Source organism: Phasianus colchicus, chromosome 9 (genome assembly GCF_987193195.1).
Source record: "Phasianus colchicus chromosome 9, bPhaCol1.hap1.1, whole genome shotgun sequence".
NCBI classification, from domain to species: Eukaryota; Metazoa; Chordata; class Aves; order Galliformes; family Phasianidae; genus Phasianus; species Phasianus colchicus.
The window spans coordinates 10,051,257-10,327,861 of NC_143444.1; the positions used below are offsets into that span (position 1 = coordinate 10,051,257).

The 276,605-nt window shown below is 37.9% G+C and overlaps 5 protein-coding genes and 1 long non-coding RNA gene across 10 annotated transcripts; 2 read left to right on the forward strand and 4 right to left on the reverse strand.

Moving 5' to 3' along the window:
* Window positions 1-19,798: 19,798 nt before the first annotated feature.
* Window positions 19,799-37,437, reverse strand: UCHL5 (ubiquitin C-terminal hydrolase L5). 2 transcript variants are annotated; one of them, XM_031595789.2, is made up of 11 exons: window positions 37,172-37,437; window positions 35,871-35,934; window positions 35,057-35,162; window positions 26,908-27,033; window positions 26,762-26,823; window positions 26,533-26,663; window positions 25,669-25,732; window positions 24,425-24,527; window positions 23,909-24,022; window positions 22,699-22,797; window positions 19,802-21,136 (listed from the first exon to the last, which is right to left on the reverse strand). In XM_031595789.2, the coding sequence occupies exons 1-11, from the start codon at window positions 37,251-37,253 to the stop codon at window positions 21,092-21,094; spliced, it is 996 nt and encodes a 331-aa protein (XP_031451649.2). In that variant the 5' UTR covers window positions 37,254-37,437; the 3' UTR covers window positions 19,802-21,091. The 2 variants fall into 2 exon arrangements, with proteins under 2 accessions (XP_031451650.1, XP_031451649.2); XM_031595790.2 differs by lacking the exons at window positions 35,057-35,162; window positions 35,871-35,934; window positions 37,172-37,437 and adding an exon at window positions 31,853-31,936 and having other exon boundaries at window positions 19,799-21,136.
* A 63-nt stretch (window positions 37,438-37,500) lies between these two features.
* Window positions 37,501-56,277, forward strand: RO60 (Ro60, Y RNA binding protein). Of its 3 annotated transcripts, none has more exons than XM_090146131.1 (9): window positions 37,501-37,751; window positions 43,147-43,746; window positions 44,759-44,979; window positions 45,242-45,388; window positions 46,307-46,444; window positions 46,725-46,841; window positions 47,673-47,786; window positions 48,229-48,375; window positions 49,610-56,277. In XM_090146131.1, the coding sequence occupies exons 2-9, from the start codon at window positions 43,167-43,169 to the stop codon at window positions 49,760-49,762; spliced, it is 1,617 nt and encodes a 538-aa protein (XP_090002257.1). In that variant the 5' UTR covers window positions 37,501-37,751; window positions 43,147-43,166; the 3' UTR covers window positions 49,763-56,277. The 3 variants fall into 3 exon arrangements, with proteins under 3 accessions (XP_090002257.1, XP_031451651.2, XP_031451652.2); XM_031595791.2 differs by lacking the exon at window positions 37,501-37,751 and adding an exon at window positions 40,974-41,774; XM_031595792.2 differs by lacking the exons at window positions 37,501-37,751; window positions 49,610-56,277 and adding an exon at window positions 40,974-41,774 and having other exon boundaries at window positions 47,673-47,779; window positions 48,229-48,364.
* Window positions 38,081-40,868, reverse strand: LOC149916813 (uncharacterized). The gene is made up of 3 exons (XR_016469125.1): window positions 40,501-40,868; window positions 39,147-39,288; window positions 38,081-38,941 (listed from the first exon to the last, which is right to left on the reverse strand). It is a non-coding gene; the product is annotated as an uncharacterized LOC149916813 (long non-coding RNA).
* A 776-nt stretch (window positions 56,278-57,053) lies between the features above and the next one.
* On the reverse strand, window positions 57,054-59,193 carry GLRX2 (glutaredoxin 2). 2 transcript variants are annotated; one of them, XM_031595795.2, is made up of 4 exons: window positions 59,036-59,193; window positions 58,652-58,721; window positions 58,292-58,468; window positions 57,054-57,723 (listed from the first exon to the last, which is right to left on the reverse strand). In XM_031595795.2, the coding sequence occupies exons 1-4, from the start codon at window positions 59,068-59,070 to the stop codon at window positions 57,592-57,594; spliced, it is 414 nt and encodes a 137-aa protein (XP_031451655.1). In that variant the 5' UTR covers window positions 59,071-59,193; the 3' UTR covers window positions 57,054-57,591. The 2 variants fall into 2 exon arrangements, with proteins under 2 accessions (XP_031451655.1, XP_090002258.1); XM_090146132.1 differs by lacking the exon at window positions 59,036-59,193 and adding an exon at window positions 58,867-59,029.
* A 149-nt stretch (window positions 59,194-59,342) lies between these two features.
* On the forward strand, window positions 59,343-157,319 carry CDC73 (cell division cycle 73). The gene is made up of 17 exons (XM_031595793.2): window positions 59,343-59,581; window positions 63,499-63,604; window positions 64,019-64,088; window positions 65,020-65,082; window positions 65,171-65,223; window positions 66,139-66,227; window positions 68,468-68,684; window positions 78,898-78,996; window positions 80,250-80,328; window positions 89,485-89,549; window positions 139,319-139,376; window positions 142,160-142,195; window positions 142,516-142,603; window positions 150,280-150,441; window positions 152,272-152,372; window positions 154,558-154,699; window positions 155,911-157,319. Exons 1-17 carry the CDS (start codon window positions 59,451-59,453, stop codon window positions 155,945-155,947), a joined length of 1,596 nt encoding a protein of 531 aa, XP_031451653.1. The 5' UTR covers window positions 59,343-59,450; the 3' UTR covers window positions 155,948-157,319.
* On the reverse strand, window positions 96,946-125,182 carry B3GALT2 (beta-1,3-galactosyltransferase 2). Its single transcript, XM_031595794.2, has 2 exons — window positions 118,645-125,182; window positions 96,946-114,184 (listed from the first exon to the last, which is right to left on the reverse strand). Exon 2 carries the CDS (start codon window positions 114,048-114,050, stop codon window positions 112,782-112,784), a length of 1,269 nt encoding a protein of 422 aa, XP_031451654.2. The 5' UTR covers window positions 114,051-114,184; window positions 118,645-125,182; the 3' UTR covers window positions 96,946-112,781.
* Window positions 157,320-276,605: the final 119,286 nt, after the last annotated feature.

Below are 276,605 nucleotides of genomic sequence, written 5' to 3' on the forward strand. Positions count from 1 at the left end.
CGCTTACTTTTTCCTATTCAGTGGTTGTTTATGAGTGTCTCTCTTGCCTATCTCCAGTGGGATTGTGCGAAGAGGTAAAGATGCTAGAGAGCTCAGTTGAGACGGTTTCCAAAATGATTGTACAATTGGTGATGTAGATCTGAAACACGACAATATCTGAGGCAAAAGAAAAACAGAAAGAAGTTTAACTTCAGTTTGAGCAAAAGATGACAACACAGCCCTAGCTATTACTTTCCATTACCCTGGTTACCTTGATATTCCTAGCAATGACTGATGATGAGTTCCGTGACTGATCTACGAGAAGAACCAGTCCAGAGTCCAATGTGGAAGACCATTTCACTTGGGTTTATTTCACAGGAATTAATTTTTCTCGTCTTGAGAGCATTTTGCGAGGTTATAATAGCTTTCCTCTAACTGCACAGATTTCTTTCCCCTCTGCTTCGCTATCTTCATTTTCTTTAATCAAGCTGCAAGGTACAGTACTTGGGGCATTTACAATCTGCCTGCAGCTCACAAGAAGTAGTTATAAGCGAGGCAATGTAAGAAGTGAGATGCAGGGTGGTAACGATAAGCAAATTCAGGATCACTCCGTAACACCTCTTTTGTATTAAAAATTCTTATTTTTTTCTCTAAATCAAACTCAGGCAACACCATCTCCCAACATAATTAGTGATGTACCCAGTTCAGCTTTTGGATATTTCATTCAAATCCCCTACTTGGCTTATGTTAATCTATTTATAGCCATCACTGTAACCATCCAGTTTTCTGACCTTTCATGGGTATTTCATTACGTTCTTTGTTTTCCAAACTGAGTCAACTCTTGCTTCTGAGTTATTTCTGAAGACAATACAATATGCAGAGATAATGCAGTATTTTCCTCCCTCCAGAAATTTCCTCAGTAATTTTCTTATTTCATTTCAGCAGGCATTGTAAATACACCCAACCACATTTCTGTTCTTCTTGGGCCATTTCATCAGGTGCTTTTAAACAGCAGAACTCTAATTTGGGCACCCATTCTTCTGAGTCTCACCAAAATCAGCAGCATGATACAAATTTACGTTCAAGTAAGATTTGGCCCAAGTACATAACCTCTAAGTACTGGCATAATTTATTTATTAAAAAGTTGGAAATACATATATATATTTTTTTAAAGCCTAAATATAGCATAAGCAAAGAAAGCACTGGAAAATAATAGTAGATGTGAACACAGTATTAGAAAAAATATTCTTCTCTGAAAGAGTAGTGATGGACTGGAATGGGCTGCCTGGGGAGGTGGTGAGGTCACCATCCCTGGAGGTGCTCAGTAACCACGGAGGTGTGGCACTGAGGGATATGGGCAGTGGGCATGGTGGGGGTGGGCTGGTGGTTGGACTTGATGATCTTGGAGATCTCTTCCAACCTTAATGATTCTATAAAAAGGGTAAACAGAATTCCTTTGGACCAACTTTGCGTTCTGTCACCCACCATGGCTTGCATTCACTTTTATGCCACAAAGACTGGTGGCTTCCAAGCTGTCCAAAAGGCATTTGAGAAGGTTCATAAACTTGTCCCTCCATGAGCATCATCAGGCACAGACCTGCAGGATCCCTGCCAGAATATATTTTTCAGGTCTTGATTAAAGACTGCTGGCAGCTATTTTTAAATCCTAGAATACGGGCCTAACAAGGACAGACAATTAAACTAATTCTGTATTTGGAGACATGCTTGCTGACAACAGATTTGGCTTGACTTACCATTGCTCTTTTCTGCCTCCAGCAATTCAATATTTTACCGATTTTCAAGCTAAAAGGCCAGGATTAGATGAGTTTGATTCGCGTGTGATTTATATGACTGATTAAATGGACTTACAAATTCTTGTCTTGGTGCTCCTTTGCTTCTCTTCCTCCCTCGCCTCTGCTGTAGGCAAGAAATAAAAATACCTCTGCCAACAGAAAGGTCTATCTGACCTCATTATACAAAGTGTGGTCATAAACAACATTTTGTCTGAATAAGGGTTTTACAAAATGATGTTCCTGCTGTTCTGTAGGACTAACTTTAACTGCAAATGTAGGTAAACAGAGCCAATAACCTTAGCAGCATAGGTTTGGAGCAACCATTGACCAATAATCTCCCATAAATAAGTGAAGCCATAAATAACAGTGAAATACAGCAGGGAGTTTGAGCAAAGACATCATGGCTAACCCTGTGTGGTGTCAGCTGTTACTCACTCTCTATCTGCAACCTCACTGATCTTCCAGTGGCTTTCTGTTGCCTGGGAAGGAAGGACTGTCCCAGCTTGTTTGCCAGATCAGAAATGAGACCTTACGACCTCCAAGCTCATTCCATTGTACCATCTCCACGTACTCACACACAGGTATGGCCATGGGTACATTCCACCAGCTAGGTGAGCTTTCTGCCAAGTCCAAACACTGCAGCACCATAGGACCAAAAGCTGCTGAGTACATTTGCACATGGGATAACAGTGGTTCCTGAAAGCCTTTCTTTCACTTATTGATTTGGTCACCAGAGAGTGTAGATGTGGGGCACACGGCCCCTTCATTTTACACCAAGGAAGCACAACACTGAAGCTGAAATAACTTATCTTGCAGAAAATCTTTTACAAGGTTGAGAACAGAATAAAGCCCAAAGTTTACAGACCAGTGATATAATCACAACGTATAGCTTTCATTACGTAATTATTCTTACTGAAACCAAATTAGCATTGGATACATTGGGACGTTAGCCAGGGAAAATATAGCAAGAACTGACCCAATGGGAATTAAAAGTTTGGCTTGCGTTATTCCAGGCATGTTAATATTTACATTCATCCCCTACAGAGGCTAATCTGAAATTTTGCAGCGGTTCCCAAAGAGCTGAGAAGGTCTCTGAGAGAAGGACAGATGCAGAGAAGTCGCTCGCTGTGCTTATTACCTCATCCTGTCCTGAAGTAGCATCTCTGGGTCTGCTTTCAACTGCTCCAACCTGTTTTTTCAGGCTGAACCTGAAAGAGTTTGGTTTGGATGAATGCCTGTAAAAGATATACAAGCTCTACCTGTGTTTACTTGTTCTAGCATTATTTTTAGTTGCTGCCCATATCTGCTGCTCCACAACAAGAACAAAACAATCCTTTGATTTCTTCATGGAAGAAAATCATGATCCCTTGAATGGAAATGCTATTTGTAGCCCATGACATACTGAAAACGCCTATAAACACTGACATTTTTGTGTTAGGTGAGATACCAAGGAAGCCATCATTTGCTATTTGTGGACAAACTGAGCATCAGACGGGCTCAGACTCCTGCATCTTCCTTTATGGAACCAACAGGACAGTTATCCAAAAATAAAACAGTAATCCTAAAAGCAAATCGCCCACACAGGGAAATATTTCCCTACGCGCTATCTGGCATTTAACGAGTAGGTGCAGCAAAATTGTGCTTAGAGAAAGGAAAAAGAGCATGGCAGGAAAACAACTGCATGATGTTGTAGTAAAACATCGTAAATTCCATGCTTGGAGGAGCAGAGAGGAACCGGGCAGCACGTTGAGCAGCAGCAGGAAACTCAGGGCTGGCTGCTGCTTGCTCACCTCCCAGTCCTATGGTGGCCCCAAGACCTCACCCATGCAAGGCAGCGTGTCCCACAGTAGCCTTGTAAGAACATTTTGGCACATTTGAACCAATGCAAATATTTCTTACTTCAAGCATACGTGGGATTTGTAAAAATCACATTGCCACAGAAATCAAAGCATCCTTGCAGTAGTTTATATTTGCAACTTGAAAAACCACAGAAGTACTATCATTTACAGTAACCTATTCTGATGGTGTTGACCTTGTTCTGGTAGTTACTAGAAATTGACCACACAATCTCCCACCTCAGAACTCTCATCTTCTAGAAATTCTTGCTATTTGCCTCAAAGTTTTAGATTATAACAAGAGCCAAACTGCCTCTGCTGCCCGGGACATCAACAGAATTTGATATATGCAACAGAACAGGATTTGTGCCACATGCAATAAATCATGACAGAAGTGTTATCTATCTTAAGCAGGCTAGATTTCAAGTAATAAAAAAAAGCTGGCAGTCACGCACTGAAGCCTTTGGTAAACACATCACCTCCAACACACAACCAGCAACACCAGGAAACTCCCAGAAGTTTCTAGACAAAAATTATTCTTCTTCATCTGACCCTTAATGAGCCTTTGCATATAGCTGCCTTAGTCTGCTCTGACAGTAACCACATTATCAGGATGCTTCTTGAAGCAGGCTCAGGTATTCACGTCCAAGTATTGTGAGAGTGCCTCTGATTTACTGCTGGGAAAGGGGTGTTGAGCCTTAAGGCTTCTGCACATTGTGGGGACAGGTGGGGCTTTGAAAGTGTTGTCCATAGACCCACAATAAGTGCAACTTGTGAGATGCTATTCTTAGCTCAGTGTGCAATTAACAACACATTATTTATAGGACCACACAAGCAAAGAAGAATACATTTTTCTCTGAAGCTTAGGCATAGCGAGGGAATAATAATCTGGGTAAAGCATTATTGTAGGACTGGGGCCACATACCTTGCTAATGAAGGAGTCCCACTGACCCACTGATCCACATAATTTTGACATCCCCAAGTTTGCCGAGGGGAATATCTGCCACCATTAGACCCTAAAGTGACTTGAGCACCAAAGATATTTAAAGAAGATGAACAGCAGAGTTATTCCCTTGCCTCACGGCACTCCTGTGCCTCACATTCAGTCTCCGCACACCTTCAAACAGGTCCTTTGGATCTGGAAAGTTGCTTTGTTAAAGCCCTCAGCAGAGACTCGTTGGTTTCCACCACACTTTGCAGAAGGAGGTGGTAAAACCCTTTAGGCAGCACCGTAACGAGCTGTACGTTCTGCATCCATTCCTGCTGCAATCAGGTGTGTTCCGAGATGTCAATCACACAGCAAACAGCTCATCGGGGCTCATTCTGGCCCAGCTTACAAAGACAAAGAGTCTTTTCCGAAGATGACACCGAGAAGCAAATTTAAGTCACAATCAGCTGGAACAAGACGTTACAAAACGGCTCAGGGTTTATGATAGGCAGCTGTTCTTTGTACAAAATACCTCTTTTTCTGAAGCTGATTACACAGAAGAGCAGGAAGCACCATCTTACTGAAAATGGGAAGGAATTGGTTGTTTCACATGCAGCAATCAGAGAAGAAAAGCAGGTACAGTTCCAAGTGCATGTCACCTTGTAAAGGGCTTGAACATAAAGCCAGAAATTCATGAGGGCTTAAAGCTACGCTCACACCTTTTAGTTTTGAACCTACAATGCTTAGAATAAAATTTGTTTCTCCAGCCTGAAGCCCAGTAACCTGTTTAATCCTAGTAAGAGTTCTGTATTATGAACACAACCGCATTCTCAGTGTGTGGAAGAAGAACAAGTGCTTTAATTAGAACATGATAAAGATCTATTCAAGAGCAGACAACAGAAAAGAGATGAGAAAGAATAGAATAGAAGAGGATAAGCTGACTACAAGGGGAAAGTCTTTGCAGCACTGTCTTCCCCTGCCAGGCTTAGGAGGACAGCCAAGGAGAGCAGCCCCAGCAGCTCTACTGCACTGGGACACTGCTGGTCCTGCTCACAGTGCAAAAAGCAGCAGAGGGCCGTTTCTCCTCATCCATCTGTTCATTCTGCAATGCAATTTGTAAAGCAGTGACAGATTTTAAGGTAGAAGATTTTAAACAGAAGTCATTTTGTTTTCGTCTCTCAACACAAAACGGAGTCGTACAAAGCTGAGATCCTGGGAGCTGATTACCTTTCCCCTTATAAACCAAACGTTGCAGCAAGTTTCTGTATTTCCTGCGTCCTCAGCCAGGGCAACAGTAGGGGAATCAGATGCAATAAAAATCTGTTGCTAAAACATACACTGAAACACGACCCGAGCTGGAGGAACAACTGTCGCACATTGCATACAATTCAGAAGGGCATCTGGGTTCCTGCTGTCACTAGGAGTTGTATTTTAATCACTGCAGAACACGATATGCCCAGGACTGCGTGCAAGAGCTGCATGGCAGGGCAACATGAGCAGCAGCCTGCGCTTTCCCTTGGTTCACGCTAGGCAAAGTATCATAGTTTCTTCTCTCTCCAGCTGATTTTATGCCAATGTGTACCCAAAAAGCTGTCATGCAGTCTCTGTCCCCATGATGTATTGCACCAACCCCTCATTTCCCACAAGCTCATTTTTAAAGAGCTTCTGTTCGTTTATGTCTGCCTCAGAAAAGGTCTGCATTGCTTTTCCCCCAACCCCGCCAAGACTAATACAGAAAAAGCCTGAGCATCAATCAGATTTCATAACCAATTAGCCAGCAGATACTCTGGCTGCATTCGCTATTGGCCTCTTTCGGCTGTTTTTGCTTCTAAAATTAGCTCAGCTATTTCCTGCACGAAGGCTCAGGAGAGCAGCAGACTCATAGCAAGGGGCTGCAGCACAGAACACACAGCAAAGCCCTCTCCATGGGGCTGCAAAGGGGAAACTGCCCACTGCCCTGCAAGGGGCAGGCAGAAATGGGCATGCAGGATTAAACGTTGCTTATGAACTCCATCCACCACATCTCCAGAGCTCCTGTTGTTATTTTCACACAGCCTTGCTTCCTCTTTGGCTCGCTGCTGAGCAGCCAGCATCTCACATCTGGCAATAACAAAACGTGCATGCCCTGAGTGCAATGCCACAACCACCAGAAGGTGAAAGCCATGATTCCTAAACACGGTTCCCACCTCATTTTTCAGTTGTTGGTTTCAGCTGATGCGCTCACTTCTACAAAAATCCATAGGGTAAGTGTTGGAAAGTTCCAATATCCCCTCGATGAGCAATGTGTTTATGTCCCACTCCGTGCAGGCTCTGTTTACATACTTCTGTCTGGAGGGAAAAGATCGGGCCTCAATAAAAAGATAGGTTGGACTTCTCCAACAGACATACATTTTCTCCCTTTGCTCAGATTTGCTTTCCCCCACAGCCAGCCCGAGTTACGAAATGCAAGCAAAGCAGCTGCTTCAGGCCATGGTGCAATCAGTCTCATGCAAGACATTTAACAGAAGCCATTTGCTTTTAGAACAAGGAACTGATAAACCACGACCTGCTGCAGGCTGCTCTGAAAGGTCAGCTTAGGAACATATATTTTCAAGTGAGGTGCAGCATCTGCAGAGAAATGGTTAGAAAAAGAAGGAGGACACTGGCTGCTCTTAAAGGCCTGCTCCAGCAGTACTTTTAAAGGAAAGAAAGTAATAGAGTTGTACCAGAATGGGCTAATAAGTAACGCTATACCTCCAATGTCTGTGATGGCATTTTGTGAAGATAATGCCAGAGGAGCTGTACCTAAGGTATGCCTCATAAAGATAAGCAAAGGGTTGCTTTATTGAACACACGCTGTAAAAAGAAAGAAGATGCTCACTAAATGAATGATGGCAGCTTTAAAACAAGCCTGGGTTTCTGGGGAAACTAAAACTGTTTGCTCTATAAATCCAGAGCATCCCTTTGGGGCAGGAGAACTTGGCAGCACAGTGAGCAGCACCATCAGGTGTTTAGATGGGGGCTGGGAAGAAAGGAGCAGGCAGAAAAGATCACTCATCCTTCTGTTTGTTTCCTGCTTCCTGACACCTTTAAACCACCATCATCAAAAGACTGAGTATTTGCTTCCAGGATTTTCTTTTGTTAAGATCAAAATTACAAACTGAAAAAAAAAAAAAAAGAAGGGAGGATCTCTTTGCAGTTGCTGCTAATGTCTCTATGCAGCTGAAGTGCAGTTTATGTAAGCAAGCACTGACGTGCAGGCACGTTGATAACTGATTAAAAATCGCTCACCTACATCTGCACATGGGAATATTTAGCTCACATGAACACTGATCTGCTTCTGCTCTTATGTCTGAATTTATTGACTCTAAATGATAAGGGAGACAAAAGTTAACAAATCCTAAACGTTTTACCTTCAGTAGCTGCATTAGATTTGATTTCAGCAGTTACAAAAATATACAGGAACTGGTGCTGCTGCAGACTGATTCTATCACTGAAGGCAGGCACTCAGACCACTGGTGCCACCTGAGACTCTTCCAGCCATTAATTTTTTTGCAGTACACCAAATATATTTTTTTAAAATCATAGAATCACTAAGGTAAAGACCTCTAAAATCATCCAACTGCCCACCAACCACCAGTATTTCCCCACGAACAACATTCCTTAATAGCACATCTTCAGTTCTTGAACACCTCCAGGGACAGTGACTCCATCACCTCCCTGGGCCAATGCCCAACCACTCTTTTGGAGAAAGTTTTTCCTCCCCTGGCATAACCTGAGGCCATTCCCTCTCATCCTATCACTGTTACCTGGGAGAAGAGGCCGACCCCCATCTTCCCACAACCTCCCATTCAGAGCACTGTGTGAGGTCTTCCCTGAGCTTCTCTTTCCAGACTGACCCATCCCATTTCCCTCAGTCATTCCTTCTAAGACTTGTGTCACAGACCCCTCACATCTCCATTACCCTTCTCTAGACATGCTCCAGGGCCTCAATGTCTCTCACTTATGTCATAACTAGAGACATTCAGAGGCTCCACTGCACCAGTGTAAGGATTCCTGCTGAGTGCAATTAAAATTTGAAGGAAAAAAAAAAAGAAGATAAAATATTTTCCAGAATCTACTCTTCAGAAAGTGATACATACAAGTCAGAATGTTGTATGAATACAAGCCCATTTTTTTTCTTCTGAAATTGACATATAAGTCAGTGGTACACAGCAGTTCTCTACAGCTTTTCAGCTAATTCACTAAAGAATGGCAAGAACCACCTCCATTTCAGTAGTAACATCCACACCTTGGTTCTCATGGCTAAGTTTTGTTTCCTACTAGTCTCTGGAGTACTTGTTAGTGTGGACTTCACAAATCTCTCCATCTCTCACCACCAAACATCAGAGAGAGAACGCTGTTTTGCACAGGAAATGATGATAAGACCCCGCTGCACGCTACACATACCAGGAGAACAGGATGTTGCACTTGGGATTCCACTGAAATATGTTATTCTGTTGGAAAGAAATGAGGTTCTTCATCTTTGTTTGGCACACGAGTGCCAAAATCCAGGATGGATGTTGAGAAGCTTAATGACACGCAAGAACATTTTTCTGGGACAATGGATATCTGACCCTGCTGGGAGAGCAAGGTGACAATTATTTTTGTCCTTTTCTTTGTAGGGGAAGGGGGCTGTACAATTTGAGTTCAAAATTGAAAAGCTGTTGAAGACAAAAAATGACATCATCAAAATGTTCACTGAGATACTGGAACCGACAATTTTAGGCTTCCTGACTCCTGTGTACACACAGGCAGAAACAGGATTACATCAGAACATAGAACATAACACACCTACTAATGAAGGTGACATAAAATCCTACAAGTACAAAAAACAAAACAGGAAATTGTATTAAAGTAAACAAAAAACCCAAAGTGAAACAAGAACAGGAAGCCATTAGCTGCAAGTCTTGAGGAAAAACAAGAATGTTAGATTCTTTTCATTCCTGTTAACAATTTAGATAATGTCCAAACTGTGGGCACAACTGCTCTCTTTATTATCAGCTGCCAAGGAGGATAGATGAAGATGCAAACAAAAGGGACCATTAGAGAACTGACGTAACTGAGCATGAGAACCCATCTCCTTATTTAAGTAATTTTAAAAAAATAATAATATAACAGCAGCGTTAGTCTAATCAGTGTCAACATTTAAGAGGCTGTGATTAATTTGACGTGCTCTTACTCAGTTAACATGAGACTACACCAGACAGAATACTCCTCCCAAGGACTCTCTCACTGATCATATTAAGAAGTTAACTTCTTCTTGCATATTTAAAGCTGAATCATGACAGACCCTGTAAGTTATAACCTGGCTATGAGCAGTGCTCAGCCTCACCTACCTTTACTCAGACCTCCAACTAAAGGAAGTCAGCACAGAGCAGACAAATCCAGCAAGAGCTTTACTACAGAAAAGTATAAAACCGTCTTATAAATAGTGGGCTGAGAACAATATGGACTCAAGCCCAGTCTAAATTAAACATCTCATTTTTAACTCATTGCCCTCTCAGAGATGTTCTGGACTTAAATTTACTTACAACAGGAGAAAAAAATGCCAGATATTTCTTCTCTGCAAGAATTTCTGATGAAAATTGTTTAGAAATACAGCAAGTGGCCACTGAAAGGCACTGAACCAACCACATTACTTACTGATAAGCCTTACCACACCTACACAAATTATTCATGTGAAAAATCAGACTTCATTGGGACCTTTGTATGCACATAAGTATTTGCAGACCCTGGAATCAAAGTCAAATGCTGAGGAAAAAACCCTTATGCTAATATTTATACATAGATGCATATAATCAAATAGGGTGTGACAACCTAAAGAAGTCGTAAAGCTATAAACTGAGCTCCAACATTACTCCTATCTTCAGAAGAGAAGGATAACAAACAACTTCCTCACATGTGTCTCTGAGACATAATCCAGATCTAATCAAAACTATCTGGGAACATTGGTCATCATTAAAAACCATTAGGCCACATCAGTCCTCTGCAGTGGAGCAGCTGATGCATCTGATACTGTTGCCTGATTCCTCCATTAGTATTTTTTATTTTCTTTGAGGAAGAAGTATTTGAATGTGCCATTTCAAAATGAAGGATCTCAGACAAACACAGCCTTTATAGCAGAACACCCATTTGGACTTTGGTTTCACTGCAGTCAAGATTACTATCTTTAGAGATAGGCTATGCCAAATAGCAAGGAATTATATTTACCAAGATATGAGGATTGTAAATTCAGACTGTAAATCTAAAATAGAACCTGAAGCATACAGTGTACCTACTGCTGCTGTGAGTACAATCACTACAGCTTCACAGCAGTTGTGACCTCTGAACTCTATGCACTGTATCTTGTGTTTGTCTGTGCAATAAACTGTCTGATGCAAATTTAGCTCTGCAGTGACAGAGAAGCTACTTCACTGTCGGGAAAGAACTGCAGCAAACATATGATGCAGTTATCCAGATACAAACACTGCATGAACATTACTACAATGACCCTGCTCCATCTAACATGAAAAACGAGTAGTCCTAGCATTATCTGTGGCAAGGGAGGTTCAGGTCTGACATGAGTAAACAGTTGTGCTCCAAAAGAGTGGCGATACACTGGGATGGGTTGCCCAGGGAGGTGGTGGCATCACCATCCCTGGAGGTGTTCAAGAATCGTTTAGATGTTGTACTGAGGGACATGGTTTAGTGAGGAAATATTGGTGGTAGTTGGACAGTTGGACTGGATGACCTTGGAGGTCCTTTCCAATCTTGGTGATTCTACATATAGAAGCTGCAAAACAACTGTCTGTGAGATAAAGGCCACTTTACTTGTTCTTCCAATTTGAGTACTTTGTTGGTATTGAGCTCCATTTTTCAGCTCTGATGTCACAATTCTAATTCCAGCATCATCTCATTTACAACCACTGCTGACTTCCCCTCACAACAGAAGACCCGATCTCTGCAGCACACCAAGCCCTGTCATTTACACCAGATTCCTTCCTTTCAATGGGACACAGCTTTTACCATTTTTGGTATCCTAAGTCTACGTCAAGCTCTTTGTGCATTTAGTCAGATTTCTGTTAAGTAACACAGACACTACTGTTAATACTGTTTTCAGTGGCTTCAAACTGCTAGCAGATGGCACAGCATGCAGCTTTAAGTGATTCATGAAACATAAAAAGGATAACAATCTACTGGAAGTGTCTCATCCAGCTTCAAAGCACTGGATTTAGATTCCAGTTACACAGAATTCGGATTTCATTGCATCATTTCAAGGGTAAACGACGTGTTGTTTTTTCTTTCCTCTCTTCTTCCCTTCCCACCACATTAACATCCTAGGGGCTGGGCCTCCAGAGCCAGACAGAGATTACAGCGTTCAATATGAACACATCAAAAACTGTTTCTGAAATAGTCAGCCAAGGATTTTCTTCTGGCTTTGGCTTCCGTATTTGTATTTCATGATAAAGTTACAGTTGCAATACTCCATGAATATAATACAAAACGTAACTGGGAGTTCATATCCCATTTGGTAATTGGCAAAGAAAGAGAAATATGGAATTCAACTCTCCCACATATTAAACAGGGCGGAGTATGTAAATGAGGTATCCAACTTGACTAGGTGCTTTGTAGTTGTGACTGCTCCTTTAAGGAAGGTATTGAGGACTGTCTCCACAGCTGGGATAAATAGCCAGGTGGAAACAGAAGCTGGAGAGCAGCATCTGTAATAGAGAGCTCACCAACAGTCCCCCCCCTGCAGTTGCTGCACTGATGAAGCTGCCAAGTGGCTGGAGCACAAGCACAGCACCAGGTGAAAGAAGAAAAGATCAACGTCTAGAAATATATTAAGTTCCAGAGACCAATCTGACTTGGCAATTGCTAGGAAACACGGAAGCAGGAATCAAAATATTAACCTAAGAATCAGGACAGTGTCAACAGAAAGCAATCCTAACACAGTTTTGCATGAAAGTCCCACAAACACTTGAGGATTGAGACTTCTTTCGATATGTGCAGATTTTTTTTTTTTAAATTTGATTAGATTTCAGTGTATGCTTCCATTTGAGCCAGCTCAATGCAGGTGGTGGGAGTTGGGCAGATGTGCAGAGGTGTGCTCAGGAAGCCCCAGGGGCAGGCTGAGCTCCCAGGCTGGGGATTTGGGGAAGCAGCCAGCAGACTTGGCAGCAGTCTCACTGCCAGTCACAGAGTTCTGCAATACCTGGCAAGGTGAGCAGCATGGATCCAGTGATGGTGGCCAGCCTCAAGCATGGTCCAGGCCTTCTGACATCAGATGAGGCAGGTCAGTGCTGAGCCAAGATGTTGTACCAGAAGGTAAGAGTCAGGATTAGGTCTGCAGACAGCAGCAAGGGTGAGGCACCAGCAGCAATCACCAAGCAAGGTCTGGACACAGCAACTGGGTAGGTCTGAGGTCAAATCAGAAAGTCAGCCAGTGGATCAGAGCCAGGTTGGGTCAGTAAGACAGCCAGACACAGGAATGGCTGCAACACAAGGACCTTAGGTGTAGTAATGACAGGGAAGGGTTATAATGCCCTGGGGGCCTTGGCAAGGTGATTTTTTTTGTTGCACAGCATCAAAGGCAAGTCAAATGTATTAATTTAAATGCACTTCATCACACTGAGTGAAAAAATAGAATATTCTTCTTAAATTAGCTGAAGCATAAAAGGAAGACTAAGATTCTACCTTTGATTTTTTTCTCAGTGGTAAGATTTGATTTTCGAATAACTTTGGTTGCTGTTTGCGTATAAGACATTTCTTATCCCAAATGATTCCTACAATACAACAATTCTCAGAGGGAAAAGAAGGAACTCATCACACTGCAAATATGGCTTAGATGCATTCATCATATCCTTCTTTTAAACCCGTATCAATTATCTGCTTCAGTACTTCAACGTTGCTTTAATCGATCAAAGCTGTGGGTGACATTTCTGGTATCTCAAGTATTTACCATTCATTCCAACCAGGAATTTACAGTGAAGTGCTTAATGGGAGCTTTCATGAATGACGGAAATACCTTCAGTTAAGCAACAACTAAACAGATTTCCCAGGCTAAACCAAATTTTCTGGTTGTTTCTATCGAACATCTTTGTTTCGTTTGCCAGTGGGAAGAAGATTATTGTAAGCCTAATTGGTGATTTATTATGAGTCACAAGAAGTGAATCAAATCTAATGGAAAATGAATCACATACCACAGCGTTATCCATTATTACTACTTCCTCAGGCTAAATTTCTTGCTGATTATGGAATTCACTGATGTTTTTATTGTCCTGTCTGATTCTCACATATTTCAAACATCCTAAGAGGTTTAGATCCTTCGTTACCTAACATCATAAACTTAATGGAAACTACTGCAGCAGATGCTAACAGAACTTGCTTGTGTAGAAACAAACTGCAGAACATTCATGTAACAGCTTACTTCAAACACGGAGCTGCTTGACGTAAAAGTAAAGAATGAATTTTTAAAAGTCAAAGCTAAAGGGCCATGCCAAATATTCACCAGAATAAAAGCCATGCTGTAAGATGTTCAGCACTGCAGAAAACTGTAAAATGAAGAAGTTGAGGCTGTAAATATTGAAAAGCTACTCAAAGGAACAGCATAGCAAGTCTACAGGTCCAACTACATCATAACAAGACTATAGGTTCCAACTACATCTGAAAAGCACCCTCAAAACTCATGAACTGAAAATAAGTGAACAGATAAATCAATAAGTATCATAGGATTACCATTTCTAAATATTATTACAACCAAATTTATTGCATAGGTCTTCATTATCCACAAAAAGTCTAAGTCAAATAATTGCCTCAAAAGCATTTCAGGCCATACAGACAGATCTCTCAAACATACTCACGTGGGAAAAGCCTACACGACACTGAATCGAAGGGGCACTCAAGTGGCTCTGAAGAACAGCAACCTACATCCCATCCACCAACACACTGCACATCCAAAGACTTCACTTACATGAAAACTGGAGTCGCAATTGCAGTTCATTTACTGATCATCAGGTGAGGTGGTTTTCATCCAAATTTTCTCCTTTCTTCTGGGGAGAGAAAACGAAAGAAGTAACCCATGGCTTCTATATTAATACTTCCTTATGCTTTCTCACTATTATTCCCAAATTTGTTTTACTATCTTATTTCAAATCTCCCCAACTTCCCTTGCTAGAACCAAGAAATAGTTTCTTTTTTAGCTGAGATCCCATGTTATGAAGTCAGAGATGATGAGATTTAGCAAGAATATTTGCAGCCTATGTATCTATTCTGGTTCTGGCATATTGACCACTGGTGTATCAGCTGCTTCCACGAAGGAGAAATGATATGAAGAACAATTTCATTTTCCAAAAAAAAAAAAAAAGGAATTTCTCTTTTCATGTAGCAGCACCTAAGCTCCCACACACATCACTGAATGAGCATGTATTTATTTTCTCCTTGGACTAGTAAGTAACTCACACTTCAAGGCATAACTGCTAACTAATTGTCTTAAATGGAATCAAAGTTAGTAGCAGTAGTTCATGTAAAAGAAGTTCTTAAAGTATGAATTGTAAGCACACTGACCATTTCAGGATTTAAAGTAAATATATAACGCCTGAAACAAGGGGGGGAGATGTTTAAAAGACAGTAAGGAAAAGCACAGATCCATTAGTAACTGCCACCTGTTAGCTGAAGAACACTATTAAGGAGGACTAACCCCAAGTCTGTATGGCTACACACACAGTATGGTCAGCCTGCTTGCAGCAATGCAAAGAACCTGGAGTACCAAAGTTACTGCATTCACGTGTTGGGTTTGTTTCCTTTCATCAGTTTATTAAACCAGATGAGATGGCAGAAGGAGCTGCACAGACATTCTTCCTACAGTGGGCTTCCACGGTACAAGCAGAACTGTACAGAGACACACAGATGAGTTTCAGGTATCTGTGACATTCCTGAGCACCTTTGCTGTTCATTCCTCAGCACAGTGTGGGATATCCCCCAAAGCAGGATAGAGGGACCCTCTATCGCAGAAGGCAAGCAAGTAGAAGCTCTCTCAGTAGCACACAGACAACGTTAAGTAACAGTCTCTATCAGTTCCTGTCGAGTGGGACAGTAATGTCTGTCTCATTTCCATGTAGCAACATTTTATCAACATCTAGGCTTTTCTTCACGTAATCAAGCAAGTGTACCTCCTACTATATCTCACCCACTCTCTTCTTACCAGAAAGTTAGAGAGATATGTGAACATAAATGACTCTGTCACTCCTAGGGCTATTCTAACCACCTCCATTCCTCTTCTCCCTCCATCACCAGACCACTGCCAGGATTAAAGTCACAGCCCAACCGGCTACAGCTTTCTGGGAGTATCTCACAGATGTATACAGTCCCTAAGAACACAGACCTGGTGCCTCATCACTCTGGGCAGCAGCTCCCTGCTCTCCAGTAAGTGTGGTATAGGGCTGGGGTCAGGATGACATTTACACAGTGGAGCAGGGAGAAAAATGAAAGAAATTGAAGCTTCAGCTCTAAGTCTTCCTTTTTTCCCCTCTAAAAGCAAACTGCACTTTCAGCAGTAATCTAGGAAACACTAATCATGTTTAGAACACTTCTTAGAAGTCTAAATGTGGCAGTGCTAAGTAAATACTTGCATGAAACTTCCTGAAATGCTCTATACATTTCTGAGGAATTGTGAAACAATCAAATGTGTTACCAACCAGTAATTGGAATGAAAAAGAGAAGGATGCAATAAAAAGCTCATTTTCTCCCACTCTTGGAAAACAGTTTTTCCTATTGCAAAGGAAAACTTCTAAGCTGTGATTCTACTTAACTGCAATGAGCCAAGTCAGATGCATCCCAGCTGTTCATAAAGGCACTATTAATACTATGGCAGCATAATGAACATGCATTTTCACTCAGGATTTGCTCTTTGCTTTTCCATCAGCATTAACAGCACAAGAGCTGAACAATAGCTTTATAAGGATAGGAGACAGCAAATATCAAACTGCTTGCTCTTACCTACTTTGCATTGTCCAGTAAGGACAGGGTTATCTGACTTTTTATTATAAAAACATTTCTGGATGATTGCTGTGAAGAAAGTGACACACTTCTGCGTGTGCTTGCAGGAAGTGTTTCCAATAAGAGGAGCTTTTGGATGTCCAAATAAGATAATCTTGTTCTTATGAGAAATATGCTGCACGTACTTCATGTTTTCTTGTTTAAATCAGGATACAGCAATTAACTCGGTACCACACTGCCATCAATAACATTACAGAAATTAATTTAAGTGCACGCTATTTTTCATTCACTGAACTGTACATATCAGATACTGATAAAGCTGTAGAGGATTACTTAGCTACTATTAGAGATGTGTCCTAGCAAGTCGCTATTTGTAGAGTTAAAAAAAGTCAACGGATGTAAATAAAGTGTAAACACTGCACAAAATATGGAAAATACTTGCCTATCGTTGCAAAACATTCAACTGTAAACTTGCAAAGTGCCTTCAGTATAATAAACTCTATTCGATGTTATTAATAGAGGGAAGTGAGACCATCTGGAGCAGACAAAAAGACTCCATGGTTGAACTGTTTTACTTCAATACTTGCAGTTATTAGATACAACAGAGAAAGCTACTTAGGGATAAAGAATTACATAGGTTGGTCCCATGTGACTTAAATACATACATACACACATACCTCCTCTCTATTCACTTCTTCCTAAGCATTTACAAAGCCTTCCACTTATGTTCTCCATTTACGCAACTCTCAAAGTCTTGCTACTGGCCCAAGGTGAGATCTTTGGAATTACCACTAAAAGAAATTAAATAAAACATGATTTTACCTCGTGTTCATTCGTTCATGAGTACAACACCAGAAATCTTGTAAGGACTCCTTGTACTTGATTCATGGAAAATAAATCAATCCACTGTTAACAGAACACACAGCATACTTCAGTATTATGTTCAGCATCACTTGTCAAGGTAACATACATGCTGTAAAAGAAAGGAGGAAAGCTTTCTGCAGGAACAGACTGAAAGAAGCAGCAGCAATAAAGTATTTTACTTATGTGTGTATGAAACAGACAGTTCTTCAATGCAGCTCTCCAGAAATAAAGACAAATTTGCCTCCTACAACAGTAGGCTTAAGTTACACGTAGCACTTCTAGGAGATGAAAGTGTTTAAGCAGTCATTTCCCAAAAAGCTCCTGCCTTCACAGGTGACTTTCAAATAACCATACCAGAGCACCCAGAGACCCCACATGCCACACTGTCTGCCTCCACAGCAGCTGCAGAATGAATCAATCTGCTACTTGCTTTAAGAAGCTGATATACCAATGTATATGTACGGGTGGCATTACCATTTTCTCTGCAATATCCTTTAATTAAACAGGATGCCATGAAGTTTAAAGAAAAGTCAGATAAGCTCATTTGTATTACTAGATGAAGGTGTCAGCTAAGAATAATTTGTCAGCATTTTAGATGCGGCAATCAGGCATGCATTGACACCCATTCTAACCACATAAACACACTAGGCTTGTATACATCTGCTTGTTGGTTTTTTTTTTTTTTTTTTTTGGTTCTTTTTCTCTCCCTTCACCTGTACCCCAACCACCTTGAACCAACCCATCCTATAATACTTTGCTTTTGCTAGGGGGTAACTTAAACACTTCATCTTCCTATAACCAAAATAAATTTTACTTGGAATAATGCAGTGGGAATAATCGTTTTCCCTAAAGCAATAACTGAGCACTGCAGTACATTGGCATGTCTGACTTCATAGTGAATACAACAGGATTTTGAAGGAATGATTCAGGTCTGGTTGATGGGTTAGCTCAATACAGTTACTTTTAGAATACAGCAGTAACTGAACATCTTAATAAGGATTAGAAGATCCCAAACATCTCAGGGCAATGCAATGTTCTTTGCTGCTGAATGAAAGGCTATAGGGCTTCTGCTACATGGATCGCCAGGGTGTGATGTTACTGGCGTTTGATTTTCAGTACTTACTTTATTAAGTATCATTTTAAATTATAACTTCAATTATTTTACCACTTTCATTAGCTTAGCTAACAAATATCTCCCACTGCAGTTTATCATTGCACCATGTCACTCGCTAGAATGTCAGTGGAGGAGAATGGAAGTTGAAGATTAAAGACAAACCTAAATCAGGATATTAACAAATATTCCACATTATTAAATTTAGCACTGGCAGCCAGAGCACAGCACGGCGAGATCACACTGAAATCTGACAGTGGGTTATTATAATCTTAGCAAGAAGGAGACTGCTGACCTCTTTTGAAGGACAACAACATAATGGTAAAGCAGAATTCTTCACAGAAATCGAACTTGGTGTTCACTACCACTGTGGTCACATTTCAGTTTTGACTCCCCACTGTGTGTTTATCCTAGAAAAATGCACAGGCTTTGAAATTTATCAAAGCCCAAACCTTGACCCACTCTATCAGCAATACACATCTTAACACGGTAAGGTAGAACGAAGCCAAAAATTCTGTTTCACTCCCTCAACACTTTGTCAATTTATCAAGTTTATACGCAGCTTTACATCCCTGCTATTCTAAAAACAAGCTGCAGACAAATAATTACCCTTAAATCCAAGACGTATATTATGAAAGGTGGTTTTACAAACGTGGCAAAAATTGTCTGAGGTTATCATATCAGCTTAGAGCAAGAAAAACAAAACAATTCTGTAGTTCAAAGACCACTAGGTTTTCAGTTGCTTTGCTTCTGCATTAAATGGCTTTTTTGTTCATTAAAAAAAGCAAAACCATTTTTCACTCGCTGGACAAAAGTTGGTCTACTCAATACACACCATGTTTTATTCAACTAAATTACAAAGCTTGGCTGCAATAAAAACTAGATTATTAAAAAACTAAATCCTCCTTCCTCATATACACAAGGAAACAGAAAAGGCAAACGGAGTGACTTGAATGACTAGACTTTAAATTGATATCCATTAAGGAATAGCAATATTGTGTTTTAGCAAGTATCAGAGAATGTCATGGAACAGCACTCAGACTACCACGTAAAAAAAACAGCTTGTGCAAAGAAAGTAATTTCCTTCCCCTAGCAATACTGTCAATTAAATACTGAAGTGGAGATTATTTGTACTCTGCTATTCTCATCTATGACTTACCTGATTGAAGTTTTGTACAGACATGGATCCCACATCCTTTTTTTTTTTTCCTGAAACACATTGCATCTTCCCAGCCACCGCAAAGTCTCAAGAGGATCCCTTCAGCAGTAGGAGAATGCAGTTTGCTTTACTTCTATCAAAATTTTATTCTGCCAATATATATGAAGCACCAACAGATAAGAGAATCTGTTTTGTATGGGGCTTTCCAGAAATTCTCTAGAGAACATTCTCATACAAGATCAAATGAGCTCACAGTTCAATGAAGTATAACTTTAGATAAATCAAAACTAATGCCTTTCACTGGTTTTAAGTGTCTTCCAAACAGCCTGAGGTCTTTTACTTATTTTTCCCTATTTCTTGTTCAAGCCCTTTGGAAGAACACTGGAAGTTTCCCAAATGACTTTACACACACTTTACACCAATTTTGCTTAAGTAATTTCAGACTTATGCATTGTTGCAACAACCTGTTACTATCTTTACCAAAACAGCTTGCCTGCCCTTAGTAGAAACTGAGTAGTGCTAAGAAAGTAGGAGCTTTTGCACTCCCTTTGATCCATGGAAGACAGGTCAAGTACCTTTCACTGCAACGTTATGAACAAGAACCTTCTTAACGTGTTTTTTCTTACACTGTAACATTTTCTTTGACAATTAAATTTCCTTTTACCTCCTACGGTCAATTAAAAAGTACTGTTTTAAAGAAATAACATACAAGAATACTAGATTATATCCAATACTAACACCCAAAACAACAGCAAAAAAAGTTGCAGTGCAGATACTCAGTCACAAGGTTGACAACCTTCAATACATCTTAAGTTATCGTATCCAACAACAAAGATACCACAGGAAGAAAGTTTGCCAAAATAAAAATGGGAATATTTATTATCTTTTCTACTAAAGCAATGCAGATCTGAGATTATACATTGGTCTTTGCAAATGTTTCTACTGCTAGATTTGTAGTTTTCAACTTTGTAAAAAATCAGACGTGGACTTCAAAAAACAAAGACAAAGGGCATGTCACTGAATAACTGGATAACGAGGATGAGCTCAGAACAACTGTTAGTAGGGATGAGCAAAGAAAGCTCATGCTGAGACTTAAATTCTGGCATTTGCATCATTACCATATACTCACGTGGGACAAAACGGGTACATTTTCCTTGCACATGTTTAAGCCCACTTTCCAAACATTCAGAAATCAGACTTAAATAAGGAATTTGACCAATAGAACCTAAATATTACTTAGTAGTACTACATGCACAAGATGCAAGAGAAGGAAAAAAAAACTAGACCCGTGCATACAGCATAAGACAAACTGTTACAATTGTCAAACGTGCGATGGACAAAATTTAACATTTATGAAAAGTTTTATTTGTTGTCAAGAAAATAGTTTCAGAAGCACATAGTTGTATGTATTTTGCAAGGTCATCTTCACTTGGCCTCCTGAACTTTCTTGGCGTTCTGTTTTTCTTTAGCCTAGAAAGCAAAGGGATATACTGTTAAACTCTGATGATACCAAGATCTATCTTTTGTACGTTCGACTGACTGCTCATAACATTGAGCCTTCTACACAGAACACTGCAGAAGGAAACACATTACATGTAAACTCAGATGCTTTGTAAGTATTCTACTGTAGTTTTACTACTATTTCATAAATAGGGTAGAAAAAAGAATAGTTCCCAGCAAGATTTTTGCAGATTATTTATAACCTGTTTCCAGGTTCCAACTTGAGCGATTCTATGATTCTATGAATTGAAAAGGAATATAACACACAGAATAAACAACTTAAAACCCACAGTTACTATGTTATAGTAAACTACTAGTCTATAAAAGTACTCCTCAAAACTCAACTAAATGAATTTACACATCACATTATGCACAGGTTGTTCTGAATGTAACCCCTCCTATTTACTTCCATGAAAGCCACAACAGATACAAAGACCACAAATTCTCAGCTATAAAAATGCTCTTTTTCAATACAGCCACCACCATTAGCTATGAATTTTTATTAGAGCTTGTAAAAATCTGTACCAGCAAAGGTGACCTGCTGTCGCCACTACTGAAACATTCCACCCATTGCCTCACTGTGCTCATATCCACTGTTTGGTCTCCATAAGCGTTCAATAGCATTGGTGAATGTCAATGGGTGCAATATTTTCTGCCTGGAGGGATTCTATGACACACCTTTGCTTCATACACGCTTCCATGTCAGACATCATTCTGTGAGACTGCCCCTCTGCTGTCATCTGTCATGTGGCAACAACACGTAATGGGATACTGGCAAGAAGGCTTTGCCTGTACTGCCATGCCACCAAATCTGCCTCTGATGTTATGGGCCAACATAATAAAACAGGAGGCATTATTCTCAGAGAAGCCTTTGTATTTAGCATTTTTCCCCCAACACAGTGACATTCAGATCTTCTTCAATTAGAGTTCAAAATTAGGAATATTATCTACTGCAAAAGCAGATAAGCAAGCTGGTACTACAATCTCATTATAATTCAAGCCAAGTAGTTAAACAGCCATATTTCTACATACGTTTAATAACCTTGCCAAGGTGACATACAAGCTTCAGTGAACACACTTAAATCCTAAAAGCAAATCAACATTAATACCTACATACTGTACAAAGGAGAAAGCAATTGAAGCAGTGAATCTACATCAGGACAATGAAGAGAAAATTTCAAGCCTCTAAATTACCAGAACTTTGTGCACAGGTTGCCACCTAGTGTTGATATTTAAATACATCAATAGAACAGTCTTAACAGATCCCAGGTTGGCAAAAGGAAGTCTTGTACTTACAGGCATTTAAGTAGGGTTTGTCCAGACCACAGAATAATTTAGGTTGGGAAGTACCTTTAAGATCATCTACTTCCAACTCCCTGCTATAGGCAGGAATGCCTTCCACCAGACTAGGTTGCTCAAAGCCCCATCCAGCCAAACCAATTTTAAATAAAAAAAATTCATGCCTGTATAGTAGACTGCATTTTCAAGTAGAACGTATGAAAAGTTATAGTGATAAGTTAAGAAATACTCACTTTTTCTACTAATGGTATTAACTGTTGATGTTCTGCTAGAGTCTTTAATAATTCCATGATGAAAGGCAGGTAGTTATGTTTTCTTCTAATGTTTTCAATCTAAAGATAAATTCAGAATATTAACAAAATTGTTCTATCACTAAAAGTGGATTTTCTCTTTTCTTCTGAAGACTCCATTGGAGTTTTTTTTTTTTTATTACGTTTTAGCCAGTTCAAAATAAAGTTCAAGTCAAATTTTTGAGCACATAGTGAAAAAATAAAGGTCAGATGAACTTAGTGTATAAGGCACAAACTCTCCTTAAGGACCTCAAGTGGATAACTTGAAAAAAAACGTTGACTTCTACGTAGTTTCCATAGTATTTCAAAATACAGTTAGGAAGTTTAAGCATTTTTTGGCCTCCCTATTTCATTTTTTTTGGCCTATTCTCATGCTTCATGAAGTGCATATGTTTTTGATTACTTCAGTATAGTTTCTTGATGCTACGGAGCATAATGTAGTGACACTACTCCAGAATAGGTAGCCACAACACTTTACAACACTGACAAGAAAATTAGCACAAGTACAGTAGAGACAAATACGACACTATCATTTACTAAAAAAGGGAAAAAAAATTGGTTATCCAGCTTCTAAATTTTATTTCTTCTCAAAACATTCCTTGAGAATTATTAAAGAATCATCAAAAAGTTACAAGGGGTGATTCCAGAGAAGCTTTCTCATATCTAATTTTCATTAATGTAATACGCCCTCTTAAAGGATGACGTGCTTTCAGTGCACTTGAATAAAATACTTATTTAAGGTAATGAACAACACATCAGTTGTTCTCACACTGTTATCTGCTTAAGAAAAAGATAGCAGCTAAACTGTAACAAAAAAACAAAATACCCTAGGAGAGCTTCTTCACTGAATACAATATCTGTGTGTCAAATTAGTCCAAAGACTTCCTGACTTGGCTTAATAAATAATGAACGTTAATGACAGCGATAGCTGGAAAAACTTGTATAAAAGCTCAGCAGAAAAATAAGATTAACACATGAAATTTCACATGAAATTCAGGAATGGCATGGGAACCTACATAACAAACTGTAACAGGTTACATTTCTAATACCCAAATTCCTACAGATTAATTTCAACAGCCAACCATAAACACAACAGCTGGCTTTTCCTTGCCATGTTTCCCATATTTGGATCAAAAAAGCAGAGGCAACTTACCTTGTATCTTTTTAGTTTTTGGTTCTCTTCTTCGATTAACATCTGATATTTTGCAACTTCTGACTGTATAGAACTTAACATGTTACTACTTTGATCTGTATCCATAGGTTCCTCCTTCCACAAAACAGAAAAGGTGAAGTTAATGCACTCTCTTCTTATTTAAATAAAGAAAAAAAATTGCTGTTTGAATATTCCAATTACAGCAAAAGAAAATCAATTTTGCTTATTTATGAAATTTCTGCAGTTGATTTTATATGGATTAGCTTTATTATTTGGAAAAATATAGTTCCATTGCAACAGTATATTAGCCAGGACAGACAGACACAATGATGTGGCTACCCTGTACTCAGTGCTCAGAAAGCTAACTAGATCTACAACATGCATCTCCACGTGGCACTGCACTAGACAGATGTAATCATCCTTCCTTCCTCCTTTTAGTCGACAAAGGTGGTGAATAATAAAGACATGGAACTGTTATCACAGATCTAATCCAGTGATTTAAACATTGTGATTTACCTCTGCAAGTTGTCGCTGTAATTCTGCAATTCTCTGTTCATATATCATCTTTCTGTCAGATACAATAGCCATCAAATTAAACCTTATCTCACCTTCGCTGTATCTGTAAGAGGAACAAAAAGGAAAAAAAAAAAGCTTTCAAAATCAGTGTTTTACACAAAAACTCAAAAGTCTTCTTCAGGATTTCCTTCCACTGTAAGGAAATACATTTTTGGAGCATCAGGGGAACACAGAGTCATATTAAATCAAGTTGTTGTGCTACAGATCCAATTCTGCCATGAAATAAAAATCTCAGATTAGCACTTTCCAAACTGCAACTCCTAATAATCTGTTCTCCCAAGATACTATTATTCCTGTATGCTATCACAAAAAAATAAGTATTTGAAGCTATATTCCAAAGCAGAAAGAGGAGGCAAATAACAACAAAAAAACACCATGAGAACAAAACCCAAAGGGCATGGCTGACAAGAAAAACTGCACAAGAATACTGCATGCAATATTTGTACTTTCTCAGTATTGTTACTGGCTATAAAGTGTTGGAGACTTACATGATGTGAAAAATACATTCAGCAGTAAAATTAGCAGCCCTTTAAGAGCATAAATCCTGAAAATGTGATTCGACATTAGGTTTGGTGTATCAAATGAAAGACTTAAAGTAGAAGACTTCAAAAGTTACTTTCTAAAAATGGCATAAAATAGACTCTAACAACTTCAGTGCTGCTGCACCTTGGAGTAAGCTGTGAAGCTGAAGAAATTCCAGATGAATTCTTCTAGATGAAATTTCCACACCAAGCCACGTGCCTAAGGTTAATTTTCTATAAATACCACCTATACGGATGTATTTATTAGCTGGTGTTTTCAATTATAAGTGCATCCCCAAACATTATCAATGGTAACGAACGTGAGTTTTCACTTGCAAAGACCCACAGCCATCTAACACATTAAATCTTGCTCTTTTTCAAAGTACTAGCAGCATCTCTCTTCACTACAGATACCTACTTTGACTAACCACACTGGAGCACAGCATATTTGAGACTTAATTATTCATCATATTTGGCTCATGCTGGGCAATAAGTTCTGAAGTCACACACTGATACACACATAAAGGGATGCACAAGCTTCATTCCTTAGAAATTCAGTTGAAAGCCTTTAATCAAAGGAAATCAAGAATAAAGAATTGTTTTCTTTCTTTTTACATGTATCTATATAATGAGTTCTATTTTAAAAGCATCACAATCATTTACTTTTGTATTCGTTTCTCTATGACAGGCCTCACAGCACTTATCCAGTCATCTTGATTGCATGAACCTAGGAAAAAAAAAAACCAAATTAAAAAAATATCACTCCAGGCCATGACTCAATGGTTCCCATACAAGTACAGTGAGAAAAGATATTGGAGACAGAGTATGGAATACTGTGAGATATAGTGAGAAGACACTAAAGGAAGTGCAAAAACACAATTGGTATCATAGAGCTTTTGAAGATGCAAGATGTTACACATACCACAAAGCTAAGCAAGATCACAAAATATGAAATAGGAACTCTAACAGAGCAAAATTAAGCTAAAACTAGCTATACTTTAATATCATTCGGAAATTATTTGCTATGCATGGGGAAACAAGGGCACTGTGTAAGTGTCAGATGTGTATGGGGTCTCACCCATATACAGCTATACACAAACTCTCACAAAATAAAAGGACAGGCTACAGCCTGGGGAAAAAAAAAAAACATCCTTGAAAATATGACATGGGAATTGTTACCTTGGGTGACAGTACCACAAACAAAAAACAATGTTGCAGAAAAATTCTACCAAAAGGGACTGCATATTACCAGTAAGGAAAGACAAAAGCATTACATAGTTCTAACAGTTGTGTTTGCTTGTTTGAAGAGACACTGCACAGAACAACCTATTATCTTACACAGGAAGAGAAAGCAGGAGGAAAAATGGATCTTCTGATCAACAAAAATACAATATAAATTGCTGCAAAGTAGTATGTGCCTTAATTGAATATTAGGAAACCTGTAAGTAATTCTTTAAACAACACATAACCAACTTGTTTCAGCAAGTTCTGAAAATCCTTTGTTTTAACAATAAAACAAAATGCTACCTAAATCAATTGGTCCTTCCCTTAATCCATCCAGCTCATACAGCCGTCCATTAACAGGAACATAGCTTACAAAGTGAAATGCATCTTCTTCTTTTGCTGAAGACTTTGCATCAAATTCAAACATCTGCTGTCTGCAAAGAACATGTAAAAATAAATAAATCAAAAAATCAGATGAAAGGGAATTTGCATGAATTCTTCCTAGCTGGAAAACATGTAAAACACCTGCTACCTGGCAAAGCTGTTGTGAACTTGTCGAATCACTTCGGAGTTGCTTAGTGCCAAGCCTTTCATCTGAAATTGAGTAACAAAATTGAATGGTAAGCCTACATATAAAAAGCCCTATTATTTAAAATACAGGAAGTAGTGGGTACTTACCGCAGCATCAAAACTCTGTGAAAATTCTTTAAATTCTGACAAAGTCTCTCCCAGACGGATATCCTGATGAGCGCAATTTAACAACACACTTACTATGGCTTGAGTAGCACAAGCATTATTTATCACCTGGAAAAAAGGACAAGAGTTTATAACTTGCTCAGTATCAGTGACAAAAGTATAATTCATATTTGGCAACACTTCTGATTACACACACTTTCCTTGCTGAGTCACATTACAGCTTCACTCTAAAAATATGACAGCAAACAGTCTGAGCAGCTACAAAAGCACCGGTGCCGAAGGCACAAATAAAATGAATACTGAGTGGTTGTTGTATATTATTCATTGATTAAAGTAGTATTTCACACACTCTGCTTAGAAACTGTCATTCTATGATTCACTACTTCCACTTTTTGTCCTTTATTAAAGGATAAAAGGAGATAAATCAAACGAGAACGCTCTGATTTTAGTGGTCATTCCACTAAAATAGCATTCAGAGTGAACTACTCAGACTATATTGTATTTACAGCAAAAAAAAAAAGTCATCCTTGTAAAGAGTTTCTTTTGAATGATCAGAATTCCCAAAGGAATTAAGAGCCCCCAAAAAAATTTATATGGGGGTAATAAAACATGTAACAGGATCTCTCTCTCTATTTTTTTTAAGAAATGATGCAGGATAAAACATATCAAATATCCAAGGGATAAGCTAATAAAACTTACAGGTGTTTTGACATATAAAGACTATACTTCTAGAGACTGTTTTGATAAAGAAAGAGCCATATGAAAATTTAGATTTTATCCTTGTTAATTGGCAATACATCTACCCTTTTGAACCAGTTACTACTTTGTACAACTGTTTCTTAAATCTGTGCTTAATATTCCACCGTTAGAAAACACAATCAAAACTCTTCATATTTCAGCAATGCCTTTAATGTGTTTTTTTTTTTTTAATAATATCCACATTAAAATACAGTATAAAAGAATACAAAAGTGACTATAATACAATAAAGTTATGAGGTTACAATACAAGACATCTCAGTTTTTTCCTGAGGGAAATACAGGCTAGGAAAATTAATGTTTTTTGAGCCAGGAGTCTATTTTGCAATTGAAGATGATAACCTTTAGGACTGGCAGAAATGACGTTGATGGGGCTGCAAACGCAAAATCACTTCCAACAAGAAAGGAGGAAAAAGAAAACTTCCCCTCACACCAACAAACAACTTATCACAATCAAAACCAAATTCTCACTGATTGCAAACAATTGTAGTACAGACATCAAAAGTGGGCAGAATAAATCAGGCAACGTGTCTGCCTGTTAACCTCCACAATCCTTTGCACTGCCATTCCTACTCCAGAAACGGCTTCAGAGACATTACTTGTTTCCATCTTCAAAGAAATCCAACTATGTTAGCACTACATGCTGTATTAAATACACTTCATGGTATTCAGATTAGATGTCCGTAGTGCAGATCATGAAGTAAAAACAAAACACTTCCTAGTTTAAGGAAAATCTGGTTGTCTTAAGTTATAGCCACATGAGTCAGAATAGATTACAGAAATTGAGGAAATTTAAATAGACTGCAGGCATGCAAGATAATGGCTGGATTTCACACAATTATGTAATAATTGAGCACAGAGGGGAGTCAATCTAAGGCAGTGAAGCAATGAACAGTAGCAGAACAAAATTAAACAACAGCCTAACAGAATGACATAATTCCAAAGAACTACTATTATAACAAGGGAAAGAGAACCAAGAACTGACAGTTGCCTGTCGTATGACATGGGAGTGGTTTCAGACAAGGCTGCAGAACTTCAGGATGAAATCAGGAAGATCTCCTGTACATTACAGAGAGCTAATCTGAAACAGTGGCATAAACATGGTATTAAATAAGCTGACAGAGAAAGGCAGAAGAAGTAGAGAAGACAGTAGTGATCCCTGTGGTAAAGAGCATGCTATCTGAATGAACGGACACCACAGCTATCTTCCACCTATAGAATAGGATCTAATAAAGATCATGAAAGGCAGAGAATGCTCTATATGATGATCCTTATTGAAAAATCAAGATGGAACAGGTGCTCTGACAGACCATCAATCCAACAGCGAATTCAAAAAGGGAAAGGAAAGTAAGAGAGGGGTTTTGAGTCCAGACGCAAATCAGCTCAGAAACTGGATCAGCTGGATAAAGGAGCTTGAAATAACAGCAAAAACAAGCTTAACATGGATTAGTGGCCTCATTCAATATCTGCCTTTCAGCATAAACAAACTCTGTATTCTAACTACTCTATGAATTAGTCCGCTTAAGTGTACAAGAACAATGTTAAACTATCCTGTCTTACTGCTGCAAAACACAGAATAAATGCAGATCTTAGACCAGTGTTACTGAAATGGAAACATATTACAGAACTACAAATGCTCTCCAGAACTGCAAGGCAGGAAGAATAAGCAGCAGAAAGATTTCCATGCGTGAATCAGAAGGTGGTGCAGATGGTAGATGTAATAAGGCAGGACTTCTGGGGGGAAGGACTTGATCACTTGAGGTCTATTCCAACCCCTGCAATTCTGTGACATTCCTAGACCTAGGCAATGTGAAAGAAGTACCTTGGTGGAGAGTAGAAGAGATCTTAGTACCTATGGTACACAAGCGCAAGGCTTGTTACAGCACAGCATTCTAACAGAGCACACAGCCAGGCCAACATTGCTACACACCCACCCAGTACATGATTTTAGGGAGAAACGGTGAGGATACCCATCTACTTTAATTTCCAGTGTATTTCTGTGACTTAAGGTGTCTCAGCATACACTGACAATATTTTCTACTTTTTATATTGCATGACAGTATATGCAGGTTGTCCTAGAAAGATTTTTCAGCCTGATTTTTAGAATTTTCTGCTTTTGCCCGGGAATCCCAACACTTGCCTGAGTATTTTCTATCCAGAAAGCCCTGGAAAGGTTACTTAAATCATCAATATTCAGGATTCCAACTTAAAGCAGACACGCATTTTTGAAACCCCCACAAATATCTGTGTACTCAGATGTGAAGCCAGATTCCAACATACAAGAAAAGTGCTGTATCACCAAGCAGAGCTTAGCTTACAACAAACCACTGCAAGGACATACCTGAACATGTTATTTTGTTATACTTTTTCACTAAAGACTCAAAATTTCATAAGCAGGCACCTCTGTCTAAAAAACCAGTTGAAGTTTCTGGGTCAGTTTAAGGTTGCACTACTTTAAGATCACAAATTACATTCAGTTGATGGACTAGCTTTAAAACAAACAAAACCACACCTTTAAGCAACCTTGTGCTGTAACTGGTAATATAACTGGCAGATTACAAGACTTCACTTAGAAGAAGCACATTACAAAACAGTAGGTTGGATAAAGTCCAGTATAAAAGAATTGGGCATTAGGACTAAGTTCTGAAACTTATTCCTGTTTAAAACTCCTATTTAAGTCATTCTTTGGAATAAAAAACATTGTGTGTGTGTGTGTGTGTGTGTGTGTGTGTGTGTGTGTGTGTGTGTGTGTGTGTGTGTGTGTGTGTGTGTGTGTGTGTGTGTGTGTGTGTGTGTGTGTGTGTGTGTGTGTGTGTGTGTGTGTGTGTGTGTGTGTATGTGTGTGTGTGTGTGTGTATGTGTGTGTGTGTGTGTGTATGTGTGTGTATGTGTGTGTATGTGTGTGTATGTGTGTGTATGTGTGTGTATGTGTGTGTATGTGTGTGTATGTGTGTGTATGTGTGTGTATGTGTGTGTATGTGTGTGTATGTGTGTGTATGTGTGTGTATGTGTGTGTATGTGTGTGTATGTGTGTGTATGTGTGTGTATGTGTGTGTATGTGTGTGTATGTGTGTGTATGTGTGTGTATGTGTGTGTATGTGTGTGTATGTGTGTGTATGTGTGTGTATGTGTGTGTATGTGTGTGTATGTGTGTGTATGTGTGTGTATGTGTGTGTATGTGTGTGTATGTGTGTGTATGTGTGTGTATGTGTGTGTATGTGTGTGTATGTGTGTGTATGTGTGTGTATGTGTGTGTATGTGTGTGTATGTGTGTGTATGTGTGTGTATGTGTGTGTGTGTGTGTGTGTGTGTATGTGTGTGTGTGTGTGTGTGTGTGTGTGTGTGTGTGTGTGTGTGTGTGTGTGTGTGTGTGTGTGTGTGTGTGTGTATGTGTGTGTGTGTGTATGTGTGTGTGTGTGTGTGTGTGTGTGTGTGTGTGTGTGTGTGTGTGTGTGTGTGTGTGTGTGTGTGTGTGTATTTCCCATATTTGTATTCCATTACTGAAAATCTTTATCTGATTTTGATCAGGTACATTGCAGGTTCACCTCTTATGATGTTATCTATAATCTCAAGTTTAGCCTTAACATAGATATTTGGTCTATTTTAACGTTACCAAATTGTTAGTGTCAAAGAACAAAAGAATTGAGTTTGTAGACAACTGTAGCATTGAAAACACTAAAATAAAGTAGCACACAATATGCTCCAATTAGTAGCACAAAGATAGCGAGAAAACTTTGATTTGTAGTTAACAGTATCATTAATAGGATCCTGCTTCTGCAGGTGCAGATTTCCTCCCTGATTAATTTACTGTTTTACTATCACAACTGTAGTGTTCTACCATCACAGTGCAGCATAAAATAAATACACTGCACAAAATAAAGGCATTATGCCAGTATTTCAGTAATAAAATCTGAAGGGGTTATTAGAATAATAAAAAAAATCTTAGTAAGAAAGTCTACAGCAATGGCCTTATCTTCTGTCAAAAGATGCTTTCACTTCTACACTGATCTGCACAGAACTCTGCTATTCTAAACAGTGCTGACAACAACTAAACACATTGAGTGGTACAATCACATAACCACTGCATGTAAAAATAATGGCAAGGGCCTACTTATGCAACACAGAAATCAGGAAAATCAGAGTTAAGGCTGAAATTGGATCCTTAACTCACCTCATTGTGCCTAGGTATCCTAGCTCAAAGGGTATGTAAGACCATCCAGAGTTCTCTGCCCTCAAATAGAGGACCAAATCATACCTAGGCATAACAGGGAGGCCAAATTTAAGATGAGTGTGCATAAAACTGACCAGTAAAAAAAAACCCCAAACCATTTAATAAGCATGCAGACTCCACAAACTTGAAAATTTAACTCCTCCCTCCCTCCCAACATACTCATGATTTAATGTCAGACAACTTCAGCATTAAGAATTCAGCAACCATATTGGCATGGAAGTGGGTAAGACCAAACCATGAGCATGTAAAAGCTTCTTACAAAAATAGTTTCTTAATACAATTTTGTAAGCTTTTTCTTTGCTGGAAACAGTGTTAGAGTTTATAGCACTTGATACCTAAGATTTTCTCCCCCCGAAATGAAAAAAATATAGAAATGTAATATTTAATTAACAATGAAGTGCAACAGAGCTACACTGCTGATAACATCACTTATTTTCCATACTAAATTGCTGTTTTGTATTAACAGCTACTTAGTCCTGCTCAGAAAGGACTCAGAATTTTACTTTAGAACTTCTCTGCAGTCAGAAGGCATGTATCAGATCTCGTTAGATGCTAACATTTTAAAAAAAGAATAATGTATGAGGAGGGGGAAAAAAAAGTGTCAAATAGGTTTCTTGAGATTTTTCAGCGCTTCAGTATCATTTCAGTTTTGAGATACAGATCAGCAGACCAAAAGTCAAAAATCTTTGCTAAACCAAAAAAGACATCTGAGATTCTGACATTCCATCCCACAAATGAATGACATTATTTTAGTCATCATTTTTTCCTCAGATGTTACAAATCCTACTAATAAAAAAAAAAATGGAAAGATATCTCTCCCCCTCAAAGCCACAGCATGCAATTGGCCTTAAAGTTTTATGGGGAAAAAGAGAAGTGACATGCTGTATGATAACTGGAGAAGGTATCTTACAATAGGAGTATCTAATATGCCAATCTTCTTTTCTGGATGGACTCAGCAAGATTTACTGACTGTGGCTTCAAGAAATACAGTAATATCATCACTATTACAAAGTCACCCGTTACCACTACTTACCTTTTACCAGCTCTGGCCTGTACAGGCTGACAGACCAAATGCATCTCACAAAGTGGCAGGAGATTAAACCAGAAAATACACTAAATCTATAGAAAACTGCTTGCTGACTAGATGAATTGGCCATGGAAGTTCAATGAGCATGTGAGCCATTGCAAGAGATGGCGAGAATCATGCATCTAAAGGAGATAGGCTTGCAAGACCTGGACATCCTATATTCTTATCAATATCAACAGCAAATCACCAGATCAACATGCCTGGAAATTGCTTAATGATTCACTCCAGCACATCTACTTTAAAGGACAACAGGTTCTAGGAGAGCAGGAGAAGTGAAGATGCAAAAAGTTCCTCCATGCTCACAACATGAAGTTTTAACATTTTAAGGTTTAATAAAAAAATACAAATGTTTCAAAGAACTCTAGAAGACAAAGCTTTTTATTGTTTGCTTTATGACTTTTCATGTTCTTGTTACCAAGCCTAACGTTACCCTGACTTCCTGAAGTATATTCTGCAATGCAAAACTAAAAGCTCAAGACCCTTCTTAGACTCTTACTTTCAAATGGGGTCATACTTCAAAAAGAGAAGTATCAGGGGAAGCAAACAATGTTGAGCAAACAAAAGCTTGGAAACTTTTCAGAGGCCATTTACTGAGAGAAAAAAAAAAGATGAAATATCTTGAATGATGATAAATCCACTCTAACTTGAGAAAAAGCCACCTCTCTAGATTCACGTCAGTCATTTCTTCCTGCCAAGTAACTACCTGAGCTGCATCAAGGATTTTTGCTGAGCTTGCTTGCAACAAGGCTACTCTATAGCCACAGGCTATTGATCTCTAGCAATGTTTAATTACTCAGAAAGCATAACCTAAAACAGTGCCTATGACACCTACGAAACTGTAAAGACAAAGGTAAACTGATGCTGATTGTTGTGTCCTAAGAAAGATGGCATGGCAGGACTCAAGATGTGCAGTAGGGAAATAACTACATAAATAAAATCATATTAAAATAGACCAAGCAATAAAGTCATCTATGACAGCATGAAACAGTAACGTAGGAGGATTATAACTGTAGCTATTAGACAGACCAATATGATGGGAAAGGCATTACAACAAAGGTGTGATGACAGAAGGACCAGAACAATAGAAAGGTGCTATAAAGGAAGGGAAGAAGACTGCTCACCTGTATCAGAAGATTCCAGGTTCACAGCAGAAAATGTCACCAAGGAGGGATCTCCAACCAGAGATCCTTTCTCAGTGGGGAGTCAGCCCTTAAATAAGGTCTAAGAGAGGTGCAGCCAGGAGAGGTGTGCCCTTGCAGTCACACAGCTGAATTGCCTTCACCTGTGCTCCCAGGACTGACCAGATCCTTTCCCCAGGTGCTCAATCAGTGGTTCAGCCCACGACTCAACAGTTCCCACACAATAACAAAAACTAATAAAAGACAATTATCTACCTAAGAGAAGTACACATACAGAATAACCAGGGAGCTACAGATATTGATTCTGTTGTTTTTCACATTTCTACTTTCAGTTAGGAGCACATGGAGATTTCTTCACACAAACAGAAAGCACTTATTTTTCCTGTAACTCACTTTAAACTTTCTGATTTAAATACTTCAGACTTAAAATGTATAGAGCAAAACAGTCCATAAAGCCTTGAAGTGTAATCCTAGAGTTATACTGACCTAACTACAGAGCATTTGAGAAACACAAGAGACAAGACCTTGACTGGAACAAACATTTTTCTTATGATTTGTTGAAAGTGGTTTCAAAGAAAAAAAACAACAAACCAAAAATAAAACAAACTGTTTCTTCTGCTGAAAACTAAGTAATTCTTTATGGTACAGAACAGTTACTTCTTCTTAAAGGAGGGGGATGGCAAGTAAATAAGAGCTTTACTTTTCAATACCTGATTATGTTTTTGTCTGCCTTGGCAGATCAGGTTTGCTTTGCTAGCCATCTAGCATGTAGCATCTTGTCTTACAAGATTTGTTAAAGTTGCTTCGCTTAGAAAAGTGTTAATTGCTGTGTACATTTTAACAAAAAGCTGGTTTATCTTTCCATATTAAGTGCTCTGTTTCATGACACGTCTAACAAAAATATGAAACTTGCTGTACCTGTTTAGCAAAAAATATTGTATCCAGCCTGGAATCTTGAACAACAGAACCTGCTGGTTCCTCTCCTGGCTGCCACTTGAAAAGGAATATCAGCCCATGCACCGGCCTAAAATATCAAATTCATAGGAAAAAAAAACCCACAGATAAACAAAACAACAGTGAACAAAATAGATGTATTAAGAAAAAAATAGTAAAGCCAAAAACACCTATGATAGTTTAACTGTATGCTGTTACAGTAATCCTGTTTATTATTTATTTATAAACACAGGGAGCTTGCACTGCAATTTTCAGCTACAGCCTTTTAATTAGGGAGAATGTACTTAAGGGTTCTTTCCATACAAGCTAAGCAATTCCAGTCTGAATTTACATTTAGCAAGTCAAGACCAGTTTTTCTGGTCACTGTAATGATAATAGGTGCAAAACACCTTTCACAACCTACTAGTGACTGGGAAATATTTTGACTGCTATTTATCAATCACACATAAGAAATGGAATGAAAGTTTCAGTACTCCATTTAAACATAAAATACTGAAAGATAATAGGAGCTCCTCAAACGATGCAATGCAAACAAACTCTAAAATCATTAGAAAACTCTTCTCACATTCTAGCTGCTATTATCAGCTCCACCCACAAACAGAAAAGTTAATTAATGAAACAAAGCATTAATAAAAGGTTATTTAGGTTTTTACATCAGGTTTTGATGCAATTCAGTGCAAGCTGAACATCCACCGCCTAAGCTTAGGACAAGCTTCTTGCAGACAGTTCACGCAAATATAAATAAAAAACATACAAATTAGAAAGGAAAGTTCCTTACTTCAATTTTTCAAAGTTTTCCGGTTCTAAACTCCATATTTCTTCTACTTGTGCTCCTCTACAGCCTGCACAAAAAAAAAAAAAAAAAACAGAAGTAAGAAATGTTTCCTTAGCTACTGCATTTAGAAGGGATGTAACTAATTAAAAAAAAAAAAATCATAAAATCATAGAATGGCCTGGGTTGAAAAGGACCATAATGATAATCAAGTTCCAACCCCCTGCTATGTGCAGGGTCACCAACCAGCAGACCAGGCTGCCCAGAGCCACATCCAGCCTGGCCTTGAATGCCTTCAGGGATGGAGCATCTACAGCCTCCTTGGGCAACCTGTTCCAGTGCATCACCACCCTCTGTGTGAAGAACTTCCTCCTAATACCCAACCTAAACCTCCCCATCTTAGTTTAAAACCATTCCCCCTTGTCCAATCACTATCCAGCCTTACAAACAGTCGTTTACCCAAGCAGCTCTATTCCTGTTTTCTTCTATTTTCTCTTTGTAGACATTCACCAAGGTTTTATTTTCCACTCTCACTGGTCATAAGCCAGCAACAGCTTCATGATTTCTGGTTGCAGCAGCATAAGAGAACAGCCAAGCTCATTAATTCCTGTAAACTTTTTGAGAGAACCATTTCTCACTCACTAAGTTCCTTCCATTGTTACAAGGTAAATTTTAAACGCCAAATGCATCATTTTACTTTTTTGTGTGTGAACTATTAAATTTCAACAGACAGAAAGCACCAAATTAAGGCCTGCTCTAATTTTACCGATTTCACCAGGAGCTCAGCAAAATTCAATTGCCTTTTGATCTTCGAGTGCTGGAAGAAATTGTTACGATTACGTGGATCCACACCACGGGACAAATAGATATCAAAGCGTGTAAGTAAATTAGATGGTTATTCTTGTGTTTTAGGATACACAGCATTACAAAGCAGTTTCGTAAAAACTTTTTTTTTTTTCCACCCCCAGAAATAAATGGAAGATTAACGCTAAACAAACGCAGGAGAAGTAAGACTAGACTTAGCTGTGTAACCGCACTACCGCCAAACACGTTAACTGGAAGCCAGCGTAAAACCCAGCGTTCCGAGGGCAGCCCCTTACAGGTCACCCAGCTGCACAGTCACGCCGCTCACCCTGCTCCCCAGCCGCCTTCCTCACAGCCCACACACAGACACGCACACGGCCCGCAGCCCGGCCCGCTCCCTACGAGCGCTGCCGCAGCCGGAGACACGCGGCGGCGCTGCGGCGGGGCCTGCTCGCTGTAAGGCCTGCAATATGACAACGCCTCCCCGGGTTCCGCTCCCTCACCGAAGCCCTTGATGAGTTCCGTGAAGACGCCCGGGTCGCTCTCCATGAGGCACCACTCCCCGGCGCTGCTGCCTCCCGCCATGGCGGCGGCCCGCGCGCTGCCCTCAGGCTCTCGGTGCCGCCAGCCGGCTACGCCGCGAGGCCGAGGCGCGCCACTCCCTTCCCGGCAGGCCCCGCGACGCACGCCGCACCTGGCATCTCTATGGTGAGGCAGGGCGGGAGCGGGAAGTGAACGTGACGAGCGGTTCCGGGTCAACAGCAGAAACCACTTCCGGGTCAGAGCGGCGGCGGGCACAAGTGTTTCCGACTCCATCCGGGCACTGAGCGCTGCGGCGCGGGGCGGTGGGCGCGGCTCCATCCGGGTCTCGGGGATGCTGTCAGGACGCCGGCGGGCGGGGCTGCGTGTGGGGGTGTGGGACCCGCTCGGGGCCGCTCCCAGCGCTCACAACCGGCTCCACCGCCCCCGGCTCCGTCGGGCCCTTCGGGTTCCTTCGCTCGAGGGGATCCGCCCCGGGATCGCGCCGCTGCTCGGGGTCGGAGGTCGAGCCGGCCCGGGCGGGCCCCTCCCCGCGGCTTCAAGGCAAGTGGCAGCGCCCGGCCCGGGGCGGCTGTGGCGCGGTGGGCGGGAGGGTGAGGGCTGCTGCACCGTGCGGGCGGGCTGCGGGCTCCCGGTGGGTCCTGCGGGGCGGCTGTGCAGCGAACGCGTGACCTACGTAGTCTGGTGTCGGCTGCAGGGCTCTCCGTTTGTCATCTGGGTCACGGGCCGTTAACGTTCTTCTTTAGATAGCGATGCTTGATTCGTAGCAAAAGCACTCGCGTTGCTCTGTCAGGGCTCCGCTGTGCTTTAGGAGTGCTGAGCTCACCTTAATGAGAGCAGGGGGGAGAACGCAGTTTCTCACAGAAAGCATGTCTGGATTTTGAGGACAGTTTTAAATGTTGACTTTAAACTTTACAGGCTTTTTTAATTTTAATAAAGCATCAAACTTGGTCAAACTCCATGTTTTCACTGCAAAGTTTGTTTCATTACCAGCCTAAAAACCTATGGTTCTGTTAAAGCTTTCTGCTCCAGATGGATTATTTTCACATGTAACTGAAACTTGCATTGTATGGCATGACTTACGAAAACCAGCAGTGATTTGTAGCAGTCATAGAAAATATGGTAGAGGTCAGATTGTGAAACTCAATTGTTAAGGTAATATATGGTTATTGATGTGCCACTCAGTGCTTAAGCCCCATATGGGCTGCTACATGCCAGGCAAAACCATATTTTGCTCAGAGGTTAATTTATATCATGCTTGAAATACATAAATTCCTTTACTGTTGTTTTTACTTTCCTCTCAAGAAGACTGTATGATAGATTATATTTTTTCTTTTGATAAACTCCATGAAGTTACAAGTGTTTAAAAATACTAAAGTGAAATGAATTGATAGCAATGCTTTACTAAAACCTACTAGTTTAATTTCAACATTTAAGTGTGGATCATGGATATTCACTGATGATATTTCTCCTCTTAGTGGGAACTGAACATGTTCAAGCTGGGCAGGTTCATACCAATACTCATTCATTCCTCTTGTTATATTTAGTCTGTGACTTAAGGCTTTTCACACTGCTGATTGCATTCAGGTAACTCAGAAGCTGGAAATACTCCAGAGCCAGAATAGTACTGCTGAATTTTCCATGAGGGCTTGAAATTCACATTCATTGTTACAGCTCAGAAACAGCAGCAGGGTTTTAGTAAAGCACCCATTCGATGCATTGCATTTAGCCATCTGCAAGAATGAGATTCGTCTGTATTTTAGAGATGTGAAAGGAGGAAACTAACATTGAAGTGTGGGCAGAGGATAGGAACTAGTTAGCAAGATGGAATAGCTTCAGGAGCTTGGTACTCTGAAATACTAAACAGGATTAAGAAGCAGCCAGTATGATTTAAATAGTTCAGTGTCGAATAAGGAAGGGCTTTTAAAGAAAACTTACAATTTGTGTTAGGATCCAGGACACTCGGTTGATTTGAACCACTCTTTTAAGTCCCCCAAGGCAGCTCTGGATCCAGGAAGACAGGCTCTGCAGGCCATAACCTGAGCGTGCTCACTGGCACTGCAGCAGGTAGGTGTCATGGCTGCCAAAGAGAGAAGCTGTGGTTACTCTCTGCCCAAGAGGCAGGCAGCAGTGGTTCCCGGCCTCTGGGCAACAAACCCTCCTTGGTCCTACTCCCCACTCACTGTCCTGGGGCCGTGTCTCTGCATCGCTCACCTCTGCTGCTGTGTCCCCTTGGTCAGGAACCCCACAGTCCATTGCGGTGTGTATTCAGTCACCAGCCTGGGCCTCCATCACATTTCACTGTTCATAGATTTCCTTTTGTACTGGTGATTTATTTGGAAAAATAAAATTTGCCTGAATCGTCTTCAGAGGTCCTTTCCAACTTGTACAGTTCTGTAATTCTGCAGTAAGTGTAACAGAGGGAAATCCCAGCCTCTACATTTTGAATGGTAGGAATAATATTTACTGGAAATATGCCCTTTTATTGAGAAAATTGTTAACAAACTAGGGCTGTGGCTTCCATGCTAGAAACTGGTCCAAAGGAAATTAGTGTCACTGGAATACCAAAAGCAGCTCAACTTGAGTGGTTTGAAATAAGTGGTAGGCCTGATTCTTTCAAGACAATTACTTGGATCTAGAGGGATCTCTGTATATTTATAGAAGGTCTGTAGGAATTATGCTTGGAAACATATAACCTCTATTCTTGGTGACCTAGCCTGGAGGTTCAGCAGCCTCCATAGGCATCTCAAGTGCCAAAAAATGCAGATGATGACAAGGGGAAGCTTTCCACTGAAAGTGGTGAGGCCCTGGTACAGGCTACCCGGAGATGGTAGATACGCTATTTCTGAAGGGGTTCAAAGCTAGATGGGATCCTGGGCAGCCTGAAATGGTACCCACTTAGCAATCCTGCACACAGCAAGGGGATTGGAACCAGATGAATGTTAGGTTTTTCCCAACCTTTACTATTTTATGATCTTATCTACAATCATAGGCACTTATGAGTGCCTTCCAGTTCAACATATTTTATGATTTTATCTATAGAATTAGAAGTGTGAGAATTATTCCAATTAAGCTTTGCTCCCATTCTCAAGTGAGGATAACAGTAGCTGATTTGTAATAATGATGATAGAACTACACATGCAAGGACAACATAACTTCATTGAGTAAAAAAATACAGTAAAGTGGAGACATAAAATGCTATAATAGCATAATGATAATTTTTGACTATACTAAATAGAAATGAGCCCAAGTGCAGCAGCCACAAAAGCAGAAATAAAGAAGAGCTACTTACCTTTAGGAAGGCCTCAAATAGACAGCAATCTCCAGCAAGAGATCCCTTCACTTCCACTGCCAGCCCTTAAATGAGGTTTGGGAAGGGTAGATCCTGGCTCCACCCCTTCCATCACTCAGGTTCATTGCACACACCTGAGTTCCCCTGGGTTGGCCCTGCCTTCCCACCAGGTGCTCAATCACTGCTTGAAGCTGTGGCTTAGCATTTCTGCTACAGGATATTAAATGGCACCCATACGAATTGAAAGCATAGGAAGAAGTATAAAAACATTAGGAACTGTGTTTATATTTTTCTAATATAATCATTTTGGATAAATGTATTATAAGCATTTTGTTTAAGTGGAAATGTGGCCCTTTCAGTTCGTTATAAGCCTTGGTAACCCATCAGTGAGTGAGAAGAGTTTTCTTGCTAGCCTCATTTTAATGTTGTAATGTACATTGTAGCACAGATATGGAAGCTGCAATAAGAAATTATTTTCTAGATTTTATCTCTGTGAAGATCTAGTTATTCACGCACAATCCTTTATGCTTCCTGTTCTTAGTTACCCTTGAGGATAATAGTGTTTTTCCATTACCTGTTAACATGGCTGGGAGTTCTTTTTTTCTGTTTGTTTGTTTGTGGTGTTTAGTTTGGTTGCTTTTTAGTTTGTTGGCTTATTTCCCCTGAAGAATGTACTAATGCACTCTGACTGTGATTTCTGGATTTTTGTTTGGGTCTTTACAAAATGTTAGTGTATGGGAACTGTTGAGTCATGGGCTGAACCACTGATTGAGCACCTGGGGAAAGGACCTGGTCACCCACAGGTGAAGGCAGTTTAGCCGTGTGACTGGAAGGGGTGGAGCCTGGCTTCACCTCTCTTATTTAAGTGCTGATCCCCACTGCGGGCTAGATAGTAATAATACATATGTTTACTGTTATTATATTGTTCTTAATTAAGCTTTTGACTTTTAAATCATTCCAGTTCTATTTTTATTATTTTAGTAGTCTGTAGGATGTTGTGGGGGCTGCTGGTGGTTCATTTTTTTTTAATTCTGGATGCAGGCAGCACATCACTGTAGATATTCAAGAATGGAGGAAGGGTGCATCTCTAGTCTTTCCTAGAGAAAGGGTAATTCCCTTGAAGTAAGAGAAGTCATAAATCAGTGTGCAGTGTTTTGCTTACCTAAATTGGAAAGAACAGTTCTTTCTTTGTTAGTGGCATTTCTTTATGTGTGCTTACCCTCGTGAAGTAATTACATTCATCTTCATCATCCGGAAAAGCACATCAAAGGCAGGTATGTGTGCATACTTATGTAGAGATTAGATTGCTCTATGTGTGTGTAGCACGGTAACTGAGCTATTTAACATTTTTTATTGTTAAGTGAGAACTGAGGAAACTGTATTTATTGTTGTTTCATGAATGTTTTGGGAACAGTGGTGATAGTGATGATTGGAACAGGATGATCTTTAAGATCTGTGGTTCTGTGATAGTGGACTGTGGAGGTGTGTACTGCGTCAAGGAACAGATGTGGACTTTGGAAATACAGCAGCTTAAGACTGATTGATGAAGATAGAGGTTGTGGAATGGTTTTTCTCATTACCCTGTCAACTGAGTTCTACTTGTGTTTATTTCAGCTTCCATATTATGCACTGAATATTTCCATCCTAATGTTCTTTAAGTAAGAATAGTGTTGTTGCTTATGGATACTTCTGTGGAATTCTTGAAACTCAGAAGTGTATAAAGAACTGAAGGACTGAATTCTTATGGTGCTCTCTTGCTTTTTTTACTAAAAATGTAAAGTAGTACAAAATTTCTGTGTTTTTTTTAGGTCTCACTTGGTGCAGCAGTCTATTTGAGCCTGTGGTACAGTTGTATTTTCTTTTTCTTGAGCTACTGTCAGTTATTAAAAAGGTATTGTGTAAAAAAGCCTCACTGAAACCCACTATATTTAAATTCTCACAGTCTTCTGGCTAAATATTCTTCCAGCATTTTACTTTTTTTTTAGCATTGTGTTTCTTCACTTGGTAAGTTCTATCATCCTTCCACAAAACAGAGTGGGACAAGATCCCAATTTTGACAAAATTCAGCATGCAAACAAAAAACCTTCATAGGAAAGTAGTGTAACGTACTTATGGCAAAGAAAAGTGGTGTGAGCTGTGTTTTAATTTTAAATTTTTTACTATGAGAGTGGTGAGGTGCTGGAACATGCTGTCCAGAGAGGTTGTGGATGCCCTGTCCCTGAAAGTGTTCAAGGCCAGCTTGTATGGGACCCTGGGCAGCCTGGTCTAGTATTAAATGGGGAGGTTGGTGGCCCTGCATGTGGCAGGGGGGCTGGAGATTCATGATCCTTGAGGTGCCTTCCAACCCTGGCCAGTCTGTGATTCTGTGATTTTTCTCTATACCACTGATTGGCATAAAGTAGTTCCTAGGGAAACTACTGCTAGTTAAGGGAATTAATTCATTGCTGTTGTAACTTGGGAGGTAGGGAAAAAAATACAAATCTCTCACTGGGTTTAGTTATTCACACTTAGAGCATTGTAGTAAGCTGATGAAGAAAAATGCAGGTGTGTAGATCTGATATATATACTTAAGTTAGAACTGATAGAAGGATATAGTCAGAAAGCTCTTGTAGTAGTTTTAAATAAGCATTACTATTCTTTCAACAGGCCTCTTGGAAGTGCAAGCAATGGAGGACGAGGCAAACCAAGTGCAACCCCCGAATGAAATGCAGGTGCCGAACTGTGACAGCGGTTATGTGTGGCACGTCACTGACATGAATCGACTGCACCGCTTCTTGTGCTTTGGTTCAGAAGGTGGTACTTACTGCGTCAAGGAGCAGAGGCTGGGCTTTGAAAATGCAGCAGCTTTAATGAGACTGATTGAAGAAGGCAGAGGTTGTGAAGTCGTTCAGGAAATAAAGACATTCAGTCAAGAAGGCAGAACAGCCAGACAAGAGCCCCTGCTTTTTGCACTTGCGATCTGTTCACAGTGTTCTGATGCAAAAACAAAACAAGCAGCATTTAAAGCTGTTCCTGAGGTTTGTTGTATACCAACTCATCTCTTTACTTTCATCCAGTTTAAAAAAGATTTGAAGGAGGGTATGAAGTGTGGCATGTGGGGCCGTGCACTGAGAAAAGCTGTGGCAGATTGGTACAATGGAAAGAACGGCATGGCTGTTGCGTTAGCAGTTACAAAATATAAACAAAGAAGTGGTTGGTCTCATAAAGATCTTCTGAGATTGTCCCACCTGAAACCTGCCAGTGAAGGTAATATGTTTTCATCCACCTGAAAATACTTTATTTTAAACCTATAATAATAACAGTGTTAGGGGCTGAGTTTGTGTCTGGTGTGCGTAGCCAATAAGCGCACAGAGTTGGAATCTATGTAAAAGTCTCTATTTCAGTTCTGCACAGAATCAGATGCTTGGCTATCCTTTGCAAAGCAAGCATACCTCTGACTAGAAGTGGTTATAGATAGCTGTTTACAGAATTACTTCTCTTTACAATTTCTAATTGGTTATTCTGTTTCATCTTTAACACATGCATATTATAGGGCTAGAAGATGGTACATCTGGAAAGGAATTGCTGCTGTCACATTCATATGTCATTTCCAAACAGGGGTGTATGATCTTTAATGTGTTAGTAACTCTTAATAAGCCTAAAGGTCCCTCATTGGGCATTTTCCTTTCCTTTTTTATTGATGTTAGCTTGTTGTCATGTACTTGCTTGTAGTCAGATTGTTTATGACTTCACTTGTTTTTCACATACTTGTGGTCAAATGTTTATACTGGCTTGATCTTGGTTGTCTACACTAGTATGGAATGATGATTTCTTAGTGATTGTGTTGTGTACTTTACACTGTAAAGGTGTGAGGGATCATGTTATAAATGTATCTGTCTTCAAGGTAAAAAGAGTTGTTTTACTCTGCCTATGTCAAGAGAAGGTAAAATAATACAATACCCTCAGTTTGTTCTTGTCTGTTTACAAATGCTGAAATAACACTTTTTCATTAATTGGGAAGAGTGATGGTTTGGAATCCATTAGGCTCTTTATTTTCAGGGAGAACAACACAGTAAACAAAATAACTGTTTTAAATTGTATGCAGCTGACCAGTTTCAGAACTGATCATCAGATCTGGGAAGTTCCCGTTATATTCTTTTCATTGTTTCTTCATTTGGTTTTTGACAACAATAACCTGCTAACCTGTTTGTTTGCTGGAGTGACAGATGTCAGTATAAAGATTGTAATCCTGCTTGGAAAATATTTTCCTTTTCTATAGGAGTAGCTATTGTCACTAAATACATCACCAAAGGGTGGAAAGATGTCCAAGAAGCTTATAAAGACAAAGCAGTTTCTGCTGAGACTGAAAAGCTTTTAAAATACCTGGAGGCTGTGGACAGAGTGAAACACACAAAAGATGAATTGGAGGTTATTCATTTAATAGAGGAATATGGTCTCGTTAGGGAACATCTATTGACAAACCATCTGAAATCTAAAGAGGTAGGTAAACTTCAGGAGCTTTGTATTCTCTTTAGAGTATTTATTATCTCTAGAGTGACTCAAAATATTAAGTCAAGATTTCTGTTTGAAAAAAAGAAAGCCCTTCTGCTATTTTTTTCCAAGTTATTTACACAAGTAGGTAATTACAGAACAGATTTTCATGTAACTTGCACATCTATTTTAAAATACTTTTAATTAACATGCAGGTGTCAGTTCTTGTACTTGGAAGTCTTATCTTGTTTTCCTTATTCTTTGCTTGGAGGTTTGGAAGGCGTTGCTGAAGGACATGCCCATTTCTGTTTTGTTGAGAAATCTAGGAAAGATGACTGCAAATTCAGTCCTTGAACCACGGGGTTCAGAAGTGGCAATAGTATGTGAAAGACTGCGAAATGAGAAACTGCTAAAAAAGGTAAAATTAATAAATGAATAAATTCATAATCATTGCTAACCTTTGACTCTTAATCTCTTCCTAAACTGTTCCTTTAGGTAATCCCTTTATGAAATAAAGGAGTGTCTTTTTAAGAAATCTGTAGCTTATTCTTCAAAAAAAAATTATAGAACTTGTTTACAGATAAAGTGTACTGACAGCTGGTATCTTATACTAAGGCCATGGCAAGCTTTGCCTGGTGGTTCATCCACTGTTTGTGAGTCTTGTAATTTAGTCAGCCATACAGTCCTGAAAAAGTGAATGGAAGGCACTTTTCATTCACATTCAGGAAGTGAATGAAGTAATCAGCTTTAGCTTCTGAGAGGAAAAAGTGACAGAACAGGAAGTCTTTATCCTTTCACATTGATTTACTGTCCATTGGAGGTAATACAGTGAAAGGGGGGGAAGGGGAGAAATCCTTAGGAATTTATTGGGAAATAGAGATGAGTAACTTTCTGGTGGTGTTTTTTTTTTTAGTTAAGTTGATTAGTGGAATTGAGAACAACAATTCCACTTTTTCCTGTCTCACTGCTCTTTGTGATCTGTTGCTTCTTTAATTGTGTAATTACTGTTGCACTGGAGAAAGGTATAAGAAGGTGGTAGCATAATACTTTCATAGAGGAAAGATGAGATAGGCATTTAAATTTCCTAAGATTTTGTGGTGGTGATTAATTACTTGAACATCTCCAAGAGGAAAGAAACAATGTTTGTAACTGAGTAAATGAGTAAAGTGAAGTGATTTAAAATATTATGCAGCAGCAGCCACTACATAAACTTTTCAAAATTAACTGAAGCAAGCAGACTTTATATTATGATCTTCACTTTAGTTTGTGCTGCTTTTTAATATGTTCTTAATAAGCCTCAGGCTTCTGAAAAGTTACTTAATTACTTTGCCTGTAGGGTAGAATACATCCATTCCATGTATTGGTTGCATTAGAAACCTATAAATCTGGACATGGAAGCAGAGGGAAGCTTTGGTGGCGTCCTGATGAAGACATCTTAGAAGCTTTAGATGCTTCATTCTACAAAACTTTTGAGGTAATGTAATTCTTGTATTTACTAAGCTTAAGTCTATTTCCTGAAAGCTTATAAAAATATAAGTGTTTACTGGTTGAGTAAGTTTTCAAACTTGATGACAAAAACCTTAATGATTCTACTAAATGGAGGGAGGGGAAGAAACTACTGAGTTTTTGGCAATGCTATTGTCCTGTAATGTTGTCCTGAAAATAAATAAAAACCAAAACACATCTAGGTGGCAAGCAGAAGTAAGAATAAATTAATAACTTTTTTGTTCATGTTCTCATTTTTTTCCTTTTAGACACTTGAACCAACAGGAAAACGTTTCGTAATGGCAGTTGATGTCAGTGCATCAATGACACAAAAAGTTTTGGGCAGTGTGCTGAATGCAAACACAGTTGCAGCAACAATGTGTATGGTGAGGCATTAAATTTCTCTATTTATAACTAAATGCAGATTGAGCTGCATTTCTGAAATGGAGGTACTTTAAAGCTGGTTAGAAATCAGGAGGAAGCTGCTCTATGGTATTCTTTTATGTATGGAAGATATGACAGTGTGCCATACTTGATAGTTCAACTGCTTAATCACAGAATCACAGAGTGGCCCAGGTTGGAAGGGACCTCAAGGATTGTGAATCTCTAACGCCCCCTGCCATAAGTAGGGCCACCAACCTCCCCATTTAATAGTAGACTGAGCTGCCCAGGGCCTCATCCAACCTGGCTGTGAACGCCTCCCAGCAACCAATTTCCAGTTGTAATCCGAGTGGTTTAGACTGCTTTTTCACTCAGCTTAACTGAAAATACATAGCAAGCAATTCAGAAGTGTTGATAACTTAATACAGATTGGATTAAAAAAAGTTGGGATAATTTTTATTTTCATTTGAACTATCAACAGTTCCTTTGTATCACAGTTGCTTTTGCCTCTGTTTGGTATTGTAAAGTTTCTTGTTTATATGTTTCGTGTTTATATTAGAGTGGAACTTGTTTGGTTTTAAACATGTAGTGTTTTATGTCGGAAGGGAGAGAAGAAATAAGGAAATATATTTAGTGACAGTAATTAGAACAGCTCTTAAGCTCTGATTTTTGTGGTGTTATTTATTCACAAATTACAGAATATTTAAAGTACAGGGTGAAACTTTAGTGTATATGAGTCACACTGACTTAAATAAGGATATGATGTGTTCACCAGGGAGTATCTTGATTTTGGTAATAAAAATTCTAAACAACTTTTTTGTCTTCCTCTTCCTCAGGCTGTAGCACGTGTTGAGAAGGATTCCCATGTTGTTGCCTTTTCACATGAAATGGTCCCTTGCCCTGTGACAGCTGATATGACGTTACCTCAAGTATTAGTGAAAATGTATGAAGTATGTAAAATTAAAATAAAATAAAATTGCAATTAGGAGACTGCCCTTGCTAACATCAGAGTTGAGAGGTCTCAGCAATTACATAATTACTTTGTATTTTTTTGTTTGCAGTCATTTTTAGTGCTGTGTTTAGACAATATCCATATAGTAAATCACAGGAATCTTTCCCTCCCTTTTATTTAGGGAAAGTTCAACAAAAGTGATTATTTAAACTTCCTGAATATTAAGTAATGATAATGGCATTAGTAGTTCACAATACTTAGTTTAAAAAAGAGTAAACAAATAGGCAGAACAGAATTGAATTGAACAAATGAACTGTTGTTTAGTAAAGAGAGGCCTCTGTATATAACAAACCATGAAGCTTACCTAAAAAGCCTTTTCTCTGTGGCTTACTAATTTCTGTTGTAATATATGTTCCATGTATATGCTTTTTTCTTTTAAGATTCCAATGGGTACCACTGATTGTTCCCTTCCAATGATATGGGCTCAGAAAACACAGACAGCTGCTGATGTCTTCATTGTATTTACTGATAACGAGACCTTTGCTGGAAATACTCATCCTGCAACAGCTCTTAGAGAGTACAGGGAGGTAAATATACTTCTGAGTGCTTGCAATTGATCAGTGCAGTACAAAATATGTCACTGCTGTCCATATTTTAGAGACTTAAGTTGTGGCTATGTGAAGTAAATAATAATTCATACAGTATTAAAAAATTATATTTTCCACTTTGGTTTAATTAGTGGAAGTAATTGTACATAATTAACTAATACAGTTACAAATGGATTTGTGATTTCCCTGAATGCCGAAGCAGAGTAGGTTATATATGAATTTCTGCATTCTATATGATTGATCTAAGAAGTTAATGATACAAATAAGTTAATTGTTGAAAGTTCTTAAATTTATTTCTTTGAGCTTAGTGTTATTGTTCAACTTTGATCTCTGCATTAGATTTGTCCAGACTATAAATGAAGTAATGAAGGTAAGCCTGTAGAGAATGAGGTAATAGTATGCTGTGAAGAAAGTTCTGTATATTTTAAAGGGGCTGTGTAGGCTGTGTAGCTTCAATGTTTGGAAATGAAACTAAGAAAAATACCTTCTTGCCAGCACATTGCTATTAAAACTATGACTCGAACTGCAATCTTTCATGCTTTAAGGGAAGTGTTTCTAAGTTAGTATATCTTAAACTACCAATACAACTGTGTATGGACATTGTCCTTTGTATCGTATTCACTAATATGAAATTAATACCTAAATCTTTAACTTGCCTGGTGAAACTCTGCCAGAGTTATTTGTAGAGCTTAATTCCCATGCCTACATTTGTGCTTTTGTCAGGGAGTTTCTGTACTCTGGTCTTCCTGATGCTTGCTTTGCTTCACCTTACATGTTGCTAATCTACGAATTCAGCTCATGTAATTGAATTGTTCAGGCCACAGCTGTTTTTGTTGTTTAACCAACATTTGGAAATCCTTGCCTTAGACAAAAATACACTCTGACTTTTTATTAGATGACATTATTATTATTATCAGATCTCAATATTTTCAAAAAGAAAACAGTGACATTTGAAATGATCTGTAGAACTTAATATTGCAGGAAAGTTTTGTTAATATCCTTCATTGTAATTCATTTTTATTTTAATGTCACTGATGTTTCTCTTGCAACTTAGTGTTAATAGACAGTCTACAATTCTTGTTATGACATGTCTGGTTTCTATCAGTTTCTATGCCTTTTCAGACAATGGCTTATGTATGCAGGATTGCAAGATTTGGCCTCTGGCATGTTCCAATTACTGTGCTCTGAAAATATCTTTTTGTTTTTCTTCTAGAAAATGGGTATTCCTGCTAAATTGATTGTATGTGGAATGACATCAAATGGTTTTACGATCGCCGATCCAGATGACAGAGGCATGTTGGATATATGTGGTTTTGATGCTGGAGCTCTGGATGTTATTCAGAACTTCATTTTGGATTTGATTTAATTGTCTAGGCATATGTTCTTCCCAGTGGGTTCGTCGCTGGCAACAGACTTAACCCTGGGAACCTGTGGCCAAATGAACTTTATTAGAATATGGCACATAATATACATATCAAAAATGTTACCTTTTTGTGAAGGGAAAGCAAGAGAAGCAGATAAGTCACTTTTCTCCTTTTTCCTGTTGTGCACAAATTAAAATAATGGTGGGAAGTTTGTTAGAAGTTATGGGGTTACACAATATGTAATTTAATTTCATTTATAATAGATCCTGAACACTGAGATGTTTTTCCCCCATTGCTGTGTGATGGTTGTTTACAAGAGTAAATTGATGAATTATTCCTAGGATGGGGCAGGAAAGAAAAGTGGTTTTAGCTTTTTAATAGTGTCAGTTTAACAGCAGGTTAGTTGAGTGTTGTTTTTCTTTAAACCTTTTTTTTAAATTTTGGTATTTTCAGTGAATTACTAAGGTTCAACAGTTTCCATTGTCATACTTTGGGTCTACAAAAACCCATTTTCTGGCACACGTAAGACCGTGTAACTGTGATAAAGTATAAAAGTTACCCAGTGAAATATCACACACAAACCTGAAAGGGGAAGAGCTCATGCTAAATCTTCTATCAGGGATATCTGAATTTCTAAGGGAAAAAAAAATTGTTCTTAGAGGGGTAGTTTCTGCAGTTTCAGAAGCACTCTGTTAAACTTGTGTGCTTCGGAGAAAATTTTAGATTTCCTAATAGTGAAAGGCCTGGAAATGCCTGGGAAACCACATTCAGAACTTGCTATGACTTCAGGCAGCAGCAGCATGCTTTTCAGTGAGGAAGATTAGCAAGTGCATGCATCTTAGCCTACTGTTGAAAGCTGAGTGGCAACAACCAGAAACAACTACATTTTCTTCAAAAGAATGTATTCAATGATACATAAATAACCTTAATGCGAATACTTCATTTTTACAGTCTTTTTGTAGATGAACACTACTTCTGATTTCTTAATTTAATCTAATGCTTTTCAAAACTACCTCCAGTTTATAGTGACCAATTCTTAATAACTTTTATGAAATGTACAGTTGCCTCGTTCTCAATCTTGTTCAGGAAGTGACTGAAACTAGATTTTTCTTTTTTTTCATTCTGATAGTAAGAGTGTGAGGAAAGAAGGAAAAAGCTAGCTAATATCTTACCACTTAGGAACAGGGACTGATAACAACTTGTGTATATGTATTTAAAATGCTGTGTATGTGTTTATAGACGTGTGTATGGGGGGGAAGGTAGAAGATCTCTTTAGGAGATCGCAGTCTTAGAGTTTTTTTCATTGCTGATTTTACCACTTCTCATCAGACATTTTATGTCAGCCTCTTTTATGATAATACTATTTTAAACAGTGAATTTGATGTTAATTTGAAAATAATTATGGTTTATAAAAATAACCTAACTGATAACTGACATGTAAGACCATATTTTTCTGCCTGAAAAAGCAGGCTTTTAACTGTAAAATTCAAGCTCGTATTATACTTTTGATACCTCTAATTATGCCTCTTACGTATTGACTATAAATTCGAAGCTTTGGTTCTGTAGGATGGATATCTATTTGGTGCTATCTAAAATATGAGGTTATGTGTTTCTGAAGGTATTCTGCTACAGACTTAGACTTTACCTTAACAAATGAGAATGGCGAGGGAATCCTTTTCTGACATTAAGAAACAACAGAATTGTTTTAAATCCATGGCTTAAAGAGCGGCTGGTAGGTGTGGTCATTTTCAGGGATCATGAATCAAGTTACTTCTGGATTATCAGTGCTATAATAATGCAGCTCTGTTAGAATGCTTGAAGTATTTCAAGTAACTTTGCTAGCACCAGCTGGTCAGGTAACACACAGAAACAAACAAGTGTTCCTACAAAAAACTAGCAAACACTTGGAGTTTGAAAAACAATTAGGTCATTTCCTGTGGAAAAACTTCTTACTAACTGCAGTCTCCTTGCTGAATAAACATAATAAATATGGGGAATGAACATACATGTTAATTATTTCAAGTAAATGCACTGAAGTTTTGGAAATACTTTTGGTAGTAATGTGTTTTAAATAGGACAATAGTCAAACAACTGATCAGATGTTTCCTGTTAAGCTAGAGATGTTGAAAATAACTGATGGTTAAGTATCTGTTGCAAGTACTTTTTCTTATTTGAAGTAGTATTTGTGAAGTAATAGGAAATGTGTTGGACTAAATATGGAATGAGAAACTTGAACTGGTATTTCAAGTAACTTTTGGCAGTTAGCAGCATAAATATACTGCAGATAGAAGATTAGTTATTAACAGTGACTGAAATTACAGTAGCGTTGCAACATTGAAAGTCATTCCAGTTGAAAATACAATTCCTTGAATTACAGGGAAGGTGAGTTTTCAGTAGAACTTACAGAAAATGTAGCTCTCTATCTGTTGATGCTAGACATAGTTATCCATGCTGGAGTACATAATATGCCCCTAAATATTTACCATATCTCCATATCAAAAAATCTTGTTAGAATATTTTGTGGTGGCTGTCCAATGTAAAGCTACCACTGTTGAGATCCTGTTGTCATCTGCTCCTACTTTAAAACTTGCACAGAGAGAGAGAGAGAGAACCAGAGTGTTTCAGCTGTCAGCTTACTTGGTGGTGTGCTGACCCTTGTTCCTGCTGTCTTCCTGGGGTTGTTACTGTCTTGTATTAAGTGGCATAAGAAGGATGCTGCATTTTCCTTTTCCATAGGGGAAAGTTGATGTTTTTTTATCTGCCTGCATGCTGGATTTCAGGAGGACAGTATGACTTATGTGCTATAATATACACTTCTCCTATAAACTGGTAATTTCTAAAATGGTACCTGAACACATGAAGGGGCAGTAATTGTAATGTGTAATGTAATGTGCTCCAACTTTTTTTAAACAAGACAAAAACTGAACGAACTTACTAAATTTAGGTAATAATTCAATATACAATAAATAACCTGCCCTTTCACTAAAGAGGAGACATGACTTTCTCAATTAATAGTATCTTTTGCATTGGAGGAACACTTCAATGAACAAAACAAAAAATGGGGCTGTAACTGTGCTCTGTTGTTTACCTGTAAAATAGAAGAGGAAAGAACTTAAAAATGGTGAAGTTTCGAATAAACATTTGAAAAGTCTAGAAGTGCAGCTGTAACCTGGGCGAATGCAGGTTTCCTGATACTTGTCGCCATTAATAGGCTTTCAGTTTGACTGTCATTTCAGTGTGATGCCCTAATAATTCTTAGTCTAAGACATAATCTAATATTTGTTATAATTTACCATTAAGGAAGGGATCTAATGGTTGGCAGTGCAGCAGAAATGTCCACTGGTTACAGCTCTTCATTACAGATGAACATCAGAAGGGCAGGCTTCTTCACTGCAGTGATACATTTAAGAATATGGAAGGTTTCTAAATATAATACAATGAGTCACCATTGTATAAGTAATGAAGACAGTTGCGGTTTTGCCAAGAATTAAAATTTTGTGCCAGGAATTGTATAGCAACGGGGAGTAGGGTTTGGGATGCTTGTAGAACTTAATTACATGGGGGCTTAATTTACAGTTTTCTGTGCTTAAAGAAGTCTGAGGGTCAGTCTAGATTAGATACAAAGTTAGCAAGGCTTGTTTAACTGCCCAGTATGCAATGGCCACTAATAACTGGCTGTAAAGTAACTTGCTACTTTAAACCACAGTTAAATAATTGTGGGGGCAGGATGTTGTTCTTTTGTTACTGTTTTTTAATTGGGGCTGTAATACCTACTTATGGGTATGACTTTGAAAAGCTATCCACAAAGTGCGTGTTCTTGGCTTAAGAAGAACACCAGTCATTTTGGAAATGTATTTTAATGGCTCCAACTGAAAAAACACTAGGAAAATATTTTTCTCCATTGGAAGATACTGTTCTGCTTAATCGTGTACCTAACTTGCAGCTGTTATTACCAGAAGCACTACTGTTGGTTCCACTGATGCTTGGCTTTGGTATTACCATATTTTTCCATGTTTTGCTTTTCTCTGTTCATGTTGGCTTTTTTTCCCCATCATTCCAATCAGAGTGAACTTTAGCTTATACTTGAATCTCTCTTCACTCCACACTCTCAACCTCTCTTCTGTTGCCTGTGTTCTGCCTTTATGCCATTGTTGAGCATGATAGCTTAGCTAAGCAACTTGTTCCACAACTGATGTCATAGTACTTAATTTTAAAAGCTGGACTTTATTTACTTTTCTTTGGTTATATAATTCTCTAACAGAGTATTTAATTTGCTGCGTTTATCAGATTTTTGGTGTTAAAAGTTGTAGAAATTACAAAAGTATCTTTATTCTTTTAAAAATCCAGCATCTGCCTTTGCATTTAAGTGGTACTATTTTCACAGAACAACTTAAAAATGGCTTTTCACATGTAAATCTTATTTCCAGAATTAGTTTAGTGGGTCAGGGCTTTCCATTCTCTTAAATATTGTCAAGTCGCTGTTACATGCAGAATAAGGAAAACATGAAAATGAATATTCTAGATGAATGGGCAGCTTCTCTGCAATATTGAAAATTTGAAGAATAGAATGTGTAGAAATAAACCAGAGCACAGGTCACTCGTCTTGCTCGCACTTTGTCTTGTTTGTTAAGCATTTTGCCAGTTGGTAAGTTTATTTAGCTGTTTGCAGTGGTTCACAGAATACAGATAGGTTGCGAGTAATTTTTTCTAATGGCTTGTTTGCTGAAATGGTAGAGATTTCAGTGTACCACAACACAGTACAGTGTACAACACTGCCAAGTAAGACTTAAGGGGAAAATGTAAAGCAAGGCAGTATGCTGCTCTGAGAGCTAAGACTTAAAATTAACTTAAGCAGAAAGTATGATGTCTTTTAAATTTGTGCTTAAAGTTGGGTTTATGATTTTTGATGCTGTCAAGTGTGGTTTCTCTGGATATTTCTGCATTCTAAATATATAGATTTGCATACCTGTATGTGGTATGTTGGGAACTTCACAAATGCTTCATTAACAAATAATGAATGGAGAAGATGGCTGTTTTCCTGATGATACTAGCTTTTTTGTTAAGCACAACTAATAACAAAGAAATGTCCCATTATGTTCTCAAGTAGAAGTGTAGTTCTACTCTTGCAGAAGAATCCTTCTGTGGATTCTTCTGTGGAAGAAATGAACAGATAAGTGCACTCGCAGTTCTGTCTGCTGTCTGTGAAATAACTTAGTTTGTTTCCAGCTTCTTAGGAGGATGGTATTTGAGCTGGATGAGTGCTCATCTTAAGTATAATTCCTATTACAGAGTATTTTAGTGGGTAATCTTGAACATTCAGATCCTAAGGCAAGTATTATGGTAAAATAAACAGCTTTTGTTCTAGAGACAATGTATAAAAAAAAAAACAACAATTTTAATTATTGGTTTTGAATGTCTCTTTTTTTTTTCCAGAGTAGAACCACACTTTAGCTGCCATACAATGTTTAAATGACTTAAACATAACATGGTGGCTTTGTGCTATCTGATAATGAAGCCACTGTCTTGCTGCTACTTTCTATGGGATTACACAAAATTAACAAGAAAATATTTGGATGGGGGAGCCTTAATGCAGTTGAAAAGAAGCATAATTAACCCTTTGATTGCCTTAAGACATGATTTTCTGTACTAAATTGGCACTTGTTGGACTCTGCAGGCAAACAGCATGCTTTCTCAACTATTGGAGTGGAATATTGCCTTAAGTGACAATGCCCTGAGACTTCTGAAATTTAGAATTCAAAGGGTTATTTTAAACTATTGTTTGGGGACTTTTTCTAATGGGTAACAAAATGAAAAATTTCTTTGCATACCATTAGTACTTACATTATGGATTTGCAGGCTTTCCAGGTTGAATAATTATTAATCTTGTCAGTAAACATAACTGGCCTAAGGATAATAGGCAAAGAATACTTTGATACCAGCAAAATAAATTCCTTTATTAAGTATAAATTTAGGGAGAGATGCACATTTGTTTAATGAGTGTCTTTGGAAAGACTTGATAATGAAATCAGAAAAAATAACAATGCAATGGTGAAAACACAACGAGGTCAATGTGTTTATCTCTAATTACACAAATTAAAGATGCACAGTGCAGACCAGCTGCATACTCAACACTTTCTACAAATAATATTACTTAAATTTTTTTCAAACCTGCATCCCAAGAAGGAAGCTGTCAAATTCAGATGACAGTCTTGCAATCCTAGTTAGCTAAAGATGAGTGTAGAGCTTTTGTTCTCTTGAGGAGAGACTGAATAAAAATCCTTGACTAGCATTTTTAGTCTAAACTGTGCATCTTTAGTAGTGTAATGGTCTCTTACTAAAGAAAGAGGTTTTTTCTACTGACATATGAACTTTCTTGAAACTATGAACTTTCTTGAAATAACCAAGTCTTGGCATTGGTTGGTCTGGCTTTGGATGTACATTTTACTGAAACTATTGAATTTAGGTTTTTTAGACATTTAACTGCAAGTTAATACTGCTAGTAAATTGCATTTTGACTGTAGAATATAAGTACTAAATAAACTCTATGCATATTGGACTTGTTTTGTGTGGCCTTAAGTGTCAAAATAGCATTGAATGGTTCATAACATTGTCTGTAGCTGCAGATTAGGTAGCAGGTGATCTGGCTTACACCTAGAGGATATTCCTGAATAACAGTACATAGACTGATATTTCATACTGCAGAGTAAAGACCAAAGTGGTTACCCAGGGATCTAAAATGGCAAACATCTTTTCCCTTTTTACTGTACCAATTAGAAGTAAACTTCAGTAGTGAGGTGATCAGATGTTGAAGATAGAGGGAGGCAAATGAAGTCAGACATCCTGCACTATTCATATCCAGGCCTGGCACAAGAGAACAGCTTACTACTGCAGTCTTCCACAGACATATATGACAAAAGACCTTAAAGCAAGTTGGCTGGATTTGGAAGACTTATATATAGATCTTCAGCAGATCTTAATGTACTTCAGTACTATCAAAACCTAGCTGGTTTTAACATAATAACTGAGCTGTTTGAAAGCCTGTGTGGTTGAAGGTTTTGTTGGACTGTGATCAGATTAAGAATGATTATGCAAGGCAATGATGAAGCTAACTCATTAACTCATTTCTCCTAATATCAGCTTCCATTAAAATGAACAATGGATGTTGCCACTGGACTTCCTTGATTGATTCCATGTTTGCATAACTTATTTCCATAAATTACAGTTAAACTAAATTACAATGGAATTTGCATAAAACTGTGTTTCAATACTGTTAAAACACAAAACAAGCACAAGTATAGGTACTGCTTTTAATATGAGGCAAAAACACTTGAATGAGTAGTACAAGTAGTGTAGAAGTAGCAGAACTTCGAAAAAGTTTTACATGCAACATTGCTACAACTTTGTTGATTCATAATTGCTTCATGACCCCCCACAGAGCCATTGTACTGACCATGCAGTGTAAGGGTGGGAACAAAGCCAGAAATGAAACTCATGCAGAAAACAAAAACCACCAAAGCTCCAAGATTCTTAAAACCTTTTAACTCCTGGACAGTTAACAGCGTGAGACACGTTATGAGGATGCAAGAGCAACAAAAATGACATGATTATCTTAGACCTGGGGTTCCAAGAGATACATAATACTAACTGCTGTTGTGGTAAAGCTGAGGCAAGAAGACAAATGTGTCAGTTCCATGAAGTCTGTGTCAAGAGAATCACTTGAGACTCAAAAAACCACAGTTTGAAGCTGCCTAACCCCGGCTGTTGCAGTACATCTTAGTGATTTTTTAACTTGTCTGCATTTTCACCCATTTTATATAAATGACAACTGAAGCTAAATAGTAGTTCCGGAGTTTGTTTTCACTTGACACTGATGAATTAATGGAAGCAGCTTGCCTTCTTCGTGAAGTCTTTGAGTATCTGTAGCACCTCCAATAAAAGTCCCATTAACAAACACTCTTGGGACCTGTCAGGAATGTGAAAGTTGCATTTGTTACTTCAAAAAACAAAATCTAAGCAAACTCCATACATATGCAAGTACTGTTCTGTGTGCTTACAAACTGCAGAATATATACATACAAAATATTTACATTCTTAATATACAAATTCATGTTTCAGTATTATTGCATAACTTGTATTTACAGAAATTGAAGACTTTGTTCACACATTCCTCTCAAAAGGAGAATTAAGTCACTGTATGAAAGATTGTAATAAATTTTTAAAATTTGAGACAGGCAAGGCTACATAGAATTAAGACATTGTAAAACATAGGTGTTAAACACAATGGAGTAAATGTGCAGCTGAAAACTGAGTTTGATACTTAAATAATCTTAGTGGTATTATAGAAAAGAACACCTCTGAGATCTGAAGAGTAAGACCGAGTGCAGAACTCTCTTGCAGTTCTTGGTTTTAATTTCAGACCTTGTATCCCAATGGCCCACCAAAAATTAAGACCTTGAGATGGCTTAACCCATAGTGAAAATGTGCAGTGTAAGTTCTTCATTGCCATATTACTTCCAAAAAAGCATACTTACTGTTCTGCCACCCGTCATCTGTTCAAGAATGTCTTGGAACTGGCTTCCATTTTTATTCACATCCAGTTCTACAGCTGTGTAATTGACGTTTAAACCCTCAAAAAGCTTTTTTGCCATTTTGCAGTAGAAGCATGTTGTTTTAGAGAAAATCACCACGCAGTTGTCTGAGATTACCTCCTATATATTCAAAAGAACAGTCAAGTTAGTAAGTCGGTGTATTTTAACAGCATCCAACAGTCACGAAAACAAGCAGGGAGCTACCAATCTGCTATTACAGCAACAAACACCTGGGAGGGGTAACTTTACAAGGTTTAAACCCCAGTGCTGCGAGCAGCACTGAGTTTGAGGATCACCTGTTACCTGTATCTGATTCACAGCAGCAGCATCAGACAGCTCGACAGAGGTAGGCAGCCTATTTCCCATTCTAAAACTGAAGAGAAATTTAAGTTTAACGCCCGGCGCGTTCTGCAGTCCCCGGTTTTAAGGTTGGCTTCATACTATTTTCATTAAACGGAATTCCTCCGTGAGGCGGGGGCTCACAAAGCCCGCAGTACGGCACTTCCTACACGCCTTACCCTGCACTGCCGGTTCCCACGCGCAGGCAGGAAGATGGGAGATAAACAGCCTGCTGTTGGGAAGCCGCGAGATCACCCACACCCTCTCTCAAGAGGTGATACGGGCTGTACCCAGCTCCCCCCACCCACCAGCCCGTTCCGCCGCTCCCCTTCACATCCCCCGACCCACCGGCCCCGCAGGAGTAGCGCCCTCTGCAGGAACATGGCGGCCGCCAGGAAGGGGCGGTGCTCCCACGCAGTCCTCACGGCGGTCCGGCTCCGATCTCAGGCCCCTCCTCCTCTCAGCACCGCCCCGCGGGACGCGCAGCTGTCCGGGGCTCTGCCTGTGCCCGCCGTTCATCAGGCAGCCGCGGCGAAGCAGACGGGGCGGCCGTTATGCTCTTAGATCCTTAAGCCAGTTATAAAGCGTTATTCGAGTCCGCGCTCACGCGCGCAACTCGGTTTTCCAGGCTCAGCAGGTCGGTTACGATCAGGCGTTCGGCGCGGGCAGCCCCGGGCCTGGCGGCCGGCGGCGGGGTCCTTCCTCGGCTGGCGGAGGGGCCGGGCCGGAGCGGAGCGGCGGCGGCCGGCGGCTTCGGGCGAAGATGGCGGACGTGCTGAGCGTGCTGCGGCAGTACAACACGCAGAAGAAGGAGATCGTGGTCAAGGGCGACGAGGTGATCTTCGGCGAGTTCTCCTGGCCTAAGAACGTCAAGACCAACTATGTCATTTGGGGGTGAGTGCCGGGGCCGGCGGGCGGCGGGCGGCCGCTGTAGCGGAGACGGGGCGGGCCGGGAGCTGGGCAGAAGTTGCTCCGAAGTTGCGGGAGGCGGCGGCGGAGCGCAGCGCACGGCCGGGAAAGGCCGCCCTCGGCCTCCCGCAGCCAGCGGGCGGCGGGGCCTGGACGGGCTGGGTGCCGCCGGATGGGGTCCGGGCTCGGTGTGCGGCTGGCTGCCTCGGGAGCTGGAGGGCTGGCGCGGTGCGGGGCGAGAGGCGCTCCTCTGAGGGCTCCGGGTGCCCTTCGGCCGCCTGCGGGTGGGCCCGGCGCCGTCCCTCTTCGTACGTGCACTGTGCCTGCTGAGTAAACGATGCTGCCAAGCATGGTGGGTCTTGAAGAGAAAGAGTTTTTGGACCTGTTGAACTTGTTGGTTTTGATAGCAGTGTTTACAGTGCACGAGGTTACTTCTTCTTTCTTCTCGATTAAGCGGTGATATAATTTAACATCCACGCTGTAGGGGATTCAGTGAGCCTCGCAAAACACAGCCTTTAAAACCGAGGGAAAGCAATGCTTTTTGTTAGATACAAAATGCTGCTGATCAAAAAGAATACTTTACAACATGATAGAGAAGCAGAGGAACTGAAAGATTTCTCAAGCAATCCCCTTGTTGTTCAGCCCGAGAGCAGGAATTTGTTTTGTTCTTGGTGATATGATGAGAATATTAGTGTTGGTGCTGTGTCCTGATTTGTACTTCAAGAGAGAAAGGAAACTGAAACTGTTCCCTTGGTAAGTTCATAGGCAATTAATTTGTTTCAGCTGGCTTTACTTTGCCCTCGGCGTAAAACTAGAATTGTGCTATCTCGTTATCTGTTTCAAGCTCTCAGAAACTTGTTTGGGATTTAGTTGCGCTTCCTGGCTGTGAGGGAGATGCTGGTGAGTACGTGGGGAGGAAGAGAAACATCTGCATAAGCAGCTGAGCTTTGAAGTCCTTGACAAACCCTCGTTCTGTTCTGCTGAGTAACCCTGGGCAGTTAGGGTGTTTTCCTTGCTGCAGTTTGCCTTTCTGAGCAGTAAGGAGTAAAGGCTAACTGGACAGACAACTTTCATCCCTGTTCTGTAGGAACACAGATGCTGATATGCAAACCAAACTACTCTATTGCTGCTTAGGAAAACTTGATTTGGGCCTGTAAGTTATTACCAAAAGACAAGAAGACAGCATCTGGAGAGAAAAACTTGATTATGCACATTAAGGTGGCTTTATCTATATGGTTGAGGAAGGATTGTGGGTGAGATGAGGGTATGTGTAGCTGAACAGAAGCAGTAGCTTCATAAGAGCTGTGTATTTCCTCTTGTCTTCTGACAGATTTTAGAGATATCTTTTTTTTTTTTTTTTTTTTTTTTTAGTAAATTGTGGTTCACACCCAAGAAGATGGCATCTGAACTTCTGGTAGAATCAGACTGCTACTGATGCATAGCGTTTCTTGTGAACCACTGGTACTTTAAGTCCTTGAAACAAAGGTGTGAAAATGAAACCAGTTGTACAAGCCGTGCTCAGTAGCTTTGACATCATAGTTTAGGAGCTGTTAATTTATGTAATTTCAGGGTCATACGTGGAACATCTTCAGGAATCTTTCAGATTCAAAACCTCTAATATCTTTGATTGCTTGGGAGGGTCCAAGCTGTGCTTGCAGTTGTTAGTAGCTTAATCTTTCACGAGGCAGATATGACTTCCATCTTAGGTGTCCACAGTGTGGTTGCTGTAATTGCATCTCTACAATCTCTTGCAGTCAGGAGAGAGTAATCCAAGTCTGAGTAGCAGTGGTGGCATTCTGTCCCTTCTAGAATTAGAAGTAGTCCCAGTAGACATTTAACACTTGCTCCCTGAGCACGGAGCTGGCAGGAGCCAGCAGTGCTGCTGGGTGTGCTGAGCTGCCCTGCACTGCCTGCTCTCCCCGCTGACACCAGGGGCTGCCAGCAGTGCATTGCTCTGAGGAACAGAGCTGCTTGAAAAGCAGCCTGAAAAACATACGCAAGTTCGTTTTAATCCAGGTTAGTTCCCAGATTGAATCCGCAGAACATAACTGAATAGTTCAGAAGGCGTGTTTTGATTTAATGCTCGACTTCTGGCTGCATAAGAGTGAATGTAGAATGAGTTTCAAAACCAAAAGCAGGAATCAATCTAACAGAGTGCCTTAGCTGCCTTGTTTACCCATCAGAGGGATCATATCCACATCTGAGAAGTTTTTAAACAGTGTGCTGTTGGTCGTGGCTGTTATAGTTAGGATGGTACTCTGCATGTCTAGTCTTGTGGTTCTGAGGATTGTCACTTTCTGTCATGGATAGGATGCAGGCCCTTATGTTTTCAAACACACAAGAAGAAATGGAACAGTTAAAAGATGAGTGAACTCCTGTTGCCCAGAAGTTCAGTGTGAATGCATGAACTGGAAATAGATTTGTGCCATTAAAACTAACCAGGTGAAACTTTCTCTTTTGCATTACATACATCTCTTTTGCTTCGGTTTTTAAGCTGGAATTTAACGGGTATTAAGAAATTGAGACTTGCGTATTTCAAAAATATACAAATAAAAAATAGTAGTGCTGGACTGACAAGGTCTGAAATAATTGATTAGTAGTAAGGGGTAAAAGGATTATTAATTTCTTTAGCTATTTTGATGTTGGTTAATTGAGTGAAGTAAGCTACATTCATATCAGCAAGTTTTTAGCACTCTGTTTAGTGAGCAGATTCTCTGTGTGGGAAATCTGAAAGGATCACAGTGTGATGCTGAAATGCCAGTTCTGACTTCTGTTATCTCCTTGCTGTAGCCCTGCTTGTCCATCTGACACTTTGCCTTGAAAACTGCCCTACTAACTGTACACCCCCTGACAGCCGTGCTGAACGTGGGGTTTTCTTGCAAGTGGTGGAGCACCAGCTGTGCACTGCTGAGCTTGGGCAGTGCCTTTGGCATTGTCATACTGGCTTCTTAAATTAAGAGAGAACCGTTCAGCGTTTGTCTTCCAAATAATGCCATTCACTGCTACATAGTGCAAATAAAAACTAGAATAGGTGAACAGCTGGACTTCCTGTATAGTGTTCAGAGGCTGTGATGTGCTTCAGAGGAATAATAACTCAGTCTGAAAAGAGAGAACCTGAAATGTACATTTTAAAATGAAGCAACAACTGTGCACGTGATACACGCTACGCTTCAGAACCAAGTCTGTATGGAAGAAGCTTTCACTTCTAGCACTGCTCTGAATAAGTTTGTGTGCCACCTGATCAAAGATAACAGTGAAACAATAACAGCCAAACAATTCCTTGCTAAGTAACCCAGTTCTGTGGGCTGTAGGTGTTCAGCCAGCTTTTGGTTTTCTAGTAGTTACGTGGTTCTGAGTCTCATCCCTTTCCCTGTGCTTACAACAAAATACAGCCCTTCCCTCTGCCGTGCATGTATGCAGGCTAAGTTTTTGGAAGGAACAGTGATAAAAAGATCCTTTATTCTACTAATTCTCACAGTATTTTGAATTCATTTTTCCCTGTTAGTAAAGGTCTGTTTATTTTCACTGCGAGGTTCATGTTGTCAACCTTCCAGTTCTGTGCTATGTGAAGAGTATGCAATGTTACTTTGTTCATTTGCAGTTCAAATGCATTCTTCTGCATATCCCCGATAAAGCAGTAAACATGTTTGAGAGAGAAGAGAATATAGTTTTTTAAATTTTGCCTGTATGCTGTACAACTTACCTGGCTCTTATTTTGGACAGTTTTTATAATGCATTCAGCAAGTAGGCTGTAAGAAGACGTATCTGTTACCAGTGTGTGTTAACACCATCAGGAAATAGCCTGATGTCAGTTCAAAAAGCAAGCAGTAATAATGTTATGTGGAAAGGAGAGGACTTTTGGGGAGGTTAAATGTTAAAGTCTCTGTTTCTTGACTTTACAGGACAGGGAAGGAAGGTCAGCCCAGGGAATACTACACTTTGGATTCTATCTTGTTCCTCCTCAATAATGTGCACCTTTCACATCCTGTTTATGTCCGTCGTGCTGCAGTAAGTAGACAATACAGAACTTCGTTTTGTCCTGTTTGTCTGAAGTAATGTTTGCATGGTTATTTTCAGAGAATGACTGTAGTGTTTAACTGTCTGGATTTCCCTGGAAAAGGGGAAAAAACTGTGTAAGCAAGTATGTGTGTATTGAAAAAGTACTATTTATTTACAAGTGTAAAATGAAGGAGGAAAGAGACTGTCCTTTATTTTAGAGCAAATGTCTTTTCATTTTGTGTAACTGGACGCCCTCTAGATAGTAATTGTATTTTTTTTGTCTTGATAGTTATGCTTTCTTGTGATGCAGGTATGTGTTCTTGCCTTTGTGTGAATGAGTGGTGTTCAGTAAAAGGGAGAAATCTTCATCAAGAGACTCTGTAAGGAAACAACTGTCTAATGTTGAGTCTGCTCTCCTTTCAGACTGAAAACATTCCTGTGGTAAGAAGACCTGACAGAAAAGACTTGCTTGCATACCTAAATGGGGAAACTTGTGAGTGATGAGTTCTATTAAACACGTATTTATTAGATAAATCGTGGTCTGTAACTTAGCTGAATACATTCAGGCATAGCTAACAAAATGAAGTTTTCTTTTTTCTCCCCCATTTTGTTCTGAACTTAATTATTTTTATGATGCATAGATAGGAGCTGCATTACTATAATCATACTGAGTTACTTTTCATAGTTTTCTTAACATCCTTTGGCTGATAGTTGTGCTAGAATGCTCAGTGTTTGTATTTTGTTCTCTTTAGACCGTGGGAAACTTTCAGTAGTTTCACGTTGTTTTTAATGCAATAAGTGTGTGGGATAAAAACTTCAGCATAATAAAGTATATCAAATTGCTGCTTTTTCAGTCTGGAAGATTGTCCTGCTATTTAATCATGTTAAAATTTCAGTTGCCAATAATCAGAGAGAAGAGGTTTCACTGTGACTAGAAGAAGATAAATATGACCTAGTTTTACAAGTCATTCTGTTCCATAGATGATCTTCTGTGTTTGTTGCAATGAGGTAATTTCTGTAATAGGAGCAGTAAGCCTTTTTTATGTTTTAGAGGGGCCCTTAGGATGCCTGTCTTAAAAAAAATTAGATGAACCAGTAGTTCTTAATTGCAGGTTATACATAGTTATTTTAGCAGTTGTTTTCTTTGGTGCCGTATATGCACGTCATAGAGTTGCTGATTATTTGATGTTGGAAGGGACAAGAGTCATGTGATTCAATCTCCTTTTTGAAGAAGAGCCAAATGACCCTGAATAATCTGATCTTATCTTCATGTGGAGTCAGATTCTGAACATCTCTGGTTCCAGTGTTTGACCAACTTCACTAATTAGAATTTCCGTTGTTGAGGTTTATCTGCTGTCCTTCATCCTTTTATGCTGAAATTCTTCAAATGTTTCATACTTAAATTAAATGTTGTTTGATTTCAGCAACGTCATCAAGCATAGACAGAAGTGCTCCACTTGAAATTGGTCTTCAACGTTCCACTCAAGGTACAGTTTAACTGAAAAGTAATCTCAGTGCTCGTTTTATGAAAGCCTTCTACAGTACTGCATTTTTAATATCCTGTTTTTCTTGTAGTTAAAAGAGCAGCAGATGAAATATTAGCGGAAGCAAAGAAGCCAAGAATAGAGGTAATAAGATTAGCTGTTTCCAAAACAAATCTGGGGGAAAGGAGTGTAAATGATAGTACAGTTCAGCTGGTCTGTCTGTCTTCTGGGTGTGTGCGTTACTTCTGTTAGCGTGTACGTGAACTGGAAGGATTTAGAACTTACAGGTTTCAGCCTCTGGGTTAAACTTGGAATTTAGTTGGATATATGTTGTAGTGTAAAAGAGTAAAGCTTGACCTTGTGTCTATAAGTAATAGTTGTATTATGATCTGCTTGCTAGGAGCCATGCAATTGGATCTACATGCTGTTTAATGAGTAATTACTGCCATTTGTGACTTGTTATAACTTAAAAGCCAGTCTTTTCGATGTTTACTTGTTTATCTGCTGTTTTAGTTTCTTTATAGCAGATATGACTGTGTTCCTGTGATTTACTGTTTTCTGAAGCTTTGTCTTAAGTAATGAATGATGTATTTTCACAAGAGCGGTGTGACTAGATATTACACACTATTACTTAATTCTGCTTGATTTTAAAGACTTTGTTTTTATCAATTATTTTTAAAATATGTTCATCCAATTGTCTCCTCTCTACTAATTCTAATTCTGAGTTATCTATTTCTGGCTGTGTGTACTTCCTGACTGTTAAGGCTTTAGATTTCTTCTTAGAGTAAGAATGATTGAAAATAATTGTGTGTTTAACTGTGTCTGCATAAAAATTTGTAAGAAATTTGGGCTTTTTTAATGCTAAACAAGCACACAATTGCTCTGAGGTGATGTATTATTTGTAAAATGAGTACTAGAGTAAGTTATGCTTGGAAATAAAGATAGACCTTCCTAATTTATTTTTTAAAGTATTCAGAATAGAATAGAACTAGAATTTTAATTCTAGTTTTGTTTTACTGAAGGCAATACACAAAAATTAACCATTATTGTTACTGCCAGGATGAAGAGTGTGTGCGCCTTGACAAAGAGCGGCTGGCAGCTCGATTGGAAGGACATAAAGAAGGTATCGTGCAGACAGAGCAGATCAGGTAGGAATACTTGAATTTCCTATGGATAATGCTTAAATAAAGAACTAATAACAAGTGTTTTACTTTAGACATATGGTCTTGATTTTTGTCAAGCTACTCGCAGTGGTAGCCTGCACCCACTCCTTTTAGATGCTGTAATCAAAAATTGTATCTTGAGGGGGCAGAACTTCATGCCTGGTAGTAATATTCCTGTTCTTGGGTGGAAGTTCAGATGTCATGGCATGAGGTACCATGGTTTGTATTTGGAACAGTTGCCTCCTGTTGACTGTCTCCCTCTCCCTCTCCAACCGCACCAGTTACGCTTTCTTCTGCCATGGTATTTATTTAAGGAGTCCAAAACAATGAGGAGAGCTGCAAAGGAATTCTTATGAACTCTCTGTATTTAAAAAAAAAAAATCTTTTCCTGAGGAGGAAAACATTGCAGGACTGTGTCCCAAATTAACAGGGCCTCAGTTTGGCTCCCTGCAGAGGTGAGCTTGTTTCTACTGAAGAGGCAGTAGACTACCAGAGGACAAAGTATTGTCATTGCCTTAAGTAGTAATCAATACTCAAGTGATTAAAAATTTGCCTGTTGCCTTTTTTTTTTCAGTTGTACGTATCCAGAGTTTTGTAGAGAATGACAGCTGCTTTTGTGTCTGACATCACATATTTCCCAAGCCAGACATGAAATTAAATTGTTGCAAGACCTTGTTAAGGCTAAGATTTTGGGGCTTAGTAGGTAGTAAGGCTTAGGGATACAAGGCTCTAGTAGCTCATTTTCAAATATCTAAATTCTGAAGCTTTGATGTAAGTATAGTTGTTACATTTTTTGTGTTTGTCAGCTTTCAGAATGCAAAATGTGAGTCACACCTCACTTGCAGGAAGCACAGGAATGTGCATTAACATCGTACTGGATCTGTGTTGGATTTTGCAAATCACCAGTTTCGTTTGATAGGCTATGTGCTTTCTTGAGAAATTTGTTTCTTGAGCATAAACAAAACTGTGAATGTATGTTTATCCTGTGCCAGGATTAAATTTACCAGTTAGACTTGCTACAACTAATGTAGCCAAGTAAATTTAATCACTCTTAAGAACAGTAACTTTGTCATCCCTGTGTCTTTTATAGGTATACCTAAAAGGTAACTGCGGGGAGAGAGCGGGGGAGGGAACAAAACAGATTTTATTGTTGTACCTAACTAAAAAAGAGAGCCTAAGAATCAAAAAGTATAGTTATGTATGTTGTTTTGTGTAAGGTGATAATGTGGATGTTAGCAGGAATGTGTCGCATCTTTGATTTAGAGTATGAAACAATGCTGCAGTGAGGATTACTGAATATTGTTCGTAGTTACTTTGTGCTCTATATTTACAGAGGCTTAATATTGAACGCAAAGGATTTCTTTTTTAAAAGTGCAAGTGACATTCACAGGCCATTAGCTTGGAGTGTTTGCTTGTCACTGTTGCAGCAATACAGAAAAGTTCCTTGTCCAGTAGCTTAGTCATATAAGGAGGTAGAAAACTTAATACAATAAATAGTGGTTGTGAAGCAATGTGATTTAAAAAAAACAAAAACCCCATGCACAACTGAATCAGATATATGTAGTTCAGATTGTGCAATTCAGTGCTTTTTATTCTACGGTTTACCTGGAAAACAGTAGGGTTCACTGTTTGGCAACCAAATCCTACTGTGTTCACAATTAAAAGCAAACAAAGATATTGGTGGATTGAGCTGAGCTTCCTCACATAGAGTTTAGTGTGGACAAAGTTACTACCATCTGTTGTTTGTTTGGCCCACATGCTCTGCAAAGGTAACACCAAACTTCTGAGTTCTAAAGTCCGCATAACAGAGCTTCAACCTAAACTTGGTGTAATGCTTTCTAAGTCTCAGAGCAGCCAGGGATTGACCAACTACACACAGAAGTATAATTTTCTGTAAGAAGGTTGGAGTTGAAATTCAGATGATGTTATAAATGGAAATGGTGGTCGTGATGCATACATTTGCACTTTTTATTTCTGCGTGTAACAGTTAAGATATTATGATGACTTTTTTTGTGCTAATACCTGTATGGAATCTTTTTGTCAGGAAAAAAAAAAGCATTCTAATGCCCAAAACATTGTTGCAGGCTTGTATAATCTCTAAGTACACGTGAGGTGACTTCTTATGGCATGGCCATAAACTTTAAACAGCAGGAAATTTCACGAATTCTTTCAGAAGAATTATTTGTGCTGTTACTCAGTCTCTTCTGCTATTTTTGCTCATTTAGGTCCTTGTCAGAAGCCATGTCAGTGGAAAAAATTGCTGCTATCAAAGCAAAAATCATGGCAAAGAAAAGATCCACTATCAAAACAGATCTGGATGATGACATAACTGCTCTTAAACAGAGAAGTTTTGTTGATGCTGAAGTGGATGTAACCAGAGATATTGTCAGCAGGGAGAGAGTATGGAGGACAAGAACTACAATCTTACAAAGCACAGGCAAGGTAATGATGTAGATATCAAACTATTATTATGATCCAAATGACAAATTGCATTTTCTCTTTTGTTTATCTCTAGTCTGTTAACTATAGATGACTGGGACGATTATGCTGAGTGTTCTAGGTAAAGGCAAGCAAGAGGGCTGATGGCACAGTTACAAAAATACTTCATTCGTTCCTCATTACAATAAGCCTAAAAGATATTTCAAAAAAAAAAAAAAAGACACCAAGTGATCACTTAATTCCTTTTAAAACAGGGCTATTTTGAGTCTTACAATTGAGAAGGGCTTAGGAAAGTACCTGCAGTGTGGAATAGGGGAAGTGGGGTGTTACTGGAAGAAGTAGCAATGTACATACAGCTGTGGGAAGTGCTGGATGATAAAGTGAAAAAAAACCAAAGTGATAGCATGATGAGGTTTTTCTGTGTACTTATGTTCCTTAAGCTCCTTTAATTGAGGTCTTCATCTGCACTTGGTTATGTGCCATCCAGAGCATGGTTGCAAACCCAGCTGATAGCCTAACTGTCCAAAGAGGGCAAGCTTTCTTTATTGCAGGCACTTGAGACTGAACTTCTTGAGGAAGCAGTATGTCAATTTGTAAAAAGTTGCAGGTATCTGTTTTTGCGGGTGACTGATGAGTTGTATCCTTTGCCTTTCTGCTTTGTATCCTTGCCTTGCTAGGAATAAGTTGCTAGTTTTTCCTTGTCATATTTTCAAAAGTTTTATGTAGCAGTCATTTAGACAGTGTAGTCTCGTGGCTTTAGAGGTAGAATACATTTCTGAGGTGTGAGGTAATCACTACATATCTGATACATTCCTGCATGCTACCTGCTGTGAGTGCTGCTCTGTTTGTGAGATTTCTGGGAATCTCACTACTGCACAATTAAATGTAAATTATTGTGAGAAATTGATAAAAACCTTAAACACTTCAGTCATAAGAAATATGGGTTTTAAAGGAACCTGGGCAACTTTTCTTTGTGTAGTGAATAAATCATGGTGTTCTTAGCTTTATGTGCCTTCCAAAGGAGTCTTGCAAAGATGACAGGTAAAGGCTTAGATGCTTTATCCTAGTATCCCTGTTATAATAGTGAGGTGAAGTGAATAAGTTTAGGCAAAACTTAGCGCAGAGACAAGAACAGAAAGAGATCAAGTGAACAGAAAGAGAGTGAATAGGTGGGGAAACATCACTTGTTACCCAGGGCAGTAGCTTTATTCCAAAATGGCTTGGGGATTTAGTTTGTAGTTTGAGAGGTTTTTTTCCTTTGTTGTTGTTGTTTTTTTCCTCCTTTATTTATTTATTTTTAAAGTGTCTTTGTAAAGAACTTCTGAGAAGTTAAGTAACTCACATGAGTTCTGTTAGACATGTCATTCCTTATCTACTTGCCTGTTCATTTAAAAAAACTTTTGATCAGGGAAGCATGGCACCCATCTGCAACCGCTCCTTTGGCTTTTCTTTATGACGTGTGACTTGCTTCTGTCCCCACTAATTATTTTTCTTGTAATTTTTCAATATCAGCTTGATACAGATTTATCTGCAGTCTCTTGAATCCTCCTAGAATACATTTTAAAATGAAGTTGACTTGAATAGAAGTTTGCCATGTAGTGTTTAATTTCAATATCTGAACTTCTTTAGCACTCCTGTGGTAAAGGTAACAACTTAGGAGCACTCCCTAAAGGTAAATTTCACTGCTTCTTTTAAAAAAAACCATTTAGTCTGAAACAGGTCTCGAACTGTCCTCTCCACAGAGAAGAACTTACGTGTACTTTTTGTGTCCTCTGTAGTATGCATATATGTAGAGATGGTTTAAGATGCAAAAGGAAAACGCTAGGCAGATGAGAGCACAGCTCAAAATCTGCAGTCCCTAGAAGGTTTTGGGCAGGTTTTTTCTGTTTTTGTTGTCTTTAGAGAAAATAGTGATTCCTTCAGCAAGATGTTCTTCAGTGTTCTATGTACATCTCTAAAAAATTGTCTTGATGCTTGCATTCTGCCCCATTAGATCTGCCTCTAATTATCTTCTAATAGTACCTTCATTATGTTGCTCCCCTTGTTGAAAGTGGGTTTTTTTTCTCATGAATTTGAGTGTGTTGATACTCCTGTTACAGAGTATTCTTCAGAAGCTACTTATTAGTGTAGGTACTGTGGGTTAAATAAAGGCTCTTTCCTTTTGTGTCTTCTGTGGCCAGTTGTTTTAACTCACAGTTACTTATGGCAGCTAAAGAATTAATCTCTGCATGTCTTCTCAGCACTTCAAAATCTCATGATTCTATTCTATGCAAGTCTCATGAATTTTATTGCTGTTGAATTGATACTGGCAATACAGCCTTAGTGCTTTAATTTTGCACACGTGGTCAGTTGTTGGCTGTTGTTCATTGGTTGACATTCACACGTGGCAATAAGCATTTTATAATGCACAACCCAAGTCCTGTACAGCCCCTTACATTACCCTAATACTGTACTTGGCTGTTGCATTGTTTCATGACTATCTTTAGCAACCTCACAAATTCAGTATGTTGTTTTTAAAGTTGTACATTCCACCTCACACATCTTTTTTTGTCTATAAGACTTCCAGAATTTGCATTTGCTTTCTTTTCTTTAACTTCAGTTTAGAGCTCTTGATTAAAGTGTTATTCAATAGTTTCCAACCTGATCATTATGCCATTCTACCCTCCTCTGGGAATAGTGGTTGATTTAATCTCAGGTGGATGACTCATCCTGTTCTGTCTGTCTTAAACTTCTGTTGGCTTTCCCCAAGTCTTCTCGATTTTATGAATAATGTGACATTTTTATGTAACCATTTTTCAGAGCCAAATTGAATCTGTTTAGCACAAGGTTTTACTTCCCATTATAGTAACTTACTTAAGAACGGAGAGGATACATTATGTAGAAGCAACATAATTGCAGGTTTGAGTAAAGGTATGCAACAGTGTTTTACAGTGAGCTGACTGTCTAACCAACTGAAAACTTACTCTCCCTTATGGTTTCTTTAGCTGCCACAGTTGTCCTTACTCTTTGCACAGTCCAGTTCTGCTTGTTGATCTTCACAAATGTGAAAACTGGGGCAAGGGAATTGCCATCTTTGTGCTGGAGACAGCTGGGCATGTTTGGAGAAGAAAATGTTAGAGGTAAAGGGAGAAGAGGTTTTTAAAAAAATAAATGAAGTCAAAATTAATTTTCAGATTGTTAAGGTGTTGGTGTTGTAGGTTTCTCAGTGTTGTTTTTCATGGTGGTCTCTTGTATATAGCACGTAATTTAGGATGCTTGTTTACACTATGTTAGGAGGAAATGAATTGATAATACAGTCATGTCACTGGGTATGAGATGTGTATCTTGAAGGCAGGTTGAGCTTGTCAGTTTTCATATACATTAAATCAGTTGGAGCTGAAACTGTGAATCTTAAAGGAAAATGCTAGCAAAGCAGAACTTTCCTAACTTCTTTATAGAAAACCTTTGTTCTTTGAACTGGACATCTTATCTGATAGCTAAAAAATTGAATATTTACATAGAATATTTGTCATAATAACTGTTTAGAGTATTGAGTTTTGAATTATTGCCTTGCAGGGCTCTCAGTTCTGTGTGTGTGTCTGTTTCTGGATAAATGCCTGTTTTGTAAAATAAAGCACGGAACACTTAGAAAAAAACTTTGTGTTTAAACTGAAATTGATTCCTTCCTTTCATGTCCTTCCTCTCTCTGTCTTTCCTTCCTGAATAATCCTTTGATTTTTGTAATCTGTGGAAGCAGGCTTCAGCAGTACTTTCTGAAGCAAAAACCTGCTTCCATCTCTGCTATAAAAGTGTTCGTGGTGCTTGAATGCTATCTGCAGGAATACTAAAGTAGTCTAAGGAGGAGGTTCAGCACTCACAAGTATATTGGAAGGGAGAGTTTGTCTCAGTGATTGATGTACTTAAGTTTTCTTCTTGGTTTTGTTTTTTATTGTTAAGCTCCCAGAGTGCTCAGAAATAGTTGGTATTATACTTGATATGAAAGCAGCATGTGACTTAGGTGTGGAGAAATCTTAAAACTGGGATCTTGGAAAAGGACTAATGTGAATTTATGACTCTTAGAAATGAAGCAGTGTTTTTTTGGTAATTATACGCTCTGTGCCTTTCTGATTTAAAAAACAATGATGTATTCATTTCTTTATCATATTTCACAGACTCATAGAATGATCTGGGTTGAAAAGGACCACAATGAACATCTAGTTTCACCCCCCCTGCTATGTGCAGGGTCACCAACCAGCAGACCAGGCTGCCCAGAGCCACATCCAGCCTGGCCTTGAATGCCTCCAAGGATGGGGCATCCACAACCTCCTTGGGCAACCTGTTCCAGTGTGTCACCACCCTCTGTGTGAAAAACTTCCTCCTAATATCTGACCTAAACCTCCCCTGTCTCAGTTTAAGACCATTTCCCTTTGTCCTATCACTATCCACCTTCTTAAACAGCTGTTCCTCCTCCTGTTTATATGTTCCCTTCAAGTACTGGAAGGCCACAGTGATGTCTCCCCCATTAAAAGTTTAAGGTATTGGTTTTTTTTCCTTTTTTTTTTTTTAATAAGTGCAAATATGTTAGAGTTACTTTCTCTTGAGCTAGCTCTCCCTAGCTACAGGAAAAATAAGTTCATCAGCCCAAGCAAACATGTATAGCAGCTTAGTATAGAGTCAGGATTATTTGAAACTCAGTCCCTCCAGTTTAGTAAGCCCTCAACCATATAATTGTGGGTTTTGTCCATGTAAGATTTTCTTTGTGCATATTAATTACTACATCTAGGTCAGAATTTGAAAGCCATGGTCTCACTTTTTGGTTTGTGTTGCTTCCTTCCTGCGGAGCGACTGACTTGATTTTCTCCCTGATTATTGTTTACAGTACCAAAAAATCAAAAGTGAATGTTGTGAATTTTGAAATATAAGTATCTTTGTCATTAAAAGGAAGTAAGTCTGAATCAAATGTTTTTCCTGTCTTACTATTACTACTACTATATGCTTCTTGTGTGGAAAAAACTGGTTATACAGCACGTATTTTTTCAAGGTTTTATTTGCTTTCGTATAACAGGAAACCAACAGCTTCTTTTAAACCTTCATCTCAATTAAGATTTCATATCTTTACTTATAGTGGTCCTGCCATAATATTAAAGTCAGCTCTACTTACCTGTAGGAAGAAAGGTTGTTGCTGCCCAGTGTACTGCGTGGCCATAAAAAGGACATTAATACTGAGGGGGTTGGACTGAGTTCTAACTTTATTCTGAAGAACACGCCTGAGCTTTCTGTATCAAATTCTGGTCTTCAATTTTTTTCTTTGCTTTTGAGTTTGTTTGTGAGTATGGTAATGCAGGCCAGAACTGAGCGAAACAACCGGGGCATTGATGGCTGACCTAGACAGAGGGATCAGCTCTTTGCTGCTACATAACATTTACCTTGGATGTAACCCACAACTGCCAGCTTAACTCGTACCATGCATTGCTTTGAACTGTTTCTGAACATTATTCCTCTCTGGTTTTCTCAATTCATACACAAATTAAATAGCAAGACTCATAATTTTGACCCAATTTATCTCATCTTTGCGGTGCTCTGATTTTGTGTTATTGCCTGGAAAACATTACCTGCACAGATGGTATTTGCATACGCTATTTTTTTGACAAAGGAATGTCTTATAATTATAGACTTGACCCTTTTAACAGTAATTGGCACATTTGAAGTAAATGCTGTGAGACTTTCTTTGGTTATTCTGTTTCGGAGGGGTTTTTTGATGTGTTTTGAGCTTTCATTGCAATAAAGTCAGTAAATATTGAGATGAAAATAATTTTACAGCAAGATTAAGGTGGTGTTTTTAATTAGTTTTAATAGCTAAATGGCCTAAGTAAAATTTTGCAAATTCTAAAAGAAATTTTGGTTGCACAAACAATTTTTGCTCATGGACCCTAGGTGGCAGGATTGTTCAACATTCCTGAAATTCGCAGTAGTGAATTAATTCAACAGTGAAATTGAACAGGCAAAGTTGTGCCAGATTAATATCTCTTAGTGCATTCAGATGGAAGAAAGGTGTGGTTCTAAAATGGCTATGCACAAGTGGAATGGAGTGGGTTTAGTTTCCCAAACTCTATTCTGTGTTTTGTATTAGCTTAGTGTGAAGGCTGTTGTATTGCTGCTTGATTCTAACCGATAGCTTTTGTGTTCAGCACTGAAAAGAAAAATGGATCAGATCATGACAATTGTTTTCATATTGAACAGTGCTGAGTCTTATTTTGTAAAAAGGTATCTCCAGTTTGTCAGAAAGTAATAACCAAATTGTGTTTCCTGAATGAAATTTAGCTTAGCTGTCAAGTTACCTTATACCACACTTCTTTTGTTATTTAATAAATAAGTCCAGCAAAGACTGCGTTTCTGTATGACGCATGCACATAAGAAAGAAACTCAAATATCTGCAAGAAAGTGTTCAGAACAGATGTAGTTCTGTTCTATCTTCAGAATATTACAGTATTCCATGTTTCCGAGTTAGTCTGGATCCTATCTCAAATTAGATATTTTGCAGGTTTTTGTTACGGTAAGTTTGCTGTAAAAATCTAGTGAATGGAATATAATACAGACCACGTTAGGAGTGAAACTTGTTACTCCACAGATATGCAGGGCTAATAGCTGCATGTTTTCCATTCATTGTAGTAGACTGTAGTGATACTTCAACGTTTTGACTGGAGAAATGTTATTTGGATTCCCAGAGCAGCTTTTTGTGAAAGGGAGTGTGTGACTTTAATTTTCTTTTTCCACAGCAGTTAGCAAAAATCAAGTGTTATTAATATTTTTTTTAATACACTCCTCCATTGAACAGCTTAATGTTTTTTTCCCTATATTCTGCTTTTGTTAATTATATACATTCTAATTGTTCCTTACATTGCTGCTGTCCTTAAAGCACAACTAAAGAGACGTGTTTATATTCAGGTGGTTTTTTTAACTGTTTGTGTTTCTTGTACCAATCGTTCTGTTGTATGAAATACTATATTACAGTCTTTACAGGCCAAAAGCATATGGAAAGTGGTTTAAGTTCCACGAGACCTCTGCATACACATTAAGCATCTTGTGCTTTTACTTATTATTCAGCAGAAACTTAAGAATGCGAATGGGAAGAGGGGTTACTTCATCACAGCTGTATCATCCGAAATCATATTTCTCGCTGTGGTCTTTTTGAAAAGTTCTTGTGTTAGGAAAGATGTTGGGTCAGAAATGATGGAAATCGTTACAGTTTCAAAAAGCACAGTACAGAGAACATCCAGAGTTCATGTAACCAGGCTACCTGTATTTGCATGCCTGTGCTTGCTTGCAGCTGTTCCTGAATATTAATCTTGGATATGTTCAACCTTTGAATCTGAGGGCAACTGAGCACGCGATTCTAAATGCAGCAATCTGACACTCTTTGTTTTAGAATAGCAAGAGGTGAAAATCAGCTTCAATATTTGTGAACAGTTTATGTGGAAGATGCTTAGAGTTTCTTGACATAGGAAAGTGATGCCTTCACGAAAGGACTCTGGATCAAAATGCGTGCTTTACATTTAAACATGCAAAAAGTTTTCTTTTAAATATGCAGTTACTCCATTGATGTACTATACAAAGAAGTTAATTCCTATAAAGTTAATGCTAGTGAGAGCTAGTTGACTTGGTGCATGTTAGTCACTGTATTGTCAAGGAGTGACCTATCTGTGGCATGACATCTGGAGAATTTAGATATTGTTGCAGGTTTTCTTCAATAATTTGTAAGGATTCTTCCTGTAAGATGATGATTGACTGTTCAGCTGACTGTAGCTGCTGTCCTCAATCCTCTATTGGCTACTGCTGCTTTCCCTTCCCAATTTATCCCTAGAGCATGGCTCCAGTTTTAAGAGGAATGATGGAAGATGGGAGCTATTAATGTAGAGCTTTATTTAAGTAAATAGCAGAATCATGATTGTTACAGCTGCTGAAACATTCTGCCTCTTTTTTTTCTTTTCCCCCAGTGGGATGAATTATTACTAGCTGTAGACATGGCTGGAATTAACAAAGAGAGCTTTCATGGGCGTAACAAAACTCTAGGCAGAAAAACAGAAGAATTGATGGAGTTGTCCTTTTTATACTAAGGATTTTCTTAAGCATTCTTTCTGAAGTATATTTAGATTTCTTTAGGACTTAATTCAGAGAGAGAGATTTATTCATTTTTTTCTGGGCTGTGCCCCACATTGGAAGTTTTTAATAATAAAAATATTGCATTTGAGATGAAATTCAACTAAATCTGGGTAGAAACGGGAGTACGTTTGTATTCTGCATCTCTATTGGGATGAACAATGTGCATTCAGTGGTCTTTCCGCTCTGCAGGGCTTTGCAAATCAGTCAGTACCTGCAATGGGTGTTCTGCTTGATTATTTTTTGTCATGAAGTAATACAACATCCCCTACCAAGACAGTAAAAAGCAAGATGATGATCTTAGTTTGAGTGCTTTCTAAAGCGCTGTTTTTTTTTTCTCTGTCTAAATAGACATTATTGGTGTCCTTGAGGGACCTGCATTTTGATGCTGTCAGAGAAAACATCAGCGAGAACACTTTGTAATTCCATGCTCAATAACAACTTCTTTTCAGCAGACTGGAGAATATCCTGTTCTTCACCCTGAAGGAAATTGAAGTTTGGGCCAGTTATTTAAAAACTGAGATGCTGAAATGCCCTTGAAAAATTCATATTTTGAAAACTAAACTTAGTTTGAACAGTATGTAAACCATGTTTTCTAAGAATGAGACAGAAACGTGGAAGCTGGGCTGCAGCTTCTCTGTGACGGAAGGATTTGGCTTTTCCATGGACAGTCTAAACTCTTCTAAATTCCTGTTCTTTTTAATTAATCAGTTTCTTCTCCTGAGTTTTGGAAGACTGAAGAGTTTGTCTTTCCAAGAGATAGTATGTGATGAAGCACAGCGCTGATGGGAATTGTGGTTGTTGTGCTGCCCAGCCCAGACTTCAGGAGAACTCTCTGAATTTCAAGTAAAAACATGTAGTTAGTCTAGTTTTCCTAAGAACAGAGCTGATTTTGAGTATCTGCATATAATTAATATGCACATGGCTCAAGCTCTTTGAAGGGTATTTCCAAGGTTTTTCTGATAGAAAAGAACTTGAAATACGCTTCTGCGTGAGTTCTCTCAGTCTTTCTGAAAAGATTTTGTGCAGTAAATGGCTTTACCTTCATAAGTGGTTTCTGGTAGTCTCCAGGTACAGCCCTTCTGCCTTTGAATAAATGGGCAACATGCTTGTCAAGGGAGCAAGCTTAGAGAAGCTTTGCTTTAGAGATCTCTAAATTATTTCTATACAATTCACCCCAGAGGTCTTATTCATATAATTTCTGCATTTGGTTTGTAATGCTAATGGTCTTAACTGACAACATTTCAAGATGAGCATACAGTACTGTGAAAGAGTCTAAGCCTGTAAATACTTCATACTATTCTGAAATATTAAAAAGTTATTTTCATTAATTAATAAAAATTTTCTCATACTGACAGTTGTCAGTAATGAAGGGCATTCTGTACACATGTATCTCTAACATTGAACACCTGTTGAGTGGTAATAGAAGAAACACGCTTTTCAAAAGTTAAATTTTGCTTAGAGTAAAACAAGCTTATTAATGTGAACAGATGCATGTATTTTAAAAACATTGATTGGTATACCTTGTATGGTTGTGTCCCAACGACTTGAGGTTATCTCACAAACCACTGCCTCATGCTACTAGAGTTATTGTCATGGATTGCTCGTAATTCAGACTGCAGTGAGCAGACAGGTACCTTTTAGCATATACATAACTGAAATTTGTCCTGGAAATCCTGGGTGAACATCTTGTTTTTTGTTTTTATTTATTTATGTTTGTTTGTTTGTTTTGTCTTGCTACAGCAAAGCATGATAGGCAAGAACAAACAAGGAAATTAGTATACTAGCTCTTTGTGAATAGCTTGGTTTAGTTGGTGTGGTAATGATGCCAGTTAGATTCAGCAGTTTCTTTTGAGCTTGTAAATCTTAAGGAATGGTGGTGGCAAGTCTGCTCAGGAACTGCTTATGTTTGGGTTCTGTTACAGCAAAAATAATTGGAAAACTTCTGTTTCTAAAACTTGTGCTCTGTCTGTTTTTCTATGAGACACTGGTTAACTAAGTGGTATTTTCTATTTGTGTTGGTGTTACTTGAAACACAGATAGTCAGTAAGATTCACTGATATCTGATAATGTTTTTCAGAACTTTGCCAAGAATATTTTTGCAATTCTTCAATCAGTAAAAGCCAGAGAAGAAGGCCGAGCACCTGAGCAAAGACCTGCACCAAATACAGCACCTACGGTAAGAGCAGCACTTTGGTGGCTTTGAGAGCTGGCACTTCAAATTGAGAGTAGAATGTCCTGTCATTATTAAATACGAAGTTTATTTTAGTTTCATTCCAGTGAATGAATAATTTCCCAGCACAACTTTGTAGATATTCTTTGCCTTAAGTTACATAGACTGGTATTTAAGGAGCTGAATATATTAGTTTAATTTGTTCAGTATGTTCTTGTTACTTACTGATGAAGTGTTAGTGCCAGCTTCTGTATGTATCATACACTAGCGACATTCTGCATCTATTTGGAAAAAATGTATTACATGAGACAACTGCCATTTAAAACAAAATGTTTTGCTGGTTTTTTGACAGATAGGGTAGCAAATGTTTAAGAATCTGGAACATGACTCATGAGTGGGAACAGCTTGAACCAGCTTTCTTTTGCCTGTAATAAATCAGAAGGACAATCTTACAGCTTTATTGTTTAAGCTGCCTAGGTATTAGACAAGGTTTGTTCTGTGTTATGATATTTACTGTTAGCCTTTATTAAACATAAGAACTGCAGTGCAGTCTGCTGTAAAAGATGTTTAACTTGGTTTATTTTACTACTCCTGCCTCTAACAAAGGCTTAAATTTATGTAGCCAGGTGAATTTCAACATTTAAGTGTTTGTTTTATGTTGAATTTCACAAATTGTACATTGGACTATTAATATGCCATGCAGAACAGTCACAACAAGACCACATAACTAAGTCTTACACAGAAGGAATGAGTTGGTACTTATTGGCACATTTTAGACACTTGAAAAACAAAGACAGAAAACTCCACTGTAACAAACAAAAAAAGCAAGCAATATTTTTTTCACTGAGTTTGGTTTTATTCTGAGGGTGTAATGGATTACTAGCTCAGTCAAGCTGACAAGGAACATACTGTGTGTATGGCTGAAGGCTTAACCACGAGTTGTCAGTTCTTTCTTCAAAACCTTGGGGTATTAGAAAAAAATCTATGATTTTACGAAGCTTACAAGTTTTAGCTAATGTGGTTTCTTACTGATTGTTTGCTTTTGTCTAAGGCTGTTGTAGTTCCCTTCGGTATGTACTTCTAAACTGTTTCTGTAAGTGGGTGTTTAAATGCATCAGAAGTTTTCAAAGGCATTTCAAGTCTTACTGAAGTGAACTAAGTTTATACGTTTAGGCTATTCCGTGTAATACTTAGTGAAGTTTAAGAACTAACAAATACCTTTTCAGGGTGTTTTACAAACCTCATTTAATCTGTTTTAGGATCCCACCTTACGAAATAAGCAACCTATTCCAGCTGCCTACAACAGATATGATCAGGAAAGATTCAAAGGCAAAGAGGGTAAGCTGGTTGATATTTTTTAAAGTAAATAATTATAAATATAAAAATGAAAAATGACGCCAGTGAGTGTAAAGCTAAGGTTGCAGGTTGTGTCATTGCTTGTTAAACCTATGCAAAGACCAAAAAAAGCTATTTCTGTACAGAAATACCTACAGAAATACAGAATACCTACAGGTATTTTCAACAAGACTATCTGCTATTTGAATGCATTATTTCATAGGAATTATTCCTAATATTTAGGAAGAAAGCTGAAAACTTAACAGTATTTTATTTTTGGAAGATCGCATGCAATTTATAACCTGAACCAACCAAACAACACAACCCCTTACCAAAACTGAAAATATGATGCATGAAATGAAATTGATTTGCCTTTCCTCGTGCAAGTTGCTGTCACTAATTGTAAATAAATATTATTAAAGCATGTACCTATAATGAAAAAAAAAATGCAACAGGAGTGTAGAATATTTGCTTCCTTCTAGAGAAGGTGGAAATATCCAAGATGATTAAGAATTTTCAGTCATTTTTAAGTGGAGTGGAAGCTTGAATTTGGTGATTTCTCTCTGAACTTAGAATTTTTTGTCCTGGCCTTACTAATCTCAAGTTATAGTACCAATTTGAGTAACTTTATATCTTTCTGTGTTTGGTTTTGTATACGCTGTGTTATGGTTGCATGTGGTCTCTCTTGCAGAGCTAAGGCAAATTTTTACTACTTGTCTTGGTTGTCTCTTCCTTCTGGTACTCAAACAAAATCATTATTTTTGTTAATGGAAGTTCCTAGGCACAATACAAAAGGCTTCGTTTTCTGGGCCTCTAAAAAATTAAGTACTGCTAAACATCACTTTGAACTGCATGTGAGCAGTTCCAGCTTGCATCTTTCAGTGTATTTGGCCTTATTGAAGTTAATACCATCTTTTTTTTTTTTTTTTTTGTATGGGGAGAAAGAAAAGCAGTCATACACAGTGTGTGTGAATTCTCAGACTTTATGTAGCTGATCTTGTTCAATTTTTGTATTGGAATGGCATGATTATTTTCACTATGTAAACAAAAAGCAAGAGTATATGAGACTACTAAGTGGATATTCAATTTTTATTTGTAGCTGGAGAAAGAGAAATATCAACTCTAACACTAAGGAGAATTTCTCACCATAAGAAAATTTTAAGAGTTGTTTCCCATGCACCTCATTGGATAATGTAAAATAAATTCAAAGTTAGATTGTGGCTCTTTGTGAATCTAATAGACTTTTTTTTTTTGTAAATATTCACTTGTATGTGAATGTATCATCTAGGGTTTTATGTGTGTGAAACTCGCTATGGAAAATTTGGTCATTTATTTTGTTACATCCTGTTACATATATTGGCTTCAGTGTACTTATTTCAATCCAGTGTAATTTATTTAGTACCCCCACTCAGTGACAACTGCAGTAGTGATGGGGAGGGAGGGGGAGGAGTGTGATCAGGCATTTGCTGGCTTTTTAAGTAATGAAAAATAATCTGTAAGAGCATATATGAAGAACTGATTGTTTTAACAAGAGGCATGGGATTAGGGAAAGGGAAGAAAGAGAACCTTCCCAGAATATTTTTTACTCTTCAGTTTTATTTCTGATAATTTTTAGTCTCAGGATTTGAGCATTTGACAAGTAGATTTCCTTTCACTGTGCTTTCTGGTGCGGAGTACAGAAAATGTGTGAAGTTATATCTGCCCGTGAATTACTTTATCTAGCTTTAACTGTTAAAATGTACCAATACATTTATTTCATTGTGGACTCTTCTACAAGAAATTCTAGTGAAGGAATAGTCAGTGTCGTTGTAGACGACAAATTATGTAGTTCTAGCAAGCAACCCATGTAGAGATGATGTCTGTTGACTTCATGCATGTAGTTCAAAAAGAAAGAGAGGATAAGGAGTTACGTTTGTCAGTAAAAAAGAAGTTAGGTTTCATCCAGCAGCTCACCAGCATGGGTTTACCACAGAAGTTTCTGAGCAGAGATCAGAAAATGGTGAAATTAAAGCATTGCCAGGAAAAAAGTTATCTGCCTGTGATTAATATTGGTAAAAAATGCTTTTGTATGCTAAGTGATTCTGAGCCTGTAGTCTTGGGGATTCTGTTAGTACTGCAGCTCTCCTTCCAATTGGAAGGTTCTTTTGTTATTATGAATGCTTGTGGAATGGGCATATTCTACATGAAAAGTTATCACTCTCCATCTTTATAAAAGATGTCTCTACTTTCCACTTTCTATTATTTGCTTTAATCACACATGGGTACTTTTGTTTTCCATTTCCTAAGTACATTTAAAGAAATAAGTAGTTTAAGAATGGCACTGGTGTTACCGAATTAGATGAACAGTCTAACACTGTAAACATATGTTTGGTATGAGCACCTAATTTATTTCAAATAAAGGGTTGATTTATGAAAGGCATTGGTATAACATTCATGGAAGTTGTGTGGAATTGCTAAATAACATCTGGGTTTCTTAGGAGAGGACCTGGAGATATCTGAGGCCTTTAACTTCTAGAGAACAGCAGAACAGATTGCTTATTTACTTCTGGGGTACAGTAATGTAGAACTATATCTTTAGAACTATAACCCAAATGAAGCAAATTGCAGGTGCTTTTCAAAAGCTGTAAGCAAACATTACCATTTTCCTATGCCATTCAGCACAAGAAGTGTGATTTCCTTGAAATGGAGCTGAATACATGGCAATTGTAACACAAGTGAGCTTATTCCTTAAAGGATCTTAAATCTCATTGACTTAAAGGTGAACTGTTTTGTTTAGTTTTTTTCACTGAATATTTCTGTGTTTGGTTTATACAGCAGTTATCTAATAGCAGTCTCACTTGTAGCATAAACAGTTTAAAGCTTGCAGGGCTAAGATAGTAAACTTAGGAATTTTAATAAAAAATCTCCTATTAAAGGAGACTGCTGAATAGCAGCCTTATTTTTCCATCTCTTGCAGTGGTTCACAGTGCATTTCTGGTTGGCTTACTTAAAAATTTAATATCAGGTGGGGCAGGCTTTGTTTCTGCAGTGGTTTAGGTTGCTTTAATGGTACTTATTGGAAGGGTTTGTAGTGATAAGGCAGTATTCCCCAAGAGCAGCTTCTTATGTACCCCAAAGATGGCCATGGCTTTCTCACAAATGAGCATCTTAGTACAGCAGCTATGGCTAGAAAGAAGATAGAAAGCTTTCCTTCAAGTATCTTAACACTTGGTGATTTATGCCATAGTAAATGTATTAGGTAGTCTCTTACAGTAGGACTCAGCGTACATCCTATATATTTCCACAATGGAAGAACATCTTACTTGGCAGTGTGCCTGTCACTCTGCTCAAATGGTTTAGAGGTGAGAAGGTGAACAGTGCAATTACTTTGCTTGACTGCTGTTTCCTTCCTTTTGGTTTCGTTTCTTTCATGCTGGCAGTCAGTGATCTGCAGCAAAACAAAGCTCCTGTCTGTGCTAAACTTTCTCTGCTTTTGACTTTGTAGTTTTATTCTTTGCCTTCACTGTTATTCAATTCCACATTTTATGTTTTATTAATGTCACTTATTAATGTACAGCTTTACCATTTCATTCATAGAAGTAGGAATTTCAGAGTTTTGAAGCTTGAATGCCTTGTTAGACTTCATTATTGCATTCATATACAAGCCTATGGGATTCAGTTTCTTTCTGGCAGAGAACATGCAAGAGATTGGTGTTAGGGGAATAAAATAAGTTGTGCTTGTGCTTTCCTGGCTTTGTGTGAGCAGGTAATTTGGTAACTATTCAGAAATAGAAAACAGACGTATCTGTCTTGTGATTTTTCTGCTTTGTTAATATTGTGACCTTTTGAAAAATCTGGGTTTAATTGTTTGTGAGATTACTGTTGACTTGTTTTATATGAATTTTACACAGAACTTCATAAGTTCTAGTTAGTGTAACTTGGAAATTTAGGATTGTGTAGTGGAAATGCTGAGTCACTGCTTGAAGCAGTGATTGAGCACCTGGTGGGAAGGCAGGGCCAACCCAGGGGAGCTCAGGTGCATGCAATGAACCTGAGTGACCAGAAAGCGTGGAGCCAGGATCCACCACTTCCCAGACCTCATTTAAGGGTGGGTGGTGAAGATAAGGGTGTCTCATTCCAAGGTTAACAAAATATTCTTTTCTGTGCCTGCAGCTGCTGCATTTGGGCTTATCCTCACTTGCTGCAGCCGAGGACTTTGCTACTCTGCTATTATTGCTGGGCTTTCCATCTCATTATAGTGTTATAGCTTGAAACTTCAGCTTTACTTGTTAGGTACAATATAAAAAACAGCATTCAGAAGACTGTTACATAGAATGACATTTGTTTTCAGAGATTTAATTGCCATGAGTGTAAATTGGGGTAGTGAATTGTTTCCAAACAGGTCCACAGAGCTGTTCTGTCTGTCCTGAAAAGTACACAGCTAAAAAAAAGAAAAAGTAGTTGATTTGGTCTTATTCACCTGCAATTCTAGCAAAGTCTTACTTTCCAGTTTTTCGGATCCATGTTCCTCTGGACTGTTTTTTTTTGTCTTTTTTTTGACTAAACATTCATCCAGAAACACGTTAATTGAAGTTTTTTAGAACTATTATTCTTTGGGAAAGTGTTAGAGATTGAATTAGTGTTGGCAGTGGATGTCTAGAGCTGCAGCAGGTGCAAAATCAAAATGTCAAGTGACCTAGATTTACATAGAGCAGTGGGCTTTAAGTGAATACAAGGCTCTTTGAGCTTTAATACTCATATGTGTGGAAATTGAACATCTGTCTGTGTGATGATGGAGAATATGATCAGTCCAATAAGCTGATGCATTACTGTGTGTGTTTTCATTAGCAGATGTAATTGGTATCTTTTAAGCAAGAGAAGCACTTGGGTTGATATATGGTGATGCTAGAAAGGTAACAAGTGGTGAACCGTACAGAAAAAGTATATGTTTCTTTTGATGATTTTTGGGTCATTGAACTGTGAAATTGTGATCATAATACGTGCAATAACTGGAGGGGAATAGATAGTCTTAATGTTAGCTGTAATAGTTTGTTTTGAAACACTAGAACTGATTATGTGGTAGTTGTTGTGTTTAGTCTCTAGAGATCTAGGTTTTAGATGTATCTTGATAAAGGTGATTTGAACGATGCTGATATGTTTGTAAAACAGATTATATTTGGCAAACAGAAAAAGTTGTAATGCTTTTGCTGGAAGACACTAGTGATAAGTTTTGCTTGCATTCTTTACTCTCTTAAATATTTCATGTGGGCTGTTTTTATTTAAATGAAGGTTGTGTGATAGACTAACTATTGTGTAGTCTTTGGAGGAAAAAAAGTTACTCAAGACTCTTAAGCAGCTTTTTTTTAGCAGTTGTTCTGTTTCTAGTTCAAAGTTTAAAAATAGAGATCTGAAGTTTTGCCATCCTTGGCGCTGTTCTTAAAGAATCTCTTCTTAAGTACCCTTTTCTTAGTAGATAGTTTATAAACTTAACTCTTTCCTCTATTCCTATCAATGAAGCTATGATTTTGGAACTGGAGTTGCCAACTATTTCTCAGTCAGGCTTTAATATTTTTATGTCTGTGCTGCTGCATGACTCAGCAGCACAGGTTTGAGCTGGTAAGGAAGGGACAGAAAAAATGCATTGCGTTTCTGTTCTTTGTTGAGGGCAGGGTGCAGCATTTATCCTAATGAATGGTGGGGGCATGTCCATTCGTGCTCCATATTGCTTGGTTTTCTGCTCCACTTTACTGTGGCCTTTGGGTCCTTTTGTGTCCCTTGGGTGCTTTTGAGCAGCTGTGTCAGGGTCAGCTTCTACCCTCAGAGAATACTCTGGAAGAAATCCCGCTCTGCCTTTTGTCCTGGCCCTTGAATGTCTTCTACAAACAGCTGCAGAAGGCTGGCTAACAGACTCAGTAATTTTTGAAATGGGAATGAAGCCATTACTGTGGAGTTCCTGACTTGGAAGCATTTGTCAGCTTTGCATAGGCTGTATGCCGGGAGTGGAACTGAAGGTGCTGTGCGTAGAGACTGTTACGACCTTCTAAAAATGGTATGACTGTGGAAGTGACAGGGCTCCTGCAGTCAGCAGCGTTTATTTCTGCAAGTGACTGTTAGAATATCACATGGAAAATGAGATGAATGAGAGGATCAGGGACAAACTTCTGAGGTAAGAGTGTCCATGCTGTTGTCAGTTTAGAGAGTTGCTGTGGTTATTTAGAAGCTGCCGGTACTTAACTCTCATCCATCATTTGTTTAAGAGTTTGAGGCAGGAAACTTGAGAGCTGTTGAGCTGTTTAGGAGGTGGTTTCTTCTGCTGACCTAATCCTGTCTGCAGGTAGCAGGCCCTGGCGTCCCTTGGAGACCTCACAGTGGCTGTGGTAACTGTTTGCAGGAATCCATGTGGACACCTGCATTCTCTTTTGGCCATTTCATTTATTTTAGATTTACATTAATCAATGATAAGTAAATAGTAGAGGCACTATGCTGTTATTTACTGATGACCAGAAATGTTTTATTTACCTCCTAAGTAGCTGCTAAATAGCATTGGAAGGCCTATATCCGTGCTGGAAATGTTCAGCAGGCTAGGAGCCCGGTCTTTAATGCTTGAGGCACCAGCTGGCTCTTTGGATCCTAGTGACTCGCTCCTCTTTCTGGGAAGAAGGGTTGGCACGAGGCTGGGAGCAGGAAGTCAGTGAGACCCCAGGCCATGTTTAGTAGCTCTTGTGGCTCACTGCATGAACCAGGGCAAATTGAACTTAAGTAGATTCTTTTTTTTTTTTTTTGAAAAGATGAAACCATTAGAGGTTGAACACGGGCTGGTTCCCTGCTAGGTGCTTGTCTCCTCTTTGATTTACTTTCTAACTGTGCTGCTGGCTCTGTGAGCTTTTTATTCCCTTTGTGGTGCTGATGGAGTCATGGGTTAGCTTTTTCATTAATTCAGGAGGAGCGCAAGGTTTTATTAGGGACAAAGTAGATAATGATCCTGGTGGAATGAAATAATTGAAATGGAAAATAAATGTGTAGAACTAATGATAGAACCAGGGTTTGTGCTGAGAGGGAAGGAACTAGCATGGTGGGGGTGCTGCTTGCTGGCCTTGCTAAAGGCTGCCTGGTTGAAATGGGTGGTAACTTTATATTACAGGTAGGAGGAAACTATGGTAGGCCAGCTGGGAAAAGGGAAAGGTTCTTCTGTCAATAATTGTCTGCATTCTGCAAGCAACCATCGTCCTAGATTATACATCTCTGATTTGTTCACCCCAGGTCAATAAAGGCATCTCTTCAGCTTAAGGGAGGGAGCTCTACCAAGCACTCCACAAGGCCTTGGGTACTCCATGTAATATTAATGTGCTCCTTGCCCAGTGGCCAATATCATTGTCACTGAGAAAAGTGTTATCCACATGAATGCTGCTCAGATGAGCTTCATTGTCTTTAGCACTCAGCTCTGAGTAATTACACATTGAGCTCAGAGGGAAAGGCAATAAGCTGGTGTCAATTTACAAGGGAAGCCTTTTTTTCATAGTAAAGATGGCAGTACTCTGGTCTGTACTTGCATTTTGCTTTCTCAAAATTAACTCTGTATGGTTGGAAAACATTAAGTTCAGCAGAATGGGATGAATTTGAAAAGCTGAGAAAAAGGAGGGATGGAGCTGAGGTCAATTTTGTGCAGTGAGGCAGAAAAATGGCCTGTGACATGGCAGACAGCACCAGCAGGAACAACTGAGTTTCTCTGCGTGGGATTTGGTGGTAGGCCTGATAGAAAACCCGAAACAGCATTCAGAAAGCAGATACCCATCTCTGCAGTGAGAGGAGTATGATCAATTCTGATCTCTTGGGTATCTTTCTCTAGGCAATGGAGAGCCATAAAATCTAGAGAACTTTTCTGCTTCATTTCCTGCAACTGTATGATAATCTTCCTCATCTAAAGGAAGAAAGGATGAACAACCATAAATGTGTCCCAGGACATTGCATTGTTGACAGGGTTGTGTGGGTTTCAATTTAAGTTAATTTACTCATGGTAAATACAAGGAGCTCTCACGTTGTTGAAAATCTGATATTTCTCTTCAACTTTTTGTAGGCTTGAGGAAGCATTAAACTTGATTCTGTGTTATTTTTGGTTTATAAGTTTTTAAGCTGATGAATTTTGTGAAGATGGTGTAATAAATGATAGTAATATTCCAGTTTCCAATAAGGGTTTCTGTGCAGTATGAAGTACCTTTAGTAGCTGAAATAGAGCAAGAGTTGCTTAGGTATATATGTGTGCTTGCAGCCATTGTGTTGATGGGTTATCATGTCTTTCTCTGGTGACTAGTGGTTACTGTGACATTTTAAGAACAAACTTAATTAAGCTGTTAGTTGCTCAATTCAACTGACAGTGGATATATGAGACTAGGGAATGTGCATGTGGAGAAAAGTTTTACCACAAATTCTGGTGGCCACATTCAGCTGACTTAGGTTGTATATTACTAACAATAGGAGGACAGAAAAGGACTTTTCAAACTTGGAAAGACTCTCAGCAGAAGGATTAGTCACTGAGCACATGCAGGCTTTTGGCACTTAATTTTATTAAGGCTCAATTTAGGCTGTTCCAAAAAGCCCAAACAACTTTTTATCGCTTTGAGTTTGGTAATGTGAGTTTATGTGAATTCTGTTCTGTGTATATCAGATGATAATGGCATTGTTGCTTTAATGCAGTGCAGAAGTGGATTTATCATAGGAAATGGCTGTGATTTTATGTTTGTTAAAGCAGTTTCTAATGGAGTACATTTTTGCATTCATGCACATGTAAGTTGAATATGTTGCAATATAATGCATTCTGAGAGTGAATTTCTTCTTCATTTTGTAGTGAAGATTATTTCTGATGCTGTATGCATATTATACTACATATAGTATAGTATATACTGCAAAGATTTAAATTCACATCATTTTTTTAGAATGATTCCATGTGGCAGAAGCAGCTCACTGTGGTTATGGAAGGCAGAAATGCCAAGTGGACCTCTGCCTAAAGAAAACACGGATTTCCTAAATACTAACCAGGTTTTGTAGCATAAACAGAATGTTTACATGCAACAGCAATATGTATTATTTATAAAAAATAATTTCAAATATATTTCTAATGTTGTCCACTTAGAAATTATGTTCCTATGCTCGTGATTACTTACAGGAAGTTCTTTTGCTTTGCAGAAACGGAGGGCTTTAAAATTGATACCATGGGCACCTATCATGGAATGACTCTGAAGTCTGTAACGGTAAGCTGAAGGTATTTTCTTAAATGTGTTTTATAGAGGTCGTGTATTTTTTGTCAGCCTTACTTAAGGTAAGACATTACATTTGATTAATAGAAGTAAAGATTGCTGTTCTGTGTGAAAAGGTGAAATGTGTTTTGATTCAGTTGGTTCATTTTAAAGATTTTGGTTCAAGGGGTTTGTCTGAAGGTTTTCAGTAGGGTGACTTTGCTGGCAAGTTTGTCTTGTGGTAGTGTAGCCTTCTTGTTGTTGACCGAGATTTTGTCTAGCTTTGTGTGTTCCTGTTAAGGACATCTTTCATACGTGGTGAAACTACACTTACAAAATTTCAGTAATAAAGCTAGATTTTGGACTATTGATGTGTTTCCTACTCCATGCTTAATAAATTTAAATATCAGAAGAATTTTTACCTGGGTTACTGTTGAAAATTATTGGCCTAGTGAAATCCACTTCTTTCCTATGACTTAACCATGCTGTATGTCGGGATTGTTCCACATAAAGATGAGAGATCCCTGAGCAGAGTTCTTAATTTTGGGGGCCAACATTTCTTTGCTTTTATGAAAATAGTTTGAATGCTCTCAAAATAATACTGTTCTGATCTGCTGGTGAGTAGGAATAGATGCTACAGAATTAATGCAGAGCCCTCATTAAAGTTTTTGCCATCTGCATACCTACATAAATCTGATGAATCGACAGCACTAAATGCTCTACTAAATCCCTGCGCTATTTGTAGTTTGCACAGTTAAATCCAACATAAAATGGTGTTTTGAATGTGAATTTATTAAAATCATTTAGAGCCTTTTCTTGTTTGAAGACTTTTGTATCCAACCTCCTTCAGATTCTAAAATATTTTTTAAAAAATGATAATAATTGGATGGCAACATTTTAAGAAGGGAATCAATTTGCTTCTAAGCACTGTTGTTTGTGGATGAATTAAGAAACCAGCTATTACGTCCAAAGATTTGTTCTTTTCCATTACACAAATTAAGGCTACTTTATGAGCAGTGTTACACCAGATCCATGTTTCTGTGATGTTATGTGTCTGTTTCAAGTTGTATTGTTGTGAATTAGAAAACAAGCTGTTTTAACTTATGGAGAGTGGAAAAAAAGCAAAATTATAGTAAAGTATAGTAGTTGAGGTGTTTGAAACTTGTGATTGTAGATATTTTAAAAGCAAAGCCATGCACAGTAACTCTAACAATGATGTTTTTTCGAGTTAATGAAAAAGATAAAGCCTCCTATTCTAGGAAAATTAGCTCAAATATTCAATACAGTACCTGAAGTTTTGGAGTAGAATTATTAAGCTGTCCTTACTGGTTTTATATCCATTAAGGATAAGAATGTAGCCAATATTTAAAAAAAAAAAAAGACGAATAAAATAATTTTGCAACATGAAGTAGAACTTCTTAGTGTAACTGATAGAGGTATTGCTATGACTGCACAATGAAAATAGTCTTCTGTCGTAAGAAATATTGAAACTCCATCTGTCATTCAGCATTTTTTTCCAAGAAACTGTGGGGGATTCTTTGGAGCCTTAGTTTCCAAACTGTTAAGGAGGTACCTTAGTTGTTTACTTCGTTCCTATCTTGCAGTGCCATATCGACTTTGTTTTTCATATCAGGATGGAGAGAATGAATCTATTAATTACATGACATAGAAGTGGTCATCTGTTTTTGTCCAGACTTGCTCACAGTGATGGGTCCACATAGATCAAATCCTTAATCTTCAGATTTATATGAAGAATACTTAATTTCTTATATCTTGGCAAATTCCACTGTACGGTTTTAGTCGTCTTTTCATAGGTGTGTGTGTTTCTATTTTTAATGCTATATAAATGTAGGAGGAAATGGGGAAGTGATTTCTTCGCTGAAATTTATGGTGAAGTATTTAATTCTCATTGGCTAAGTCATAGGAAACTGGGGTATACTGTTGGAATTGTGTCCTATGTATGTGATATCTTCTCTGCCATCCTCACAGTAACAATTATTTGTATTATCTCATTTGTGAATTAATGACATCATCTCAGTGGGCTTGAAATGCCACGCAGATTGTCATTAGATTGAAACCTCAGGCCTCTGATTTTCAGATGAATTGTGAGTGAACTTTGAAGCACTTATTTTTATATCACTGTTTTGGTTTTAGATAGCTCTTCTGTTTCCTTCTGTGGTGTTTGTTTTCACTGATGTTCTTACAAAGGTCAGTGCAGTCCTTCTCATAGGACTTCTTATTTGACTTGGCTAAACAAGTCATGTTGTGAAATAAGATTTCATTTCCTATCTGGACTTTCTTTAGCTCTTCCTGTTAAATTCATCTTCTTTTAGAACATAGAGAAGTAAACCTTCACATAGTCATGCAAGTGAGATTTCACCAAAAGTTTTTGGAAAGACGTTTACAATTTGCTTCTGAAAGAATATTGCTTCATGGTAGGCGAATCAAGTATTTTACTTTATCTTCACTCTTTGTTTCTTTTTCTTATTATTTTTGCTGTAGTTTACACATTGCATATTAAAAGAAATGGTTTAACCTAAGAAAGTAGTTCATTTGAGTGTTTGCATATTGGTAAACCAATCTATCCCTGCTTTTGTTTTCTCTGTTGCACTCATTCCCCTGGCTTCCTTGTTACTCCTTGTCCTTTATTATCTTTTTTTGTCTGATCTGTACAGTTCACTTTGATGGCAGGTCTTCCCTTCAAAAGGTTGATGGAGCCATTAGTTTTCAGAAGTGTCCATCTTGTTAGCAACCAGAAAAACTTGATAGATGTATGATTACTACCTGCAGTGCAAACTGTTGCCCCACTGTTTGGAGCTGCCCACCCATTTTGGATGTAAAATTTGCAACATGTATCTTATTTGCTCTTTGTTATCTTCCCAACGTGTCTTCCCCTTGGCACTGTATGTCTTAGTGTAATTCTCTGTTATTCATTTTGTGAAGCTTGTAGAACTGTTTCTTATTTGTTCTTGCTGAAATGTGAGTTGTCCTAGATGCTTGTTCTTCTTAACAGTGAAACAACTTCTGCATTTCGACTGCTTTCTTTTCATCAGCGATGCTGGAAACTTTCTTAGCATTCAAAATTTGTGCCAGAACAGATGGTGAATGGTGGGCTCTTTTGAAGTAATGTCAGCTAAAATAACTTGTGCTGCTGGCAGTTCTTCCCTGCAACAGGGTTTTTGCTTAATTGGTGTGCTTACTTTGTCTTAGGAAGAGCTGACGTATTTGATGATTTCTTATGAAGCCATGGCTTCATTATTCTGGACCTGGAATTATTTGTAACAAGGCATCTTTGATAATACCTGAGGCACTTTATGTTTGCCTGGGCTGATGATGTTTTGGAAACCACCAGGCTAGTGATAGTGGCCCAGCAGCTTGTTGAAAACCATGCAGCATGACTTTGAGAAACCCACAGATCTACCTACAGACTAGATTCCAAAGCATAACCCTCTGTATAGCAGTGCAGCTTCTGTGTTGTTTCTTTTGGTTGGTTTTCATTAAGTAGAATAGTTTACTGTTTGAAATGGATCAAATAAGAGGCACAGAACTGTGGAAGATAAATTTGTTAATAGTTTTGTACCATGTGGGATGCAAGAGAATGCTGTCAGAGAATTTTTAACTGATATTCTTGACGTTGTCTTTCTTACATGTATGCCTTTGACAAGTTCAGGGCATTCTCTGTTTGCTTTCCACTTACTGAAGGGAAATGCTAGCTTTGAGACTAAGCTAGTATTCTCTGGAAGCTTACAAAGTGGGTTTAGATGGTGGTGATTGTTGCTGTTTTTTGATATGTAATTAAAGTTCGGACTGATGGTTCCTGTCAGTAGGAATTACGAAGTACTTAGCTATTGCAATAGCTTCAGATGCAAAGATCAGAACAAACAAGCTGTCTTGCCTGTATCTGCTGGTTCTGTATGTATCTGGTAAATCTGGATTTTATAGATGGTTGTTAAAGCATGTCCTCTTAAAGCTGAGAGCTTGCTTTATATTCATCGTGCATGTACAAGGACTATTTGTTTCTCCATGACAAATTTAGTCACTGCTTGTTTTATCTGCCTTTTAATATTATTATTATTTTAAGTTTTCTTGACTTTAATATGGGAGAAAGGAATAGATTGATATCTCTTGGAACGCTTTCTGCTTCTTTCATTTCTGGGAGTTCTGACCATCAGCCGTAATTCAGAGCTGATAGAAAGTTGGATGCAAGTGAATAAGATTTAAGTGTCACTGTAGTAGGGCCTTCCTCATGGAAATTGCTTTGCTTTTTCTAATTGTTGGGATACTCCCCTTTTTCTAATTTCTATTTTCTTTCAGTAATCAAAGCTGCGGAAGCACAGAAGCTCCCTTTGTCTATTGTTTTTCTGAAACTAATGGGATCTGTCATTGATCATCTGCACTTGTATGCAGCCAGAAATAACTGCTGGCATTTGTTTTTCTTAGTGTTCTGTAAGCAGGTGGATGTAACAGTCCTCTGAGGTATTGAGGTAATGTGCTTAGTAACAAAACTGGATGTCCAACATAAGCCACGCTACAAGCAGGATTCACTTCAGAAGAACTGGAAATATGTTTTAGCACCTCTAAGGTCAGAGGCATTTTTCAGCAGTTGTTGATCAGTCTCATGTTTGAGTATTAACTCATGAAAGTATGTTACTGATGCTGCCTCCAAAATCGGAGTATGCTTGTCTTGGTGATTTCATTATTTTATGCAAGAGGATTTATTAACCCCGGCATATTTTTTTTAAGGATTACCGAGCTGTAAAATGAGGGGTAAGGCTGAGTTTCTGGAACTGTAAAGACTGGTCCAGTGGAGAGGAAACATGCAGGAGCAGGCAGTGTGGAGTGTGCATGCTTTATGTAACAGTGAGGTTTCCATGTAAATAAGGGAGATCCAGGAGATTTTCTTAAAATTTACATTAATGTCTTCCCAAAAGCATATGATGGGATTGAACACTGTCTTTTAATATGCTAAAATTGAAGCACTTAACTTCCAAAAGTAAATAAAAATAAAACACAACTTCAACATTAGATTGAGGTGAACATTAGATTATCCCCGCATCACCAGTTTTATATGTCATAATCTCATTAAAATACTTGAAGAGATTGGTATTAAAGGAGGAGTCAGCAAAACAACAGACTCTTTAAAAGTGCTTGCAGCAGCCTCTGAAGCAGTGCAGTGCATAAGCTGGCCATTATTTCCCACGCCAGTGTAAGGTCAGTCTGCCCACAGCCCCTGTGATCTGTGGGCCCAATCACTTTCTTTGCATGCTCTGTGCATAACAGTGGCTTGGGAGGTCACTGTGAGGATGCTTAGTTGCTAACCGGCAAAAGAGGGTGAGGAACGTGTTGTAGTAATTGAATATTGGGAGAGCTTTCCACAAATGATGCTTGAAGTAGGGACTTTTGTTTTCGTATGACTTACAATTTTATTCACAGTAAGTGTGTTTATCTGTAATTAATTGGAACGTAACCAGGCGTTCTTAGTCAGTTGGGTCCAAGAGCTTGAATTTGAGCATTAACTTGGAAAGTCCTTGAGTGAAGGTGGATTTGACCAAACCATTCTCCCAGCAGCCTCATGGTGTTCCTGCCCTCCAAGACTGCTTTGGGGCAACAGACCAGCAAGCCCTTTTTGTGGCCTGTATCTCTGTCCTCTAGTAACAGTGAAAGAAATGCAACAAAGATTCTTAAAGGCTATTACATGCTAAAAGGTCCAGTCATTTCAGTGGTTGGCATTTTACTGCCCCAGTTGTTTTTCAAACATTAAATAAAGATTCCCTTAAAGAGTTTCAATGTAAACAGTCAAGTCGATAAAAACTGGGGAAAATGACACACAAATGCTGCTTTCAAGAAAATGCTAGGTTAGACAATGCCGCGCTCATTTTCTCAGTGATTGTAAATCATGTATATCTGTGCCAAGCTATCTTGCTATTGTACTGCATTATACAATAGAACTGCCTGTTTTGTTCTTCATAATAGGTTTAGAGTCTGAGAACTGCAAATTCAAGAAAAAATGTGGATGTTATGTAACGAGTCACACATCTGGAAGTTGAGCTTTTCTCTGTTGGCCGCTGAATAAAAGAGAGTGAGAGCTCAGGCCACATAGCTTTGTTACTGAATGAAGGTGTCTGAAGTCACTGTTCTGTGAAAAACATGGTTGTGTGTGCATGCCAGGAGAGCTTGTGGTGTGCACCTCAGATCCTTGAGGAATTTAAACAGGAGTGCCAAGAATGAGAATCCAAAGAATCTCTGACTATACATTGAACTGGAACTTCAGACACCTACAGAGCATTACTTTTTTTTTTAAAAAAAAAAAAAAGCTTGAGAGCCTTAAAAACTCTTAGTATGAATTTTAAGATGACTTGCTAGACCTGTCCTGACCTAAGGGTGAGTGTTCCTGGCTGCTTTGTTAGCTCTGAGTTTCCCTTCAAGAAACTCTTCTGCCCTGTATGCTTTGAGCTAGGACTTGGGTCCTTTCCAAATGCTCCAGCAGTCAGCCTGATTGGGAAGCATAACCTCAAATAAAACCGTCAGCAAATTTTGTTCACGTTCATTAGTGTAGCCTACCTTCTGTTTGCATCCCATAAAGGTGCTTAGTTTTATTTTTATTTCTCAGGACTTGAGATTTGATTGAGCTATTAATAAAAGTTGTATAGAGCATTGTGCAGTGATGCTAGCTGACCTCAAGCTACAGACATTTATATTTGTCTTAATTGTTCTGACCAAACATCATGCACTTTACACAGCTTACACATTTGGCAGTATTGTCCATGTAATTCCTTCTACAAGTTAAGTCCAAATATCCACTAAGTATTAATGACTGCATCTTCAATTGACAGTTTGTAAGCAAACTTCTTCTAATATGATGAAATGATTGAGCTATTGTGTAGCATTCAAATACGTTCACAGTATTTGAATAGCATAATGGTCTTAAGGAACCTTTTCTAAGGAGTATCTAGATAAAAACATTTTTTAACCTCCTATCCTTAACAATTGAGATAATGGGATCCCTAAGAAGGTTACAACATTCTGCTGAGGTGTCTCTGAAATCAGTCATTATTTAAAAGATTGGGGTCATAGCCTTTTAAAGCAGAAGTTGTAGTTTCAGTGGAAGTTTTGAATTCTGAATTTTTCATAACATTTATAACAATTGCTGCCACTGGTCCTGCTAAATAGTGCCTGATGATATCAAAGAACCCAGCAGGGCAGAAGTATGAGTGTGCTGAGCCTTCAGACAACAAATTGGTAAGGCTTGCAGTTGAATTTAGTGTAGTCTTAGTGACACTTCCATTTGCTCATCATGGAAACTGAAAGGTAGTGACAAGGAACCTGTTGGATCCCTGAAAGCAGCATCTGGGGGCATTTGGAATATGGAAGAGTAAAGAGGTGGAAATGAGCATGTGAAAGATGGGGCCAGAAGGCAGTATTACTCTTCTACATTGCCATTTCTCCCTCCAAGTTCATCCACATTTACCACAATAATTATGTATGTTACTATCCCGTTGCCTTTAAATAGGAGCTATAACATGCTTCTGAAGTTTAACATGCTTCTCGATTTAGGATAGAGTGACTAAATCAAAATTGGAGCTCAAATATTTATTGATTGGCTGAGGAGTTGATGTAACTAATTTGAGATAGCCAAATCAAGATTTCCTTCTCTGTTTATATACTAGTGGAGTTGAACCATATGACACTAGTATTTATTTCCTCTTAATAGAGTGAGATAATTCAGTTTCTGTGGAAACAAATTTTCTGCTTGGTGTAGTTGTTTATGTGTAATGTTATATTATTGTCATACCTTTGTTTTCTGAGTGTGGAAGGTAGGATAGCTTGACTTATTTAAGCAATAAGGAACGTGTCATTAAGGCCACACTGGCGTGCCTATTACTCAAGGAGCTTAGTGCTACTTTGTAGTTAAGCCGGAGCAAACTTTCCCCCAAGCTTTCGTTTTCATCAAGTCTATGTTTTCTCCTTATTGTCAAAGTCCTAACTGAATGTCTTGGACTCTAGTTCTAATTTGTGGATCTTGTTCTGGAGTTATCGTTTTAAAGGTCCACCTCATTTCCTTCTTGTGCTTGTGTATTTGTTTTATTCTCTCTGAAAGAACTCTCTTTAGTTTCTGGCTATTTTTCTGATTCCAGTCAGAGGATGTCTAAGTGCAGGCGACCTTGTTTGCAGATGTAACTTCACAGGTGTAATTGTTAGCTTGCTGTGACAGGTGTGTGTTACAAGGAGTATGTTATGAGGTGTCCTTGGCATGTGAGTATATAAGGCAGACACAGTACTTTCTTAGCTCTAAGCACGTCAGACCTGCAGAGGTCGCAACTGAGATGGTTCTTGAGAGGCAAGTATTAATCAAACGCTAATGTAAGAACCCTGGTTCTCAGTTTTTTTTATAAATTATATCATTCAGCACTATTTAACATAATGCAACATCACCAATGGTAAGATCCTATCAGATTAGCAAAGTAGATAATGTTTTGAATCCTTTACGGCAATTTCTTCTGGCACTTTTTGAGAATGGAATTGATTAAGGCAGAACATATCTTGGTTTCTACTTCTGTGCAGTTTTATTGTTCCACATAAGTCAGTGTGTTCATCTGCCTCTGCCTTTTGTGTAGCCGTGTGCTATTGCATTTGAATCCACATCATCTTTTTTGGGATACTTGGAAGCGTTCTGTGTACTTCTGATGAGACAAGAATCTATAGGCAGAGTTCTGACATACTCACATTTGCTATCAGTGGTCCTGGATGCTCTGTTTCAGCATAGGCATTCTCATTAGGTAAATGGCTGTAAAGACAATATAAAAAACTCTGCATTAGTTATGGCTCACTCAACTAGCATTTAGACAATGCTGATCATACCTTCTGGAATATACCTATGATTGCAATCTGCAGAGCTGCCATCTGGAGCTGCATTTATGTTTTTACTGAGCAATATGCTACTGCAGAAACTACTTCCATCACTGCTGCTGGAACGGTGGGCCTTTAGTCTTGATTCCTCTAAAACCTTAACGAAGACACTGTGTGTGGAGGGCAGAGAGACCTGTGTATGTGTCAGTGTGCATGTCTGTTTTGCTTGTCATTCATCACTTCCTATTTTACACATGCTTTATTTCCCCCAAAATAATGAGTTTTTCTGGATTTCCTAGTTCAGAGATTATTTGAAGTCGTATGAACTCTGTGTGTTTGCAACTTGGGGTTTGACACCGAAGATACGTACCAGGCAAAGACAATCTGGTTTCTGATATTTTTTGCCCAGATGCACGCAGTGTGAATGTGAACTTAGTAAAGAAATGTTGGCTTTCTTCTAACGTGTGAAAGATATTCTCAGATTCCTTTTTCTTTTTGCTCATCTTCAGTACCTACTGTTTAAAATAGTATACGTTTAAAACTAAGTTATCCAAAGCAGTTGGTATAATGAAATTGGTAAATAATTGAGAATAACTGCTGCTTCTTTCACAAATATGCCTCCTAATTAGCTAGTATGTAAAACTTCTGCTTAGACTCTGTGTAGTATGAATATTAACAAAATGTGGTTTTATTTTGCCTTATGTCAGCATTACATTTGGCAGACTGTTTTAGGAACTATTCAGTTGGTTGGTGTCTTTAGAAGATGTAAGATGTGTTACTGAAATTAAAATATCTTGCTCCCCTTTCTCTTTAAGATTGAAAGCAGACACTTTTCCTGCATGAAGGTGTATGAGTGTGTTATATGCATAAGCAACAGACATGCTTTTACACATCAGTTTAAAAAGGAAGTGTGAAGCAAAGCCTTGTGTGACTAAGCACAGTAATAGTGATGTAAGATTGTTTCTTGTTAACTGTAGTTGCTGTGAATTCATAGTACTTAAAGTTTCAAATATTTATTTATTCTGAAATTACGGGTTTCTTCATAGGCAATAAAAATAGTGTTTTTTTCTCTGTAATCCCCTCTCCTCTACTCAGCTCAGGTGGTATCTCCTCATGTGCTGCTTTAGCCTGGAGGGATGTGCAGCTGATCAGTGCAGGTGTGTGCTTTGTGGTGGCTTGGTGCTGCTGTTTTAAAAAAGGCTGCCTGCCTTTCCTTCCTTAGGGGCATTAACCTAAGCCTCTTGCTTCTCTAGCTGGTGATTTTCATAGAACTTGACAAAGATTAAAAAAACAAAAACCAAAAACCATACATTGCTTCAAGTTAGACTTGAACTGGAAAGTAGATTAAGGAAATGTTAAAGGAGGGAAGGAACGTTAGTGAAGCAGGCTGCTAACACATGGGTGTCCTGATGAGTATGATTACCTCTTGCTTTAGTTTGGAACAGGGGAAGGTTGAGATACATCCTGTAGTGGTATTAATCTGTCTTGCTTCCTAGTTGTCTTGGGAGCAGGTGATGCGACTCAGGCAAGCAGTCTGTGATAATATTGAAATCTGAATGGAATACAGTTGTCATTAGCAAGAACAGCCTGCCTGATTCATCTTTTTTTTTTTTTTTCCATCATGGTTACAATAAGTAAAACAAAAGACTTCTGGATGGAGAGGCCTTCAGACAAATATTTTCTAGCTAATAATTCAGCAGTCTGCTGTCGCGTGGTGTAATATGCTGCTAATTTTATAGTAGGTTTTACATGTATAATTAAGTCTGGAAAAATGAAAAAACTTCCAAAAATATCTGGACACGAACAGCAGGTGAGGTTCAGATTATATGTGAAATACATGTTTGCATTACTATCTGCTTACTATTCTGTCTTAGAAAGTAAAATTTTAAGGGATGCTGGATTACCTGGGGTATCATTATATGTCACTTCAAAGGGTTATCTTACATTTGGCTCAAATTTTGCAAATAGCATAAAATTTGGTCATGTAAATCAGGTTCCTTGTTGATTCCTGACATCCTTTGTAAATGTATCTGTTGTTACACCTCCCATTTGTGCTAATGAAAGAATCATCAGGTATTCTGCTCACCTTCATTTGGATGCAGTAAATGTTTAATAAGGGTAGCTTTCGTATAAATATTACTGTAATGTGTACAGCAAGAATGTTATATCAGTGTATTTCCTATATTCAGTCCTCTAGCAATTCTCAGCAAGATTCTTTATGTCCTTTAATTTTCTTCACTGGAAAGTTGCCTATAGTTAAGTTACATTATCAAATAGTGTGAATTCTAATCCTCTTAGAAGCATCTAATGGCACATACATATTTTAAACAGTGAGTACAGTAACAATCTGTATGCAGGAGATATAGGTGAAATTCTACAATATATAGAAAATATTTTCCAGTATTATCACTCCTTTATGTGAAGTTATGATGAAGGTAATACAAAAAGTAATAATCAGCTCAAATCCTCCAGGTGAAGTTGAAGAACGATTAAACATTAACAGCGGTTGCTAATATACTAATAGTTGTAGCAGTTCTTGGTTATGAATAAAAATCATACCTTTAAGGAAGTAGTGGAACTTTCTAATGCTATTGTGAAGGGAATGGAAATGATTGATAAAACTGACATTTAATATTTGGCAAACTTAAAGGAATTCAGTGAAGTTCTGCTTTAGAGAAGTCACACTAAAACTATATTAAAATGCGTAGGGATATGTTGATACTTTGTGTGGCATAGTAATTTTCACAGCTCTGAGAAATATGTTCTGATTCTTGTTGGTTTTGTTTTGTTTAAATCAAAATATGATCTCTGGCTCGAGTAGAATTCAACATTTTTCACTTCTACCACATTCCCCAGAAGGATGCTTAATTAATTCTGTCCATAAGATGAAAAGCTGATGGTGTGGGCAGATGTTCTCAAGGGTAAAGAGTAGAATAAGATTGTGTAGAAAGTGTGAAGGTGGTGAGAGAAATATTTTGCTTGCAGTTAAATTGCTCTTTACACAAAGGTTTATTGGAAGGGAGGGGGAGCTCTCAGTCATTAAAGTTCTTGTGCTTTGGAACATAATCTTAATGGAAGGAAAAAGATGTATTCTGTCCTTATTTATTTACAGCCCATTCACTCTAGCAGTGCTCTGTTATTGTTTTACTTTATATAAATCTAAGTATGACTCTAAGTTGTGTTTTGTTTCTTAATTCTTTGTTTTCTGTTGGTTTTTTTTCACTCTGAGATAAGAAAATTTAGCATTTCTCTACACAAGAAGGTACATGCATATTGAAATCTGGGTTTGGTTTCGAGTTCGATACTTACCTCAATGTTGATAAAACCTTGTCCAAACTTGTGCTGCTGTAGGTGGGGCTGACCTCTGATCTGCTGTGCTTTCCGGCAGCATTCCCAGCCATTCTGTTTCATAAAAGATTCCTAACTGCTGTAGCCTGTGGTCAGCTGTCGTAGCCTCCAACCTGCTGCTGATCTGCGGTACTTAACAGCTCATACTTGAGCTCTCCGCTCTTCTCCGCACGAGTTCTCCTGGATTCTCATCTTGTTTAGAGACAATAGCTGTGCGTGGCTTTGTCGGTGGGGAAATAACTCCCCGGTGTCTGAAACTCAACCTTCTGTATTCCCACTGAGTCTCAGGCAGTCAGAGCCCTTCAGGGATCTTCTTGAAGTTTCTCCAGCCTTTTGTTTGTAGCTTCCACTCTCCCCAGTGCAGGCTTTGTTCAAAATGGTTAAAATCTCCAATTATTTTCCATTTCTAGTTAAACACCTCAGGTCTTTACAGGACAGAACTGTTGTCACCTGAATGTGTATGTGCAGTGACTATGAATCAGTGGGAACTTGCCTTCAACACTCATGTTTTTCCTATTAGTACAATTGCTTGATAGTTCTGCCATTCAGAAAGAGCCTTTTCTCATCAATACAGAGAATGATGCCATCTATTATGGTGATGTGTGAGTGTTCCTTAAGGCTAAATCTGGATCAAGGCACTTAAGCAAATTATACAAATTACCAAAGTGTACAGCATCAACATTCATAAGCTATAATGCATAAAATTGCCATTGGCTGGTGGTGTCTTTAGGAATAAATTTACTTCAGTTAGCTGTGGTTTAATTTCCTTGGTTTACAGTGAGCAGAGGCTAACTTAGTCCTGCACTGGAAAATTTGTGGGGAAATTGAATGCATTTAAATTAATATGCTTTGACTTCTCACCTTTACTTGAATCTTTTATAAACATTTAAATCATGAATGAACCCGCTGCATCTTGAGCACTTCTGCAAGGCTGTCTCATGTATTTCCTGCTTCTCTTGTTCGCTTCTTGTTTCTTGGCTGTGTTCACTGTTAGGTTACATAGGACTACAGATATAATCTGAATTAGATGGGCAAATGAAATTCTACTAGCCGTCCTCTTCAATCCAGACAGTAATGGATTATGTTGATCTTTGTCTCTGTTTCCGTTCTGGGGAGGAAGCCCAAGGGTAGTTTGTTTTGCTTCCACTTCTATGTAGAATGTGTGAGGGCTTTTGGGTGAGAAGGCAATAGGAAATTGAATAGGGGTGGATCTCTAGTTTTAGATTATGGTCGCTCTTTCACATTTAACTTGTTTCCATTATGCAGCCAAACACCTATTCCTACTACTGGAATTGATCGATATAAGCCTGCCATTTAAAATCTGTCTTCTCATTTGGCTATCTGCATGGTTTAGGATTGAATTTCTTATCAAATTTCTCTTTGCTTGTTCTGTATAGCTATTTCTCCTAAGCGTGGCTTGCTTTTGTTTCCTATCTTTTCTCCTTTGGTTTAATGGTAAGAGAGATGTACTTTGTAACACCTACCCAAGTGTCAGAATATCCAAGTGTTAAGAGTAACAGAACAGCTACAAAGTATTTCTACTGTTTTTTGATGGTGTTCACTTAGTTACTATGTTCTTGCTGGACTTGCTGAGCTCTGCACTGCTACATGGCAAACTGTTGAAACCAGTCCGTGTGGCTCAGTCTCATTCCATCTGATGCCAGAGTTGGTTGGTCTACATGACCAATTCTGGGCCATCTATTATAGCTTATTAGTTGCTTTCAAAATGTTGCACAGAAAACTCAGAAACTCTAGTTTGGTATTTATCAGGAGGAGACAGATTTGTGTCATCTCTTCAGAATGCAGGCTTAAAAAAGCTCCGTTTAGGGAATTAATGTCCATATGTTGAAGACTAGAACAGTGAAGCATTTTTCCCTGAGAGAAAATGTCGTTAGTGTGTTCTTGGGGGTGTTTGGATGGAGAGAGAGAGAGAGAGATTGTTATGGGATTTGTTGGGAAAAGCGCTCCGTTCTTCATAGCACAACTTAAAAGCAGTCTCTTAGTTGCATGGGGTTACTGCATCTTTTTGTTATATTGTGAAAATGTTGAGCTGTGAAAAGGCATCTTCCTTCCTGGCAAAGAAAGTAAGTAGGGCAGCAAGAAAAGAAAGCTCTATTGTCCATTAGAAGAAAAATTCTGTTTTTGTTCACTTCCCAAAAGCTCAGGACAAGCTCCTCTTGTCTGTCTGTTGCTGATACAAATGAAATGCCAAATTATTTAGCTGGCCTTGATAGGAAACAGTTTTTTTTGTGTGTTCTTTTTTTTCTTTTTCTGTGGCAACTCATCTCATTGTGGTAATTTTTCATTTTAAGTAACTGACAAAGCCAGTGTGAAATGTGTTCAGCAAATACTGGAAGCTATTTTTGCTTGGAAGTCTTTAAGTGTCACAGAAAAAAAATGGGAGCTATCTGCCACCTTGCATTATATATCTGGACTGGATAAGCAGGGTGAAGGCCAGCTCTTCACCCTCTTGGCATGCTTGAGTCAGTCTTCTCAGCACACAGGCACTGCCCAGCTCTGCAATTCTTCTTAATTTGAAGCTGGAGCATAGATGCAGAAGTACTTTGCTAGTTTATGACCATGTGTATTGCTTTCTGGAATACCATTTCAGGTGGTGAGATTTTCAAGAAGCAGCATTTTTAGTAGCTTTCTTGCTGAGAAACTGGAGCTTGTACTGAAAAATTAGGGAAAAAATGACTTGGCTCCTCAGAATATGAAAAATTTAAAAGAGAAAAGCTTGCTCAGCTCTTCTCTAAGTAAGTCAGTGCATTGTATTAACACTTCAGGCACGAATCTCCTGCAATTCCTGACAAATGAGGAAATTCTGAGCAGTTGTAATTCATTTCAGTATAGCTCTTGATAAATAACATCTTCCCAGTGGTGTAAATACGAGTCCAAGACGACATCATGATAAGGAATGGGAGAAAATGGCTTTATTCCAGGTCAGATATGTTTTACAGGAAAGACTGTAAATACAGAGTTTGTAGATATTTCTCTTAGGGTACCAGAGGAGGTAACCAATTAATATTAGTCTGGCTGTCATTAGGAGTCTTGCACACAACAAATGTTTTTCCAAGAGACTTGATTTATAGAATGTGTGCAGAAGATGGTACTTACAGAAAGTGTGCGCTCACAGGTGTGAAGCCTTTTGATGAATAGGAGGAGGGATAGGGAAGAACAGTGATTGTGTACTTCATTTGAGTTTTTCTATTCTATTCTGCTTGTGTAAAACTTGGACAATAAATCATTTGAGTTGTTTAACTTGTGCTATTAGAAAATGGGGTGAAGGAGAAAATGCTTGAGGGACTCGGTCTTTTCCTTTCTTTTTTAATGAAATGGCAGCGTTATTTTTTACTTAAGATTGGAGTGCCCAGAATTACTGGGAGAAGGCTGTCATTCCTTTTTTAACATGAATGAAATGGGATATCTAAAGTTGTTTTCAGCATCCGTTTCTAAAAAAAAAAAAACAAAAACCAAAAAAAATTGAGAAGGAAAATAATATATTTGCCAGATGTAGCAAACAGACTTGTTAGGAAAATAAAACAATTGCTGTTATCTATCATTCTTTTAATTTAGATATCGATGTTTACCATGTTGAGAATTAGGAAAACAGACAACCTTTTGGAGTAATGTGCTGCTTTGTGAATTAACCATATTGAATTTAGTGAAACATAGGATTAATCATAGAATCATAGGAAGACCTGGGTTAAAAAGGACCACAATGGTCATATAGTTCCAACCCCCTGCTATGTGTAGGGTCGCCAACCACCAGTCCAGGCTGCCCAGAGCCACATCCAGCCAGGCCTTGAATGGCTGCAGGGATGGGGCATCTGCTTTTGCAAATCAGTTCCTATTTGAAAGATAATTTTCTCCTGATCAGGAGGGGCATTACTGTGAATACCTCCTGAGCTGAAGGAGCATTTATACTTAGGAACCATGTAATTAAATTATTTTTATTTTATTCCCCTTTCGTTGTGCTTCATGGTGCTAACAGCATAAGCTTTGCAATTGGCTTTTTGAGGAACAGATGTGTAGTGCCCTCAGGTGTGTATATGATATTTAGTCTTATTTTAGAATCTTAAGTAATGTGAAGAACATACCTAAATTACAGTCTCGTTTCTTTAAACTGTTGTGACATAATGTTATTGTTTCCCAAGTTATAAAAGAATAAAATGCAAAGCTTTAAAATATTCAAAGATCATATAATGGGAAATTGGTTGTTCTCATAGACAGTTGAATTTCTATGTCTACAAAAATCAGTGCCTAGGTGGACTTGGGAGGGATGCCTATAAAAAGGCTGGAATTTGCAGTAAGTGGCAGTACTAAATTTTTTTACATGAAAAATTTTAGACTGAGTCACAGATGGCATTTTCCAGTGATTCATTTTGTTTTATGTCACATCAACCTATATATTATGGCACAACAGGCTTTAACTGTGACGTAGCTTTTCTTTATGTGCCAAATTCATACTTGGCTTAGAGATGATGACAGCGGCGGTGAATGAAAGAAACTTAGACTCTCTCTTAACGTTTCCTTAGACCTGATGTCATTTAAATGCTGGATATGTTAAATTTTTAATAAAGGCAGTGAGTTAGGGTTTTGTTTTCCTTGGTGTCTTGTTTGGTATTTTATTACAAAAGCATTTCCAGCGGCAGTCAGTTTTTCTTGTTTTGAACCTTGGGCTTATTATAGTGTGGGAACACTTGGCCTTTCCCCAACAAAGATGTTGTTGACTTCTCAAGAGTGGAGGAATTCAGTGCTTTTGTGATGGCACAGACTTCTAAAAAAATTTTTAATGTAATACAAAAGTTTGTTAATATGTCAACAGGAGGAACTGGGAATATTTAACTTTTTGAAGACTTCTTACATGCTGGCAATCATAACTATTAACTCTGATCTGTTTGTCATCTTAGGAAATCTTGAACTTTTAAGGGTTTCACACTGTTCTCAGTTTTCTCATCTTCTTTTTATTGAATCAGTTGCAAGACAAAATCAAACCTGTTATCCTCAGAACATTAGGGTGAGTAATGCTTCACACACTTCTCTTTATAATGAGATAAATATGTAGAGGCTTTTCCATCATGCCCAAGCTAAGTATCTGGGAGATCACAGTGAGAGTGGTTCACGGAATATTGATGTTAAACAGCTAACATGTCAGTTAATATTAGATAAAGCTTAAATAGGCTAGAAGGAGGTGGATGAGATTGTCCTGATAAGCTTGTCTTCAGAGATATATTTCCATATCCATCAGCATACTTGGGCCTTCAGTGAGGCAGCGTGCTTTTTTTTTTTTTACTTGAAGATGCCTACATTGGTTACATGTTGGTCAGCATTATAGCAAGACACCAGCCACTGCTTACCTCCTCCTTGCTCAGACAAATGATGCTGAAAACACAGCAGCAGCAATTTTGTTCGCTCTATAGAAAGCATATTCTTTTCTCACGCATTCCCAGGTGAATGGAGCCCTTTGAGAACATTCCCATCAAGCATTTAAGCAGTCTTGACTTCTCCACCCGGTACAGCATCTGTGCACGACTTAAGCATTCAAATGGAAACCTTGGAGACTACATAAAGCTGTAAGCCACGAGTGTTCCCTGTGCTGCAGGAACTTGTTTTGAGAGGAGTAACTGGAGGTTACCATCTCGGTCAGAACTCTTTGACCACAGGCAGTGCTGGGAAAACAGTGTGGGGCATGGCTTGTACCCTGTGGTTTGACTCCTGCACTGGTTGGCTCGTGGAGCGCAACGCATCATTACTATCATCCACTTAGTGTTATCGTGAAAGCTGTCAGATTTAACTGCTGAAGAGAGCTCTTTTAACTGTTGCCATGGCAATATGAGAACGGCAACATGGTAGTTTTCATCTCTATCTCATGTTCAGCTGAATTCTTATGTAGTCGTTTCACTAGGAGGTGAAGGTACTACATTGTACCTGGCCTGGCTTTCTTTCAAGTTAACTAGGGACAAATGAGAAGTGTAGCAAACGCCTTCTTTGGGGATGAAATGCAAGTCCTAGGGAAAACTGATCAAGTTCTCTGCTTATGACTTGATTCTGTTGGCACTCCTGTATGTAAAACAGCCCCTCTGCAGCTCCTGACCAGCTCTTCATGCCATCATGCCATTTCTTGTAATTGCTTTGGAGCAGGCTGTAGTAATAAAGCTTGTACTGCAAGCACAAGCTAGAAGTTTAGTCACAGGAATGAGTTTACTTTAGATTTGTATTTCCTCTAGGAGGAAAGAAATGCAAACACTCATCACTGGAAGTTCAGACGATGCTTTCTAATTTGGCCTTGCTTACAGAGCTTTTCTTTATGACTAAGGCTGCCCTATTTATACGGGACATGTATACTTCTTAACCTGTGTGGTGTTGATCAGCTGCTGTGGTTTTCATTTCATTCTTCTGTTTTTTTTTTCACATTCAAGAGCTTTTTTAACTGACCTACTGCAAGAATGCTCTCCGCAGCCCTCCCCCATCCTCCTGCCATAGAAAGCCTTTAAATTCATTCTTGCCTTGGGTACGAAGCAAAGAGCTCGTTCTCTGCTTCCTGACCTACATTTACAAGTACAGCACTGCCTGGCTGGCGGTGCAGCTCCCTGCCTCCCTCCTCTCCCTGTGCTCCCCTTCTGAGTGGCCTGCAAAGCAGAGCTGGACATAGGCTAGAGTTTCCATCTGTAGTAATAAAGCAAATGCAATGTATGATAGGGATGATCCCCAGTCTGAAATTATTGGGGTCAGAAGGGTAAAACTCTGCTCTACCCGAAATCCCACATTGCTTTCTAAGTAAAAAATCAGAAATGAAAAATGAAGATAATGCTTTTAAAATTCCATAGCTGCAGTTATCATAGTGTAAATAAATTGTCCAATGGTTACTTGTGTTATCTGACAGCATAAAGTGAGGATCGAAAAATGCGTTCTCAAAATGAAAAAATGATACAACTGTCGATGGTTTAGCAAAGCAGTTACAAACCTTGCCAATAGCTTGAATCTAAAAAGTGGCAACTTTTACGTTAATGTCGTCTCTCTTTCATCTCCTCCTGAAAAGCGTTCACAAATGACAGTGGGCATTCATTCTACGGATAAGGTTGTAGGTGTTTTATTGTGGTGTTGTTTTTGGTAGGTATTTGAGATCTAAGTGTGTTGGGGTATTTTGTTAGTGTGTTGGGAGATGAACAGGGATGGTGTTGGGGCTGTCTACTGTCTACAGCAATGGCTTCTAGATTCTTTCCCCATGCTCAGATCATGCCTGATCTCGTACTGATTTTGAATCATTAATACATGATAATATGTTATGAAACTTGTAAAGATGGCCTACAAGACATTGACTGCATTGCAGAGAGAGCAAATTTTTAAATCATTGTTTTAGTCTGCTTGACCTGACAACCAGTCTTTGTTATTTTCCTAGATCACTGCCATGATATAATTTTAAATTCTAGAGCAGAGAAATAATTCATAATGTTTACATAAGTATCTTAATGGACGCTAATCTTATTTTATTTCCTCAAAGGAACCACTGAGGTTTGGAAGTACCTTTATGTGTAGTTTTTTTCTACGTAGAATAGATCATGAACTTTGTGAGAAATGGATCAGTGGTTGGGGATAGGATAAGCTTTCTTACTCCAGCAGCTGTACTTGTGCAATTTCCATGCTCAAATGCGATATGGAATGATCTGCAAATAATTCTGGTTACTAATACAATTGGAGACCAACAAACCTGTTGTTGGTGGAAGATATTTGTGGAACTTTATTTTGGTTGTCTAATATGAATGCTTAAATTCTCAATTGAAAGTTAAATGAAGAAAAATTACTAAATTCATTTCACTTGGTTCTCTTGCTTCTTTTTACCAAAGTATTTCTTTGCCGTGGTGACGGTGCTGATGATGACCGTTTTCTTTAATAAATTTAGAGTCATGTCAGATGTTTTTGTATTTCTTCTCAAACTGAAACAAACATACAGAGACATTTAAAGAGAAAAATTACACATCTTGGTAAGCAGACTGGTGTTATCCATTTTTTTTTTTTTACTGCATTGCAGATACATTAAACTCAGATAGAAACTTGTATCCTATTGCTACTAACAATGCATTTTTAGTCCTGCTTTATGTTGGATAGGATGTGTGAAAACTTGTCAAAGGTTTTAATGACATTAATAATTACACTGTTTTTAACATCAGCTGTTTTTGTGCTCTTCTACATTGGGCAGATAGCTTCAACTCAAGCTACTACATAGTGGTAATAACACAAAGAATGCAAAGAGAGATCTTTCATTCTGTAATTGCATATTTCACCATACAAGCTCTCCCTCCCATTTCTGAAAGCTTCATAACAGACTGCAAGAAAACAATACATGGACACAAAAGATTTAAGTAGCTGTTGACTGTTTAGATGATGGTTTGAGTATGTAATGTTTATAGATCATTTTCAAATTATACTCAAGTACTAATTCAAATTTCTAAAAATTGTCAGGCTCTTAAAAGAACGTTACAAATGGCTTTTTTTTTTTCTTGCATCATCTTATATTTTAACTAGAAAGAAGTTCAGTGTGTTGAACTCATAGGTATTGTAACATAATTCTGCCAAACTCGGGCAGATTGGTATCGTGTATGAGCTCCAAACTGGAGTACCCGAGAGGTTGTTTGGCTGCCAAACTTCATAATTAAAGTGCCAAACTATTTAAGGTTTAGTTATTAACCTCTTGGACTGTACCCAGAAGCCAGTAGCAGCATTTTGAACTAGCCAGAGTCGGGGAAGTCCAAGTAGAGTACATTATATTACATTCTAGCTTGAAAGTGCTGAAGGCAGGGAATGGTGTTGAAGCCCCTCCAGGAGGGAGGACTGTGTCCTTGGCCAGCGTGACTCAAGGAGAGGCTGCTTGTGTGACTGTATGTCTTCTACAGCCAAATGCTCGTGGATAGTACGTGGCTTTCTCTAGTTGTCTAACAATTGCTTGTGATTGTTTTAAGCATAGTAATAGTTAATACGGGTATAGTTAACATAAGCCAGGCAGCTTTCAGCTGGGGTATTAGCTGTGGCTTGTGTTAGCTCAGAGTGTGAGAACTACAAACGAGTGTTCGAAGAATACCCCCAAAGATGTATTTTCTGCAATTTTCTGTTGCAGCTGTGTCACATGAATGCCAGTAACCTTCAACGAAACTAAGTCAATGCACTTTCAGTCTAGTTAGTTTGAGAAGACCTTTGTGCAAAAATGTGCTGTTAAACACTCTCGCTTTCCCCAGAAATGCCCTTCTCTGTTATTTGAGGTATGTAGGAAATGCACAAACATATGATTATCATACCTTAAATACAGAGAGTGATGGTTTATTGGAGGACCTTAAAAAAAAAAAAAAAAAAAGGAGCAAATTCCAATAGCCACCTTCAATAGGATTTCCTGGCATTCTGTAGGACTGCTAGTTCAGTGTGACACAGTCTGCTTAAATGTGTGAGGTCCTGGAAATAGACACTCATAGTGTTGCTGAGTGCTCGGTTATACCATTCTTCTTTTCATTACAAAGGAAAACAAACACCTTTTGGAATCTCTATATTTTACATGGAATGAAAACTAAGAATTAGGGGAAATGAGGAAAAGACAGGTAATGCTAGCAAATTATTTCCTCCTGAGTAGCTTTACCATTAATAAGTGAAGTCTGAAGGGCCATAAATATAATCAGTTTTATTAAATAATAAAAGTACATCAAATAATTGAGCTTTATCCGATTAAAAAGTATTGGTCAAATAAAACTAATCACAGTTCCATCCTCTGCTGCTAATGCACAGGTGAGTGTTGCTTACAGTGACAAGTAGCAATAACCTGATTCTGATGCAACACTGCTTCACTGGAAAAGAAACTTTAAAAGTTCTGCTTGTTAAAAAATTTGAAAACCTGCAAGTAGATTTAACCTACTTCTCCCATCTTGTTTTCAGTGACAGATGTTGTAGTTTTAATATTTAATTTTTCATCCATTTTCTTTTGCCCATAATTCTATCTGGAAATGTTAGTCTTATGACTTAGTCCTTTCTGTCTGCAAGGTAAAGTTCGGCTTAATTTCCTCTTGCAGTCCTATTTTAGCTTAACTGATCCTTTTTCTGATAGGCAGTAAATAGTAAAACAAATCAAGATTGAGTTGGTTTTCTCCCTCTTTGTACAAAATAGGACATTTTTGAGACTATGGTGAAAGGCTTTTGCGTTTCTTTTTAGCCTTTGGAACTATCTTGATGTTATGTAAGGAAATAAACACAGATTGAATGAATCTGCACGTAGGTGCCAGTGCTGTTTGGCACCTGGATTCTGTGGCTCACCCTGTAACTTGTATAGAATAACTTGGAGGAGAAACTAGACCTGAATCGAGAACACCTGCTGTGAGTTTCAGGAGATGTGCAAAGTAGTGGTTTTCTGAGCTTTGTTTTCATTTATCCTTTTTCCCTAGCCAAAAAAGCAACCTTGCTAAAAGTAGACTGACTTGAAGGAATTACTTTTGCAATGTTTTAGAGTTTGTTTAACGGTGTCTTTGTTTTAAACGTGATGCTGCTAAGTGTACTGCATTTCTAAGAAGTGAGTGGTAATTTTCGTGTGGTATTTGAAGGTAAGATTCATCTCCCCTTTGTGCATTTCCTTTGTTTCTTGTTTTTTTGTTTTACTTAGAGCAATGCTAGACAAGAAATTGTTACATTTAAAAGAGCAAGAGCTATGAATGCATTGTCTTAAAAATAAAATTTGTGTGGAAAATATGCTCGATTAGATTTTATTGGCACATAAGTCAGCAATTGTACCACTGGAGTGTGCATGCTTATTATTGCACATTAACAAAAAAAATCATTATATCTCCATTTTTTTTTCCTCAAATTTGCTGGGAAAACCTTTTGGTTATGGTTTTATAACATTAGTGTTATCAAGAACTATACTTTTTTCAAATTAAAAAAATAATTTTCAGACTCCACTATGTGATGGGCATCAACTAAAGGCTGTCCCATGAAGCTCATCCATTTTCACTGTACATGCGTTCAGCAATATTTACAAATTGCACATGGAATACATTTGACAGAGGGAATGTTGTCCTTCTAGTGCAGTTTACGGTGGCGATACCTGCTTGCTTTCTCTTTTGCTGCATTGGCACAGGCATTGTGCTTATTCTGTTGTAAGTGGTTCCAGTATTTGATCAGTTCACTAGGTTGGAACTGATGGGAGGTAATTAGGTGGCTATATTTACAGCTGGAGTAAGAAACTCGCCAGTGATTGAAGACAAATTCATTGGGTGGAGGCATGGGGTCAATTCGCAGCTTAGCAAGGCAGATCCCCACATATACATCCTCTAAATGTAAACGTCTGATGCCTAAGGAGACTTTAAAGATTTTTTCTGCTAAATCTCCAGAAAAAACATAACCGGTTCCAGAGCAGAATACAGGGTAACGTTCGCTTGGGTACAAATCAGGTGGCATATACCACTTGCTATCCTTGTTCCTGTTAGGTGCGTAACCTCTCATTAAATATCCTGTAAAATATTTGTGCCTCGGAGGAAGCTCTGGCTTAAGAAGCTTGTGTATTAAATACTCTGTATTGACAAACATATCGCTGTCAGTTTTCATGACGTAGGGAACGCTTGGACAATGCGATGCAACCCAGTTCATTCCCATCAGAGTTTTAATGGTTAAATTATAATAGGTATCCAAGTATTCTTGTTGGATGATGTCATGGTACTGTCTGCTTTCCTCCTGGATGGTACGCTGGAGGTACCCGTTTGTCTTGGTACTTAGCCCCAGCAAGAAGATGCGAACAATTTGAATGCCAGGCGTTAGGCTTTCATTACCCCAGGTTTGTCGAATGGCCTGTCTGGCTTCCACTTGGCCTGGCTCTGCAGCTATGAGCAAAATCAGGAAAGGGACCTTCTCCTGGCATTTTTCAGGCTCGTTGATGATGTATTTGAAATGATATGAGGTTGGATGCCCAGTACCTTTCTCGTTGTAAATACTTCCATTAGCGCTGAGGGTGTTTTCCAAGCCAGTTACTCCTTGCGGCGACAGGTCAGTGTTGTTGGGGTTGGTGACTGTTTGAGGCCTGAGGGTCTGAGGTACGGCGTCTTTCCACATATTCCTTAGAGAGCTGTGGTTCATCTCGCTTTTTGTAGATCTAAATCCTCGGATTGTGTAAGTCATGGGATTTTCTCTAAAGCCCGCCCTGCCTGGCAGCCAGTCGTGATGGTTAAAAAACAGAAACACAGCAAAAAGAAATACGAGAGAGATCAGGCCAATAAGATGGGTGCGAAATAGAGACCTTTTGGTATTCCAGGTCATCTTTGCAAGGCAGCAGTGTCGTCTTCTCCACTGAAGCATGTTGTAGGAATCCAATGATGGGGTGTGAGACAATGGCCAAGCAAAATGCTGTTTGCTTCCTTTCCAAATCCACTGCTATTCTTTGGTATTCATTTCCTTTTGTTCACGTCGAGTAATTCTCTGCAAATGGCTCTCTGGAAGGATTTAAAGACAAAACCAAACACATTTTTTATTTTACCTGCACATAATGAGGCTACAATGAGAGAATAGATAAAATAGATAAAATTGAGCTTTGTTTTTTGAGAAGACAGCTCATAAATAAGGTCTGGGTTTTTTGTTTGTTTGTTTGTTTCCAAAAGCCAAGCTTGTTTTACAATTGAAATTACTTGCTTTGTTAGGCTTTAAAAATGCATACTTTTATGGTAGAAGTTCTGGAAAGCATCCTGGGTACCAAAGATGAAATAAACAGGGGAAATCCTTGTGCGGTGCTTGAGGAGGGCTGAATGAAAAAAAACTCAGGAGCAGCTGGAAAGTTTATTGGCATTAATTAAAATGGATGTGATGTGCAGAAGCTAGTATGGCTCAGTTTAAAACTCCTACAGTAAAATGGTTGTGTGGTGGTAGTGGGACAGACAGTGCAAGGTTGATGATGGCAGAGTTCTGTTAGTCACAGTACACTGCCTGACGTGTCTCCGCCGGCCCTGACTGTGTTCAGAAAGTCAATGAGAGAAGGTGCACCTGTCAAAATTAATTTTCAGGGTCCAGTAACCTCTCTGCACTGCTTAGATGGTAACACACGATAACAATTTTGGTCACCTTTCAGACACCTTTAACCCTCTGCTCCGCAATGAAAGAGTATTGAATATTTGGCTTTCATACCAGGCTGGCATGCAGTTGATTTACTGTTAAGCTGTTGAGTTGTAGTGGATAGAGATCTTAGGTAAATAGTGACATCAACATGAAGTAAAGCTGCACAGCAGTAAGTTACTTTCTGGCAAGCTGTCTGATGAATGTGATTTTTGGTTTTTGTTTCCTCTGAGAATTTAAATGTAACTACTGTTCTTCTGTTATCATGCAGAAAGGTGAAGTAGTGGTAATAGCAGCTGTAACCGTAGGAAAGAGTGCCAAAGTAGTCTGTGGTTCATTTTCTCCTAAATTTTTTTTCATATTCAAGAGCAGAGTCAATATGGCAGCTTCATGATGCTGCATATTAAAAGCTGATCACATCGTCTCGTAAATGAGCCTTTCACTGCACAGTAGCAATTCGTTTGTGATTTTCAATTTGCTCTAATTTATTTCTGGGCCCTAGGGTTTTGTATAGGGAAAAAAGGATGACAGCTGAACAAGGCTTCCACAGAAAATGCTATTTTTAATATAAATGTGTAATTTCTTAATTACTTGGCTATCTTTTAAAACCAATATTTGGATTAATTTCTGTGTTTAAAAACTAAGTAACATGTTATATGGGGAAATTACACGATTTTGCACAGTAAAGAAGTAATTTATGAAGAGATGACTGTTGAATAATATATTACTGTGTGTGACTAACATTCAGTTTGCTGAGTTAATGCAAAGGAAAAATGAGATTTCAGAAAGGATGAGGACAGATGTGTAACTAAACTTCATTTTGGTTACTGTGTGAGTTTATATGTAAACAATAACCTATATGCAGAAGACATCACTCAATATTTAGAAGCAAGGAGGAACTACTGCTGCAGTTACTGAGTTGAAACTGTAGTTTGTCTATCTTATTAACCTCCACCAGGAGGAGCAAGTAAGTGGGGATTTTAACGGGTTTGTAACCATAAACGTTATCTGAAACGGCAACAGTGCTCCTTACTTCTGAGTGAAAGGGCGAAATATTTGCCTACTGATACATTGAACTCTTCCCTGTCGTGCTGTTACGCAGTGTTTGTGAATCGTGTTCTGCAAATATTTGGGATTTTATTTTTTCCTAGCTACCTTTCTTAAAAATTATCTTCCAGCCTTCAAATGTTAAGCCTGTACTTGAAGTATGCTGCTTGAGAATTAATCTCTAATTCCACGCTGCTCTGTTTCTTGGCTCAGAAATTACACCTTAAATAAAAAGGAAGTAAGCCCCCGATGGGGAAGATGTGTGTTTATCCCACCGCTTGCACCTTCTTTTACACGCTTAGGAAATAAAAGCCTGCTCTCCAAACATAATTCATACTTTCTCTGCAGTGTGCAGTGTTTTAAATGAGCGCTCAGCTATTTGGGATGAATATCGCCGCATGAGCAAACATAAATGTCACTTCAAAGGATATCCTAGATCTCAGGGAAACTAATTGTTCGATACGGGTTTGGGAGGCAGCAGTGGGAATATTTGATTAATTGCCATTGCGTTTCATGTGCGTGCGGCTCAGGAAGAAGTGAAAACAAGAATTTCATGAGGAGATGAATGCAGAGCAGCAGCTGTAATTCAGAATTAACTTCGCCACGCTGAATTATGCCACTTACAAAACTTCAGTCATTAGGTACAAATACTTTGACAAATCTGCACTGTACTACTCAGCTGTTTTTAATTTTTATTTGAAGTAGTGTATTCTTGTGCTCCCAATTTCACACAGGAAAAGGGAGAATCTTGTTATAGGAACATTTGTGTAAACTGAAAACTGCTTGCAGGTGCTGCCTTTCTACGTTGCACAGAGAAATTGCCCCAGAATGGGGTTGTAATGGCTGAAGTGTTTTGTGGTTTTATTAGACTGCACGTTCATGTACTAGATGTTAAATTTCTTATAATCTTAGTCTCATCTCTCATCATAAAGACTTATTTCTAAAGAGCGTCCTCTCTCATTTGCATATTTGCTAGATTTTTTTTCAAGGTGGGTGTTTCCTGGAGGGTCTTAGATCCCTGTTTGCCCTTTCAAAGGGCCCTATATGGATAAAGGGAAAACCCCCATCTAGTTTCCTAGCTTTATAAAACTTATAGCTAGAAAAAAACCCAAATAATGCTGTATATCAGTTCCTGTGTAATTCAGGTGTAAAACATCTCAAAATATGCAGTGGATAATAAGCTTTTGAAACACAGCAATTGCAACAAAACAGAAAGCAAATTACTAACTATAGCCCAAGGTCTCCATGCAGTCACCTTGTGCTCTGAAAGCATGTTGTTGCATACAGCTGTGCATTTTGAAGATAGGACTTAGGATGGCTCTTGAATTTTGGCACTTGGCTGTGCAGTCTCTGATGTATGATCGAATGCCAAATATATTCACTGTGAATGCCTCTTGAGTTTTTATTTGTGGTCTGTGCTCTACTAGTGTTGTACTTTCGCTTCTGCTCTATAATTACAACTTTGCAGTCTGAAGCATTTGACTCCCTGTTTACGCGTTCTGCATTTTCATATTTTGATTTGTGGGCAAACCCTTTAATTAGAGGGAAGAGTTCAAAGGAGCCTGAGCCGGTGTTCTGATGAAGAGCAGCAGCTGTGCTTTAGGCCTCACAGAGTCGTGTCCTGGTTCACTCCAACTGCACTCAGCTTGTGCTCAAAACAGGCAATAATCAAGATAAGCTCTGATGTTTGGGTTTTGAAATGTCAGATAGGAAAGTGGCACTGCTGGTAGGCATGCTGCTCTGGGAGTGCTGCCGGAAGGCAGGGTCTTTTTTGTTTTAAAACTCCTGGAAAGGCTTTAAAAGTGATGTAAGCCGGGTGAGTGCCTTCCACAAAGTAAACACAGCTATGTTGACAGATTAATGATTTATTACAGCTTATTGGTAGGTTCTGTAGAGAAGCATTTTCATCCCGTAGTGTATTAAATAGCTATATGTTTAGATCTTAAATTTGCACTGTAAATAGCGAGCTGTCTTCCTGCTTGTTTGCCACAATTGATGATTTAAATTAAAACAAAATGTAGGAATGAATGACAATTAGACTGAGTGCCATTTTGCAATCCAAGTTAAACTGTCAGTGTTTTCATATTAAACAGAGATCGTAATGATGGCATGAGGTAATTTACGTGCTCACCATTTTGAATGCACACTGTGTGAAGGTTTCCTTTTGGGATGTCAGCAGAGCCTGATGTTACTTGTAAAATGTGGTGCCTGATTGCGCTGCTGATGGCTTAGATCATGTCCAATCTTTTGCACGCTCCCAAATTATGCTCGGTCAGTATTAGCCTGATGACATTTTGCTGTGGTTTGGGGGAGGGGTGCGGGGGGGGGAAGCAAGTGTGAGAAAGGTCTGAAGGTACTCCTTAGATAATGTAATTTGACTGCACGGTCTGTTTTGATGGTTCAGTGCTCTCTGTGTGTGTCGTATCATGGCCATTTTATCAGTGCTTTAAGATTACTTCTGATAAGGATTAATTTTGACGTACTTTGAGAGGATTTCTAACTGTTTTTTTCCTAAATTGGAGGGGTTTAAGTTTTTAATTTCTCAGTTAAATACAATCATTACAGTAGCCACGTTATCCCTTTAATCCCTCCTGTACCCACAGCAGGCTGTAAGCAGTGCATTAAATGTGTAAGGTAGTGACATTGTTCTGCACGGTGAAAGGAAAAACCTGCTGGAATTTTTTCCACTGCTCGCAGACACCTTATCTCTGGGCTCTGCAAATTAGGAATGATCATTATCTCTAATGGCTGAAAGGTAACACACAATTGAATGAATATCACACACAAGGATTTGACATACCTTCCCTGGTCAGGCCATTTATGGTGCGAGGATTATACCCACAGAAAATAGTTTTGGCACGCCATCACTTCAGCAAAAAAGATGCTATCGAACATGCGCACATCCCCCAACAGTCTGCTTCCTGCGATTGCTTTTCACAGTATCCAATCTGTCCATCTGTCGGCTCGTTGCTGTGTTACCTTCCTTGCTCATAAGTGTTGTCCTTGTCTTGGGGCTTTTTGTTCATCCTTCAAACAAAAGGACAGTAGTTCTCGTTCGTGCTCCGGCGGTCGGGGCTGTCTGGCGTTCCCAGCCGATAGATTGGAGCTTTTACATCTGGTGTTTCCCTTGTCGGACAATGCAGTGCTGTGTTCTCCTCTTCCCAGTATCCATATTTCTAACGGTAATGTTAGCAGTGAGTGCTAGCACGTAGTGGTTCAGTTGCCTTTAGTAATAGGATTTGTCTCTCTTCCCTCCTTCATTGTTGCTAGGCAGTAGTAGAAATGGTTTCGAGCTGTTTTAACCGAGGATTCTGGTCTATTAAATCCATTCCGTAGTCCTTCGGCTGCTGCACAGGCAGGCAGCAGTTTAAATGTGGGCTTTGACAGATGCTGTCTTCTGACAGAGCAGAATTTAACGTCACTGCTTGGCTGAATCCCACGTGATTGTTTGCATTCATTTTGACTAAACCCAAAGGCAGCCAGAAACCTTTACAGGCTCTTCCTCCTATTTGATAAATGATACATATTCAGCACAAGCACAATGATAGGTGAATAGTATAAAAATTGTATGATGATTAAATGAATGATTGAGGGTTTTCTCAAATTGTTTTCACTTTTCCTTGACACCGTAACTTATGATTCTCTGGGGGATTTTTAATGTGAGATGTTCTATTTCAGTATTCCAAGGGCTGTTCTGCTTTGCAAAGGAATTAGAAGCATTTAAACACCAAAGCTTGATTTAACCCATTTGGTGCTCTCTGTAAAAATTTTTTTGTGCTTCTATGAGGAACATAGATATTTCTTGGTTCATACTTGCTTTACATGTTTCATATTTTTACCCTATCAAAGCTGCTTTTTGTAACCTTAGGTTAGCCAGTTGAGTTGGAAGGCATTCATATATAAACCGTTAAGCTTTATTTCAATTAATGATGGATCAGAAAGTGCATCTCTTTTGGTTTTCTGGTCATAATAGAATGTGAGTTCCTGTTGTTTCTGTCCTGTCAGTAACTGGCCCTTCTGTGCTGAAACACCTCATTATATTTGCTGTATGCTTTAAAAAAATCTTTTGGTAGGGGATGCTGAAGATGGCAAGCTAGCAGCATTCCTACCCAAGTGTTTGTCCATCCTTTTTTGAAAAGAGAATGAATTTAGTGCTTTGGACTGATTTTTTTTTTCTTTGTTTGTTTAGCCAAAGGATAAAGAAAATATAATGGGTCTGTCGTATGGTATCTCTGGTTGGATTGGGGAGGTGCTTCCTTTGCTAGTGCATAATGATTCTCCAGACTCGCTGTGTTTTACTAGTCTAGATGCATGTTCTGGTAACTTACTAGAAACATCATCAGACTTATAATCCCCTAAATCACCTATGCATACTTACTTTCTCTGTTAATTTAGTCTTGTATTTAATGTATGCATTTCCTGTTCTAATGACATTTTCTGCAAATCCTATTATCTTACCTGGGACTGGTTTAGGAACATGGCCATATTCCCCAAATATTTAATACAAATAAAACTCCTCCATTCTAGAAATCTTTAATTTCAAAAAAGCTGGAGGATGGGCTGGGAGGCAACTAGTGGGAATGGAGTGGGAGAGGAGATGCTTCCAGCCAGCATTGCTTACTGTTCTGGGACTTCAATGAGTAATTCAGAACCAGTGTTTTGAAAGGATGTATGTGTGCCCCATCTACTGGATTTGCAATTTAAATGCACAGTTTCTTACGTTTACATTTCTGTATATTACATAGAGTATATAGTCCATTGCTGTGTGTGTACAAACATGACAGAGGTTAGCTCTGTCAGCTTGCTGTATCCTGGACTACCAGTAGGGCAGTGAGATACTCATGTGGTTAACTTAACCTCTGTTGACAGACTTTGATGTCAGTAATGTAAATCTTGACTGATTTTTCAATCATTGGAACAGACATATATAAGAATGTACTTGAGAAACAAGTCTAAACCTCAACAGAATGCTCACTGAGATCCATAGTGTTTCCACTGGCAAAAGTTTCTGCTGGCTTAATTTACTCATGTTTCTATCATTCTTAAAGTGCATGTCCAAAGGGTTGTGAATTCTAAGTAGCACATTTACCTACTGGTGTTTGTCTCTTCCCATAAATGCTAATATTAGAGGTATAAAAACCTCAAAGGCCATTTGCTTTCTAGATAGAAGGCGATGACACTAGTTCTGGCTTTTAAATTAAATGACCATATCACTTGTGCATAGGCTGTAAAGTTCAGGCAGAGCTGTTGTTTGTGTTGCAAGATGTCAAGTTTGACATAGCAACACACAAGTTGAATCTGGAATTTTTAAATCTTAGTGAGCCATTTCTTCTGTTCACCCATTGTTTACATTTAAAGATGAGCAGGTCTTAGTTTATCTTGTGGGTGTGTAAAGAAAAGCCCTTTTCCCTGCCCGCCCCCCTTCCCGCTGATTTCTATCTGTGTATGTGATGGTAGGCTGAGACAGTTAACATTTCAGAAAAACTTCCTTTTATAGAACTTTCTTTTTCAGTACTTCTGTGCAGTACTGTGTGTTCCTGGGTGTTTCGGGAGGGCGGAACTTGCTTTGCTCTGTAAGTGTGACCTGAAGGTTTAAGTAGTCTTGCTGTGGTAGTAGATTGGAATGAGCTTTATTTTGGCCAAATCTCACTGTGAAGGGTCAGTGGTCTGCTTGTTCTTGATCCAAGGAGTAGTATGTTCTCTGATGTTGCCATGGTTACATCTTAAATTAGAAGCTGCAATGTTGGTGTTTGAAATACTTAGATCTACTAAGGCTAGGGAGGAGTTATAGTGATGTGCAGATGTGCTGTGTGAATGTAAGGAATGCTGTAGAGTTAATGTGGCCAGTGCAAGGTCGTGCAGTGAGTTGTATCACGTTAAAAGCAGATGCAGGAAGCCATTTAAGGTATGTAAAGTAACTTGTGCACAAGACTTTGATTGTGTGGAATATCTGTGCAAAACAAAGGTGTGTGACTTCAGAATACTTTATCCAAAAATCTTGAAAAACTTACTTTGTGTAACTTTTAGGGAGCAGTCATATCTTGTCAAACTAGTTTTAAGACAAACTAGACCCTGGGAAGGAGCCATTTAAGGAAAGCTTTCTCTTGGCAGCAGTAACAGAAGTTTCTCAAATGAGTTTACAGTGGCTGCAACAGTCAGGTGTACTGCTTAGAAAGATAATTTTCTGCCTGATGGCTACAAGTCCCCTGGAAGTTAAACTAAATACGTGCATCACAGCTGACATGTAAATTGAATCTTTCTATATGGGTCATGCTTTATGAATGCTCCACAAATACTCTGCAAAGATCATTCTGTTTTATCAGAGTAAAATGTTGTATTTAAGTTTCAAAGCATTAAAACCCTGTCAAGTGACAATTCAAAATGAGTAATGACAGTGTTCTCAAGGGTGGTTATTTTTGCTTCAGAACTTTTCTTTTTCCCTCTGGAAATGTGTTCATAAGAACGTCATAAACGCTGATCTTAAACTGTGTTAAGAATTATGCATACAGCCAGTGGCCGTTGGTCTCAATGATCCAAAAAGTATACTTTTCCAATATATCATTTAGAGCAGAGAGGATTATAGAGTATTTCTAATCTGAGTGCCTATTCTGTGATCACAGTGTATTTCTTAACTATCAGAAGCACATTTGTAACTGAGTGAAAAATAGCAATCTAAAAATGACCACAAGTGTCAGTATTGCCTGCCTTTATTTTTCTTAACAAATTTTCACTATTACTTTGTAAGTTCTGTAACACATCTCACACTTGCTGCATTTTGTGGAGATGGTCAAGATTTTGTAATGTTGTAATGGCTCCCAGGTGTTTCCACTAATCTTTAGACGTTTAAAATTTAAAGCACAAGCAGAACAGTATAGATCCATTTTCAGTGGCAATGGAAGAACAGAAAGGGCTTCCAATAACTGAAACTGCGTACCTATTTTTGTGTTCTCTAATGAGTAGTTTATAATTGTTCTAATCAGTCAGTAAGCGATTTAAGCACTTTGCAAAATTGTTAGGGAGAAAAGACCGGATGATCTCTCGAAGGCAGGAGGGCTTAGTCCACCATCTGCCCAGTGAAACGTTTCAAGGGGATTTTTCACAATTGAGTCTTTTTCTAGTAACTGAACAGACATTCTAGCTACCCAAGAGGAATTAAGTCTCAGGATTTCTTACAGCTTCTTATGAAGAGCACAGGTCTGGAGTGCTTCAAAATGCAATTGAAAAGCCAAAATGTCGCTGCTTTCATTCTACTACTCTGTTCTGTTTTTGCATTATATGCAGATTTTGCATATTTCACTGTTGTTTTGAAACAAGTCTTCCCTCAATAATATAGTTTTGTCTCTCAAATTTTTTTCTTTACTATATTCGGATTTTTTTCATGTCTTTCCCCTAGGCTTTACATCCAATTATTGCTGATCTTAAGTGCTAAATGAAGATTTTCTTTCCAGGGGATGGACAACATAATTTCATTTAGATTGTGCAGCATCTTTGGTTGCGCAGTTCTCCCCTGTTGAAGTGACATGCCAGAGCCAGTGGTAGCATTTTCTGCCTGTCACAAGTGTTCCTTTTGCATTCTGAAAAGAGCAGGGACTTTATGAAGCTCTGATTCAGCACAGCAGGGGAGAGAAGGCCAATGAGCACAAGTACCAAACGTTCAGAGGCAGTTTAAAGACTGTGGGAAATAAACTTACTCTGCTTGTCTTATGAGACTTTTTCATTCCAGGTGTCTGCTCTATAAGATCAGGTTGTCCCGACCACTCTCCCTTCGCTCCCAGCATGAACTTGACACTTTTTAATGAAAACAGAAATTGTTACAGAAATTGAGATTTTTGGGGAAGAGCTTGCCTGTTGCAACCTGCTCAGCTCCTTCTTTCTGTACCATCTGTTCCCAAAAAAGCCTCAGAAAGACCTTTTCCTTTTGGCTGCCTTTTGGTTTTTAAGGCGTCCCAATGAATTGAAGAGCTTTGGCCAGGGCACAGGCCTTTCCTGCTCACTTGGGCTGCTTCTTTGGGTTGTTGGATCTGCTGCATGGATCCTTGAAGACTGAGAGACTTGCAGCTCTTGATGTTCATCTTCTCATCAGCTGTTTTGTTGTTTTTTTTTTTTTTTTTACCACTGTGCCTATGGTTTGTGTGAATATGGAGGCATTTCATCAACCTCAAAAATTCCTAGTTCTTTGTAGTAAATAAAGTGGAAAATCGTGATGTAGATCTTCAGTTAGTGTTAAGTAGTGAGGCTGAGCAGCTGCAAGTTCCCAAGCTGCCCAAATTTCATCTGTTTTGGGTGTGAGACCTTTATTGATTCTTTCCATGTGTCGTATTTCCTCAAGAGCTTTTGTGCATGAGTTTCTGCAGCTCCATTCGATAAATATCCTCATTTACAGCTAGTTTTGTGGGATATAGAGGATTTACAGTGGAAACCACAAAGCTTTAGTAACTGTCTTAAATACCTGAGGCCTTTTCTTCTAACAAGAATGCTTAAACTGAGAAAGGCAACAAAATATATGGAAAACTCCCTTCTCCAGTGATCTCTGTAGTAAATTTAAGTAGTATTTGTTAATAGTCTGTGTAGAACTTGGATCTTAGCTTGGAAAGTGAGTCCTTTTTTTTTTTTAAAGCAGCTCCTTGCTGTGCTCATGGACATACTGCTAAAATTGCTTCCAATGCCCTGCATACTAGCTAGTTTGGTAGAGTTACTTTGGCTTGGCCAGACAGATAAACATCTGCTATTTCCCAATAGTTGTTCCGTGTTGATTCCCTCAACTGGAAGTGATTTCCAGCCATTGTATATTAATAAGTTGTTTTATCATGTATTGTGCTTAAATTCATTGAACCGATTCCCTGTTGCTTCAAAGTAACTTTGATTCTTGTGGAAAATTTTATTTGGAAGCGGGTATTCATTTGTCTATATTTCTGATGGACAAAGAAATTGTCCTGCTATATGAAATGACTTCCTATATGCTCATTTTCTGGTCTATCGTACAGACTTTGTCATTCCATTTTGGAAATTCACTTCAAAATGAACAATAGCATCTTTAGTGACTTGGAAAGAAATTTAAACTGTGTTGTGGAAAACATGCTTTTGGTCTGAATAAGTATGTCCATAATGCCTTTTGTAATTTATGCAAGATTCTAGATGAATTTTGGCAGATTGAAGGTATTTTTAAAAGAAATTACTAGCAAAGAATTGGTGTTACCTGGATATTGCAGGGGCTTCAATACCAGATCTAACAAGGCCAAGTGCAAGGTGCTGTAGTTCAGCTGGGGCAATCCCCAGGTATTTATACAAACTGGGGGAAGATGTCCTTGAGAGCAGCCCTGTGGAGAAGGACTTGGGGATCCTGGTAGACGAGAAGCTGGACATGAGCCAGCAGTGTGCACTTGCAGCCTGAAATGCCAACTGTGTTCTGGGCTGCATTAAAAAAGGGGTGGCCAGCAGGGAGAGCTCTACTCAGCTCTTGTGAGGCCTCATCTGCAGTGCTGCGTCCAGGCCTGGGGCCCCCAGCACAGGAAGGATGTGGAGCTCCTGGAGTGGGTCCAGAGGAGGGCACTGAGATGATCAGAGGGCTGGAGCACATCACCTATGAGGAAAGGTTGAGGGAACTGGACTTCTTTTTGCTTAGAGAAGGCTCCACGGAAACCTCATTGTGGCCTTCCATATGTGAAGGGAGTATATAAACAGGAGGGAATATGTGTGTATATGAGGATGGATAGTGATAAGACAAGGGAGAATGGTTTTAAACTGAGACAGGGGAGGTTTAGGTTAAAAATTAGGAGGAAGTTTTTCACCCAGAGGGTAGTGATGCACTGGAACAGGTTGCCCAAGGAGGCTGTGGATGCCCCATCCCTGGAGGCATTCAATGCCAGGCTGGATGTGGCTCTGGGCAGCCTGGTCTGCTGGTTGGTAACCCTGCACATAGCAGGGAGGGATGAAACTAAATGATCATTTTGATCCTTTTCAACCGAGGCCATTCTATGATTCCATTCTATTCTATGATTGTATTGACGTAGAATAGTAGTTCACAATATTCGACTAAGTTCTGCTATCCTAAACCATATTTCATTCATTATTTTTTTTACAATTAATGTTATCTAACAGAATAAGAAAGAGAGCTCTTACGCATTTTGTCCATCTCAAGGCATAACACTAGATATCAGCCATGCTGTGGACAGCTTTGTATTAAAAAGAAAAAAAAAGGTGTTTTTTTAATGCAGTAGATCAAGTTTTATGAATTCAGGACTAAAGGATTTCATTTCTAGAAGAGAGATGTTTTAGTAACTCTTAATCAGCATTTGCAAAGCTTTCCATCACTGATCCGTCTTAGTGAAGTGAATTTATAGGGAGCATCTGTCATCCTCTTAGGAAAAAACCCAAAACGCATAAAAATTGTTGTACTCAAAAAAAATATCCCAGTCTCATGACCTTGGGCAATGGTTTGCACTCGGCAGATTCTTTCAGGTTTTCTCTCAAAGATTTGCCTAACTAAGCATTCAGACTTCTGAAAATGCCTTTTTTTTCTAGTTAATGCTCATTTGAGCTTTACTTGTATGCAAGTATTATGGTCTACAATTTGATAAGAAGGCAGCTGGCTTTAAGCATACTAAATCAAACTTTTTTCCCACCTTTGGGTCCCCATCTTGGGTTGCTTTGGAGTTGGTTGTTTTGCCATATAGAAAAACCTCTGTGATTGTTATTATCAGTAAGAAGCATACTAATGTAAGAAAAGAAGAAAAAAAAAGGCAGAAAGAGCAGAAAACAATGGATTTCTACTTCTATTCAATTTGTAAGCAAGCAAAGGAGTACAAACTGTGCTGTAATGAATTTTGCTTGGAATAAGACCTGAATACAACAGTTAGTGTAGAGGGAATCCTTGGATTTGAGAATATAGGTCACCTCACATTGAAATGTTATCTTCACTGTGGAAAAAAATACCTTTTGCTATTTAAATTTCTTTATTTTTTCATTGACCCTATGTAGCGCTGTGTGGAAATACGCATTAATATCTGTACTTCAGTGCTGGGTTTGCCTCATGACAAAAAGTGGTTTTGTTCTGTGTAATTAACTTGGTTATCTGAGGTGGGCAGGGGAAATGGAGTGGGGAAAAGAGATATGCCAGTAATGTGGGAAATGCTGGATGCAGCGGGGAAGGAGCAGGTTTTTTGAATCTCTGTACCTCTCAGTAGCAGGTTAGTTGGGAGCAATGCCAGATTAAAATTGGATCTGTGTATTCACATGATAATGCCTACAATTTAATAAGCCTGGTGGAATGTGGACCATTAGGGAGCAGATGCATCAGCCTGCTCTGAGTGGTCTGGTGGAGTCGGCTTGGTCCCGTGTGGCTGGAGCTAATAAGCTCTGATGACTCTGTGTAGAATTGCCTGCTTGTTCTTGAAACAATGCTGCGGCATATATGAGATGCTTGCAAGATTTATAAATAGTAGCTCCATGCTGTGTGGCAGTGCTGCTTCTGAAGCCCTGCTGGCATGGGAAGGGAGCTAGCTATGTTTCTGTGAAGCTGCCCTGAGCTAATGAAATCGCTACATCAGAGAAACCTCTCTCATCTAGAATGGAAAATCTGCCGCTCGGAATATCTGATCACAGTTAGATTGAGAACTGATGGCAAGAGTAGGTTGGGTTTTTATTGAGTGGCTTTCATAGTGCCTTGTCATAATTTCTATCTAATTTTCAAATATTTCTCTTCAAACTACGCACCAGTCAGTGACAAAAATGGCTGAGAAGAAAAGGGATTTTCCTGTTCCTTCGAAATAGCATGTATTCATTTACAGGAGAATATGACAGTGTAGGAACTAAGAGGAACTAAAGAAGAACTAAAGAAGAGAGAGCTCTTTCCTTACCCTTTCACAATGCCTTTTTAGAAGAACAGAGGAATAAATGTGTGGGATATCTGTACTTATTACCAGCCTTTTTAATTAAGTATAGTATTAATATATGCTGTCCTTTCTCGAAAGACGATGCTGCTGTTTCGATTTGGTTTTTCTCCCAAAAGCAGAGCAAGAACCAGCATAATACAAGCAAGGATGAGCCCTGTGAAATTACATCTGTTTCTGACTGGTAAAGCTCTCTGAAGCACATGCAGAAAGTTCCAGGGTGTCATAACAGAGGAATCTTGTTACTCTTTTGTGGTATTTTTTTCTCCTCAGCGAGGTCATTCTTGGCATTGAAAACCATGCTCTCTTCCAAAACATTGTTCTCTGTGGCTTACTCATTTTTATTTCCTACCACTTAAGTGCTCAAGAATTTTCCAGTGAAGGGATCTTACTCTGCAACAGATTGCAGTAGGGGGGAAAAAAAAAGAAGTGTTTACTTTTAGTCACTGACAGGAGGCATATCAAAGACAAAACTATTTGAAGTAACAGGACAGCTGCGAAGGCTGAAGGAGAGCTGAGGAGTCCTTACTGCTCAAGACACATTTCCTTTAGATATACTGTGAAATTTGTGGGATCATTAAGGACAGCTGATAGTCACTCAAATGTGAGCAGAAGAAATGAAAGTTGCACTGAGCCTTACCTGTGTCTGTCCTGCCTGGCGTGTTATGCCATCTTACTTGGTTGACAACTGGAAGCTACTAGATAAGTTTGTATGTGTATGCATATGTGTAGAGAAAAAGCTATTTGACAACTTTTAAAACTTGTTTTAAAATACACTTTGAGTCTGTTCATTTCGTTAGGCTTTTCTGCAGGGATGAGTGAAGACGGTGCAAGTCAGAGTATAATAGGGAGACCTGTAAGTTTGTCGACTTTTTGTATGGCTCTTATCCTGTCTCCATCTTTGAATAGAGTGGCCCCAGACTGTAGGATTGAGACTTTGCCAGCTGACCTTCATTTAAGAGGATTGCACTTCTGCACTGCTGAAAATACAGCTGTGCCTTAGCCATTTCAAACAGCAGTAGTATTATAAAGCGGATCTCATAATGCATAGACAGAAGCTTCGAGATGGGCTGTCTAGCATATAGATTGTATATAAATTGAAAAAATAAAAGTTGGATGTTCTCGTCCTTGTGCTTTGAGAAGGGCTTAATTTAATCTTCACTACTAAAGAGAGAGGAATAATGGGAATTTAGATAAAATGCTGAAGGAGGCTGAAAGTAGAGGCAGAAGGCAAAATGGAAAAATTTATCTTTAGTGATAGGGCCAGAATTCTTCCTTTTTCTTTTTTTTGACATAATATGTTTTTTATCAATTTTGAACAATTATGGTTAATTTTTAATACAGACATATATCATTGACTTCTACTTTCTACAGTAGGGGGGTGTTAATTCAGTGCCAGCAGATTTCATAATGTATTTGCTATACACACATACACACACGTTCTATTACATGCATGCTAATGGGAAACTGAAGTTGATTCTTTCAACCTGATTGTTAGCCAAGAAGCACACAAGTAGCAAGCATTTGTGCTATGAAGAAGATGAAGTATAATCTACTATTTATCATAAACGTGAATCTGTGATGCATGAGACTAAAATACTGGTGTCTCAGGTGACTGTTGTACAGTGATTGAAGCTGTGGTTTTGTTGCTTGTTTCTATTTGTTGAAGGGAAACAGCCCCATCAAAAGTCGGTAATAGATGTTTGACCAAAAGTCAGATTTTGAGAACACAGTTAAATGAAGGTAACAGAAAACTGAACGCTGAGTACAAAACGAGGTTTTAGTTAATAGTGTTTGGGGAATTACTTTATCATCTGTTAGGGAAAATATAGGTGTAGCCCAGGAAATGCAGTGCTTTTCTAGCTGTTCTTGCTTGTGTGTTTAGTTACGTAATTTAGTGTTACATAGTAGTGATTGCTGCAAAACATAATAAGTTTTTAATGTCAACACCTAGGGAAAGCTACAAGCCTGTTGGAATTACCCAGCTGCACTGAATAGAGAATTTGGGGGAGAAATTGTTTTGATTTGATGCCTTTTTGTAATTTTGAACAAAATCAAATTGTAATTAAAATCCTCCAATGAGATTTATTCAAGGGTAAGTACATACCGAAATAGACCTCTCTGTCAAAGCTGGAAGGTGACAAAATTGGAGAATGGGACCACAAGTACCAGTACATGTACATAAGTATAGATATGAAAGTACCAAAGTAGCAACATTGCGTTTTTGTTCTGGATGTTTAACTATAACAATGTATGTGCAACATGATAATACAGTCCAAGGAAAAGACTTAAGTAGTGTAGAAGATCATGAGAAATCCTGTGACTGATGAGAGTGACATGCTGTTCTTGTGCATTTTAGAAATATTCAAACTTAACGTTGTACTGAGGATGGTTAGTGATTCCTACTGGTGGCAGGAGCAGCCACAAGAGAATGCTGGGAAGCACAGAGTGTTTTTTTTCCCATGTTTTCCTGTATTAAATATGTAAAGCATAAAGAACTGGAGGCTTTGGGACTCTTGAAGTTCAGTATTTTGAATGAGATAATATTGGTATGCTGCTTATTAACTTTGTAGGTTTGGTTTGTGAAATTTATGGATTTGGATTTCTAAGAATTCAATTATGAACTATGCCTATATATATAAATATATATGAAGTATATGTACATATATATATATATATGTATATATTTATGCACGTAGGTATATCCAACTTAGATAAATGAAGTATGTCCATAGTCTGAGTTACAATGTGGGAGCACGTCGTTGAGGATTTCTTAGTTAATATCTGGAAGTAAAGACATTGAGGACAATAGACCTATTACTGGATTGAAATTAAACCTGAAATCTTTCACTTTACTTCATACAAATGTGTGAAATCAATGTTTAGGAATAAAGTAGCATTGCAATCAAATGTCAGCTCCAGTTGTAATTGTTTTTTAAACTGTGTTTTTTCACATGGCACCAATAGCGACCTTGGAAATTAAAAATGTAAGGTATTTGTATCCATTGAGAAGGGTTGGTTTTGCCAGATTGTCTCTTTTTAGTGAAATAAAAGATGAGTCACAAGATGACCAACAGCTTAGTGTTCGGGGACAGATTGCCATGTGTTCGCTTTCCCAGTTTGTGTGTGATAAGAGCTGGGACTAGGTCAGCTCCTTGAAACAGATTTAAACTTGTTGGCAGGAGTGTGAGCGAAGGAGCTGGGGAACAGAACGTGCACTGACACATGTGGGCTGTGCTCCTGCAGCCCCAGCTAGAGGTGCCCTGCCTGAAAATGCTTTTGTTTCAAGGCTGTTTCTCTCTCCCTGTGTTTTAACTTGGAATAGAGCCGTGTTTGTGTATACTCCTTGGCAAAGAGATTTCACAGGAGCTTTTCTGATTGTACAAACTGTAAACATAAGGCTTAAATGAGGCTTGTGACAAAGGGGGAAACGAATGAATTTGCATTCCTACTGTGGGGAAGTGGTAGCTTTTGCTGCCATTAGGATCAGGGGTGCTGGAACCTAGTGTAAAAAGGCAAACCAAGCCCATCCATTGTTCTTCCTGCACACCTAAAACCACTGTGTCTTGTTTTGACTTGTTCCCATATTCATGGTGCGTAGTGCATTTCTTCCTTATTGTCTGTTTTCTGAGTTCCTTGAACTGAAGTGATAGGATGTGTAGAGGAAGAACAGGATGGAATCTGGTTTGGGAGATTTTTTTTTTGTATGACAATATGGTGTTTCTTTCATTCTTCAATTCTTTTTTTTTTTTTTTTTAATATGGCACCTTGAACCTGGCAAGTTCTGCAATTGAAACAGGACAAATATAGGCAATATTCTAGGAAACTCCAAGAATATGTCTCACCTTCCCAGCTTGAGGGAGTTACAGCATGTATGTAACTGTAATGCATGGAGCTGCAGATAGCATCAAACATTCATCCTGGACCAAACTCAGAAATTTTCACAGTAAATTACTGTGCTGTTTCTAACTTGATAGACTATGTTGTACAGGTATTGTTTGGCTCTCAGTACTTACTGACACTTCTAGTGCTGGCTCCCAAGCTAGTGTTTCAGCAAACAGCCTGTTGATATGAGGGCTCTGACAGATGCTGCGCTGCAGACCTCTGCAGTGTTTGCATATGGCACAAAACTTGCACGAATACACTTTTTTCCTTCTTACATCACTTTATACTACTTTATGTACAATTGATTTCACTTATCTCTAGCTAGTGCAGCAAGTACATGTCCAACAGGACTCTGAAGTGTATTTGTATACGAGTGACTCAGCAAAGAAATGCTCAAAAAGAGAGAAAATCTGAGCACAAATTTCATTGCCAGCGTTAATCAACAGATGGCATGAATCTGTACGTTAATGTTGCTTGCAGCCTGTTCCAAACCTGAAGATCATTTTTTTTTCTTTCTTCCCTGGCCTATGTCTTCAGAACAGCTCTTTCCATGTGTAAGTGCTTCCAGTCTGTTATATTCTTATCGCTGCCATCATTCAGGACCTCTTGTCTGTTCTTCTCTTATCGCAATTCACGGTAGTTGCAGCTAAAGCTTTTGATCCTGAAAAAGCTCATGCTGTTTCTGAACTCAGCAGTTACTTTACCTGGTGACAAAAATAACTCAGGGTTCATTGCTCCAAAATTCCTCTTTGTGCATCAGTTCCTCCAGAAATACAGATTCTCAGACTTCCTCCTGATATTTCAAGTCTTCAGATGTGATACTTGGAAATTTCCCTTCATCTCTCTGGCCATGACCACCCAAGACAATTGCATTTTCTTGTAATGTGGTGTGATCTATAAGCACGGCACTTGTTAAAGTTGCTTTGAGCTGCAATTGCTAAAACTGTTAATGTTGGAAGAATAAAATTAAAACTTGAATTCTTTTATTCAGTAAATGCAAAGAATGAAACATTGCTGGGGAAAAAATGATGCTGAATAATTGGTTTAACCAGTATTCACTGGGGCTAAGGGGGAAGGTTTTATTTAGCTTCTTATATATTAGAATTCTATTACAGCATCCCTTGGTTTAGGAACAGAATTCAGAATAACTGAGAGGAGGCTATAAAGAGCATCATCAGTATCTATTGCGTTGAGGCTTTGAACAGCCATCACCTACATTTAATCAGTTGCTTGGATTTTGATTCAGTTTGGGCATTCTGGAAAAGTTTTCACAAAAAGCGCTAAGGATCCATCTATATTCATTTAGGTACCTGCAGAGCTTTAAAACGAAAAAAAAAAATCTTCACACACAGAGCATTTCATGAGTCTTTCCAGAAGCTACAAAGGAACGTTTTTGAAGTCTTTTAAGCCTTTTCCTCTGCTAAGCTATAACTCACAGAATGCAGGTGTAAGTGGGATCTTCTCATTGCTCTGTACTGAGCAACTTTCATGTCCATATGACAGTTGCTCTTGATACCATTTCAAGCATGATCTGAATAGCAAAAGTGACATTGTTTTCTGTGTGTGTTTGGTGTTTGCCCGTTAGCAGTGGTTTTATGTAAGTAATAGTTTGAGCCCCGTATTCTGTGAAACTATAGATGTAGAAATGCTTCATGAGTGTCTGGCTAATACTTTCAGCTACGAGTGATGTTGGAGCAAGAGATAGATGAATGTGTGAGGTTGGAAATCGGAGTCTAAACCATAATGAAATAGTAGTAAATTTGCATCTGAGCTGATGTGATGATCTGATGTCAATATAAAGAAAATAAGTACTGTATTACCTTGGTACCTGACTTTCTTAAAAGATGAAAAAATCCTTTTGTTCTCATGCTTTTGGTATTTGTCACAGCTTCTATGGATTGCCATGTAATATGCATGAGGCCAGCTCAGATAATTAATTCAAACAAAGAGCATTTTAAGCAAAAATAAGATTTTGGTGATATCTACTTTTCACACACTTGAGGGGAATTAGTCATTTAAACATAAGCAAGTACATAATAGACAACTCTTTGATTCAAAGGAGAAACGTAACCTACTATAAAGTTACCTTTACAGAGTCTCTCTTAGTTATAAGTTTTTGATGAAAACCGTTTGTCTCCAGAAAAGTGGAAATGCAAGCATGTCTAATTTCACTTCTGCTCAAAATTGGTAATCCAGCAACAATAGAGTTGAAATTACTTGGCTGAAGTTCCACATGAAATAGCTGATTTTGTGCAAGGATAAAGATGGGTGGACTTCTGTCATGCTTCAATGAAAAATTAAGACTTTTTGAAATCTTAGCTTTGAGGATAACACTTAAGTAGATGCCTTAAGGCAACTAATAATTATTACTTGAACAACTTCTTTTCAAAAATATCTCCAATTTTTTAATTAGGTTGTTTATATGGTGGTGTTGTAGTTAATTGGTCACTAGTCTCTACCATATTCATTCAGGTTCAGGTGTGATTTGAGCTGCTTAGGTCCATTTTCCATGCAGAGCGAGAGTATTGCCTGTCCAGAGTATCTATAAAATGGAGTCCTATTCATTCACTTATTTTTGTGTGTTCAAAGCATACTTTGTTTATCCTGACTGAGACATACAAGAAGTTGCAGTAAGCACCTGTTGTTTCTTTTCCCGATGCTGATCTCCAAGCCTGACCTGCTACTGAAAAAACTCATTAATCCTGACTGCTACAGTGTCAATCTTTGAGATTTTGAGTCACCTTCTAGTTTTAATTTAATAATGCACTAAGGAAAAACCACCCTTGTAAACAAAAGTTGAACTTAAATGCTGTGGAACATCCAGTACTAAAGTCTCCAAATTTCAGTCAGTTCTTGATGGTATCACCCTGGTTTTATTCTTGCTACCCTCCCTCGCCTCTCCTTTTTCCCTGTCCTCCATCATTATAATGCCATACTCATTCAGCAGACACTGTCTACATCTGATTTTCTTGGAGCTGGGAAATTTCTGTACTTCAGCAGTACTTTCAAAGCATAGCCTCACCTATAATGAAATTTGCTTTATCTTTGTAAGAAGCTGAACATTGAGTTTTCTTTCTTGCAACCAGACTTGAGGGTTGGCAGTCTTCCATTGGTATTTTTCTTTATGCTGTGCTGGAGAGGCCATGATGCTCAGTGTGAGTTATTGACTTACTAACTTTAGTAACCCCTTCTGTCTAATGTCATATGAGTTTATTACTTAGCAAAGCGGTGAGGCAGTATTATTATTCTCCATATACAATCTGTATCCCAATCTTGGTAGATAATGGTATTTTTCTCCCCTTTTAAAATTGATTCCATAACAATAGCTTTACTTCCACTTCAATTTCCCTCCTATTTCCTTGATTAAAAGGAAGTAGAAATACAATGGAGGTAGTTAAAATGACCTTTTTATTAATAGTGTAAGCAATGCAAGTTAAAATGGCTGTGATGTTAGCAGTATTTGTACAGTAGTTAAGATCCTGTTAACAAATTACCTATTATTTTACAGCATAATTTACATTTAGAGATGCAGCTAAAAACTTGCAATTTATTATTAAAATATCTGTCCCGTGGGATTGTGTATGCAGATTTGTGTGCATGGAAATGTGCAAATAAGCTATACCAGTTTCATGTGTAAATAAAATGATGATGAGAAGCGCTATCTAAACTTAAAACTAAGAAGCTCTTGATGTGAATAGAAAACTCAGAATTGCTAGGAAGTCGGTAAGGGCATCTCAGTCTGATCGTTTTGCTTGGTTCTTTGGAAGATTTTCTTTTCAAGGCTTTTAAGGGCTTTACATTTTTAGGACAAAACCCTACTTTTTCCGAATCCAAGTTATTTATATGAAGATAAATGCTTCTATCAGGCTTAAAGTAGAACATTCAGACCAGATGTTAGATGCATGTTTTTGAAATCATCTAATTGTTTTTGACTGTTTGCCGTACATTAATGATTTACTCAAGAGTTAATTTGTAGAAAAGTAGCATTCTTTTTAACCTTTGCATTTTGTTTAGACCTATGTGTTTAGGACAGAACATGCTAAGAATTTAATTACCAGAGCATACAATAGAAGAATTTAGTGATCCTTCAGGGTGTGAGATTTTTCCTTTTTTTGCCTGTACTGGAATCTGGATTTTTCACATGTACTCACCTTGTATTCATACCCGTGCACTGGTTTGCTATAAAACCCCATATCTCAAGGAATTGAGATAGGACAGTGCTTAGTAGCAGGTGTATGCTATGGTTGAAAAGGTTATTAAACAGGTGTTTTATAGGTGCCTATCATGGTAGGAACCATTATCAGCAAAGCAGAGTGAATTTCTATGGCAAGTATATGCAGCATGTTATCTGTAATTGATGTCATGAAATCCAAGACAGCTTTCAATATCTGTTCTCCTGATTTCATTCTATGTCAAGTATTTGTTCCTGATCATGTAAGTGCTCATATATTTAATATAAATCAGAAGAAATGTATGTTACTATCTATGGTAAATTAGCAAAACTAAACCAAGTAGGGTGCTTATGATTAAAATACCATGCTATGTGGTCATTTTACAGATTTGTGTTTTTCAAATTACATGGTTTTGTTACTAAATTAATTTCAACTTATGAATATTCACAATGTACTCCTTAACGGTCTCGAATGGCTTCTGCATAAGAATGAGGTACGTTGTCTTTGAGCAAAACTGTGAAGTGTTCAGAAACTTCGAATTGAATGCTCTTTAAATAGCTGAACAGTGACTTCTGCTGCTCAGGGTACAGCTGCACAAACAAAAGCTGCCCTAATTGGAGTTGGAATTTGCAATGTGAAGTTACTTAAGAGTAACTTCTACATAAAACTTTACATTGGAAATGTGAAATCTTTCTGTGCACTCACTGAGAAATAAGCTGCTGTATATACATAGAGTTAGAGTATGCAAATGAGAAGCTGCCTCAGAATAGCTAACGGGCCATAAATTAACAGCTGCACATACCATGTGTGGTTAAAGAACCCACTACAATACTTCCTCTGTCAACTCGATTTTTTTCTGCTCTGAGAGAAACTGTAGCGTTGTAGGTCTCTGAGGTTATATTTGCCTTGTAAACAGAATGTATATCATAAATCTGTGCTTTGTCATGGGAAAAACCTGTACCTCTGTATAAATGCTTTTGAAAAGCATTCATATATGTATAAACTCATGTATAAACTCAATATTCTTCATTTTCAGGACAATGTAAAATGGAAGCTGATGGCTTCCTTCCTTATAGAAAATACTTGCTCTTTCTCCTGTCTCTCTTAATAAATGATTTTTAAGAAGAAAAGCATACAAAGTCTAGGATTAAGTACTAGCCTCTACAACTGCGTTGTCTGCAGTTTTCAGTGTTAGAAGATGGTGATTGGGTCGCTCACAGTAATAAGGTGCAGAGATGTTGTGTATCAGTTGCAAAGGAAGAATCTTACAGCTCCAGTAGGTGAGAACTGCTCAGTGTCTGTGCTAAGAAGCCATGAGGAGCTGTGAGCTGAGGTTTGTCCACGAAATTATCAGTCTGAGGCAGTGATTTTAAAGACTAAAAGTCATGACCTCTATCATTTATTGATTCTGCAGAAATTGTTCATACAAACAAAGGTCACAGATGTAGAGTTGGTAGATAAGTTTAATGTCTGCTCATCTAAATGGCTATCCGACCATTAAGCAGATACTTCCATGTTACATTTGTGGTTTTATTTATTTATTTCAGTTGTGTTCTCAAAAGCCCCTCTTTATCCTTTTAGGCTCCTGTATTGTTGTTTCTATTGTTGGCTTTAGAGAAGATAATTCAGAAAAAAAATATGGGGAAGAAAATTAAAAAAAAAAAAAAGATTGGAACCTATTTCATTAGATGGGACTACGTGTGTTCTGGTGCTTTATGGAAATGTTGGAGAGAGAAATTTTGCAGCACAACTCATATGGAAAATAAAACAAGGCTTAGTGATAATTATTCTGCAAGGCTGCAGGAGAACTCTACTATCTTTGAAGCAACTCATGGTTCCTACCCCCCCTGAAGTAGGACCTGCAGGTCTGTTTATTCCAAACACTCAATCAGTGGAAGGGAAGGCAGAGACGTTGCAGCGGTGATTCTGTGGGGGGGAGGGAAGATGAATAGACGTGTGGGGCTACAGCCAGCAATAGTTGGATTTAGACTAAAATGGATGTAGAAATATGAAACGTAATGTTATGGGAAGTGATGTTTTAGTAGCTTGTAGGTTTTCTTTCCATTTTGTGTTGCTCTGACTTCAAAGAAATGTCATGGGAGAATTCTTGGTATGCCTTCAAAATGTGTAATCAGTGCACTGTGGGAACAGCCTTTTCACGTAGAAACTGCTATTTTTCTCTACAAACAGATGCAAAATTTCCATTTTCTTGGCTGAAAGTAAGGTGATATAGATTTAAATAGCAGTTTCTCAGTGGCAAGGCCACTCTCATAGGTAGCTTTTGCTGATGTTCTTCCTTTAGAATGTGGTGTTTCGATTTTTATCGTTTTCTGAGTAATTACTGTGAAAGGACAGTGGCAAAAATACCTTTTCTTGGATATTATAAAAGTAAGTCTTAAAATAACAGTTACTGACTCAGGTGTCCTACATAGGTGTTGGTATTTTAATAATCAGAAAAGAAGACAGCATAAACTAGGATTCATCCTTTTTTTTTTTTTTAGCCATTGAGGGTTAAGTCCTTATGCTGAAGATAATTAGGAGATTGCTGAGTATGAAAGACTGAGTTCTAACCCTTGTTGTGGAAACTGCAAAGCAGTTTTTGTGTTAGTTAATTCATGGAACTCGAAGCTTCTTGCATGTTGTCTCCTGCTCACTAAGTTTTGAAATTCTGAATTACAGAACGTACTGTTGAGTATACGTGGATATATGTATGCCATACTGGAGTCAGTTGAAACAGTTTTTTCTATGACAGTTGAGATAACATGAAACCAAGGATGCATTTTAAGAGTTTTCTGTCCACCTCACGTGTTGCAGTGGCTAGAATAAACTGCGTGCCTTCATGTATTTGGTTTTTTTTTTTTTTTAACACAGTTAGCAATATACGTTTTATTCAGGTGGGATTTGGAAGAAGTAACCAAGAGCAGAATTTGTTCTTGCAGGGATTTTATGTTGCTTTGCAACCAGATATGTGACTTCACTTTTCTCTTACATGGTGCGTTAACTGCAGAGTTAACAAGAATAAATAGCAGTACAGGTCTTTTGTTTGTTACATTAAGGTAATTGGATAAGGCATGAGCAGAACCAATTATCATGAGAGTGCTATTTGTGGTCACTAAAACTCTTGACAGCAGGAATGCATTGCCAGATATGCATTGCTTATCTTGTTTTAAAATTTCTGTAGCCAGTTGCTTATAGGTACGTACAAAGCCTTGATTGGAAGTCATTGTGTCTGAAATGTAACAGTACTATAAATTGGAAATAATTCTATGAATGTAGAGAAAAAGTTGTATTGGCATCGGATGGTTAAAAGGTAAACATATAAAAGCGTACCAGGTCGTCTCTTTTCCTCCATGTATAAAACAGGATCTATGAACAATTTTGAGTATGTTCAGTATTTTCTTTCTCTCTTATAATGGAAATACATTGCTCTCTTTTCCGTTATATCCTCTGTAACTCTGTGTTTGTGGAAAAATACTGTACCTGACAAGAAGGCCAGTGGTTAATGTTACCTCTTCTGTCTTCTTTAAAGGAAGGTGCTTCTGCTCGAAAAACACAAACACCAGCAGCACAGCCTGTACCACGACCAGGTAGGGTGACATCCTTTCATTTATGCTTTTATTCCAAGTAAATACGAGCTCCAGAGGAGTTGTACCTAAAATTTTAGTTAGCTCAAGAGTGAAGTGAGGGTTGGTTCTGTGGCCTTTAATTGCATGTCCATTGGAAAGAACACATGACTTCTTGGTTAAAGTTATCCTCATAGTTTGAGAATTGTAACAATTGTAACAATGCTTGGGCTCATTCAGTTCATTGTTTGCCCAGTCATCCTCTTGGAAGGGTGTGGTAATGAAATCGGAAAGCTGAGTAACAAACTTCTTGCTTATAAGTCTAATAATTCACCAATTAATAGTGAAAAATATAGCAAGAGCTGGTTAATATCTCAAGGACAAACAACCTAAACAAAAATAAATCTCAGAAAGAGATGTATTATTTCTTTAACCAATATATCAGAAATACTTATTTCTCTGAGTGTATTAATATTTGATGTATTATCATTACTTCTTCATGTGTCTTAACATGTTTATATAGAGGTATACTCTTCAGCTGGATTTTTAATTCATGGTCTAGTAGACTTCAGTTTGTACATGAGACTTAATCTCATGTTCTGATGAGAAACCCTTAGAGATTTGAGATGAGTTTAAGAGTACAAACAGACTTTGTGTTTTGGTGGAAGAAACTTTAAAGTGAAGGCTACTATTTAAGAGCAGGCTGCTTGTTGTTGTTATAAATGTGTTTGGGAAGGATAATTTGGTATTAATTTCTTTGGTGGCTTTCTTGGCATTAATTTTATTTTAAAACAAAGCTGCCTTTTAAAATGAATGCTTTTTTTTTTTCCTAGAAATTGTGCTAGAGCTTTGTGTTGTTTTGACTGTGTAGGATTTAATGCTATAATTTAATAATAAGACAAATTCCCTAAAATCATGCGAACACTGAATGTTTTCAGCATTCCTAAATGCTGTTGTGCACAGATGATATGATTCCATTTTGTTATTTGGGTGCTAGAAAGGTCATACTACCTGTCATACTTATCTCATTGGCCCTGTTGAGCATCATAATGTAAATGGACTTGACAGACAGCAGTATGAAAAGGGTAGAAAAGGCAAGGACAGAAGCGTGACTGGATTGTCACAGGTACCTACTGCTATAGATGTAGTTTCATGTGCATTAGCTGGTAGAAATGCATTTTTATCATTACGATATTGCCTTTCTCTAAGGCCAGTCTAATCTGTTAGCTTGCCTCCATACTGCAACTTGAAAATAGAATAAAAAAGAGAGGTATAGTCTGAAGAAAATATGTAATAGAGTATTTCAGAAAAGAATTTCTCCTTCTGCCAGTTCTAAGGTAGTTTGGAGATATCCTCCACAGGAAATAGGGCGGTAACAGTGATCTAAATACTTAAAACATACAGTATTTATGAAGTTGCTTCATTTTGTATAGAAAAAAAATAGCTGAATTGTCCAAAACCAGTTATATAATACTGACATGAACAACTATATTTCAGATGGTTTCAGTTCAAGATTTTTGGGGGACATATCTAGAGTATATCTAATTTTCAAGTAAACTGTCTTGGTACAGGTATCAGATTTTCTTATAGAGGCTGTTTTCTGTTTTCTAGGCAGTTGATGCTATCCATGTACTTTTTTTTTTGCAACTTTTTTTTTTTTTTATACAATGAGGAGATAATTAGTTAGAAAATAATAATAAAATAGAGTACATAAAGTTGAAGCATTTCAAGGCAATATCACCAATTATATCTCTGCATTTGATAGTGTCAGGAAAACATAATTGAGGGATATGGTCTCAATATTTCAACAATGGCAACTGCTCATGTGAATATTTATGCTGTTCTAGCCAGTTTCTGGAACAGTTGGTCATAAATAAACATGAGCAAGTTGATGCTATGAAATTGGAAGTCAATTAATGAAAAATGTAATGCATAGTAGCAGTTGAGACTTGATGTACACAGTCTGCATCAGTTCTACTACTCACTATTTTCTAATTTTGTGAATTAGGAGAAACATATATAATGATGACTGTCAAGCACAAGCGTTCTGTTCTTTTTTTAAGGTTAGGACTCCTGAAAACTGTTTGAAACTGAAGTTTAAAGTGTTTATTTGGAGAGCGCAGGTTATTAAGTAGTAGCATCCAAGTGAGGAAGCATACGTGCCTTGCTGGCTTCAGACTGATGTATCTCTGATATTGAGGAGGTTGCAAGACTTGGAATGGCTAAAATGGAAACAATTTACTGGGGGGAAAGCTCAACTGAGGAGTTAATTGCAATCCAAAACTAACTTGAGTAAGACTGAATTTTCGAGTTTAGTAGAAGCTCTATGCATTTGTTAGGGGTAGCTAAAACCTGTGGGTCTCATCTACCATTACTACTAATGAAAACATGAGGATCTGTAAAGATTATCTTGTGAAACATTATTCCTGTTGGTTCAATACTGTTGAGCTTGGGATCCACAAGCAACTTGCTTGCAGATTGCTGGCAACGTTTGAACACTACCGTGCCCTTTCTTTTTGAGGTGGATGGAGGAGGATGTATAGTTGGCTTAAAAGTAGAGGAGATGGACTCAATTATACTTGCATCTGTATGAAATCAAAAACTGCTTATCTTCTGAATACTGAGTCCCAATTTAAAAAGCCCTTCTTGAACTTTGTGTTTTGCATCTCTGAAAACAATCTAATGACTGTAGTGTGAACTTCTGTGCATGAAAACATTGAAATGTGGGATAAATATTGAAATGTTTTGAGTTGCAGCATTTGTATTATATATTAGTCATTCTGTCATACATTCTGCTTTTTTCTCAGTTTCTCAAGCAAGACCACCTCCAAATCAGAAAAAAGGTGAGTCATTTTTGGTTACGCTGTCCTTTTTGTTTTTGTTTGACTTGTGCCCACTCTTTGTTTTACTGGAACCACAAGCAAGCAGAACTGTGTCTTGCTAAACATGGTTACCATTATTTACAGACTCCTGGAGACTCTTGATACAGGCGTACATTTTATTTGGTCAATGAAGAGCTTCAATTTAGATAAAACTTACTACAGTTTTCCCTGAGTATTTGTCCATAATTGTGGTCCATTAAGCAAGAGTTCTGGTTTTATATACAGTTTCTCTAATTAAAAGAAAAAGTAAACCAAGAAATACAACTTAATTATTTCTACAGGATCTCGAACTCCCATAATCATTATTCCAGCAGCCACGACCTCTTTAATAACAATGCTTAACGCAAAGGACCTTCTGCAAGATCTGAAGTAAGTAGCTGATTAGAACATGCTGTATAAAAGTTGTTTTTAGATATAAAGGTATATTAGTACCAAATTAATAAGTAATCAAGGGGGAGTATCTACTGTCTGCTATGACAAGCTAGGTTTACAGGCTGGATTATTTAAAAAAAAAAGTGTATTCCTCTTTGGTAGTGATAAAAATGCCAAAACTTAATTTCAGAATTTACGCAATTGCGACCTGTGAGCCAAACCAAGATTGAGAAGATCCTGCAATTCTAATGACTATTGTGGTTTTCTTTTATGTAATGTGCATGCATGTGCATGTGACTGAAGAACAAACCCTTGCCATGGAAGAAGGCTCAGAGGACATAGGCAAGGACATTGTGTTCATGCAGCTCAGAAGAGAATGCAGGAGATGGCCACAGCTATTGTAAAGGAAAAGGGGTGGCTTTTGGTTTAGATCAATGACTGTATTAGCTGAGCAGATGAACCAGCTGTGTTAATGGTCTTCCCTGAGATGATCAATATATATAACTTTGTGAGCAAGCCAGACCACCAGGGGAAGTTATATATGTTGCCTTACCTAACATAGCGTATAAAAGCTGAACACACCAGAAAAGCAACTTAGAACAAGCTTGAGCTTTCTTCAAAACATAGATTCTATCCCAGTAACCAGTGACGGTTATCATACAGTGACTCGTAACGGGAATCTGTCTACATGGTCATCTAACTCCATCTTGCAGTTGCTGTACTGTACTTACAGAGCTACTAACTGAAATCAAAATATCGCTCTGTTCAATCAAAATTCCATAAAATGTCAAACTGTAAATTCAGTACTAAATAAAACTCTTCTGTTTTGGAATATTTTGGAAGACCCTAGTCTGAAAGCATTGGATTCTCACACTGATTGGCACCTTAAGACAAGAAATTCCTGAGGGTGAATGATATTTACTAAAAGTTCAGTAATAATGGGATTTTAATCTAGCGCACTAATTGTAAATAGAAGCCTATAGAGCTACCCTGTGAAGAAGGAAGGGTAGTGGTAAGACCAGGTGCACATGGGAGTGCTGCCATTTATATAGTTTAAATTATTGTGTACTGTGGTAGGTTAGAAAGCCAGGTGCAAATGGGAGTGCTGCCATTTATATAGTCTAAATTATTGTGTACTGTGGTAGGTTAGAAAGAGATAGTGGCTACGATTTAAAAAGAGAGGTAGAAAAGTGGGATTTTGTCAAGTGTAGAACCATAGCACTGATCTGAGTGGTGTTGAGGATGAATTTGAAAAATGGGAAGATTCTAAAAGGAAAAAAAAACAACTGAAGAAAGGATTAGAAAGCTTGTGCTGGTTGTGAAGAAGTTGCTTGACAGCAGTAGTGATATTAAGATGTAAGAATTAGACATTAGAAGGGGATAAAGTTACAAAAGAAATGATATACACAATGTATGCAGGTACAAAATCAGAATAGATCTCTTAAAATTGTGACCTTGGATCATAGGCGGTGTTCATATGCTGGGATCACTTACTATCAAGGACAATGAATGACTGGACAGTTGGACAAGTCTGCTTATTCTTTCTTTGCCAATATCACTGTAATGTCTTTGAAATTTCACTTTCATTGGTGCCAAAAAGATGGAGACTTTCTTATTTTTCTTCACATATTTTTTTGTTTAGCAAAGATTAGTAAATGAGAAATGACTCCGTGCTGAAGCAATAGGCATTGTTTTTTATAGTTCACATACAGCAAAAATAATTGTAATGCATATGCAGGGATATATTAATGAGTTGCTAAAATCTATTCATTGCACTATAGTTTGCTAGGATATGACAGTGAAGAAACAGCTACTGTTACTTAAATAAGCCTACCAAATCCAAAAACTTAATTAGTTGTGGCCACGCGCAATCAGCATTACAATCCGCTTTGTTAGTGGAAAGGTAAAAGTTGCTGTTATGTTTTTTTTATAAACAACAGAACACATTCAAGAGAGTCTGGTGTTTAGAGTTACCTGTCTGTTAATATTGGTTCATTTCTGAAAGTCATTTTCACAGAAGTATGCAATTATAGATTGTTTGCACCAGTAGTCTGTTTAGAAACTGGAGAACTCTTCATCTTCCTTCAACTTCATCCTGTAATGAGACTTCATACATTTGCTTTTGAGAAATAAACTGTTCTTACTGCAGTGCTAAGTTTTTACTGGAGTTAACATAAAACTTTTAAAAACAGCTTTGTGAGATACTAGGTGACTTCTGATCTCCAGCTATTTCCAGTTTCTAGATGCCACACGTCATCAAAGGTCCAGTAGGCACACTGGACTCTTAGCGCATCTTCTGAAATATTTAATCTGAGAGGTTTGCTTTTAACATTATAATTTAATGTGCAAGCAGTTACTGGGCTGATATAATTATGTTGACAGAGGATGTTTGATTATGTGGGTACTTAGTTTAAGAAACAAATGCATGAATACAAGCCCTGACTTGTTCATCTATGCAGTTCACGACTTTATGGTAGATGAATAGCTGTAATGGAATAAAGGATGTGTTTGTCACATCTAAATATATCTGTGTTGGGAAACCTTGATTGTTTTCAGCTATGTGGGGCAGAATTACAGTTAAGTTCACTAATACTCTTCCTCAGAGAGGGCTGATCATTAGCATGCAAAGGGTTTGATACAAGGAAGGGAAAGCAACGACAAAAATGAAGTTTAAGGGAACAAAGGGTGATATTAACATGCTTAACAGGTATCAAAAACGAAATGAGGAAGCAGGAAGTGTTAAAGAATCAGAAGTGCAATAGAAAAACTCAGAAGAGCAAAATATTAGTTTCGCCGTGACAGTTCTAACACTGTGCTAGAAAGTGTGCCATCTGGCCTGCAATTGTTGTATTCCAATTGATTGAATTAGTTTGTTTAGGGATGGCTGCAGGGTTTGTTCTTACTATTCAGATATGCACAGTGTGAAACTAGTCTTGATATATATATCACTCTACATCAGGGCTAGTGTGTGTGTAATGTGTGTATGTATATGTATACATACATGTGATGATTTTCCAAGGGAAATAGTTGTGTAACTTCTGCCTTGAATCACCACCTGCTATAACTCTTTCACCACTTTTAGGTATATTTGACAGAAAAGCAGAGATTTGGAAGACTAATGTTATTTACTGCAAATTGTAAAATAATAAAAAATAAAAAATAAAGTTGCCCACATTGAGAAACATCCAAGTTAATATTCTTCTCTGCTTATTATACCTGCTGAAGAAAGTGCAGATAGATTAGAATCCCTTGTATTTTCAGAGGTAGTTAGCTGGTTTGTAATAGCTGTGTGAGAGGAGGTGAATGATAAAGCATAAGAAGAAGGAAGTTTGGAGCTGGAGAGTGTGGTAGGAAATGTAAGAGATCCCGCAGAGTACAGGTGAGTTTGTCCCCTGGGAAAGATGAGACCCAGGGCTGTGGGGCAAGGAGGCTGTGATACACATGTGAAACACTCTGTGCTTCTGGGCTGCAGTGCTGTCTATTGTGCAGTTCTGTGAAATATGTGATAATAAGGAACGGGTACTTGAGTTTACGTATAACTAAAGTGGAGCAGAAATTGGCATCAGGGAGATGTCAACAATTAAATCATAAATATATGCTTTTAGCGTGTCAGTGCTGTTACTCATCGTACGTTTAGCCACAGTTAAATTTATTTATCTGATAAGGAAGCAGATTACACAGGAATTAAAATGAGGAGCTAAAAAGCCTGGGTATGTCTAGCAAGCTCTGAAAATTTATCGTTTGACCCTTTGTCACAGAAACAAGAAATTGCTTTAATTTTCAGTATGAGTAGTTTTGCAAAGCTAAAAATGATGTGGCAAATGAAGCCTTTGAAATTCTTGTTAAAGTGCAGTTTCTTTAACTGATCTGTATGGCTTGACAACTCAGTGAGATTTATCCAACTTTAACATTGAGCAAACTGTCTAAAGGATTAAGCAGTACGAAAAATGACTTATTCTCTTGCAAAGGTAGGTCTGTGAGGCTTTTGGCTCTGTAATTGAATAAAGTTTTGAGAGTGGTAAAAATAAGTCTCAAATTGTAGACAAATCAAATGTATGTTATGATGAACTCAGTTATTGTCCAGCATTGGAGTTGCCTTATTGTCTCTTCATGCATTTTTCAGCGTGCCTAAATTGTGAGGCAGAAAGTGTTGACCTGAGCTGAGTGAAAGTATTCTTGAAGTTAATGCTAGCAATTGATGCGAGTTCAGAGCCTACAGGCAAGCAGCAATGGTGGTTAAGTTGAGATGTATTACTAGTTATCATCCGTCATTCGATCCTGTTCAATCACTTGTCTATTACCTGAGGAAAGTGATTTGCTGTGTGAAGGAATGCACCAATTTTTATGTGAATAATCACTTTGGCAATTAATAACAAGAGAATTGAGCATTATTAATTTCCTAGAAGAGATATGAAGGTGAGTTCTAAATAGGGATGGGATGTTAAATTTTTCTTGACTAGAGAATAGGAAAATGTAGAAGCTATTGTGAAATGAAAATGTATGCTACTGTGCAGTCAGGTTTCCAGTATGTTTCTATCATGCTGCATGATGGGAAAGGGAGCAAGTAAAAATAGGTCATTAAACCACCAACTAGAATAATTCCCAAGAGAATATGATATTTTTGCTGTTTTCTTTAATGCTGAGATGGAGGTTTCTTTTATTTCATACTGATTTCTATTTCTATTGATATTGATTTCTATTGATTCTCAATTCTGGAGCACGTGGCTCTTGTTACACATGTTTGATCTGTGACAGCTTTGCTCCAAAGTCCTTGAGAGACAAGCATGTATTTCATAACCTTTTTGTAAGTCATGCTTTATTCTATGTGTACATGTATGTAATCATTTCCTTCACTGCTTTCTTTACAATAGCCACCTTTTTTACTCTTTGATTTTATTGGAACAGTATATTTCACGTTGTTATTTTTTTTGTCATCAAAACATAGGTAAGGTGTTTGTTCTGTCTTGGGGATGTGTTCAAAAGCTTACAGAGGTGTAGCAATTAAAATGAAGGGGATTGTAGGCTAGAAGACACAGGGTTTAAGACGCCATTTGGTTGGGCCTCAGTTGAGCCTGGCCTCCAGCCTGATGTAACCCCATTTACTATATTCTTCAAATCTGTCAGCAAAGTGTTCACCCATCACATTGTGTTTTTGTTTTTATATATGCTGTATTATGAGAAGCAGTTATCAATAGCTTTGCTGAAATCAGGTGTTTCAGGTTTTGAGGTGTTTTCCAATAACTCTGAGATAATCTCCATAATTTTGCCAGGCATCAAAGTGAGACTGTAATTACTAGGGTCGTCTTTCTTGCCCTTCTTGAAAACTGGGGCTACATTTACCAGCTTCTGGTTCACTGGGCTCTCTAAATTCCAAGGACTGTTGAAAAATAATTGAGAGCGCTCTTACAGTCACATCGTTCAGCCCTCAGTACCCTGGGATGAATCCCATTGGGCCCCATAGACTTAAATGCATCCAGCCGGAGCAGTTAGTGTTGGCAAAACAAAACTTGCAACATGTTGTCAGGACAGCCTTTTATGCACATTCATGATTAAAGCTGCTTTTCACTGTTGAGTTTTTAAATTATCATGCTTGGTAGAGTTGTCCAAAATAAACTTGTGTTGAACGTTTCAATGCTGCGCTTCATGAACTGTGTAGGTAACATTCTGCATATCTATCAGATGTGGTAGATACAATGCATGTGAATATTAATTGTCTTTGAACTCACTGCTGAAATTACTGTCTTAACATTTTTATATTATTCTAGCTGGCTTAAGCATACTTTTTTCAAATCCATCCTTTATAGCTTTTTTTTTACTGTGTTTTCTTTTGAGTGATGTTTTGCATGCACCAGACAGATAATTTACAGTTCATCTTGTAACAGCTGCCATGCTGTTTTTGTCCTCTTGGTGCTGGGTAGCTCCAGTGCTCAGTTCAGTTATTGGTAACTTTTTTAAAAATTTTCTAACGTAGTACTATGCATTTGGAGATGCATTCCAAAAATTGATTGTGCCAATCTGTTTATCTGATCTAATCTAATCTGATGTTAAATCCTGCGTGTTACAGGAGGGGTTCATCTGTTTGTTGTATTTTTTTTCAGGTAAGAGAAGTAGTTTTGTTAGCAGGTTTTTACTTGGCAGTTTACACATTCTGGCCTAAACAAAGATATTACATCTATTCCCCCACAAAATGCCTCTTTTTCAATAGGTGTGACATGTTAGCATAAGGAAGTATTTTCAAGTGGACTGAATAATGAATATTCCTCTTAGTTGGCTTCTCATTCCTTTTTCTCTTTTCCTAGGAATTTGAAATGCAGTCTACCTAGTGTTTAAGCATATTCAAGTAGTTTTTAGTACTGAAGTTGGAGTGGATCGAAGAGAATACCTTTAGAAATTGTTCAAACAGCATATCCTTAAATGCAGTAAACTTTTAGAAAGCACCATCTGTTCTATAATGAAGAGAAATGTCACCAATTGCGTACAGCACCATGTGTTTAAAATATAGCACCAATACTCCTGATACCTTTTGCAGTTAAACAAAATGCACTGCTGCTTTTGGTCAGAACTTCGGAAACAAAATGTCAGAAGCAAACAGTATTAGTAGTGCAACTGGTGGTTCTGAATAGAATGTTAGGGGAGAGAAGATGGTTCTGAGCTCATGCTCTCCTTAGTTCCTTTGCTGGCCTAGTAGGTGATGCTGGGTCACGTCAGCATACTTTGCTGTCACACAGTTTTAGTTCTGTGAAGTGCAAGATTTTAGCTTTCCTTGTTACAAATTCCATGGAGATTCATTCAAACAGCCTTACGCTAATCTCACATTTATGATGCCAATTTTGGGAACTGCTGTGTGTGTTTTGTTTTATTACTGCCATATAGAGGAAACTCTTTAAATGGAATCGCTTTTTTTATAAGAAGGAGGTGGAAAAATCAAAGCTATAGAATCTGTTGGAGGGTTGAATCTTAAGGATTTGTGTTTGGTTTTTTTTTTACAGAGATTGAGACATGAGGATCACATTGTCCTTATTTTGCAAATGTAATTGATCTGTCAAGGAAGCTATTTAAAATAAAAGGAAAGAAAAGAAGCCATAATTGTAGTATCATACATCAGATGAATCATCTAATAGTGTAAAATCACTGTCATAAAATTAATAAGTAATAATTTAAAAGGAGGAGGGAAGAAAACCACCAGAAAACAGACCTCTCAATGTTTTTGATCCAAAGTCAGTGTTTTCTGGAGAAAACATAATTCTGATGTGTATGTTTGAATTCCCTGGGGACAAGAGCTATAAAATTTGCTCCAGCAAGCACTCATTTCTTAATGCACAAGCTTCCTGATGTCTCCCCATGTAACCCTTGATCCCTAAAACGAATTAGTTAATGTCATTTAGCAGGCTGTGATCTTGCTTTTCATCTGCTAACGTTGGGTTAGGTAGGCAAGAAATGTCACCACTATGTAATGGCTGTAGTTTTGAGGGGTAGAAGACCTAGTACAACTAGTTTTATTGTAAATGCTTATAAAACTTCATCTTGCTGTACTGAATGGAGTCGTGGAGATGTAGCATTATGAAAATGAGATGGCTTCAGCGACTGCAATAGTGCAAGGATCTGATCAGATAGTTATGTTTCCTGTTACCTTGAAGTACTTTTGTCTACTGACAGTTTCTTTATTCCCCAAGGTTTGTACCATCAGATGAAAAGAAGAAGCAGGGCTGTCAACGAGAAAATGAAACTCTAATACAGAGAAGGAAGGACCAGATGCAACCTGGGGGAACTACAGTCAGCGTTACCGTACCCTACCGAGTAGTAGACCAACCTCTGAAACTAATGCCACAAGACTGGTAAAATAGATGTCCATTTTACTAAATTTCTTCATTGGGAGAATGCAGAACTTGAAAGGAACCAATAGAATTCTATTAAGTTGCATAAACAATGAAGACAGGAGTACAAAAATGGGCTTGTCTGTTGGTTCTAATGGACTCTTGTCTCCAGATTAAAACAATATAAACATAAAATTCTAAAATCTTTTATAAGAATAGCGTTTTACATTTTAACAGTATGAGCAGCACAGTTATGTTTAGTTTGTCTGAAATATTCCAGAAATTCAAGTAGGAATGCCTATGACTTTTTCCGTTTCTGTTACCATAGAGTGCAAGTCAGTGAAGTATGATGCAAGGCGAAAATCCTTTTTCATCTTCTTTCTGACTGAGAGTCTATTGGGAAACTGCATTTGCAGACATCTTCAACATCTGATATTCTAGCTTTTTTTTTTTTTTGAACAGTCAAAAGAAATGAACCATGGGTTTAGTAGTGAATCAGATTGATAGAACTGAATTACATGATGGAAGCCTAGTTCTGAAGGGAGAACCTTAGCTGGGGAACGGGAATCAGAAATAACTTCTCCTGTTTAAAAAAAAAACTGCAAAAAGATTTTCTTCAGAAGGCCATTCTTTGATACTACAAAAATGTATTTCCCTTTGAATAAGTAAATGCTGGAGCAACATGCATTTGTTACATTTATTATTTATGTTGTGTTTATTCTATATTTGTGATGCAATGAATTAGGAAACATTTCTACTACTTCCTTGTAGACACGACAATATTAGGTGTGCAGGACATTTTTGCTGATCGTTTTTAACCTCCAAAGTAGATTCTAATGGGGAGAAATTTATTTATTTATTTTTTTCCTCAGAGGTTCTATTCTAAATTCAAGTTCTCGATACAGAGAACACTTAATCAGAAGTCAGGGGTTTTGAAATTCTGGTATCAGATAGCATTCAAGATGTTAAATGATCAGAACTTAATGTTTGTTTTTTGGTTTTTTTTTTTAGTTTATCCATGGTAACTTCAATTATTAGTATCTGGAAATGTATGTGTGGAAATGTTGCTGCTGGTTAATCTTTGGGACTGTATCCTCCCAATTTCTACTTCCCTCCCTCCCTTGAAAAAGAAGAAAACCCTCCACCAAACAGACAGACAGACACACACACACACGCACACACAACTCTTGATTATTCTTTCCAATTTGGAATTCAGTAAGCTGCAGTTGAGAATTGGATTAGATACACAGTAATTTGTTGTAATAGGTAGGAACCATGCTTGGATGATGCAAGTGTTCAAGAAAGCAGACCATATGTGGCAGGACATTTATTCTCAAAGTTTTTTTAGAAAATGTTATTAATATAAAAGCTTCACCATTTTGGCAACAAATTTATTTTCTTAAACAGCAGTTAATGGTTCCATAGCGTCACAATACATGACCGACTTTGTAATTAGAGGAGGGAAAGTAGTGCCTGTCTCTTGTAGTAAGTTTTTAGAATAACAGTTATCAGTATGCAAAATAATGGCTTTTAGGTTGCTGCATCTCAGTCAGTTTAACATTATTCATAGAGGAGTATCTCTAAGCTATTAGAGAACTTTGAAAAACCAAAGAATAATGGCCAGAAATAAACTCTATTGAGATAAATGAATCTGCAGAGAACAGAGCTGAAAGGTAATTCATGTAACTTTTCTTTTTCCTTTACTTTGTAATAGAGAAAAAGTAGTTGCACTGAAGATGCAGTTGTTACACGTGCTTGATTGCTGTTGCTTTAAAAAGGAACAAACTATGCTAAGATATGTTTCCTGATTAAGAAAATGTATTTTTAAACATCCATCTATTATGTTCACAGGGATCGTGTGGTGGCAGTGTTTGTACAGGGTCCTGCTTGGCAGTTCAAAGGCTGGCCGTGGCTCCTGCCTGATGGATCACCTGTTGATATCTTTGCTAAGAGTAAGGCTGTTGTTGTTGTTGTTTGTATTTTACTGTTTGTTTCTTGTTCAGCAGTGTGCTGAAATGGTAAAATGCTGCCGGGGTACTGTTGCACTGGGGCAGTTGAGAAAACATGGTCTTGCTATCTATGTGAATACCCAAATGTGAAGTTGACCTCTGCAACTTTTCTGTTGTATGAAAGCTCATAGAAATAGCTACTGTTTTGAAAAGTGAATTAACTTTCTGAGCCTCTTAAGTGGACAAAAAGACCATGTATATAGCACTAGGTAGAATAACAGATTTATGAGCTGTGATTTCATTATGTGTTTGAAGAGAGGATTAATCACCCAGTATTTCAGTAAGAAAGTTTTAGAAGTATGATCAGGTGTCTTGACAAAAACTTGAATGTCTAATAAGGTGTAGGTACTTCTAATATGTGAACTATATGCTTCCACTATATAGATCTGAAGTTTTTTCTACTAGCACTATTATGTCTTCATGCTTTGGTATATTGCACAGTTCACTCTTCTATTTGCAGTGTGTACTGTAACATGTAAAGAAACTTTAAGCCTTAGTTCTGCTATTTTTTCATTGTGAAATTGCCTTAGTAAATAGGCCTTTTTTTCAGCGTGTGTTGTTTTATGAACTGCAGACTTAACAAACAAACAAAATACTCAAAATTCTGAAGAAAAAAAAAAAATTGTCATCTTTCAGTCAGTATGGTGAGGAGACATGTCTGGTCAGGTTTTGTGAGTCCACATTTGGAAGATGAAGTAGAAACTGGAAAGAATGCTGGTTTGGGGTAGGATGGAGAAGAGTAGTCCAGAAGGCAAAGGATATATATGTGAACAAGAAAACAGAATGAACTGAATGAAGGAATGAACAAGGAGAAAGTGAAAGATTGTTATAATCAAAACGAAAAACGTACCATGGGAGAGCTTAATAGAAGAGACTAATGGAAGAAGAAAACAGTACTTTAAAATGAGGAATTAAGAAAATGGGAATGGTGAACATCAAAACTGAGTAAAAGGCTGTTAAATATTATAAGCTCTGGGCAGAAGTTTCACACTAATTCCTGTGGCTAGTATTATATACATAAACATGTAGAGGACCATGGTAATTGTCTTGAATTTCTTTGCTGTGCCAAAAAGTAAATCCAAATCCTTGCCTGCATAGTTTAGACTGGAGGTATACAAATACTTAAATTTTTTTCAAGTGAAAGAATGATACCTCTTCTTTCTTTCAGTAGTTAGTTCCCAGTAATGTACATCTCTTTCCCGTATTAGATTTTCCTTTGTTACAAACATTAACGTTGCAAAATCTACAAAGCTTTTATGAATACCTTGTGTACTTATTTTCTTACTCACTGCCTCCAAGATTCAGTCCTGCATGGGATTAGGTGCATGATTGTTTTTGAGGAGTTGCAGATTTAATTCAAAATAGATGGTGCAATAAATTGATTACCAGGAAGGAATTGCACAAGACTTAAGTACTTCATGCTGGATCACGTCAAATTATGATTTGGCCCACGAAGCAAAAAGAATGGCAAGAAAAATTGAAGACTCATCTTGCTAATGCTTGGGTTTACCTAATTCGCATGAGACAAGGCTTCCCAAAAGGAAATGAACTGATAACATCTAACTGTTATTAGCTGAGCATTACATCAGAGGAAATTGGCAGTTAGTGACTTTCTCAAAGTACTTCATGTGGCATCAAGGGGTTACACTAGCACTGACTTGTACAGGCCTTCCAGTGGTCTCAGAAAGAACTTGCTTTTTTGTTGTTATGGTTTTGTTATGGTGTGATTTTTTTTTTTTGAAAGGTTTTGGGGGATTCAAAAATCTTCAGAAATAATATCTTGGCTTTCTAAAGAAAATACTCATGAATTGGCAATGAGTCTCCTACTGTTCTTCTGGGATTTATGTATCTAAAAAGATAAAATTAGCCCTGAGAGAGATAAATAGAAGATAAAATGAGCAAAAAATAGCCCTTTTGCATAGAACTGTGGTGTGGTGTTAGCGCCAGACAGTGATTACTGGCCACTGTATTCAGTTCAATATTAACTAACTGATTTTCTTGAGAGATAGACTTGTTAGTTTTATTCTTGGATTTCATTTTGAAAAAGGGTGATATACTTTTTTGAATAATAATGAAATACTGTGAAGTCCTCTTGTTTGTATGTTAAACCTTTTCTCGTTTCTTGTAGTTAAAGCTTTTCATCTCAAATATGATGAGGTACGTCTGGATCCAAATGTACAGAAATGGGATGTAACAGTGTTAGAACTAAGCTACCACAAAAGACACTTGGACAGGCCAGTATTTCTACGCTTCTGGGAAACTTTAGACAGGTACGTTTCATGTTGAAAGTCTTTTGTGCTTTTGTGATGTTCAGTAGGAATAACAAGTTTATGGAAACGAATGCTATATACAATTTCAGTGTTTTAACAATGCTTTAAGTGGTAAATATTTGTGTAGACTTGTCAAAATATATACCAGTGTATGTTCAATACAAATTAATAACGCTACTCTCCAAAGTGTAATATGCACACGTGTAAAAGAAGGATGGTTACTGATCGTGGACTAGAGTAGTGATTCCCCATCTCCATTTAGGCAGAGGCAAAGGAACAGAACGTCACCCTACATGGTGCATTTTTCCATTGTTCCCCCAGCCCTTCATTCGAACTGCAGTTGTGAACTGTAGCTCTCCTCTTTCCTATTTCTACCTTACTAGATGACAGTCTCTAGTAAAGGTGAGAAACTACTTTCAAGATAATAACCACAAAGCATAATCTTACTCTGATGTCTCATGAGTCCACAGCACCAGGTAGAAGACAAAGGTCAGAAAAGATATGACATGTAATGTGTTCAGGTGTAGTGTTTTTACTTTGTATTTTTGGAACCTTCCACGTACTTCAGCAATGCCTTGCATGAGAATTGATGAACGGAGGTGCACCAGTTGCTCTGAAAAGTGGTGTTGCTTTTGCCTGCTTCTCTCTGGTTCAGAACCTTCCTTGAATACCAAGTTCATTGTAATATCTTTTTCATGTTGTAGAAAAGAAACTTTTTATCATTAAGCAGTTGAAATATTGAAGGGAGAGAAAAGTCTGTGCATTTAATGAGTGTTTAATCTTTTCATGTTGATTGCACAGCAAACGGCTTGAACGATTGAGTGGACTTCAAAAAGAAAAATCCTGTGGGAGTTGTCCAAATGATTCTGAGCGTCAGACTTTCTGTGCCTTCTTATTTAAAAGTCTCAGCTAAACTATATATTCAAATTCTCAGAATGAACTTGAATGAGTTATCTTTAGCAACAATTTTCAAATGTTAGAACCCATGTGACAGAATGAATTTTCTTTGAAGCAGACGTTTTAGCTGACTGTCTTCTAATGGGGTGAATATTGTGTTTAATAGAGCTTGATGGCTTATAAGGCATTTCATCTATTCAGCAGCTAGCTAATGGTCTAAGAGTTGAGTTTTAACAAAGTCTATTTATTGTTCCTGAGAGCAGAATTTCTATACATATCAAAAAAGTACTAAAGTTGTTTGTTTGTTTGTTTAGGTATATGGTGAAGCATAAATCTCACTTGAGATTCTGAATCCTTCAGCTGCCATTCATTTCCTGGAGTGTGGATTGAGAACAATGAAAGAGACTCCAGTTTGGAGACCAGAGCTCGCACTATATGTTATGTCAATAACTTTACAAATGAAGAAGGGTCACAGTTGAAACTTTTTATAAAATCTGGTTTGGATGCTTCACGGCAGGTTGATACCTGTTGTTATTCAGAAGCAAAGGGGTTTTGCTTAAAACTATTTTTTTAATGTTGTTAGCCTTCTAGTCTGCAATTCAAATTGTATATTTTGATAGCAGCAGTTTCTTCTCTGTTTTGTTAAATTAGGCACATTTTTAAATAATGTGTTATGTTCCTTATTAGAAAATAGATTGATCTTCACTGCAGGTTACAAATGTGTGTGTGCCTGTGCGCGTGTGCGCACGTGTGTGTATATATGTGTGTATGTGTCTACATATATAATGTATAAAAAAAATTATAGACACGCTAACGCACACATAGTTATTACTGAGGCTTTCTAAACCACTTAGCTTCTGAGCTTAGTTTTGGTTTCTTTGCTTATTGTTTCACTTACTGAAAATATTTTGTTGTGAATGAATTTACATTTTAGTCAATAGGACTTGCAAACTGAGAAAAGTGAAGATTGTTTTGGAAATCAAAATGTCAACCTGTATATGTATATTCTGTCAGTCTTGGAAAAAGGGAAGATGAGAGTGCTAGAAACTGACTTGGATTTGTGATGTCCCACTTTACTGAATCTTCAAACTTAAATACAAATACCTTCAGGTCATGGTAATTTTAAATCTCCATTCTCCACTCAAGTCTCTTTATTTAAACTTGAACTGTGCATGTATATGTTCCCATCTATCAAAATACCTTCCTACAAGTCTGTTACCTGGACTGCACAAAGAATAGAAAGGGACAGTTTGGATTTTTTTTTCCCCCCTGGAAATGGTCACCACAAGGAGGAATAATGTTAACTTCTTTGCATCTATACCTGTAATATCACCACTGATATTATTTTCTTGTGACAAAAGTATTCCAAACTATGTCTAGAGGAGTTGTCATTTCCTGATACGAGTGGCTGATAAGGCCTCCTAAGAGTCGTGCATCGGAGTGGAAAATGAGTTTACTCAGTTTACCAAAGAACACATTTGCTTGAGCTACAGTGTAAATGAGGCCAGAAGATCATGGTATTTGTTTGGATTTATGGTACCTGTGTATCTATTTAATAATGTTGCATACCAGTTGATGTAGAGAATGATCCAATATTGTAACACCTGCATGGATTTTTTGGGATATAAAATACATGTTTATATTCCGTTCTTGAAATCCAAAACCATGTTTTTTAATATACTTTACATTTAAGACTTGACAAAAGTAAAATGGACTACCTGTTCTTTAGTTTTGCTTTTTATTTGATGTTACCTTCATTTTAATGGAATCCAGAAGTCCCATTTCCTTCAGAGATTTTTAAGATGGTCTTAAATTTATATGAGGACTGTGAAATCTGAAAGGTTTTTAATAATATGTTTCTATCCATGCTGTATTGGGTTTGCTATCTTTAAATTTAGCCAATTATCTTGATGGAAATAAAAACAAGCAGAAAAAAAAAAGACTCCAGGGTTAGAAATTGTGACTGGATGATTTGAACAGATTCTGAAAGGAGGGCTGAGAAGAGCAAGCAATACAGAGCTCCTTGAAAATATGCTAGAAAGTTCTCCTGTCTGTATGGGCAGTTTGGTCAGTACCACATGGCTTTTTTCCTAACACCTAAGCATTATTAGAAGCGCATGCATGTCATATCTGAGTGAGGTAAAACATTCAGTGTTTGGTTTTAACCTGTGCCACATTAAGAAAAAACTGTACTGGCTATGAGCACTGCAGACAGTCCCTTAAGGAATGGGTAAGCTTACGGTTTGTTACTACTTCAGAGAGAGATTGTAAGTGGCTTTTTCACTCTGACACGTTTCCAATCACAAATGTAAGGGTTTGTTTTGTTGGTTTTCTTTTTTTCAGACTTCAATGGCCCATGCAGGTTTAAAGAAACATCTACAATGGGCACCAAATGTAACATACTGAACGTTGAACATAACTGCTTCATGTGCACTGCGGTGTAAAGACTGCGTAATAGTCTTAAAATATGCAAACTCCATTTCTCTTTTCTATTCCCTGTATTTCACTTGTGTTTTAAAAGCGTGTAGTCTAGCATTCAATATTGTACATAGAAGATGGTTTGATGTAGATGTAAATTTATGTATATATTGGGAGTAGCTTCTCTCAAAGGAATGAAGTTACATGGATGTGAAACTCGCAGAAGAAGAAACCTGTGCTATGTTTATAACAAGTGTGCTGCTTCTTATGGATTGAACGCAGACCTTTGACATCGCTGGGGTTTTGTTCTTGAAGGAAATTTTCATCACGAGTTCAAAATATGTTTGTGGAGGAGGTGGCACCTGATCGTCTGGCTGTGCATCTCTTTGTCAGTCATAAAAGTAGCGATGTTTATAAAATGAGCCATTTTGCAATCAAATTCCTGCTGACATTATTGGAAGTTTAATTAGGTTGTCAGAGAATAGCATTCCTACTGACTTCAGAAATATCTGCACATAGATTATGAAACTACTTGGACTTAAAAATTTAGCCTTATAGCAGCGTTTTGCAACACAGATGGATTTTTTGACACTTATGTTATGCTTGATTTATCTACAAGTTAATGTAGAGTAATAAAGAAAACCGATAGTAAGAACTGGGGAAGCTGCAGGATCAGACATCTGTTTTAGTGAGCTGTATTCTTATTGTTGAGCAAGTTTGACACTTTACATAGAAGTGTATAAAGTGTGTAAATTGTACTCAATTAAAACATACGACTAAAACTGAGCTACTTTACTGCTTGTAGTTTATTGAACAGTGGAATGATACTAGTGTACAAATTGAATTAGCTGTTCCTACTAAATATCTTAAGTGTCATAACTCCACACTGTTTCGTAAGTACAAGATGAACAAGGTGAAACAAGATAAGATGAAAACTGGTTTGAAATCTGTTATTGAGTTCCTGTACTGTCAGCAGGTGATTTTTTCCTTTTTTTTCGTGGCAAGGTTTTATATGCCAGTAGAGATAACAAAAGTAATGGTTTCATATTAAGAACTACAATACCTGTGGTTTATACTGTTTGAGCTTTCTGAATGCTACCCTAAGCAAAGCAGAATTTTTTCATAAGGTGAAGGAGGACAACTACCTTTTATAGTGGGTTTGCCTACCTGGAGAAATCGCAGATCAGCTTCGTCAATGAATAAGCTCAGCTCTTTAGTTACTACATGGGAATTTCTGTAGCAAAACAGTTTCAAAAATAGGCACTCGAGTCATTGTTGGAAATAGGCAGCTTATAGAACTGTTCTGCAGTGCTGTAAACCTTTTCATTTCTCAATATACAAGAAAATGTAAGTGGCAGGTAGGTTGCCCTTGATTGTAAGTTCAACTATGGTATTTGTCTTAAAGATAAGCTTTAATCAGAATAGAGAAGTTGTTTTTGACTTTCATTTGGTATGCAATGTATAAAAATATTACTATTCTCTGCAATGTGTATTTTATTACAGCTTTCATTCTTTTGCTGGTGAAATACGTTCTTAGTTGCTAATTCTTGAGAACACTATACAGAAAAAAGCCAGTCAAAACTAATGGCTTAGTGATTTTAAATTTTAATGTCATGAATGTATTTTAATTCAAAAGCCATAACTAATGCCAAGTACTTTATTAGAGCAATGTGTTCATGAAAAATTAAAATTGCTGCCTGAAGAAACTGTTGGCCAAGCAGGTTACAGTTGAGCTAATCTTTGGAAAAATGTGTCACAAAATGAAATCTCTGAACATCGTATTCTAAGTTATTTGTTACTTAATTGTTTTGAAGAGTGATGACAGTTTTGTTTTCAGTTTTGAACAGATGCATAATTCAGCAGAATCATAGCTTGGGTTGGAAGGAAGCTTGAGGATCATCAAGTTTCAACCCCTCTGCCGCAGGCAGAGTTGCCAGGTGCTAGATGAAGTATGAGATCAGGTTGCCCAGGGCCTTTGAACACCTCTAGGGATGGCACATCTACTGTCTCTCAGGGCAAACTGCTCCAGTGCCTTACTACCATCTCAGTGGAAGATCTTCCTCCACATATCTAAGCTAAATCTTCTTTTAAATACTGTAAGGCTGCAGTGAGGTCTTCATTCTCTTCTCCAGACTGAACAAACCCAGCTCATGCAGCCCCTCTGTATAGGAGAGGTGCTCCAGCCCTCTTGTTATCTTTGTGGCCTTCCTCTGGACCCAGCAGATACCCTTGAAATCCTCTGCCAGGATGAGAGCCTGCAAGTGTGACACTTCTTGCAGATGAAGCAAGATGAAGCAAGAAGGCCTTGTCAACAGCTCCCCTTGATCAGGTGGCCTGTAGTAGATTCCAACCACCAGCTGTCCAATACTGATCTTGTCCTTGATCTTAACCAGCAATAGCGATTGTATGGTTTGACTTTTTTGGTTAGTTCTATCTTAAGACTCTTAACATGATATGATAATTGAAGCAGAGGTGGGAAACTGGTGGCTTTAAGTATGGAAATGTGTAAGTAGAGTTCATGTACTTGACAATCGTAAGTGATTTCTTGCTGGAACCGTTATCCAGCGTGTAATGTAGAATCCATTCTTCAGCTGTTGTTGCCTTGTCAATCATTCTCTTGATGGTGCTGCTATTGTAGAGTGTAAGGTTGGAGAATAAAGAGATTTCATCAAGGAAAATGAATTGGTAAGTAGCATGTAGTTGTGGGCTGAACCTCCAAAGTGATTTATTGCATTCTCTATTCATATTAGTATTTTTATAAGCATACAAATGCACAGAACCATTTCAGATTTTTGACACTACAATGCACAAACCAGCTGACATGTAAAACTGAAAGATATAAGGCAATACATACAATCAATAATAAAAATACTTGGATTATTGTTATTTTCATCATGTAAATTCCTTTGCTGTAGTTTATCTTCACTTAAAATCCAAACAGCTTACAAAGTACTTGCTTTGTAAAGTTTTTGCATGTCTCACTGAAAGCTATGAGAGGCAAATCTTGGAGTTGCTTTAAGGTTTGATTAAAGGAGCTTTAAAGTTATTAATTCTGACCTGTGCTAGTGGGAACAAAATTTACCACTAGTTTACAAGGTTGAAACTGAATAAAAATCATTTTAGAAATGGAGACAGCCACCGCTGAATGGAAGGAGAAAAAGTTCTCATAAGGTTGAACTTAAACTCACAAAACCGTCATAAACTTACGCTGCTTAGTGGCATTTCAAATCTTAAGATGTCTTGTGACTTGACTCAGTATTTAAGATCTAGAGTTCAGTGCTGACATTTTTATGTACTTAACAGCTCACGTCCACCCATTGAAAATTCTTAGCGAAAACGTCCTGCAGAATTTCAAAGGTGGGATGACTTTGAGTGCAAGAGTCAACTTGATCGTAAAAGCAGCAGCAGAAGGATGCATGTTTTTCTTGGCACTATTCCATTGCTTTAGATGATAAATAAAACTGCTGAAGAATCAGTGAGTAACGCAGTGAGGTGTTAGCAGGACTGGTTACTCCAGAATGTCGCGTAGAACCACTTTGTGTTGGGGTACTTTAAGGAAGAAACTTACCTTTAACTTTGTTTGAATTCACTTGTTGCGGCTTGTGGGGAAGTTAGATTGCAGATTGCGCAAGAGAGAGATCTTTTTCCTCTGTGATAAAACTTTTATGAAAGAGCCTCTATGTTTTATGCATGATGCAAATAATTAGTCTGGTTACTGAAAAGTTGCTAAAAAGAGAATAATGAGATTAAAGATGCAAGAAAATACATAAACGGGAAAGCTTCCTAAAGTGAAATTACTAAACAGTACTACTTGTACAACGCATAAGCAGCATAGAACAAACTTACTTCTGTGTGCAGTGGATTAATACCCTAAATTGCCATCCCAACAGTCCAACTTTCACTTGATTGAATGGAGCAGTCCTGCAGATTCTCATATAAAAATCTCTTGAAATGTATTGATTTTCACTTTTAATCTTCTTAATTTCTTTGACTTTGGTGAGTACGTTGGGTGTTCGTCTAGCTTCCCATTCCCCAGTGATCAAGGCAGTTAGATGATCTTCTGAATACAAAACTAAAGCACGGTTACTTCTGTCTTTGTATGCATACAAATACGTTAGTGTTCTCATTCCACTGAGGAGAAATGTGCATCCCTCATGATGCATGCTGGTATTTTTTTTACATTGCTAGTTTTAAAATACCGAAATTAAAGTGGCACTATATTTCTGAACAGAAACTTGACATTTTGACGTACGACAGAAGTTGATGTAATAATGAAGCTACATTAGAATTTATGCATAAGGAGACTTCTGTGCTTATTATTTTGCCTTTCAGAAGGCATATTTCTATGGTCTGTTGCAAACTGAAGACTGTTCTCCAGCCACTCCCAAAAGTAAGAAACAGACTTTGAGAACTTGAGTAGAACAAAAACTTTGGGGGGGGGGGGGAGTTGGAAGTGGTAGTATGTCAGAGATGTATTCTTTTCATAAGCATCACATGGGTATCTTTAGAAGCAATATAATCTTCTGGCAGTTCTGCAAGTGGAAAATATTAAATTTGCCATCACTGGACCAGTCATTCTTTGTACAATGTATCATGCAGTGTTTTTTCTGTTTTCATTTTTTCATGGAACGAATGCCTTCAGGTAGAATCATTTCAGTGAGGAGGACCTGGGGGCGAGTATTTTCTAATTCTTAGCTCCTTAAGTATAATTATATCTTGCAATAGGCTATAATATCTATTGTAGGTTGTAGTGTATCTGGGAATAGATACACTACAGAAAACTGGAAAAATAGGTGGGTTGTGGTTGGTGCCTCGTAACTGGGTTGGGGGTGAGGGCACAGTAATCCAAATGCATACTATGTAGTGTCCTGCTAGCCCTGTAAACAGCCATTGTCCATGTTGTATCCGTGTCAAATAGGGTTTTCTTAATAACAGTAAAGCATTAAGTAAAGCTTAAATTTAGATTAGAGGTGTCTGGTTTTATTTAATGCAGCTCTTCATGTTCCAAACCAAAGTTAGCAATGCAGCATACGGATGAAAGGCTGTAGACTGAACAACTCCTTAAAAACCAGCAATAGCGTTGAAGCTTTTAGTAGCGTGGCAGAAACAAGGATTCTGTTCTGCCACAAAAAGGTGAAAAAGTGAGGAGGTTCAGAAACATCACGAGCTGTATTTCTGCAGTCATTCCAGGCAACGGGGATTTAGTTAGCTTAACTTTTTGTTTATTTTGCTCCTTTTTTTTTTTTTAAGGCTCTGAAGGTTAGAGGAAGTGATATGTAGTTTGTCTATTAACTGAAATGCCATAAAAAGTCTATGTGGGACCTTACAGGTTTCCATGCTGAAAAATGGTGCATCTTTTTCATCATGTCATTTCCTTCATTAGAATGTGCAAATAAAACATTTTTAATGAAATAGTTGTCTGATTCAGCTAGCTATTGCATCTTTCTCCCTGAGTAAGCTAGCTGACCATGCAAAACCCTAATTTAGGTCATGGGTAAATTGACACAGCTTACATTTCTGTGCAGAATGTAGCTAATAACTGCTAAACACAGCAGTTTTTCTACTATTGGAAATTGATCACCAAGTAAAAATTAAGTATTTTGAAGCCAGAAAAAAACCTGAAAGTTGACATTTGTGTGGCAAAACAGCTGCTTGCACAGACACATTTTGCATCAGGAATACCATAGGATGATTGCAATAAGTGTCTGGTAAAGTACTGATTCTGAGATGGAACATTATGAATATTGAACATAACATGAATTCATTGCTTCTATCTCATAAAATCAATGTTTGGCTTCTTTGCCTTCTTGTGAAGGTGACAAGTCCCAAACATAGGCAGAAATTCTGTTCATGTCTAGAGAATGGCAGTGATTGCTGTTTTCTTACACTTCTAAATGGCTATCTTATGCACTGTAGAGAGAAAAAAAAATCTGTGCTGTTAACTTTCACCCGTGTTAAAACCTCTTTTAACTTCAATTATTTGAAATAATGTGTGTGACTTGCAGCAGAATGATAAACCTGGTATATGAAAGTCATGGGATAAAATGCAAACCCTAACACCATTGTGTAACGCAGAGCTAATACGATTTTACTATGATTTTCTACAGATGTCTTTTTGACTGTTAGGCTTACAAAAGAGAATGAAGCAAGGAAATTAATGATTCTAGATTTACACTGTTAATCTAAACTTGTCTAACTACAATAGACATGGAAAGCTTAAATGGTTTGCAATGATCTGTCAATCCAAATATCCACACACTGGCAGCTATAATTTGGACTATCTCTGGTCTGAGAGTGGTCCAGTGTCATCTTGTCCCTTAGGCTGCAGTGGTGGGTCACTCAAACCACTTCCTTCAAACCACTATGGAATAATTGTTCTGTGTGGAAATCAACACCATACCACCCAAAAAAAAAAAAGAAAAAAAAAAAAGGTTTTTACTACCTATTTATACAAATGTTATGTATTGTTTTCAGGCTTCCAGCATAGTTACCACTCCTTTATTTTCATAACCCCTGCTTCAGAAGGGCTAGTAATAGTTACAGGAGAAGGAAGCCTCCTTCACAGAATTGGCACAGAAGTGCAGTAAATCCAAGTTGTAAGAGATGATTCTTTTACATCGTTGTCTCAAAGCTTGCTGAGGACACAGATGAACAAGTTCAGGCAAGTTCTGGGCAGAGGTTGAGAAATCCTTTGTCTGGAGAACTTTGATGGACAAGTCCTGGGCAAGGGTTGGAAAATCCTTTGTCTGAGGGGCACAGATGGACAAGGCCAGGGACAACGAGAGAGATAAGCTGCAGCTTAATGGCCGTGAAGCGGTCTTTTGTGTGGGTTTATCTCGGGGAAGATGGCCATCTCAGGGGGTGCTCACATGGCTCTTGCTCAAGCACCCAGGGATGTCACGTAGGCAGGAAAAGAAGAAGGATAAAATGGGGACCTACAATCGTGAAGAACGTGAGGTTTTCTGGCAACAGGTTCCTCATGAAGAAGAAGTGGTTTCTGCTATGGAGAAGCCTCACGACCTGCCTCTCTCCCTCCCGGACTTGCTCTGCGCTCTCCCACGATGCTGAAGAAGAACAAAGGTGTCTGCCATCAGATTCCTCACTACGGAATGCCTGCATACTAACGGACTCTCCTGGGCCTGCTGAGTCCTGCTGCTTCCCCCCGGCTTGGCTCTGCGACTGCCTCCTGCTACCTGTTGCTGCCCAAGCCCGGCCACGCTGCTGCTCTCCCCCCTGCTGCTTCTGCCTCGGACCTTCGGAACGTCGTGCAACGGGACCGCTGCTGGATCCCGGTGGTGACTATCCCTGCTTTACGCGATTCTTGCTTCTTTCCTATCTTTTCTATCGCCCTCCTTCCCTTCCCCGTCTCCCTGATTAGGATTTATAACAAACTGGTTGGACTAAAATATGAACCGTTGTTTCCTAATCTCACGCCTGGTATGCGGATATTAAAAGAACCTCGTCTCCCTCCTATAAATCGGAGCAAGACACAAGTTTAAGTCTAGATGATTGCTGAATGCTTCTTAATAATTAATATTTTCAGAAGAAAAGTTGTCACGTGGAGAACGAAGCTGGTCATTAATTAGAACTGGGGTGAAAGTAGAGATGATGACGATGTTCTCTATCTCTTTCCCTCCACGACCTGTGTGTTTAATTTGGTTTCTAAATAGACTGCAGAGATGTTCATATGGAAACCTGCACACACATCTGCGTGTTCTAAACCTGTGCTCAGTATAGCACTGAACGTGCTGCTGGGAGGATGAGAAGACCCCACTGCCAAGTCTGTGGCTCTCAATAAGGTTCCCTCACAAAATAGCCTGGGTTTGTGTAGTGGTGTTCCTCATCGATAAAGGTGCTTTGACTAACAGTGCAAAGATCCCTGAGATGCATGTACTTCATAAATTGAGCCAGGCTTCCAGCCTCTTATTACTGGAACTGAGTACTGAGTGTTTTGGATTAATTAGGTTTGGAGGATCTCAAATGCCTCCCAAGTGTATGAAGTGAAATTTAATAGAGCTCCTTTACCTATCAGCTTGCTGATTTCAGGAGTCATCTGTTTTTTCTTCCCTGTTGTTTTCCAGTTCCTAAAAAGGTTAGCACTAAAGATACCTCTACCAAGGCTGTCTTGTGAGGGAATTCAATGTGATTATACTTGCTGGGTCTTCAGTTTAACCCTTAGTAACTTGATTATCTTGCTGTTGCTAGCTGAGAAATCCAAAACTGTGGCCATGTCACAAGCCTGTTCTAGATATAGAGCATGTGTTGCTGGCCTGCAATAAGGCTGCCAAATGGAAACCGTCTTTGTGGCACGCTGCCTCTGAACTTGGGTATGGTCAGGATCTCCCGAGAAGCACACCTATTTCATAAAATATTTCATAAAAAGGGCTATTCATGTTAAACTGAAGGCTTCTCTGAGGCGTTCAGCTACAGCTGAGGCAGCAAGAACTGATTCAGTGCTTGGTAGAGCACACTTTCAACCGTTGCTTGCACGAAGGACATCAGAATGTCCGGACAGATAAAATCTAGAGCATAGCATTCTTGCTTGCAAAATTCCATAGCAGAAATGGATATGCAAAGTATTGCTCAGTCAAAAAAAAAAAAAAAAAAAGAAAAAGCAACTTCTAGCAGCTGCTTATTAGAGACTGAAGTTGTTAGAAGTACATGGAGTAATGAGTATTAGAGACCAGTTAGGTGTAGGAATTGCAGCATGAAATTATCTCATTTGTTCTGTGGGAAGCCAGGCAATCCTTACAGTCTCTTGCAGCCTTAAAATAGAGTGAATTATGAATGGTTTGTTTTACTGTACAGAAAAAAAAAAAAAAATGGTGAGTTCTGCTCTGTTTTACAGGAAAGTACAATCTGTTGTAACTGCTGTGAGATTGTCATTGGTAACAAATGAGTTTGAAAAAAGAAAGAGCATATGAAACATTTACATAATCGGGTTTATTTGGACAGCGCTGTAAGGAAACTTAATAGAACAAACTCATACATGTTAAAAATAACAATTACTGCAAATGTCATGCCCCAAAAGCTGTTGAACCAATTCCAGTGTTCTCTCATTTGATTAAGACAATCTGTTCTCTTTACAGAGAAATGCAATGGATCAAAATCAAGAGATGAATTCCCATGTGAAAAGGTTGCATAAGGTTCCTGTTCACTGTGAACAAAAGGGCTCTTATCTGGCTTCCTAGATCACCTTACCTTCTAAAGAGCAGTTTATCTTGGGACAGTGGTTGTTTGGATTCTAGGCATTTGGCTTGGAGCTGGTGTCTTGACTGGTATTGCTTAGTTCTTGAAGTAGAAGTGTCAGAAGTGAGAACCAGGTGTGCTGGTTCTTTTTGAAGCATGAAACACCTGTAATCAGGAACTTTGCATTCCTTGGCCATTGGTTATCTTTCTACATAATGTTTAAAAATTTTCTCCATGAGCTTTTTCAGAGGTGTTTTGTTATATATTTCTAATTGTTCAAAGGCTTCAATCAAAGTTTTAGTACTCTGGAATTCTGTAGTTATCAGAATGCAGATAAGCAGCCGAGGCGGCCAGGCACACTGCTGTCATTATCGGTTATAGCACAAATGAGAGGACATAATCATAATTAGAAAACTGCCATTTATCTCTGACCAGAGTGAAGACTTTGTAAAGCGATACGGTTCTGATGTGTGCTGCATTTCAGAGGCAACCTCCCGGTTGTGATTAACATTTAACCTCTTACTGATGGTAAATACTATTAGCCTTTAATATAGAACATCAGGGTTCTTTACAGGTGTGTATGTTACCTTGTAATCACCCCGTTATTTTTGCCTGCCAGTTATCAAAGGCCATGCCTGCCCAATCTGCTGTACTGATCAGCAACGCGTGTGGACGATTCCTGTAATAAGAACCGGTCAGAAGAGCACAAGTTTAGGTTGTTTTTTTTTTTTTTTTGCCCTATAAAAAAAAAAAAAAAAGCCTTTTTTTCCCAAATGCTCAGTGTGTAGCGGGGACTCTAGAAAAGCAGCCAGTTGAATTCTTCAAAACGTTCGCTAAGTGCGGCTGCTAAAAGCTCTCAGTTCTCTTGTTAGGGCCCGGTAGAGATGTTGTTCTGTACATCTCTGCGGTGCACACGGTTGCAGTGCCACTCAAAGGAGATGGGACAGGCGTAGAAATGTGTGACAGATACGTAACATCTGGAAGGGATGTCCAGCCAGAAGCGCAGCGACTGATCGCGAGGTACAAGGGGGTTTCGGTCGGTTCCCTCACTCAGGGATCCCCGAGAGAGCAGAGTAGCCGGGCAGCTCTCGGCCGGGAAGTTCTCGCGAGAGCGGACGTCGCGGCGGGGGCGTTGCCAGGGCAACGGCGGGAGATTTAAACGGGCGCAAACCCGGAAGAAGCCCTTGATTGCCGAGGATCGCCGCTTCGGAGCTGGTCCAGCCAGAAGCGCAGCGACTGATCGCGAGGTACAAGGGGGTTTCGGTCGGTTCCCTCACTCAGGGATCCCCGAGAGAGCAGAGTAGCCGGGCAGCTCTCGGCCGGGAAGTTCTCGCGAGAGCGGACGTCGCGGCGGGGGCGTTGCCAGGGCAACGGTTCCGCACCCACCCCTTCTTGCTTTAAAAAGCCTCGGGGAGGGCAGCGACGTGTCGCTGCCCACCAGAGAAGGTGTGTGGGAAACACCTGGGCTTATCTGTCGAGGAGAATCAGTAAGCCACTCCTGCAGGGAACTCCCCAGCAAGGACGGTTGACATTGCCAGGGTGAGTGATAAGTGCGGGGGCTCCTGTTAACGACCCGGCAACGGTGCGGGGGCAGCGCCAGCACTACCGGCAGCAGGGCGGGCCTGATCCGGCACACCCAGTTAAGGCTATCTAATAGTGTTGGTGTGCCTGCTGGTTAGCAATGCCTGCACCCCGGAGGAAGGCTAATAGCACAAGAATTGTGGAGTCCCAGGTGGAAGTCCCATGCTCCCGCAGAAAAAAGGCTGCGGCCATAAAGAGTGTGGAGACTCAGACTGAGGCCCCAACGCGAGATGCTAGTACACAGGTCGCTGGCTGTTATGAGTGCCAGAGCCTGGCCTTTGCAGTGCTGGGTGATGACAGTGGTAGATGTATAAGATGTGACCAACTGCATGACTTACTCAGCCTTGTGGTTGACCTGAAAGAGGAGGTAGAGAGGCTGAGGACCATAAAAGAGTGTGAGAAGGAGATTGACTGGTGGTGCCAGTCCCTATCGGCCCCGAGATCTGGGCGCATAACTGAGGCATCATGTGGAGCTTGTCACCCCCCCCTGCCTCATAAACAGGTGGGAGAGGGGAAGCGGCACGTGGGTGCGGGGAGCCGGCGGACTGATGGTGCTGCAGTGAGCCTCCTGTCCTCTCCTCCTCCTAAGAACAATTCAAGAAAGGGGGATGAGTGGAAACATATACCAGCTCGACAAAGTAGGCGTCCCCCATCCCGACCATCCTCGGCTCCCCAGGTGCCTCTGAGTAATAGGTTTGAGGCCCTGGAACTCGAGGGAGAGGTGGGTGGGGATATAGGGGGAGGTCAACCTGTGAGGTTGCCTCGGGAAAAGCACTTGGCCCCACGCCTCAAGACTGCCTCTGCCCGGAAGGACAGAAGGGTGGTTGTTGTAGGAGACTCCCTGCTGAGAGGAACAGAAGGTCCCATATGTCGGCCTGACCCTACCCGCAGGGAGGTGTGCTGCCTCCCTGGGGCACGGGTCAGAGACATTTCTAGGAGACTTCCTGGTCTGATTCGCCCTTCCGATTATTACCCGTTATTGATAATCCAGGCTGGCAGTGACGAAGTTGCAGAGAGGAGTCTCAGAGCTATCAAGAAAGACTTCAGGGGACTGGGGCGGGTAGTCGAGGGAGCGGGTGTGCAGGTGGTGTTTTCTTCCATACCTTCAGTGGCAGGGCGGGATACCGAGAGATACCAAAAAACACACCTCATAAATAAATGGCTCAAAAGTTGGTGCAAATCCAGGGATTTTGGGTTTTTTGACCATGGGGAAACTTACTCAGCACCTGGCATGATGGCAGCAAATGAAAGTAGTCTGTCTCTGAGGGGGAGGAGGATCTTAGCTGAGGAACTAGCAGGACTCATTGACAGGTCTTTAAACTAGGTATGAAGGGGGAAGGGAGCAAAATCAGGGATGTTGAGCTTGAGCGAGTCATTCCAGGGCTCGTACCGAACCTGCTGGGCGACGACAGTCAAGTACGAAGGGATGGACTGGGGCAGGGGGGTGTTGGGGATGCTGCTGTTCTAGGGGAACCTAGACCATCTATAAAGGCGGTGCGACGGAAAGCCGAGCTGAAGTGCCTTTATACTAATGCACGCAGCCTGGGAAACAAGCAGGATGAGTTGGAAACCGTGATGTGCTTAGAAAATTACGACCTTGTTGCTATCACGGAAACGTGGTGGGATGATTCCCATAACTGGAATACCACCATTGAGGGCTATCGGCTCTTTAGAAGAGATAGGCTAGGTAGGAAGGGTGGGGGAGTAGCCCTCTATGTCAAAGAGTGGATAGACTGTGAGGAGCTTCCTCTGAGAAACAGTCATGATCAGGTTGAGAGCCTGTGGGTTAGAATTAGGAATGGGTCTAACAAAGGCCAGCTGGTGATAGGAGTATACTATAGGCCACCTGATCAAGGGGAGACTGTTGACGAGGCTTTCTTGCTTCAGATGCGGGAGGCTTCGTGCTCACGGGCTCTTGTCCTGATGGGGGACTTCAACCATCCGGATATCTCCTGGATAGATCACACGGCGAGTTGCAAGAGGTCCAGGAGGCTCTTGGAATGTGTTGATGATAACTTTCTGGTCCAGGTGTTGGACAGACCGACCAGAGGTGAAGCGCTGCTGGACCTGCTGCTCACCAATGTGGAGGAAATAATTAATGGTGTTAAGGTCGGAGGCAGCCTGGGTTGCAGTGACCACGCTCTGATCGAGTTTGTGATCTCGAGAACTGTGGGCCTGGTGAAGAGTGGCATCAGGACCCTGAACTTTGGGAGAGCAAACTTTAAGCTGTTCAATGGACTGTTGGCCGAGATCCCCTGGGATGCTCTCTTTAAAAACAAAAATGCTGAAGAGAGCTGGTTACTCTTCAAGGATGCCTTCCTAAGAGCGCAAGAACTCTCTGTCCCACTGAACAAGAAAGCGGGCAGAGGAGGGAGGATGCCGGCGTGGCTCAGTAAGGACCTGCTGAGAGAGCTGAGGGCAAAGAGAGGTGTGTACAAACGCTGGAAACAAGGGCATGCCACCTGGGAAGAATACAGGGATGTTGTCCGGACTTGCAGATGTGGGATCAGGAAAGCCAAGGCGCAGGTGGAACTGAACTTGGCGAGGGATGTGAAAAACAACAGGAAGACTTTCTATAGGTACATTAGCCAGAAGAGACAGGCCAAAGCGAGTGTACCTCCTTTGGTAAACGTAAAAGGAGAACTGGTTTCAACGGACGAAGAGAAGGCCGAGGTACTGAATGAGTTCTTTGCCTCGGTCTTCACTGGCAGCCAGGACTCCAGTACTCCTTCCGTCCCTGAGCCCTGCATCCCTACACCTCTGGGTGGGGACTGGGGTGGTAAATCCCCCCCTGCTGTGAGGACAGAGCAGGTCCGAGACCGCCTCATGAGACTGAATGTGTACAAGTCTATGGGGCCGGATGGCATGCATCCCAGGGTTCTGAAGGAGCTGGCTGAGGTGGTTGCCGAGCCGCTCTCCATCATATTTGAGAAGTCGTGGCTGTCTGGTGTGGTCCCGGATGACTGGAGGAAGGGTCACGTCACTCCCATTTACAAGAAAGGGAGCAAGGAGGACCCTGGGAACTACAGGCCGGTGAGTCTCACCTCTGTGCCTGGGAAGATCATGGAACAGATCATCCTGGATGACATGCTTGATCACATGAGGAAAGGGCGTGTGATCCGTGACAGCCAGCACGGCTTCACCAGAGGAAGGTCATGCTTGACCAATCTGGTGGCCTTTTATGATGGAGTGACGGCATCGGTGGACAAGGGAAAGGCGACCGATGTCATTTACCTGGACTTGAGCAAGGCCTTTGACATGGTCCCCCACCACATCCTTCTCTCCAAACTGGAGGGATGTGGATTTGATGGGTGGACCACTCGATGGATAAGAAACTGGTTGAAAGGCCGCAGACAGAGGGTGATCATCAATGGCTCTATGTCCAGGTGGAGGCTGGTAACGAGCGGCGTCCCCCAGGGATCTGTCTTGGGACCGGTGCTCTTTAACATCTTTATCAATGACATTGATGACGGAATTGAGTGCACCCTCAGCAAGTTTGCTGACGACACCAAGCTGAGTGGTGTGGTTGACACAGTTGAAGGACGGGATGCCATTCAGAGGGACCTCGAGAGGCTAGAAAGGTGGGCCCGGGTGAACCTGATGAGGTTCAACACTGCAAAGTGCAGAGTTTTGCACTTGGGCCGGAGGAATCCCAGGCATCCCTACAGACTGGAAGGAGAGGTCCTTGAGAGCAGCCCTGTGGAGAAGGACCTGGGGGTCTTGGTAGACGAAAAACTTAACATGAGCCAGCAGTGTGCCCTTGCGGCTCGGAAGGCAAATGGGATCCTGGGCTCCATCAGAAGAGGGGTGGCCAGCAGGGACAGAGAGGTGATTGTTCCCCTCTACTCTGCTCTTGTGAGGCCCCATCTGGAATACTGCGTCCAGGTCTGGAGCCCCCAGTACAAGAAAGATAGGGAGCTGTTGGAGAGGGTCCAGAGGAGGGCCACAAAGATGATCAGGGGACTGGAGCACCTCCCCTATGAGGATAGGCTGAGGGAGCTGGGCTTGTTCAGCCTGGAGAAAAGAAGGCTGCGGGGTGACCTCATTGCAGCCTTTCAGTACATAAAGGGAGCCTACAAAGAGGAGGGGAATCAACTCTTTGAAAGGGTGAGTGACAGCAGGACAAGGGGAAATGGTTTTAAGCTGAGGGAAGGGAGATATAGGTTGGATGTCAGGGGGAAATTCTTTACGGAGAGAGTGGTGAGGTACTGGAACAGGCTGCCCAGGGAGGTTGTGGATGCCCCGTCCCTGGAGATGTTCAAGGCCAGATTGGATGGGGCCCTGGGCAGTCTGGTCTAGCATTAGGTGGAATGGTGGTGGCCCTGCATGTGGCAGGGGGGTTGGAGATTCATGATCCTTGAGGTCCCTTCCAACCCTGGCAATTCTGTGATTCTGTGATTCTGTGATTAAGTGAAACGAGAGTTCTTCACTTAATAGCTAGTTGCAAGAATGAAATACTTTTCCACCGACTTTTCCGGGGCAGATGACTTTGTTGCTGTGTAACCAGGAAGCTGATTTCTAGCTGCCCCCCCAGGACGGCGTCTCTCCTTTTGCTCAGATCACGGGAGGTTTGCATTTGAATAGAGATGAAAGAGCTTCGTTGGCAGCTGAGGCCGAAGATGGGTTGCAGCTGATTCGTGAGGTAAATGAGCCTTTGTGCTGGGAAGTAGCTCATGCTTTTAGAGTAATAGGATCTAGCAGTCATCGGGTGAGATAGCAGCAGTTGGTGCTATTGTACTTCATTTAGGAGATCGAAAGCCGTTTTGCCATCAGAAGGAAAAGGCGGCTTTCAGAACGAAATCTTTAACGTACGCACGTGGCGATATTGGGAGTACTTTGTACAGAGCGGGCTGTTTCAGATTCAGCCCTTCCTAAAATGGAACCTTGCACTTCAGGGTAGAAACGTGTGTTTTAAAATAGGATTTTTGCAGGAGATTACTGATTTGATGTGACTCCTTTTTCTCAAAAAGTGTCAGGCTATCATACACTTATGTGAGCATCCAAAAGGCTCCAAGGTTAGAGGGCTGGAGCACCTGCCCTACGAGGATAGAGAAGAGAGAAGGGGAGAGAAGAGAAGAGAAGGCAAGGCTCTGGGGGGCATAATTGCAGCCTTCCAGTACCTGAAGGGGCCCACAGGAAAGAGGCGGAGGGACATTTTATAAGGGCATGTAGTGACAGGAGGAGGGGAAATTGTTATAAAATGGAAGAGGGTAGACTTAGAGTAGATATTAAGAAGGCATTCTTTCCTGTGAGGGTGGTCAGACACTGGCACTGGTTGCCCACAGAGGTTGTGGATGCCTTTTCCCTGGAGGTGTTCAATACCAGGCTGGATGGGGCTGTGAGCAACCTGATTTGATAGGAAGTGACCCTGCCTATAGCAGGGGGATTGGAGCTAGATGGTCTTAAAGGTCCCTTGCAACTTAAATCATTCCATGAAAAATGAAAAAAAAAATAAAAAAAAATTGCTCTCCTTATTGTTGGAAATGGCTTGAGTGAAATCAGGCTGATCTCAAAATGAAGAAAGGGAGTGGTGAGGGGCTGAGCCTTGCTGTAGCTGCACATTTACTCTTGTTCAGGTTAGCTTCTGTCTCCTGATCTCTAGGACCACCAGTCCAAGAGTGCGTGCCCACCTTTTGAAATGACAGCTGGGGACCCCACGTACTCAGCTCTTCAGAGCATTGTGGAACCAGGAGTTGACACAGCTTTCTGTCCCTTCACCCTGAGTGGGTTGAAAAAATAATAATAATAAACACATCTACAGACAGCAGTAACAACAAAACAAAAAACTTTGAGGTTCGTTTTGTGTCCCATTTACACTTCAGTGTCAGAAGCCTTTGCAGAACTTGCAAATACCAATTCTTCCTTGACTTGTGAGCTATTTCTATACTTTAGGTTAGTTTCACTCGTTCCTAGCCTCACAACCTTCAATTCCCTTTAGCAGAATGAATTGTTCTATGTGCCAATTTAAAATTAGTTGTTTCTGCCCACAACTCCAGTAGAATTTGAGTAAATGATTTTCAAGTCAATTAGCTTCTATTTCACATAGGTGAGATTGCAAAGTAAAATGCCTCTTGGAACAGTTCTTGAATGTGTGTTTTCCAATGTCTGAAAAAAAATAGGAGTGTTCTTAATGAGTGGCTTGAGCGTTACATCTTGGTGTAAGTGATAGAGTACTTAGGGTCCAGTGCTACTGATCTAAATGTCTCTTTCCCCTCAGCCTTGCTAACCATGCTTTGCACTGGGGTGTGTTCAGCGAGCATCACTGAGCACTGAAGCACTGCAGCAACTGAGAACTGCTGTGTCAGGCAGTGGTGTTTTTTGCTGTTTTCTCTCTGGATACTGAGGTCACTTTGTCTTCTGTATAATGTGATGTTCTTTGGTACGCCTTTATTAGACGCCCTTTATTGGACACCTGTATTTAACTTCACTTATTTCTGTGAAAGTTGATCAATCCTTTTTTTATCAAAGTAGTGTAACTTCTTTGGAACAGTGCAGAATAGTTCATGTGAGCAGTTTATTTTCATGAGCTGCAGATGATAGGTGGTCTCTGGAGGTTGGACAAAGAGATGATTTTCTCACCTAGCTTTTATTTAGCAGTCATAAAACAAAATGTTTCCTTGCATTCAGTTCCCTCTTGCTGGGTGTATTGGAGCTGTGAGGGTTGTTTTTTGTTTTTTTTTTCCACACTCTCTTCATAAGGAGTGAAAACTGAGCACACATTTAAGTGTTTTGTGACTATAAAATGGAAGTACTTGAATATATTAAGCTTTTGATCTGCGTAGAAATTTACATATACAAACAATAGGAGAAATCAAGGGCATACCTAGTTTGAAAATCAATTTCACCTTGAGATTTAGGAAGAGAAAATGCCTGTTTTTAATAGCTTTATACTCCTCTAAGGCACAATAAAAACTCCTGATATTCAGACAAGAGTGAACAGACAAATGTTCTCTAAAACCTGAGGACAACGGAAGAAGCAGCACATAAAAATACAGAGGGAAAAAAAAAAACAAACTAGAATTGTCTTTGTAGTAAAATGAGGTATAGGCACAAAGCTCACTGGAGTTGGAGAGACTTGTCCATTAATTTGTAAGTGTTGTGTATAAAACCTTCGCTATTGCAGTGCACATGCTAGGTGCTTTTCTGCTGTCTCTTCTGAGGAATTGCCATCTCTGTGTTCCTGCACTGAAGGACTAGAAAAAACAGCAGCACCCAAGATTTTAAATACGTGATGAGTTTAGGAGAGTTTGTTTGCCTTCCCCTTCAAGGTTTTTTAGAGGAACTGTTTGCAACATAAGCAGAAATGCACTTGTGAGCTCAAATATCTGAAGTCGTGGGAATAGCAGAAAAACAGTGTAACAAAATTTGGAAGTGCTGACTTCAAGTATTAGGAAGTCTAAAATGGTATCCTGAACCAACACCTGTACTTCCAATAGGAAAGCCTTCAATTTGGAAGAGGTGTAACATAGGGAACAGAAAAACTGTTTGGTTCCTGATTTCTTCCTGTTTTTGACTTGTTCTTTGAAGATGGTATTCCCATGCCTACTCAAACAAATGTGTAAAACTCTTAAGGCTGATCCTTATGATTTCTGTCTTTACTTTCACCTCCTAAAATGAAATCGGTCTCTGTCAGTTCTGAGAATATAAAATTGTTTATGCTTCAGCTCAGCTTCCTAGTTATGCTAATGGAAAACATTTACATGGTATTTCTTCCAAACCTTCCTTATTTGCAATGCACACTTGTCATTCCAAGCCCCGCAAAGCCACTGTATGTCATATTTATTTTCATTTTTAATATAAGAAAGCGCTATAAAATCTTTCCCATATATTTTTCTTCTTTTCTGGGGGAGGAGGGATGAGGAGGAAGCTGTAATGACTGCAATGTTCTGCTAAAGACTGAAAAAAATAGCATTGGAATGGGGTGGAAGGCACTGGAAGGGGCATGAGAAACTGCAGCTCTTCAAAGGAATTTCAGCAGGAAGTGCAACAATATGACACATGGGGCTTGATGTTAGGGTTACAGTCAGAGCCCAAGAGAAAAACACATTCATGGGATCTCTACCCACTTGTTTCCATGCCTATTCATCATGCTGCATGCCTGTGGTTTCTGGAAAGTCTTCCATGATTTCAATTATTCTGATGATTTCAATGTTGCTCTCCTCGTATTTGAACAATTCTTAACTTCCTGAAGCATTTTCATAAGTATTTTTAGTTGTTATAACTGTGAAGATAGTCTTACAGCTAGGACCTAACCATAATATGTAGGATCATAAATGACAGAGCAAAATCTAAACAAGCTTTCTCAGTTTTCAGATAATGTTACTCCTATTTTAACTATTTGTAGGAAGAGCTTGTGCTAGAATACTTGCACATTTACATATGGTTTCTGTGTATCAAATGTGTTGGAGTTTAATCATCTGTTTGTGAAAATATAAGAAATGATAGTCCTTGAATGATGAGAGAACCTCAAATAATATTTAGCTGGGTTTCTGGAAATGTAGTTTCATCCTGAAGGATTTATATTTAAAAAAAAAAAAAGACATTATTGGCAAAAAAAAAAAAAAAAAAAGCAACTAAGTAGAAAGATGTTCTTGAGAGTAAGCCTGGTACACAGACTGGAAATAATAGCCTATAAGTAAAAGGAAACCTCAAGTTGCATCAGGGAGATTCAGGTCAGGCACTAGGAAAAAATTCTTCTCCAAGAATGTGGTCAGACTCTGGAACAGGCAGCCCAAGGAGGAGAGGGAGTCACTGTCCTTGCAGGTGTTCAAGAAACATTTGCATGCTGTACTAAGGTATGTGGTTTAGTGGGAAATACTGGTGAAAGGTGGACAGCTGGACTTGGAGTCTTTTCTAACCTTGTTGATTCTATGATAAAAAGATGTTTAGTTGCATATTTTTTTTTACTTTTCAAAAAATGTAATTATATTATGTAATTGTATAAATATGATTTGACTAAATAAAGAACCTTCAAACGCTTATAGGTGTAGAAAGAATATTGAAGCTTCCCACCCCTATAAAACTAATGCAGTATGGAGTGTTTAAGCTGAGACACATTTACTTTTGGAGTATACACTGTTAAGTACTGACCTGAAAAATCAGACATCTCTGAACTCAGGCAAAGGTTTTCCCTGCCCTGTCAGATAGCTGTCCATTTAAATGTATTCTTGAATCAAAAAAAGAGGATTGGATTGTGTAGAAGTAGGCAATGCTGGAGCCCTTAGACTTGGATTATTCTTCTAGGGCTTTGTCTGGACATTCTGACAAACTGATCATCTTACTCAATCCTTTTTTTCTCTTCAATTTTTATTATTTTTCATCAGTTCTGCTCCACATTTGCCCTTCTTACTTTCTGCCTCATTGCCTTTAGTATCAATGTTCTCTTTTTCTTCTCTTCTCTTTGTTTAGTTGATCCCTAGATTACTAACCTATTTCTTCTTTAAGATAAATCTTTGATTGCTCTGCTTTGTGTTTATATCCCTTTTTCCACCCCTTATCAGTTTTATCTGCTCAGGCTGCATGCTCTTTGCAGTAGTGTACAGTGCTAAGTCCTCACTCTTGGCTGGCCTGCAAGCCTGTTTTTATAGGTGTAATCATAAAACTTAGCAATTGCTTAAGCACATATATGGTAATGTTATGTGCTTAATTGTCACATTTGACTTTGAAGAATTTGAATAAATGAACACTACGTTAAATGTAAATGGACATGGAGAATTAATCACTAATATTCTGTATGTTAATAATGAATGTTGTGATTTTTGCATGTCTAAATTGGAAGTAGGAGCCCACGTTGTCAGATGCTCGGTATTGTTAGGGAAATAGTTTTTGAGGGTCTTATGTGCCCAGATCCAAATACCATTGAAATTATATCTCTGAGTCCCATTTATCTCCTGTTAATTTACATAAAAACAGCAACAACAGGACATGATTTATTTGCATGTTTTCCTTAGGCCTTTGAGAATTCAGATTTGCTTCCTTGATCGTCTGACCTAACCACTATCTTTTCTGTTGGTGTTATTGTTTCTATAGTAGCAGAGCTGAACCTGCTTCAGAAAAGTAGAAGGGATTTGCAATGTGCGTTGTTTAACCAGAAAGTGCATAGATGCCAGGAATTACTGGTGAACAGGTTGGTCCCATCTGATTCTAGGTTGCCTCTAGTGGACCTCAAGATACACTTTCAAAGAGAAGAAATACTGATACTCTGCTCAGAACAAGAGTGCTGACAAGTTTTTACAATAATATTCATTTTCTGGCATAACTCTGGTGTTGTTTCAAGAGCTCTGATGTGTATCATTGCTGGTGCTCTGTTGTGCATCTTCGCTTACTTGAAGAGCAGCTCGTAATGAATCTTTGCTCTGGCAGTTGTTTCTGCAGTGTAAATGGATCACAATTGTGTTCTCACGTCGCGGGAAATTGGAAAGCTGAGAAACAGAGCTGACTGAACTGGTTTGTGATCTGAGGAGATTAGAGCAGCAGGTGATATGGGCAACAGAGTTTTAATTTGACAGCTCCCTCTGGAATTGACTTGGCTCTGTATGAGTGCATTAGCAGTGTACAAACATCCTCAAACAATCAAAGCATGCTTATATTAACGAGTCTTTGATAATTTTGATTAAAAAAAGATGCTTTATTTACTCAACTGTCTTATTTTTCCTATTGTAGAAATCTTATCACAATCTCAAAAGCAGAATCCAGTGTGCCTTTCTGTCCTCTCAGTGAAAGATAAAGTGATTAATGGTAGCAAAGAAATGAAGCCCAAGTCCATGAGTTAAACTAATGGGTGCTCAGCTGTTACACCACTGGTAAATGGAAAAGGAAACTTTCCATCTTCCTGCTGCTGAAGAGCCCTGCTTCATCATCCCCTTTTCTTCGCTTGTTTTTATTGCTAAATTCTCGTTGCAACAAGTAGGAGCTGACGTCTGCCAGAGTGAGATCTTATGGATGACTATTTTCCTGTTAACAGAAGCAAAAACCTGATGGAAGAAAAAGGGAGATTATATAAAGGCACTGTTTTTTCTTGGACTTGAAAGAAAATAAATACTTCCTTTGACGGAGGAGAAATATATGTACAAATAACACCCTTACCCAAGCGGAAGTCAGATCTGCTTAGATCTCATGACTTTTCTAGTTTTTCTTAGAATACCCATCTTTGTGAATGAAGAGGGAACAGGAGAATGGTGGGTATAAAAAATTGGACAGACTGCCAGGTTAAAAGAAGGGAAAACTAAAGGCAAAGAGGGGTGTGAGGAAATCACAGCAGAAATGAGTGGAAGAAAGGTCTGCTAGGGCTGGCAAATGGTCAGATTTCACAGATAGCTGAGTGGGCATTACAAGAAAAGCATCCAAACCTCACAATTAATCGCAAGGGAAGTGGAATTTTGCAAGGGCAACTGTAGCTACATAGCCATATCAGTATTAGCATATGAAAGGGAAATACTTCAGTAATGGGATCAAAATTATCAGGTTTTGGTACAGGCAGTATGTGAGCACAGCTGGATTTAACAGGTGGCTAATGGGGAGTTAAGCAAGAGAGACTTAACAGATAGCTTACCACATAATTAAGGGGCACGTAGGACACGTGTGGGGCAGAGAAGTCTTGCAATGCCAACAAGATTTAGGTTACCCTCACAGAAAGGGTAATGGCATCAGAGATACCAAATGTGGGTATGAATGTAGTGAAATGAGAACCAATGGGAAAAAGTATGTAGGAGTGGGCTGTTCATATGGCAGGAGGTGAGGGCAGATTAAGGAGGAAAGAATGGAAGAGAGCGATGAAGTGTAAGCTTTTTGTATGAGCGTGCTCTTTTCTGTTTGTGCTTGCAGGCACACAATTGAACTTCAAGCTGGACTACTGGGTTTGTAGGATGAGAGGTCTGGGCACAAGCAATGAGAGAGGGATAGGAGTAATGGGGGCCAAAAAGTCTGGGAGACTGTAACCAGTGGAAGGAGCTCTGGGTACATTAATTGACTGGGGTCAACCACTACAGAGATCCATTTATGTGTGACCAGTGGCAAACCTTGCTCCGATCCTCTTCAGACAGGGTGAATAGGGTGAAGCATCTCATGTTTTTGTGAGTGCAGTCTGTTATTTAAAATGCTTTTAAAGGCACTGCTTTCTGATGTGCCAACATTCACCCCTGACTGTTACCATCTGTATGTATGGCATACGTGTTCAGCACTGGCCCTGGCCAGAATTTGAAGAGCTTGCTAAAGGCTCCTCAGTGTACTAGTTAGAGGAATGAAATGTTATTGCAGGGGATTTGATAGCTATAAGATCTATTCTTCACCTTGTCAAAGACAAGGAAGTACTTCTTTTTTGTTAGAGCAACAGAGCCCTGGAGCAGGCTGCCCAGAGAGGGTGTGGAGTGCCCTTCTCTGGAGATATTAAAGAGCCATCGGGATGCCTACCTGTGTCAGCTGCTGTAGGGAACCTGCTTTAGCTTAAGATTGGACTAGATGGCCTCCAGAAGTTTCTTCCAACCCCTACAGCTGTGTGATTCTTTGAAAGACTTATTTTGAGACTTGAAACAAAACTTTTGTGTATGTTACTAGTGTAAGCCTGTCCTCTGTGAACTAGATGATGATGGGAAAGAAGAGTAATGCTTTCTAATGGTTTTTGGAGTATTGGGTGAATATTAACAGTTATATCTAATGAGACATTTATAGATCTATAATTGTTTGTTATTAGTTTGTGGCCAGAAACATTTGGTACTATGACCTGTTCCTCCTAATTTCCATGTTATTGTTACCTCTGGAGGAGGAAAGTCTTCATACCTCTGTGAGGATGAGTCTACCTGTTATAAAATGGAACAGTCATCCTAGCTCGTTCATTGACACAGTGCAACTTATTCAGTGTAAGATGTGGTGATATGCAGGCTGCCTAATGGTGATGTCAGTAACATAAGAAGAAACCCTTCTTTGACACAATAAATAAAAATGACAATCCACTTAGATTCTTTGCATGGTTTGTCAGTTCCAATTCTCATCCATATTCCTAAGTGTTCTCAAACATGTCAAGATCAGAGCATGCTTTGAATAACTTACTGAGCGTGATTTAAAAATCTAGCAAAATCTAATGGAGATCTGCATTCCAGTCGTAACGCATCTTGTGCTCTAAGCAGCAGCTCTGCACAAAAAAACTTGCTTCCAACAGGCCTGTTTTCCTCATCACTTTCAACATGTACAAAGTTGACACAGAATTATTCCAAAACCTTTGTCCATCCATGCTGTACTAACTTCATAAGTATTCATGTAGCTGTAAAACTGGAGTAGCAGGACATTTTGTTCCACCTCCTTGAATTTTAACCAAATTATTACCATTAGTAATAACAAGACCTTTTACTTCTAATGTTGGAGACATATAAAGTAAGAGCCTGTTGTTGTTATCTAATCAAATCCACAAGGCAACATGAAGCAGACTTTACCTTCAACTGAATTGAGGATGAAAATTCGGAACATATTTTTTTTCAGAAAGGAAGCCACTCTTGATTTATGAACTCTGCATAATGGGGAAGTGAGCACATGCCCTGGAAAGGTGTTTCAGCAGCTGTTTTATTCTCATGGGTAAAGAATGTGTAACTTCCTTGTCTTGAATTTTGCTGATGCTAAATATTGTGGCATCTGAACACGCTGATTTGCAATGATGGCGAATATTGCCTACTAGATTAGAGAAGCCTTTTAATTAGGAAAGGGGGGGCAAAGAGGCAGGTAATGGGATTAATCCTAGCAAATTTGCAGGTTCCTTTTAGAAGAAAGCAACTAATCTTTAAGTTGTTTCTAAGCAGCTTTTCTTCAGTGACAGCAAGATAGTGATGGGGCAAAAATATCGATTAATCTTTAATGTTGACATATCCTATGCAAAAGTAGGTAACTTCTTGTTATGCAGTCTACTGAAAAATGCAATTTTAATGTTCAGGCTTGAAAAGAGTGGTGAGTTTGAGTAGCTTGCTTTTATAGGTAAATAACAAATTCCTTTTTTGCCACAACCTAATTTTTAATTTCTACCTGAGAATAGGAAACCACTGCATTTATTATATGAAAGAAAAAAAAAAGACTGTAGCATTGCCCTTAGTGCAGAAAAGAACTCAGTCTCAATGGCAAATCTCTGGACAACAATTCGTTTCATCCTGAAAGGGAAACGGGAGTGAGAAATTTGGACATTTTGTACATTCGATGTTAGCTACATTGGCTGCTGATGTTCTGGCATCCTGAAAAGGTTACCAGCTGACACTCATCTCCATCAGATCAGCCATGTGACAGAGCTAAACAGGAACAAAACATGTGTCTAGGCATAGAAGGATTCTCTAAAACCAGGGAACAGATAGGGCTGGAGTTAATGAGGCCAAAATGCCAAACTGGCAGCTTTGTGTATACTGGTGTCATAGAAATTAACAGCCTGGATAGAATGAAATGGTGGTATCCAAGCAATAACATTTTAGCCACTAGCTATTTTGGCAAATATGTAATTAGGTGGGCTATTACTTTATTGGATTCTCTATGAATGGACTTGTTCTGATTGTGCTTGGTCATTTTTATGTGTTATAATTTCCTCAGATGAATGGATAAGAAAAGAGGTATTAAGAAAATCAGGAGGAGTTAGAATCTCCTAGGTGAGTAAGAGTGGGATTTATTTTTAGTCAGTGAAATTTTTTTAATTAATGAACTTCTTAATATATTTTTTTTAATAAGTACCATTCTTATTTCTGAAAATAGAGCATTCTGAATTTTACTGTAATTATAGGATTCAAAAACTGCTTTGATTTTATCAGGATGTGAAAAATATCAGTGATGATACTAACCATGAAATTTTTTCTACAGCCTTCTAGTGTGATCACTGCTTATGGTGGCAGGAACTTCTGACACTTCTGATTTCATTTCTGGCTGTTCATTTTCATTCCAATTATCCGATGAAGAATTAAGGCCAGTGTTTGTTCCTCCCATGTGCTTTAGATTTTCTCACGCCATGCACAGAATCTATACATTCCAACATATATTTTTTACATTTACCAAGTGATAGAACACTGAGGTAGCAATTCCTTTCATCAAGTTAGCCTGCTATTTCCTGACCAGCTCGCTTAATGCCCGTGTAGTGTCAGACTACCGTGCTGTTCCTCTATGCTGGAAAAGGAGCAGATGTCAACAAAAGAGGACCTGCCTGATGCTGTTAGTCCAGAAAAGGTAAGCTTGGATTCAGCTCTGTAAAGCTGAATGTAGATTGTTACAACTGGGGGGAGATGGCTCTTTTCTGAAGGGTCTGTGAATCAAAACAGAAGAATGAAATCTTCGTGCCAGTTTATGTCATAGAATCATAGAATGGCCTGGGTTGAAAAGGACCATAATAATAACATAGTTCCAACCCCCTGCTATGTGTAGGGTCGCCAACCAGCAGACCAGGCTGCTCAGAGCCACATCCAGCCTGGCCTTGAGTGCCTCCAGGGATGGGGCATCCACAACCTCCTTGGGCAACCTGTTCCAGCGTGTCACCACCTGGGTGAAAAACTTCCTCAGGTCCTAGATTTTTTTAATTTGCCTTATATTTTTTAACCACTAAGGAAAATGTGTCCTAGCAGAAAGTCTTGTGGAGAACATTTTTCTTTCCTAGATCAATAAATAATGTAATCACATGGAACAGCAGTCAGTGCGTGAACTCTTCTGCTCACTTAGATCATCAGCTACTGCCAGCATACGTTAGGAAGAACATTAGGGCTGTTCATCTGGGTGGAAGAAATCCAGGTGGACAATGGAGACATTCCATTTTGTGTCTTCTTTTGCCAGGAGAATTTTGATGTTTGGATGGCTGGTATAAATACCTGATAGGATTTTTCAAAGTAGTTTGTACCATAATGGCAGGTGATATCAGGGGAGACTGACACCAACGCTATGCTCTAAGATATAATTACTAAAATTTCGAAAGCTTTCCAACCTCAATGTAAAATGTTTTCAGTATGTAACAATTGCATTTCCCTCATTTAGGGTAGTGTTGCAACCCTATTGCTTCGTAACCCCAGCTGTAAGCTTGCCTTCAGCAGCCGTGGGGATTTGTTGTCTGCGTATCTGGGCATACATACTTGCATTTGTTGCTGGTTTTCTTATTTTATTTTTATTTTTTAATTTTAATTTAATTTCTTTTTTGCAAAAGCATTGTCACAAGTAAGTGACACAATGGTATCTTGGGAAGGAAATTGTTTTCTCTTACTATTCTGTCTCAGTTAGGTTCAATGAAAGTGAAGATCAGGTCTTTTAGATATACCAGAACATCACTTGGCAGCTGAGAAGTATCCTCCAGCTACAAAGAAAATCAGTAGCATCTGAATAATAATTGCAGGGAAATATGAGTTTTAGAAACACAGGAATTTACAGTGGTTTGTATCTTGTTCTTGTGATTTATAAGCAAGATTTTGTGCATGTCTAAAATTAAGTTTTAAAATGGATGCTGTACTTTGTATTGGAGACTTCAGTTCAAAACTGTAGCTTGGTGAGTCCAGTAAGTTACTTTTCTTGTTCAAGAATGTTCTGGTGCAGGACCGTGTGCAAACAGTGTCTTCAGTTAGTATTTAAATATTAATCTAGGTTCTGAACATACTTATTTTAGGTTACTTGTCTCTTCATGTTATCATGTGCTTGATTTGTGTGGCATAGAAGTCTTAAACCACACCACATGTACTAAACCTCCACTGAGAGTTGCTGTGTTCTTATATTCAGGCGGCTGTTTAGATGCATTTATATCACTTGTCAGTTTTTTTAGTTCTTCTTTATTTTGTTTTTTTCATGATGATGCATGCAGTTGGAGCACCAGTATGAACTTCTGTCAGAGAAGCAACAGCTTTTTCCAAACCTGCGATGGAAACTGCCTGTTCTCTTGCCTCTCAGTCTCCCTGGGGTTGTGAGGGGGCCCAGATTCCCTGGGAGTGCTGAGAGGGTCTGTGCTGCCAGAGCTGCCATCCAGGCCAGCCCAGGATACAAAGGCTTCTGCTGCTATCAACATTCTCCCAAAGGGGAAAGCCTCTTAAGGAAATTCAGGTTCCTTTTGGGATCTACAGATTAGTATATTTGGGCAAAGTTGCTGAGGACTAGACTTGTTCTTGAAACGACAGGGACTGATACCAAGGCTACTGGAAATATATCTATCTATCTATCTATCTATCTATATTAGAAAAAATTAAGCATAAATATGAATTATACTTGCACGTGGATATACCCTTTCATATTTTCAGCATTTCTGTCCTGTATAGGATAGAATTCTACTTTGCTGAACAAAAGGTTAATGCTGGTGTTTGAGGCTGCATGGGAGTCATTGCGTTTGACTCTAACTTTCATCTCAGCATCAGGTTTCTTCTCTAATGCAGAAAAATAACAATAATCCAAGATGTCTATATTACTTTTTTAATGGTCTTAATTCAATAATTTTTTTTCTAATAAAGTCTTTTTTCTTTGTTCTGTGATTTCAGAGAAAAAGGATGGAATGATCATTCTGACCCACCAGCATTTTTAACAGATACTTTTTTGAACATAATAAAATTCATCTGTGTTGTTTTAACTTCCTATTCTCATTTTCTTTCTCAAATGAATTCGTTTACCTCTTTGACAACTAGAAAATAAGAAACAATGGCAGAGAAGGACTGATGTATATATTGGAAGCATATTCAAACATAAACAAAGCATGCAGAGAGTTAAAATAATAGTAACCACCATCCACGTTCAGAAATCTTATAAAGAAAGGTTTATCTAGCAATTTTGTCACCAGAAGTAAAATCTGATGTGCTAAGTTAAATGCTCATACAGTTGCCATCTCCTCTTGCTGAGAAGGGAGTTCTTTAGTGGGTAGTTCTGACTGAGTTTCCCAGTGGCTGTAGTCCTTTCTGACTGTTTTACTATAGTAATACAATATTGTAATACTACAATAGCAATACTTGAGATATTCTGCTGCTTTTGTGAATCTTAGTTGTAGTTCAGACAGGCATTAATGTATAGAGACTTCAAGCTGCTTTCCTAATAGCTAATGTTAAGGCACAGATAAATACAAGAATTCTTAAAGAAAAATGTGGAAGTACTCTTCATCCTGTGGAATTTTACAAAACTTATTTTCAGGTACTTGATTTTTTTCTTCCAAGCTTATATGATATGGAGTGTCGTATCCCAAATAGTGTGTTCTCTGTGTGTGTTTGGTTGTAACTTCTGAACTGTACTGATCAGTAATTTTCTGACTTAAAATAGCATGATTTTTGCCTCCTTACAAAAAATTGTTTATCAGTGATAGAATTTATTTAGTATCTTCTCCCAGCTTTTCAAGAGAACAATAATCCTATAACCCCACACATAAGGGAAAATTTTGTGCAACATAAAATGTTAAAGATTGTTTCCCTTAAGCTTGGAGTGCTGCACATTGGCATATCTATTAGCCATTAGTCGACTTTCTTAAATAATCCCTAGGGAAACTCTTACATCTAAAAATAGAAATAAGAGGTTTTGATTTATTCCCTGTCAGTTTCCTTCCTCTTTGCTTCTTGTGGAGCACTCAGTGCCAATGCTGTCAGTGGCTCTACCAGCAAACCAGTTACAAGTTACAGCAACTGCAGCCTGCAGAAAATACCACTTAAGCCCACATTTCCAGGAATCGTGCCACTTCTTCATTGATTTGTAGGTGAAGTCCATGACTTTAGCTGGCTCTCGTTCTTTGTGGCAGTTGTGAGCGCACAGTGCTGGAAGGAAGCAGGTGGGTCTTTACTGTGGAGTACGGTGGCCATGCAGTCTGCTGTCTGTCTTCAGGAGAGGGGCTTTCTGGATGAGTAAAGAGGCAGTTTTTTTTCTAATTTGGCAATGAAGAGGATACAAATTCTTGAATATTTGTTGCCAATTTCATGTACTTTCGCTGTCACGTTTTCTAATGTGAATACATTCAGCAACGTGTGTGGAATGGCTGGTCACACATTATGACTGCCTGTGATCCAGTTCTACTTGCAAAGTTTTGACAATGCCAAAGTTCCCTATCTTCTTGCTACCTTAGACTGTGATATCTTCAGATCTCAGCATGAAACATGTGTGAAGTCTGTTATTCAACAAGGAATGTTTTTTTCCAGTTGAGACCATCCAAACTAAATACTTCTGATAAGTGCCTGTGCTCACAAAGATGCTGCTTTCTTTCATCTTCTCAAATGATGAGGCTCTGACTAGAAGAAATATGTCAAGTTGCATGTTAGGTGAGTCAGTTACGAGCCCATTTTATTTATCCATGACACTACTTCTCTTTCAGCTGACTGCAGTGTTTTGAATTTCCTGACCTGAACTGGCACTTTGCATTGCTGAATGCTGCTGACTCCCAAATGGCTTCTTCACTTTTCTAATTGAATTTCTGACTTCTAATACCATAATTATCCTGATAATAGCTAACTAATTCACCAAAACAAGCACATATCTTTCTAGAACTAAAATTATTGTGGTATTTCAGGACATTGGGATCTTCAGAATGCTGCCTGACTATAGGACTGTTCTGCCAGCAGTAGCTGTTGAAGAATGTATTTAATGAAAATCCATTTTTTCTGATGTTTCTTGACTCAATTTTTTTCCTGTTTTTTTTTTTTTTTAGTAGCACAAACAAGGATAATACAATGTTAATATTATTTGGAAGTAACAGAGAAGCAAACAGAAAAAATAAGTACTATTATTGCATAAATCTGAATGTCTTCTTGATTGAGTCAAAATATTAACAGTATGTAGTAGGGAAATGGACAATAAAGTAGTGAAATGTGTGATGCAACTTCTCTGCTAGCAGAGCTTAAATGTTTTTTCAATTTCCAGTGTAGGTGGAAGTGAACACTTGGGGGAAAATAAATAATATAACATTATGAATAGCCTGGAGAGAGTGAATAGAGAGTGATTATTTACTGTTTCTCACCATGCAAGATCTAAGGAAAGAGAAAAAAATTGATACATCAGGGTTGTGCAAACTAGCAAAATGGAGTGATGAAACATGATTCTTGTACATCTGCTTCTGCTGTGGTCACAGTATCCAGTGCGTTGGTGTGGATGTCCTAACTCTCTTCCTGCTGTAAGCTAGGCTAAAGATATCATACTCGATTTACACAAGCTTTTAGGGACAGGACAGCCATGATCATGATGGGAATTTGAGTCAGTGCAGTACCTCTGGTCTTGGACTTTCAAAGACCTGTATTCTGTTGTATATCTTGAAGAAACAAATAACCAAAACCAACCACAGTTGTCTAATGAAAAACATACAGCTGAACTGATTGGATCTGAGCTTGTTGCTGAGCCTTTCAGCTTTGTTAGTCTTAAATGATCAGTTCAAGGGCATTCAAACACTGCTGTAGATTTTCTGTAGGAGACAGAAGCTCACCCTTTCTCATTCTGTTCTCAGCCTGCCACAAACATCTGTGAACACGTTTCCATATTACTCTTGTTTTACCCAGCTTGCTGGGATATTATTTATCTGAGTACTAATATTTTTTAAAAAACTTAATTCTTAACAGTCTTTGCAGAAGTACATGTATGATTTAGACTCTATTGCTGAAATCTGTAGTGCTGTGTTGTACAGGTGGTGTGATGATAACTATCTGAGCATTTGAATTCAGGGTGGAGTTCTAAAAATGATTTTTAAATACGAGGACAGAGGGTGAAAAATTATATTAAAAGAAAACTGTTTGTCTCCAGATATTTAAACAAATGTGCAATTTTCATATGATGGTGTCTATTATCTTTATTTGAGAAAGGCTAGAGATTACTGTTTACTGGTATAGAGTCAGTCTCACCCAATTTCTTCTTGAGAGACATTTGTGTTTGTGCAGAATCTCTGCCCAGTGATTCTAGAAAAAGAGTCTCTCAGGAACAAGTCTTGCTTCCCCCAGTGAAACGGCTGATTTTGCTGACAGAGCCTAAGGCAAGTAATATTTTAAGCATCGTGAACATAATGCATTGCCACTTGATGTCTGATTGTCCATAAGGATTTTACTGCTTTGTTCAAGAAAGTGAGAAAGAATGATAAATAGATGGGCAAGTTAAAATTCAGGAAAAGATCTTTTTCCAAGCTATTTTTTTTTAGTAGAAATGTGGATGAGGAGGATGATTGTCTTCAGGAAGTTTAAGATGAAATAAATTTTTGTATCAATGTAAATAAGGAGTGCCAAGGATAATCCATTAAAAAAAAAAAAATTAGAATATGGAGCAATGGCTGTTAGTGCGTGAATATAGCAGGCAGAAGAACTGGGAATAAAACCTGGACAAGATAATAATGTGTATTTATGATAGTGCTGTGTTATTATTCATACAATATTGATACTTCATATACTGATACGTATATAGGTCTATGTACTGTAATTTATATACTGATAAATATATATGTGCATACTGATAATTGTTGATGCTGCTATTTATTTTTCAAAGAGGAGGCTAAATGCATTGAAACTTTGTGTTTGACTGGATTGTTGATGGGTGATTGGTTGATTCATTTTGCTGAATTACAGGACTGATTCATACTAAAATATGCAAGCCTTAATTATTTGTGGTAAGAGACATAGTTCTGTTAAATAAGAAAAAACGTGTAAAATTGTCAGGTCTTTTATGCATTTTTTTTTTAAATATAAAAGGAATGAATATGTCTTGCATTGGATATGGATCAATTATACTTAGTCAATAGTTCTTCCCAACCTATGAGAAATGTTGTTTTTAAGGGATGGCATTATTTGCATGCACACCGATGGCAGTTGAGAACCAAGCATCCTATTACCTGTCCAGAAAATCTTAACATGATGTTGCAATTCAAAACCTTTCTCAGTGTGTGGGCTGATAAATGGAAGAATGGAATGTAGATTACAGGCAATGTCTATTCAAGAGATTTTTAGGAGTGGTTAGATAAGTAGGAAAAGAAACAGAGGGAAGGGGAGAGAAAGAAATGAAAATCTCTGGGCTATAACAACATACTCTATTTAATCCTGTATTGCGCTTCCTATCTCTGACTCCAGTAATCTTCTTCTGCCTTCATTTTAACTTCAGCAGTCCTATAAAAGTCCCCATAACAAACACAGCATCCGTGAAGAACATTACTATACTGAGACAAATTAACTGCTAAACCCTTTGAGGTAGGCAATAAAAATGTTGATGCTTTAATCTTATTTCATTGGGAATTCATCCCTTGAACAGCATATAGCTGAAAAGGCTGCCTTTGGTAACTGTACTTCTTTGACTGGAGAATTACCTAAAGTCCACTTGGTATGGATTTTGCCTTATATTTTAATAAGTGTAGCATCATTTGAGAAGGAGTTTAGAAAACAGTTTGCCAGAGACTTATAGAGGAAGATAAGGAAAGGCAATATAATATTAAAAAACAGGAAGCTGTTCTTACACAATCCACATAAATGCCTTACATCAAGCTTTTTGTAATTGTACAATTTAAATGTAATTTGCTAAGATAAACTTTTCATGCACATAATTGCGCATGAATGTGAGATTGAATCTCAATTGTATAACTGTAATAAATGGTATAAGGAATTTGTACTTTGAGAAGAAAATCTGAAACATCTGATACAGCACAATAAAACTGAGTGGGCTGAAGGGTGGGGAAAACAATTATATTTTAGGATTAGTTTTAATTGCCAACAAAAAAAATACTGATTTTGAAACGTAAAATGTTTTTTATTCAAAAGCATACGTCAAAAAGATGTACTGATTTTTCTCTCATCTTATAGAAAAAATCCCAGAATCCACTACTGCTTGAGTAAAATTGATGGCACGTGTAAAATTAAAGCCATTTTTAATTTTAAATCATTTCTGTGAAAAGCCTTGATAGATGCTAAAAAACAACGTGCGGTGGCACACAGGTTTCAGATTTGTGTAAGAAGTGTGATCTACTACTTTTCACTGACCAGGCATTTTCGTTTTCACGCATGTCTTGACCACCTTACCACTGTTTGAAATTAAGTTTCTGAATAGCATTATCCATCAGTCCATTTTTTTTTTTTTTTTAGAAGAGACGAACAGCAGAACAAACTTTCATTCACCCAAGACCACCACAAGTTTGAGGAAAGTGATCTTGGCAGATTAATTTTTGCCCGTCTGTATTTGTGTGCGTGCTGTAAATATTGTCATTGTCACAGGTCTTTGCTGGGGGAGAAAAAATGTTAAACTGCTCTTTCATCTGAATGTGCTTTATGGCCCATTGAGACAGCTTGATACTTCACTGCTGGGGATGGCTGCTGCAGTCTTTGTTCACTTGGGTTGAACTGTAACCTGTTTATAGATGCTATATTTTGTGGGTCTGCCACATTATATTTATTAATCCAGGCTGCAATTAATAAAAGGACATGGCTGTGGCTACTTCCTATTAGTCTTTATATCTTTATAAGTGATTGTCTAGGAGTGTTTACAGATCTATACACTAAGGAGAGCTGCTGGGGGGAGCTGTGTTTTAAATCTGAGAATATGAACATGGTTCATGGTCAATACTTGTTTAAGAGTATCGTTTATGTTAGTCTCCACTCCATAGTGTGCCATTTTTCTGTTAGGGTAATTCCATTATAAATCATATCAATTCAGCTTAGATGAGGCTATTAAAGACACTGCAATCAGGTCTTTACTCACATCTCAGGTAACGATCCTGTCTTTTGCACAGATGACTCAAACTTCGGACTTTCCAGCACTCTGTTTATAGTGATGTCCTTTTCCTGTAGTGTAAATCAACCAGAGATCAGCAAAGGCAAGGCAGTGTTAGCAAGATATTGCTGCATGTCAGTTTTTTTTCAAGACAGCCATTCACATGATCGTTTTAAAGTGGATGTATTCTCAATATTGAGGTTGGTAAAAAGCTGAATTTACTTTTACTGTGCCTTAGATGCATGAGAATCTTTCAGAGAGAGAAAATATTGTATTAAAGCTATCAGAACTTACTACATGTTGGAGTAAAATGACTTGGATTATGAAATGATCGGTGATTCTTGTCAGAAAGGAAATAATGAAGAGGGTACTTTGCTGAAATGATCAGTGCCATCTCACTGCTGGCTGCATTATTGCAAGTACCAGGACGTATTACGTTTTTATATGTTTATTATCCATGACAGTAACTGTTTCTCGCATGACTTTCTTACTGGTATGTTTTGTGATGATTCATGCTGGGTTGCAACAGCTTTATTGTTTTCCCTCATTCAATGAGATGTGAACTGACACAACTCGTTGTACTAGAAGATGGAAACTTAAGGATAAAACGATTTTCTTTGTAAGCCTTCTGATTTGGAGAAAAAGAGATTTTATTTCCTCTGGGAACTGAACTTTGTGTCTGAAGGATACATTTGAAGATCATGTTGTTCGAATGCGTCTGAAGTATAGGATGGGAAAAACAGGCTTGATTTCTGCTTACAGAATTAAATGCGTTTCTAGTTGACAGCATGTCTGATTGTAAATGAGGCAAATATGTCAGGATGTACAGAGAAGCAACAAGTCCTATGTAGAAATGTTAGAGGTGAAACTGAGCTGCTTCAATTCCTTGCTTCACTCTCTGCTCACGTTACAACTTGCCTCCTGCTAATTTTTTTCCTCCTTGTGCTTAAGTGTGATTGTAAAGTGCCTGGGAGCAAACGCTTTATCACACTACCTTTGTGACTTCAGTGTGATGTACAGCTGTGCTGGAGTTAGGGATATAAAGCCTTCCCAGTCACAACAGGTGGAAAACAATGTGAAGAAAGCCATACAGTAACTGCCGTGGTTAATCTTGCCTATCAGCTGTTAATTCTGCTGTTAAATGCTGTTGCTTCTGGACTTCTTGTTTGTGTTTCTCAGAAGTAAGACTCTTAACTAAGAATGAATGCAGAAAAATCTATCTAATAGTGATGACAATGTAGAACAATTTTCTGTCAGCCTTCCACTGCCTATTACTATTTGCAGATTTTTTTTTTTTTAATGCAGGTAAAATCTACAAGTGAGTGAAAATTAGGGTTAGTTTTATTCTGGTAGGGTAAAGATGACACTACAAAAAATATTGAAACTCTTTGTCTTGTTCTGCTATAGAATCTCAGACTATCCCCTCCATAAGGAAATCTGGGCCAAGGGACAAATCTAGTTTGGATGCCCGTATCAGATTTTCCAGATTTCTGGACTCCAGCAAGTCCAGAAATTGTGTAGAGACTGTAGCACTCTCATGTGTCAGTGTAATCCTATGTCTTTATTCCTTCATTGTACATGTGTCATAGATATACATTACAGAAATAGGGTAAACATGTTCTTTGTTAACAATATACTTGGAGAAATATTTTAAATTATATTTAAAGAAGGGAAGAGAGTTTTCTTTCATTATAGACAGCCAAACAGAAAATGAGTTACTGCTGCTTTAGAAATGCAGAGCTACTGAATGCTCTTACGAATATTCTCTTGTTTTAGAAGAAAGTAAACCTCTATCCGTCTCTCTTCTCTTCCCATCTCATATTCAGAATGACAGCCTCATCATAATGTGGATGGAAAATTTGTCATAATCAGAGAAACTCATCTCATGGCTCAATCCCTTTCATGAATATTTATTTACTTTCTGGTGGAAATTTCTGTTTCTTGTCAAAAAGAGAATTAACAATCTTGAACATCCTTTTCTGACATCTTGATATCTATGTTCCCTTCTTCTTGTAAGCGATCTCTTGTTAGTATACTAATGTTATCCTTAGTTGACCTCTGAAGACCAGCTTATTGAAATTTTGTAATGCCACCTGGATTTGTTTTTGTCAGCCTGTGGCTGACCTTCATGCAAAGCTGAGGGAAAAAAAAAATAGCCTCTAGCCAACGCTAGCTTATTTTAGTCAAATTAATTTTTAAGGTCAGTCTTTTTCTGGAGCTGACTTTGTGCCTATGGAAGATTCCATTAGGAACAGGTTTCTTTACTGCTTATGTTGATGGAGTGCTTTACTTGAACTTTGTGGGTTGTTTTTTTTTTTTTAAGATTCTCTTTTACTTTCATCTTATTATCAATTTTGAACTAGAAAATGCTATTTTTTTGTTTTGTCACCACTATTTATGGAATTGAAGTAACTGCTTTGGCAATGCTTTTTTAATTTGACATCAATGTATATAGATACCCAAAAGGAGAGGTACGAAGAGGATGGAGCAAGGCTTTTTTCAGGGGTGCCCAGGGGCAGGACAAGAGGCATTGAACACAGCTGGAAAAGGAAGTTCTGTATGAACACTGGGAGGAACTTCTGTGCTATGAGGGTGGCTGTGCTCTGGCACAGGCTGCCCAAAGATGCTTTGGAGTCTCCTCCTTGGAGAGTTTCAAAAGCTGCCTGGATGTGGGCCTGGGCACCCTGTGCTGGGTGGCCCTTCTTGAACAGGAATTGGACCAGATGGACCTAGAGATTATCACCAACATCAATCTTTTTTTTTTGATTCTATAATCGCTTCAGAAATGAAATGGAATATATTTTTAATGAAATGTTCTGAAAGTAATTACTTTTCTAATTCAGAACAAAACTTGCAAGTTGTTTACGAACACAAATATGAAAGAAGCTAAAAGTGTAAAAATGTCATTTTATTAGCATCAAATGCTATAATAAAACACGGTTCTCAATACATTTTTTCATAATATCAATACCTTTTACAGAGAAGAAATAAAAGAAACTGTTCTGTTTCTTTTTTTCATGAGATCATAACATAAAAAGGTTAGCAGATTTTGAATATATTAATATGTTTATACTTTGGTAACCTGAGCCACTTATTTCCGCAATCATGTCCAGTTATTGTTTAGGACCAACAGTGTTGAAAGAAGTGTGCAGATTCATTAATTTATGATGGAAATTGATAGATACAACAGTGAGAAGACTATGTTCCTGCATTTTCTTCATTTTTACACCCTGCCAGTCTATCAATGATCTGTTAGTCTATTACAAAAATGACTTTTTATCCATCCTCTTTTCATTCTTACTGTTCATATAGTGCCTGCGCTTCTATTGTGATGCCTAATTTTTAACCATGCCAAATTTTTAACTATTAGTTTTCAGACTATAATTGCCATTGAAAATAGAAAGGACTAGTAATTCTCATTGTGTTTTGTCACACTCCATTTTAATAACAATGTACTGGAATTGTGTTGAAATAATTATTACCAATTGCATTTGCAACCTCATCACAAAGCATTACTTTAATCTCTTATACCTTCTTTCATTACCAAGTTAATCTATAGAAAAATTCAATGTAGCTATCACAGTAGAGTTTCGGGTGCTGGATGTAGCCTTATTCAACATAAAAGTGTTACGGACTGCTCATGAAAGTACATTATGAAAAGCAAATTTCATCATGATCATTAGAGGTCAATGGAACTTTGTGAAGTGAGCATACTAAAATTTTACTTGGAACTTGCTGGAGACGGAACAGAGTCAAGAAAAATGTGTAAATTAATATTTATTAATGTCAAACTTTTATATTTTATTCATGTTTTATTCTACAAATGTAGGAGAATGATTGGTATTCTGCAAAGTCATTTGAATCAGCCAACAACATAGCAAAAGCTGTCATAAAGTTCACCGAATGTGACTCTTGATGTTAGTGCGATTTCCATATAACCTTTTCAAAATTATCAGTGGTTTTATGGTAGTAATTTATATAAAAATCTATTTCTGTGACAACTGAAAGGAAGAGAGGAAAAAACAACCAAGCTTGGAAATGGGGAAAAAAATTGTCAGGTATTTTGTTTCCTCAGAATATCAGGAAAGAAGTAGAGCTGACAATCTTCCCTGTATAATCAGTTCTATTCCCTCTCAGATTGTCTGTTTGGATGGGGTGAAACATTTTTATTTATGTGGATTTTTGTTTATAAATTTCCTTCTCAGGAAGAACATACATGAATCTACTCACTGACAAGTTAGAAAAAATAAATCACTTTACAAGGTGTGAATATTCTGATATATATTTACAATGAGTCTTTTTTTTTTTTTTAATAATTGTCTTAAATGCATATTGGTGAATTATTATTACCAGACTTTCAGTAGAAATTAAAAAAAGTAAAAATAAAAAATAAGATGAAAATAAAATATTATGCGTTACAAACAGTGAAAATTCATTCTTTTCTAAGATTTTTTTTTTTTTTTTAAACAAACAAACTGCCTAATGAAAACCAGAATGTTATTTGGTGCTCTCTGTTATAAAGCTATCTGTTTGTATGGATGTCTTCCATAAGAGTTAGCATGGATCTTATCTTTCTGGAGTGGTTTGGATAAGGTATCTCAAAGTCCTAAGAGGTTCTAATACAATGCAAATACAATTGCTTTTTCAAGTGCTTCCAGTGAAATGAGGCAGGTGATGCAATGAATAGTACCTCAAAGTTTACAGCCTTTTACGTAAGGAAGCTCAAATGACAACTGACTAAACATTGACGTTATGTTCAGTCTCATGCTGCCCAACCTGAAATGCTGTGCTTTGCTCAGAGGAAGATTAAAATGCAGTGATGTTTTATCAATGGATTTTGAAGGCAAAATTCTGATTATAACTTGAAAAGTTTCCCTTAACTTGGGAAGTTGTACTTCTAAGCAGTTAACACAGCTGATGCTTGTAAAGTCTATTGATATCTATCAAGATATTTCTGATTTTATGCTGTGAGTTCTTACTAATACGTACCATGAAGGAAAAAGGGCTTTTTCTTTCCCTGTGTTTTTTTTTTTTTTAATGTTTTTTTTTTCCAAATAATTTTGATAAAAATAAGTTGTTTTCTTGTTTAATAATTCTGTGTATTCTGAAAAGAGGAGAAGGAGGAGAAATCACTTCATCCTATGTTTTAGGAGATTTTGATGGATCTGTAGGGAAGACTTTGGGAAGGCATAGGGCTTCCTGTTGGAACAAGACAAATAATATAATATAATAATATAATAATATAACTTTAGTGTATACTCTTACAGTTTTAGCTGATTACCCATGGAAAGATCACCTCTCATAGTTTCTTTTAAGGTCTTTCAGAAATCCAGGTGGACTCTATCATCTGGATGTGCTTTTTAAACCTATGTATCTTCAAAGAGCTCCAGTGTGTATGTGGGATAAGATTTTGCCAACAGTCTCCAGTTTTCAGTGTATCTCATGTCTATATATCCATGGGCAAAATATTATATACATATATTATTTTCTACCTCTTTTCCAGTAAGGCTGCAAACTTTTCAGATCTGTTCTCTGTGAACCATCTGAGAGCCTTCCCAAAATTTCTCATTACATTTGCTGTGACTCAGAGGTAGTTTTTATCAGAAGGTTATGATCAGCTGTTCAAACACTTCTTCAAGTTCCTTTAGATATCTTAATATCATATGGTTCAGGCAATTTACCAAACCCATTTTCTGTTGGAAAGCTTATCACAGAAGGGTAGAAATATTGGATTAAATTGTGTTTTTATTCTTTTGGATCCAGATACTAAATTACTGAGCAGAATGGGAATTTTGACTGTAAATCAGAGAGGACAATCCAGGAAATCTAGGAAAAGAGGAAAAATATTTGCAATGAAGTACCATTATCCAGGTCTTTGACAGAAATGAATAGACTCAAAAATAGCATAAAGGATAATGTAAGCCTTTAGGATTTTTTGTTCTCTTGTTAGGCATTTTTAATAACAGAGCAGGAATCTGTCTGCTGGAGGTATCACAGGTAAAAGTGATCTTTCTTAGGGAAGGGACCAAACAGTCACCTTTGGGTTCTAACTACATCATTGCTATTCAGAGTAATGTGAATGGATCAAAAGGTGATCTGTAAAACTGCAACGAATTGTTAAATATGTGTGCAAAGATGTGCAGTGCATTGATGGCTAAAAGCAGCAGATACTAGAGATCAAGCTCTTGAGTGTTGTTAATGCCTGTCTGGTGCATCAAAGACAATAATAATAAAAAATATGATTTTCTAGAAGCAGTAAAACTGCACTGACTGATATGCAAAGTACTATTTTTTCCTTTATCTTCTCAGCCTGCAGACAACATGAGTTATGATATGGCTGTAGATCTCTTCTTTTACCAAGAAAAGTTGTTCAATACATCAGTTAGAATGTTAAAATGTGTAATAAATAATTTTTCTTGAAGCATTTACCATATTATATGATTGTCACAAAGCTTTGTAGAACTAGGCAATACAGCTGATTGCTTGCTTTTGTAATTGCAAATTTCCATGTATCTCTGATAGCGGAAGACAAAAATTCCCCAAGGATTATCTTCCACAGTTAAGAAGATTACTATTTTTCTGTCTTTTTTGTTTGGTTGGTTGGTTGGTTTTAACTTTTTCCTTATTATTAGTCTTTGGATTTTGATTTGAACTGTTCTCTTGTTTTTATTTAATTTAAGGTCTGATTCTTAGGTGGCTAGAATTATGAGAGATGGCTTTCACGCCTATTGTTCCTACCACCTACACAAAGGAATTCATCTAAATACATAAAGTTCTGTTTGTTGAGTTTAAGGTCAACGTCTTTCAGCAGTTCAAAACCAACAGTAATCAGATCCTAGAAGCAGTATTTAGGACACATTACTGGGTAACTAATACATATAGTACAATATATATTTATGAAGTACACATTTCTTAAATATTTTAGTGCAAATAATCACCTAAGGGATAGAATGGATTAGCTGTTTGTGGAAATCTTCTTAGAGGAAGCTTATAAATAATACCTTTTAAAACATTAAGAAGAAAGTGTTTCTTTTTTTGAAAACTAGAAACAACAGCATCAGCGATAAAATAATTGAGCTTCCTTAAAACACAGTCCCCTTCTTAGCAAGTTGAACATTGTCACAAGATTTCGGAAGTATATTTTTAATTCCTAGGTGAGATTGTCAGTCACTGTCTAGGAAACTGCAATAAAATGTTGGCTGGTTTTCTGGCATCATTAAAATCCTCATGTTCCTCTTGTGCAAGTAGATCAGTCCAGACAATAACGGAGACCTGAATTTAGACTGCCTTCCAACTTACAGGAACGTTTTCCTGTGGTTGCTATAATAGGGATAATTGGAGCTTCTTTGCTTATCTCTCACTGCAAGAAAGAATTTGCTTGGAGGAGTACAGAATTAGAGGAATGTATGTACAATTATTCCTATTAGAGACAGCTTAATCAGAAGAAGTGACAGACAAACAGGAAGAGACTGATGTACTAAACCAACATTCTTAGGTGCCATAATTATTTTAAAGTGTGTGAGGGAATGTAATAATGACAGGACATTTATGTCTAGAAAATAATGAAATTCTACCTAATGTAATCAGCCATTCACCCTCCTTGTCAATAGCAATTGCCAGGTACATGTAAGGTTTCAGAGTTTAAATGTAATGTCACATTTACTGTCTTACTATAGAGACACTATTTGAGTTATAGGGCATGGTATATTCTTTAGCTAATTACTGTCATGTGGTGCCCATAAAATACTTTTTGGTATGAAAGAACAATTCCATAGACAACTGGCCATGACTTTTTAAAAGTATGCTGTTTTTGGCTGTTTATATTGTGAGATTTTTTTGTGTTTTGGTGAAGACTTTACTGGAGAGATTTCTTAATTTCTGTAAGGAAGCAATGGTAGTGCAAAGATCAATTCACTCTGGAAGGGAGCTGTAGTTGGAAGAACGCCTTTCTGGGGTATAGATCCTGACTCTGATTTAGACTAGAGAGTTCAACCTGAATCTCTGTGTTGTACATTTTCCTCAGGTCTACATAGTCAAGGAGGAATTTTGAGCGATGGCTGAGTCCATTTACTAGTCTATCACTGAGGATAGCTGTAGACTTATTTTCTCTCCTGCTACTGTGAAGTTAATCTGTTATTTGAGCAAGGGGTGCCCATCTGACTTTGGAAAACCTGCTAGCCTCCCAAATACAAAAGAGATTAAAAAAAATAAAATCATTTAGCTGAATAGGCTGGCTAAACCAGAGCTTGTGGAAAGGAAAAGAATGCAGTTCAGGTCTGGAAGGATTGTAGAGATGTACTTTCCTTTTGGCAACAGCAAATCAGTGAAATAGAAGTAAGACATAACAAGAAAATTTGCTGATCCACTTTTCCTTGCAGCATCCCAGTTCATGTAAATAAATGTTTATTCATCTAGAGACTTCAGTTAACTAAAAAAGAAAAAACAAAAAAGCATGACAATGACATTAACCAGAGGTATAAGAGGACCTAATTGCTGGACTTGTTTTCTTATGACATAATTTTCAATGATTTCAATTTTACTCCAGAAAAGGAAATGCCTCAGTGTATTTCAGGTTTGTTCTTCCTTAGTCTTACCAGTAATGTAGTGAGTTTGATACAGACAAATAAAAATTTCTGAGCTACTTGAATGATTTTGACTGATAAATAGGTTCTGAATATCTGTGAAGTAACATAAGGAACGTAAAATTGCATCAATTTCTTACAAACCTTCTCTCAAAATTCTAATGTAAATGTGTACCTGTCAGATGTTTTTCTCATCCAAAGCTGTGTTTTCTGTACCCTGTCTGTACCCTATACTGACAAGTATATCTTTTCCAGATAAACTCTTGCATCCGCTCTTTTGTCTTGTTTGTTCCAAAATGATTTGTGAATGAAACCCCCCACCTACCATTACTTTTTCCGATCCTTATTCAACGTAACATAAGAGATAGGATTTTCCTTTCAGTTACACCACTCTTTTCAACACTGTCGTGGGAATCTTGATGGGCAGCCAAAAGAGCTGAAGCATACCTCTGAAGAACCAGAACAACAGAAGGCTTTTGACTTACTAGTTAAAGAGGTAAGCTGTTTGATTTCACAGTGCTATTGGTTTTATTTCATCTGCTGGAGGCTTTTGTTGGTCTACCTGTATAGATGACTGTGGTATGAGCGTGAGTGAACTGTACCCTCAGATCAATTCCTTAGGTAGTCTGTCAAGGCACTTCACCTACATGGAATGCTGAGCCCACCTGTCAGCAATGGATGCTGCATGGAAGTTGAATCTAACTCTTTATCATGGAGGAGTGGCCTTTTTCCTTTCGTGGTCCCATGAAGGGATTTGTTTCTTACATAAAGGAAGTACTACAGAGATTTTATGAATCGTTTTTAGTTTTGATATTCACTGAAATAATGGTATATGTAGAAAATATTTTTTGACAAATATTATCTAACGTGTTTCAGTGCAGAACTGACAATCCCAGACAAGGCCCTCTTACCCTGTACTGCTTCATTTTTTTTTTTTAATTTGATGCAGATCACAGAAGTCTGAGTGACCTAACAAACAGAAGGTGGTAAACATTTGGCTCCAGCAGATTTACTGGAGGAAGTACTGAATTTGTTGGACAACTTATTTTTCAGCTAGAAACCACTGCATTTCAAAAACTATAAAAATTGATGCTGGTCACAGGGTCATAGCATACTACATGTGTGAAGTTACCTTAAGACATAATGGGAAATATCTTAGAGAAATGGTGAAACAGTGTAGTGTTTGGATTTATAGGATACTGATAGTCGGATGATAAAGAGAGACCAATTTCTTAGCCACAGATGCAACGCTCCTAAAAGCATATTAAGGCTTTTGTAAACTAGTAAGCATAGGATACAAAAGGGCTAATCTCCCTGAAGCCAAGTATTACTACATATAATGATTTTTTTAATGTGGACTGCCTTCTGGTATTGTAATTAAATAATAAAAGAGGTAATTATCAATAATGGCCACGAATGCAAGGATTTCCACTTTAATTATTAATAACATGCTCTTTTCTTGTCATCCTGAATATTTGTTCCATTCCTCTTTTCCTTCATCCCAACTGTCAATTCTTTCTGTGTTTTTGAGAGAGCACAATCTTTCCCTATTCTTTTACTATATTTGACAAACTTAATGCTGTTGCTTGTCCACTCTTCTGAAGTAACAATTGCTGCTGCTACCTTTTCTTTGTGTTCGCTGATATTTGTTACAGCTTCTGGCAGGTAATTACCACAGATGTGTCACCGGACAATTCTTATCCTTTTCCAGCCTTTTTAATAAAAGTTCTGCATAATAAAATCTTTTGGTTTTAGACTTTGAGTCCTGTAATAGACCTGCAGGGTTGTGATGCACAGCCTACTTATGAGAAATTTCACCTAGGTCATTCTTAACCTTCTCTGAAAAGCAGAGGGCTGAGATGAGAGAATACAAATGTATAACTTAAAATATATATATTAAGATTCTCTTTATTAATTCAATCTAGGAGTGTTAAGTGTTGTGTTTGCTACTGAAGAACGTTGCACATTATGTAGAATTGATTGCACTTGACAAGGTGAAAGAAGATGGAAAACTTCCTCCCCTCACTTATCATTGTATTTGCCGTAAATAAATAACACAGAAAAGAATCACTTCTGTATTTTCTGTTTCTGACATTTCCCAAGTTTTCTATGCATATGTAATAAGCCATCTGTATACTGACTGTTGAAGAAAAAGCTGTTCTAACATTTATACTTGCACCAAGCCAGTATTTTGTTTGTTTTGCTTTTTTTTTTTTTTTTTAAATTATCATAGGCTGCTAATATTTCACATCCTTGGAAATGATTAGAGATGTAGGAAAAACACTCCCTTGATGCCTGAGTGTGAAGAAAGCGAAGAGTCTTAAAGCTTCTCTGACACGGGTTACCCAGTGACCACTTCAGTGGGATATCAAGATCTAAAGGGGTTCTTAATGCAAACCATTTCTCATGGCGGTAGAAGCTAATGAGCATGTCATTGTGAAGGGTGTCAGCTTATGCAGAATTTGTATCTGCATGTATGTTTTAGCCTTCTGAGCTGTGCTAGTACAGTTATTTGTGTGGCTGTCTTGACAAAAGATTCAGGAAAGATTGGGGGCTAATAAACTAACAAGAGAGAAAGATTATCCCAGATCTATTACATATCTATTTTCATTGCACAGCTACAGAAGCTGTTGTTTGAGCAAAACTGAAGGAGACAGGAGTAAGCATATACTTTGTGAGATGGGGATTAAGTCATTTTCACAGGCACTGAAGCTAAAAGAAGCTGATAAAACAACAATTCCAGACATTAAGAAAAAGTGATGCAGTACGTGCACCGATGATTGTATGTGCCCTCTGGATTACCTTTTGTGAAGTCAGTGGTTTCCTGCTGTCCACAACCAGTATGTGGGAGTAGTATTGGATATCACTGGGAAAATGTGAATCAGTGTTGATTTCTTTCTTACACTTGTTCCATAATTCCTACCTGTGTTCTTGGCACTATGTGGTGTTCATCCTACAGCATGTTTGCTCTGGCACAATCTTGTCATATTAGAGTGAAAAACCCCAAACATTTACAATCTCCTTGTGTCTGTTATTAGTTGAACTCCTGAGAAGGAGAGAGAAAGCAAGCTTTTACCTACCAAATTTTGGCTTATTATAAACAAGGACTTGTATCACCCTTTTATTTAATGAAAACCTCAATTTTTCAAAAATGGCTATTGTAATTAGACTTTGCTTCTCTGATCTGAAACCTGATCTTTAGAGAGGAGAGGTGGTTGTGCTACCAATTGACAGGTTCAAACATTAAAAATAAGATAATGAACACTGCAAAAAGTAAATGAAGCAGGCATAATACACCTGAGATTATATATAATTTTGTTAAATTAATACACCGTGTTTTAAAGTAGCAGAAATACTGTAAAATGTCTTGATGAAATGGAAAAAGAAAATGTTTCATATTAATGCCATTCTAATGGAAAACCACTTAGAGCAAATAACTGTAATTTGCATTCTGATCCCTGTTCTGTGAAGTGGCTTATCAAAAAGAAGTATGCCATTACTTCTCTATGAAAGTTCTAATTTTGAATTAAAAAATACTTTCCAGGTGGGTCATTAGAACATGTTCTGTCCTTTAAAAGCCTGTCTCCCTTATCGCGGTGCAACTTGTAGAAATGCATTTTAAACAACTTCATTCTGTACATGACAGGCTAATTTTCATGTTCAGAAGTAATTATTCAAACTTGTAAGATTCCTGTCCATTTCATTTCGTCTGCACACACAGACACTATATTACTTCAGGGAGAGACCTCCTCTGTTCAAAAAAGATTGTTTTTAAAGAGATTGTTTTAAAAATCTGGTCACAAATATGTGTTGTTTTTTTTTTTTTTTTTAAAAAAAAAAAAGCACTCAGAAGTATATTAGTGGAAATAATACTACATCTTATAAGAATTTAGTGATTGTACTTCATTTGTGAGAAAATCTGAAATTTATGCAGTTGGGTTCCTATAGTCTTTAAATCACGGATTTTCCATTCATTTTGCTCCTGCAGAATGTCCCAGTGGTAACTGTCTCTCTGCTTTGCTTTTATTTTATTTTATTTATATCATCGTTTTAGAGCCTACAAATGACTGGTGATTTTAGGTGAGAGACTCACTTTCTGAATATTACAATTTTTAACTTCGATGGACTTGATTTGGAGAAGGCAGATAGTCAACAAATAATGTTGTCCTAAGAAAAGTGCAGATGATTGCCCCAAAATTAACAGAGTAACTATGCCTCTACAACTTAGCGAAACATTATATTTCATTATACACTGGCTGCAACATAAATACTTGGAGGTTTATGAACCAAACTATATGAACAGCCAGAAGTAGATTTTATTGCAGGTGCTTTTATTTTTGTGGTGCTGAAAACCTGCCAAGCTCATCTAAGGGCAAGTGATTACTATCATCATCTCTTGTTTTGAAAGGTAGCATGGCTTAAACAAGTTTTTAGACTCGAATCAAATAAAATGGTGGATAATTGCTAAAATAAAGTAAGAAAGGCAAACATTTTAAATCAATTTCACTAAGTATTCGTAGATGGATGTGAAATGTAGAAATTGATCTTTGGTTTGATTTTATAACATAGAATAATGTTGTTGATTTGTTTACTTGAAGGTCTAGCTTATTTGTGATGATGCAGATTTTACCTGCTTCCAAATTAAAATATGGTTCAGACAGTACATAAAGCATTTTGAGTGCTTGGCTTCTGTTCGTAGCAGTGTAATGAGGTTGGAAATGTACTTATCTGCAGGTATTGCATAAAACCTAAGCATAGCTGTCAGGGTACCAGCAATTGCTTTGGAAAACATGTTTCTGAAACACTTAAGGCTCTGTTGAATGCTGAATCCTTTCTATTTTGTGAATGTTTTCTAAAGATTTCACTAGACCAGCCAAGTGGTCTCTGTTACAATACGAGGGACTTGTTCTGTTGCTCAGCAGAGTACAAACTTTTTTGCATCACATTAATGAATTGCATATGGCATGCTCATCTGGGAGAAGCAGTGTAATATAGACTAACGATGTGCAGGGAACCAAAAGTAGTTCCACATTAATAACCATGCCGTAAATTAATAACTACAGGTCAGTTTCAGACTTGAAAAAAGACAGAGAACCAGAGCAGCAGTAGTGGACAGATGATTTAAACACTTCAGTACAACTGTTTTGAAATGGTTTTCTTAGAGAAGTCAAATTTAGATGCACTTGATGTAGTGTTCTCAGTTGAGGGTCACAAAATTTACCCTGGCCTTTGTCAGCAGCCAAGAAGCAAACAGTCACATGGCTTGAAAAGGCAGATTGCCCTGCAGTGACAGATTCTTGCAGAAATGACTGACATTATTGAAAATAAGCAGTCAGGAATGGATGTCACTGAGGCTAAACTGTGTGTGTTTCTTCTAACTGGCCTGCTATCTGGAAGCAAGTGTATTTTCATGGAAATAGCATTTGGAAACTCTATCTGACTTAGCAAGTGTCCGAATTTCAGTAAATACTTGATTAAGCGTTACTTTTAGAGTTTCTATAATTCATTAAAGACATGGCAGTTACCTACATGGATTTGGTTAGAATAGATATCACCAGTTTTAATCTCTGTCTTCAGAGATGAAGATGCAATTAATCAAAAGCTTGACCTTGCATAACACTGGCTAGCAAAATAAATAAAGTATTGATAAAATTAAACGTTGTTTAGAAGATTTGAAATAAATTAATGGAATATTAATCAATGATTGTGACATCACTTTGCTTGAAAGACCAATGTTTTTTCCCGAGATAAGTTCTTAATAAGCAAATCCAGAAATCCAAGTAAATGCAATAAAATATTTATTGAAATAATTGCTAATTCATAAATAAAATGGAATTTTTCTTGTACTTTTTGCCCATCTATGGGAGACTTTGGGGGAAGAGTTACTTATTCTTGTGCTCTTCTGAGGACAGGTGTAGAGGAAATGCTGAGTCAGGGTCTGAAGCAGTGCTTGAGCAACTGGTGGGAAGGCAGGGCCAACCCATGGGAGCTCAGGTCCATGCAATGCATCTGAGTGATCAGAAGGTGTGGACCTGGGATCCACCCCTTCCCAGACCTCATTTATGGATTGGCAGTGGAGGTGAGGGGATCTCTCTGGAGATCCTGTGTACCTGAGGCCCTCGAAAGGTAAGTAGTCTTTCTCACATTTCTGTGCCCACGGCTGTTGCATTTGAGCAAGTCCTTGCTGCAGCCTAGGGACTTTGCTACTCTGCTGTTATTGCTGTGCTTTCCATCTCGTTACAAAGGTATGAAAGTTCTGCTCCTCATATTTACTTTTACAGAAAGCATAATTAAAATCTAGGATATGAGAAAAAAGAACTGTTTGTTATTTCTCAAAACAGTTGAAAGCCTCCGTTTCACACCACAAATTCTATGCAATACTTCTCTTGATATGTGAATAGATGTTTTCTGCATAAACTGAGATGCTGAAGACTGTAGATTTTGTGGGTAATTGAGACCTCAGCTTTTGAAAAGGTGTATGAAAGGCAGGCTGAATTTACAGAAAAAGTTTATGCTTGTAGGCAATGAACTTGTTAATTTAGTAATGAAATTAAAACTGTTTAAATTTTATGAATTAAAGTTTGTTTTAATTTACAGAAACTACAAATAAATAAAACCGATACAGTTGACTTATGTGTCAAATTATATAAACTGAACAAACTCTGTGTTTGTTTTTCTCTTTAAATGATTTAAATTGTGCCATCTGAGTCTTCTGTTACAACTTACAACTGGTACATCCTCAGTCCTGACAATACCTGTCCTTTTGAACAGGCACAATAATCCCTTCTATATGCCAAAAGGACAACTGTGGAGAAAAAGTGTGTCTGAAAGGAGCTCAGTTAGATAAATCTGCTATGGAAATTTAATAGGAAAAAAAAACAACCAGCTATTTAATTAACTTTAAGGAGAACATAGGGTTTTTCAAAGAAGCCATATAGCAACTGTGTACTGTTCTTTTTTTTTTTTTTTAAGTTTCCTGCAGATAAATATGCCCCTTACATTTATGAAGCATTGCTGTCAACTGAGCCAAACCTCAGGTTTGTTACAGAAGGCTGGAACTATAGGTACAGAGTGGGCTGAGCCCTATTTGCTTCTAAGTACCAGCCCACCTGTCATATTTCAGTAATAGGGGCATCTCTGTCAGCTGCTGTATATGATTCAGCCTGGCAATAGCAATTCTCTTTTCTCTTGGCCCTGACGTATCTTGCAGTTGCAGCCTCTGCTTTCAGATGCCTTAGGTAATTCTTTCCACTCAGATTGCAGGCCTGAATTAATTGCTATTTTGCAACAGGTGTGCTGGCCAAATGTGATGTCAGCATTTTAAAAAATTGTAGAGCTGGATTGTGTGATCCATTTTATAAGAGTACAGTCATTTTTCACTTCCTGTTTCTGCCTAGTCTTCAAAGTGCTTCACTATTATTTCTCCTGTCAAAACTAGTATTTTTTTAGTTTGGCTTAAAACTTGTTCTACAGAAAGGAATCAAGAGATGGGATCCTGAGCAGGGTGCTTTGAAATTCCCTTAATGGAAGATACCAGGCTTTAGTAGACCTCTGTTATACAATATTTGTCAATACTGTTGCTTTCAGGGCAGGCTCTAACTAAAAGTTATGCAGTGAAGCAGTACATGTTATTGACAGACCAAACCCTGGTCTGTCACACACTACCTGCTGCAGGTGCCTGTATCTGCAGCAGAGGGGATCGATTCCTCTTTTTGCTCCTACTGTCTTTTTTCATCTCCAAATGCCATTGATCACTACTTGGTCACTGTTGACGCGGCGTGTCCCTCCAGTAGCCACCCTGTTCTCCATTTGTCACCTTTTGCTGACACTATTGATTGCTATTTTTCTCAGTCTCTCTTAAAAAATCTTGACCGATATACAAACCCACAGAGAGCTTAAAGATGTCAAAAGAAAAGAACCCCTTATTTTCTTTCATTCTCTTCCCCCCAGAAGTTCTTAAATGCGCGTGTTCTTGCCTCAGATTATTTCTTCTTGACTTACCTCATTTCCTGTGGAAAAAAAAGACCAATGGAATCTTAGGAACTAAGCTGGCAATTTGCAGTCTTGTCTTTCTTCTCAGAACCTACAGGACATACCCAAGGGAATTTGTGTTCCCTTCCAGGTGAGGCTTACTGGGGTGCTTATTCCCTGGAGCCTGACTCACTGTTTAGAGAACAACCTCACCACAGCTGTAAAGAAGAGAAAAGTCTTGTACTGAAGGAGGCTGGGGAATTTTGTAGCTTGTAACTTTCCTGAATCTCACCCAGCGTTCTAAAAGCAACAAAGATGATTAGGAAATCTGGCAGGAAAGGTGATACCTTGGTCTTATCATATATGCCCATTAATGCTCTCATCTCTGTTGTGCTGTCAGGAGGCTGACATCAAAATGGCAACTAACTAAAAGCAGAACTGTTTAGCATGTTTTGACCCTGAGCATTCCTTCAGAGATGGCAGACAGCCTCGCTATTCTCATGCCTGCTTACTATTAGCTGTTAACCGTGCTTGAAGCGTGCTTTTGTTGTAAGGTAATATTGTTGACAGATTTATTTTGAAATAAGCTACATCTACTAATTAGCTCAACTGTTGATAGCTAAGGTGTTTTGCTTTTTTTTCCTTCCCTACAAATGATGGCAGAATTCACCTCATAGTGAGAAAAAAAGTCCTGCAATCTAATTTATGTTGCTGTGGAGTCTGCTGACTTCAGTGAGATCAACAGTGGATTGGTTTGGGGTTTTTCTTCATAAGCTGGTCATTAATATCCTTGTAGTATTTTGATATATGATACCTAATTGCTGTTATTGCCTATAAGAGGAGAAAGTGTCAAACATGTGGTTAGAGCAAAAAGTCCTCTGGTAAAAATTGATGCAGAGATGGGGCTACAGCTCTGCCTGTTTTTTGAGGATCATATTCTATTTAGTGGAAGGTGATTTGTTAGAATATAGTGGACTCCATTTGGAATAGATCACCTGTTTCCCATAATATACATTTCCGTGACAGCAGTAGTAATAACTTTATTTTTCTCTCCCAAGTGTGTATATAGCTCTGCTACTATTGCCCAGTCGTACATGTCAGTTTAATCACATTTTTTCATTTCAAGTGACTTAGACCTGACAGAAGTTCCAATCATTATAGGAGTTAGAAGTGAAGTACTTTTCCTGCACAGTCACTTTTCTTGCAAAGATTGTTTATACATTTTGAGAGTATTTATCCAGAGTATTTTTGATTGAACAGTCAGTAAAAAAGTGGAAAGAATTTCTTTCAAATATATTTCATGATATTCGTTACAATTGCATTCTCCTTTATTCCTAATACCACATAATTATTCTTCTTTCCTGGTGCTTTAAGATATTTGTAAACAGTATTTTCCTCCCTCTCTTTTCTTTTCTCTTCATAAGTATGTTGCCATGCTGTGTGTGTGTGTGCACTGCTGCTTTTAATTTTCCTCTATAATGAAGTGTAACTTGTATATGTATAAACTATGCTGTTCTCCTCTGGCTTTTCTGTTTTGCCAGTGTTTTTGTAATAATGAGATACGGTCTATAATGAAGTACAGGGTGCGTTCACATTAGAAAAATACAGCGAAAAACACTTGAATATTCCTTGTCTGTGCTCTACCTTTATAGTCTTAAATTGCATCTCAAATTCTTGGAGCTTTATTTTTTTAATTCCTTTTTGCACTTAAGTCTTTACTAATGGATCTCATCTCGTTGATCCAAACCTATTTTGATTCTAGCTTTAGTTATTTTAGCATTGATCTTTCATTCTTCTGAACTCTATCCCCCGTATCCAAGCACTGAAGCATCATGAAATAAAAGGACTCTAAAATATCATCCTTTGATCTGCTCTTATATTGTGTTGCCATCTGAGCTACATATCCAGGTTTTCCTCCCACAGCCATGACAGTAAGAAACTTTGCATTACTTCAGATAAAAGCTGGCTTGGCCAAGAATCAAGTTCCACAGCAAGTGGCTTACTTATTGACCTGCTGTGATGGGCACACCGATGGATTTAATGTAACACTGATACATTTCTAGGCTAGTCAAAAATCTTTAGAGTATATTTTTCTTTCAGAGTTTAACTGGAAATGGATTGAAATCCTGGCATTGGGAAGTGTAGCATTATTTACCATGGTTACAGTTTCAATGAAGGAAATAATGCCTTCAGTAAGCTCTAACAATTATCTTGTATATTTTCTTAAAATATATATATATATATATCTGATTTAGTATATATTGATTCCAGTCAAGTATGGATAATTAAAATTATAAACTAAAATGCACAAATCCCAATTCAGTTACTATGGCTCAGAAGCAACTTATCTGTACAGAAAAGAAAGGAGCAAATGAAAATGTTTTTATGACGAAAACATTAATGATTAAGAAATAAATTGATACTACTGCTCTGCTAGATATCTTTTGTTCTAAGGTTTTTGGCAAACAACGCTTTTTTAATGAGAAGGGGAAACAAGGGTTGTTAGGGGTGCAGTAGCAATTTACCATTCTGAATGGGAGTGGGAAAATAAACCTATGCTGCAAGCAGTTGGCTTTCAAACAGAGGCCTGGAGTTATTGTGATTTAGAAATTATCTGGGAAGCTATTTGGGAGATAAATCCTTCACAAAGATGATATATTTCTTGATTTCCTTCTTATAATTGGGAATTCTGGTATCAAAGGTTCTTTCTTTCCCCCCTTTCCCTCATTTATTTGTGTTTCTCCTTCCGCTTGTTAGTGCTGCTTCCTCAGATGAGCTTTGCTTTGCTCATTTTCTTCTAAGTTGCCTCCCTGCTATTGTGATGGGGGCACTTGACATGAATGCTTGCAGACAGTGGAGGGCTGCAATAGAATTTAGACCTTTTCTTTGAAGGGTTGATTGCAGTGTGATATCTGAAGTAAAATTGTTGTGCTTTACCGTGTGCGGGGAATTCTCAGTGCAAGATCTAGGGTAAGCAGATGGCTTCTTGTTCATGTGAGAGGTGTGTGCTGGGGCAACTGCAGACAGCCCCTGGATGATCCCAAGGTCCTTTGCAATTCCATGCTTCCATTCCAGCTTGTTTTTTCACCCTGGCTGTTACCCTTCCCAGGAAGGAACGATAGAAGCACATGGTTAGATAGCAGAGAATATGCAAAGAAGAAAAACCATGGGAAATCAGGACTCAGAAGTTCTGCTGCCAAAGAAACTTTGATTATTTCTGCTTGATCCTTAAGTCCAGTCACTTAGCTGGAATGTGCTGAGCTGACTGTTCAATTTTCAGTACCTACCTGGATGTGCTGAGTACTTTGATAGGAAATTAATAAGCATGAAAATATGAGGAAGTAGGGATGCATGCTCCACATGCAGAGCAGATATGCAAGAGCAGATAGGCAAGTCTAGAGGAACAGATTTTTAAGCAACAGAATAGAAAGTAACCAATGAACATCTGGTTTTGTGCAGACATACAAATCGTTTTGCTTGGTGCTTTACCATGATTTAACAAATTAAATGTGAAAGGAATATTTATTTTAGAACTGCTTATAATTGCACTTCTTTGGCCACCAGAAAATCTCATTTTGAAAAAGAGGGTGAGGTATTTTCAAAATAGAGTGAAGTATTAGAAGCACAAAATTACTGAATAAGTTAGTTTTATGAAAATGAAGATACATAGAAAATAGCTATTTTTATACCTACGAAGGTAGAAAAAGAAAGTTCAGACAGAACTTGGTGGAATGCAAAAGCTTAATAAGGCAGAGAAGTGTAGTGAATATGCACACAGATTATAAGTATTTAAACTCAGATCTGTCTTCTTTACAATGAGTGGCAGCATTAAAATAATTGCTTTGACTGACAGCTAGAGTATGTTTCTATTTTTATGTTTTCCCTAGAAACTGCACTATCCTGCATCTTAAAAAGCTTGCCTTGATTAAACACTCATTGAATGTCTGCCTGCTGTAATGTGCGGCTAGACCAAGCAGAACACAGACATACTCCTCATAATGACTTCTTATGTTTGAAATGAATTAATTTGGTTCAAGCATGGGATTCATTGAGGCTGAACCTGCCAGTGTAAATGCATTTGTAAGGATGTGTTTTAGAATAGCAAGTGGGCTTGGCTGACCTCCTTGTCAGAGTCTGGAGGAAGTAATCCACTCAAGAATATGCAAAGACTGTCCTAAGGATGTCCTATGATATGCTGGTACGTGAAGCTATAGCTGCACATTATACAATTCTGTACACACTCTTTTAATTCGCAGGTGCTGACACCTCTCTCCACAAATGGGTAGTTTGAACATTCTGAATGTTCCTTGGACAGGGTTATTTAAACAGGTGCTTCTGCAACAGAGGCTTAACCGCTGTCAGTGAAATTAAAAATTATAATTCTCTATATTAGGGGTGTGCAAAACAGAGCTGTGCTAAAATTTCAGCACAATGCCAGAGCTTAATGCATGCTTGCAAAGCTATTCTGTACCTCTGGCAAATTCATGCCCTGGAGGTAGAGGAGAATATGGAACCTATGCATTACTGTGAAAGCAGCTACAGAACCTGTTTGTAGCAAATACTTTGCTAATGGCTCTGAAAAACATTTAAGCAGAGGCAAAAATAGATATCACAGGGATATAAATTTTGAAGGTAACCCCTGGTTAAGTGAGTCTGTTACAAAATTTAGTCCAGATTCTGAATACCTTATTAAAACTGCCAAGTATTTGTTGATTTCAGTAATTGTATTGTCTTAATTTATTCCACCTTGAAATGCGATAGTGGAGTTTATCTGAATGTTTCATACAAAATATCTTCCCAGATGCTTGCAAGTTTGGTTGCTTGATTAACTAGGGGCAGAGGGAAGGAACAGCACTGCTGGATGTGAAAAAAAATTTTTCTTCTAGGTCTGAACCGTGGAGGAAAGAAAATGGTAGCTTAAATCATTTGGACTGAGGTGATAATACTGATAGTTTATACTATTCACATCAATTAGCCATCTGAGGTTTCCTTACAGCTGCATTTTTGCTGAAGCAACTATTTGTCTGCCTTCATGTTTTACTGCTGGCAAACTAACTTCAGTTAAATTTACACTGCCTTTTTCTTTGCTTAGACAATTCTGGTATTTACAAGCCGTGCATGCGGCCAGAATTCAGGCTGAATATATTGTATAGTTGCTTAAGTAACTGGAGAATTTACAAAGCAAGGCAAAATCTGTGCTGATAATTCTGACTTTTTGTGATATATTTGTATATTATATACAAGCAGATCAAGTTTTGCTGGTTTTTTTTTTTTTTTCCTCTGTTCAATTTTGACTAGTTTTGTGACTGGGATAACTCCAGTGGGTGCAGTCTGCATGAAGTCATGCATGGGAACTCTATCCTTTCCCAACCTTTCTGGATGGGCCCAGCCAGACTAAGACTGCCTTTTTCTCCATTCAGCTGAGTGACTGCCTGCTGCTGCCAGGCAGAAAAAGAATATTTTCACCTCTTAAGGTCAACTTGGAATGTATGGGGTCAAAATGAGGCAGTGGCAAAGGCATCTGGAGGCTGCTGGTAAAAGGGAGTTTTATTACTTTTAACGTCCTCCTTTTTTTCTATGCTATCATCTTTGATATACTCTTTCCATCAAGATTTACAGTATACATTCTTGGGTTTTACCCTTCCTACAAGCTACCTGCGAGAAAAATCTATCCTCTTTCTCTGCCGTCTTACTACATATAACAATTTTGCTCTCAGATGTATTGAATTACCTAACTCTTTTCTTATAAGTCCAGTTGGTTGACAAACATCTGCCCATGATCTTGCAGCTCTAAGAATTCTCTTGGGCTTCTTTGAATTGCACACAGTTAATTACACCACTGGCCTATATTAGCTTTAAAAAAGCAATGGCCCAGGAGTAATTACAACATTAACTTTTAACAGGATAATAAACTTGCAATGGTGCAGTCAATAACTGCATTTTCACATTGTATGTAATGCATTATGTGAATTAAGAGTGTTTTTCAGTTAATAAAAGTTGCGTAAAGCAAGCTTTTATCCATTAATCTTAAATGGCCAGCAAAACCTCAGAGTAAAGCATGAGCACCTACTTTATGCTACAAAAGAAGTATTAAATGAAAAGGTTGTTTTTAACTGTAATTTGGTTAAATCTTTACCTTAGTGCTCTGAAAGGATAACAAAATCCTTTCATCCTGCTACTATCGAAATGTTTGACTCACTTTTTCTCTCTGTCTACATAAGGCAAATTGACTAAAACTCAAACTGGAATATTTCATGTGATTATATATTTTTGTAAAGAAAACATGTCAAAGAACAACTATTATGTGAGACTAATCCATTCCATTTTTTTTTTTTTTTTTTGAGACCTATATTTAAAATGACTAAAAACAAGATGTAATAAAGGAAGCTGGAGTGTCCTGTTTCTGATCCCAATGGCATGCTAACTTGGACATTTCTTTAACATTTTCCAGAGCAACTTGCTGCTCTTAGGGAGGGCCATCATTGTGCTGCACAGGCTGCTTTCCAGCCACACACAGCTAGGGGCTGTGAGGTAAGCCATAAGAATCCATCCCTTCCATTGCTTAGGAAAATATCGTAAGCAACACCCGTCTTGTATTGTGTGAAAAATAAAAGTATGGTGCTCATGTGACTTGTTAACCTTACCATGGACATGGGGATTAGATTTAGTATAATCTGTAGATCAGTCAGGTGAACTCAGCCAGCTTCTGTGCAGCTTCCTGAGTTGGCCCTTGGCTCCTTTCAAGGATCCAGCTTTATTTCTTTTTAATTTAATTTAGGAACAAGAACAGGAACGATATTTTGGAACACTGAAACTTTTTGGCATAGAATTGCACTAGAAAGGGCAGTGGCAAAGCTACTGCTAATTCTTTGTTTTCTGTGAAGCCTGTCACTGCCATCCATTGTATACATCCTGCAGCCACTGCAAACCTGAGAGCTCTTCTATTACAATACTCTGCATATGGCAAATGGAATTTGCTAACTTTCTAAGATTTCTTTGTACTCCCTGTGTTGCTCCTGAGACTAAGGAACAGAGAAATGAGTATTTCATAATCCCTCATGGATTGCAGAATGATCAAATTTATGTGTGATTAAACATGAATGTTCTATTTAATTCTGTAATAGCATACCAGCTTTGGAGATTGGATGTTTTAGGCTTCACGTAGTCCAGAGACTCAGATTGGAAAGTAGTGAGACAATGGAGGCAATCACTGTAAGTGTGCTGACTGATCAAAGTCAGGTATAAGTCAAATTGAATTCTGTAAAACCTCACTCTGTAAAATGTTTTGAGCTTTCATGAAATTACATTTTAAAAATTCAGGTTTACAAGTAGGATAACCGGTATTCAATTCCACTTTGAATATAGTATTTTTCCAATAACAATTTATCTGACAGAGGTGTTTATGGATGTTGCAACTGTAGCAAAACAGCCACATTCTCATTTCCTCTTTTTAAGTAATTTTATGCTGGATGCACAATGCATGATTGTTCTTTAATTGGTAATGGGCCTGAGGGCCTGGCTGCTTGAAATTGCATTAAAATAAATCCATACTCACCTTATTGAAGACAAAAGGGCAGATGGGGTTGTTGCTGGATGACAACTGCTTGTGTCTCAGGACAAATGTGTGACTAGTTTGCTATGAAGGACTTCTGCTTTTGATCTCTAGGAAGAATAATTAGTGGATGGCCCTGGGTGAGGAGGAGACAACGTGGTTTTCCCCAGTATCCTACATATCCTGAATTTGCAAACTAGCTCTAAGGGCACACATAAGCAATCCTGTCTATAGTTACCTAGGAGAAGGAAAGAAGTTCACTGTTGTGAGGATGTGGATGAAAGGCAGCAATAATGCTGGCCTCACACCTATGCCATGTGTGCTACATAATATTGCGTCACATCAAGGGAGCTTATAAAAAGTACTTGGAACTCAAATCAGCCACTGATTGAGAAACCTAATTAGCTTTGATAATTCTATTGAAACTTGGAAGGATTTGTTCATTTGTATTTTTTTATAAGTTGAATAATACCATTTTTTTGGTCACGCAAGCATTCTGAAGATCTTTACACTTTTACCAATTTTGCTCCTGACACAGTAGAATAAGCAGCATTACACCAAGAGTGCATTAGTTATCTCTACAGTGTGTTAATATGCACATTCTTTGCTCAGTGTAGAGAGCTGCAGAAGATAGTTACAAGGCCCAGGATTCATAGGATTCCCGTGTATTTAGATATATTCCCACGTTATACCAGTGACAAACCACCTCCTTCTAAAAACTTTTAACATAGATTCCTTGTTCTACTATACAGTTTTTAAAGGAGAGATTAGTTTTTGCTGCACTAACTGCGCTATTTGTAAACAGTGATATATTGTATGTTGTCAAACAATGGCATGAACATGAAAAGTTAAAGTTATTTTGTTAATTATGTTAGTCATGCTTTCAATTTACTCATTAGGTGGAGAGTAATTCTCTACTGCATATCAGCAATATTTACCTGTATTCTAGCACAGTTATTTTTATTTAGTAAGACTAGATACATTACCATGCTTTCATCCTGGCTCCACTTGTTCAGCTATAGTATTTTTCTTTAGAAGACAAGTCATTATTAACTTCTATCTTGGTAATTATAATTTTAAACAGCAAAAATGTTTGCTAATATAATTAACACAAATCTGTTGTAGCATTAATGAAACTCACTGGCCTTTTCCTCTTGACATTTAACCATCAAACAAGTCATTACTGTTATTGATAATTTAGTAGTGGCTTAGAAATTGTAACTCAATTTGCAATCTGAACAGTTCCCCAGTTGCTTTTCCCTAAATAAACAATACAACAAATCACTAGGTTTTCATTTTTCACTTATTTAATTTGTACTTACGCAGCTCTGGTGAAACTGTTGTATCAGGGAATCTAGCTAAAGAAATGAAGTTTGCTGCAGACTCAACAGAAGATATAACTCAACTGCTTAGACAGCTGGTGCCCCTTTGTTGTTTACAGGGCAGGGCAGTACCAGGAGAGTTAATTTAGAGGATGATGTGTATTAGCCTTCAGTTGTGTCTGAAATGACTAGTAATTTCAGCTCAGTGAGACTCCTTTTTTGGGAAGGACTGCCAGAAATTTCTCTGATTGTGTATGAATCAATCTCCTTTCTACTTCCACGTCCAGCTAAAAAATTGAAGGTGATAATATTATGCAATACTGTGCTGTTTTGACACCTTATACACCAGTAGATACTTCCTAGTGCACATGTTCATATGCATTTAGCATAATGTGGTTCTATTTCATGTGGGCAGTGTTTTGATGCCAAAAAATATTACCCTGAAATCTTATTTACCTTTTATCTATAGTCAGAATGTCTGATTAAAAAAAAATCAGCAGTGCTTGTCAAGGCTTTAACTTTGCCCAACTAATGTTAAGTAAGCAAACATCAGTGGTCTTTAGACTATTTATAGTCAACTTCCTGATTATAATCACATGAAGGATGAGTGTATTTATCAGTCATGCTAAAATACGCCTTGATAATCATTAACCCGTTCTAGCAGGCTGATTGTGTTTGAGTAGCAGGGGATGTGACATGCTGGCTTTTTCTAGCACAGTGAAAAAGATAAACAGAAAATATCACCTCCGAGGGGACTGATAGAAAACTCTGAAGAATTTGCAAAATCCATTTATCAGACACGTCACTGACTTGTGTCGGTATTTTCTAGCACAAATATAAATTGAAAGAGTATTTAGTATTTTGCTGCATGTCTAGTTTGATTGCAACACTAAAATACCATCAAATACAGGAAATGTTATGATCATAATACAGTTATTTTGTCTCATGTTCTCTTTGTGTTTTTATAATGGAGTGAGGTACTCCTTTTGCTTAGGATACAAGAACAAACAAGGAGGAAATCTACATACCTAAAGAGCTTAGAAAATAGAACCTCTGGGTACCTCCTTCATTCAGTGTCATTTGATGTGTTGCTAAGATAGCTCCCAGTGTGAAAGTGAACAATGAGCAATTGAATGTAGCCATGTTCTCTTTTTGTACCATTGAAATAACAACAATCAAGTATTACACGACTCATCATTTCTTCAGTATGTTAAGCAGATTTCCAATATGAAATCTGATGTGCCTTAACCACCTGCCTCCTTCTTCCTCCCCCCCTGCCAAGCTTCTAACTGTTCTGGAAAATGCATCTTCCATTTTGGTACTTTTTCTCAGTTATAGGGCTGTGAATATGTTATCTAAATTTTGTATCACACGTGAAGATGAAGACTGTACCAAATCAGGCCCAGATGATAAGCCAGCCACTGTATTTGATACTAGTGGTCTCCTAAAACGTACTGTATAAAATCCAGGACTCCGTATCCTGTTTAACTTTGTTATTTTGTAGGAGAGCTGTTCTGTCTGTTTTGAAGAGATCCTGATGCCTGGATATAAAGCAGGAATGTCAGCAGAGTTGCAGGAGGAATCATTAGAGAGGAGCTGAAAGCAGGAATAAGGATGTTTGCAGGGTGGCAATCAAGGAAGGAGGAGAGGGAGCTGCCTGGGGAGGATGAGCAGTGGAACAAGAACAAGTGTCAGCTGTTAGATGAAGCTTTCTGTCAGGATAGTGCGACAGGGAGAAAGACGGCAGAGAGGGAGGTGAACACATGTAAAAACATCCAGAATCATTCACAACTTAAGAACTGAAATGCATGATTAAGTCACAAATCTTGTTTCACCTAGGCAATCTATTCATCACTTCCTTGTTTGTGGCCACCTAAGAAAATGCTCATGTGTCATCAGTCAGAATAAATGAGATACCGTAAGTTTACCAAACACTGCAACCTTAAACAATCTTTGGAACATGTTTTTATTTGTTGAAGCTGCCAGAAGACAGGAAAAAGAAAGTAAAAATTATTGTGGTTTGTGTTGCTATGAGGCTATATAAAGTGTTTTAACATTTATTCAGTATCATTTCACTTTATGATTTCCTGCTTTTCTGTGAATCTTATCTTCAAAACTGCATTTATTCAAGAGTTCTGCTGGTAGTTATCAGGCTGTTCTGTGAGATTTTTTTCCTATTCCTCCCTAAAACCCAAATTTAAGTATGAACAGAACTGCTTTCTCTTCCTGGACTGTTAAGGTGTTTATATATATTTTACATGTATATGTAATTTATGTTTAGTTTCTAATTTTTAATACCTCAATCTGTGTGCAGAGAAGAACATTGATATAAAAGCAGAAAAATGCTCTCTAGGTTCCCTTGAATTTGATGTGATGTAACTCATTTCTCCATAATTTCTTGCCACTACAAGTCTTCAATACTGACCCATAAAGCATCACTCTGTGCTCTGAAGTCACACTTTTCTCATTTAAGTAAAACAGGTACTTCCAGTTCACTATACATTTCATATATATTAAGGTATACGAAGTTAATATAGTCTAAAAGACAATGAAATAATCAGGAAATTGTATAAAGGCTGTAGTTCTCAAAGTAATTTTGGAGTCTGTAGTAACATAAAACTAATGTACAATAACTACACTGTATGCTTTTACACCATTGTCTACATTTAAAAAATCATTTGAATTCTTCCAGGGTAAAAATATGTAGTGTAAATATGAGTGGTGCATGCAATCATTAACTAGGAGGGCATGGCTCTGCTAGCTGCATCTCCACTGACATCCTGTGCTGGGCCTATAGCTTGCACCCTGCATGCCTTTGTCAGCTGATGCTGTTCTCTGTGTGACACTTAGATCCTAAACCTTCAGGTCACTGCCTCCTCTTGACTCATCTCCACCATGCACTGTTCAATAGAGAGGGCAACATGGAATTCCACTATTGGCAGTGGGTGCCAAGGTTCTTCTCTCTACAGAGAGAGTAGTGAGGTGCTGGAACAGGCTGCCCAGAGAGGCTGTGGATGCCCCATCCTTGGAGGTATTCAAGACCAGGTTGGATGAAAACCTGGGCAACCTGGTCTAGTACCTGGTCTGGATATTGGAGGCCCTGCCTGTGGCAGGGGCTTTGGAATTGATGGTCCTTAGTGTCCATTCCAACACAAGGTATTTTATGATGCCTCCTATGAAATATGCATGTGAACCTGTTGAAGTGTGGGCTGCTAGGCACTGCCCCAGGAATTTACTTGTCAGGTCAGCAGAGCAGAATTTCAAGAATTTGCCTTAATCTTGCCTTCCTATGCAAAAAATGTAGAAAAAAGGATTTCAACCTCTAGTTTCTCTTTTGAGTACAGTTGCTCCTGCTGCTGCTTATTATTTTAGGCATCTATTTGGAAGATACAGACTAGTGCATCACAAATGAGTCTCCATCATTTCTGTAGGACAGGTTGTAATGTGCAACTGGGGACAGTTAAATAGAGCAGTGTAGACCCAGCTGCTCTGCCTATGGCTTTCCATCATATTATATATGTATTCACAGAGCAAAACTCGAGAAATACTATTGCTGCTTTCTTCACCTCTTTAAGGTGAACAGGTGATACAGTGCAGTGACATGTATTTTCAGCATACGTGTGAGCCATGTGTACATCTACAGGTTAGTGCTGTGTAGCACTGATTTTGCAGGTAAGAACCACATTAATGTGGTTCTATTCAGTGTTTTATGCCTCTTGATAGGCCTAAGTAGCAATGCTGTGCTGATGTATTTCTGCTTCTCTAATGTGTGGCTCAGCCTAGGGCTGTCTGCACCATGCTGTGTTGTGCAGTGGTTTTATACCAGTACTGCACAGTGACTGTACAACTAGCTGATGAAGCCATCCATCAGGAAAAACAAACTTATTTTTTGTTCACAGAGCATTATACAGCTGCATTTTATGAAGTTTTCGGTGCACTGTTGTGTGACAGAAGAAGTGTAGAGAACTTCTGTTCCTAAAGCAAAAAAATCTACACACTTTCTGAAATGTATTTTAAAAACTAGTATTTAATGGGACCTTCATAAAACAATCTAATATTAACACTGAGTGACAGGTCAGTCACGTCATCATATTTGCTGAATTTCACTTCAACATATTTTAGACAGCAACTTTCTAGTAATTCCAAATTTTTGCTAATAAAACGTTTGCTGCTGTTTGCTATATAGAAATGAGAAAAGCAAAGAGCATTGTCTCAGTATTGTAAATAATGCTGTTGCTTTGCAGAACCTCCTACTATTCGTCTTAGTGCCCTTTCTGCTGTTTTATGCTAGTTACCTTTCAGTTCCAGTAATAAAAGATGATGAATTAATTAGTGCAAATGTATGATAATTATTGTCAGACGAAATAAACATAAAACACAAATGGTTTATAACTAATCAATAATTACGTACTTTGCTCAATCTCTAATATGCAGGGCATGTCTAAATGGTGTCGTTATGATGCAAATCAAATTATTGCATAGCTATGTTGATTATGGAGGACCATTATAACTTTCATCCTTTTCATTTGGTTCCTGCTTAAGTCATGCTTTTGTGCTCACTTCTTAAAAATGGTAAATGTCCCTCTCCCTTCTCTGCCTGTTGATTTATACTTTATGTTGATGTATAAAGTTTCCTATTATTGCAGCTTTCTCAAGGTCTTTCCATGCATATTATACAGATAGACTCCAAATTCTTTCACTGCAGTAATATAGAAGCATGGAAGCAATATGGAAGATTAAAGACAAACTTAAATGATATATGCCCCTATGTTTGGTTTTAATCTGTGCCTGAAGATATTTTGACCTAAATTACCAAATATATTGCAATTTCATAAGAGGCAGCTGCAGCCATCTCATTCTGAGCTACTCAGATTTTACTTCATGGAATATGGAACAGGTAAAATTATTTATGACCCAGTCAGTCACTAGTTCTTGCTTTGGATTGGAAAAAAAGGTTATACATTTGTATTCATGTGCCATTTGATTATTCTCTCGCTTTGCCTAAAGAATGCAAAGTTAAAAAAAATAAAAATAAAAATGGTGATTAATATTTGACATCTCCAAAACTAAAACACCATAGGAGTGAAATATTTGTTATACGTCCTTATTGGTATATGTTTAAGATAGTATGTACAGTTTAGGTTTTGTATACAGTTTAAGAACTCCACTGATGAAAAAACTCTCCAAACATCATTTGAAATCCAAACCGTTTTCTGGCCCTGAAGTTTGCAAATAGTGTCTTACTTTGTATTGAGAAGAAATACAATAAAATACAACAGTTGGATGAATTTCAATGTTTATATGTTACTCAACATGCGAACACAAGAACTAACATTATTTTTCTAGACTATTTTAATTATCGTGGGCCACTCGTGTCGTCTGTCTGGACTTCAATAATGCCTTTCGCATAGGATCTCACAGCATCCTTCTCTCCAAATTGGAAAGATATGAATTAGATGGGTGAACTTGTCTGTGGAGGTGGAACTGGTTGAAAGATTGTACCCAGAGAGTGGCGGTCAATGGCTCAGTGTCTGGATGCAGATGGGTGATGAGTGGCATCTCTTAGGGGTCAGTACTGAGACTGATGCTCTGAAACGAGCTGATCTGGCTGTAGATGTCCCTATTCATTGCAGGTGAATTGGGCTAGGTAGTCCTTAAAGATCCCTTCCAACTCAAACAATTCTATGATGCTATGAAAAAATTCAACTTGTATACTCTAAGATATGCAAAATATTTGTAGTACAGAATGCTAAAAATGTTCAGTTCTCAATGGAGCTGAGAGTTAAGCATTGAAAATGATAGTTAATACTTTCTTTGAGAGTAAATGGATGATATTAGTCAAATGACCTATAAAATCAAGTTTAGTTCCTGTTCTGCAAAGTACATTTGCTATGGATGTGGCAGTTCTAACCTCTCTTAAAAACTGTGGCTAAGGTGGTTGTTTAGCTGATGAGTGATTTTTCACAGAGCTAGTGAATGGGGCCATTTCCCATTCAGTATCTGCTTATAGGCTTTTCTGCCTCTGATGAGAATTGAAGTTCATCTGTATTGATCATGGTGAAAAAGATATTAGGAAATACTGTGTTACTAAAGAGCTTCCTAGACATACAAGCTTCAGAATTGCTATTGACAAATTATTACTTATGCTATCCAGGGAGAAAAGGATTTCTACTGTTTTCATGTGGGAGAAAAAGAAAAATGAAAAGTCCAAATATAGATTTCTCTTCTTCCTTAGGTTAGGCATTTGCAGAGACTTTCCTCACTTAACTTCTGTGACACAAATACTACCTCTTCACCTTGGCCTTATCCTGTTGCATTTATACTGAACAAAACTGTTGAAGCTTATGTCATAGTTCTATCCCCTCTGCAATTAAACTCATGAATAAGTGTGATTGTAGAAAGGTCACTGCTGTAAAAGTTGAATATTGAATTTTCTTCCATGGTAAATTGTAGTTTTATTCAATTATTTAAAAGTTACTCAGCATGGCGAATATCGAGGTTGGAAACATTAATTTATGGAGGACTCCAACAATCAAGACTGTCAGCTTTTGCTGTTCTGTATCCGTTGACTTTCTGGGCTTCATAAGCATGTCCATCTCATTTTGCACATCTCAGGATTTCTTTCAAAACTCTTTCCACGTTTATCCTGTCTTCCTTTCTTTTTCTGCAGCCATTTCCCCCCAAGACTTCAAACAGGTGGGTGATTTACCCAGCACTTTAAGACTTAGAAAAAATATGAAAGCTACCTACCTAGCTTGACTCAGTCTTCTCTGCTGTTTTTAAAAAGAGACGTGTAAACTTCTCCTGTGGAAAGCATAATTTGTGCATACACATTATTTATTTCTAAGTTGTTCATTTAAGTAAAGTAACTTAATTTAGGAAATAAATTGAATGAAGAAAATTAAGAAATTATGACACCTGAGTAATTAATTCTGTAAGTAATTAAAGTAAATTTAGTACAGAATTGCATATATTAATGCGTTATCATGTATTCCATTACACATAAGATTGTTATAAATGATTTAGGAATATCTTACTGAAAATAAGCATCTGCATAGATTTAGGGAACTTCAAGTAAAAATCTGAGATGTCTGGGAGGTGAAAGATAGCAAGGTATGATGGCCTTGGGCAAAAAGATAAGGACAAGCTGGAGATCAGTATCCATTATCAATATTAAACTTCTAATTCTTATACTTTAATTGAAGAAATAATTGTATTTGTAAGCAAGCTTGAAATTAAGGATGTATACATTATTCTAAACTTATTAACTTAAAAAAATTGACTGATTTATTGTCAAGTAAAAGCAAATACTCTTACAGAAAGGTAGTAAATTCCCCAGTAACTTCAAATCACATAATTTTCTTAATTACTAACAGTTTTATTTAATACTTAAGTGTTCACAGTAGCAAGCAAGTAATAAGTACTAAGTAATTTATAAGGCAGACAACTGCCTAATTGCGGATTCTATATCTGCAGAAATTATGGGTGACACATAAATTATTTATATAGCCTAATCCTTAATGCTAGTTATAAGCTACAACGCCCTTCATCTGTATTTAATCTAGTTGTTTTTGTGTGCTTAATATTTGTTTTAATATCTGTTTTAATAACGCTGAAAGTTACATATAGGCCTAGAGGAATCTAATGATCATCTGAAATAATCTGTAGGTAGCCAAGAATTGAAGGAGGATCGATGTTTCAATTAAAGAAAACAATAGCTGAATACCTGAAATTGGAACACTTTTTTTCTGTTTTCAATGGTTCTGACTGAATTTCATTTGCCTTGCAAGCAGCTATTGGAAACCTGTCTGCTTTCCACCAAACTCACCTAGCAAGCTGCTGGGTTTCCCTGAGCTGCAAAACAGAAACTTCTCTAGAGTTTGGGTTGCAAGGCCTGAGTACTGGGCGTATGTGCAACCTTATCTTGCAGGAATGCTAGAAGCCTGAATTTCCTGGGAACTCTGACCTTATTCCCAGCTCCTCAGTGTAAACACAGGAAGTGATCAGAGGAATCCTGATGGGAATGTGGGCTCTCAGATAGCATCAGCTCTGGAAGACACAGCAGCAGGCTCTGGACAGATTAATGAGTTCAGGCATCAATGGCTTGCTTTGTTGTTTTTTTTTTTTTTCTCTTTTTTTTTCCATTAGGAAATAGAGAACTGAAACTGTTACACATCTTCAGCAGATGTATATTTTAAGTTCACTGTCTTTCATTCTAGGGCACAATAAATCTTTTGTCAAAGTCATTGAATAACCACAAAAAGGGAAATCTGAGGTTTTGATCAGCTCATTCTCCCTCAGGAGTGTTCAGAGTTACTAACATTACTTCCTTTGTACAGGCACAGAATGGACCATGCAAATGCAAGTAGTGGAATGAATTAAACAAAATAATGGCATAGGCCTGGAACTATGAGATTAAGTTTGTAGGATTTAATTTATATAACTTTCAACTCTGCTAATTCTTTCTGACTTGGATATATCAGGAATTAGCTTTAAATCTTCACAACCCTTCCCTTGCAACACAGGGCTATCAAACAATGTTTTTTTGAAACAGAAAAACAGACCCATATGGGAGGCAAGAACCCAGTGATGACAGTTTCTTGTCCTATCAGTAGATATAAAATAGGCAAAATGTACTCATCTTCATACTTTTTGCACAGCAAGTGGAGGCTTTTTGCAGGTGTTAAAAGAGAAATCCTGATTGTGAATCTGTCTCCTGACTAGTCTCTAATAAATCTAATAAACCATTACATATCCATGCTAGATTCTCCTGTTTGGAAATTTAGATGGTTCCATCTTTAAATTAGGCAGAGTTTTCCTAGAGTTTTCAGGCTGATACCTCATGAGAGTTCCAGGATGTCTTTCAAACATCTCATGGTTAAAATCGCACTGCTAATTCCTACTCTAACTGTAATGGCCAGCATATAGCTATTTTTCATGACACTCATTGCCTCTTATCTTACATTCTCTTTAAAGACACCTACTGTGTGATACGTTTATAGACATCATAGCATCTTAATATTTTGTTAGCTAAATAACCCAAGTTTCAAGGGGCTGGTGCCATGCTGACTGTACATGGAGTAGTACCATAGAGAACAAAAAATAGAGAAAACTGATTTTGTTCTTCAATAAGCCTTTGCCTGAGATGGCTCTTAGGTATTTTCAGGCCCTATTGAGAACAATATTAGATAGAAACATTTTATCTCTGAATCTGATTTTTTTTTTTTCTGGATTGACAGCTGTGCTATAAAAGTGGTGTTTAAGCAGCCCTAGCACATACTTTCTTAACATCTCACCTTTCCACAGGGCTGTATCTCTTACCCTTTTATGTTTACAGTGCAGTTTTGACAGTTAATCTATTTTCCTTTTTATGTCTGATGCTTCTTGGAAAAAAAAGCTCTCTCTGAAAGTGCTCATTTTTTGCCTGGTATTTCTCAAACTGTCTCTTAACCTCTCCAGTCTGTCCTCTTCTCGGAGGAGTCCTGGAGGAGCTGTTTTTGCAGCTTGTTCCAAGTGCTATCATTTCTGAAGGAGGGATCTGCTCTGAACTGAGTGCCTCATTGTAGCAATTCTGCTATGAATTCATGCTTGTAAAAACGTGTTTCCTGCTGGCTCTCTGGCTGAAATTTCTGTATGCTTTTCAGAGCAAACCTATCAGATGACGTTAATGCTTTGTCTGAATGATGAGTTAGCCTGCTGAATAGCTAAAGGCTGGCAGGCCACATCCTCTATAAGGATACAGTGGCACAACTCTATTTGAAGTCAATGGAGCTGTGATATTTCATATTGGTTGGAAATCTCCCCTATGTATTCTAGGAGTTTTGTGTGAATCTTCCTGACTTGTTAGTATATCTGGTGCAGTGTGAAGCAGACCCATTGAGGATGATAATTTTATGCACGGAATGAGATCTTGCCTACTGTGAGTTAGGGTATTTTTCTGAAGGAGAGGAAGAAGATATGAATTACGCTACTCGGGCCAGCCCAAATGTTCCTAAAAGCAGCACCTACACTACAAGTCTGCTAACAGCATGTTCAGAGAGGTCATGATTAAAAAAGATTAAGTGAGGTCGAAAACAAATATGTGATTAAGAAATGTGTCATCGGCACACATTGGTGTTACGGATGAAGTCACTGATACATAGGAAGATTGAAATTGCAAAACATGTGATTCAAATGTCAGATAAGAATTAGGCTGAATTTCTGAGCTGCTTTTTCTATGGAAAGAATATATTATGAGAAAATGAAAACAAAATAGATGCTTTGGTCTGCTGTCTGAGCTGATATTTTTGCCTGTGTATTGGCTGCACAAAATTAGTTGAAATGTATTCTGGTTTCTGTATCTCCAGGATAATATAAGGACTAAAAATATTTCTGATGTTAGAACAACACAAAAAATTGAGACCTTGCATACAGTTTGAATTTCTCATCAGAAAACACATGCATCGAAAGAAGTTTGAAAATAAGAGTATGACAAAACCTTGTAAAGGTCAATTCTTTTATTTAGGAAAATAGTTACTCTAGTCAGAAAGAAACATTAATAAAAGTCTGATGGTCAGTTTATAAGTGAGAGTAGAGCAAATAGTATTTGGAGGAAACCCCCTGGCTGTGTTTATATTTCATGTGCATTTTACAGTGGCATGAATAACCAGCCACTGTACCATGTTGCTTGCTCACCTCCAGGTTATGCCTCTCACTGCATTCACATTTACAGCACCTTCCTGTGCTCTGGCCTTTATTCTCACATCTTTTCCTAGGGTAGTTGGATGAATTTTTCTCTTTTCTCTGCTGCATAAGCTGGCACTACTTCAAATGTTCAGCGTTGTTCTCAGCTAGCTTCCTCTCTCTGTGAAATGTTGTTTGTTGCTATGTTTAAGAGCTTTGTTTCTCTGGCTGAAATGATTTACGTAGATGGCTCAGAGCAATGCTGTAGGCCATTGCATTTCTGCAGGAGAGGTGCTGCTTTCTCTTGCAGACACAAAGGGAAAAGGAGAGCTGGCTGTTTGAAGCTGCCATCTTGTGCTGGGCTGAATGGATAAATAAGGTAAGAGGAAATTGGCAGCCACAATGGAGCTTTTCTAGCAGTGAAAGGGCTTGTTCGCAAAGGGCTTTGCATAACGGAATTCATGAGAAAACAACAGAAGAGATTCTTCTTCCAACCAACTGCAAAAAGCTTTTTATTCAGAAGGACACTGGATCCTAACCCCAGGAAATGGTCTGAGTTCTGGATTCTTTTGGTTCCTGCAAAGCTAAAGCATTCTGTATTATTCAGCTGTGTCTGTCAAAATGCAACCTCTGGGATGTGGGCCTGTGTTCTGTATCTGCTTTGCACATTATGCACCTCCACAATTAGATATGAGTATGTTATATATGTGCCAGCAGCAGCTCAATGATAAGAGATAGCTGAAAGGAGTGGAGCATTTATATCACCTGTTATTTCATTCTAAACCTTACTGGTCTTTTCAGCTATTGTGATTCATAAAGTTTTTAGTTCTTAACATAGAATAATGCCACAAATTCTCATTGATTCAGTGTACTCATTGATGTGGATGCAGTGTGCCCAGGTGGCTAAGAAGGCCAATGACATCCTGGCTCGTATCAGAAATGGTGTGGTGAGCAGGACTAGGGAAGTAAGCCAGCTCATGTACTCGGCACTGGTGAGGCCTCACCTTGAGTACTGTGCTCAGTTTTGGACACCTCAGTACGGAAAGGACATTGAGGTGCTGGAGCAGGTCCAAAGAAGGGCAGCAATGCTTGTGAAGGGCTTGGAGAATGTGCCCTATGAGGAGAGACTGAAGGAAATGGGGATGTTCAGTCTGGGGAAAAGGAGGCTGAGGGGAGACCTTCTTGCTCTCATCCAATACCTGAAAGGTGCTTACAGCAAGAGCGGGGTTGGTCTCTTCTCACTGGTGACAGGATGAGGGGAAATGGCTTCAAGTTGCACCAGGGTAAGTTTAGGTTGGATATCAGGAACACTTCTTTACAGAAAGGGTTGTGAAGCACTGGAATAGGCTCCCAGGGAGGTGGTTGAGTCACCATCTCTGGATGTGTTTAAAAACCATTTGGATGTGGTACTCAAGGACATGATTTAGTGGAGGGTTGTTAGAGTAATATTGGGTATATATTGGGTAATATAGTTAGGTCGTGGTTGGATTCGATGATCTTTAAGGCCTTTTCCAACCTCAGTAATTCTATGATTCCTAAGATGACTTATGTGTGCCTGCATTTAAATAAGTAAAGGAAGAATTATCAGGATGCCAGCTTGTAATGGTAATGAAAATGTGTATGTTTATGTATGTTTATAATAAGTTAAATAATTTAAGGAAATTAGCTACCTATAGTTTTTGAGTCCTGGGTGCTTGTGTTACATAGCAAGGTTCACACCTGAGTCTTTAATCCAGGTCCTCAGTAAGCTTAAAATCAGGCAATGAAACACTTATTAACAGTGCATTAGTGCTGTTCCTATGAGGGCACGGAGGCATACAGGGAAGATCAATCACAGTTTAAAAGTGTCCATTTGGACATGTCAATGCATCCATTTAAACTGCCCCTCTGTTAATTAGCTAATTTGTTTTTTTGCATTTCTGTGCCTTTTGCAGAGCACAGGGAGAGGCAGTGATAGCAGGAAGCCCAAGCTGCTTCTACAACTCTGTAGTGCTTCAGCTGACTCCAGTTGGAGGGGCAGGTGCCCAGCGCTTCTGAAGTTCATGACCTGTGGAATTCTCCCTAAAGGTGTTTGGTCTAACTTCTTTCTCATGAATCTGAATAAAGTCCATGTGCACTGATGTACCGTTAGCACCGGTACGTAGCACCTGTACCTGAGTGTACCGCTCTATGACTGAGAAAAGGAAAAAGAAAAGCAGAAGGGAAAATGGATGTCAGAGGTTTCATTCATGTGCTACTACAGGTGGTTATCAGCTTTTATCAGATGTTTGCTAATAACAGAGAGTAGTAAAATGGGTATTATTCATTAAGTATCTGCATTTAATTGTCACTGGAGAGGAGCAGTGGTAAAATATTTTATGTGAGAAAGTGGAAGGTTCTTAAATATATGTATATGCTTACATAATTTGTGAACATCAAAAGCAAGAAACTAGACAATCCTTTAGGTGTTTGGCAATAAATAGTAGAAAAATGATGAATCTAACTAAATGAAATGAGTGACTGAAATTCTGTTTTCCATTGTACCAACCAAATAGGGTGAGATTGAAATAATGAAAAATGTTGTGGGCCTGACCATTTTTACAAACACTTAGCAATGTCTTGCAGTGTTATGCACACATTCTTTTCCAACTCTTACTCTGATTTCTTTAAAAAGAATATTAAATTAATACATTCCAAAGGTTGTATTCAGATTCTCTGCCTTAGACAATTTGAAAACAAATCAGGAAATGCTGTTTTTCAATTTATGGGGGATACATTGAGAGTGATCCAAATTTCAAGGTCTGGGGAGCAAAGCAATAGTCATTGTAACAAAGGATTTGTTTTTTTCCCTCAAGTATTCAGGATTTTAAAAATCAGAAAGTCCAGAAACTGCTGCTTTTTCAATCAGGAAACACCAACATCTAGGTTCATATTTGTTTTTATCAGGTGTTCACATTCAATTTTCATGATCTCCAAATACCTGAGGACTATTTTTGCCTAACTAGAAATGACGTGTAATAAGCATTTGCACAAATGTCTACCCACCTTCTGCCAGGGGTATGTGCATGTTTGGTTTTGATTGACTCCCTGCTGTAGCTTCCTCTCCTAGGGTAAATTTGGCTATTTCTGTTAGCAGCATTTGGGTATTTTTCACCATTTGGGTATGTATAATCATGAAAGTAGACTTTTTGTTGTTGGGTTTTCTATTGAGTTCTATTTGTTGCGTTTTCTATAAGTTCTATTGAGAGCCCTGACATGAATTTGTTAAAACTTGCTTTCTTATTTGCTCTTGTTTTATGTAATAAGTTGAAAAACATTCACATGAGTATATAACTGTATTAACAGCAGTTTAAAATGGTCCTGCTTCATTAGATGATTCTTTGCTACTGGTTTAGTTATGTTCTTTCTCAGTTGGAAAGTCATGTAGCAATGTTACCAATGGTATGGAGGTGGTGTTTTGGATTATTTATGGCACTGCCTGAAGTCAAATGTATTTTGAGAGTCTGAGAGGGAGATACTGGAGTGTAAGTTAGACTGAGAAACCTCAGGATTTTACTGTGTCTGCAAGAGACATTTAATGGACAACAAAGATTTCATTTGCAAGCTGGCTTTTATCCAGAATTGAAAATTTGCAATTGAAAGATCTGATCAGGATATATAGTAGTGTTATCTGCAGACAACTCAGTTCAAAGCAGACTTTACCACACAAAGACCTTACAGTCTTTGTGGTTTTGTTGTGCCTTACGGTCCTCAGTTGCACAAGTGTTTGCATGCTGGGGAAACTGAAGCATAATGAGGGTAGGAGTTGCCTAAGGCTATACAACAGTGTGCTGATAAAGTGGGAACAGTCTCTCTTGTGTTTTCATCCATTGTCAAATCTTGCACTGAAAATACAGCCTAAACCAAAGTTCACTGATGTCAGAAGAAGTGGTCTCATTGACTCTGACAGGTATTAATTTACTTTTATGGTATATGGCCCAGGATACACAACACCCTAGAGATTTATGATGGTCGTATTAAGAACAGAATTTATTCTCCCAATATTGCTTCATTTTCATTACTCAATCTTGCCCTCTTAGCTTTTCCTTTGTATTAATTTCTAAAAAGACAATTAAACCCTCTTTAATTTTCATGGGAATATGTATGTGTGTAAAATCAGTCACTTCTCTGATTCTATTACTGCTGCTTAAAAGCAGACATGTAAACAAAAGGGGATCTTCCTCCCATCCTCCCAAAAAATAAAGAAAAAATTCAATGCTACTAAATGCTGACTTGTTTGTTTTCCTGTTTCTGATTAATACAAGCCTATCTCAGACAGAAAACCAGCAACAACAGTCATGTTTATAACACCATGTGATACATTGATCCAATCTTGAAGGTTACCCTTTCAGTTCAGCAGCTTCATTGACTTCTAGATAGAATCCATTTGTATTTCCAGGCATCTCTGAGACATTATTGCAACCTAAACTTTTAGGATGGTGGTATAGAAGAATATATGACAACTTCTGCATTGATTTAGCATTCATTTTAGTTAAAGAGTCATTTGGAATGCCTTGTATTTTATTCTTTTATAGGCTCTGCACCTAAAGAGAACAATGCATAAAATCTCTGAGAGGAGGGAGAAACTTAAGTATATACATATTTTTTAACAGCTGCAAGTGAGGGACTTCCAGAGGGAGTACTGGAATTAGATGCCTTGAATTCAGCTTCTTTCTCTGACACAGACTGCCTTTGTACAGATTGTTTAACTTCCCTGTGTTCCTGCTTAAAATTGATAAAATGGAGGTAATGGATCCAAATCAGATCTAGCAAATGGTTGACTTTAAGCCTGTTAATGCAAAGGCTTAGGGATTTTGTTACATAAAGACCAATATTACTGATCTCAGGGAGTTATAAAGCTGAGGAACATTTTTATGAAGACTTCTGGGATCTTGAACTCCCAAATCTTGACAGGCATTATTATTAGGTCTGGAAATTATTCTCTAATTCTGAAATATCCTTTATCTATTTAAAAACAATAAAATATTATGACAAATAAGTTGCACAGAGGTAATTTTATTTCTCTAATTTATTAATGACTGCTTGAAACATGCAGCAAATCAGTGCTGTTTTGCTTTTCTATTATAAGAAATTAGAAAATGACATTTAAATATTTAGATATTTAAATGTCGTAAATTAAAGCATAAAAAAGTGTGAAAATGTGAACAAAGATCTTCATGGAGCTGTGTCCAAAAGGATTAACAAATCTGTCCAAATCTGTCTGTACTGTGTCCAGTTTTGGACACCTCAGTACAGAAAGGACATTGAGGTGCTGGAGCAGGTCCAAAGAAGGGCAACAATGCTTGTGAAGGGCTTGGAGAATATGGCCTGCGAGGAGAGACTGAAGGAACTGGGGCTGTTCAGTCTGGGGAAAAGGAGGCTGAGGGGAGACCTCCTTGCTCTCTTCCAATACCTGAAAGGTGCTTACAGCAAGAGTGGGGTTGGTCTCTTCTCACTGGTGACAGGATGAGGGGAAATGGCTTCAAGTTGCACCAGGGTAAGTTTAGGTTGGATATCAGGAAACACTTCTTTACAGAAAGGGTTGTGAAGCACTGGAATAGGCTCCCAGGGAGGTGGTTGAGTCACCATCTCTGGATGTGTTTAAAAACCATTTGGATGTGGTACTCAAGGACATGATTTAGTGGAGGGTTGATAGAGTGTGGGTAGTATGGTTAGGTCGTGGTTGGATTCGATGATCTTTAAGCTCTTTTCCAACCTGAGTGATTCTATGATTCTATAATTTATGTTTGCTCCACTGGAAGGCAGAAAATGTTAAATGTGTTGCAATAATTATGGATATTTCTGAAGACTGTTGATTGGTTTGGGAATAAAAAGTCCTTGACAAAGCTAACAGAAAAGGGCTACCTTATCTATCTTATCAGAAAAGCATTTTCAAGGACATAAAAACCTCAGAAGTATTTTAGTATTTCTGAGTCTGCTAAACTTTTCAAGCTTTCTGCAGATTTTTCCATTTCAGAATTAACTTCCTTAAGAAAAATCCTTCAATCTCTATAGGATTCTTAAACTTATTTTTAGCCTTATTTTTCTTTGCTTATATTCCAAAAGGATTTCCTCCAAGGAAATAGAATAATGTACTGATAAAATAAGAGCAGTTAGGTTCTAATTCCTCATTGGGAATTTTGGTTTATTGATCGTCATATTCTTACAAATATTGTCTTTTGCCTTGAACTGTCCTGCAGAACTTGGCAGAATTGTATAGAAAGCAGTGTTATCCACAAAAAAATCCGTTCACAAATGTATTTATTGCTTATTAACAAGTGCTCTAGAATTTAGTTATGAGTTTCTTTTTCCTCCATTTTCCAAGACTTTTTTTTTAAGTTTAGATTTAACAGAACCATTTTCTGCTGGTTTGACTTCCCATCCACCTCCTGGGAAAAGGAAGCTGTTGTGCTTTCCTCATAGGCATCATTTCCAAGAGTCTGTCATCTCCATAAGTTTTTCCTGCTCCAAGAAACTTGCTTTAGCAGTGGGGTTGGACTCGGATGATCTCCAGAGATCCCTTCCAACTCCTATCATTCTGTGGTTCCTTGTTGAAATGAAGTTTCCCAATAGTGAGTTTCTGGGTCAAGACAGAACTTGATAATTTTTTTTTTTTTTTTTTTTTTTGCATGTTTTGTTTTTCTTTCTAGTGATAAAGATACAGTTTTCAACCATAACTGTCAGGAGAAGGGTTCCCATCTCTCACTCTTTCTTCAATATTCATGCTGCTCAAAATACAAGTGGTTTTCTACTGGTTGCATTCTGGTCTGCACAGTCTTCTCTGAAAGTGTACAGTGTGGGACAGTTATGCCACTGGTTGTTGGAAGTCACATTTAATTTTATGGGAAGGAAGGATTTTATAGACCGCTGATGGAAAAGTTATAATTCCGTCATCTTTCCCCAATTTAAAAAAAAACTTAGTGATTTTTCAGCTTTACAAGGAGATGGAACAAACTTTGAAATACTAAACCTGAGATGTATGCTTGAAAGATTATTTTTCCGATAGGGAACAATAAAGGGCTAGAATTGCTTAAGGGGAAGTTGAACATATACAGTCATGGAAGATGAGATCCACAATAATTATCTAAATACCGATCAGTTGGAGAATGAAATTACAAGTTATCTGAAGTTTTCTTTTTCCCTGGAGTGTTTGTGTGAAAAGCCATCAGTGCAACCAAACCTAAGTACAAAAATTAGAAAACAACACATTATTTATATATAATACATTATATATATATGCAACTCTCAAATTGGATCTTATATGTAATATTGACAGAGCTTTCCAATCTGAAATGCTTTATCCTTTACTTCATACAATATTTCCAGTACTCACAAATTTATAGCCCATAGTAATCTGAGTCATGCATGCAATTATGAACAGATGTGTTGTTTGAATTAGAGCATAAAATACCAAGGGATAAAGTTGTTTGTGTGATTAATACAGTTAAAGCATGATTTTGGTGCCATAAGCTTTCCAATTTCCTTTTGTTAATGTTTTGAAATTCGGTGAAGAATAAGAAATAATAGCAATAAATTATGGAAAGAATGTTTATCGTTCCTCAGAGATGTTGCTATAGTGGAAATACTTTATCCATACCAGGGATCCTCTTTATCTTCTATTTGCTTACCAGCTCTCTCAGCAAACAGATACAATTTTATTGGAGACAACTCCAAGTTCAGAGAGAAGTCACTGTCCGTATCTATCTACACATACGAACAAGAGTGTTGTGTTCCCTCTGCACAGCATCTCAGACATAAGATGTTTGTGATTCAGAAGTGGGAAAATTAGGACATAGGCTTTGAGAAGCTGTGTTGTGGAGTGAGTGCTTTACAGGGGAGTAGCATAATGCAAGTGAACACACATACTGAATCTGTTTAGCAAAGTACTTCGGATACGTGTTCAAATTTTCTCTTTTTTTCACTAAGACATCATGCTTTGTAAACTGAATAAGGCAAGGCTCACGCTGACTAACGGATGCAAAGTTGTTTTTTCTGCCACTAGAAGATGAAAGAAAGTTTATTTTCTTTAAACACGGGCAGTTTCGCTGTTTTAGCAAGAAGGATAAGGCAGGAGGCAGAACAGGATCGATCCTGTTTATTCACCAGTCTGTATGAGTCTATTATGCACTAACGACTTAAAAGCAACGGTCCCCGCAAAGATAGGGGCCCTCTGAGAATTATTAGCAATAAAGGCTGGTGTTTTACCACTCTCGTGGTAACAGTGTAATTATTCTTGGGCAGAAATTGCTAAGTTCCTTGTAATTCTGCTACTTTTGTGTTCTCTTAATTTGCTGTTCAGTTATAGGGAGAGGCAACCAAGGCAAGCATTACTGTATGTAACGTAAATGTGGTGAGTGTTCTAGTGGTTGTTCATGATCTGAAGAAAGAGAGCTGCTTCCTACTACTGAATCAGCTTGTGAGACTTATGGTAAAAGAAAACCCAGAGAAAATAAGTTGGGCATTAACTCATTAAACTGCAACTAATGCAGTGGTCCTTTTAAATATGAGTCATGCCCCATTTAAAATCTAACTTAAATTAAAGAGCATTTTATTAGGAAAGATAATTACCAATTCTTTATTCCCCTCCGAATTAAATACATCTTACAATAGATTTAAAATCTATCTTGACATTTAGAATGTAGAAACAGCTTTTGTGCTTCTGGTGGAAGAAATAAACAAAGCACTAGAAAGTATTTTTTTTTTTCAGTTTTCAAGATTGTAATGGAAGGCTGGCTTCAGAAAAGAGAAAGTAATATATGTCTATGCATTAACTTTTTCTGCATCATGGTAGATTTTCCTAAAAATCTTAAGTTAAACAAAAGACTGTAAGGGAAGATTAAGTAGTGCTATCTATGTGAGAGCATTCTGTCTTCAGAAGGTCCGTGTTGATTTACAGTAACTAATGACTAATTGTTTTTGTTTCGCTTGCACAGTTAAATTAGGCTAAAAAAAAAGAAGGGCTAGAAAGGAGTAATGCGGTGTTTTAAAGAAACCTCAGACATACAACTTGAAAGTAGAGACATTCCTATTTAAATGCTATGGGAATGTAAACTTTTATTTCTGGAAAATTGAAAATATTTCTTCAAGCTTTCACCCTGCTGTTCCCATCAAATAAGGAAATAATCTTTAAAGAGAAAACACTGAATCCTTAATACTACCAAATTTCATCATTCGGAATTGATTGCTTCTGTTGATTTAGATGCAAACTCTTTCATCATATGGGCACCACATCTCCCACAGATTATATCCAGTTATGAAACCCTGGCAGGTTTTTCCATATGCTCTTGTGTTTTAAAAGGGTCTGTAGATAGAGAGAGGACAAATTGCTGCTGATCCAAGTCCAGGGAAATCAATGGAGTAGAGAACTTGGCCCGAGGGAATTGAGAAGTTCGTTAGCCACAGCCAACAGGGGTCTTAAAAGGCTCGACAGTAGTTAGGACTGAGAAACAATCCGTTCACTTTTATGGGAATAAGCTTGACTGGCAGAAGTAATTTCCCCTTCCAACACTTAGGAAAGTGTCATTGCAACTTTGTAACATTTTAAAGTTATTTGTTTTGTGTGTGATTACTATGGCAAAAGATGGAGGAGAAAGTCAGGACTGGAAGCTACAGCACATGCCTTCAAGTTGGTTACTCTGAGATAACAAGGGATGAAAGACATCCCTTGGAAAGGCAGAAACAGATTTTTTGTTTCCCCTGGCATTTAAGAACTCAGATAGCAGAAGAGATTGGTAAGAGAGCAGAGGGAAATGTAATCAAATCTCCCTATAAATGTTTACAAAAGTCCGAAGGAAAGGACTCAAGGCTTGGAAAGGTAAGTACTTTGGTGATATTCAGTGATATAACCTAGAAAAAAAAGAATTTAATACCTATTTTTCTGCTTATCACTGACTTCCTACAGTGCATATAGAAATGTTTTTTCCACTTTAAACAGGGTTGTCTTGTTGTAAACAAGTTGTGGCATGAAAATGAAGTAAGGTGGAAAATGTGGTGAATTAGGTACGTGACCTGATTTGTAATTTTTTGCAGCTTTAATAAAACTTCTGAAACCAGTCAAGACTGAAGAATTTGTGTTAAACTCTTTTGTGAGCTGGATAAATTCCTTAATTAAAGGCGAGACTTTCTAAGGCAGTCTGTGAAGGAGATGCAAGACTATAAATAAGAAATTTCTCCAGCAATTCTGCTTTCTCTTTCATTTAGCTAGAAATAGAAACGGAATGTGTAAATGTTTGTAGAAATTTATGCAGTGATTTCTTGAACTGTACCCAAAATTTACACTGACATATTAAACATCCAAAGTCATTTGCAGTTTGGATTTGTTGAACACAGTAATCCACACTGGTGAAAGCTTTCTGTGAAATTGTTCAGCATAAGGCATAAACTCAATTGCAAAGGTGTTTCTGCATTGTAAGCCTTTCTCTGTCTCTGACCTTATATCATTTCTGCGTGAGTAAGATAGTGTAAGATGTAGAAAGAAGGTGGAAATGGAGTTTGAGTTGATGTGTAAACAAAATCTAATCCATTTTAAAAGTTGAAAATTACAAAATAATAAGGACACAGAATATGCTACGTTGTATGCATATAAACAGTATTAGAGCTGGTGAAAATGTTCTGTGAATGTTTTGTCCTAATGTAAATTTCCAAGAAAACGAACACAGCATTAAGATTAGTAAAACTAAGAAAACTAATTTTACATGAACATATCTGCAAAATTTTTCAATAATCGACTTAGAATGTTTTTATTTATGCTGTTTTGGTCAAAAGTTATCATGTTTCTCCTGGCAGTTCTTTCCCATGTGCCGTGTGGCTAAAAGAAAATGAAAGAGAATCTTGGAAAACTGGATCTTGGCTCCAGCTTTCATTTGAGTGTCTGGAGGCATAATGTATTTGCCAGAAACTTGACATAGAGCCTGATTTAACAGCCAGGTTAGAGGGTGGGATGGTGATATCCTGTAACAATCAGATGGATCCCAGTGCTATGTCTGTGCATCCCCAGCTCCCTCAGTACCTCCCCAGCTCTACACCTCAGTACTCTGGACCTCCTTGGCCATTGGTGAAGCATGGCTGGACATGCTTCTGGCCCTGGACCTGTTCTACTCACCATGTTCAAGGCAGTGGGACTGTGTGCCTGTAGTTACCTTATCAGTGCAGATGCTGCCTTACTGCCACCACAGGCTTTGGCTTTCCTCACATACAGCACCTGACAAAGGCTGCTAAGAGAATGAAAATCTGTGAAATCAGTATTGACTGGGGAGAAAATTACCTAGGGAATAGAGTTAGACTTTTTAACTATATTAAAAAAAATATAGAGATGAAAATGTGCCTTCAAATAAACGTTTCCTAAGTGTCTATTTTCAGCAGCATAACAGAGCTGTGCTAAGCTAGAGTAAGCAGAAGCATGAGGCACATCCACCCACTTCTAGTGTCTCCTGAAAGCTTCAGAGTAAAAGGGGAGGAAAAAGGTGAAGTGATTTCATCTCATTTATAACAGCCCTAGCAACTGCCTTGAAAAATGTTTAGTCTAGAAGCTTAAGCAGTAGTGTTGGAGTGCAGAGACTTAAATTTTAATTCTGCTACTGTCCTCTTCTGTGGCCTAGGATTTGTTTTAAGTATTCATCCTCACCTTCATGGCCCCAACCATGCATCTGTTTTGATAAACCCATGTCTGCATGTCTATGTTTCTAAGGCTTCCTTAACTTGTGGTTCGGAAATACTCTCCTTTACCTATAGGGAGCAGAAAAGGCTCCTTGGGGGGCCAGTGTTGGTGTTTTCTAGAAAAGAACTGCTACTTGTTCACTTTACAGAAGTTTTTGTCATTAATTTTTATAATTTGAAGGAAAAAAAAACAACTCTATGAAGATCATTAAAGAAACGCCTGCCTTAAAATATTAAATGATTATTGGTGTATTTAGTAGTTCCTCCTGACCAGCATCTAAAGTAAGCATGATTTTAGTGAGAAAATGAATCTACAGTTGTTTAATGTATTCAGCAGTAAAATTAATACAACAGCAGTTGTCGGATAATTTGAACATTGAATTTATAGGAGTAATTTTAATTTACATCAAGCACTGCAGGCAATTTTTACACATCAATTTGCATTTCAGTGTTTATGCTCAGCTGAGGGAAAATGGTGGCTTTTTAAAAGTTGCTGGTGTTCCATGAAATGTAATGCAACATTGCAGGGAGTGTGGAAAGAAGATAGTCCTTCTGATGCATTTTAAAATCTAAAGTTTTCAAGAAAAAGGACAATTTAAAAGCCCTACATTCAATTTAGCTGGAAATGTAATTAATTCTGTTTGTATCTCACAGACAGTCTGTGAACACTTCTGATGTTTATTTTGCATTTGTAAACTGCTGCTCACTTTGTTAATTACAAATTGGAATGAAAAGCTTTATCTAAAACATGACAAAAATGGTCTGTGGTATTTGACTTCAGAATTAAAATGGCAACATTTTAGTAGTGAATAATTTAATGTTTGAAAATTCTGGATAGATTGAAATAAAGAGATTTTTTAAAGTTAGTTTTTAGAAAAAGTTGGGATAATTTATTTCTGAATGTTATAACACAATACAATAACATAGCTAGTCAGATATACAGTTGGTGTTGATGGTGAAAATCCATGTATCTTAACATTATGGCCTCAAAAATTAGTGTCTCTTCACTGCAAGCAAGTGTGCATATATGATTATAGGAAATATAAGCATTCTAAAAATGAGAAGGATTTTTTTAGACTTTTAGATCATGTTCATCATCTTGAAACAAGTTTTTTTTTTTTTTTTTTTTGCTGGAAGAATTCCAAGTTACGTATTGTCAGTTAGCTCTCAGAATGCACACAATTTGTCTTTTCATTTAAAATAGGCTTCTGGGCTATATGACAGCAGTTATTGATATGTATCTGACAAACGAGGCCTATCTGTGTGCCACTGAATGACTTGCTGGTTAACATTTGTTTCTCTCTTTGAGGTCTGAACCTCCGTAAGACATTAAGTGAATTGCATTGAGGCGTTTAGATCCATCTTTAGCCACACCATGAAATTCTCACCTCCGAATCCATGGAGACACCTGGCAGACTCTCCTTCACCAATGTGAAGGCAAAAGAGGCTGGCATCTCCTAAAACACATGTACTTACATGGCAGCCTCTAGATTTTACCACAGTGATGCTAGGGGCAGGAAATTATGAAGAAAGTCTCATCGGTACTTCTTGGTAGATTTTGTCCCAGGAGCAAAGTACCCTATATTCAGTACGTGGTTCTGTTTGTAGCTTGTAGCTTAACAGGGTATATTTTGTATGATTAATGTTTCCCTCCCAGCATGCCAACAACCAAGCATGAATTTAGGTGTAGCACTTGTCAAGTTTCATTTTGGTGATCATAACTGTGTTTTGTTTTATCTGAATTATATGCATGTCAGCTGCCCTAATTAAAATGGACTGCTGAGAGCGTTCCTTATTCATATTATCCTCTCTCTTCTAGACACAAAAAACTTCAACACCCATTCATTTACAAACATTATTCTATCCATAGTGAAATGGAGCCATAGTGAAAACAAATGCCTAAGGACATGCAACAAATTCAAAACAGAGTAAACAACAGAATTATTCACTAGTACCCTGTGAAACAACTTCTGTGGCCTCTGAAAGTTGTACATGCTTGATTTTCCTGTGCAAAGCAATGGTAGATTGCATATTCTCATTTGTCATTTGTCCACTACACTGATTCACTGTGTTAAAAGCTGCATTAAAATCAGAATGAGTTCTGTTTGTATCTTCAATTCAGCCGAAGAAATGCTGATACAAGCACAATCTTTTATTTTTAAAATTTATTCATGAATACGTCTCTCTCTCTTTTTTTTTTTTTTTTTTTTTTTAATATATTCTGTGGAAGACTTATTTGTTATGTTTTGTGTTATGAGGCTCTCCAGGTAAGGAGAATACGAATGCTTTGATTATTGTCCCTTAGTCAGTTTTCAGTCTAATCAATATGGATGATTTCTTTTAGGGGAGATTGTTTGGCACTTGGTACTTCGATTTACTATGATCTACTACTGTATATCACTCTAAATTACTATATGTCTCTTCTCCACTAGCATATAGAGCTATGTATGTGTGATACAGTTTTTATAATTATGTTTATTTTTTGAAAATACATAGTATGTAGTCTACTCCTCTGATACTGGCAATGCATACCAGTCCTTAAGGAGTTTGTAACTCAAGCATTCAGTTTGAAGGGACCTGCCAGAACTATAAAATCTAGTGATTTTGAATTGAAATATTGAAGATATTTTTCCTTGTAACAACCAAAATTTTGTAAGTTTATCTTTTTCCCAGAAGTTCCAATTACAGAATTTTCAGGAAAAAATTCTTCTCTCTTTCAGAAAACATTTGCTGATGCAGAGTTTGGATGCTACATGTTTGGAAGAAATAAACTGTTGGATTATCTACATGAGAGGGAAGGATTCCTGAGCTTGTACAGTCTGAATTGATTCCCTGACTAGAAAGGTAAATAAAAAGAATTAAACATACAATCTGCAAATATTATGGTCTGTAGACTCCTAAGATTTTTATACTCTCCAAGTTACGAGTGCTAAATAAAAACGTGGAAAAGTTTTCCACTTCTACCCCAATCCTCTGTTTTCTCCTGATCCCATGACTTTTCCTGGACCTTGCCCCTCCTTCTGATAAGATTGATTTGACCTGACATGATTCAGTTCTAAACACCATACCAGCCTTTCTATCCTCAATTCACACTCATTCAGCTGGCGCTCTTACCCTTTACACTGGCCTTTCTGCTTTCAAACACAAAGATGCTGATAGCCTAGTACCCTCATTTCAGGTCCCTGCTGTATCCAGTGTTTTTTCTTCATACAAACTTGATAAGGAGATCAATAATTCTTCTTTCTTCAGTGTAATTTTTTTTTTTTTTTTTTTTTTTCTGTTGAGAGAGTATATACATTGCCTCCAGCACTGAAATTAATATGTCTGGAGTTTGTAGGCCATGTTATTTCCAGCTTCCTCTGAGGAAAGCCGTTAGGAAAAACATAGACTAGGGGCTTGTTAATTTTTCTGGAGGTTTGTATTTTGCATGTAAGCCAGATATTGCCCACTCACTAGTGCAGGGGAATATGGCCTTTCTTAAATGATTGTAAACACTATTATGTTCTGCAGTACTTCCTGAAAGAGGTTTCTGCTATTTTCTTTTCCCTTATTTGCTTGTTGTTGCTTTCTTGCTGCTTGTTGTCAAGAGTTCCCATCAACACACTGTATATAGCATCATTATTATCTTTTGTTTCAGAAATATTGCAACTCAGTCAGTAAAATAGTTTCTGAATAAAAATTGGTCTAAGTAGGCTAATATTTTCACAGACGAACCTTCCTCCAACAGAACCTACTTTCAAACTTTCCAAAATACTACTTTCACGATCCTATTAACGTATAAGAGATTTTATTACCAGAAACATAAATCTATACTGTTTATCAGCTATAAACTAGGCTAGATGTTAGGAAGACATTTGTTACTGTGAGGGTGGTGAGACAATGGAACAGGTTGCCCAGTGAGGTTGTGGATGCCCCCTCCCTGTAGGCATTCAAGACCAGGCTGGATGGAGCTGTGAACAGCCTGGTCTAGAGGGAGGTGTCTCTCCCTACAGCAGTGAGTTGGAACTAGATGATCTTAAAGGTCCCTTCCAACACAAACTATTCTGTGATTCTCTCATAAAATATTTCCAGTAACAGGAAACTAGTTTTTATAGAACAGTACATGGTGATTGGCTGCTGGGAACGCACGATAAAGAAGGAAGAGAGATGGTGTTTTACATCTTGGACCTGTGCTTATTTATTTGTTTTGTTTAATAAGATTAACTGAAATTCTGGTTAAAAAAAAAAACGAATGTAAAATTAATAACAGCTTGACTCAGCTTTGTAAGACTAATTATCATTAAAAACTCGTGGGTCAGGCTGATAATGAGGTTGCATACTCTTATCTTTATTTGTATTCAGAACGATTTTTTATTACTGGTAGGAGCAGCATATAAAATAAAAATGTCAAATATCCTGTTCCAAACGAATAATATAATAAGGAAATGTTATTGTTCAATACATGAAGCAATGCGCATTTGACAAAACGTATGTTTTGATGAGTGGGTGTGAGACAATGTTTTCATATAGGCATGCATTTGTGCCTTTATTTATTTGTATCCATATGGATTAACTTTCTAGAAAATTTAAAATGATAAATAATATTTTAGAGCAGACACCTGAGGTAAACCTTCAGGAATTTTATTCTTCATTTAGCACTGCTTTGCTCTGCATATTTAGGATTAAATTTACCATTAAATTAACACAGTTGGAGATGTTATATTTTGTATTTAAGATGATGATTTGAAAAGCTTCATTATAAAAAGGACACCCAGCAACCCAGTCTGGCTGTGATGGTAACATTTTAGCAGTAACTAAGCCAAATTGCTCCCAGTAATTCAGGTGAAATCCGTGCTTCAGATATTTCTTCAAAATTGGGTTATACGCACGAGCTGCAAAATCAGCAGCTATGCTTCACATCTCCTGATGGTATAAATTAATTAAACTTAAGCTAGTTTTCACCAGAAAAGTAAGTCTAGCACATACGTATGATATTTGTGATGATTAAAACTCTGCATACTGTTGTTTTTGAGGTCTTTGCAGAATTTTCCTTCTGCAAATTGTTTATTTATCTCATATTTCTCTGCCACCAAATTCATTAAGAAATTTATATACAGCAATTGGACCTAAATAAATAAAAGGTAAGTAAATTCCTCCCACACATACCAGCAAGCAGTCTTTATCACAACTGAACTGGCAATAAAATTTAGCTCTGATCCCTCCTAGGGGTCAGCTGCAGTTATGGCAGCAATGCAGGCAGCAGTTAGGGCAGCAGCTTTGGGTTCTAGTTTATTCTGTTTATTTATCTATTTTTTTCTAGTTTATTCTGAAGGTTTTTTTTACTTACTGATACCATGGTCTTTAGCAATCACACTAATTAACAAAGCATGCTGATTCCATTTGTGATATTAACTGAAACCGGAAAAGATGGGAAAAACAATGATTTTGATAAAAGCAGATCATCCTGACTTCAATCTTGATTTGACTCAGCTTACCCAAACTTGAATTTGGCCTGCAAATGTTGATGCATTGAATAATGCTTAAACACAGTGTGTGGGACTTTGGGGAGAATATTCCTATCTTTGTGAAATAATTCTGCACCTCATCTCTGCTCTATGGCTAAATATTTCTGTGGAAGAGATTATGGAATTGAACATTAATTTGAGATTTAGAGTCACAAACATGTCTTAGTTGTACTTGATTACAGCATTATTGCTGCTTTCCATTAGATATGTGTGATTCTTGGGGACTTGGAATAGAAAAACTAATTCCCTACAGTGCTTATACAGCCTTATGACTATGAAGTAGGGTGTTAGGAACATGGAGTGTGTACACTGACTAGAAAAATCTTTTCTGTAATTTTAAATGAGAGGAGAAAAAAACACAATATTTAAATCATTTCAAGTGCCAGAACACCCTCAAAGTGTCTGGCAGCTCTTCCTGAACCTGAGAAGAAGTTGAAATTCAGCAGCATACATGAATACTAACCAACTGGTCTTCTCTTTGGCTGTGTGGTTTCTACCAAGTTTTGCAGTTCAGCTTTTCCAAGCAACTCTTCCCTAAATATCTGTTTTAAAATTTGACAGTTAGAGCCAATTACCATAAAGAAGACATATTGCAAATTGTTTCATCAGCATTTTCCATTTCTTGTGTGATTGACATGATGGGCTGGAATTTTAAGGCTATTACATAATTCTTTCATTTCTAAGGAAGGCGTATGTCTTTTCGTCCATCTGCTTCTAAACTGGGTATATTCCACTTGAGCAATGCATAGCTGAAGAGATAGTCCAAGAAAGGAGTGGCAACTGTGTCCCACTTGAGCTTCAAGAGAGAGGTCATTTTTCTGCTCTCCATAAAATAGAAATAATCTACATTTTTAAATTACTGCTGACCAGCATGTCTGGAAAGCCGACAGGAATTTTTCTTGCATCCTGTTCTCTCTTTATCTTTTCCTTGTTTAAACATTAGCATGTCCTCTGAAACAGTAAGTGTTGAGAACTTGTACTACAGTTGAAGTAAAGAATATAGGGAAACGGATGTGCATGTATACGTTTACTGAACTCCTATTTACTTCTTTGCATAACTACATTAGTGTAGTTTGTCATCTCCATTAGTTTTTGTAATAAAATGCATGTATAGCAAGAAAAAGATGTCATTTCCCACTAAAATATACTACATGCAAACTTTCTGTTCACAGCAATGACAGACTTTCCTGTGATATTTCTCAGTAGCAGGATTTCCATTTGCTACTCTTTAAAAAAAGAATTAGGTTTTGTATTGTGTGCCTTTGTACAAAAATCTGAACTTCTGTGGGAATTACGCATTCAGCAGAGGCACGTAAGTAATTCATTTTAAAATTCTAATGTTCTGTACCCGAAATGTAATTTTTTTTCCCTAGCAATCACTTGCAAGTACTGCTTTTCTGCCTTCTAGTGCCCTGTACATGACTTAGAAGTACACAGTGTAGTTGTGTTTGAGTGATATTGAAGAAATGAGACACATAAGGTTTCATACCATATCCTTAGCTTGGGATAGGCTTACTTTCTTTGAACTGTTCCATTAGGAGCCTTTAAGGCACAGAATACGTGAAATGTTCTTTTGTCTTGCATTTTGGTGCTATTTGCAGATGCTTTGTCTATTATATTTGTTTCCAGAAGAAACTTCACTTCCACTTCTCAGAATCCTTCAACAACCATTTCTGTTTACTGTCACAAGATTGTGGATTGTAAATAAGTTTTCGTAAGATAAAAATTCAATGGCAATAGATAACTGCAGTTGGATTTAAATGAATGACTTCTGCTGCATTGTGAAGCGAGGACAGAAAAAATGTGTTAAAAGATAATGACATGCCATAGAATATAAGAAACTAAGAAAGGCAGCTCATTACAGAGGGCATGCAACCTGGAATGAACACAAGGTTGAGAATGGAATTGTCACTAAGGACCTCAATTTCAGGAAACAAATCATATATGAACAAGATGTTGTCACTAAAGGTTATTTTTCGCCCTTTCATCAAATTTTTATTGTACTTTTGATTGGTGAACTCAAATACAAAAAGTAATACTGTACCAGGCAAAATTACTGGACACATATTTAAACAGCATATTAAATAGCTGAGCTGTGTGAGTTAGTGCTGTTTAAGCCATTGGCTCGCATCTGTAAAAAGCAATAGTTCTTTTTCTTCAGCTGGAGCTTTCTGCTTTCACAAAGGGACTAAAAGAGATTAAAGGAGGTATCTGCTTTTATTTTTTCCATACTTCTTTTCTCCCTGCAAGTCTAATGTTGCACTGACAGATCTAACACTTGAGAGCTCAGTGAAATAGGGCCTCCACTTACAGTAACCTTCTGTAAGTCAAGTCCTCTTTCTTTTGTTTAAATTCCCACGAGTGGCTTTATTTGCTATTCTGAAATGAGCTACAACACCAAACTAGTTTTCAGAAGTCTATGATTACCATTGTTACTGTTACACCACTTTTTATCCTAATATTACAGGGAGTTTTACTTGTTCTGATTTGTCTTAAGACAAATGTCTCATTTTCTTTCTCCATCTCGTCTTTCTTCATGCAAGGGGTTCAAATTGTGTTCCGTGACTATTATTTACATCCCTTTTACACTGTGGATCTTCTTCAGAAAAGCTGATGGGAAGGGGAGCATTAAAGAGAAGACTCATTTAAGTAACGTTGAGATTTTTCTCCATGATGTAAAGAAATTACTCCATTGTCAGCATAGTCAGCTTCTCTGCTGATGTCTGAAGTTCCATGCTACTGCTTATGAGAAGCTGCAGGGACTGCCCAAACCATTAAATACTGAGTTTTGAAACCTTTGTTCACACTAATAAGCAGGTAGTCATTAAGGTAGGATCACAGGAGATAAAGCATCTGTTCAAATGTCTCAATAAGAGCTAACCAGTAAGTCCTCATAGCCATAATGCAGTGTTACTGCGGCAGTTTAGTAGTGGACTCTTTGGTGGCAATCTTTGAAACACAATATGCAATTGTAGGCTAATAATTTTGTGGTTGTTATTCTAATTCTATGCTGAGATTTAAAACTTAAATATAGGATTCAGCAGAACAGAAATATTCACTCTGGCAACTTTCTTTAAAAATACTCAGTTTAATGCATACTTATACAAAACTCTGCTTATGAAAAAGAGGGAAACTTAACAAGAAGGGGAAGTAAATGCAGAAAAAGGGAAAAGAAGGAATGAGGGGAAGCACTGGGGAAGGATGGTGTGCCAAGTTATTTTCACCTAAGGCAATTTTTGGAGGTTTGCCTAGAGGAGAATAAAATAAAATAAATTCACTGTAACCTAGGCTTGCTGTGTGTACAAGTGTATGTGTGCCCACACGTGTGTGCAAGAGAGAAGACAGAAGTGAGTTTATATATGCTTAGTTTCAAGCTTCTTTTCTTTTAGGGTCTTTCTCTTCCATTATATATTCTGTGTGAAAGGAGTCAGCAGCATAGCTTTTGCTGAACACCTCATAATTTAGAAGACAAACTTGGAAAACCTCCAGTATATCTGCCACTCTAATTTATACCTTTGAGGATTAAGATGTCCAGAAAAGCCATGAAAATGACTAAGTATATTCCCATTTGATCAATTACAGCGTCTCATAAGAAAATGTAAGGGTAATATCTACACATATATATTTAATAGATGTCATATACAACCTGGGAAATATATATCATCAGTGCATATATTAATTTAATAAGTCATTAACATTTTTATGAAAAGTAACCCTCAGGATTATTCTCTATAAGGCTGTGTCTGACAAAGAAATAAACACAAGCTAGTTCACTTGTTTGTCAGACGTTGAGCTTTTGACATAGCTGAGGTTTCTGTAGATCATATCACTTGTCAGTTCTTTGACTTAAGGTGAGAAAAGGGGAAAAAATCTAGTGGAGAGAGAACTGTGTACTTTTGTGGTCCAGAATGTGTATCCGTACATTTTTGTTTTTGTGCATTTTTCACCACTTATCTACTTCTTCCCAACCTTTTTTTCCATCTCATGAATATTTCTTTAGCTTCACCTCTATTGTTTGGAGGAATTAAAATTTCTTTGGTTGCTTTTTCTTTTTTTTTCTTTTCTTTTTCTTTTCCTTTCTTTCTTTTTTTTTTTTTTTTTTTTTTTTTTTTTTTTTTTTTTTTTTAACTGCAACAGAGATGTAATTTCTTCCTCTTGTTTCTTTTCTTCCACTTCCAATCTTTGGGATATTTTCACAATTGTGCATCAGAAGTGGTATGAGAAGTATTAAATCCTCTGGTAGCTATTGCCTTCTTCCATATGCCAATGGGAGCTACATAATTATTATGAAGCAAGGAATTCAGTCAAGAGAAAAGTAAGCTGCAGAAGAAAAAGTGAAAGCATTCTTTAAAATTTTATTCTTTTCAAGTTGCTGTTATTGCATTGGAGTTAAACTATATTCAGTTTCAATTTAGCAGACTCAAAAATGCTAGAAAAAGTAGTAGATTTTATTAGCCAGATGTAGCATTTCGATTAGAGTCAATTCTAAATATAGGTTTGCTAATACCATAATGTTTACACATTATGTTTCCTTATACTTTTGAGATACCAAATTTTGGTTATAGTAAGCTAGGTACTCAAGATAACTTTTTGCTGTTAAGGGCTTATTGTCTTTGTTTGGAATGCCAAGGGGCACACGGCAGTATAACTCTGTTAAGAATCCCTCTGTGGTAGAAAATGTTATTTGAGAAATGGAAAAGAGATTATTATTCCAACCGCCTGCATAGTGGAAAAGAGTTTAGCAGAAAGCTACTGAACAGAACTAGTCAGAAAAGTTTCTGATATTGAATGTGTCCCCATCCTCATGCCAAGACTCTAGAGATGCAATGCAATTGCTTGAAATGTGGCAGACACAGAACTAACAAATGCAGGGTATATTCATACTTTTTATATGAGTTTTTCTGTGTCTATTATCGTAGTACCGTTGTTCATTATTTCTGGCATGAATAGTTCTCAATGGTAAAACTAAGATGACATCAAATTTGAGTGGACTGTAGTAAATTTAAAGTCAGACAAAATCACAGAATCGCCAGCTGGAATTGACCTTCAGATGTCACCTTGTCCAGCTTGCTTCTCAAAGCAGGTGTAGGGAAAGCAGGCTGCTCTGCACCTTGTGCAGTCAAATTTTGACTATCTTCAAGGGCGACCTTGAATCTTCAACCTCTGTGAGTGACCTGTTTCCATAAGGAAAAAAGTTCTTTTTTAATTGAGTTAAAATTTTTCATGTGTATCAGCTTGTGTTCATTGTCTCTTGTCTGTCCACTGTGCACCTCTGAGAATACTCTGATTCCAGCTTCTTTGCACTGAGTAGTTGTAGAAAGTATTAAGAGTACCCTTGAAGGCTTGTCTCCCTAAGGCTGAACAAACACAGTTCTCTCAGCCTCTCCTTGTATATTCCACATTCCAGATCCTGACCATCTTGATATTTGCCATATCTTAGAGCTGAAATTAGATCAATGCAAGAATCATGTGTTGTCTGTGTTTAATTCCCCATAATCTACAACTATCAGCTCTTACAGCTTGGCTTTTTCAAACTCCTGCATTCTGAAACATGTGAATATAACAAATTTTTAGCAGAGAACAATACTATGAATGGCTCTTAATGTTCTACCCAAATATACAGACATATATATGCAGAGAATATATATTCCATGAGTCTAAATATGTGTAAAAGAAGCCCTCTTCCTGGTTAAATGTCCTGCCAAACTCCCCCTACAGACATACGTGAAGGAAAACGTAGTGTTATGACTGCAGGATAATCAGTCCCAACATTTAACGAACATCAGTGTCATATAAAATGAAGTGAGATTTTAACTTAATTTACTTCTAATTTCTAAGTCAGAATCTTGCAAAGTTTGTTTTTTCAATCATTTTTTAAAAGCAGGAAAAAAGAGCATGAGACCAGAAGCTCTTCAGGCTCTGACTCATGCAGCAGCAATCTCTGATATGAAAGAGGTGTTTTGCCATGGTCTGTTGGACAGAATGAAGAACAATGCCCTGCCCAATGTCATTGTTCATTTATGTTCAGTGATTGCTACTTTCTGATTGAGAATATGTTCAATCATGTAGTAGGCAGAATTTCATCTCTCTGAATGATCTGTTGAAGTGGAGGTTTTCTGTTTAGATAGATTCAAGAGCAAGTCTCGGGAGCTTTCAAGGAATGATTAACGTGGTTACAAAGAACTGGAGAGTGATCTTTCTGCCCCTTTATGAAGCATTGGAAGAATGGTCAATGAAACGGGCATATTGATGTGGAAATTACATTGTGAGTTCATGAACATACGTAGTGAAATATCTATGGAAGAAGCTGATGTTGTGATATTACTACTCCAAGTTTATAAACTAATTAGATAAACCCTCAAAAACTTAAAATTTCCATCCACCAAAACCTTGTGGGTTACTAGTAGTGCACGTTTGGAAGTTTGCGTGACATCTAAATATTCCTGCATGTTTTATTTTTCTTATGCTAATTTCAAGAATTTTCAATGGTGAAGAAACATAAAAACATCTTTTCCTCCTGCAACCTACTGACAAGTCAAACTTCTTTTACCTTCAGTTCCAGGACTATAACATTTGCTTTTCCAAATCTAAATGCTAAGTTCTTTGTGGAGCCAGTCAGAAAAAAAATGAAACTCTGTTTGTTTTTGTTTGTTATGTTTTCATACTAAAAATATAATTTATATTAGGAAATTTGACATTCATGTCTTTTACGCCTGAATTAGATATAGGTCTGCGAAGTCATCATTCAAATGCCCTGTCTGGACAACACATATATCACATATATGCTGCTATTGTTAAGTGTCTGTTTTTATTACTGGTAGAAGAATTAGCTTTTGCACATGATTATGCCCACAGACAAAAAGTGTAACTATAGCATGGATATTAAAATACAAACAGTGGCTACATTTTTTTAAATCTTTTCAATCCACAATTAATTGAACACTTGGAGAAAAATTTCGGATGAGAAGGATGTTCAAAGATGATCGTTAATTGAAACATTATTTTGTATAAGTCATTAATTTTATCCTGCGTTGAAAAATGGTTACCTAAAATTGTGTGTACTCAACTGTGCTTAACTGAATCATGGGAAAATGAATCAGAAGAAAAATGTGAAATTTATTCCTAAAATAACCTCCAAAATTTTAGATATTCTAGGGGAACAGGGAAAAGGAGTGTTTATGACTCCTTTACATTATCGTTCCTTCACTCGGTCTTCATGTTTTTGTTTCTAAACATGGTGAAAAAAAAAATTCTTTCTTCACTTGCAACTTGGTGACTTGGTGCACTTTAATTTGTAGTAGTTGCAATAAAGGGAGTGTTTAAACACAGCTGCATTTCATCATTTTTGGACTAAGAGCCTCTTTTCAATCTGAAAGAATGAAGAATAGCAGATAACATGGAGGTACTTCTACTAACCTCTGAAAAGTTGGACTATATTAGCTCTGTTAAAAATGAATATGAAAATTTAAGGTAGAGTTCCTAAATTTCATAGAGTGCACTATCCCTACCAACTTGAATATTGGCAGAGATGGGGAGAGAGTTCTGGCCTTCAGAAATGCTTGTATTTTTTAAAAAACTTTCATTTATTTAAATAAGTAGACAAAAAAACTCAGGACAATACCATCTGCTCAAATCAGTACTGTCAGTACTGTTTACTCAAATGTATTCCTCTTGTGTCAGAAATCTCCTTGATTTCTGACCATGAAATGGCTCTGATATCCACAGATATCCCATGGGTGTATTTAGATGTGGCTGTGCTGCCTGACCAGGAGACAGTGATTGTTGGCTCAAAAGTAAGACACTCCAGTCTTTCAGCCAAGTAAAGTTGTCACAGCAGTGATGTTGCCATGAATAGAATTTATGGAATATTGTGTATTTATCCACTGTTACTACTAAGCAGTTCAAGCAAGCTAGTAAAGCTCCTATCAAACATAACAGCTGTTAAGTCTTTAAAGAATTACTTCAAAATTAGACCCTGTGTTTGCAAATCCAGTGCAATGCAAGAAGTGCCATCTGGCTTAGATCTATCTGAGAGTAAATCAACTTCTTTTGTGAAATCGCAGAGAGACATCGAAAATATCCAGAATGAGTTTGTGTCAAGAGGCTACAGTAGTTGACAGAAGTGTCAACTTCTGTGCAGTTGGTTAGTGCAACACACTGCATGTGATCATTACATGGATCCAAAGTACTCTCAGCAATAGGAAAGAGACGGGATCTCTTGTAAAAACTTGTTGGGCTGTTACAACATCCTAACCAGATATGAGCATGCATGAGGAAGAGATGGAATTCTACAAGTCATAATAAATTAGAGAATATTTTTGGAAACAAATGTTCTCATTTTATGTTCTGTAACATCTGAAGGCTGAATCAACCGCCTTGTGGTGGGAAAAGAATTTTCAGGCAACATAGAAGTCATCTCCAATCCGAAAGAACCTAACTATCAATATCACTGCCCTTAGTTGCGCAGTGATTACAGTTCATGGCAAGGGGAAGTACTTCTGGAATAGTGAAGAAGGACACCTTTATCTGACGCTTTTTGAGGAACTTCACATACAATCTTAGTGCCTGAAAATTTTTTTCTAAACAACAGTTGTGAAAGACTAGAAGTTTAAACTGGTAGTCAATTATTTTTTAGACTCTACTTTTATAGATAGGAAACCCCGGACACACAACATTCAAAGACAAAAGAGAACCAAAGGCTAACATTAAAGGAGTGAAGAAATAACATACAAGATATTGGTAGCAAAGTACTCAAATTTTGGGGAATTTTCTACTGATTGAGTAACATCTTAGGATTCAGCCTACAAATGAATTGGATGTGTGATGTGCTCTTTTTATCTTTTGGGTTACCACACTCAATGAGACACAGTGCTACTGCAGTAAGAATTTGTTTTTTAATTTTTACAAATTGCCTGTATAAAGCTCAGGCATAATGTAATTTTAAATCAGGCAATTTAAAATCACTGATTCAAATTACATCCCTGCTGTTTTGACTTTTTCTGGAGAGACAGGATTAAGTATAAGATTTTTTTATGAGAGAATATTTCATAATGTTTATGTGACTGGTTGGTAAGGAACTTGTGATTTGTAGTATTAAAGAAAAAGAATAAAACATCTTGCAGCAGCATTGTTGCAAAGCTTTTAGAGACGGAACATTCAGGGCATGTAAAACTGCAGTTACTATAGTAACAGATCTTAGTCCTTTATATATGAATGTGGAGAATCTGGGGAGGCACAATCTGACATTGCAGGACTATGAAGATAGTCACATTTGTCACTGTTATCATAAATTTGAAAAAAGCCCCATTTGCAGTGGAGCATGTAGAGAAGGTAAAAAGGAATATGTGAGGGGTTATGCATGTGTGTGAGAAGCTCCAAAATTGTTTTGGAGAGTGTGTAATCGAATGGAATCTGTTGATTTTGAATGGAGAGTTTTTCTTTAATCTAAGAGGAGGCATAGTTTAGAGTAGTACGTAATGAACAATCAGTACTATTTCAAATAGTTGTATAACTTTCCTGCTCATTTTTAGTCCTATTCTCCGTATGAATGAAATATGTAAACTTTTCACAGTAAAACAGTACTTGAAAGCCAAAAGCGGAGCCTTGTCTGGATTGGCTGCTGGGAATTTTCCTAAAAATCCAGTCAGGAGATGAATATAAATTACAAGTTTGAAAACAACAGCAATATTGCAGTGGTATGTCTCAAAGGTAGATGTGAGCTGAGATACTGTGATGACTTGCCATAGTTGAATAATTGAAGACATATAATATATGGATTAGCTTATTAAGCTGTAATGCATATAGTTTTCTTGGACATCTAAACAGTGATGTATGGTATTATAGAGCCCATTGGCCTACCTTTCTTGTCTTCGTTTCCTGGCCTTTCTCCAGACAGAACATAGCAGCCTGCCATTAATATTTCAGTGCTTGTTGTGGATGGTGAAGCTTTGAGCTGAATTAAAATATTCTTTAGTATCTGGAGCACTTTAGTTATGTGTTTACTAGAAGTTTGAAGAGTGATGCATTTTACCATATAGTTAATGTGAAAGAAGGAGAGAAAAGCAGAAAGAAAAGAAAAGAAAAATTCCCTTGCTACCTATTTAGATAAGATTAGGAAGGGTTTAAAGTAGTAATAAAAAAACATTATGAGCTGTTCTATTCTGACAACACAGTCACTTACATTTCAATATGATGAGAATAAAAAGCTTAAGAAGATAATAGGGATGCTATCTATCACCATAAAGTAAGGACGTGTTGACAATTTTACAGAAGTCAGGTTTGCCACCTATCAGCTAATGAATGCAGTGGGTATTTTAAACCAGCATTAAATTTAGATGCATGAATCAGAAGCTGCTGTTGTTACTTGCTTATTAAAAATAATATACAGACAGTGGTCTCTAAGTGTCCTGGAGGGGATCTTTCCAAAACTTCCATTCAAACTATTTCACTTTATATAACTGGAACACATGGACAGTAATTATGACTTAAGCTAATTATTCAGTTGTCTGGAAATCTCAACTTTACTATTGTATGTATAAAGGTGATATCAGTCATAGAAGGTACAAGTAAAAGATTTTTAAGATATAAATTAAAATTCTGCATTAAAACAAAACAATAATTTTGAAGGACTTGAGGAGAATCCAGGCAATCTAGTACCTGATCCAACAGGTAATATCTTCTGTCTTTTAATTCCTAGGACCTTCATCATTTTATGGATTTATTAAGATTTCAAATAATAATGGATACTAGAAATCTAAAGAATGCAACATCTAATCATTCTGACAAAAATGTAGTAACGTTCTACAAGAAGCATTAGGAAACAAAGACAGGTTATATACATACCTAAAATCTCTACTGGGTGAAGTACTGTTAAAGATTACTGCATCTGCAGACCAGCTCATAATGAATCTATGATCGCATCAGACTGACAAAAATCTTTCTTTTATTCATTAAAAATTTGAATTTTCATGCAGTACAAACCTTTTGCTGTCTTGACTCAATTTCAAGGAAGAAATTAACGCAAAAGAAAGCAATACATTTAGAAAAGAAGGAAAAAACATTACTCAAAATGAAATATTCTTTTTTTTTTTTTTTAACTGATTTCCTAAGAGACTTAGGTGCAAATTCTAGAACTACAGTAGAATTCATATTCCATCTACTCTTAAAATTTCTCAAGATGTGAGAAATATAGATTCAGTTCTGCTGTCTGTAAAACTCAGCAGACAGACAGGAACTTAGCTATACTGCTTTTCCAAGTCAAGTGATATGGGGTATTTGAAGATGAGTTTCTCTTAATCTTTCCTATTTAAAGTGTTCCACTTTGCAAAAAATAATGAATAATTCATTGGACAAGAAAAAAAAAAGAGAAAGTAAGAAGAACTCTGAACTGAAGCATCAATTATTCATACAACTTTATATCCCATGACTTTGAGTGGAGAGGTGAATAGTAGTCAAAAGTCTTTGTCAAAAATCTTCTCAAAGATTATCTTTTTTCATATCTGTGTCCAAACTGCATATGTGATATGAGAAAATTATATCATCATTTCTATGAAAAAGTCAAGATCATATATTAAAAAAATAAATAGTTTGCTGTCATCATTTAGTCGACTCTTTCTCTATGTGTACTTTTAGTTCCCTTTTATTCATAGTAATATTGAATCTTTCAGTACTGTCTGCTCTTGCTACCCAGATTTCTTTAGATTGTGCAGTAATTGCTTTTTTCCCCAAGGACATTCCGATTTTAGATGTGGGGCTGATTTAAACAAAGCTTGAATCTAAACTAGCGTATCAAAAAGTTTCTTTAACAAGAATAAAGGACAGTGAAATCACACACAGGTGATGATTTGATTTAGGTGTTCTTTTTCACTGGCTTACAGTAGCTTCACAGCCTACCAGAGCCCCACAGAGTATGTTAGCCTGAATACTATACAATCTACTGACTCTTTCTATAAATCTCATTGTATAAACTTACCATTTCTTTATGGTGTGAATTAATTATCAACCAAAATGTGGTGTGTATAAGAGTTTTAAATGGTAAGTGGCAACGTGATGTAATCATTTGAATTGTGCAACGACTTTTTGAATAATTCTTTATACTGATAAAAAGCTACTTGACTTAAAAACGGTTCATAATGTATATAAAAATATATAATACAGCATCTATAAAAGTCTTAATACATATTTTATGATGCATTTTTAGTACATTACAAATGATAAGTATGTGACAAAGGGTGCCTATATGAAACATTTATTAGGCACTCTGTTTTTAGTTATGCTATATGCTGCTCAAGAGCCTTCAACAGAAAGTGAATAAAGTTATCAAGGTTACAGTAAGCTATTTATAATGAAATATGGAAGCTTATAATTAAGTACTGCAAATGATGACAATAAGTTGACAAGTTAGAATTATACAATAAACTGTTGTCAGATACAGAATAGCCCCCTGAGGTGTTCCATCTTTCTTTGAAACATGACATATGGAGCACTTATTTCAAATTTTCAGCCTCTGGAGTGTAACAAAATGAAACTGTATCCATCACAAATCCTCTAACGAGTCTTTGAAGAAACATATGTAGTATATTTGAAAGAATAATTTTGGAAATTCAAGAGCTACTTCTGTTGTTAAATGGTTGATTGATGTCCTACATGTCATTGTGATACTGACAAAACAATTCAAAATATAGAATTCTCAAAAGATGGATGAATTTCTTCTCTTTATCCAAGACTGAAGAATAGGTTTTTGGTGTAAACTTTCTAATTTAATATAATCTAATTCTTCTGGATTTTTCAAACAAGTACTCTCTATTACAGTATAATTTGATACTCTTAAATCTTTCTTTTCTTTAATCTGTTCAAAGAAACAGGTTTTAAGGGAATTTCAGATATAAATGATGGCAGAGCAGTTTTAAAGTGAAAAGAAATGATAAAGTTCATATTTTATTGGGAGAATAAACTTGCTCTTGCTTAATATATGTGATGTTTTTGAGCAATGACTCACAAAATATTTCTTGAGACACAAGAATGCAGTCCAGAAAAAAATCAGCGTAGGGTTGAGCATTTGATTTACAGATTTTAACTTGAATACGGCCTTTGTTATGTTGCAATTAAATATTTGAAAGTACATTTTTCTTGGGAGAATACCTATCACTGTATTGCTGCAGGCTCTACAGTGTAGACTATGTGGAAACCTGGAAAGTTATTTTTAAAGAAATATTAAGATGAGTTTTTAATTATAATACGTGATGTTTTGTTAGCATTAGAAACTGAATTTTTGCTTAAAAAAAAAAAAGAAAAAATATTGTTCTCCGTTTTGGGTCCATTCAGGTTTCAACATTCTTACAGAAACCTGTACACCTGTAAAACAATTCAGACTTCATCAGAAGAGTCTGGCGTTCATATTCTTGTCCTGCAGGAGTATGGGAAATGTCCATTTAAAAATATTAGAAGGAAGAAAGTGTGCTAAATCAGGAATGTCTGTACATCTTCTTTTCTTGCGCTCAAGTGAAACTTAACTGTCATTTCACATACAGGCTTAGACAAGTTTTTCTTATTCTCTGCTGTTTCAGAGATAAAGTCAGTGTTAAAAAGTTGTAGGATTTCCTCACTTTTCATTCTATATTGTTCTGTAAGGTTGGATTGCTATAGATTCCCATGAATTTCAATTGTTCTCCCTACTGCTACAATTTAATGTTTCTGATTGAGTATAAATTTTTATTGTTTTACATTATTTTTATTTTATTCACATCTAAAATTAGATAACCTGCAAAAAATAAAATAACATTTTTTAAGGATTTGGGTTACGATCCAGATTTACCTCAGCTGGTTTAAATCATTACAGCTTCTAAGACTTCAAATGATGTGTACCAACAGTCCCAATAGGGAGATTCTATTTGCTTAGCGAGTTTGTAAGCTTCACATGAGGAGAGTTTTTTCTTTGAATACTCTTATTTTTATAGCTTCCTGAAATGTTCATGAACTTTATTCAGTTAGAAATAATCAAAACTTGTTCTTATTGGTATCATCTGACATAGAAAAAACATCACAGAATTGCTTTCTATTTTCAGGACTATTTTAGGAAATTATTTTCAGGAATAGTTTAATATTCATATTAATAAGTACAAAACAGTTTTATTTAAAATATAAAATATATTTGTCTTTTAAAGAGGTGATTTGTAGCAAATGTAGGTAAGGAGTTCTAGTGTACTCTGCCAACTTGAAAAGTAAATACAACGAGCTAAATTTATATATTATTAAACGGATTGGCTCTTAGCCATTGCAACAAAATGATATAAACTTTCTGATTGTTTTCATTTGTTCCAAAATAACCACTGTAAGCGCTGCTTTTCTTCCCATCCCTTCAAACAAAAAGAGGTCAGTGAAAACATGATTGTCAAATATGTCAAAACAGATTTATTTTACTATACCTGTTGAAGTAGATTTTTTCTCTTTCTCCACTGTATTCTGATTCAGAGGTTAAACTCTCAAGTATATTATTTTATTTATTTATTCTCTTTCTTCTTGACAATGTATACATGAAACAGGTGCGAGTCAAATCTCTGAGGCACAGATTGTTTGAGTGAGTATGAAGATTGTCACTGCTGGCAAAACTGGCTTTAAAATATTATTTGGCCTCAGGTATGTTTGTCAGTTGACTGAAAAAACCAATGATATTATTCTGAAATTCAATTCCAGTACAATACTGGAACATCTGCTGAGGTCATACCACATACCTTGAGCTTCTAGATTTGCCATCTAGCCCAACAGTTTAGGAGGCTTCCTGCCCTTCTAGCTCCTCCTCCTTCATGGAGATCTGGTGCAGAGTCAAGTCTCCATCAGGGTAGAACTGGCAAATCTAAGGTCCCTACTTTTTTGTTTATTTGTTCCTCTATAAAATTGGAATAGCCTATTGACAGATAAACATAATCCCAGTACAACAATATGGTTGTGTTTATGAGTAACTGAGATCTCCATGATTCCTCCTGAAGCTTTTATAAATATCACCAAGTGCTTATAAACTACCACCCATTCTGAGATGTAAATTTAATTACTTCCTCCATTGTTTCAAATATTGCATTTATTATCAGATAAAGACCAGGAATTTACAGAAGCTCTTTTACGAAGTTATTTAATTTCAGAAGGAATTTGTCAATTCACAGAACCTTTTTAAACAGTTGCTTATTTGTAGGGGGAATTGTATGTTAAGCACAGAAGTAATTAATACAGCTGCATGGATACTACCTCAACTGCCACAGTGCTGTCAATATGTAGTTGTTGTTTTCTAATTTGCTAAACAACATCACATTTGAAAATGTGATGTTGAAAAGACTCATAGGCAGGTAGTGAAAGAAGTCTAAATTAAATTATCTCCTTTACTTTTCCTTAGAAGGATCTTGAAATGCAAGGGCTAGATGCTAAACTACTGTCAATAGGAACATTTCGATTGTTTTCCCCTGGTTTTACTGCTCTTTATTGCTGCCTAGAAACAATCTGGCTCATTATCAATTCTCTGAGACCAATGTTGTTTTTGCTAACAGAAGTGGTCCCGTTAAATGTGAGAAGGATAAAAATGTCAACTGGTCAGATATTGGCCATCATATGGTTAGATTTCTGTGAAAGTGATCACCTCTTCCAACAGAGATTTTTGTAGGTGGGTGAAGGGGAATTTGGCCGTTTGTCCAGGGTGTCCAATACCTAAAAGATATCTAGAAATTTAATAAGCAGCTGTTTTATATGAGTATATGAGGTCCACAGTTCATGTCCTGTAGTGTGCATTTTCAATTGTTCTGACCAGGAAATTCACACAGAAATACAGGTTTCTTTCCCTAGACGTGCAAAAAACTCTATGTTAAAAAAAGAGAAAAATGCTTGTATCTTTACAGGATGGGACCAGAGGCAGGATGGGATGCTTCATCATTATGTATAGATGAGAGTATGAACACTTACTAGAGTTGTAAGCAACATCTTTTTCAGCTTTTAAAATAGACTTTGTATTTCTATGAAACCATTCTTTTTGTTTCTGGGGAGCTGTTTTGTACTGCATGCAATCAGGATGAATCTACCACAGGGCTCTTTTGGACCTGATGAGCCGGGTTTTACATATGCTAGCTATCCTAATATAAAGTGCAGTCTTGCAGCAGGAGCTCTGCGTGGGCTAATTTGTCCTATTGAGAAGCAACAGTGTTAATTATAGCTGGTGCATTTCTCACTGATGGAGTAGTGACACTACATCTGATGTTGGAACTATTTCAGTTGCTGTCCATCTGGATACATATAAGCTTCACTACGATACAGTTTAGGTATGCTGCATGGCTGCATTTTGTAGGGATCATTCCCAACTCACATGTGAGCAAACAACTACATTTTCACACCAGAGAAATGTCTTGAGACCTGGCAGTCATGATGGTGCATTGCAATTCTTGTGAAAAGACAGCAATGTGTTTGGCCTCTTTGGGTGTACGCATACATGTTGCAGCCTGCTCTCTCACCTCAGTGTCTAGAGAAATTTCCTCACATGCTTGTGCGTTGTTTTCTTTCATGCTATAGCCATGTTGCACAGCTGCTGCCATTCAGAACAGTTAACCCTCTTCTGATGTAAAAACAACTGATCCCCTGAACCCAAGGGTGTACACTGAAGATGTTGACATCTATTGCAGTTAAAATTAAATTTGTTAATCACATTAGTGCTGTAACTCAAATATTATTTATCCATGTTATATATACCTATATGCACAGTATAAAATAGCTTCTTAAAAATACTGACAGTCCTTACGAAAGGTGCACTGAGAGCAAGAGTCATTGAGCAGATTTAATAGTAATTTTGGCTTATTGTTTTACTGACCTTACAAATTTAAGGTAGTAGACAGAAAAAAATATTGATCTATTTGCCTGTAGTCATATTTTTTATATTAGGAGAGATGCAGAAGAAATATTTCAAATCAACTGAACTCTCCAACTGCCATCTTCTTCCCAAATAAAACGTGATAAATAGATATGTAGAAAACACATTTGCATACATGAAAAAAAATGCAAAGTCAAGGGAACTCACAAAATAAATTAAGTCAATGTCTCAAGACTGTTTTATTGCCTTCTGTTGTGAACTGCTTGCTTGCAAAACCTGTAATGCAATGAACATTTCTGTCTCATGAGTGTTCACTTTCTTATTATTCCAAGGACTTATTCAGTGTGGCAAGACCACTGACAAAATATATTTTTTGCTTCTTGGGGTAAAAATTTAATTAAAGTAATCTTTTTATGGATTGATGTTCACACGTTGAAGGACAAATCTAATTTTATATAAACTATATAGTATATTTGACACTGTTGTCAGAACAGTATTTTATGGGCTATCCTTCATGAGGTAACTTGGCACATTATGCAGCATATGAAAATTTAGTGGGTACTTTTATTGCACATGACTAAAGGAAAAAAAAGAGGCAGACTGTAAGATAGACGGTGCTACATGAGTAAAATAATCACTTTGAACTGTGGTGAAACAGAGTCGAGGGACAAACAAGGTCAGGTTTAGAGTAGAATGAATGGGTGAGGGAGTAGATGAATCTGAAATCTGACTTAGAGTGAAAAGTATAACCAGCTGGAAAAATTGGAAAATTTTGCAGTGTCCCGTATGTCAGCAACATCCTTTTGCAAACCTAATAGTCATTCTGAGATCTAAGCACTCAAAGTTGAATCCTCTGCTAGGCCAAATAGGACACATCCATTGACTGCAGTGGGATTGTTTATTCAACCGACTTGCAGTTTTTCTTGGTGAAGGGGATCACAGAACATTATCAATATTATACATAGTGCAAGGAAGTTCGCCCTGATCCTAGCCCAGCAATTTTGATATCTTCCACCCACTGTTCTTCTCCATTTTTGTATTGGAAGAAGCAGCCTGCAATCATCACTGTTCACTGACTGTCTGCTCTTCACTCACAATACTGCAGACCTCTGCATTCAGCCTTCAGTTGTCTCCTTTTCAGAGAGAAAAATACTAATCTACTTAGCTGCTCCTTTTACAAAAGCTAATCCATGTATTTGATCACTCTTGTAGCTTTTCCCTGCACCTTTTTCATCTCCATGGTATGTTTTTGAGAGGAAGCAAACTCCAGTTTATGCAGTGGCATAATCATATTGTCTGTTCTAGTCTTCAGTGCCTTTCAAATCAGTGAGTTTGCTTTTAAACCACTACTGAGCACTTAGCTGATGTTTTCAAAGAGGTATTTATTAAAACATGAAAAACACATTCCTCCATGACTGTCAGTTGAAAGACTTTCATTGCAAAAGTTGGGCTAGTATTTCTCCTGGCTGCATTACCTTCGCTTACCTGTGTGGAATTTTTTATTACTTTCTTGCTAAACTACTTAGTGTAAAGGGTCCTCAGCAATCCTCCACAAGCATTGGCTTGACATCTATCTAAATTATTGTGTAACAAAATCACTCTAATAGGAGCACATGTCATATTTTGGGGATAAAAACAGTTTAATGGCAGCTCAGTTTATAGAAAAAAAATACTACCTGCTGACTGCTCATTTCATGGTGATTCTTTTTATCTGACTGGAAATCATTACTTTAAAATTAAATGAGAACTAACCTGGAAACTGTAATGCAGAACTGTGGCATTCATTCTAACAATAGTAAATGAAAGATAAAATTTCTCTGTGAATCACAGCCTCTTTCCCCATGAATCCCTACTTCAGTAGCTGAAGCAAGAGGTGAGGAATTACAAAATTTGAGTTGGATTCTGTTTTTCTTTGCTGTCCAGAGTTTGGAGAAATAGTTTCCTCATCACCTACTTTGTTCCAGTTTGTTGATATATGGTCATTTATCCACAGATCAGCCTGAGGACTTTAGAAAAACATGTATAGAATATGTGTTTCTTTTTATATTATTTTCTAATTAATGCATTTTACTTATTCATAATGTATAATAGATGATACAGACATTTGAATGGAGGAAAAAGGTTGATTTTTTTTTATTAAGACATAAATTCGTTGCTTGATTAAATACCACAAAAACAATACTGAGGTACCTTACTGAGGGTGCACCCTCAGTAAGTTTGCGGATGACACCAAGTTGGCTGGAAGTGTCAATCTGCCTGGGGGTAGCGAGGCCCTGCAGAGGGATCTGGACAGGCTGGATAGCTGGGCTGAAGCCAATGGGATGAGTTTCAACAAGGCCAAATGCCAGGTCCTGTACTTTGGCCACAACAACCCCAGGCAACTCTACAGGCTTGGGGCAGGAACACTGCGTAGAGGAAATGGACCTGGGGTTATTGACTGATGCTCGCTGGACATGAGCCAGCAGTGTGCCCAGGTGGCCAAGAAGGCCAATGGCATCCTGGCTTGCATCAAAAACAGTGTTGCCAGCAGGAACAGGGAAGTGATTGTCCCCCCTGTACTCAGCTCTGGTGAGGCTGTACCTCGAGTACTGTGTCCAGTTTTGGGCCCTGGAACGGGTTCAAAGAAGGGTGACAAAGCTGGTGAGGGGTCCGAGCACCAACCTTATGAGGAGAAGCTGAAGGAGCTGGGATTGTTCAGTCTGGAGAAGAAGAGGCTCAGGGGAGAACTTACTGCTCTTTATAAATACCAGAAGGGAGGTTGTAGCGAGCTGGGGGTCATCCTCTTCTGTCATGTAACTGGTGATAGGACTGGAGGGAATGGCTGCACCAGGGGGGATTTAGGCTGGATGTTAGGAAATACTACTTTTCTGAAAGAGTGGTCAGGCACTGGAATGGGCTGCCCAGGGAGGTGGTGGAGTCACTGATCCTGGAGGTGTCCAAGGAACATTTGGATTTTGTGCTGGGGGATGTGGTTTAGTGAGTACTATTGGTGATAGGTGGATGGTTGGACTGGATGATCTTGTAGGTCCTTTCCAACCTTGGTGATGCTGTGATACTGTGATTTTGTGAATCGTCTTCCTTTTTTTTTTTTTTTTTTTTTAATGTAAATGATACATCACATTTAAAAATGGGAATTTATCCGACATTAAATTAAAAAAAAAAAAATCTTAGATTTTGTTGTTGTTGAATGAAGGCGTTTGACATGGAAATCACTAACTTTCCTACTGTAACATCACTCAATCTCTTCACTTGAGCATGGTAAAAATATTGATTTTTCAGTGGTGATTTTGATAGTTTACTGTTTCTTAAGAAAATGTGTTATTTTTCAGCCTGTAAATCTGTTTTGAATTCACTGATGAATTTGAAACATATTTTGAAATGGATGAGTAATAATAAATTCCTACAGATTTTGTGAAATAGCCTAGCAAAGAAGAATAATCCCGTTAATGATCTCTTTCAGGGAAAACATGGAGCTTGAATTCAATCTATGCTATGCACCACAGAATTCACATTAAAAAAGAAAAAAAAAAAAGCTTGAGAATCTTAGGAAAACATTTTTTTTGTTACTTTAAAAAAATTGTTTATTTTAATTTGTCTGTACCAATTTTCCAGTGTTTCACTAAATACTGCAGAAATCAGTATCATCTGTTATTTTTTCTCATGCGTTAGGATCTTGTTTAATGAGAGGTATCTTCACAGCATCTTCCTCGGTTACAGTCTCCCATGAAGAATAAGTGCTTTGAAAAACTGGACTCGGTCTGTTCCGTTGCTCATAAAACTTCTTGTTATGTCGCATTTTGCAATATAAAACATGGAAAAAAATGGGATGAAAATGAAGCATCTCATCATACTATTACTATAGTTAGTCATGAAAATCTCAAATAAACTGTCACTTTGCTAAAAGTATGCAGTAAAAAAGTCTCTTGTACAATCAGCAGAAAATTTTTAAGCCACATTCTGCAATAATTTTGACAATACTGGCCCTTTCTGCCCAAACAGTGCAATTCTGAGGAAGTACAAACACTTCCCTTGAGTGTCCTTAATGTCTGGGTTAAGTATGGAGTACACGGATAGGAAACATAAATTGATTTTTGGCTCAGGAAGAAGGTAGGCTGCACAAAATTGGAGACACTGAGGATATTGTTATTAAATCAATTTTCCTTGGAAATATAAGGCATTTATATTTGATACATATTCCAGTGCAAGAGCGCGGACACAATGGTGCCTGTGAGAAAAGAGGAGTAGGCACGGAAGGATCAATGAGCTCTGATCAGCCTGAGGAGTCTTTTGCAGAGGGGATAGAAAAATTCTTTTTGATTTCCTCATTAAGGTTTTTGTAGTTACCGTGCACAGAGTCTGTGAGACACATCAAGCTGGTTCAGTGTGAGTAGGTAAAATTAGATACCAAGCCACCCAAATCTTTAGGTTCCTTCAGGTTAAAATGTTATCTCATGTTTAATATCCACTGTTGTAACTTTTTACTGTATTTTCATACAGTGTTGTACATACGTATTGAGTTTTCTTATTTCACTTATTTTAATAGTGAGGTGATTTCAGTCTGAGCAATTTGAATGAGGTAGCACAATACATTTGGTTCCCAGTTTTGGCATACACAAGTGATGGAATTATAAGGGATGGAAAAAAGCCTTACAGATTAAAAAATATATATATCAGCAAAAAGAATCAGAACAAGCTTAATGAAAAGGGATGTGATCTTGCTCCTTTCCAGCACTTTGCTTTGTTTACCACCCAGTCTCTAAAAGCTTATTGTCTGCTTATTAAGAAAAGGTCATGTTAATCCTTCCTGGTCACCTCTTACCGTGCACAAGTGCTGTGGTGCAGCGTGAGTGGTAGAAATATTAATCCTGCCTCAGCAGCCTTTTAATTGGATTTCAAACTTCTAATCAAAACTGGCATTCTATTGCCTCTGCTGATTATATCTCTGTTAGAACCAGAGCACTTTTGTCTTGCATCTTTCAAATGTTTGTATCTATAGGAACAAAAGGCAGTTAAATAAATTTATTAATCAGAGCCACATTCACTTGTGAATGGGTTCCAGTTTGTGATACGAAATACACATGAAAAAGACAGAAATATTACAGTATTTCATAGAAATTAATCCCATCAGCAACAGCTTAGAGCATGTAAAAATTAGAACTGTTTACAGCAAGGTGTGTCTCTAAGCCCCAGCTCCCATGGGGGTCTAAGCCTTCCCTCTGCTTTCATTCTAGTCTATTCCAAGTTTTTCTATCAACGATAGAAAATTTCTATCAGCGATACTTAGAAAAATCCATTATGTCTTCTTGCTAGGTTTTGTTTTCTTTTAAAAGGACATCAACAATAATTAAGTTCTAGTAAAATGAAATTAGAATGGCTGTTCTCAGAGGGACTGTGACAGCTTAAGTGTGTTATGGTCAAGGTGAAATATAGCCTAAAGAAAATATTACAGTTTAGATAGCCTTATCAAAGATTTTCATCCTTACAGGAGCTCTACAGCTGGTAAACCTGATTAAAAAAATTTAACCTAAGAAGCCATTCTAAGTCCAAAGCTATGGTCAAGATGAAAAGGGCTTAGATTTTCTGAAGTCAAGGAAGTTCCCAGGAAAGACAGCTAAAGAACTCTAACTAAAACAATTTTGCCAGTTTCCTTCAGACTTTGGCTAATGAGCCAACAATGCATGCCACAAGAATATCGATATAATTTCCTTTAAACATATGCTTACTTATGATGAAATAAGATGTACTGACTCTGATTTTCTCTTTTCGAGTACCACAGATGTTGTCATGTGGTATTCAGTTTTACACATGGAAGTCTGCACTGATCAACATTTGAGTGATTCTCTGGAGGTATTTGGGCCTGTTTCTTGAAGGTGCTGAGCATTAGTAACAGCCTAGAATTCTGACCCTTAGAAAGACTGAGAAAATGGTTTTTTGTTAGAAGTCAGGAATGTGAATTCTGATTCTTTTCTGTATGATTTGCGTAGTTAAGAAAACATAAATTGACATAAATGGGTATGAAAAACATACATACTGCTTATGCACGCTGACGGACTGGATGGATTATGTTGTTCTGATTTCCTTGGGGTGTTCTGTATATGCTATGAATTTGAATACTTGCCTATGCCTTTCTTTAATCCAAGCTGAAGTGAATAAAAGAAAGAATCGATGGTGGTTTAAAATGATTGCCTACTTCTGACATCCTTATTTTTCATTTCCAATTCATATTAAATTTACCATTGCACCGAAAGTCTGGTCCCTTCGTTCCTTGTGTCTACTAAATTCAGTGTGCAACCAAGTCTTTACAGTTTTCTCGGGGCTGGAAGATGTATGTTCTACCTGTGTCAGAATTTAAAGTTCTGACTGATAGTTTGGCACATCTTTGATTTACCATTCGGTTAGTTTCGAAAGAGAAGAGCTCCATCAGCTCTAATGGAAATCGCACCTCTTTTGTTTCCTGTTATTGGTATTACAGAGTCACAGAATTGGGTTTCCAATTATTGCTGGGTTAACGAAGAGGCAGGCTGTCTGGCAGTTGGATTGGAACAAGAACTAGTCTCACACTCACAAGGTGTCTCACCCCTGACCTGGAAGAATACTACTGGGGTGAAATAATCCATCTATTCGTTTGGGTTCTGGAGCTTCTTTTGAAACAGCAGAAAAAGCTGCTAATTAGCACTAACAGTGATGGTGCTTTTTTTTTTTTCTCCCGGAATCCTCTTCTAATGAGATTTCCTTTCAACTTGCTACAGTGCAGTGCCTGCATGAAAGCGCTCAGTGTAGGCATCAGCTTTGAACCTTCATTCTGAAAAAAATATTCACTGAAGTGACATTACCCCCCTCCCAACCATAAGAATTGAAGACTAGGTGAAATATTCATGGGTTTTAATGCAAATGAATTTATACAGAGAGATAAAGAGATCTTAAAACCACTTGTTTTGGTGATTGTTTCACCAGTTTATTGAAAGGAGGAGGGGTTGTCCAATTCCTTTCAAAAGATCTCTGGGACTTCTCTTTCATGTTTCGCATACTTGCTGCTTCCTGTGATATCAATTATGGAGTAGGTCAGAATATTTAACATCCTATTTTCTGCAGTGGAATATATTCCAAAGAAGAACTAGCTGAATTCTAATTTGATGACCAACATATTGCACTGCAAACGCTATGGTTAAAGCTAGGATAACAGGAAAGAGGCAGAGAAGGAGAGAGTGCTGCAGGTTTGCATAAGGCCTTCCAAGTTTGGCTGTGTTGCTGTAGGATGAATGGCCACGTGGAAGGGAGTGTGGGTCATCTGCTTATGCTGCCCTGTTGATTAGTGGTGTTTGTAAAGAAGAAACTGTGGAGGTTTTGTATTTAATTTTCTATAAGATTTTCATATTCAAAGTTTTAACTACGTAACGTAAGCCAGATGAAGGGCTGGAGTTTGTTGGAAATAATGATATGAATGTGGGAAGGTTGATGTGACATTTTCCCTCCAACTTTTGAGGCTGGAGACCAGGCTATATTCTACATTGATTTTCTTCAACATTAAACAAAGATTTTGTCTAGTGATACCGACATAAAAAAGCAAAAAAAGAGACATATCTTTCCTTTAAAAGAATAAAATCATTGGTATGCTTACGTGCTTATGTGTTCAAGGGTTAAAAGCAGAGTTCTCTCATCCAACCACTATTCAGTGAAAAAATAATTATGAAGATGCGTGATGGCGTTGAAGTTAGGGATAGTAACTGATGGTAGAATAGAATTTGAATTAGTGATCAGAACAAGAACTTCTTAAAAAGTTAAATTGAAAACATGCATTTATTGTAATAAATATAGTAATATATGTTTAAGGATAAAAAGAATCCAATAAGTGCCTCCTTTTTCAAATAGTAGTAAAAATATAGTATATGCCATTATGGAAGTAACAATATTTAAATTAAGAAAATAGGAAAAAGTTTTCACCTCTTCATTTAAGTCACATTAATTTTTATTCTTATTTTAAGAAATGTTTTGATGATGCTTTCAGTGAAATCTCTACATATGCCTCCTGAAATCTCATTTTTAATTTTTTAAAATACAGTTCCCCCATGGAAAGATGTCCAAGAGGGCATGATGTATTTACACAGAATGCTGTAGATCAGTAGTTGCCATGAATTTCCATCCCTTATGTAAGCAAGCTGCTCTTGGAAAATGTTTCTTTTTTCGCAACTGCTGGCACTTCAAACTCAGCTTTGGCCCTAGCAATCACACTGGCCTCCTTCTATCATATACTTGCCCATCAGAAATATTTTTTAGGCAAATTATGCTTTCAGCTACCTTTGCACAACTTCACTGCTTTCAGATGACGTCTGCAGTGACACCTGTGCAATTCCATTAGCCTTTCAGTGTTCCAGGTCATTGTCACCACACGTGGTATCTGAAGCTAATGGGATTTCTCAGCTACAGTGTAGTATGAAAGTTGCATGGAAACATTTTTGAAAATAGTAATTATGCATTAGATGATAAGAACTCATTTCAGTTATCAGTCTTGTACCCATATTTGAAGAAAAGTATTCTTTATAAATGATCAGATTCTGAAGCCCTCACTCAGGCTGGATGGTATCTTGCTGTACAAGAAATCTTAGTGAGATAGGGTACTGCTTAATGCAAACAAGGCATCAGAATTTGGCCCAAAGAGGATGAGAGTGATACAGAAAGCGGAGATACACAGCACACCTGTAGTCTCACGTGTATTCATTTCTGAATTCTCTTTTTCTGACAGAATACATGTAAAGGAACCGGAGCACAAACTTAAGGACATGAAGTTAAGGTCCTGTTAATTTGTGTGCGTTGCTCCTTCAGGCATGTACTTTGAAGTAATGTTCTGATACTGTAAAGTAAGAGATCATTAATAGAATGCTTGATTTTGTGATGTACCTGAATATTGAGAACAGCATGTTTCTCATTTCATGATAAAGGAAACAAAAGTATTACAAGGAACAACATGGCATCAAGTTTAATAACTGAAGATTTTTTGTTTCAGAAACGTAAGATAGAGTGAACAGAGTTATAAGAATTATTTTTTTCTTCTCTGGTAAGGCTCCCTAATAGATACTGTTGTCAAGATATCCCCAAAGCAATGAATACTTTTTGGAGCCCACTTTCCATATATTCTTTTCCTGCACCCTTGTAACATCCTGCTTTCTGGTCAGTGCTGCTGATCATCACCCATTCAGACAGTCCAGGGATAGGTCCTTATTGTTACCTTGGAAGAAAAAGGAATTATAGGAGGTATATTCTCAAACAGGGATTTCTTTTACAGTCGGGGTGAAGAGAGAATACTTACTCCTGAGAAAATCAGGCCCTAACTATAAAATTTGGAAAGCTATAAATGATGAAAAGAAAGTCTGAAGCTTATTCAAGCACTACTTCCATTATGCTATGGCTGTATTTTCTGGATGAGCTTGTGCTGGTGATGAGTGATGAGTAGGCAATTTAGCATTCAGAGACAGAGCCCTGAAGGCTGTCATTGCTTTGACCTTCCTTAACACCCGGAATCTGGCATGTAGGCACCAGGAAATCATTTAAAATGCTAGGAGAGGGGTAAATCAAGCATGTTTTTGAGTTGTTGCAAAAAGGATAATAGTACTAACACTAAACACTAAATAGGAAAGAATACTGCAAATCCTAAAGTAAAGCAAATCTCTTAAACAAAAGAAACTGGAGCCATGGCAGTTAGATATATGTCGAATTGAAATGATGCCCTGTGAAATCAGGCAAATCATTTCTGAGCAGTGAGTGACAGTGATAGGAATTCCTGGTTTCTGGGATGAGCAAGCTGAGCTACATTCCTCGCTTAAACTGCATTATGATTCAACAATTATTTTAATAAAATTATAGATCTCAAGAAATATTGAAACAATGAGATGTTTCAGCATGCTTGTACTTTACCCCAAAAAATGAGTTGTAGATTAGATGCCAGTGATCTGCCTAGAAATTGTATTTCTGGAACCTGAGTATCTATCCTACATGCAACAGTAAAATGAACTACTAACCCTTTATTAATTCCTTTACAGGTCAAAATTACTTTCTCTGTAACAAAAGCAAGCCAAGCCTGTGTGAATATGCATATGAGTATAAAGATTCATTTGTACCCTGAACATATTGGGCTAAACAGTTCTGGCTTCGACTCCAGAGGATCTTTGTCTTCACAGCTTACTAATAGGGAAGTGTTTGATAATCTGCCTTGCAGAAAATTGATCTTCTGACAGAATTTTTCAGGAAAATCTGTACCAGGAAAAAAGACACTGATGTCCAATTAGTTATCCTGCAATGGTTTCAGAAATAATATAAAATGTTAACAAATTCTATACTAGGAAACAGTATGCAAAATGTTAAAGAGCAGACTGCTTCCTCACCTGACTGATAAATTACCTCAAAATGTGGAAGTAATCTTTCGAGCACTGGACTTAGGCTCTAGAATTCTTTGCCTTTGCTGTCATCCTTTTGTACAAATCACATATCTGTGCCTCTATTTTTGTCCTGAACAATGCTGCCACTGATTTATCTTTGTGAAATCCTATAAAACTTAGTTATTTTAGCCAACAGAGTTTTCATTCATTCATTGCAGTGGGATTTGGTTTGTATTTTTTTTGCCAGAAGGAATGAAATATTAGCATCAGAGTTAAACCAGGGCAAAAAAGAAACCTGTTCAACAAATACAGGCAGAACATTGCTGCAGGAAAAGCTCCTGGTACTTCCTCTGTTATGTGATATATCTTATTTTACAGCTGAGATGTTCTAAACCAAGCCCATGGAAGTACAGATAATTCTTGTCTTTTTTTCCACTGAGCACTGGATCCAATGTCAAGTTAAATAAGATGAATAGATGGTTTCTGTTAGTGATGACTACTGGGGCCTGATAATGGGAAAAAGCGACAACTGGATGGTCCTTGTGTGACAAGGATAAGACAGAGGCCAACTATTTATTTATGGACGCTGTTTCTTTGCATGTAGCATTCTTTATAATGCACAGTCCTGAGGCTGTCTATTATACATGGATGATATCTTTTGCATTATGCTTTCATTTCATAAACTTTATATGTGCACAATGGCAGTGAGGGAGATTCCTTCAGGGACTCTAAACCAATCCTCACTGATGGCAGGGAGAGGTTATTTCCTAGGCTGAGGTCATTCTGCTTATCTGGTTCACAGCACAGTCATATTTACTGGAGAGAGTAAACTGCAAAGCAGAAAGAGGAGAGTCCAAACCTTTTAAAGGGCTGCAAAATGAACATCAATGTACACCTGTGGAGAAATTATAAGAGTCACTAAGGGACTGATTGTACCTATTTGCAACTTAGCTGGGTAATAGTATTTGGGTAAAATATGTAGAAAATGGTTCTCTAAAGCTATCATTTCATGACATTTTATGCCAATCAGTCAAAAAGAATAAAGAAAGAGAATCAAATAAAGAAGTATTAAGCCTGAAAGAAGAAGGAAACAATTTCACTAAACCAATTAATCAAACTGTATAGCAGAACTTAAAAAATCAATGGACAAGGCAATTTCATCATATTTTCATCAACTTGAGTGCCGATTTTAAATTGAGTTAGGAAGAAAATTGAGCCCCAACAGCCTTCAATGTTATCAAAATCATGGAAGGAGAAATAAAATCTCCTTCTGCAGCCCATCACTGAACTGTAACCTTGTTGGGAATACAGCTGAAATCTTAAACCTCCTTAGGAGAATATAAATCCTGCGTGGCCTTAGACACACCAGAGAAAATTAATATTCAAAGTTACTCAAGTTTTCATAATTTCCCCTCCAGCAGTAACAGTTGAAAATGTCATTTTTAATTTTTTTTTTTATGGCTGGCAGAAGTGATATTCTGTAATCCTGCTTCTTTAAACAGGCGTCTTTCTCCCAGTCCATCTGAAATTGTTTAGAACAGCTTGTGAACAACAGATTCACAAAGTCAGGGAGAATTAAGTGCCTTAGCAAGCTTTAATCCTTTGAAAATGTCCTCTAAAGTGCATTTGTTTGTCAATTTGCTTATTTCTGCCAGCTTCACTTGTTGCTCTTCTTATTCTTGGATTGCACCCAGCAACCAGTCAGGTGCAAGAAAGGCTCTTTCTATTTCTACAGAATGGGTTGGTGGCTGATGCTGCTCTGATGTTTCCTCTCCATTCTGAATGTGTGGCTCACAAAAAAAGAAGTTTAAATACGATTACAATGAAATTCCTTAAAAGTCCAGTGATTCATGGGGAAAAATTATGGTGATGTTACTTTATAGCCTCCAAAAAAAGGAGAATAAGCACAATGTTCTTTTGTAAATGAGTACATAGCAAGAAACAGAACTCCTTCCTTATGCTCATACAATCAATTTACATAGCATGCACTAGCTCTACCTGAGCAAGCATGTGCACACGTATCTTTATCTATAATTCTTTTTCTTGTTCATAAAATCAAGGGCTCTGGCTGGCATGGTATCTCTAAGGGCATTATTAACTTTTTTTTCCTTTTGTATACTTTTGATTGCTGCATTGTTTTGATAGAACATCTAAGGGCAAAAAACATTTTCACTCTGTGTTTTTTTTAATTCAAGAATCGGAAAAGGAAGGACCGAAAACTTCTGAGTTTACTCTTTTTTCTTTTTTCTTTTTTTTCTTCCATTACTTTGAAGGTACGAGATTTTCCTCTGTCGTATTATCAAGGTTAAGAAAAAAATCTGCAAAACAAAATTCCCATGGGCTTATACTCATCTAGGTACTCCAGTGTACTGCTGTAGAAACTTCTGAAGTAGAATAAGAGCACAATCTTTGGTGCCATGGTTAAATAAGAGGAGGTAAACTATTTAGAAAGAACTAAACATTAAGGAAGTCTGTGATCAAAAGAGAAAAATAAACATAGCACTAATTCTGGGATTGATACTGTCAGATTGTTCATACAGTGTTCGTACTCATTCATCATTTTTTTTCCAACTGCTCTCAAAAAACCCAGGGAAAGAAAAGGAAGCTCTCTGAATAATTGAAAGCAGTTCCCTTTTCAGTCAACAGCTCTTTTGTTCTTTTATGTATCTATAACCCCGGAGTATTCATTTTAATATTTCTATGGTTGTGATATAACCATTTCATTGTCTAAAACAGTGGGAGAGCAAAATGGAAAAGAAGTATTTGTAACACTTTAAGAAAAAGAAAAAAGAAGGCAAAAATCCTCTAATCTTACTAAAGATTTAGTAAGATTCTTACAAAGAATCAGGTGATGCAAAGACTTCCTTTGAAAGACATCCATTAGTTTGCTGGCCATTATGAACTAATAGGGACATCCAATGAAGAATAAAAAGTGAATAGCTTTTATTTCACAGTACCATGTTTATAAGGTTGTTTTTCTTCTTTCTTTGATTTACATCAAGCTTCTAAAATGCCTTCTTTCGGAGTACTCACCCGATATGATTAGCATCATCATTTGTATTACAATAGTACCTCAGAAGTCAGAAGTGAAATCAGCAGCCTTTTGTACTAGACACTGTATAAGCAGAACTTGCCTTAAGGGCTTACCAACTTTAAAAAAAAAAAAAAAAAAGGCAACTGTAAAGACAGGAAAAAGGGAGTATTGGTCTTCTGTAATAGGAACTGTGACAGAAAAACCTAAAAGCCTGAGAGATGCAGAGATTGCACCACCTTCTGAGATCCAACTCTGTGTTTTGACTTGAAGATTTTTTTTTTCTCTGGGGAAAATTAATCACCCAATTTAGAACTTGCAGTAATTTCCTAATGTCCCCCATTTTAGAACAAGACTGCCCTCCACCCTGCAGTAATCTCTTCTGTAAATTCAGAACAAGCATACGGTGACAGGAAAGGGAGAGCGTATAAGCAGTATTAGTAAATGAGATCATATTTTGTGATAGGTAGTCTAATAGCCAAAGAAAGGCTGTGAACATGTCCCATGGATTCTAATTCTGAGCACAAATAGAAAGTGCAAATAAACCTTTTGCAGAAAATGCTCTGACTGTATAGTTTGTTTCTTTGATTCTATATATGTTATATAAAGCAGCACTTAGCAGGTTCACAAATAGCAATTTTGAAGCACAAAGCATCCTGTCTCTCATTTTAGCACTTACTCCCGGAGCTAAGTCTTGTGAAGAGAAATGCAGAAACCTT

Excerpts from the sequence above, each read along its gene's own strand:
- UCHL5 (XM_031595789.2), bottom strand. The coding sequence starts at position 37,253 with ATGGCGGGAGGCAGCAGCGCCGGGGAGTGGTGCCTCATGGAGAGCGAC. Across the intron at positions 24,528-25,668 it reads ATAGAGAAACGAATACAAAA|ATACAGCGAAGGTGAGATAA; the intron begins GTAAATGATTGT and ends TTCCTCTTACAG. Across the intron at positions 22,798-23,908 it reads AAAAACTAAAAAGATACAAG|ATTGAAAACATTAGAAGAAA; the intron begins GTAAGTTGCCTC and ends ATTTATCTTTAG.
- RO60 (XM_031595791.2), top strand. The coding sequence starts at position 41,708 with ATGTGTGCTTACCCTCGTGAAGTAATTACATTCATCTTCATCATCCGG. Across the intron at positions 41,775-43,146 it reads GAAAAGCACATCAAAGGCAG|GCCTCTTGGAAGTGCAAGCA; the intron begins GTATGTGTGCAT and ends TTCTTTCAACAG. Across the intron at positions 47,787-48,228 it reads TATTAGTGAAAATGTATGAA|ATTCCAATGGGTACCACTGA; the intron begins GTATGTAAAATT and ends TTTTCTTTTAAG.
- GLRX2 (XM_031595795.2), bottom strand. The coding sequence starts at position 59,070 with ATGTTCCTGCAGAGGGCGCTACTCCTGCGGGGCCG. Across the intron at positions 58,469-58,651 it reads CTGCTGTGAATCAGATACAG|GAGGTAATCTCAGACAACTG; the intron begins GTAACAGGTGAT and ends TTGAATATATAG. Across the intron at positions 57,724-58,291 it reads AGATGACGGGTGGCAGAACA|GTCCCAAGAGTGTTTGTTAA; the intron begins GTAAGTATGCTT and ends CATTCCTGACAG.
- CDC73 (XM_031595793.2), top strand. The coding sequence starts at position 59,451 with ATGGCGGACGTGCTGAGCGTGCTGCGGCAGTACAACACGCAGAAGAAG. Across the intron at positions 89,550-139,318 it reads TGACTCTGAAGTCTGTAACG|GAAGGTGCTTCTGCTCGAAA; the intron begins GTAAGCTGAAGG and ends TCTTCTTTAAAG. Across the intron at positions 150,442-152,271 it reads AAACTAATGCCACAAGACTG|GGATCGTGTGGTGGCAGTGT; the intron begins GTAAAATAGATG and ends TTATGTTCACAG.
- B3GALT2 (XM_031595794.2), bottom strand. The coding sequence starts at position 114,050 with ATGCTTCAGTGGAGAAGACGACACTGCTGCCTTGCAAAGATGACCTGG.